General features: G+C 46.6%; 1 protein-coding gene across 3 annotated transcripts; it reads right to left on the reverse strand.

Moving 5' to 3' along the window:
• Nucleotides 1-81,688: 81,688 nt before the first annotated feature.
• Nucleotides 81,689-206,353, reverse strand: LOC139260191 (ectonucleoside triphosphate diphosphohydrolase 4-like). 3 transcript variants are annotated; one of them, XM_070876463.1, is made up of 13 exons: nucleotides 206,199-206,353; nucleotides 190,222-190,394; nucleotides 181,501-181,680; nucleotides 147,981-148,186; nucleotides 135,330-135,480; nucleotides 131,390-131,493; nucleotides 117,524-117,583; nucleotides 114,365-114,519; nucleotides 108,806-108,972; nucleotides 105,702-106,026; nucleotides 103,271-103,356; nucleotides 85,361-85,522; nucleotides 81,689-82,056 (listed from the first exon to the last, which is right to left on the reverse strand). In XM_070876463.1, exons 2-13 carry the CDS (start codon nucleotides 190,227-190,229, stop codon nucleotides 81,849-81,851), a joined length of 1,812 nt encoding a protein of 603 aa, XP_070732564.1. In that variant the 5' UTR covers nucleotides 190,230-190,394; nucleotides 206,199-206,353; the 3' UTR covers nucleotides 81,689-81,848. The 3 variants fall into 3 exon arrangements, with proteins under 3 accessions (XP_070732564.1, XP_070732565.1, XP_070732566.1); XM_070876464.1 differs by lacking the exon at nucleotides 117,524-117,583; XM_070876465.1 differs by lacking the exons at nucleotides 181,501-181,680; nucleotides 190,222-190,394; nucleotides 206,199-206,353 and adding an exon at nucleotides 159,970-160,039.
• Between the last annotated feature and the right edge of the window lie 82,005 nt (nucleotides 206,354-288,358).

Here is a 288,358-nt window from a genome sequence, read left to right on the forward strand (position 1 = left end):
TCCCTGAGTTCCCACATGGTACAGGAGGAGCACATCACGTGACCGAGCTCTCCTGCCATGACTTAACCCTTAAATACATTTAATTTGGCGACAACAATGTTAACAGGTTACTTACTGATATAAAAAAGAAAAAGAAAAGCTACTCACCAATCACCAGCCAATCACTTACCCCGTTGGCTGTGACGTCACCTTTTGATTTCTTTCTACTTTTTTGCTTTTTCTCCCGGCTGGAGCTGCACAAGCACGGCGCTGGGCCTTTATAGGCCTCACCACGCACCTCAAGCTCCCGCCTTCGATCTGCCGCCGCCTCTCGCAGCCGCTGGGCCTTTGTAGGCCTCTCCATGCACCTCGAGCTCCCGCCTCTGATCTGCCGCCGCCTCTCGCAGCCGCTGGGCCTTTATAGGCCTCTCCACGCACCTCGAACTCCCGCCTCCGATTGTAGACTTAAACACAACTTGCTCAACTTGCACCTCTTAAAAAGCCAACACTAGTTGTCGTGTGAAATATGATCAGCCAGTAGCCTGTGCTGATCTTTTCCTACAGTACATTTTAGAGATAGAGCAGGCATTTTGATCCCAGATTTACAGAATCATTGGCCTTCTTCAGTACAGTAAGGCTCTTTCAGCCCATCCTATCTGTGCCAGATCTTTGAAAGAATTATCCAATTAGTCCGACTCCCCCATGCTCTTTCCCCCACTGTCCTGCAAATTTTTCCTTTTCAAGTATATATCCAATTCCTTTTTGAAAGGCAGTGTATTTCCGATCATAACATCTCGCTGCATTAAAAGAGAACTCTCCTCGGCTCCCCTCTGCCTCTTGCCAATTATCATACATCTGGGTCATTTGGTTACCGACCCTCCTGCCAATGGAAACAGTTTCTTTATATTTACTCTTGTCAAAAACAGCTTCATAATGTTGAACACCTCTATTCAATCTCCCTCTTAACCTTCTCCGGTTTAAGGGGAAGAACATCAGCTTCTCTATTCTCTTTTAATAACTCTCCCTTAATAACTGGTTGCAACTAGATGCATGCAAAGAGTCCCTTTAATAAATTATCCTCTTCGGTGTGAGGAAGCTCCCGACCTCTGCATCTCCCAGGAGATCCCAAAAAACGTAGGTTGGAATTTTGTCAAGGGATGCGGGTTGGGGTCGGGGAGGGGGGAGGGAATCGGCATGGTCATGGATTGTGAGGGGTTGGGGATGGGATTACAATCTGGGGGGTGGGTTAGGCAGGGACCCTGGATCCAGGAGGTAGGTATAAAGGCACTTGTAGTGTATTTGCTTCATTGGTTCTTTGCTTAAGAATTCATAGCAACACATTGCTCTTAAGAATTAGTTGGTTTATTATCAAAGGTTTAACAATCACACTACACATTACCAGTTCATCGACCAGGCTCACAACCACCTAACTCATCGTGGATCCCCCTGAGCCCAACTGGCTGGGGTTTTATTGAGTCTTGTGAACATCACGTGACTGGCTAAGCCACTCCCAACTCTACAGTTCTACAACTATTTTAGTCGAAAGCTTTTAATCAAGTGCCCCCTTTTGACACGAGAACCCACAAATTAACAATTTAAAACTGTAACGAAAACCTTTAATCAAATTAAAATTTGTTTGCCGGGGGTGATGATGCACTCCAGTCCCTCTGGTGCCCATCTCTCGCAGAAGGCCGTGAGCGTACCGGTGGACACCCCAACAGCTCTGCAAACCTGTGCGCATACTAAAAGGTGCATACATTACCGCACCTACCTCCTGGATCCACTAGTCCCTGCCTCAGTTTAACGAATTGTGTGAAACCTGTCCCCATACAGTTGAATTCAAAATGGAGGCTTAAAAAAGAGGCTTCCAGCCTCAATATAAATTTGCCCACACGAGTTCAATATATTGGTCCAGTTGGACCATGCTTAGAGTACTGTGCACAGTTCAATATTACTAAAAGGATATCGAGACAATGGTGAATGTGCAAAGAAGATTTACAAGGATGATACCAGAACTGAGAGGGTACTACTATCTGGAAAGACTGAACAGGCTGGGGCTCTTTTCTCTGGATTATAAATTATAAAGAGATTCAATGGGTTAGGCGTAGAGATGTTTCAACTTGTGGGGCAGTCCAGAACTAGGGGCCATAAATATAAGCTAGTCAGTAATTAATCCAATAGGGAATTCAGGAGAAACTTCTTTACCCAATGTAATATATTTGCTTTATGAGTTCTTTGCTCATAACACATTGCTATTGAGAACTAGTTGGTTTATTAGCAAAAGGTTTAACACTACACATTACCAGTTCATCCACCAGGCTCACAACCACCTGCCTCATTGTGGATCTCCAGAGCCTAAGTGGTTGGGGTTTTATTGAGTCTTGTGAACATCACGTGACTGGCTAAGCCACTCCCAACTCAACAGCTCTACCAACCTGTGAGCATACAGCCAGAGAGTGGTGAGCATGCAGAACTTGCTGCCACAAGGAGTAGTTGAGGCTATTAGCATTTAGGGGGAAGGGAGATAAGTACATGAGGGAGAAAGGATTAGAAGGATATGCTGATAGGATGAGATGAAGAGGGGTGGGAGGAGGCTCGTGTGGAGCATAAACACCAGCACGGACCCGTTGGGCCGAATGGCCTATTTCTGTGCTGTACGCTTGATGTCATTCTATAGGGCTAGACTTTCCCAAGAGCCCCTTAATGCCCGATTGCTGCCCAGAAAAACCGCTAATGTTCTGCAACTAACGCTGGTGAGAATTTCCATAATTAAGGTAAAAAATATAGCCCGGAGAGAAAATGGATCTTGCACCAATAATCTCAGCAGTTTCTCGGCGGTTAAATGGGTGAAATGGGCGGTTCCGAAAATGTTTAAAAAAATTTACTCCGAGGCTGCGATTGGGCCTAGGGAGGGGGGAGAAGTTTTTTTTTAAATTTCACTAAAAAAAAAGTAAATAAACATTCCCAAGATAGTTTCACAGTTAATCGCTGTTTTACAATTTAAATAAATAAAGAACCTCTAACTTACCTTCCTTTGCAGAGTACTCAGCTACCGTCCTATTTAAGCAGCTTTCACAGGGCGGTTCCCTTGACGATCTGGACGGGCTTCCCGTTGAGGCCAAACTTACGCCCTGGCGATTTTCTCGGCGGTGAACGTTGGCGGTTTGCTCCTGGCGGTCGTTTCGAGATTTGGGCGGTTCCATTCAAAAAGTAAGGGGGGAAACTTTCACCGGGCAGTTTCTCTCCCAAAAACAGCTGTAACCAGCGAGAAAACTACGGAAAATGAAGGCGAAGGTCTCCCCCTGTATGCTGATGGAGGTGGACAGCAGTGCGGACAGGAATGGGTGTTGCTGCCCAAATAGCTTGTGGGTAGAGTTAGTTCCGCATGTCTGAATTGGGAACATCTCAATTTATAAACCTGTGTGTGTGTGTGTGTGTGGGGTGGGGGCGAGAACTGACAACATGGAATGGACTTGCTGGTCACTGCAGCTTGTGAGGAAGAAATACTCTCTCAAGATTTTGTTTATACTACAGGTTTGCTGCTGGTTTTGTGTATTTTAAAAAGATAGATCTCCCGTTGTAATTTCTATCTCCTGCGGGACCATCCAATGTTCCTTTGTGTCATGCAGGCTGCTTCACACCCCTTCTCTCTATAGGTGACATGCTCTCACCTTGCATGTGTGATATCTTCTTTACGACATCACAAAGACACAGACTACAAGATGGCGCTGCAGGAACTTGTCATGTGACCTTGCCACATGACCCTTTTTGTATTTACATCAGCAGTTGCATTACCACAGTAGTCCACTCGGTGGAGCAGTGGTCCACTAGGGGGAGCTCTATATTACAGTGTGTCCTCTTTAACGGGGTTTATCTATGAGGTGCAAATATCTAGCCTCCAACATCTTGTGTTGCGACCTTTCTCGCTTGTCTATATTTTAACAATATTTATTTATTTATATTACTCCTCTGAACTGCACCCCCCAACCCCCCCGCACCCCCCCCTCCTCTTCCTCCTAAGCTGTAACAATGCCAATCCTATACTTCCTCCTCGCTGCATCTTCGTTTACTGAAATGAAGACCCGTTGCACCTTCTCTATTAAAACTCATCCTATTTTTTCCGGCGCTCAAAAAAAGAAAAACTTGCATTACTTATAGCGCCTTTCACGACCACCGGACATCCCAAAGTGCTTTACAGCCAATGAAATTGTTTTAAAGTGTAGTCACTGCTGTAATGTAGGAAATGCGGCAGCCAATTTGTGCACAGCAAGCTCCCACAAACAGCAATGTGATAATGACCAGATAATCTGTTTGTGATGTTGATTGAAGGATAAATATTGACCCATGTCACCGGGTAGAACTCCCCCGCTCTTCTTCAAAATAGGGCCTGCGATCTTTTATGTCCACCTGAGAGAGAGCAGACAAGGCCTCGGTTCAATGTCTCATCCGAAAGACGGCATCTTCGACAGTGCAGCCCAGACTGCCCAGATTTTTGTGCTCTGGTCCCTGGAGTGTGGATTTGACCCCACCACCTTCTGACTCGGAGCCACTGCTGACACTAAACTCACAGCTGTGGAACTCCTGTGCTCCCTCAGTCTGCCCTTCCTCCAACAATCTACTGTCTTTCAAAACCCAACCTTGGTGTTGCCACAAATTGATTCAATTCATCCTGGCTCTCTTCACCGATGGCACTGGGAGGACAACAGTATGTGCCTTCGAACTTTTGGTTTCTGATTTAATCATGGTGGCCTATATACACAACTCTTAGCAATTTATCAGGACTGTGGTTTACCTTTAAATGAAATGCTCCCAGACTATTTTTAGTTTGTCTTCAGTGATGTGCACAGAGGAAAACATTTGATCCAAGCCCGTGATACAATATTTATTTCTGTGACTGCCTGTAGCGATGGTGTTGGAAAATTCAAGTAGTGCATTGCCGAGAGCCCAACTATAGAGAGCTAGTTCTCTACAGTCGCCTTTGTTGGCTTTGAGGGAACTCTTCATCTAAAGTGACAACTGGACCATTTAGTTGGTGTTTTGTTTAAAACGTCAACATTCCAGCAACGCAGAATTTATCCCGACATTTCCAGAAAGTCCCGTCCATGTCCCACAATCTCCCGAGTGAATTCTCCTCATCCCTCATGGTGAGTGCAACGAGGAGTTCTCCAGACAAACTAAATGCTACAAACAACCTCTGACCAGTGGTCTACAGCGTGAAGGGATAACTAAGCAATGCCTGTATCTGTATACTTGTACCCCTTTATGATATAGTAATTCAGGCCAATAGAGTTTCTATGTAAGGGAAAGAACTTTCTCCCTCTCTCTCTCACTTTTTCCATTCTGTGATCTCCCTGAGTGAGATTGCCAATTAATACCAGACTAGGGATAGTTTCATACCGTAGGCCCCATACTCATTAGGACCTAGATTATAACACAGGAGTTTTTACAACCGACAGATAGAGACTTTCATCCCTGAAATGTGCTTCTGGCCACATATCTGCACCATAACTAAGACTGCCTATTTCCACCTACCTAACATTGCTTGTCTCCACCCTTGACTCAGCTCATCTGCTGTTGAAACCCTTATCCATGCCTTCGTTACCTCTAGACTTGACCATTCCAACCCACTCCTGGCTGGCCTCCCACATTCTACCCTACGTAAACTAGAGGTGATCCAAAATTCGGCTGCCCATCTCCTAACTCACACCAAGTCCCACTCACCCATCACCCCTGTGCTCGCTGACCTACATTGGCTTCCGGTTGAGCAATGTCTCAATTTCAAAATTCTCACCCTTAGTTTCAAATCCCTCCATGGCCTCACCCCTATCTCTATAATCTGTTCCAGCACCACAACGGCCCCCCCACCCCCGCCCTCCAAGATCTCTGTGATCCTCTAATTCAGCCCTCTTGAGCTTCCCTGGTTTTAATCGGTCAACTATTGGTGGTCGTGCCTTTAGCTGCCATGGCCCCAAGCTCTGGAATTCCCTCCCTAAACCTCTCCACTTCTCTTTCCTCCTTTAAGATGCTTCCATTTGACCAAATCCTCCCTAATATCTCCTTATGTGGCTCGGTCTCAAATTTTGTTTTATAACGCTCCTGTGAAACGCCTTGGGAAGTTTTGCTATGTTAAAGGTGCTATATAAATACATGTTGTTGTTGTTGTTCATCTGGCCTGGATTCGGACCCAGGTCCCATTGGTGAAAGGCCAATGTCTATCCTACTGCACTAGCCAAACCATCTATCATTTCCCCCTCTCTTAACATGAAGATAAAGCACCACATTGGTGCGTCAACCAACCCACAAGCCTGCGTGTTGATGGGACATGCAAGGGAAACAGCAGCCTCAGCTTTGAGGACCAGTAGAAGTATTTAAGCAAAGGTTGGGCATTGCCTTCCTGGAGCACGGAAAGAACAATCAGAGTTAAGACCAAGTCCTTGGCAGCTCATGCTGGTCATTTCGGGAGGGAATGTGGGGCAGGTTGACTATCCCTGCCCGAAAATGGTGCATGACACAAGGCCACAGAATGGGAGCGCCACTGAGTGAGTACAAGAAAATCATTCCGTGAAGGGCTTCTGATTTATATCCTAAACGTCAAGAGCTCTTAGAATTGTTTTCCAATTTTCCCCACTTGTTCTTTTTGGATGGACCTATTTCCCTTAGCAGATGGGTCAACAACCAGGAAGAATTGATTTAAAGTAATTGCTAGAGGTTTAGAGGGGATTTGAGGGGAAATTTCTTCACCCAGAGGGTGATGGGGGTCTGGAACTCACTGTCTGAAAGGGTGGTAGAGGCAGAAACCCTCACCACATTTTAAAAAGTACCTGGATGTGCACTTGAAGCGCCGTAACCTACAGGGCTACAGAGCAAGAGCTGGAAAGTGGGATTAGGCTGGATAGCTCTTTGTTGGCCTGCGCGGACACAATGGGCCGAAATGGCCTCCTTCCATGCTGTAAATTTCTATAATTCTATGATATGATTCTTCTCCTCTCCTCCTGATGGCACTGGATCATGCCACAGGCACTGGTTACCTTTTGGGACCTTGTCCAAATGCCTGTTCTTGTGTATGATGTAGACGATGCGTGTTGGCAGCTTATCCGACCATGGAATGCCTCACATCTGTGCATGATCCTGGCCTTGCCTGTTGACCACACTTCTGCTCGTTCCAGCAAGGGGCTGGATTGTGATCAACGCTAGTTGATTTTTATCCCCCTCTTCCTTAGCCTCTACGTGGGAGGCACTGTCCATTTTAGCCCTTCTATCTTTGGTCCTCAGCTGAGAGCAGCTATCCCAGTACAGAGCAGAGTTCAAAACTGGAGCTTTCCACCAGAGAGTTATTCATTTAAACAGCGATGAAAGTATTTGCGCTGTAACCACTCCCAAAGGCTGCCTGCCATGATGTTATTTGTATTAATAAGATTGAAGTCTGACTAGTTGCAATCTAGTGGATGGGTTGCCTTGGAGACAAGTGTCATGGCCACCATCAACAGCTGATGTGTGATGATGTTACTAAAAGATTACATTTGTGATGTAGTCATCATACAATTATCAACATTTGATTACCAGGAAAGAGAACAGTCTGAGGTACTTTAAACAAAATGCAAATCCTTTTATCATTTGCTTCTGTTCCGCACTGGAAAATTGCATAACGATTCAAGATTGAGATTCTAATTTAAATATAAAATGGGTCAACTCAGATATAATCTGCATCTTTAATGAAGCTGTCAAGAGGACCAGTCTCACTGGGTCCTAAAGCAGTATGTTTACAAAACTGACTCAATTATCATCTCACAGCCCCTTGAGTGAGTTACTGGAGGGCAGTTAACTGTGCGCTAGCATAAGAAATACCACCAATGATGTCTCCACAAGATCCTGCAAGTCCCCTAGGAGGACAGGTGCACCAACGTCAGTGTCCTCGATCAGGCCAACATCCCCAGCATCGAAGCACTGACCACACTCGATCAGCTCCGCTGGGCAGGTCACATTGTTTGCATGTCTGACACGAGACTCCCAAAGCAAGCACTCTACTCGGAACTCCAACACAGCATGCGAGCCCCAGGTGGGCAGAGGAAATGTTTCAAGGACACCCTCAAAGCCTCCTTGATAAAGTGCAACATCCCCACCGACATCTGGGAGTCCCTGGCCAAAGACCGCCCTAAGTGGAGGAAGAGCATCTGGGAGGGCACTGAGCATCTCGAGTCTCATCACCGAGAGCATGCAGAAATCAAGCGCAGGCAGCGGAAGGAGCGTGCGGCAAACCAGACTCTCCACCCACCCTTTCCTTCAACGACTGTCTGTCCCACCTGTGACAGAGACTGTAATTCCCGTATTGGACTGTTCAGTCACCTGAGAACTCATTTTTGGAGTGGAAGCAAGTCTTCCTCGATTTCGAAGGACTGCCTATGATGATTAGCATAAGCCAACACCTTCAGGACAGGACAGAGACACATGGGATGTGGGGTGGTGTCTGTGCCGGTTGTCTGAAAGGGCTATCCAATTAGTTCCACCCACCCCTGCTCTACCCCAATAGCCCTGCAATATTTTCCCCTTCAAGTATTTTTTTATTATTTGTTCTTGGGAATGTGGGTGTCGGTGACAAGGCCTGCATTTATTGCCCATCCTTAGCTGCCCTTGAGAAGGTGGTGGTGAGACACCATCTTGAACCGCTGCAGTCCGTGTGGTGAAGGTACTCCCACAGTGCTGTTCAGGAGGGAGTTCCAGGATTTTGACCCAGCGACGATGAAGGAACGGCAATTTCCAAGTCAGGATGGTGTGTGACTTGGAGGGGAACTTGCAGGGGGTAGTGTTCCCATGTGCCTGCTGCCCTTGTCCTTCTAGGTGGTAGAGGTCGTGGGTTTGGGAGGTGCTGCCGAAGAAGCCTTGGCGAGTTGCAGCAGTGCATCTTGTAAATTCTCTTTCTGAAAGTTACGATTAAATCTGCTTCAACCACCCTTTCAGGCAGCGCATGCCAGAGCATAACAACCTACTGCGTAAAAAGATTTCTCCTCATCTAACCTCTGGCTCTTTTGGCAATTTATCTTAAATCTGTATCCTCTGGTTACTTAACCTCCCCCCAGTGGAAACAGTTTCACCCTGCTCGCTCTATTGAAACCCCTCATAATTTTGAACACCTCTATTAAATCTTCCCTTAACCTTCTCTGTTCTAAGGAGAAAAATCCCAGCTTCTCAATCTCTCCACATAACTATCAGAATATTTCAGACCTTTCTAGGTGGAAATGTAAATTGTGAGGCGGATGCAAAGAGACGTCAAGGGGATATAGACAGGCTAAGTGAATGTGCAAGACCATGGCAAATGGAATATAATGTGGAGAAATGAGAAGTTATCTGTTATGTCTTAGATAAAGAGTCAGACTAGATACTGCAAGCTCAAAGTAAGGTGTGACCATAATCCTTTATTACAGATCTCAGAGTGTCTCTCCAGCCTGTGAGACCTCCTTATATACAGGTGCTCCCAAGGGATAATGGGATCCCTTGGGACTCCAGGGGATAAGCCCTCTGGTGTTTAGACATGGTATTTTCAGGTTTATATACATAACAACACCCCCTCCCCAAAGTCAATAGTGTAACTATTTACAATGTGAGTTGATCTGGGGCCTTCCTTTCCCTGGTTGATCGTCTCAGTGCAAATGCTGGTTTTGGTGAGTCGTTTGTTGGGCCCTCGCTGGGCTGCTGTGCAGCTGGCCTTGCTGGACTGCTGGGGGTGGTGAGTCCTGCTGGGCTGCTGCAGGTGATGGGTTCTGCTTTGAGGTCAACCGCTGCTTTGGTTGTCACTTGTGTGTGTGTGTGTGTTGGAGGATCGAAAAAGGAGGAGTCTATTGTGAGTTGTTCTGGATAGTCCGTAAATCTGAGTTTGGTTTGGTCCAAATGTTTCCTGCAGGTGAGTCCATTTGAGAGTTTGACCACAAACACCCTACTCCCCTCTTTGGCCAAAACAGTGCCAGGAAGCCACTTGGGACCTTGTCCATAGTTCAACACAAATACAGGATCATTTATCTCAATTTCACGTGACACATTTGCGCGATCATGATATGTATTCTGTTGAAGCCGTCTGCTCTTTACCTGTTCGTGTAGATCAGGGTGGACTAACGAGAGCCTTGTCTTAAGTGCCCTTTTCATGAATAGTTCAGCAAGAGGAACCCAAGTGAGCGAGTGGGGTCTTGTGCGGTAACTAAGCAGGACTCGGGATAAGTGAGTCTGCAGTGAGCCTTCAGTTACCCTTTTCAACCTCTGCTTGATTGTTTGAACTGTTCGTTCTGCCTGACCGTTGGACGCTGGTTTAAATGGGGCAGGCGGACATGTTTGATCCCATTGCGGGTCATGAACTCCTTGAATTTGGCACTGGTAAAGGACGGCCCATTGTCACTTACAAGGACATCAGGCAGGCCGTGCGTGGCAAACGTGGCCCGTAGGCTTTCAATGGTGGCAGCGGAAGTGCTTGCCGACATTTTCACACATTCAATCCATTTGGAGTACGCATCTACAACCACTAAGAACATTTTTCCCAAGAATGGGCCTGCATAGTCGACATGAACCCTAGACCACGGTTTGGAGGGGCAGGACCATAAACTTAGTGGCGCCTCCCTGGGTGCATTGCTTAACTGGGAACATGTATTACATTTGTGCATGCAGGACTCTAAGTCTGCATCGATACCGGGCTACCACACATGGGATCTGGCTATCACTTTCATCATTACGATGCCTCGGTGGGTGTTGTGGAGATCACTAATAAAGGTGACCCTGCCCTTTTTTGGCACCACTACCCGATTACCCCATAGGAGGCAGTCAGCCTGTATAGACATTTCATCTTTGCGCCGCTGGTACAGCTTTATTTCTTCCTGCATCTCTAATGGGACACTAGACCAACTCCCGTGGAGCACACAGTTTTTCACTAAGGACAGTAAAGGGTCCTGGCTCATCCAGGTTCCAATCACTTGGGCGGTAACAGGTGACTGACTGCTCACTCTTGAATGCTTCCATTACCATGACTTAATCTGCGGGCTGTGCCATCTCCATCCCAGTGGTGGGCAATGGCAGCCTACTGAGAGCATCGGCACAGTTTTCTGTGCCTGGCCCGTGGTGAATGGCGTAGTTGTATGCGAACAACGTGAGCGCCTATCTCTGGCTGCGGGCCGATGCATTCGTATTTATCTCCTTACTTTCAGAAAAGAGGCATATAAATGGTTTATGGTCGGTTTCCAATTCAAATTTAAGCCTGAACAGATATTGATACATTTTCTTTACCCCGTAAACACACGCTAACGCTTCTTTTTCGATCATACTGTAGGCCCTCTCAGCCTGTGACAGACTTTTGGATGCGTAAGCAACCGGTTGCAATTTCCCAAATTCATTAGCTTGTTGCAATACACACCCGACCCTGTACGACGACGCATCACATGCTAGTACCAAACACTTACATGGATCATACAACACAAGCAATTTGTTTGAACATAACAGCTTTCTAGCTTTCTCAAAGGCATTTTCTTGGATTTTACCTCATACCCATTCATCTCCTTTATGCAGTAATGAGTGCAGGGGTTCTAACAATGTGCTAAGATCCGGTAAGAAGTTACCAAAATAGTTCAGGAGTCCTAGAAACGACTGCAGCTCCGTCACGTTCTGTGGTCTCGGTGCGTTCTTGATTGCCTCCGTCTTTGAATCGGTGGGACTGATGCTGTCCGCCACGATTCTTCTCCCCAGGAACTCCACTTCAGGCGCCAGGAAAATGCACTTCGAGCTTTTTAGCCTAAGCCCCACACAATTAAGTCAACTAAGAATCTCCTCCAGGTTCTGCAGGTGCTCGATGGTGTCCCGACCTGTAACCAAGATGTCGCCCTGGAAGACTATGGTGCGCGGGACCGACTTAGCAAGCTTTCCATGTTCCTCTGGAATATCGGCGCGGCCGAGCGAATCCCAAACGGGCATCTGTTATAAATGAAGAGACCTTTTTGCGTGTTGATGCAGATGAGGCCTTTCGATGATTCCTCCAGCTCCTGCATCATGTAGGCCGAGGTCAGGTCCAGCTTCGTGAAAGTTTTCCCCCCGCCAGCGTCGCAAATAGGTCGTCTGCCTTTGGTAGCGGGCATTGATCCTGCAGTGAGAAACGATTGATAGTTACTTTGTAATCACCACAGATTCTGACGGTGCCGTCTCCCTTGAGCACTAGAACAATCAGACTGGCTCACTCATTGAATTCGATTGGCGAAATGATGCCCTCACGTTGCAGCCTGTCCAGCTCGATCTCCACCCTCTCTCTCATCATGTAAGGTACTGCTCTCGCCTTGTGATGGATGGGTCGCGCCCCTGGAATCAAATGGATCTGCACTTTTGCTCCCTGGAACTTCCTGATGCCTGGTTCAAACAACGAGGGGAACTTACTTAAGACCTGGGCACATGAGGTGTCACCGAAGGACGAAAGCGCTCGGACATCGTCCCAGTTCCAGCGTATCTTTCCCAGCCAGCTCCTGTCGAACAGCGTGGGGGTCAGCGCCCGGTACCACCCAGAATGGTAACTTGTGCACCGCTCCATCTTAGGAGACCTTTACGACAACACTGCCGATTACGGGAATCAGTTCCTTTGTGTACGTTCTCAGTTTAGTACAAATGGGAGTCAGGACTGGCCTTGAAGCCTTGCTGCAATTTATCGAAAGTCTTTTTGCTCATTATAGACTGGCTTGCGCCCGTGTCCAGCTCTATGGATACCGGGAGTCCATTTAATTCAACCTTCAGCATTATCGGGGGACACTTTGTGGTAAATGTGTGCACACCATATACCTCTGCCTCCTCGGTCTGAGGCTCTGGTTCATTGTGATCCACCGTGGATCTGTCCTCCTCTGCAACATGTTAGTTTGCAGGATTAGCAGGGTTTGCAGCTCGCCGGCACATACGTTGGAGGTGTCCCATTGTTCCACAGCCCTTACAAACGTATCCTTTGAAGCGGCATGAATGGAAACGATGATCACCCCCGCAGCGCCAACAAGGTGTTAATTGCCTTGCATTCATCACCCTTGATGGTGGACTCTGAGTCATCTGCGGATGTGCAGCTGCAGGCGTGTAAGTCCTGCCCTGCACATTTCGATTCAAAAACAACGTTACTTTGTTCACAGTACTTGCAGCAGCATTTGTGTGCTGAGAAGTTTGTTTGTTATTGTCACTGGTGGCGATAAACGCCTGGGCTATCGCTATGGCTTTACTCAAGGTTGGGGTCTATACAGTCAAAAGTTTGCGAAGTATTATTTCATGGCCAATGCCAAGTGCAAAGAAGTCCCTGAGCATGTGCTCCAAGTGTCCTTCAAATTCGCAATGTCCTGCAATGCGCCTTAGCTCGGCGACGTAGCTCGCCACTTCCTGGCCTTCAGATCTCTTGTACGTGTAGAACCAATACCTCGCCATCAGAACATTTTCCTTCAGGTTTAGATGCTCCCGGACCAGTGTGCACAACTCATCGTATGACTTGTCTATGTGTTTCGCTGGAGCGAGCAGGTTTTTCATGAGGCCATATGTTGGTGCCCCACAAACGGTGAGGAGGATCGCCCTTCGTTTGGCAGCGTTCGTTTCTCCTTCCAGCTCGTTGGCCACGAAGTATTGGTCGAGTCGCTCCACGAAGGTTTCCCAATCATCTCCCTCCGAAAATTTCTCCAGGATGCCCATGGTTCCCTGCATTGTTGTGGTGGGGTTCGTCATCTTTATCTCGTCGCCAGTTGTTACGTCTTGGATAAAGAGTCAGACTAGATACTGCAAGCTCAAAGTAAGGTGTGACCATAGTCCTTTATTATTGATCTCAGAGTGCCTCTCCAGCCTGTGAGGCCTCCTTATATACAGGTGCTCCCAAGGGATAGTGGGATCCTTTGGGACTCCAGGGGATAAGCCTTCTGGTGGTTAGACATGGTATTTACAGGTTTACATTCATAACATTATCTACTTTTGTAGGAAAAATAGAAAAGCAGAGTACTTTTTAAATGGTGAAAGATTGGGAAATGTTGGTGTTCAGAGGGACCTGGGTGTCCTTGTACATGATTCACTAAAAATTAACATGCAGGTACAGCAAGCAATTAAAAAAGCTAATGGTATTTTGGCCTTTATTACAAGAGGATTTGAGTATAAGAGTGAAGACATCTTATTGCAATTATATAGGGCCCTGGTGAGACCGCACCTGGAGTGTTGTGTGCAGTTTTGGTCTCCTTACCTAAGGAAGGATATACTTGCCATAGAGGGAATGCAACAAAGGTTCACCAGGCTGATTCGTGGGATGGGGGATTGTCCTATAAGGAGAAATTGAGCAGACTGGGCCTATATTCTCTAGAGTTTAGAAGAATGAGAGATGATCTCCTTGAAACATACAACATTCTTACAGGGCTTGACAGGGTAGATGCAGGGAGGATGTTTCCTCTGGCTGGGGAGCCTGGAACCAGGGGTCACAGTCTCAGAATAAGGGGTCGGCCATTTAGGGCTGAGATGAGGAGAAACTTCTTCACTCAGAGGCTGGTGAATCTCTGGAATTCTGTACCCCAGAGGGTTGTGGAGGCTCAGTTTGGAGTATATTCAAGTCTGAGATCAATAGATTTTTGAATATTAAGGGAATCAAGGGATAGTGCAGGAAAATGGAGTTGAGATCGAAGATCAGCCATGATCTTATTGAATGGCGGAGCAGGCTCGAGGGGCCGTATAGCCGATTCCTGCTCCTAATTCTTATGTTCTTTCTCCAGGAGTGGAGGCAAGGGGCTGCCAATCTAAGAAACACCCTATAACCTCTAAACGATTCATGTTGTGCCAATTTAGATCACTTTCCCACAGGCAGCACTGGCACACTGGTCTTAAAGGGACAGGTTCTCAGAATATAGCAGACCCCATACTACCCTGACCCAACCCTGTGGGAAAATGCACCAGCCACTTCTGATCCCTCTTCGCCTCTACGTATAACACAATGCAAAGTCGCACCGTGACGTTGAATTTACTCGCAGATAAACGGGGTTTGGGTTCGAAGTTTCCACAGGGCAGCAGCTCACGGCCTGAGGAAATTCATCTTGAGCAATGCCATGGGAGAGCATATTTAGCATATTTACAAGTTGAAAATGTGGCCTTGGGTGTGGAAGTGTCTGACTGTTACTAGGTGGATTTTTCCAACTTGGAATTCAATATTTTTTTTTTAGCAAAGGTGAGAATTGTGTAATAATGAAAAGAAAGCATTTCTATAGCGCTTTTCACGACTACCAGACGTTTCAAAGATCTACAGCCAATGAAGTACTTTTTGAAGTACTTTGAAGTTTTGTTATAATGTGGGAAACGAGAAGCATGTGCTGATATTACTTGAGAATTAGAGCGTGGCTGCCCGTGTCCTAACTTGCACCAAGTCCCGCTCACCCATCGCCCCGTGCTCGCTGACATACATTGGCTCCCGGTCCGGGAACACATCGATTTAAAAAACTTCTCATCCTTATTTACAAATCCCTCCATGGCCTCGCCCCTCCCTATTGCTGTAATCTCCTCCAGCCCTGCAAGCCTCGGAGATCTCTGCGCCCCTCTAATTCTGGCCTCCTACGCATCCCTGATTTTAATTGCTCCACCGTTGGCGGACGTGCCTTCAGCTACTAAGGTCCTAAATTCTGGAATTCCCTTCCAAAACCTCTCTACCTCTCTGTCCTCCTTTAAGATGCTCCTATAAACCTAGCTCTTTGGCCAAGCTTTTAGTCTTCTGACCTAATAGCTCCTTATGTGGCTCAGTGTCAAATTTTATTTGATCACGCTCCTGTGACGTGCCTTGGGGCATCTAACTACGTTAAAGGTGCTATATAAATGCGTTGTTGTGGGTTTTATAAAGATATGATTGATGGTGTCTAAAAAAACCCAACCCATCTTCTGCAGGTATTAATGTTTGGCAAGATAAGATGTCAATGATTTATTTACAAGCAGCACATGTGTATACATATCTTGTAGCATATTTAAAGGTCTTGGCCCGTCACAATGTAGGATGTACAAATGGACTTTTGAGCATCTTAAGCAGTCCTGTCCTTTATAATATGTCCTTACTATACAGTATAAATGCACATGAGGCCCATACTTGACAAAAGATCACTCTGTGTTACCTCAAGAGGCAGGCGGTGGGTGGAGCTTCCCCTTTTATACCGGAAAGTCCAGGTTAGGAGTGTCTCCCAAAAGTTCGCCCCCTGTGGTCAGTGTTCTGAAGGTCTACAACTTAGGTCAGCTGATACATGGGTTACAATGACAGTTGAATACATGACATCACCTCCCCCCCAAAGTCTTATTGGGATCACAGGTTAAGTCTCTCTAGTGGTTTACGCTCCCTTGTAGAGCGCCTGAGTTGGGGCTCATAAGAACATAAGAACATAAGAATTAGGAACAGGAGTAGGCCATCTAGCCCCTCGAGCCTGCTCCGCCATTCAATAAGATCATGGCTGATCTGGCCGTGGACTCAGCTCCACTTACCCGCCCTCTCCCCGTAACCCTTAATTCCCTTATTGGTTAAAAATCTATCTATCTGTGACTTGAATACATTCAATGAGCTAGCCTCAACTGCTTCCTTGGGCAGAGAATTCCACAGATTCACAACCCTCTGGGAGAAGAAATTCCTTCTCAACTCGGTTTTAAATTGACTCCCCCGTATTTTGAGGCTGTGCCCCCTAGTTCTAGCCTCCCCTACCAGTGGAAACAACCTCTCTGCCTCTATCTTGTCTATCCCTTTCATTATTTTAAAAATGTTTCTATAAGATCACCCCTCATCCTTCTGAACTCCAACGAGTAAAGACCCAGTCTACTCAATCTATCATCATAAGGTAACCCCCTCATCTCCGGAATCAGCCAAGTGAATCGTCTCTGTACCCCCTCCAAAGTCAGTATATCCTTCCTTAAGTAAGGTGACCAAAACTGCATGTAATACTCCAGGTGCAGCCTTACCAATACCCTATACAGTTGCAGCAAGACCTCCCTGCTTTTGTACTCCATCCCTCTTGCAATGAAGGCCAACATTCCATTCGCCTTCCTGATTACCTGCTGCACCTGCAAACTAACGTTTTGGGATTCATGCACAAGGACCCCCAGGTCCCTCTGCGTCTCAGCATGTTGTAATTTCTCCCCATTCAAATAATATTCCCTTTTACTGTTTTTTTTCCCAAGGTGGATGACCTCACACTTTCCAACATTGTATTCCATCTGCCAAACCTTCGCCCATTCGCTTAACCTATCCAAATCTCTTTGCAGCCTCTCTGTGTCCTCTACACAACCCGCTTTCCCACTAATCTTTGTGTCATCTGCAAATTTTGTTACACTACACTCTGTCTCCTCTTCCAGGTCATCTATGTATATTGTAAACAGTTGTGGTCCCAGCACCGATCCCTGCGGCACACCACTAACCACCGATTTCCAACCCGAAAAGGACCCATTTATTCCGACTCTCTGCTTTCTGTTCGCCAGCCAATTCTCTATCCATGCTAATACATTTCCTCTGACTCCAGTTGTTGGGCGCTGGCCTGAGTGTCTGCTGTTTGTGGTGCCTCAGGCCTGTCCGGACTACCCACAGTGACTGGGCTCTCCTCCACTTGGTTTCGGTGTTCGGTCACCTGTGGTGGAGTAAACTCTACGTCGTGTTCTTCCTCTGCTTCTTCTATGTAGTTGCTGAACCTCCTTTTAGTTTGATCCACGTGTTTGCGACAGATTTGTCCATTGGTAAGTTTAACTACCAAAACCCTATTCCCCTCTTTGACAATCACAGTGCCGACAAGCCATTTGGGCCCTGCAGCGTAATTAAGGACAAAAACAGGGTCATTGACATCAATACATCGCGCCCTCGCATTCCTGTCATGGTAGGCACATTGTGACTGAAGCCTGCTTTCAACAATTTATTTTATAGTAGGGTGTATAAGGGATAACCTGGTTTTGAGCGTCTTTTTCATTAGCAGCTCTGCGGGTGGTACCCCTGTGAATGAGTGTGGTCGGGATCTATTGGCCAACAGGAGGCGTGATAAGCGGCTTTGTAGGGAACCCCCTTGGATTCGGAGCATCCCCTGTTTGATTATCTGCACTGCTCGTTCTGCCTGGCCGTTTGAGGCCGGCTTGAACAGTGCCGTTCTGACATGGTTGATTCCATTGCCTGCCTTGAAGTCCTGGAATTCAGTGCTTGTGAAGCACGGGCCATTGTCGCTGACCAAGACATCCGGTAGACCATGGGCGGCGAACATTGCCCGGAGACTTTCTACCGTGGCAGAGGATGTGCTTGAATTTAAAATGGCACACTCAATCCATTTGGCGTAGGTGTCTACTGCAACCAAAAACATTTTTCCCATGAAAGGACCTGCATAGTCCACATGGATGCGTGACCATGGCTTGGCGGGCCAGGACCAGGGGCTAAGGGGGGCTTCCCTGGGTGCGTTGCCCAGCTGAGCACACGTGTTGCACCTGCAAACACAAAGTTCCAGGTCTGCATCTATCCCTGGCCACCAAACGTGTGACCTGGCAATTGCCTTCATCATAACAATGCCCGGATGCTCATTGTGAAGTTCTCTGATAAACACCTCTCTGCCCTTCTGGGGCATGACTACTCAGTTTCCCCACAGTAGGCAATCAGCCTGAATCGAGAGTTCATCCTTGCGCCTATGAAACGGTTTAAACTCCTCAGGGCATGGCCCGTACGTGGCTGCCCAGTCCCCATTCAGGACACATTTCTTAACTAAAGACAGTCGCGGGTCTTTATTTGTCCAGACTTTAATCTGACGGGCTGTCACAGATGAGCCTTCACTTTTGAAAGCTTCAACAGCCATGACCATCTCAGCATCATGCTCAGTTGCCCCTCAGTGATGGCTAGTGGTAGCCTGCTGAGTGCATCGGCACAGTTTCAGTGCCCGGTCTGTGCCGAATTGTGTAGTCATAGGCGGCTAACGTAAGTGCCCAAATCTGTATGCGGGTCGATGCATTCGCATTTATGGCCTTGTTGTCAGCCAAAAGGGACATTAGGGGTTTGTGATCTGTCTCCAGCTCAAATTTCCTGCCAAACAGGTACTGGTGCATTTTTTTTACTGCATATACACATGCTAGCGCTTCCTTTTCTACCATCCCGCAGCCCCTTTCTGCCCGGACAGACTTCTGGAGATATAAGCTACCGGCTGTAACTGACCATTGGCATTCACATGCTGCAACACACACCCGACCCCATAGGGCGACGCATCACACGTTAAAACTAGTTTCTTACACGGGTCATATAACGTTAACAGTTTGTTGGAGCAGAACAAGTTGCGTGCTCTTTCAAAAGGCCTTTCCTGGCTGTCCCCCCAGATCCAATCGCGACCTTTGCGTAGGAGCACGTGTATCGGCTCTAACAGCGTGCTCAATTTGGGGAGAAAGTTGCCAAAATAGTTCAGGAGCCCCAGGAACGAACGCAACTCCGTCGTGTTACGGGGTCTGGGTGCTCTCTGGATCGCTTCCGTTTTGGACGCAGTGGGTCTGATCCTGTCTGCTGCTCCCCTCCTCCCCAGGAATTCTACCTCTGGAGCTAAGAAGACGCACTTCGCCTTTTTCAGTCGCAGCCCTACCCGGTCCAGTCTGCGTAGCACCTCCTCCAGTTGTGGAGGTGTTCTTCAGTATCGCGACCCGTGATGAGGATGTCGTCTTGAAAACCACCGTCCTTGGAATCGACTTGAGGAGGCTTTCCATATTTCGCTGAAAGATCGCAGCAGCTGAATGAATCCCGAACGGACATTTGTTATACTCAAACAACCCCTTGCGTGTCGTGATGGTGGTCAGCTTCTTCGACTCACTCGCCAGCTCCTGGGTCATGTAAGCTGAGGTCAGGTCCAATTTTGAAAAAAGTTTGCCACCGGATAGTGTCGCAAAGAGGTCTTCCGCTCTCGGTAGCGGGTACGGGTCTTGGAGTGACACCCGATTGATGGTGGCCTTGTAATCACCACATATTCTGACAGACCCATCCGCCTTGAGCACCGGCATGATCGGGCTCACCCAGTCACTGAATTCGACTGGCGAGATGATGCCTTCCCTCAGCAGGCGGTCCAATTCACATTCTATCTTTTCCCGCATCACGTACGGCACCACTCTGGCCTTGTGGTGTACTGGCCTGGCATCCGGGTTTATGTGAATCACTACCTTGGTCCCCATGAAAGTGCCAATGCCGGGTTGAAATAATGAGTCAAATTTGTCCAGGACGTGTGAGCGTGATACTCGCTCCACAGAAGAAATCGCATTGACATCGCCCCATTTCCAGTTCACGACAGCAAGCCAACTCCTCCCCAGTAGTGCGGGACCGTCCCCTGGGACAACCCAGAGTGGCAACCTGTTCTCCAAATCTTTGTGGGTCACGACTACCGTGGCGCTGCCTAGCACCAGAATGATGTCCTTTGTATATGTTCGTAGCAGTGCGTCAATCGGCAATAATTTTGGCCTCCTGGCCTTGGACACCCACAACCTTTCAAACTATTTGATACTCATCAGGGACTGGCTGGCCCCCGTGTCTAGTTCTATTAATACTGGGATGCCATTGAGGAGCACTTTCATCATTATCGGTGGCATCCTGGTATATGAACTGTATATGTGCTCCACATGAACTCGCTGAACTTCAGCTTCCAGCGATTTCCCCCAGTATTCATTTGGCCTCATAGGGCTTACATCGGGCCCGTCCTCCTCGTACATCAACCTGGCTGCAGGCTTCCTGCACATACGCGTCAAGTGACCGCTGACGTTGCAGTTTCTGCAGGTATATTGCTGATACCTGCAAGCTCTGGCTGGGTGTTTGCCTCCACACCTCCAGCATGAGCTGGAAGCCCCATTATTGGAAACAAAAGGTCCATTACCAGTCGATCATCTCTGACTGTCTCTGTAACTGTCCTTAAGCGCACCATTAACAGGTGTTGATGGCCCCATTACTGGCCGCATTGTCCATTGCGATGACATGAATCACCGTTCAGCTAGCCATTGTCTCTGTTGAATTCCCCCTTTGGGTTTGACTGCATGCTGGGGCATGTCCAATTGCCCTTGTCTGCCTAGAGAACTGTGTGCCGCGTTAACAATGTTGACTCCCTGGTCGTTTGCCGAATTTGAGCCAAGATTTTTGCCATAAATCATTCTGGTCTCTTCCTCCCCTGAGATAATTGTCTGGGCTATCATGGCCGCCGCTTCCAAGGTCAAGTCTTTGGTCTCAATCAGTTTCCTGAAAACCCCAGTGTGCCCGATGCCCTCAATAAAAAAGTCTCGCAGCATCTCAACTCTGCATGCATCTGGAAACTTACATAGGCTTGCCTGAGATCTGCCACGAAGTCTAGAATGCTTTGCCCTTCTCGCCGCCAGTGCGTGTAAAACCGGTGTCTCGCCATTTTCATGCTGCTCGCCGGTTTAAGGTGTTCCCCGATCAACTTACTGAGCTGTTCGAAAGTCTTGTCCGCCGGCTTCTCTGGCGCTAGAAGGTCCTTCATCAGGGAGTACATTCTGGATTCACAAACCGTCATAGAAACATAGAAACATAAAAAATAGGAGGAGTAGGCCATTCGGCCCTTCGAGTCTGCACCGCTATTCAATAAGATCATGGCTGATCATTCCCTCAGTACTCCTTTCCTGCTTTCTCTCCATACCCTTTGATCCCCTTAGCCGTAAGGGCCATATCTAACTCCCTCTTGAATATATCCAATGAACTGGCATCAACAACTCTCTGCGGCAGGGAAGTCCATAAGTTAACAACTCTCTGAGTGAAGAAGCTTCTCCTCATCTCAGTCCTAAATGGCCTACCCCTTATCGTAAGACTATGTCCCCTGGTTCTGGACTTCCCCAACATTGGGAACATTCTTCCCGCATCTAACCTGTCCAGTCCCGTCAGAATCTTATACGTTTCTATGAGATCCCATCTCATCCTTCTAAACTCCAATGAATAAAGCCCAGTTGATCCAGTCTCTCCTCATATGACAGTCCAGCCATCCCTGGAATCAGTCTGGTGAACCTTCGCTGCACTCCCTCAATAGCAAGAACGTCCTTCCTCAGATTAGGAAACCAAAACTGAACATAATAGTCCAGGTGAGGCCTCACTAGGCCAAAGTCAGGAGATGAGCCCTGTGTTTGTCGTCCGAATCCTGTCCCAACCATTCCTTAGTGACAAAACTTTGCTGTAGTCTCTTAATAAAGTCGTCACAATCATCACCAACACAGTAGCTCTCTTCTGTGCTGCTAGTGGCCATGCTCGCGTGGTTTAAATCCCAGTTTCTTGTCGCCAATAATATTTCCTTACTATACAGTATAAATGCACACGAGGCCCATACTTGAGAAAAGATCACTCTGTGACCAGTTACCTTTATTACCAAGACCTCAAGAGGCAGGTGGGTGGAGCTTCCCCTTTTATACCGGAAAGTCCAGGTTAGGAGCGTCTCCCACAAGTTCGCCCCCTGTGGTCAATGTTCTCAAGGAAGACAACTTAGGTCAGCTTATATATGGGTTACAATGACAGTTGAATACTTGACACTTTAAGATTAACTTACTGTACAGAAGTGAGGAGTTGGTTTGCCTGGAAGTCTCTTGTCTGATTTAAGATCTTCACTCCTTAATGTGTCCTATTGATCTTGGTGTCTGCCTCCTTCATGAAAAAAAAGTTGCCATTTTTCTTCTAAGGATTTAGATAAAGTATAAGAATATAAGAAATAGCAGCAGCAGTAAGCCATATGGCCCTTTGAGCCTGCTCCGCCATTCAATAAGATGATCTTCCGATCTTCAACCTCAACTCCACTTTCCCACCTAATCCCCATATCCCTTGATTCCCTTAGAATCCAAAAATCTATCTATCTCAACGTTGAATATGCTCAACAACTGAGCCTCTGCAGCCCTCTGGGGCAGAGAATTCCAAAGATTCACCACCCTCTGAGTGAAGAAATTTCTCCTCATCTCAGTCCTAAATGGCCGACCCCTTATCCTGAGACTGTGACCCCTGGTTCTAGACTCCCCAGCCAGGGGAAACATCCTCCCTGCATCAACCCTGTCAAGCCCTGTAAGAATGGTGTATGTTTCAATGAGATCACTTCTCATTTTTCTAAACTCTAGAGAATATAGACCTAGTCTACTCAATCTCTCCTCATAGGACAATCCCCCCATCCCAGGAATCAGCCTGGTGAACCTTTGTTGCACTCCCTTAATGGCAAGTATATCCTTCCTTAGGTAAGGAGACCAAAACTCTACCCAATACTCCAGGTGCGGTCTCACCAGGGCCCTATATAATTGCAGTAAGACTTCTTTACTCTTGCACTCAAATCCTCTTGTAATAAAGGCAAGATACCATTTGCTTTTTTAATTGCTTGCTGTACCTGCACGTTAACTTTCAGTGCATGTTAACTTTCAGTGCTTTCATATTAACCTCTAACTGGATTGCTCTTCGAAAGAGCCGGCGCAGACTTGCTGGGCCAAATGGACTCCTGTGCTGTACTATTCCATGATTCTATGATGATAACATCCCCACCTTCCAATTTTCTCTCCTCTTTCTCTTCAGTATAAAGAACTGATGCTCAGATATAGTGACTTGGATGCTGACTTAAATGACTTGTATGTGAGGTGATGCGCCCTCTTCCCCCACTATCCCAGGAGCATCAATGCCAACTGTAGTGCCCCTATTGTTACCCTTCCCCCATCCCTTTCCCAAACTAAAACAAGTTGCCACATTTTTTTCCATAGAGATCCCTCCCCTTTAATAGAAAGGAGGGGAATATTGTACTTGTTTCAGAGTTGGAAGCAATGTACCAACCCGATCTCTAGCGAGGGATTCTTACTATTTTTCCTAGTATTCCCATTGTTAAATGTGGCAAGCAATTTATAAATGTCTACAATCCTTTTACATTCAATTCTTTATTAAAATTAAGTTGCCCTCCATCATCACTTCCTGTGGCAGTAACAGCTGTTAAGCAACAAATTTGTTGACATTTTTGGATCCCAGTGGTAAGTATTTAGTATTCACCTGAAGTGTATTTTTGCAAATAGTTGGTTGAATGAATTTCTAGTTGCACACTCATTAATATATGCCTTGACGGGGTGTTGTCTTTGCTGGGAAGGTAGAAGAGCAGAACAGTTTGTGCCATTTTTATTACAATAGTACTATTTGGAAGCAGAATAATAACATATTTTAGACCGTGGGCGCAACTCACCAAGGCTTGTTATTGCTTCACAGTTCTTGACAGTAAGAAGATTTGAACATACGGACAATGATGGACAGGTAAAGACAATCTGATCCATCGAGCCTGTCCCACACAATTGCCATACCTTGTGTATCACAACATATACACTCTCCTCCCCATCTGAAACCTGGGAATTAAATATTCAGGGGTATTTGACAATCCGGAAGGACAGACAGAAAGGAAAAGGAGGTGGGGTAGCTCTATTGATAAAAGATGGAATCACTGCAATAGTGAGAAACGATATTGGTTCAAATGATCAGGATGTTGAAACAGTTTCGGTGGAGATAAGGAATAATAAGGGGAAAAGTCAAAGGTAGTCGATAGGCCCCCTAACAGTAGCAACTCTGTTGGTCGGAGCAGAAACCAGGAAATAGTGGGGGCTTGTAAAAAGGGAACAGAATAATCATGGGTGATTTTAACCTTCATATTGATTGGACAAATTAAATTGGTCTGGGAAGCCTTGAGGAGGAGTTCATAGAGTGCATAAGGGACAGGTTCCTTGAGCAGAATGTAACGGAACCAAACAGGGGGCAGGCTATCTTAGATCTGATCCTGTGTAATGAGACAGGATTAATAAACAATCTCCTAGTAAAGGATCCCCTTGGAATGAGTGATCATAGCATGATTGAATTTCAAATTCAGATGGAGGGTGAGAATGGAGGGTTGGATCTCTATCAGCGTACTAAGCTTAAATAAAGAAGACTATGAAGATATGAGGGCAGAGTTTGCTAAAGTGGACTGGGAAAATAGATTAAAGTGTAGGACAATTGATGAACAGTGGTGTACATTTAAGGAGATATTTCACAACTCTCAAGAAAAATATATTCCAGTGAGGAAGAAAGAGAAAAGAGAGCCATCCATGGCTAACTAAAGAAATAAAGGACAGTATCTAATTAAAAACAAGGGCATACAATGTGGCCAAAACTAGTGGGAGGACAGAAGACTGGGAAGCTTTTAAAAGCCAGCAAAGAGTAAAAAATGATTAAGAATGGAAAGATAGACTATGAAAGTAAACTAGCACAAAATATAAAAACAGATAGCAAGAGTTTCTATTGGTTATAAAAAGGAAAAGAGTGGTTAAAGTAAATGGTGGTCCCTTAGAGGACGAGACCGGGGAATTAGTAATGGGGAACATGGAGATGGCAGAAACTCTGAACAGAATCTCCTGGCCCCGGCTAAACCAACAGAGAAATCCTATGAAGAACTGTGTACGCTGGTCCGGGAGCACCTAAATCCTAAGGAAAGCGTTTTGATGGCGAGATATCGGTTCTACACGTGTCAACGATCGGAGGGCCAGGAAGTGGCGAGCTACGTCGCCGAACTAAGGCGCCTTTCAGGACACTGTGAGTTTGAGGGATTCCTAGAACAAATGCTCAGAGACTTTTTTGTACTGAGCATCAGACATGAGACGATCCTTCACAAACTATTTACTGTAGAAACTCCGAATCAGAGTAAAGCCATAACGATAGCTCAGGTATTTATGTCCACCAGCGACACCAAGCAGATTTTGCAGAAAAAAGAACTTTCGGCCAGTACTGTGCATAAAGTAACGTCGGTTTTGAGCAGAAACCGGCTGCTTTGGCTAGACCTTAATTGACCCAAAGTCCACCATCATCTGTTAATGCGAGGCAGTTAACACCCTGTTGGCGCTGCAGGGGTGATCATCGGCCCCATCAATGCCGCTTTAAGCACTATCCATGCAATGGCTGCCATGGGACACTTCCAATGAATGTGTAGGCAAGCTGCAAACCCTGCAAACCACCACATTGCAGAGGAAGATCGATCCACAGTGGATCAGACGAAATTGGAAACTCATACGGAGGAGGCAGAGGTGTACGGGGTACACACATTCACGACGAAATGCCCACCAATAATGTTGAAAGTTGAACTGAATGGTATTCCAGTGGAGTCTATGGAGCTGGACACGGGGGCAATCAGTCCATAATGAGTAAAACAGCCTTCGACAGGCTGTGGGGAAAGAAGACACATAGGCCCAAGCTCAGCCCCATTCACACCAAACTAAGGACTTACAAAAAGGAACTAATCCCTGTAATTGGCAGTGCTGAAGTCAAAGTCTCCTATGATGGAGCAGGACACGAACTCCCGCTGTGGACTGTGCCAGGGGATGGTCCAACGTTGTTTGGCAGAAGCTGCCTGGGGAAAATCCGCTGGAACTGGGACGACATCTGAATGCTCTCATCCGTCGACGACACCACACATACCCGAGCTCTAAGCAAATTCCCTTTGTTATTTGAGCCAGGCATTGGAAGCTTCTCTGGGGCGAAAGTGCAGATCCATTTGGTTCCCAATACGTGACCCATCCACCACAAGACTCGGGCAGTACCGTACATGATGTGTAAAAAAGTGGAAATCGAGCTGGACAGGCTGCAACGTGAAGGCACCATCGCGCCGGTGGAATTCAACGACTGGGCCAGTGTTCCGGTACTCAAGGAGGACGGTACGGTTAGAATTTGCGGGGCCTATGAAGTAATGATTAACCGTTTTGCTGCAGGACCAGTACCCGCTACCCAAGGCAGACGACGTATTCGCGACCCTGGCTGGAGGGAAGACATTCACCAAGCTGGACCTGACCTCAGCCTACATGACGCAGGAGCTGGAGGAATCTTCGAAAGGCCTCACTTGCATCAACACACACAAAGGTCTGTTTATCTACAACCGGTGCCCGTTTGGGATTTGGTTGGCCGCAGCGATATTCCAGCAGAACATGGAGAGCCTGCTAAAGTTGGTTCCTTGCACAGTGGTCTTCCAGGACGACATATTGGTTATAGGTCAGGACAACATGGAGCACCTGAAGAATCTGCAGGAGGTTCTTAGTTGGTTGGATCGCATGGAACTCAGGTTGAAACGCTCAAAGTGTGTTTTCCTGGCACAGGATGTCGAATTCTTAGGAAGGAGAATCGCAGCAGATGGCATCAGACCCACCGATGCCAAGATAGAGGCCATCAAGAACGCGCCAAGACCACAGAACGTGATGGAGCTGCGGTCATTCCTGGGACTCCTTAACTACTTTGGTAATTTCCTACCTGGTTTAAGCACCCTGCTAGAACCGCTACTGCGCAAGGGAGACGACTGGGTATGGGGGAATTCACAAGAGGCAGCCTTTAAGAGAGCCAGAAATTTCTTGAGTTCTAACAAACTGCTTGTCCTGTATAATCCATGTGAACGATTGGTGTTAGCTTGCGATACGTCGTCATATGGGGTCAGGTGTGTGTTACAACAGGCTAATGAATTGGGAATTTTGCAACCAGTTGCGTATGCATCCAGGAGTTTGTCCAAGGCCGAAAGGGCCTACAGTATGGTTGAAAAAGAGGCTCTGGCGTGCGTTTACGGGATAAAAAAAATGCACCAGTATTTATTTGGCCTCAAAGTTCAAGCTTGAAACTGACCACAAGCCACTCATATCGCTATTCTCGGAGAGCAAAGGGATTAACACTAATGCCTCTGCCCGCATCCAAAGATGGGGCTCACGTTGTCGGCATACAACTGTGTAATCCGCCACAGACCAGGCACAGAGAACTGCGCAGATGCTCTCAGTCGGCTACCATTGCCCACCACTGGTGTGGAAATGGCACAGCTAGCCCACTTGCTCATGGTCATGGAGGCATTTCATAACGAGAAATCCCCCATTACGGCCCGCCAGATCAGGGTCTGGACCAGCCAGGATCTTTTACTGTACCTGGTAAAAAACTGTGTCCTCCATGGGAGCTGGTCCAATGTCCCAGTGGAGATGCAGGAAGCGATTAAGCCATTCCACAGGCACAAAGATGAGCTGTCCCTGCAGGCGGTTTGTCTTTTGCGGGGCAATAGTGTAGTCAAGCAGACGCAGCATGGATTCATGAAGGGGAAATCATGTTTAACTAATTTACTGGAATTCTTTGAGGATATAACGAGCATGGTGGATAGAGGTGTACCGATGGATGTGGTGTATTTAGATTTTCAAAAGGCATTCGATAAGGTGCCACACAAAAGGTTACTGCTGAAGATAAAGGTATGCGGGGTCAGTGGAAATGTATTAGCATGGATGGAGAATTGGCTGGCTAACAGAAAGCAGAGAGTCGGGATAAATGGGTCCTTTTCGGGTTGGAAATCGGTGGTTAGTGGTGTGCCACAGGGATCGGTGCTGGGACCACAACTGTTTACAATATACATAGATGACCTGGAAGAGGGGACAGAGTGTAGTGTAACAAAATTTGCAGATGACACAAAGATTAGTGGGAAAGTGGGTTGTGTAGAGGACACAGAGAGGCTGCAAAGAGATTTGGATAGGTTAAGCGAATGGGCTAAGATTTGGCAGATGGAATACAATGCCGGAAAGTGTGAGGTCATCCACCTTGGGAAAAAAAACAGAAAAAGGGAATATTATTTGAATGGGGAGAAATTACAACATGCTGCGGTGCAGAGGGACCTGGGGGTCCTTGTGCATGAATCCCAAAAAGTTAGTTTGCAGATGCAGCAGGTAATCAGGATGGCGAATGGAATGTTGGCCTTCATTGCGAGAGGGATGGAGTACAAAAGCAAGGAGGTCCTTCTGCAACGGTATAAGGTATTGGTGAGGCCGCACCTGGAGTACTGCGTGCAGTTTTGGTCACCTTACTTAAGGAAGGCTATACTAGCTTTGGAGGGGGTACAGAGACGATTCACTAGGCTGATTCCGGAGATGAGGGGGTTACCTTATGATGATAGATTGAGTAGACTGGGTCTTTACTTGTTGGAGTTCAGAAGGATGAGGGGTGATCTTATAGAAACATTTTTAAAATAATGAAAGGGATAGACAAGATAGAGGCAGAGAGGTTGTTTCCACTGGTCGGGGAGACTAGAACTAGGGGGCACAGCCTCAAAATACGGGAGAGCCAATTTAAAACCGAGTTGAGAAGGAATTTCTTCTCCCAGAGGGTTGTGAATCTGTGGAATTCTCTGACCAAGGAAGCAGTTGAGGCTAGCTCATTGAATGTATTCAAGTCACAGATAGATAGATTTTTAACCAATGAGGGAATTAAGGGTTATGGGGAGCGGGCGGGTAAGTGGAGCTGAGTCCCCGGCCAGATCAGCCATGATCTTGTTGAATGGCGGTGCAGGCTCGAGGGGCTAGATGGCCTACTCCTGTTCCTAATTCTTATGTTCTTATGTTCTTGCCCAAGAAAGGCAGAGACACATTCATTTGCGAACTGCACAGCACCCACCCAGGCATCGTGATGATGAAAGCCATAGCCAGATCCCACGTGTGGTGGCCTGGCATCAACTCAGATTTAGAGTCATGTGTGCGCCAGTGCAATACTTGCTCTCAGTTGAGCAATGCACCCAGAGAGGCACCGCTATGTTTGTGGTCCTGGCCATCCAAACGTAGTCGAGGATCCATGTAGACTATGCGGGCCCATTCCTAGGCAAAATGTTTTTGGTTGTCGTGGACGCTTACTCAAAGTGGATTGAATGTGCAATAATGTCTGTAAACACGTCCACGGCCACCATTGAAAGTCTACGAGCTATGTTTGCCACGCACGGCCTGCCTGATGTCCTAGTCAGCGACAATGGGCCGTGCTTCACCAGTGCTGAATTCAAAGAATTCATGACCCGCAATGGGATCAAACATGTCACATCTGCACCGTTCAAGCCCGCATCCAACGGCCAGGCAGAACGGGCAGTTCAGACCATCAAGCAAAGCTTGAAACGCGTGTCGGAAGGCTCCCTGCAGACCCGGTTGTCCCGAGTATTGCTCAGCTACCACACCAGGCCCCACTCACTCATCGGGATTCCCCCAGCTGAGCTGCTCATGAAAAGGGTGCTTAAAACAAGGCTCTCTCTGGTCCACCCTGATCTACATGATCACATGGAGGACAAGCAGCATCAACAAAGTGTGTACCATGACCGCGCAAGCTTGTCACGCAATATTGAAATCAATGATCCTGTGTTTGTGCTCAATTATGGGCATGGTCCAAATGACTCGCTGACACGGTCACAGCCAAAGAGGGGAGTAGGGTGTTTCAGGTCAAACTGACCAATGGACAAACACACAGAAAACACTTGGGCCAAATTAAACTGTGGTTCACCAACAGCTACGAACAACCTGAAGAAGACACCACCAACTTTGACCTTCCAACACAGACACAAGTGACAACTGACATCATAGTTGACCATGAAACCGAACTATCATCCCCAACAGCCCAATGAAGAACTGACCAAGCCAACCAGACCAGCATTTGTACCGAGATGATCGACAAGGGAGCGTAAAGCCCCAGATCGTCTCACATTGTAAATAAGCGTATTGTTGACTTCATGGGGGAATGATGTTATGCATCTAACCCCTTGTAACCTGCATCACACCTGTCCACCAGAGGGCCTACCTGTTGAAGTCCCAAGGGATCCCATCATCCCTTGGGAGCACAATTGATAGTGTCGAAATCTCGACCTCCGATAAATGACTCAGACACCTTCAGCTCCGGCAGAAGTTTCTTTAATTTACTTGCTAGCAAAGGAAAGGTCACACTCAGTCAATGGCTAAGTGAACACCTCCAAAATGGTACAGTTTCACAAGATATTTATATAGTAAAACCCAAGTTATGGCCTCTCCCTGTGTATTGGCTCTGTTTCGCAGTCAGTGAATACAGATAGAGTTAATTACTACATCCTTGTCCTGACATGGTTTCCAGATATTTCCTTTTGTCAGGGTTATTAGTTGGCCAGCCGGCCATTATTCGATGAGAGTGTGGTAATGAGCTATTACCTGTCTTGCATTGTGTCAGGATTTTCCAGTTTCTTGGTCAGTTATCTTTTTGCATCAAATGGATGAGGTCTCTACAAGAGATAATGGCTGGTGGTTTGAGTACTTTGAAAAGGGCGGGGTGGCATGGAACTGGTGTGGTATAGACAATAGGAGAGCACCGGGGGGCGGGGGTGGTACTTGTCTCAGCAGGACTTGCCTCCTAGCTGTCTGGTGGCTATCAGCCCTTTCAAACCACGTTTAGCTGTTTATGCAAGCCAACTGCTTTATGCATAAATTTCTGGAAGGACCAGGACTCCATTTTGTTATATATTAAAAAGGGCACAACAATACCTTGTGGTATCAGCTTAGGTAAAAATACATTTCCACATTCCCCCATTTTGTCCTTCACAAGGACAACTTAATCCATTCTGATCTTGTACAGTCTCTCTATTTCCATTTCCACACAAGAGCCTTCAGTAGTTGTTGATACCATAACTCTAGCCGTGGTCTCGGTAGGTAACATGGTTTTTCCCAGCCTGGCACAGCAACACATAATAGATAGAGGGTGAAGACTATCAGCAGGAATATGATCAAACCCTGTACCACAGATCTCCCTAGGGATCCTAACCATCCCGATGCCCAACCCCACAAGGTGATACCGTCCTGGCCAACTGTCTGTTTATACTCTATTACCTTTTTCCTAATGTATTCAGCTAGACTGCCAATTTCTTCTGATTTATCCGGGATATACGTACAGCATTCTCCGTCTATTAATGCGCATGTCCCTCCTTCCTTGGCTAGGAGATAATCTAAGGCCATACAATTTTGGAGAGCCACTGTTCGAATAGCTACCATTTCATCATTCACCCCTTCAAAGGCTTGGGAAGTTGTGTTGGCTACTGATTCGACTAAGTTAGCCAGTTCCCGTAACTGCCATTCGGTTGATGCTATTCCATAGGGTGGCACCATTACCTTGAATATTCCGTTTAGCCATGTCAAATCCCGTTTAAATCTATGACTTCCATAGGCATCCCTTAGCGTCTTTATTGATCTGATAAAGGGTACCACATATCCTAAGTAACAGGACTCTGCCCAGTTGGCTGGTAACCATGGGTAGGCTTTATGGCCACAAATAAAGTAGGTGCAATTTTAGGACGTCAGCTCCTGGTCCTTTCGCGCCATCCATACTCGAGTGGTCTCACCTTCCCACCCTTCACCTGGGGCTTTGTTATGGACCATTGTCCAGCCAACGGTTGCTATCTTTCTCCCATCAGTGCAATTAGTTGTGGCTTGCCATTTAGTCATTTTGGAACACTTGCTGCATCCCATTTCTGGTCCTTTAGTCTCATCACTCACTAGGCATATTATACCTTCAGGATTTCCTATTCCGGGAGTAATACTTAGGAAGGGTGGCTGACGGTTATTATTATAATTGGGCTGGTACCATCACTGGAAGGCTGTAAGTTTATACCCTGCTGACCTCCATTCTGTTTGCTCCTTCGTTTCTGACACCTTGTCCTATTTTGCACAATCAACCATTCTACCATTTCTGATTCGTTAAAGGGGACAGATCTCAGGGGAATACCCCCTTTCGAGTGGACAGGTACATGGGAACATATCCAACAACTCGACAAGTTTCTTTCTTGAGCATACTTATGACTCAGTGCCATAAATACGTTGACTTGCAGTTCCCTTCGGTGGCGTGTCTGTACCCCTGGTATAATCAATAATGCAAAGTAAAACCCTGTCAAGCCCAGCACCATCAGTCCCCATAGTCCGTACAGTTCCTTATTCAGTCTTCCTTTTTCTGTTCCTCTGGTTCCTTCTTCCCTTCCTCCTGGTCGGGTGCCCTTTTGCAATGGGATGCATGGATTCATGTTGGTCTTTCCTTTACCTTGATTGCAGTATTAGTCGCCAGCAAGACCTGGTATGGTCCATCAAATCTTGGCTGTAGACTGCTTTTTCTTTTAAAGATTTTGATGTAAACGAATTCCCCGGGCTCCAGGTTATGACACTTCCCTTCCGCTGGCTTGACTTGAGCTTCCTTTACCTGTGAATGAAAGCTGGAAATACATTTGGTTAGTGCAATACAATAATTCAACATATTTTCCTCCATTTTGTGGATGTCCATTTGTTTTGCAGTAAATGGTGCTGTAAAAGGTAGTCGTTGGGGACGTCCCATAACTATCTCATGCGGTGACAGGCCTGTTGTTCTGTTGGTTGCAGATCGCATTACCATCAAAGCTAAGGGCAGCAGTTCTGTCCATTTCAGTCCAGTGTCATTACATAATTTTGCCAGCTTATTTTTAAGCATTCCATTCTATCTTTCAAGTCCAGCTGATTGTGGATGATAACTGCAATGAAAACGTTGATTAATCTGCAAAGCTTTACACATTTCTCTTAGTGAAATGTGACCCGTTATCACTAGAAAGCTTAGCAGGGATTCCGAAGCGCGGTACGATTTCCTTTTAACAAACATTTAGCAACAGTAGTGGCATTGGCCTTTTTACATGGAAAGGCTTCAATCCATCTAGAGAACACATCTACAATAACATACATACTTGAATCCCATACACATAGGCAATTTAATAAAATTCATTTGTAAATGTACAAAAGGCCCCACTGGATTTGGGTGGGAGGCAGATTCTACTTTTTCCGTCTTACCCGGATTCATTGTCTGACAGGTAACACAATTTTCACAGATTTGTTTTGCAATTGCCGAAATACCTGGTGCATACCAAGTTGCCAAAATATAATCTGCCATTCCCCCTTTGCCTGCATGTGTGAATGTATGAACACATCGGGCAATCCATGGAAGTAAGGATTTGGGCACCACCACGCGGCCGTCGTGGTGAACCCATATTCCTGCTGGATTTTTATAACATTGATCCTTCGTCCAGGTCACCACCTCCTCCGTACTGGCCTGTGTCTGAAAGATCAGCACGTCATTAATAGTGGGTGGCGGGTCTGAGCACTTATCAGGTTCGGATTTGATAAAAGTTCAACTTCATATTTAGTGGTTCTTGCGGAGGTTAGGTATTGGGTGGCACATTTAGGATGTAAAATATCGACAGAGTGTGGGATGTATAGAATGGTCTGATGATTTAGAGTTATTGTCTGAGCCTGTTGTATAGCATAATAAGCTGCTGCCAGCGAAGGAAGACATCCTGGTAGACCGCGTGCCACTGGGTCTAGTTGGGTACTGAAATACGCTACCGGTCGCTGCCTGTCCCCATGTAACTGAGTCAAAACAGATTGTGCAAAACCCGATTTTGTGATGCACAAATAAGTTGAATAGCTTAGTGTAATCTGGTAATCCCAAGGCTGGTGCTGAAGTGAGGGACTGCTTAAGACTCTGGAAAGCATTCCGGGATACTTCATTCCAAATCCTTCTTTAAGCAATGTGAGAATATAGTAGATTCATTCACAGCTCGTAGGTCATGGACAAACCTCCGTTTGTCACTATTGGGCTTCTGAACCGGAAGAATCGGTGTGTTACACGGACTTCTCATTTATGCTTATAGTGATTCACAGATCACAGAATGTAAAGTACTTGTTTTCTAATTTTATTAAAAGGCTTCCAAACCCAAGATTTTTCCAATACACCCAAAATGTTGATCAAGGAGATCACCTGAAATATCTCAAAATCCCAATTCAAATATTGTACTGCCACTCTTTATCTAAAAAAAAATCCTCTTACTGAGCTAGAAGCTTTTATACCAAGGACAATAGGAGTGTACTCCCCCAGCCTGCACCTCGAGAGACCCACAAAGACTTTTTCTTAAAAAGGCATTACAACTTCCCAAGGCATTACAACTTCCCTTTCCCGTTCTTTATCTTACTCCTAGACTAAATTTATGTCTTTCATACCAATATAATCAATGATTGCGTGTCTTCTTTCGACAAGTAAGTGAGCGTGTCAAATAAGTTCTCTTTTTTTTAACCACCGGGACCATGTCTCAACAAACCTATCCTTTGTGCATTTCCTAGCTCCATAACTTCTCATCCGAATAAATCCACACCTGCGTTTCTAACTTAAAATGTCTTAAACTTCCCACATACAGGACAACACTATGAAGGGTTAAAAAAACTTCACTCTGCTTGAAAAAGTGGGTGGAGCTAAAACAAACAGGCAGCTCCACAACCTTTCCAAACAGGTTTCCAGACACATGAGAAAAAAACACAGAAGCACTCTCATTCAAAGACAAGACATTCACAAAAGTCTCTCTCCATTCAATAAAGCTTTTTTTTTGGCCAGCTTTATTTTTTTGAATCCATAAGTCACTATCAGGTTCTCTTTTTTTTTACATATTGATTTACTTCCTCTGTTAATTTTACATGGGCTTGAAGAATCGGAACCCAGGCCTTTTCTATTATTTTCCTTTTTTTTTAACCTCTTCGACCTGGATCTCTGTTTATAAGACACTCCTCTAGACATGTTGTTCTCTCTAAATTAAATGAACCCTCGGGTGGAATTGGCCTGTTTTCACCCTAAGTCCACTTTACCCATTTTTTTTTGGTCAATTGAAGACTGGCCACAATTCTGGAGCATGACATAGGTTGGTGTGCCCTTTGTGGTGTTTTAACTTGCTCCGGCACCCATTCTGGATGATTAAGATTTTCCACAGTTTCTGATCTCACAATCCTTTCAGCCAACCGAGTTCTCTACGCCCACTTCTCCTGGCCATTACGTGGCCTGAAAAGGCTCTTAATTCGGGCTCACTCTGGGTGTGTGAGATATGTTGGCACGAACCAACCGTAGTTGATCAATCAGTTACTGTTTCTTTTCTCAATCAATCCTTGTTTTTTTTTTCGAATCACAATTTTCCCTAGTGACTCTTCCCGTTTCTCTAATTGCAATGTCGCACAAAGGTATTGCACACAACAGTACAACAAGGACAACTAGGACAAACAACATTCACGCGAGTATACAAATCATAACCTTAAACTTTATCTAAACAAATAATCAATTCTCAGTCTGCGTTGTATGCCACTACAGACCGAGTCCTTAACTTATCCTAATAAAACTTATAAAACTTATGGTTCCATTACCCTAACTCTTATCACATAAGAACCTTCGATCGATTGCACTTTTTTTTCCTACTCTTATCACATAAGAACCTTTTCCGAATTAACTCTTATCATATAAGAACCTTCGATCGATTAGCGCTTTTTTTCTAATCTTATCACATAAGAACCTTTTAAGAACCGTTTTTTTCCCCCCTAATAGCGCTGTTTCTACCTTACCTACTGAAACCTACCCCGGGCTGTTTCGAGAATTTTCCAGAACCAGTTCTCTTCTGCTTGCGAGCTGAGAAAGAAATGGTTATAAAAAATAACTTTAGCTTTTAAATGTCGAGTCTCGTAGATTGCAGTACTTCCCCTGTGGACAACAGATTACATATGCGATTCAACAGTGAAGAAACCTCTTGTGAGCAAAAGGCTCACCTTGTTTTGGCCACTGACGCCTTTCACTGGAGAGGCACTATGCCTGTATCCATTTTACTCACAGGACAGAGAGTATGCATCTCTGTGGAATCTCCAAGAAGTAACTGTCGAAATCTCGACCTCCGATAAACGACTCAGACACCTTCAGCTCCGGCAGAAGTTTCTTTAATTTACTTGCTAGCAAGGGAAAGGTCACACTCAGTCAATGGCTAAGTGAACACCTCCGAAATGGTACAGTTTCACAAGATATTTATACAGTAAAACCCAAGTTATGGCCTCTCCCTGTGTATTGGCTCTGTCTCGCAGTCAGTGAATACAGATAAAGAGTTAATTACTACACCCTTGTCCTGACATGGTTTCCAGATATTTCCTTTTGTCAGGGTTATTAGTTGGCCAGCCGGCCATTATTCGATGAGAGTGTGGTAATGAGCTATTACCTGCCTTGCATTGTGTCAGGATTGTCCAGTTTCTTGGTCAGTTATCTTTTTGCATCAAATGGATGAGGTCTCTACAAGAGATAATGGCTGGTGGTTTGAGTACTTCGAAAAGGGTGGGGTGGCATGGAACTGGTGTGGTATAGACAATAGGAGAGCACCGGGGGGCTGGGGGGTACTTGTCTCAGCAGGACTTGCCTCCTAGCTGTCTGGTGGCTATCAGCCATTTCAAGCCAGGTTTAACTGTTTATGCAAACCGACTGCTTTATGCAGAAATTTCTGGAAGGACCAGGACTCCATTTTGTTATATATTAAAAAGGGCACAAAAATACCGTGTGGTATCAGCTTAGGTAAAAATACATTTCCACAATAGAGAATTCAAACAGGCTGCATTTAGACAGGTTGAGAAAACACAGACTCCCATGTCTACGTGCAGTTCAGCACGTTTCATTAAGTCATCAATCAACTTGACATTTTAGGACCTTGGATAGCGAGCCAATTAAAAGGTTAAAAGACTATTAATTGAGCCAATAAGGTCAAAGAAGGTGAGTTCTTTTCTGTAAATTGATCCAGGTATAAGTACAGCCATTTTGACCATGTGGTCTCAGAAGGACAAAGACCTGGCTTAAAGTCAAGAGCTTGTTGCTGCCTGCCAAAATAAAGTGACATTAAAACTACAATCGGAGTTCGTATTTCATTGGAAATTAAAAGATCTAACAATTTTGGCATCATGAACACGATCGCTGAGGAAAGAAACTGAATTTTGGACATCGGACCTACATACTGAGGTAAGGACTTCTCTTTATAAAAGTCCTCGGTCAAAAGTCTAAATTCGCCTCTCCTTCTATGTGATTCCGAAAGCCTCCGGTTTGCGAACCCTCTGGTTGGTAGTCGGCTCGAGGTCCCATAGATGTCTAAACTTCGGCAGTGTGTTAGTTAATTAATCACCGACCTATCGATCAGCTGGAAAGCCTACAACTCGAGACCCCAGTAAAGAAATCAGTATTATGGCAGCAGGAGATAAGAGCAAAGAATTGCCTACAACTGTTAAAGGTGGGCAGGCACCACCTGAAGTTTTGCTAGATGAAATTCTCGAACAGTTGAAAGAATACATAGAGCAACAATTCAACTTATCTAAAACCTGTATTAAGATCGAACAAAAGTACGGAACCGCCAAAGGACAATGGTCCTTGGGTGAGATTAAAAGGGTCTGGGGAAAAACGACCCGTATGAAAAATAAAGAGTGAACTAGATGGTCCCTAGCCGTTATGGGCCAGATCCGAAACCGGAATGAAATTATAATGCGTTCCCAACATGATCGAGAACTGACCAGTACAAACGATCAATTGCAAGCTGTTTGTGCGCAGCTGCGACAGAAAAAACTTGAACTTGAAAAGCTGGAAGCGGAAGTTAAAGATCTTAAAGGTGAAATTAAAGAATGGAAAAAAATCATTAGGTCAAGAGACAGTAATAGGAAAAGGAAAATGTATTGGTCAATTACCAGGGTACCCATGTTTGGATAAATTAAAAGCGCAAACCCGAAGACACGACCGAGGAATAGATACGGATTCTGAATCCTCCGACAATACAGTGTCGGAGGATGAAGAATTAGGGCTGCGCTTTGCCCAGTTTAAAAAAAGACGAGTTGTCGTCAAATCAGAAGAGACTGTGGATGAGGGCGGAACCAAAAAAACGAGGAAAAGGGTGTACGAAAAATACTTATTTCATGATCCGGCAAACCCAGAGAAAATTGATAAATGGTCCAAGGAATTGCCCAATCCAAAGAAAGGGGGAGTGAAAACGTGGGACCAATTGGACCACTTAAGAAATAAATATCAACTTCATCCCTGGGACGGAGTGCAAATTTTGACCATAATGGTGCCAAAAACACAGGGAAGAAAATTGCACGACAAGGTAGAAGAAGCTTTGGGGCAGGATGAGCAAGATTTAGACGCAGGATGGGAGGCGATTAAACACTGGCTGCAAGCCTTCAGTCCAGCTAAGACAGACTGGGGAAAAATTGCAGCCTGCCAACAGAAAGGAACAGAGGAGGTCCTGGAGTATGACGAGCGGTTTAGGTGCACGTGGCTAGAACATTCGGGTATGAATAATACGGATGAGGAAATGGATGAACAAGTGTTTGGACCCCTGAAAGCAGCTTTCGTGGCAGGTCTAAAGCCAGAACTGTCCAAAATGCTTAAGGTAGTGTTACCGGACTGGGAAGGTAGAGGGACTACCTTTGCAGAGTTGGTGGATCGATGTAACCAATTAGATCGGGATATGGGAGCTAAAGTCCGAGCTGTACAGGCTATGGGATGGAAATCCCAGGATTCCGATAAACAGTTATTAGGAAAATTACCTGGAAAATGTCATTATTGTGGGAAAGAAGGTCACTGGGCCAAGACGTGCAGGGCAAAACAGCAAGGTCGTGGCTGGGGAAGAGGACGCAGCCAGGGATACAATTCAGCCAACAAACCAGGCTTGCCACAAGTTAACGACCTCATAGAAGCATTTAAGCAACTGACAATACAACAACGGAAGGAGTTACTTGGGATAGCAAAAAACGATTAGAGCCCACCCTGGCCCCCCTCCTCGCACTAATACAACAGAGGGGAGATGGACTATATATAACTGTGAGGGTGGGTGATAAGGATGTGGACTGTCTTTTAGACACAGGGGCGTAATTAACATGCTTACCCCTACAACACGGAGACTTTTTGTCGTTGGATGGTAGGGCACGTACAGCCTATGGAGTTGGGGGCCATAAAATGGAAATTAAAAGGACAACACCGGTACTTATAGGGCTGGGTCCACATGAACTAACCACGCCAGTCTGGATAGGTCCAGTAGATCAACCCCTTTTGGGAATGGACGTTCTAATCCAAATAGATTCATCATTGCATTTCGAGGATGGTCGGGTGACATGGTCAATTAGAACTTTGAAGAAAGAAGAATTGAAGGAACACCCGATATGGGCTAAAGATAAGAACGATTGTGGCCTACTCCAGATGGAACCTGCGTTATTTACCGGGACCAAGCCTCCATGCACTAAACAGTATCCCATCAGTCCAACTGCCATCGCGGGAATCTTACCGGTTATTCAGCAATTGGAGAAACAAGGGGTGCTTATTAAAACGCATAGCTCCTCCAATAGCCCCGTGTGGCCAGTACAGAAATCTAATGAGACTTGGCGTTTGACTGTCGATTATAGGAAAGCTAACCAGTGTATTGATCAAAAAGCTCCTTTGGTCGCAGATCCCTCCACCATTTCTAATGCCCTCAAACCGGAACATAAATATTTCTCGGTTATAGATATGGCCAATGGATTTTGGTCGGTGCCTCTGGCACCGGAGGTTCGACAGTGGTTTGCTTTCATGGTCCAAGGACAACAGTATACTTGGACCCGGTTACCGCAGGGTTTCCACAACAGCCCTACAGTATGCCACATGGCTTTACAAAACCATTTGCGAGAATTACCTCCCCTGTCATCCACAGTCATCCAATATGTAGACGATATCCTGCTAGCTTCAAACACGGAAGACCAGCATGAACAAGATTTACGAGCTTTGCTGGACCACCTTTGGCTGAAAGGACATAAAGCCAGCATCGACAAAGCACAAATATCCCAAGAAGAGGTTGTATACCTGGGACAAAAGATTTCACAAGGAAAGAGAGAACTTACCCAGGATAGAACTGCAGCCATTCGGGCTGCTAAAAAACCCACCACTATTCAGGAACTAAGGTCTTTTTTGGGATTGTGTAACTTTAACAGAAATTGGATTGACTCCTTCACACAGCTTGCTCAGCCATTGAATGATATCTTAAAGGGGAAATGTGCCTCTAAAGAAGCCATCACCCTCACTAAGGAACAGCAAGAGGCCTTCCTGAGTTTGTGTTCGGCACCGGCTCTGGGAATCCCCGACAGTGGTAAGCCATTTACCCTGTTCGTCCATGAGAAAGAAAGATATATGACAGCTATACTGACACAAGAACATGGGGATCGGCAAAGACCTATTGGCTATTATTCGGCAAAACTGGATGCGGTAGCCCTCGGATGGGGAAGTTGCCTAAGGACAATGGAAGCTACATGTCGAGCGGTAATGATCACTGCGGGTCTAGTCCTCGACCAAAAGCTGATTGTCAAGTGTCCCTACACCGTACATGCTTTGCTGTCTATGAATAGAATGTCTCAGGTGACGGCAGCTAGATGGACCCGCTGGACAGCAGTTTTGGAAGCTCCTAATCTCCATATCGTCCGGGCCAGTCCGGTTAATCCCGCAACTATGCTCCCAATGTCAGAGGGAGCAAGAGGGGGGAGAATGTGAAGAGCATGACTGCGTGGAGATTTTAAAAGAAACAGAAGAAGCAGCCTTAGCAGCAGAGGAGCCTCGGCACAATCCAGACCTCATCCTGTTTAAAGATGGTTCCTCCTTTGTTGACAATGGTATCAGAAAAGCAGGATGGGCAGTTACAACCTTATATGAGGTAGTGGCAAAAGGATGTTTACCCTCAGGAACGTCAGCACAACAGGCTGAGTAGCGGGCCGTGTCAGAAGCATGTCGAATAGCAGAAGGACACACAGCCAATCACACTGCAAAGGTCTTGTGTAAGAATTACATTCCCCGTTGGGGAGTCCCGAGTAGCATTGACTCAGATCAGGGAACACACTTCACAGGTGCTGTCTGCCAAGAAGTCTGTAGGTTACTGAACATTACGTAGGATTTACACTGTCCTTATCATCCACAATCATCAGGACAAGTAGAACGAATGAATCGAACTCTGAAACAACGGCTTGCCAAATATCACCAAGAAGGAACACCATGGCCCCAGGCACTACCAATAGTGCTATGTAGCATTAGGGCAACCCCGAACAGAACTACAGGTCTAAGCCCATTTGAAATTATAACAGGAAGACCCATGTCGCTGCCAGGAACTATCGATTTACGGAAAGCTGATGTTCTCTTAATGAGTGACACTTTATTATCATACTGTCAGAACTTAACCAATGCTATTAGTTCTGTTTCCCGACAGGTATCGGCAGCTTGGGGTAATCCACCCGAAGGAGGACATGACATCATCCCGGGAGTCTGGGTGTATGTGAAAAAGTTGCATAAAGAACCTTTGGGTGCCAAGTGGGAGGGACTTTATCAAGTGTTATTGACCACCCAGGCAGCTGTTAAAGTCCAAGGAAAGAAAGCCTGGATCCACGCTTCACACGTTAAACGGGCACCCATAACTGAAGGTGAAATCTAATAAGGACAATTACTTTTTGCCAAAATGTATAAATTTACTGTATTACTGATTGTAGGTATTCTAGGCATAGGCCTACTTCTTACTAGCCGACCCTCTGCACCAAAGGGAAATAGTAGGGTAGCAAGGGAATTACATTTAAATACCTTTTTATATATGTCATACATTTATGCCAAACAAGGTAATATTTCTAGTTGTTGGGTGTGTGCGCATATTCCTATTCACTCAAAGGGAGGGATTCCCTTGAGGCCAGTTCCCTTGAATATCTCGGAAATGGCTGAGTGGATAATTAATCAAAACAAAACAGGCAATGCGTTTCAGGATACGGAAAACTGGGCACGTAAATGGAAGTCAGCAGGTTACAATCTGACTACCTTTGAAGGGGGATACCAACCGTGCTGCAATAATTCCAAACGGCCATTTTTTGTTATCACAACGGGAATAGGAAGACCGGGGGAATCGGTCTGTCTGATTAGAAGCATCAAAGGAGGCCAAAATATGGGGTATAGTAACTGCTCCCGGAATTATAATATAATCAAGCCACGGAACCGTCCAAACTGGGCCGATGTGGGAATTTTTAACGTAACGGGGATTCTGAATAAAACAGATGGAAAAGCCTGGACAGGCCCCGGAGTGTTGCTAACAACGAAACAGCTAACATTCATTGCATATAATGGCACCTATTGGGTGTGTGGCCACAAGGCCTACCCTTGGCTGCCCCAGAATTGGACGGGATCCTGCTATTTAGACTACATTGTGCCTTATATATATCATATAAGGTCACTGTCGGAACATTTACACCGTCCTAAGAGAGCTATCACAGGAACAGAGAGATTCTTTGCCATTCTGATCCCCAGGTATGGGACCGCCAGACTGGCAAGGGAATCCATTAACATGGCATCTGTTGTGGAACGGGTAGCCAATGATACCTCAGAGGCCCTAGTTAAAATCAATGCAGAAATGGTAGCAATCCGCACAGTAGCCCTACAGAATAGACTGGCCCTTGATTATATCCTGGCTGAAAAGAGAGATACTTGCACCCTACTCGGAACTGAGTGTTGCACATATATCCCAGATAGCTCCGAAGAAATTACCCACTTAGCGGAGCATATCCAAAAGAAGGTAGAAAAACTTAAGCCACCCCCATCATTCACTTTGTGGAGTGGAGCCACTGAATGGCTAGGTTCAATAGGAACTTCATTGGTGGAAGGTTTAATTCTATTTGTTGTAATTGTTTTACTTTTATATTGTTTGTTTATGTTGATTAAATGTTGTTGCAACCAGTCGGCTGTAGCTGCTGTCCCGCATGTGAGACACCTTGCAGGTCCCAGCAGACCGTCTGTACGTGGCACAGGGGTATGTTATGCTTAAGGGAAGGTTGTTTACTGGTTGAATTAAGATATTGATTTGGATTAAATTGGAATAAGTTTAATTAACCTACTAAAACCAGACTTCCATTGTGGCCACGATGGAACTCGGGTTGGTGTAAATTTGTGTGGAAGCTACTAGTCCGGACATGTGGTGAAACACATCAACAAATTTGAAAAGAAAACTCTATTAACATGTATGAAATTATTTTGTAGAATGTTTAACCAGTGATACCTGATGTTTTATGATTCAGTTTGTGAAAGAATCAAAGGGGGGATTGATAGAGAATTCAAACAGGCTGCATTTAGACAGGTTGAGAAAACACAGACTACCCATGTCTACGTGCAGTTCAGCATGTTGCATTAAGTCATCAATCAACTTGACATTTTAGGACCTTGGATAGCGAGCCAATTAAAAGGTTAAAAGACTATTAATTGAGCCAATAAAGTCAAAGAAGGCGAGTTCTTTTCTGTAAATTGATCCAGGTATAAATACAGCCATTTTGACCATGTGGTCTCAGCAGGACAAAGACCTGGCTTAAAGCCAAGAGCTTATTGCTGTCTGCCAAAATAAAGTGACATTAAAACTACAATCGGAGTTCGTATTTCATTGGAAATTAAGAGATCTAACAACAATATATAAGCAGGCCACCCACGAGGTACCTGCACTCTGGAACTATAATAAAGGAGCTAAGGTCACACTTGCTCATTACACACAGTACTCGGTCTGACCACTTATTACGAGTGTAACAGATAGTATGCAGATATAGCAAGTGATCAGGAAGACCAATGGAATCTTGGCCTTTATTGCAAAGGGGATGGAGTATAAAAGCAGGGAAGTCTTGCTACAGCTATACAGGGTATTGGTGAGGCCACACCTGGAATACTGTGTGCAGTTTTGGTTTCCATATTTACGAAAGGATATACTTGCTTTGGAGGCAGTTCAGAGAAGGTTCATTCGGTTGATTCCTGTTATGTATTAATGCTTGAGAGTCACCAGACATCAGAGGGCGCTGCGGTCGGAGGTCAGCCCACGTGTAAGCATGTGGCATGTGTGCTTGGTCACCTGTATATAAGTTGGGTGTCTTTGTCATGCAGGCACACTCGGGCTGGAATAAAGATGGATCAGGTTGCACCTGAGTGAGTTTGCAGTAACCAGACTCTTGAGTCATTACAATTTAACATCCCCCTTTTAAAATCTTAACAACAGTCTTTTTACAAATTAAGATGGTCTAGGGCTTTCCTCTCACAAGTTGATCGTCTCAGTTCAACTTTAGTTCTGGGCGAGCGTTCTGAGTCCGTTGAGACTGAGGGCTTAGTAACCGATCTGATGGGAGTGGTCATGACCACATCAGAGATTGAAGTTTCAGAGTCAGTAATGTCAGCAGAGCCCTCTGATGAGTGAACAATGGTTGGTTGGTCACTGACTGCATCTTCCTCACTCGGTTCCAGTTCATCCGTGTGCCGCAGTTTAACCTGGTCAAGGTGTTTCCTGCATGTTTGCCCATTCTTAAGCAGGACAATAAACATTGTTTTACCCTCCTTGGTTGTAACAGTGCTGGCTATCCACTTTGGACCTTGACCATAGTTCAGTACATAAACTGGATCGTTGACCGAGATGTTACGTGACACGGCAACACGATCATGACACCATTGCTGACTTTGACGTCTGTTTTTATTATGTCTGCAATTACCATCGAATAACTCCACGAGACCTTGTAATATGAGTAAGAGCTGTGTGACTTCAGTCCATTTAATACGACTGCAAAGTGAGAGGCAGCATGGCTGGCTGCCCTTTATATGCCCCTGCACACCAGGGCAGGAAACCCCTGGGGCCTCCAACAACAACGCCCTCAGGTGGTATATCGTACATAGTTACATAGTGAATACAAAGAGTTTGCATACATGACATCATTTCCCCCCCAAAGTTTTTGATGCGAGTTGATTACAGGTTAAGGTGAACCGGAGCCCTGCGCCCCTTGGTTGACCGTCTGAGTGTCGCTTCTGGCCTGGGTGAGTTGGTTGGGCCACTGCTGTCTTATAGCGTGACTGGTTGGGCTGGACTGTTGGGGTTGATGGGATCATCCTCGTGGTTGGCAGCGAGGTCTATTGTCGATTGGGCGTGTGTCGATGGGTCGCTGAAGATGAGGTCCTCTTCCGGTGGTTCCTGGTTATCTGTGAATTGTAATTTGTTTTGGTCCAAATGTTTTCTGCACGTTTGACCATTAAGCAGTTTGACAACAAACACTCTATTCCCCTCCTTGGCTAATACAGTGCTGGTGACCCATTTGGGGCCCTGACTGTAATTCAGCACAAACAACAGAGTCATTTACAGTGCTGTCCCGTGATACAGCCGCGCGATCATGGTATGTGTTTTGCTGATAACGCCTGGTTTCCACCTGATCAATGAGGTCAGAGTGTACTAAGGAGAGCCTGGTTTTCTTTGCTTGTTTCATTAGTAATTCTGCAGGGGGAACTCCAGTAAGTGAGTGGGGTCATGTCCTGTAGCTGAGCAGTACCCGGGACAGGTGGGTTTATAAGGAGTCTTCCGTGACACGTTTCAAGCTCTGCTTTATGGTTTGGACTGCCGCTTGGCCGTTGGATGTGGCTTGAACGAGGCAAATCTGACATGCTTCATGCCATTACGGGTCATGAATTCATTGAATTCCGAGCTGGTGAAGCACGGACCATTGTCGCTGACAAGAATGTCAGGTAAGCCATGGGTGGCAAACATGGCCCTGAGGCTTTCAATGGTGGCTGCAGACATGCTGGATGCCATTATTGCACATTCAATCCATTTGGAGTAGGCGTCCACAACAACCAGGAACATCTTTCCCAGAAAGGGAACCGCATAATCCACATGGATCCTGGACCATGGTTTTGAGGGCCAGGAACAGAGACTAAGTGGAGTCTCCCTGGGCTCATTGCTCAGTTGTGAGCATGTGTTACACAGGTGCACGCACGACTCCAGGTCCGAGTCAATGCCGGGCCACCAGACGTGGGACCTGGCGATAGCCTTCATCATGACTATGCCTGGGTGGGTGCTGTGTAGGTCACGTATGAAGGTTTCCCTGCCTTTCTTTGGCAAGATAACGCGGTTGCCCCATAAGAGGCAATCTGAATGGATCGACATTTTGTCTTTACAACGGTGAAACAGTTTGATCTCGTCTTGCATGTCTCTAGGGACCACTGACCAGCGCCCATTGAGGATGCAACTTTTTACAAGGGATAGCAGAGGATCCTGGCTGGTCCAGGTCTTAACTTGCCGGGCTGTTACGGGTGACCCTTCGCTATCAAAGGTATCCATGGCCAGTAACAGGTTCTCGGGCTGTGCCGTTTCCACCCCGGTGGTGGGCAAAGGTAGTCGACTGAGAGCATCGGCGCAGTTTTCAGTGCCTGGCCTGTGGCGGATCACATAGTTGTAGGCAGACACTGTTAGTGCCCATCTTTGGTTCGAGACGAAGCATTGGTGTTTATGCCTTTGCTTTCCGAAAACAGTGAGAATAGGGGCTTGTGGTCCATCTCTAACTCGAACCTGAGTCCAAACAAATATTGGTGCATCTTTTTACACCGTAAACACAGGCTAAAGCCTCCTTTTTGACCATCCTGTAGCCTCTTTCGACCTTTGATAGGCTTCTGGACGCATATGAAACCAGTTGGAGCTTGCCCACTGTATTGGCTTGCTGCAAAACACACCCGACACCATACGACAATACATCACATGCTAAAACTAGATGTTTACATGGGTCATATAATACCAGCAACTTATTCGAACACAGCAGGTTTCTGGCCTTCTCAAAGGCGGCCTCTTGATTTTTACCCCAAGCCCAGTCATCTCCCATGCGTAACAGCTTGTGCAACGGTTCCAACAAGGTGCTCAACCCTGGAAGAAAGTTACTGTAATAGTTGAGGAGTCCCAGGAACGAGTGCAGCTCCGTTATATTTTGTGGTGTGGGTGCATTCTTGATGGCCTCTGTCTTCGACTCCGTGGGTCTGATGCCATCTGCCGCAATCTTCCTCCCCAGGAATTCTACCTCTGGCGCCAGGAAGACACATTTGGATCGTTTCTGTTGTGTATCAGTAAAGCATGCACTCCCATATTCCGCCACCAGGGAGCGCATCCCCTGAAGTCCCAAGGATCCCAGCATCCCTTAGGAGCACTGTATATAAACCGGTCCCCAAGGCCTGTTCCTCACTCTGGAGTGTCTTAATAAAGACTGAGGTCACTGTTACTTTAACCTCCCTGTGTGCAGTCTCATCTGTGTTAGGAACACAATAACTGGCGGCAAATATACGAATCCAACGCAAAGATGCAGCAAACTGTAGGCATCCTGGAGAAGTTCTCGGAGGGTGAGGACTGGGAAGCCTATGTCGAACGTCTAGACCAGTACTTTGTAGCCAACAAGCTGGACGGAGAAGTAAGCGTTGCAAAAAGGAAAGTGGTCCTCCTCACGGTCTGCGGGGCACCGGCCTACAGCCTCATGAAGAATCTTCTGGCTCTGGTGAAACCCACAGATAAATCATATGAGGAGCTGTGTACACTGGTTCTGGAGCATCTTAACCCGAGGGAGAGTGTGCTGATGGCGAGGTATCGGTTCTACACGTGCCAGCGATCTGAAGGTCAGGAAGTGGCGAGCTATGTCGCCGAGCTAAGGTGACTTGCAGGATAATGTGAGTTTGATGGCTACCTGGAGCAGATGCTCAGAGACTATTTTGTACTGGGCATGGGCCACGAGACCATCCTATGAAACTTTTGACTGTAGAGACACCGCTCTCAGTAAGGCCATTGCGATAGCACAGGCGTTTATGTCCACCAGTGATAACACCAAACAAATCTCTCAGCGAACAAGTGCTAGCAATGTTCATAAAACAACTGGAACTGTGTTTGCGAGCAGAAATGTATGGGCAGAAATCACGAGTCTGCAACTGCCAGCAGGCCTCAGGTGACCCAGATGATTCAGAGTCCGCAACAAAGGATGAATGCAAGGCAATTCACACCTTGTTGACGTTGTGGAGGCTTCCATTCAGCCTATTCATGCTGCTTCAAAGGGTATGTTTGCAAGAGCTGTGGAACAATGGGGCACCTCCAATGAGCTTGCAGACGAGCTGCATGCTCTGCAAAACCTGCTAACCACCACGTGGTAGAGGAAGATCGGTCCATGGTGGATCAAAGCAATTTCGAGCCTTAGAGGGAGGAGACAGATGCTGAAGTACATGGGGTGCACACATTTTCGACTAAATGTCTACCTATAATGCTAAATGTAAAATTGAATGGCTTACCCGTAGCCATGGAACTGGACACTGGCGCTAACCAATCCATCATGAGTAAAAAGATGTTTGAGAGACAGTGGTGCAACAAGGCACTCAGACCAGCCCTGAGCCCCATCCACACGAAACTGAGAATGTACACCAAAGAGCTCATCACTGTCCTGGGCAGCGCCATGATCAAGGTCACCTACGAGGGCACGGTACACGAACTGCCACTCTGGATTGTCCCGGGTGATGGCCCCACACTGCTTGGAAGGAGCTGGCTGGGCAAAATCCGCTGGAACTGGGATGACACGCGAGCGCTATCACATGTCGATGAGGTCTCATGTACCCAGGTTCTTAACAAATTTCCTTCCCTTTTTGAGCCAGGCATTGGAAACTTTTCTGGGGCGAAGGTGTTGATCCACTTGGTCCCAGAGGCACGACCCATTCATCGCAAGGCGCGAGCGGTACCTCACATGATGAGGGAGAGAGTGGAAATCGAGCTGGACATCATCTCCCCAGTGGAATTTAGCGAGTGGGCCAGCCCGATTGTTCCAGTACTCAAAAGTGATGGCACGGTCAGGATTTGCGGTGATTATAAAGTAACTATTAATCGTTTCTCGCTTCAGGATCAATACCCGCTACCTAAGGCAGATGACCTATTTGCGATGCTGGCAGGAGGCAAAACATTCACCAAGCTCGACCTGACTTCGGCCTACATGACGCAGGAGCTGGAGGAGTCTTTGAAGGGCCTCACCTGCATCAAAATATAGACTGTTCATCTACAACAGATGCCTGTTTGGAATTCGGTCAGCTGCAGCGATCTTCCAGAGAAACATGGAGAGCCTACTCAAGTCAGTACCACGCACAGTGGTTTTTCAGGATGACACATTGGTCATGGGCCAGGACACCGTTGAGCACCTACAAAACCCGGAGGAGATCCTCCAGCGACTGGATCGCGTAGGACTGCAGCTGAAGAGGTCGAAATGCGTCTTCATGGCAACAGAAGTGGAGATTTTGGGGAGAAAGATCGCGGCTGATTGCATTCGGCCCACAGACGCCAAGACAGAGGCTATCAGGAACGTGCCCAGGCCACAGAATGTAACGGAGCTGTGGTCGTTCCTGGAACTCCTCAACTATTTTGGTAACTTCCTACCGGGGTTAAGCACCCACTTAGTGCCCTACATGTGTTATTACGTAAAGGTGAGAACTGGGTATGGGAAAAAATACAATTAATTGCTTTAGAGAAAGCCAGAAACATTTTATGCTCCAACAAGCTGCTTGTATCGTATAACCTGTGTAAAAGACTTGTGTTAGCATGTGATGTGTCGTCGTACGGAGTCGGGTGTGTATTATAACAAGCTAACATTGCGGGGAAGTTGCAGCCTGTCGCCTATGCCTCCAGGAGCTTGTCTGAGGCCGAGAGGGCCTACAGCATGATTGAGAAAGAGGCATTAGCATTTGTGTTCAGGGTAAAGAAAATGCATCAGTACCTGTTTGGCCTCAAATTTGAGCTGGAAACTGATCACTAGCCCCTCATATCCCTGTTCACTGAAAACAAGGGGATAAATACTAATGCCTCAGCCTGCATACAGAGGTGGGCACTCGCGCTATCAGCGTATAACTATACCATCCGCCACAGTCCAGGCACCGAGAACTGTGCGGATGCTCTCAGTCGGCTACCATTGCCCACCACGGGGGTGGAAATGTCGCAGCCTGCAAACTTGTTGATGGTGGCGCAGCCCGCAGACTTGGTAATGGTCATTGAAGCGTTTGAAAATGATAAATCACCTGTCACGGCCCGCCAGATTAGGACTTGGACCAGCCAAGATCCTCTGCTGTCCATAGTAAAAAACTGTGTACTGCATGGGAGCTGGGCCAGCATCCCCGTTGAAATGCAGGAGCTAATCAAGCCGTTCCAGCGGCGAAAGGACGAGCTGTCCATTCAGGCAGACTGCCTGTTGTGGGCTAACCGCGTAGTGCTACCAAAAAAGGCAGGGAGACGTTCATCTCGGATCTCCACAGCACACACCCAGGTATAGTAATGATGAAAGCGATAGCCAGATCCCACGTTGGTGGCCCGGTATCGACTCTGACTGGTGGATGCTTTTTCAAAATGGATTGAATGTGAAATAATGTCGGGAAGCACCGCCACTGCCACCATTGAACGCCTGAGGGCCATGTTTGCCACCCACGGCCTGCCTGACATACTGGTCAGTGACAACGGGCCATGTTTCACCAGTGCCGAATTTAAAGAATTCATGACCCGCAATGGGATCAAACATGTCACCTCGGCCCCGTTTAAACCAGCCTCCAATGGGCAGGCAGAGCGGGCAGTACAAACAATCAAACAGAGCCTTAAATGAGTCACAGAAGGCTCACTCCAAACCCACCTGTCCCGAGTACTGCTCAGCTACCACACGAGACCCCACTCGCTCACAGGGGTGCCCCCGGCTGAGCTACTCATGAAAAGGACACTTAAAACCAGACTCTCGCTGGTCCACCCCAACCTGCATGATCAGGTAGAGATCAGGCGGCAGCAACAAAATGTAAACGATGGTCGTGCCACTGTGTCACGGGAAATTGATCTGAATGACCCTGTGTATATGCTAAACTATGGACATCGTCCCAAGTGGATCGCGGGCACGGTGATAGCTAAAGAAGGGAGTAGGGTGTTTGTAATCAAACTAGACAATGGACAAATTTGCAGAAAGCACCTGGACCAAATGAGGCTGCGGTTCACAGACTGCCCTGAACAACCCACAGCAGACACCACCTTTTTCGAGCCCACAATACACACCCAAAGGATCAACACCACCCCGGACCGGGAAATTGAACTCATCACGCTCAACAGTCCAGCAAGGCCAGGCTCACCCAGCAGCCCTGCAGGGCCAACAACACGCCAGCCCAGCTAACACACCAGAACAGACATTTGTACCGAGGTGGTAAGAACTCGACCTCTGGCGCCAGGAAAACACACTTCGAGCATTTCAACTTGAGCCCCACACGATCTAGCCGACTTAGAACCTCTTCCAGGTTCTGCAAGTGTTCGATGGTGTCCCGACCTGTGATCAATATGTTGTCCTGGAAACCCACGGTGCGCGGAACTGACTTTAGCAGACTCTCCATGTTCCTTTGAAACATAGCCGCGGCCGATCGAATCCCAAACGGGCATCTATTATAGATGAACAGACCTTTGTGCGTGTTGATGCAGGTGAGGCTTTTCGAAGATTCTGCCAGCTCCTGCGTCATGTAGGCCAAGGTCAGGTCCAACTTGGTGAACGTCTTCCCTCCTGCCAGCGTCACAAATAGGTCATCTGCCTTGGGTATTGGGTACTGGTCCTGCAGCAAAAAATGGTTAATTGTTACTTTATAGTCACCACAAATTCCGACCGTGCCATCGCCCTTGAGAACCAGAACAATCGGACTGGCCCACTCATTGAACTCAACCGGTGTGATGATGCCCTCTCGTAGCAGCTTGTCCAGCTCGATCGCCACTTTCTCTCGCATCATGTACGGCCATCTCCTGGTACAATCCATAGTGGTAGTTCGTTCACCGCTCCATCGTAGGAGACTTTTACTGCTGCGCTGCCAATTACAGGGATCAGCTCTTTACTGTAAGTTCTCAGCTTGGTATGAATAGGGCTCAGCTTGGGCCTTTGTGCCTTGTTGCATCATAGCCTCTCGAAGGTCTTTTTGCTCATGATAGACTGACTCGCACCTGTGTCCAATTCCATGGATACTGGAATTCCGTTCAGCTCAACTTTTAACATGATGGGTGGACATTTCGTGGTGAAGGTGTGTACCCAGTACGCTTCTGCCTCCTTGGTTCGAGTCTCTAGTCCAGTTTGATCCGCCATGGATCGGTCTTTCTCTGCAACGTGGTGGTGTGCAGGGTTTGCAGCTCATCTGCACATTCGCTGGAGATGTTCCATTGTTCCACAGCCTTTGTACACATAGTGTTTGAAGCGGCATTGATGGGCTCGATGATCACCTCCGCAGCGCCAACAAGGTGTCAATTGCCTCGCATTCACGCTTGATGGCGGACTCTGAGTCATCTGAGGTCATGCAACTGCAGGCGTGTACGTTCTGCCATATGCATTCCTGCCTGAAAACGACATTACTTTGTGTACAGTACTTGCCAAAGCATCTTTATGCTGCAAAATTTGTTTGGTGTTATCGCTGGTGGACATAAATGCCTGGGGTATCGTTATGGCTTTGCTCAGGTTCAGTGTTTCAACAGTCAATAGTTTGCGAAGGATAACCTCATGGCCAATGCCAAGCACAAAAAAGTCTCTGAGCATTTGCTCGAGGAATCCATCGAATTCACAATGTCCTGCAAGGCGCCTTAGTTCGGCAACGTAGCTCGCCACTTCCTGGCCTTCAGACCGTTGACATGTGTAAAATCGATACCTAGCCATCAGAATGCTCTCCTTTGGATTTAGATGCTCCCGGACCAGCGTACACAGTTCTTCATACGATTTGGTTGTTGGTTTCACCGGAGCAAGAAGATTCTTCTTGTGGCTGTAGGTTGTTGCCCCGCAGGTGGTGAGGAGGATCGCCGTTCATTTGGCAGTATTCACACTCCCTTCCAGCTCGTTGGCCACGAAGTATTGAGCGAGTCGCTCCACGAAGGCTTCCCAATCGTCACCTTCTGAGAATTTCTCCAGGATACCAACAGTTCTCTGCATTTTCACGTGATGGTTCGTTATCTCATCGCCAGTTGTTATGTCTCGAATAAAGCAATGTGACTGAGTACTGTAGACTTGATTCTGACTCCAGAGTGCCGACATAGCATGGGAGGCCTGCTTATATACAGTGCTCCCAAGGGATGCTGGGATCCCTTGGGATTCCAACAGATGCGCCTTCTGGTAGCGGTAGAATGCTGGTTACAAGGTGTTGCATACATAACACTATCCACTTAGAATATGCAACCACTACGACAAAAAACATCTTTCCTGGGAACGGGCCCGCAAAATCAATGTGGATCCTTGACCATGGTTTAGATGGCCATGACCAAAGACTCAGCTGAGATTCCGCTGGTACTTTACTTAGCTGCATGCAAGTATTGCACTGATGCACACATTATTCCAGGTCAGAGTCAATTCCAGGCCACCATACATGAGACCTAACAATGGACTTCATCATGACAATACTAGGATGAGTGCTATGAAGATCACGAACAAATTTTTTTCTCCCTTTCTTAGGCATGATTGCACTATTACCCCACAGTAAACAGTCTGACTGAATGGACAGCTCATCCTTGCGACGGTTGTAAGGTTTTGGTCTCCTCCATAGGTGTGGCAGACCAATCATCATTGAGTACACACCGTTTCACAACCTATAAAATAGGGTCATGGCTGGTCCAGATCCTAACTTGTTGAGCAGTGACAGGGGTTCCTTCACTCTCAAAAGCATCCATTACTAACAGTAGATCTGCAGGTTGAGGTGTCTCCATCTCAGTTGTGGGAAAGGACAGACGACTCAGTGCATCGGCACAATTCTCAGTACCAGGTCTATGACGGATGACGTAATCATAGGCAGGCAATGTCAGCTCCCACCTTTGAATGCGGGACGATGTGTTGATATTAATACCTTTGTTTCCGCAAACAATGAAATGAGTGGCTTGTGATCCGTTTCTAGTTCAAAACGAAGACCAAACAGGTACTGGTGCATTTTTTTTAACCCCATACACACAGGCCAAAGCTTCTTTCTCTACCATACTGTAAGCTCTTTCTGCTTTAGACAGATTTTTGAAGCATACGCAACAGGTTGTAGCTTGCCCGATTCATTTGCTTGTTGGAATACGCAGCCAACCCCATATGATGAAGCATCACAGGTCAATACAAGACACTTACACAGATCATAATGAACAAGCAACTTGTTTGAACATAGCAGATTTTTAGCTTTCTCAAAGACTCTATCTTGAGACGCACCCCAGACCCAGTTATCACCTTTTCTTAGTAACACATGCAGTGGCTCTAGTAAAGTGCTCAATCTGGGTAAGAAATTACCAAAGTAGTTGAGTAGCCCAAGGAACGAACGCAGCTCTGTCACATTCTGAGGCCTGCGTACATTTTTGATGGCCTCGGTTTTCAAATCAGTGGGCCTGATGCCATCAGCAGCAATCTTCCTCCCGAGGAATTCAACTTCAGGTGCCATGAATACACAGTTCGAGGGTTTCAGCCTGAGTCGCACTTTGTCCAGATGATGTAGGACTTCAAGATTGTTCAGATGTTCAGCAGTGTCACGACCTGTGACCAGAATGTCATCTTGAAACACAACAGTTCTAGGAACGGACTTCAGTAAACTCTCCATATTCCTCTGAAATATGGCTGCAGCCGAATGAAACCCAAAAGAACATGTATTGCAGATGAACAGTACTTTATGGGTGTTGATGCAGGTGAGTTTCTTCAAAGTATCGACAAGTTCCTGTGTCATATAGGCCGATGTCAGATCCAGTTTTGTGAATGACTTTCCACCAGCTTGCATGGCGAACAGGTCATCGGCCCTCGGTAACGAATTCTGATCCTGTTTTGAAAATCGGTTAATCGTAACCTTGTAGTCTCCACAAATCCTGACAGTGCCATCACTCTTCAACACAGGAACAATGGGACTGGCCCACTCGTTAAACTCGACCGGTGATATGAACCCTTCTCGCTGGAGTCTGTCAAGTTCAATTTCAACTTTCATCCTCATCACGTACGGAACAGACCGAACTTTGTGATAGACAGGCCTTGCATCTGCACCTTGGCTCCCGTAAAATTACCAATGCCCGGTTCAAACAAAGAAGGAAACTTTTTCATTACTTGAGCAATCAAAGTATCATCCACCGAGGACAACATTTTGACATCATTCCAGTTAAGCTTGATTTTCTCGAGCCAATTCCTGCCGAACAGCGAAGGACCATTACCTGGGACGATCCATAATGGTAGCTCGTGAACCACACCATCATATCATCATCATCATAGGCGGTCCCTTGAAATGAGGATGACTTGCTGCAATGCCAAAAAAAAGGATGAGTTCACAGGTGTTTTGAATGAAGAACCCGAACTACATCCTCAAGGGTGGAAGATGCCTGTGCATGGATTTTTTTTAACGTGTGGTGGCCGTTGCACACCAGCCACCACAAGGGTTTGACAGAACTAGGTCTTGGTCCAGTGGCAAGGATTACCCAAGACAACTGGAGATCAGCTCGATTGCTGCACTGCCGAGCACCGATATCAGTTCCTTAGTGTAAGTACGCAACCTGGCATTGACTGGACTCAGCTTCGGTTTCGCAGCCTTAGTATCCCACAGTTTGTCGAATGTCCTTTGGCTCATTATCGACTGGCTCGCACCCTTGTCCAACTTCATTGATACAGGCACACCATTCAGCTTCACATTAACGACTATCGCCTGGCTCTTACTCAGGAATGAATACAGTCCATTCACTTCCTCCTCGGATTGAGTATCCGGGCCATCACTGAACTGGCCCTCATCAACCATGTGGTGAGCCGCACCATGCTTGCTTCGTTGTGGACATATCCTGTGAAGATGCCCCACTTTCGAACATCCATTGCATAAGTATTGTCTAAACTGATACTGATGAAGCCGATGATTGCCCCCACAATGCCAACAGGGAGAAATCTGGTTTGAATCAGTTGGTGGGCTCTGAGCAGCGGCAGGTTTCACGTAAGCAGCTCTGCCTGAAAACGACGCCAATCTTGTTTACAGTACTTGCCGTGGAACTCCGACTCGTTGATGATATCTGCCTCAAATTATCATCCGTTGTCATGCATGCCTGGGCAGTTGCGATGGCCTTTTTCAAATCCAGCGTCTCTGCAGCCAACAGCTTCCTGAGGATCGCATCATGGCTGATGCCTATCACGAAGACATCATGCAGAATGTCTTCCAGCATGTTCCCGAACTTACAAGGCTCAGCAAGACATCGCAGGTTGGCGACAAATCCCAACACGACCTGGCCCTCAGCGCGAACATGTGTGTAGAAACGGGAGCGTGATATGATAATCCCCTCCTGTGGCTTCAGATGGTTACCCACCAACGTACACAATTCCTCGTACCCTTTTTCCACCAGATGTACAGGCGAGAGAAGATTCTTCATGAAGCCGTAAATTTTCAGACCACAAACGCTTAACTGCATAGGCCTCTGCCTCCATGGCATTAGCCACAAAATACTGATCCAGGCGGTCGACAAAATCCACCCAATCCTCGCCCTCCACGAATCTCTCCAGGATTCCAACCATGCCCATTGTGCATGCGAAGGTTTTTAAATTACCTTGTCGCCAATTGTAATGACTCAAGTCTGGTTACTGTAAACTCACTCAGGTGCAACCTGATCCATCTTTATTTCAGCCCAAGAGTGCCTGCGTGACACAGACACCCAGCTTATATACAGGTGACCAAGCACACGTGCCACATGCGTACAGCCCGATGACCTCTGACCACGGCGCTTCTGGTGTCTGATGACCCCCAAGCATTAATACATAATAATTCTGGAGATGGGGGGTTGACTTATGAGGGAAGATTGAGTAGGTTTGGCCTCTATTCATTGGAATTCAGAAGAATGAGAGGTGCTCTGATCGAAATGTATAAGATTATGAGGGGGCTTGACAAGGTGGATGCAGAGAGGATGTTTTCACTGATGGGACTAGAACTAGAGGGCATGATCTTAGACTAAGGGGTCGCCCATTTAAAACTGAGATGAGGAGAAAGTTCTTCTCTCAGAGGGTTGTAAATCTGTGGAATTCGCTGCCTCAGAGAGCTGTGGAAGCTGGGGCATTGAATACATTTAAGACAGAAATAGACAGTTTCTTAAACAATGAGGGGTTATGGGGAGTGGGCAGGGAAGTGGAGCTGTGTCCATGATCAGATCAGCCATGATATTGAATGGCGGAGCAGGCTCGAGGGGCCGTGTGGCATACTCCTGCTCCTATTTCTTATGTTCTATCTCCTGGGAGAGGTAATAAAAAACAGACTTAAAAATCCAGGCCAATTTGGGGAATAAAATAATCTGGGAAATTCCTCTCTGACCCATCTAGACAATCACAAACTAATCCAGGAGATCCCTCTGGCCCTGCATTCCCTTCCTTCTGTAAGAGGTGATCTCCGCTCCAGTCAGAAACAAGTCCAGCTTTCGCTTGAAGGAATTCAGCCAATCCGCGTCCACCGAATAAGATGGCATGCTGTTCCAGAGGTCCACTGTTCCCTGGGAAAAGAACCATCTCCTGACATCCAATCTAGATCTGGCCGTATACAACTTAAATTTGTGACCCCGGTCCTGCCTAACATATTTAAAATAGAAAAGCAAATTACAATTTAAATGGAGAAAAATTGCAAAGTGCTGCAGTACAGAGGGATCTAGGCGTCCTTGTGATTGAAACACAAACATTAGTATGTAGGTACAGCAAGTGATCAGGAAGGCAAATGGAATGCTGGCCTTTATTGCAAGGGGGATGGAGTATAAAAGCAGAGAAGTCCGGCTACAACTGTACAGGGTATTGGTAAAGCCACACCTAGAGTACTGCATCCAGTTTTGGTCTCTGTATTTAAGGAAGGATATTCTTGCATTGGAGGCTGTTCAGAGAAGGTTCACTAGGTTGATTCTGGAGATGAGGGGGTTGACTTATGAAGATAGGTTGAGTAGGTTGGGCCTATACGCATTGGAGTTCAGAAGAATGAGAGGTGATCTTATCGAAACATATAAGATCATGAGGGGACTCGACAAGGTGGATGCAGAGAGGATATTTCCACTCATAGGGGAAACTAAAACTGGGGGACATAGTCTCAGAATAAGGGACCTCCCATTTAAAACTGAGATGAGGAATTTCTTCTCTGAGGGTTGTAAATCTATGGAATTCTCTGCCCCAGAGAGCTGTGGAGGCTAGATCTTTGAATATATTTAAGGCGGAGGTAGACAGATTTTTGAGTGATAAGGGAGTAAAGGGTTATGGGGAGCGGGCGGGGAAGTGGAGCGGAGTCCAGGATCTTATCGAATGGCGGAGCAGGCTCGATGGGGCAAATGGCCTAATCCTGCTCCTATTTCTTATGTTCTTAAATGAAATACACTACCAACTGAAACACAATCTATTCCCATTTGGCAACATTTTTTCCCATAAAGTCACCGACTCTTTAAGAAGTTCCATTTTTTTTAAAGAAAAACAGATGGAGTTGTAACATGTTACTGCAAGAGTTTTTTTAAAAAAAGCTCTTGTTCACTTGCTTACATTTTTGTTCTTGGCATCTGCACATTTCTGCCTGTCAGTCGATTGCCTCTCGGTCACTGAACTGCTGAATTAATTCACAGTGGATTAGACTGGAACAGTTAATCATTTGTCCGTTGGTATGTGGCAGCCCTCAGTGCGAGTGGAATTATTACCTTCATCTGCTGACCTGTATTAGCCTCGCTGCTCCTGGACTAGGGAGGAGAAAATTGCAGTAAGGGTTTCTGCTCTTAATATCTACCCAGTAATTTCTGCTGGAAAGTGTTTGTGTTTGACATGATTGGGGTCAGCTGTGAAGCCTTCCAGGACTGAATAGCTCACTATCCAGGTTGAAAAGTGGCAACTTGGACGAATGAATTAGGGCTCTGGCACCCGTGAAGCCATGTCCCAAAAATAATCAGCACCTTGAAGAGAGAAAGTCCCGCTAAACCTTTCTCTATAAATCATTGGTTCGGCCCCAGCTGGAGTATTGTGTCCAATTCTGGGCATTGTACTTTAGGAAGGATGTCAAGGCCTTGGAGAGGGTGCAGAGGAGATTTCCAGAATTATACCAGGGATGAGGGACATCAATTATCTGTAGAGACTAGAGGAGCTGGGATTGTTCTCCTTAGAGCAGAGAAGGTTAAGCAGAGATTTAATAAAGGTATTCAAAATTATGAAGGGTTTTAATAGAGTAAATAAGGAGAAACTAGGGTAGAGTTTCCACTAGCTTGCGATGTTATTTTTTGGCGCAATTCGCCCAAAATCGGCGCAACTCTTGCAAAAGATTGTGGAATTTTAAGCGCAAATTATGTTCAGCGCAACACGAGTTTCTGCGATCTTTTGCACTCGTTTAAAAAGCATCATGTTAGAAGCTGGCCCCAGTCAAAAAATGGCCAAGCCCCCAAGATGAATTAATCACCATTGCGAGTTACTGCTAATTGTGCTCATTTGCAGGCCTTCAAGGAGGCTCCAAAAATTAAGCTGGTTCCTTTTGGGCGCAAGGACACTAATAGAAACGTTTTAAATGCTTTTGAATGTATTTTTTTTTTAATTTACTGAGGAAGTGAATACTGTGCCCCAGTATAACTAGCAGCTGAAGAACTGTTTTTTTCTGAGGTATGGGTTAAGATTCATCGCTGAGGTTGTAGGATGTTCCAAACAATGTCTAACCTCTGCTGTGTTTGGAATTACTTGGGGACTGGTTGATAATAGTAATGTTTCTCATTCCCCAGCACTGACACTGATCAGTGATAAACATAAAAAGGTCCTTGAACACAAAACGAAAACAGCCAGTTGTTGGGCCATGGTGTATCACTGTGGCACTGCGATCCATTATAGAATCATACATCACAGAAGGAGGCCATTCGGCCCTTTGTGCTTTTGCCGTCTCTTTGAAAGAGCTATCCCATTAGTCCTACTCCATCTGTTCTTTCTCCATAGCCCTGGAAATTTCTCCTTTTCCAGTATTTATCCAATTCCCTGTTGAAAGTCACTACTGAATCCGCGTCAACCACCCTTTCCGGCAGTGCATTCCAGATCATAACAATTCGATGCGTAAAATAATTTCTCCTCATCTCTCCTCTGGATTTTTTGTCAATTATCTTAAATCTGTATCCACTGGTTACCGACCCTCTTGCCAGTGGAAACATTATGGCATGGAATGGAATTCACTTGGGAGAAATTGCAGAGGGATTTAAAATGGAACAGCTTCATTTTTATCAGTGTTTTCTTAAGTACCAAAGCATTTATTGTTTTAGGGTAATTAAGTGGTTTCTCTTCAGTGCCCCCTCAGGGTCTCCATGCATCTATCTCTGTCAGTGACCATCAGCAGGCAAACTGACCATGTCATTGTTTCCCTGGGCTGTAAGGGATGCATGGGTGCATCTCAGTGACCTCGCCAAGTTCAGCGACTCGGAAGACTTTGCGAACTCCCATGGCCCACCATGTTATTTTTAGCCCGTCAGCATCTAAAGATAAGTTCCACATTCTTTTCCTTTCCCTTTCAGTCACCTGGAGTGAGTCCAGTATCAGACAAACTTTGTGGTGTGTTGGCAACCTATAGGTGCACAAGGGTTATACATATTTGACCCACCCTGTTTTGGTGAACCCTTTCTGCTTTAAAAAAAAGTGTCGTTTAGCCGTATTTGTTTGATGCGTTATATCCGATTGCAAGATGGCTAACTACACCAACACTGACCTGATCACATTGCAGGAATTAAACGTAAATGTAAAAAATATTCAGCAAGGCTATATATCAAATAATTTTACATGGGGACAGGGCTGGAGTTTCATTCTCCAGTTTTCCTTCTTACAAGTAGCACTTTAGTCTCGGAGTCAGAAGGTTGCGGGGGTCAATCTCCACTCCAGAGACTGGAGCATAAAATTTCGGTTGATTCTTTTGTGCAGTACTGAGGGAGCGCGACACTGTCGGAGGTGTCGTCTTTCAGATGAGATCTCTGTTGTGTATGTAGAAAGAGTCAGACTGAACACTGTGAGCTCAAAGTAAAGTGTGACCTTAGTCTTATATTGCAGGTCTCCAGAGTGCCTCTCCAACCTGTGAAGCCTCCTTATATACCTGTGCTCCCAAGGGATTATGGGATCCCTTGGGACTCCAGGGGATGAGCCCTCTGGTGGCTGTACAGAGTAAATACAAGTTTACATATATAACAACACTCCCCCGCAAAATCAACAGTGTAACTATTTACAATGCGAGTCGATCTGCGGCCCTTCTTGCCCTGGTTGATCGTCTCGGTGTGAAAGCTGGTGTTGTTGAATCATTTGTTGGGCCCTCACTGGGATGCTGTGCAACTGGCCTTGCTGGGCTGCATGGTGGGCTGCTGTGGATGATGGGTTCTGCTTCGTGGTCAACCGTGGTGCCGGTTGCCACTGGTGTGTATGTTGGGGGATCAAAAAAGGTAGGGTCCAAGGTGGGTTGCTCAGGATAGTCTGTGAATCTGACTTTGATTTGGTCCAAATGTTTCCGGTGAATGAGTCCATTTGAAAGATTGACCCGAAATACCCTGCTCCCCTCTTTGGCCACGACAGTGCCGGGAAGCCACTTGGGACCTTTTCCATAATTTAATACAAATACAGGATCATTGATTTCAATCTCGCGTGACACATTTGTGCTATCATGGTATGTACTTTGTTGAAGCCGCCTACTCTCTACCTGTTCATGTAGAGCAGGGTGAACTAACGACAGCCTTGTCTTAGGTGCTCTTTTCATGTGCAGTTCAGCAGGTGGGATCACAGTGAGTGAGTGGGGTCTCGTGCGGTAGCTAAGTAGGACTCGGGATAGGCGGGTCTGCAGTGAGCCTTCAGTTACCCTCTTCAAGATGGCTTGCACTGCTCTCTCTGCCTGACCATTGGACGCTGGTTTAAACGGGGCAGATGTGACATGTTTGATCCCGTTATGGGTAATGAATTCTTTGAACTCAGCACTGATAAAGCATGGCCTGTTGTCACTCACCAGGCCATCAGGTAAGCCGTGAGTGGCAAACATGGCTCGCAGACTTTCAGTAGTGGCAGCAGACGACATTATCTCACATTCAATCCACTTGGAGTACGCATCTACAACCACAAGGAACATTTTACCCAAGAACGGGGCCTGCATAGTCGACATGTACCCTAGACCACGGTTTGGAGGGCCGAGACCATAAACTTAGCGCCGCTTCCCTGGTACATTGCTTAACACCGAGCATGTATTACATCTGTGAATGCAGGACTCTAAGTCCGCATCGATACTGGGCCACCACACGTGGGATCTGGCTATCACTTTCATCATTACGATGCCTGGGTGGGTACTGTGGAGGTCATTGATAAAGATGTCTCTGCTTTTCTTGGGGACCACTGCTCGATTGCCTCACAGAGGCAGTCTGCTTGTATAGACATTTCATCTTTGCACCACTGGAACGGCTTTATCTGTTCCTGCATTTCCACTGGGACACTGGACCAGCTCCTGTGAAGCACACAGCTTTTGACTAGAGATTTTGGGCCCAAGTTTCCACATGATTTGCGCCTGATTTTTAGGAGAAACTGGTGGAGAACGGACTATCTTAGAAATCGCAATTCTCCACATTTTTTTTTCTGCAGTTCTAGTCACTTTGGAACAGAATTTTTTCTTCAAAAGGGGGCGTGTCCGGCCACTGACGCCTGATTTAAAAGTTTCCACAGTGAAAACGTACTCCAAACTAACTTAGAATGGAGCAAGTGAAGGTTTTTGTAGAACTGAAAAAACCTTGTCTACACATTAAAAAAATCAGGCGCAGGTTACAAATTAGGCGTCGGGAACGAGGTGGGGGGAGGAGGGGGGGGAAGGGAAGTCATTAAATTCTATAATAAATCCTTATTTATACTTATACAAATATTATATAAATAAATGCAACCTGAATAAAAATTTATAAGCAAAGAACAGATTAAATAAACCATCTTCCTACCTGTGTGAAAGTGCTTCAGCCAGGGAGAATGCTGCAGGAAGCCTCACAAGTTGAGGCAGCCGTTCCCACAGGGGGGGGGGGGGAAGGAGGCAGCCGTTCGTTCCCGCGGGGGGGGGGGGGGGGGGAGGAGGAAGCCGTTCCCGACGGCGGGCGGGGGGGGGGGGCGAGGGAAACGGCTGCCTCAGCTTTCTGAGACTTCCTGCAGCCTTCTCACTGCTGCAAGAAGCCTCAGTGCTGATGGCAATGTGCTTTTATTAAAAAATGTTCAAAAATTAAACAGCTACAAAGAACTACAAAAATGGCCGAGTGTCAATGTTTCCTTCACACTGCGCGTGCGCGAACGCTCCAACGCGCACGCGCAGGGTTGCCGGCAGGAAAAAAACTAATTTAAATGGTACCCGCCCCCTCCCACTTACAAAATCGGCGCGAGTGGTAGGCTCCGCCCCCCTGGGCGCCGCACCAAGCAGACAAGGAGCTGCAGGGCGCTCCAGAATCGCGCGTTTTTTTTCCGCCGTTGTTTTCGGCACGAAAAAGGGGCGCCCAGCTCAGAGGGGCGCCCGTTTTTTATCGTGTGGAAACTTGGGCCCAATAAGGGGTCCTGGCTTGTCCAGGTTTTGATCTGCCGGGCAGTGATGGGTGATTGCTCACTCTCAAATGCTTCCATAACCATGGCTAGATCTGCGGGCTGCACCATTTCCACCCCCGTAGTGGACAATGGCAGCCTGCTGAGAGCATCGGTGCAGTTTTCTGTGCCTGGCCTGTGGTGGATGACGTAGTTGTATGCAGACAACGTGAGCGCCCATCTCTGGATGCGGGCCGATGTGTTGGTATTTATCCTTTTACTCTCGGAAAAGTGGCTTATGGTTAGTTTCCAATTCGAATTTTAGCCCAAATAGGTATTGATGCATTTTCTTTACCCCATAGACACACGCTAACGCTTCTTTCTCAATCATGCTGTAGGCTCTCTCAGCCTTAGACAGGCTCCTGGATGCATAAGCAGCCGTTTGCAGTTTCCCGAAATCATTCGCTTGTTGCAATACACACCCGATGCCATATGACGACGCATCACATGCTAGTACCAAACGCTTACATGGATCATACAACACAAGCAATTTGTTTGAGCATAACAATTTTCTCACTTTTACAAAGGCATTTTCTTGTTTTTTGCCCCAAACCCATTCACCCCCTTTTCGTAGTAAGCCATGCAGTGGTTCTAACAGTGTGCTGAGACTCAGTAAGAAGTTACCAAAGTAGTTCAAGAGTCCCAGAAACGACCGCAGCTCCGTCACGTTCTGTGGCCTCGGTGCATTCTCGAGTGCCTCCACCTTCACGTTGGTGGGCCTGATGCCATTGGCCGCAATCCTCCTTCCCAAGAACTCCACTTCAGGCACCAGGAAAATGCACTTTGAGGGTTTTAACCTGAGCCCCACGCAGGTGAGTCGACTAAGAGCCTCCTCCAGATTCTGCAGATGCTCGACTGTGTTCCTGTGACCAAGATGTCGTCCTGGAAGACCACGGTGTGCGGGACCGACTTCAGTAAACTTTCCATACTTCTATGGAATATCGCCACCGCTGATCGGATTCCAAACAGGCATCTGTTACAAACAAAAAGACTTTTGTGTGTTGATGCAGGTGAGGGCCTTCGATGATTTCTCCAGTTTTTGCTTCATGTAGGCTGAAGTCAGATCCAGCTTCGTGAACGTCTTTCCTCCCTCCAGCATTGCAAAGAGGTCGTCAGTCTTTGGTAGTGGGTATTGGTCCTGCAGGGAGAAATGATTGATAGTTACTTTGTAATCGCCACAGATTCTGACGGTGCTCTCTCCCTTGAGGACTGGGACGATAGGACTGGCCACTCATTGAACTCGATCGGTGAAATGATGCCCTCTCTTTAGTAGCTCGATCTCTACCCTTTTTTTCATCATGTATGGTACTACTCTCGCCTTGTGATGAATGGGTCGCGCCCCCGGAATTAGGTGAATCTGCACTTTTGCTCCTTGGAATTTCCCGATGTCTGGTTCGAACAGTGAAGGAAATTTGTTTAAGACCTGGGCACACGAAGTGTCGTCAACAGGCAATAGCGCTCGGAAATCGTCCCAGTTCCAGCGTATCTTTCCCAGCCAGCTCCTGCTGAGCAGCGTGGGACCATCGCCCGGTACCACCCAGAGTGGTAGCTTGTGCACCGCTCCATCATAGAAGATCTTTACAGTAGCACTGCCAATTACAGATATCAGTTCTTTCGTGTAAGTTCTTAATTTCATGCGAACTGGAGTTAAGACTGGCCTTGAGGTCTTGTTGCATCAGAACCTTTTGAAAGTCTTTTCTGCCCATGATGGACTGGCTCGCGCTTGTGTCCAGCTCCATTGACACTGGGGGTCCATTTCGTTCAACATTCAGCATTATCAGGGGACAATTCATGGTGAATGTGTGCATCCCATGTACCTCTGCCTCCTCGATCTGAGGCTCTGGTTCATCGTGATCCTCCGTGGATCTGTCCTCCTCTGCAACATGGTGGTTTGCAAGTTTAATAGGCTTTGCAGCTCGCCTGTATACTCGTTGGAGGTGCCCCATTGTTCTACAGTCCTTACAAACGTATCCTTTGAATCGGCATGAATGGAACCGATGATCACCCCCGCAGCGGCAAGGTATTAATGGCCTTGCATTCATCACCCTTGATGGTGGACTCGGAGACATCTGCGGACATGTAGCTGCAGATATGCGTGACCTGCCCTGTACGTTGCGACTCAAAAACAACATCACTTTGTTCACAGTACTTGCAGCAGCACTTGTGTGCTGAGAGATTTGCTTCGTATTGTCACTGGTGGCAATGAATGCCTGGGCTATCACTATGGCCTTACTCAAGGTTGGGGTCTCTACCGTCAAAAGTTTGCGAAGTATGATTTCGTGGCCAATGTCAAGTATGAAAAGTCTCTGAGCATGTGCTCCAAATGTCCTTCAAATTCGCAATGTCCTGCAAGGTGTCTTAGCTCGGCGACATAACTCGCCACTTCCTGGACTTCAGACCTTTTGTAGGTGTAGAACCGGTACCTCGCTATCAGAACACTTTCCTTCGGGTTCAAATGCTCCCGGCCAGTGTGCATAAATCGTCATACGATTTCTCTGTGGGTTTCGCTGGAGTGAGCAGATTCTTCATGAGGCCATATGTTGGTGCCCCACAGACGGTGAGGAGGATCGCCCTTCGTTTGGCAGCGCTCTCTTCCCCATCTAGCTCATTGGCCACGAAGTATTGGTCGAGTCGCTCCACAAAAGTTTCCAAATCATCTCCCTCCGAGAATTTCTCCAGGATGCCCACTGTTCTCTGCATCTTTGGGTTTGCTATCTGTATCTCGTCGCCAGTTGTTGTGTATGGAGAAAGAGTCAGACTGAACACTGTGAGCTCAAAGTAAAGTGTGACCTTAGTCTTTTATTGCAGGTCTCCAGAGTGCCTCTCCAACCTGTGAAGCCTCCTTAAATACCTGTGCTCCCAAGGGATTTTGGGATCCCCTGGGACTCCAGGGGATGAGCCCTCTGGTGGCTGTACAGAGTAAATACAAGTTTACATTTCTAACAATTTCCTGTCTGCCTCTTCAGCTGAATGGAAAAGATCCCATGGTACGAATCGAAGAAGAGTAAGGGAGATGCCCGTGCCAATATTTTTCCCCTCAACCAATACCACCAAAATAAATTAACTGGTCCTTTACCTGATTGCTGCTTGTGGGACCCTGTTCTTATCATCATAGGCAGTCCCTCGAAATGAGGATGACTTGCTTCCATGCCAAAAAGGGATGAGTTCACAAATGTTTCAATGAAGGATCTAATATTCTGGATCCTGAACTACATCTTGAAGGGTGGAAGATGCCTGTGCATGGATTTTTTTAACGTGTGGTGGCCGTTGACAGAGCTAGGTCTTAGTCCAATGGCAAGGATTAACCAGGACGACTGGAGACCAGCTCTGCTGCACAGACCTAGCGCGCACACATATTGCAGTGTGGGCTGGTCCGTGCTGCCCCTGGGCCCTCGGCTCTTCTGGGCCCCGATCACATCCCTCTACAAACGCTTGCCGCTCCTTCGCCCTGACCTCGCCATTCCTGCTATACCTGCCGGCACTGCAGTCAATTAGCAGGGACCCTGTTAAGCACAAATTGACTGTCATGTTTGATGACGTAATAATTGAGTACACTTCAAAAGTAATTCACTGCTGTGAAGTGCTTTGGGATGAACTGAGGATGGAGCTATATTAAGCAAATTCTTCTTCTATTACATACAAGATTAATGAAGAATAAATAATTTATTTTTAAATTAATGTAGAAAGCTCCTTTAAGGCTCAGGGTGTAAGGAATAAGAAATGTCCCAGATCCAATACCTGGTAAAAGTTGAATTTGCTGATCTCAGCCAAGGTGACTAAGAGTATAATTATCCCCAGTGCCTGGACTGGGAAGGAGGTGGGGGAAATCAGTCTGGTTGTCATTCTTGATCACTATCCTGTCATCATCATAGGCAGTCCCTCCAAATCGAGGAAAACTTGCTTCCACTCTCAAAGTGAGTTCTCAGGTGACTGTACAGTCCAATACAGGAATTACAGTCTCTGTCACAGTGGGACAGACAGTGGTTGAAGGAAAGGGTGGGTGGGGAGTCTGGTTTGCCGCACGCTCCTTCCACTGACTGCGTTTGGTTTCTGCATGCTCTCAGCGATGAGACTCGAGGTGCTCAGCGCCCTTCCGGATGCTCTTCCTCCACTTAGGGCAGTCTTGGGCCAGGGATTCCCAGGTGCCAGTGGGGATGTTGCACTTTATCAAGGAGGCTTTGAGGGTGTACTTGAAACATATCCCCTGCCCACCTGGGGCTTGCTTGCCGTGTAGGAGACTATTTTGTGATCCCTGGTGGAATGTCAGTTATGAAGTATTTACAGCACAGAAACAGCCCGTTCAGCCCAACAAGTCCATGCAGTGTTTATGCTCCACCCTTCTTCATCTAACCCCACCCACATATCCTTCTATTCCTTTCTCCATCATGTGCTTATCTAGCTTCCCCTTAAAGGCATCTATACTATTCACCTCAACTACTCCTTATGGTAGCGAGTTTCACATTCTAACCACTCTCTGGGTAAAGAGGTTTCTCCTGAATTCCCTATTGGATTTATTAGTGACTATCTTATATTTATGATCCCTAGTTCTGGTCTCACCTGCAAGTCTTCTCTCTGCTTATCCCATCAAACCCTTTCATAATTTTGAAGATCTCTATGAGGTCACTCCTCAGTCTTCTCTTTTCAAGAGAAAAGAGGCCCAGCTTGTTCAATCTTTCATGAGTTATAACCTCTCAGTTCTGGGATCATTCTAGTAAAATGTTTTTTTTACAACTTCTCCTGTGCCTCTATATCCTTTTTATAGTCATCATCATCATAGGCAGTCTCTCGAAACGGGGATGACTTGCTTCCACGTCAAAAAAGGATGAGTTCACAGGTGTTTCAATGAAGGATTTAATATTCCAGGTCTTGAACTACATCCTGAAGGGTGGAAGATGCCTGTGCGTTGATGTTTTTAACGTGTGGTGGCCGTTGCACACCAGTCACCACATGGGCTTGACAGAGCTAGGTCTTGGTCCAGTGGCAAGGATTATCCAAGACGACTGGAGACCTGCTCTGCTGCACGGGTCTACTGTACACACATATCACAGTGTAGGCTGGCTCATGCTGTCCCTGGGCCCCTAACCCCAAACTCATGCCTCTCCTGGGCCCCTAACCCCAAACTCATGCCTCTCCTGGGCCCCGACCACGTCCTTCCACAGTCTCTCGCCGCTCCTGCTGTACCTGCCTATGCTCCAATCACTAATCTGGACCTTGATGATGTCACCCTTCGCTGCCGTCGCCCTCCTGCACCAAGCTCGCGCTGCTCCTTGAAGTGGCCTCCACGCTGCTCCTGGGCCGCCGCACCTCGGCTCCTTTTATGGCCCCGACCTGCCACTCGTGTTCTCACGCAGGTCGGAGAACTGTTCACAGAACTCCAAGTGTGGTCTGAGCAATGTTTTATACATGTGGAGGTTAGTCGAGGACAGAGATGAAGCCCCTCAATGGAATATCCTGCTAATGCTCACTGTTTAGGGCCTCCAGTGAAGAGTGGCCACTCAGCTGTCCATATCCTAACTCCCACCAAGTCCTTCTTACCCACCCATCCTGGTGCTCGCTGATTTACATCGGCTCCTGAACCTCTCCACCTTTAAGATCCCCCGTAAAGCCTACCGCTTGGACCAAGCTTTTAATCACCCCTCCTAATATCTCTTTCTTTGACTTGGTGTCAACTTTTGTCTGATTATGCTCCTGTGAAGCACCTTGGGACAGCTATATAAATGGAAACTGGTGTTGTTGTAGATGAGGAAATGGATAGTGTTTGTTGCTTATGGAATCATACCCCAGTACGTCAGCACCTTCAGAAGACAGGTGTAGAAAACTTGAAGGGAGAAAAATACAAGACTGCTCTTCATTTTTAAACAGATAGTCTACTCTTCTTAACACAAAATTGCCTAATTCAATTTTTTAGCATTATGTTTCCACTTTGATGTGTTATGTGCATTGCAGGGGGTAGTGTGCTGACATGGATTGAGAACTGGTTGGCAGACAGGAAGCAAAGAGTAGGAGTAAATGGGTACTTTTCAGAATGGCAGGCCGTGACTAGTGGGGTACCACAAGGTTCTGTGCTGGGGCCCCAGCTGTGTACATTGTACATTAATGATTTAGACGAGGGGATTAAATGTAGTATCTCCAAATTTGCGGATGACACTAAGTTGGGTGGCAGTGTGAGCTGCGAGAAGGATGCTATGAGGCTGCAGTGACTTGGATAGGTTAGGTGAGTGGGCAAATGCAAGGCAGATGAAGTATAATATGAATAAATGTGAGGTTATCCACTTTGGTGGCAAAAACGGAGAGACAGACTATTATCTGAATGGTGACAGATTAGGAAAAGGGGAGGTGCAACGAGATCTGGGTGTCATGGTACATCAGTCATTGAAGGTTGGCATGCAGGTACAGCAGGCGGTTAAGAAAGCAAATGGCATGTTGGCCTTCATAAGCGAGGGGATTTGAGTACAGGGGCAGGGAGGTGTTACTACAGTTGTACAGGGCCTTGGTGAGGCCACACCTGGAGTATTGTGTACAGTTTTGGTCTCCTAACTTGAGGAAGGACATTCTTGCTATTGAGGGAGTGCAGCGAAGGTTCACCAGACTGATTCCCGGGATGGTGGGACTGACTTATCAAGAAAGACTGGATCAACTGGGCTTGTATTTACTGGAGTTCAGAAGAATGAGAGGGGATCTCATAGAAACGTTTAAAATTCTGACGGGTTTAGACAGGTTAGATGCAGGAAGAATGTTCCCAATGTTGAGGAAGTCCAGAACCAGGGGTCACAGTCTAAGGATAAGGGGTAAGCTATTTAGGACCGAGATGAGGAGAAACTTCTTCACCCAGAGAGTGGTGAACCTGTGGAATTTTCTACCACAGAATGTTGTTGAGGCCAATTCACTGAATATATTCAAAAAGGAGTCAGATGTAGTCCTTACTACTAGGGGGATCAAGGGATATGGCGAGAAAGCAGGAATGGGGTACTGAAGTTGCATGTTCAGCCATGAACTCATTGAATGGTGGCGTAGGCTCTTAGGGCCGAATGGCCTACTCCTGTACCTATTTTCTAGGTTTCTATGTTTATTGGATAATTCATTTTGTGTGCAAATAGGACGTTGAATTATCTGTTTGACTATAGAAATATGAATGATCATTATGACTACACACGTTTGATAGAGATACCAATCAATAGGAGGGCTTAAAATTTGATCACTAAAATTGCATTTTAATGATCAGAGAATGACTGTTGAAGCTTTAGAGGAAGCTTTAAATGCAGAGCAGACAGGGTTGGCAAATGAAAAATGCATGAGACATTTGGCTTCCTCCACTAGTGAGAATAATTCAATTGAGTGTATAACACCAAACCTGAAACAAAATGAATCAGCTGTTGAACCAATAGCAGCACTGCTTATTGGAATCCATTTGGTACTGATGTGGTTCAGAAAGGAACTTGAAATGCACAGGGGAAAAAACAAACACGCAAATAAGAGTGTGAAGTTGGTGTGATACCCTTAAAGGTGTGGTGTCTTGTAACGTACTTTAACACATTATTAATGGATGATTTTGTGCAGCACAGGCTCGATGGGCCAAATGGCCTCCTTCTGTGCTGTAACCATTCTATGATTCTATGACTTGTTACAGTCTCGCCCCTGGATGTTAAACCAGGGCTTTGTCTACTGGTTCAACAGTGTGCTTATTCCCACAGCACTATTTGAGTAGGAGCAGGTAGAACTGGTTTACTCATAATGGGTTTCTTCAGATGATTATTAGCGAGGATTACAATAAGGTTAAAGATGACAAAATACATTTATTCAAACTCACATGAAATTGAAATAAACTTTTTATTTTCCAGGATTTGATAGATTGGTACTGAAATCCCAGCCTCCCCGGGTCCATACGGAGTTTCTACAGACCCGGGAAGGCATCGGAAAAAACGGTTTTCAGTGCACAATGCGCATGCGCCGAAAACCGGCTGTTCCAATCTGTCAAGCCGGGAGCGAGGACATCTGCAAGGGCAAGATTGCGGGATTTACCCATATTTTGCCCAGCAAATGTCCTCGAAACTCTTGCGCCTGATAAAAGCAGGCGCATAGCCTACTTTTACAGGCATAAGTGTTTAAAAACATACAAAAATATAACTAAATTAAATAAACACATTATTTTTAAAAACCCTTACATTTATTTTTAACCATAATTTTAAAAACTCGGAAAAAAATGTTCTCTAAGATATTTATTAACTTTAATTTCAATTAATTTTAATTATGTGGTGTTTTAAAAAAATTTTATTACGTATTTAGTGTGTTTTTTCTCATTAATAGCAATGAGAACTTGTCGATACGGAGTTCCCATTGCTATTATTGTGGAATACTGTACCTGATTGGCTGAGCAGTCACACGTGACTGCACCTTCTGCGTGGGAACCTGGAGGACGGGAGTGCCCTCCGCAGCGCGGGAAGAGAAGGCCTCCCCACCGGAATCCCACGCTCCTCCCGGACCACCAGGTACTTTCGTAGAAATGTTTCAGGTCGGAGGCGATTGCCCGCGAGAAGCCTCCGACCGCAATTTCAGCCCCATTGTGTGATAGATTCGTTCCCTCAGTGTAACTACAGGTTTTTTAATTCATCACCCATTAGGCTTCTTCATGCCCATGGATCTACCATAACCATTTTAAAAACTGGAACGTGTAGATGAGGTGATAGATAAATAAAAAGAGCAATCTTATCATTAAAAAGGAATGTGATGGAATACTCTCCACTTGCCTGGATGAGTGCAGCTCCAACAACACTTGAAGCGCGACACAATCCAGGAACAAAGCAGCCCGTTTGATTGACACCCCATCCACCACCTTAAACATTCACTCCCTCCACCACCTGCGCACCGTGGCTGCAGTGTGTACCATCTACAAGATGCACTGCAGCAACTCGCCAAGGCTTCTTCGACATCACCTCCCCAAACCTAGAAGGACAAGGGCAGCAGGCGCATGGGAATACCATTACCTGCAAATTCTCCTCCAAAAGTCACACACCATCCTGACTTGAAAATATATCGCCATTCCTTCATCGTTGCTGGGCCAAAATCCCGGACATCCCTCCCTAACAGCACTGTGGGAGCACCTTCATCACACGGACTGCAGCAGTTCAAGGTGGCGGCTCCACTCCGCCTTCTCAAGGGCAATTAAGGATGGGCAATAAATGCCGGCCTTGTCAGCAACACCCACATCCATGTATCCTGGTCACTGACTACCTCCTGACTCTGATGACACTGCCTTAAGGCCATATTGTGGCAGTCACACTTGTTAATCTCTTGATAGTCATAGCTATAGTTGAGGTTGTTAGCTGGGCTTAGTGGGTAGCACACTCGCCTCCGAGTCAGAATGTTGTGGGTTCAAGTCCCACTGGCATACAAAAATCTAGGCTGACACTCCAGTACAGTACGGAGGGAGTGCTGCACTGTCGGATGTATCGTCTTTCAGATGAGATGAGATGAGATGAGATGAGCCTGCTTTCTCAATTGGACGTAAAAAATCCCATGACACTATTTCGAAGAAGAGCAGGGGAGTTATCCCTGGTGTCATTACTCAATCAGAATGGAGATCCATTGTGGCGGAATCAACAAAAGCTAATCGGGAACTTTATTTTGTATTTTGCTCTTTAAAATTCTATACAAATGTACATCATTAAATAGATCCTGGAGTAAATCAGGCCCAAGGGAGCAATTAATACAGAACAAAAGGAAATGATTTGAATATCAATAAACTGAACACTTCCAGCTGTAATTGAACAGGTAACTAGGAATTAACCAGGCTCAAGACTCGACAGAGGCAGGACAATCAATCGGTAACCTTGGACAGTGAATGTTAAACACATGGCTTACATTGCAGTTAGCCAAGTGATATAAAAACCACTGCACTGCTCTGAATGGAAATACTTCGTGCTGGGCCTAGTATTGGATATGGATTAACCGGCAGCCTGTTTACAAATGAAATGAGGTAACACTTTGTTCGAGCTTAAAATTGGTTGGCAATATTTCAGGTGATCCGTGAACCAAATTCCCTATTGATTCACCACTTCCAAGGCTGTTACGTTACCAGTCAGTGGCTTTTGCTCCCTTAACTGCTGGGGACAGGGACAGTCATTATTAGATACAAGTCTCGGTCCTATTAACTAGGAGGACAGAAACTGTCAGGACGACACTGAGGAATGATGATAGACTGGGGAGGAATACCAGCACAGACTGAAGTCACCAAAGAAAATGCATTGTTTGCTTAATAAATATAGGATGAGCCTAGATGCAATGGCATTTGAAAAACAATTTAAGTTTTGAATACTTTTCATTAACACCCTTGTACAATTAAAGCAAATCTTTGGGTTTTTTTAACATTGAGTCCCAGTTACAAGATAGAAGGCAGCATTGAATACTGCTGGGATACATGTAGATGAGTGAGTGTGACTGAAGAAGACACGAGTTAGAATCTCATACTCACACCAGGTGATGGCATTCTCTTGCATCTAACCGGTACCCTAATATACACAATCAATGCACTGAGAATTTGCATTTCATGTTTATCCTGCATGTTTTCAAATGCTGTTGGGTGGATGTTTGCCCTCAGCAGGAGAGATAGTTCTAGCTTCAGTGGAGATAGGATTGTACCCAGCAACGAACTGGGCTAAAAGTGGTGGCAAAATAGTAGCCCTGCAGCATTTGCCAATTTAGTCCACCAATGACTGTTCAGTAGCTCTTGGGCCGACATACAAGACTCCCATTGAGGTCTTGAAATTCAACTTCAAACTTGACCATCAACAGAACTCAATGGGTGATGCTGCTAGCTCATTCGGGCTGTTACACAACACATTTAACGGCAGTAGTGATTTACACTACACACAAGGAACATTAGATTTTGGAACCACACTTCAAGATTGCCTACCGTTGGCCAATACAGAGCCAACATGAGCAGTGATCATGTCCAATATCAGCATAAAGTGCCCTGACTTTGGGCCCAAGTTTCCACATGATTTGCGCCTGATTTTTAGGAGCAACTGGTGGAGATCGGACTATCTTAGAAATCGCAATTCTCCACATTTTTTTTTCTGCAGTTCTAGTCAGGTAGAACAGTTCTACTTTGGAACAGAATTTTTTCTTCAAAAGGGGGCGTGTCCGGCCACTGACGCCTGATTTCAAAGTTTCCACAGTGAAAACGTACTCCAAACTAACTTAGAATGGAGCAAGTGAAGATTTTTGTAGAACTGAAAAAACCTGTTCTACACATTAAAAAATCAGGCGCAGGTTACAAATTAGGCGTAGGAAACGAGGTGGGGGGGAGGGGGGGGAAGGGAAGTCATTAAATTCTACAATAAATCCTTATTTATACTTCTACAAATATTATACAAATAAATCCAACCTGAATAAACATTTATAAGCAAAGAAAAGATTAAATAAACCATCTTCCTACCTGTGTGAAAGTGCTTCAGTCAGCTCAGCGATGTAGCGTCGTTCCCGCGAACGGGAGGGAGGGGCAGGCAGGCAGTAACCAGGCAGCAAGCAGCCTTCCACTTGAGGTGGAAGCCTTACAGTCAGCTCAGCGTCGTTCCCGCGAACGGGAGGGAGGGAGGGGCAGGCAGCCTTCCACTTGAGGTGGAAGCCTTACAGTCAGCTCAGCATCGTTCCCGTGAACGGGAGGAAGGGAGGGACAGTAAGCAGGAAGCCTCAGTGCTGATGGCAATGTGGTTTTATTAAAAAATGTTCAAAAATTAAACAGCTACAAAGAACTACAAAAATGGCCGAGTGCCAATGTTTCCTTCACAATGCGCGTGCGCGAACGCACCAACGCGCATGCGCAGTGTTGCTGGCAGGAAAAAAACTAATTTAAATAGTACCCGCCCCCTCCCACTTACAAAATCGGCGCGAGTGTAGGCTCCGCCCCCCTGGGCGCCGTGCCAAACAGACAAGAAGCTGCATGGCTCTCCAGAATCGCGAGTTTTTTTTCCGGCGCCGTTTTAGGCGCGAAAAACGGGCACCCAGCTCGGAGGGGCGCCCGTTTTTTATCGTGTGGAAACTTGGGCCCTTTAAATGGGGAGTGATTACAAAATGCTGCAGTACAGAGGGATCTGGGGGTCCATGTACATGAAACGCAAAAAGTTAGCATGCAGGTACAGCAAGTAATTAGGAAGGCAAATGGAATGTTGGCTTTTTTTGCAAGGGGGATGGAGTATAAAAGTAGGGAAGTCCTGCTACAAGGTGACACCACACCTAAAGTACTGTGTACAATTTTGATCTCATTATTTAAGGAGGGATATACTTGCATTGGAGGCAGTTCAGAGAAGGTTCACGAGATTGATTCCCAAGATGAAGGGGTTGTCTTATGAAGAAAGGTTGAGTCTATACTCATTGGAGTTTAGAAGAATTGAGAGGGGATCTTCTTGTAACATATAAGATTCTGAAGGGGCTTGACAGTGTAGATGCTGAGAGGATGTTTCCCATCATGGGGGAATCTAGAACTTGGGGGCATAATTTCAGAAAAAGGGGTCGCCCATTTAAAACGGAAATGAGGAGGAATTTCTTCTCTCAGAGGGCCGTGAATCTTTATAATTCTCTTCCGCAGAGAGCTGTGGAGGCTGGGTCATTAAATATATTTAAGGTGGAGCTAGACAGATTTTTGAATGATTGGGGAGTCAAGGGTTATGGGGAGCGGGCAGGGAAGAGGAGCTGAGGCCAAGATCAGATCAGCCACGATCATACTGATTGGCAGAGCAGGCTCGAGGGGAATCAACAGGTGGGCATGCAAGAGCCCGAGATAGCACGTTCACACAGTCTCTGCATGGAGCGGGCTTGATGGACTGAATGTTAGCTTGCAATTAGAAATGGTGAAACGGCATGTGGCAAGCCAGATTGCGGAAGGAAGGTGATGAGTTCCAGGCCACAATTACTCTTGTAGCGAGAAGCGGGGGGCAAAGAATCGTATTCGCCCAGCTGAGGGATATCTGTACTATGGGATGGAAAATGTTCCCAACTAGCGTGCACATCAAGCACTTCCAGATCAGGGGTAGCAGGGGTTATATGTGGAACAAAGTCAAGAATATGCTTCAACCCTAACCTTAAAACATCACCCCTTTACAGTGCACCAGTACAACACATTTCCTACATTCCAACAGTGACTACACTTCAATAGTACTTCATATTTCTGTGGAGCACTTTAGAGCACTTGAAAAATGCTATTTCAATGCAAGTTCTTTATTTGTAATTTACATTTGATATATCTCATCCTGTTGCTGGACTGTGAACAGTTTTGTGCTGTGGACACACAAAATAGTAACCACTGGATTGCAACTGCCCAAAACGCGCTTCACAGAACAGAAATCTTCATCCCATCATCTTGGGCTGCATTCGGGGACTTGAGTCCTATTCCAGAGGCTTGAGCACATAATCTAGGACTGACACTCCAATGCAGTGCTGATGGAGTGCTGCACTGTCGGAGGTGCCAATTTTAGGTTGAGACGTTAAAGCGAGGCCCTGTCTGCCTCCTCAGGTGTAAAAGATCCCTCGGCACTATTTCGAAGAAGAGCAGGGGAGTTATTCCCGGTGTCCTGGCCAATATTTATCCCTCAAGCAACATCATAAGAAAAACAGATGATCTGGTCATTATCACATTGCTGTTTGTTGGAGCTTGCTGTGCGCAAATTGGCTGCTGCGTTTCCTACATTACAACAGTAACTACACTTCAAAAGTACTACTTTGGCTGTAAAGTACTTTGGGATGTCCTGAGGTCGTGAAAGACGCTATAGAAATGTAAGTCTTTCTTTTTTTCAGAAAATGCTCTGCACCACTCATCCAAATTTTAATTTTAAATCTTTTTAAAAAAAAGACAAACTTTTAATCATCATTTGGTTAGGAGTAACTTTTTTTTTTTAAAGTCTAATTCTTTGAAGAAAAATGACCTATAATTTAGCAGCAATAGCCATCTTAAGTGTGCAGCGTTATCTCAGCTCACACACGCACCAGGGTTCAAATCGAAACAATGGAGTACTGGATCTGTGAAGCTCTTCCCATTTCATCACAGGAAGTTTCAAAGTAACAAGAGCTTCTGTGATGTGACATTCTGAGCCTGACGTGGGGGAAGTAATTTAAAGAAAAACAATGCACAGCCTTTCTGTCAGGCAGTGATAACCTCTCTGCAAGACTATGCTTATGAGTCAAGAATGATTTCCAAGAACGATATGGCAACAGTTTAAAGCGGCGCTCCGCGCTACATTTTTCAAATTTCAATGAACAGCTGGTAATAATTGATGCCGTGAAGGCCAAGATTGTCCCGCCTCTGCCGCCTCATCCCCTCCCTCCTCCTCCCCAACGTGAGCTCCTCGATATCTCATCTGTTATCTTGGCAGTGACTGAGACTGGCAGCTGAAGCCTGGGCCCTTGAACTACATTCCTCTCACAAACCCAAGTTTTGCGCTTCATTCCGGAAACGTAGTATAGAACAACTGCAAATGTAAACACTCTTGGACACAAGTAAACTACCGCAGCCATAGTTCTGCATCGTGTTGCAGCTCAGGAACTGTTGCTGCGTTAGTCGTTGGTCCTGATTTCTGAGGATACAGATTGAAATGCGATGAAAATGAATCATTGTCAAGATGACCAGTTTTATGGTGACTGAATAGGCCAGATTCTGGTGGATTCAGTGATTTTTCACCAGTAGTTTGAGGATCATATTCCACGATTCTGGCTGTGCGTTCAAGTCTCACTCCAGGAACTTGAGCACATAAATCTAGGCTGACACTCCAGTGCAGTGCTGAGGGAGGGCTGTACTGTCGGAGGTGCCATCTTTCGGATGAGACGTTAAACCTCTCAAGTGGATGTAAAAGATCCCATGGCACTATTTCGAAGAAGAGCAGGGGGAAGTTATCCCCAGTGTCCTGGAAAATATTTATCCCTCAATCAACATAACAAAAACAGATGATCTGGTCATTATCACATTGCTGTTTATGGGAGCTTGCTGTGCGCAAGTTGGCTGCCGCGTTTCCCATATTACAACAGTGACTGCACTCCAAAAGTACTTCATTGGCAATAAACCGCTTTGAGACTTGAGGTGGTTGTGAAAGGCACTATATGAATGCAAGTCTTTCTTTCTTAAATCTGAACAAAGCAAACTACGTAGGTATGAGGGGCTAGTTGGCCAATGTAGATTGGGAAACTAGATTAAAAGATATGACGGTACATAAGCAATTCATAATTCACAATGAATATACATTCCCTTAAGGAATAAAAACCCCACAGGAAAATTGGTCCAACTGTGGCTAACAACAAGTTAAAGTTAGTATTAAGATTGAGAGGATTTTAGAATTAAGCAAAGGATGACTAAGAAATTGATAGAGTGACAATAGAATACGACAGTAAACTAGCAAGAGACATAAAAACAGGTTGTAAAAGCTTCTATAGGTATGCAAAAAAGGAAGAGATCATCAAAAGTAATCACAGGTTCCTTGCTGGCAGAGGCAGGACAAATTATAATGGGCATTAAGGAAATGGCAAAGACATTAAACAAATACTTTGCATCTGTCTTCACGGAAGAAGACACAAAAAACATTCTGGAAATAGTGGGGAACCAAGGGTTTAGTGAGAATGGGGAACTTAAAGATTAGTAAAGAAATAGTAGTGGAGAAATTAATGGAACTAAAAGCTGACAAATCCCCTGGATCTGATGGCCTACATCCATGGGTTTTAAACAAGGTGGCTACAGCGATAGTGGATGCATTGGTTTTGATCTTCCAGAATTCCCTAGATTCTAGAACGGTCCCACGGATTGGAAGGTAATAATTGTAACCTTGCTGTTCAAGAAAGGAGGCAGAGAGAAAACCAGGAACTATCGACCTGTTAGCCTGACATCATTGGAAGGGAAAATGCTAGAATTTATTATTAGGGACACGGTAACTGGGCACTTGGAAAATGATAATATGATTGGGCAGAGTCAACATGAATTTATGAAAGGGAAATCATATTTGACAAATCTGTTGAGTTTTTTTTGAGATCATAAATAGCAGGGTAGATACGGGGGAACTAGTGGATGTAGTATATTTGGATTTTCAAAAAGGATTCGAGAAGGTGCCACACAAGAGATTATTACACAAAATTAGGGCACATGGGATTGGGGGTAATATACTAGCATGGATTGAGGATTGATTAACGGACATAAAATAGAGTAAGAATGAACGGGTCCTTTTTGGGTTGGTAGACTATAACTAGTGGGGTACTGAAAGGATCAGTGCTTGGGCCTCAGCTATTTACAATCTATATCAATGACTTAGGATGAGGGGACCGAATGTAATGTATCCAAAGTTTGCTGACGATACAAAGCTAGATAGGAAAGTAAGTTGTGAGGAGGATGCAAAGAGGCTGCAAAGTGATACAGACAGGTTAAGAGAGTGGGCAAGAACATGGCAGATGGAATATAATGTGGAGGAATGGTAGGAAAAATAGAAAAGCAGAATATTTTTTAAACGGTGAGAGATTGGGAAATGTTGGTATTCAGAGGGACCTGGGTGTCCTTGTACACAAATCACAGAAGGCTAACATGCAGGTACAGCAAGCAATTAGGAAAGCAAATGGTATGTTAGCCTTTATTACAAAAGGATTAAAGTATAAGAGTAAAAATGCCTTAGTGCAATTATGTAGGGCCCTGGTGAGAGCACACCTGGAGTATTGTGTACAGTTTGACTGCTGGGATTTTCCTATGGAGAGAGATTTGAGTAGACTATGCCTTTATTCCCTAGTGTTTAGACGATGAGAGGTGATCCCATTGAAACATATAATATTCTTAAGGGGCTTGACAGGGTAGATGCTAGGAGGGTGTTTTCCCTGGCTGGTGAGTCTAGAACTAGGGGTCACAGTCTCAGAATAAGGGGTCGGCCATTTAGGACTGAAATTTCTTCACTCAGAGGGTGGTGAATCTTTGGAATTCTCTGCCCCAGAGGGCTGTGGATGCTCAGTCTTTGAGTATATTCAAGACAGAGATCGATAGATTTTTGAATACTGTGGGAACCAAGGGATATGGGGATAGTGCAGGAAAGTGGAGTTGAGGTAGAAGATCAGCCATGATCTTATTGAATGTTGGAGCAGGCTTGAAGGGCTGAATGGCCGACTCCTGCTCCTATTTCTTGTGTTTATTCCAACCTCACCAAAGAAAACCACAAATGAGTTGCTTTAGTGATCTTCAATCTCAATTAATGGAAAGCTTCTGTTGGTTTCCCCCATTGAGCTGTGACCACATTTTATCCAGGTTACGTGGCTTCCTTATTGCAGCTGCAGTATGTTCAATCTTAAATGGGATGTTAGATAACTCTGGCCATGTGAGCTTGGCTCAGTGAGTGGCTCTCACTGCTGAGTCAGAAGGTTGTGGGTTCAAGCCCCACTCCAGAGCACGTTATCTCGACTGACACTCCAGTGCAGTACTGAGGGAATGAGGGGAGGGCGGGTCTTTGGGTTACAGCAGAAGGGAACAGTAAAAGATCAGCATTTTCCAAATGGTGGCTCATCACTGCCCTATTGCTTTATGGAGGATAATACAGACAGATCACGAATAAAGCCCCATTGATTTATATGAATCATCAGAACCTCAAATCTATAATTTTGCACCCCAAAACCATGCGGTGCGTAAAAATAAATATACATTATTGCATTTGCTATGAGCTCAGACTTCAAAAAGGGAGATGGCGGGTTAGAGCAGGGCCAAGAACAGGTAAGCTGTCCAATGGGAGGAGCAAACTCCAGACTAAACATAAATAACTGAGGTATCCAAAAGGCTTGTGCCCCCCCCACCCCCCCCACCACCCTGTAAAAAAAATAACTCGTGGTCCACATGAAGTTTGACCTGGAATACGGCGAAGAGAATGTTGGGGGGAGTGCTTCCCGACGGGAAGACACCCGCTCCATGATTTCGGAGCACCCTCTCTCTCACTCCACCTCGAACAATTCGCCGCCTCTCGCTGCGTCGCGCGTCATGGCCCCTCGGTCGATATCTCGCCCTCCTCCAACCACTGCAGCTCCCGCTGCGCCCTCTGGTGGATCCGCCGCAGTCTCAGGATGTATAGGGCAATGGCCAGCAGAACTACGAAGAAACAGGCAAAGAACAGGTAGTGGTTGTAGACGAACGAGACACGCAGCCAGCTGGAATGGTTTGTCTTGATGATTTCTTGCCGAAGATCCCTGTTATTGTTTGTGATGGCAGATGGGGGGGAGGGGCGGGGGTTGTGGGAGAAGATAGGGAGAGGGGGAAGAAAACCACAATTATTATCTTCTACAGAATCCTGTAAGTATTTTTTCCTTTAAGAATATAAGAACATAAGAAATAGGAACAGGAGTAGGCCAGATGGCCCCTTGAGCCTGCTCCGTCATTCAATAAGATCATGGCTGAACTGATCATGGACTCAGCTCCACTTCCCTGCCCACTCCCCATAACCCCTTATCGTTTAAGAAACTGTCTATTTCTGTCTTTGTCCAGCGACATCCAGTACAAGTGAGAGAGAAGAGGAAGAGGGAGAAAGAGAGCGAGAAGAGGGAGAGGGGAGGGGCAAGGGCGAAGACCGGGAGAAAGGGACGGGTGAGGGGGAAGAGAGAGAAAGAGACAAACAGTGTGCAAGATGTAATAAGATAGAGACAGAGGGCAAGAGAGAGATTTGGTTGGGTGGGGGCTGAAAGAGATATAGATGGAGACACACGGAGGGGGTAGGGTGGCAGTAATTTTGAACAACACTTAAATGTTAACTGGTGGAGTTGATCATTAAAGTCAGACGGGTTCTATAACAGGTGGGAAATTTGCTCCACCAGTTTACCACACAAGGTGAAAATTACCACATGGTTACTCTGATGCATAATGTGCCGGATTTTGTGGTCAGCGGCACCGTTTGTTACACTTGCACTTGCCCAGTGACATTCTATGGGCTTTTGCACTGGAAGTTCATGTTAAGCCAACTATCCAAACTGCGCAGGGCCCTCTATAGGGCATCTGGGACCTGTGTGAGCAGATCAAGCAACCATGTGTCTCTTTAACCAATCAGATTGAAGGTTCGTTAATGAGCAGCGCAGAGTTTGAAGCAGGAAGTGTCTGTTAGAATATTGAATGCAATGTCAAATTGGGTGCAGATAGCAATTTTTAAATTGAGGCATTGCTTAACCGGGAGCCAATGTAGGTCAGTGAGCACAGGGATAATGGGTGAGCGGGACTTGGTGCGAGTTAGGACACGGGCTGCTGAGTTTTGGATGACCTCAAGTTTACGTAGGGTAGAATGTGGGAGGCCAGCCAAGAGTGCGTTGGAGTAGTCAAGTCTAGAGGTAACAAAGACATGGATGAGAGTTGTAGTGGCAGGTGAGCTGAGGCAGGGGCGGGGCAGGCAATGTTACGGAGGTGGAAATAGGCGGTTTTAGTTATGCTGCGGATATGTGGCCGGAAGCTCATTTTAGGGTCAAATATGACACCAAGGTTGCGAACAATCTGGTTCAGCCTCAGACAAATGCTAGGGAGAGGGATGGAGTTGGTGGCTAGGGAACGGAGTTTGTGACAGGGACCAAAGACAATGGCTTCGGTCTTCCCAATATTTAATAGGAGAAAATTTCTGCTCATCCAGTACTGGATGTCGGACAAGCAGTCTGACAATTTAGAGACCATGGAGGGGTCGAGAGAAGTGGTGGTGAGGTGGAGATGGGTGTTGTCAGTGTACATGTGGAAACTGATGCCATGTTTTCGGATGATGTCGCCAAGGGGCAGCATATAGATGAGAAATAGGAGGGGGCCAAGGATAGATCCTTGGGGGACACCAGAGATAACGATGCGGGAATGAGAAGAGAAGCCGTTGCAGGTGATTTTCTGGCTACATTAGATAGATAAGAATGGAACCAGGGAAGTGCCGACCCACCCAGGAGGACATAAGAACATAAGAATTAGGAACAGGAGTAGGCCATCTAGCCCCTCGAGCCTGCTCTGCCATTCAACAAGATCATGGCTGATCTGGCCGTGGACTCAGCTCCACTTACCTGCCCACCCGCTCCCCGTAACCCTCAATTCCCTTATTGGTTAAAAATCTATCTGTGATTTGAATACATTCAATGAGCTAGCCTCAACTGCTTCCTTGGGCAGAGAATTCCACAAATTCACAACCCTCTGGGAGAAGAAATTCCTTCTCAACTCGGTTTTAAATTGTCTCCCCCGTATTTTGAGGCTGTGCCCCCTTGTTCTAGTCTCCCTGACCAGTGGAAACAACCTCTCTGCCTCTATCTTGTCTATCCCTTTCATTATTTTAAATGTTTCTATAAGATCACCCCTCATCCTTCTGAACTCCAACGAGTAAAGACCCAGTCTACTCAATCTATCATTATAAGGTAACCCCCTCAACTCCGGAATCAGCCTAGTGAATCATCTCTGTACCCACTCCAAGGCTAGTATATCCTTCCTTAAGTAAGGTGACCAAAACTGCACGCAGTACTCCAGGTGTGGCCTCACCAATACCCTGTACAGTTGCAGCAGGACCTTCCTGCTTTTGTACTCCATCCCTCTCGCAATGAAGGCCAACATTCCATTCGCCTTCCTGATTACCTGCTGCACCTGCAAACTAACTTTTGGGATTCATGCACAAGGACCCCCAGGTCCCTCTGCACCGCAGCATGTTGTAATTTCTCCCCATTCAAATAATATTCCCTTTTACTGTTTTTTTTCCCAAGGTGGATGACCTCACATTTTCCAACATTGTATTCCATCTGCCAAACCTTAGCCCATTCGCTTAACCTATCTAAATCTCTTTGCAGCCTCTATGTGTCCTCCACACAACCCGCTTTCCCACTAATCTTTGTGTCATCTGCAAATTTTGTTACACTACACTCTGTCCCCTCTTCCAGGTCATCTATGTGTGGTCCCAGCACCGATCCCTGTGGCACACCACGAACCACCGATTTCCAACCTGAAAAGGACCCATTTATCCCGACTCTCTGCTTTCTGTTAGCCAGCCAATTCTGGTGGACGATGATGGAGAGGCGCTGGAGAAGAATGCAGTGATCAAACGTGTCCAAGGCATCAGACGGATCAAGAAGGATGAGGAGGGATAGTTTACCTTTGTTACAGTTCACAAAGGATGTCAGTTGTGACTTTGATGGGAGCCGTATCGGTACTGTGGCAGGGGCGGAAACCAGATTGAAAGGATTCAAACATGGAGTTCCAGGAAAGATGGGCACCGGTTTGGGAGCGACAACATGTTCAAGGAAAGGGAGGGTGGAAACGGGGTGGTAGCTTGCAAGCACAGTGGGGTCAAGGGTCATGAGGAGGAGTGATGACAGCAGATTTGAAGAAGAGCGGGACAGTACCTGAGGAGAGAGAACAGTTAACGATGTCAGCTAACATGGGAGCCAGAAAAGGAAGTTGGATGGTCAGCAGTTTTTATAGCATTTTCATTATCAAGTTCAGACTTCTCGAAGTGCCGCTAAATTTCACACATTCTTTCTTTGATGTAATGATGGAACGTACCTAAGAGGTAGAAAACGAGTTTTATAAAGAATTGCTCCCAGCGTCCATTGTATTTCCTTGTCATAGACCAGCTGGGCTGTCTTCAGGTTGGAATAGTCGCCTGGAAAGTTAAAACCGCTGTGCAGTACCTCATGCATCCACGCAGACTTGAAACACTGATATCTGCAAGATTAGAAGGACAGACAATGAATTGCCGAAATAAGCCGAACACCACCCCCTCCCAAACAACAACAACTTTTATTTATATAACGCCTTTAACATAGTAAAACGTCCTAAGGCGTTTCACAGGAGGATCATCAAACAAGATTTGACACAGAGCCGCATATTAGGACAGATTAATCGAAGAGGTCGGTTTTAAGGAGCATCTTAAAGGAGGAGAGGTGGAGAGGCGGAGAGGATTAGGGAGGGAATTCCAGAGCCTCAAGACACAACACAATAAAGGACTGTAATCCTCGCAACTCTCAGTTGGGCAAGCTGATGATTCTATTTGCCCGATTATCTACCTTCTCTGTCTCACTTATAATTATTCTCTTGAATTTAAGAACCTATTTTAAGGTTTGTTTATAAAACAACAGTGGCTACACTTCAAAATGTAGAAACATAGGGAATTAGGAACAGGAGGAGGCCATTCAGCCCCTTGAGCCTGTTCCGCCAATGACATCATGGCTGATCTGCGATCTAACTCCATATACCTGCCTTTGCCCCATATCCCTTAATACCTTTAGTTAACAGAAAGCTATCAATCTCCGATTTAAAATTAACAATTGATCTAGCATCAATTACCATTTGCAGAAGAGAGTTCCAAACTTCTACCACCCTTCGTGTATAGAAGTGTTTTCTAATTTCAGTCTTGATAGGTCTGGTTCTAATTTTTAGACTGTGTCCTCTAGTCCTAGAATCCCCAACTAGCGGAAATAGTTTCTCTCTATCTATCCTATCTGTTCCCCATAATCTGAAAACTTCGATCAGCTCACCGCTTAACCCTCTAAATTCAAGGGAATACAACCTGAATTTGTGTAATCTCTCCTCGTAGCTTAACCCTTGAAGTCCGGCTATCACTCTGGTAAACCTGCACTCCCTCCAAGGCCAATATAGCCTTCCTAAGGTGTGGTGCCCAGAACTGCTCACAGTACTCCAGGTGTGGGCTAACCAGGGCTTTGTAACCTCTACCTCCTTGTAGTCTAGTCCTCTTGATATAAACCATTCCATTAGTCTTTTTGATTATTTTCTGTACCTGTTCAAGACATTTTAATATACTATATTTTCTGGCATCCTGAGATTGTGAAAGGTGCTATAGAAATGCAAGTTCTTCCTTTATAAACTCAAGCTTGGTCTCATACATCTATTACTATTTGATTTATCTCATCTTCTCTCCCTCTCTTGGTGGGGTCTGACACATTGGGCCTTGATCCAAGGTTTCTTATATATATTTTTTAATTCAGTACTCAAGGTTTACCTTCCCGTTTGCTCAATGCATACTTCAAATTATTTCATTCAAATTTTTAAATGTTCTTTCTTCCCCTCACATCTGACAAGAAAAATGCTTGCATTCATATAATAATCACAGAATGGAATACTACATCACAGAAACAAGGTCTGCGCCAATGTTGTTCAGATGAGTCATCGAGTCTAAGCTTACTCTCCTGCATAGAACACTACAGCACAAAAACAGACCATTCAGCCCATGTAGAGCCTTATCGCTTGTTAAATCATTTCAAGGCACTTCCACAATGCAGTACAGTGACTTGTTATCTGGGGAGATGTGGCAGCGATTCAGTGCCGGCAGCCATTAGATGAATCACCAATGCTGGAGAGAGAATGTTGGCGAGCACACTGGAAGAACTCTCTGCGTTTCTTCAGTAGTGGCTGGAGATCTTTTAAGCTAAACAGGCTTTACCTCAGCTTATAGTCACATCCAATACCTGCGACAGTGCAGCATTATAGCTATATCCTGGTTTATATGTCGCTTTGATGCAGTACCTGACTCACGATCTTCTGGCCCAGGCAAGATGTGTAAAAGTAATTCGTCTTTACCCACCCCGTGAAAAGGCATCCGACCTTTTCTGGGTAATTCAGTACGCAGACAGGCTGAGATCAGGAAATCAGTGGGAAGAATCTCGGACACAAACCTTCACCTGACGCTCTTCATTTAGCCTCGAGTCTTAATGCTCAATCAATCACAGATTTGGCAGAAACATAGAGTGCATTTTCAAAACAATAAAACAGCAAAATAAATAAAATCAGGCTTCTAAAACTCCAACAAACAGCAAGCTTACTTAAGGGACACAGCATAACCAAGACAGGAGCTGTACAAATATCCAGACAACCACCACTGTGGTCTGCGAACAAAAGGAAGGGGGCCAGGACCTTCCCAGGAGACCAGTGCACGATCCAAAGGACACCTTGTGCTGAGTCTCTGAGATAGTCTCTGTGTAGTTACACTGTATGCAACTGAGGATGTTGTTATGCAACTAAACAGCTAGCTAGGGCAACTAAGGCAACTAAGCAGTTCTGAGAAGGTTCACGAAGTTGATTCCTGACATGAAGGGGTTGTCTTATGAAGAAAGGTTGAGCAGGTTGGGCCTATACTCATTGGAGTTTAGAAGAATGAGAGGTGATCTTATTGAAATGTATAAGATTATGAGGGGGCTTGACAGGGTAGATGCAGAGAGGATGTTTCCCCTCATGGGGAATCTAGAACTAGGGGGAATAGTTTCAGAATAAGGGGTCGCCCATTTAAGACGGAAATGAGGAGGAATTTCTTCTCCCTGAGAGTCGCAAATCTTTGGAATTCTCTGCCCTGGAGAGCTGTGCAGGCTGGGTCATTGAATATATTTAAGGTGGAGATAGACAGATTTTTGAACGATAAGGGAGTCAAGGGTTATGGGGAGCGGGCAGGGAAGTGGAGTTGAGGCCAAAATCAGATCAGCCATGATCTTATTGAATAGCGGAGTAGGCTCAAGGGGCCAAATGGCCGACTCCTGCTCCTATTTCTTATGTTCTTATATTACAGTTACTGGTGTCAGCCCGTTATGTGCAGAGTGCAACATTCAGATGATAGACCCAAGTTAAACTGATGACTACACCTTGCTGCAGGTCGCACTCTTGAGCTTAGCTGCAACGCAGCTCTGCACTCGCATTCTTGGACAGCAGGCGAGGTGACTAACCATCAGAGTTACCAGAGAGCACGGATGGGAGGTAGACTGCCAGCCTCATTCGAGTTGTTGTACTGCATTTTGCACCTGCAGCTGCTTTGTACCGTTGTGTACGCATCTGTGTACCTGTAGCCTAATGCTTCAGGAAAAAAAACAAAAGAGACAGCTCTAAATTGTCTTTCCCTGGTAGCACAAATGTACTTGCCTCGATTCAAGATCAGCTGAGGTCAGTCAAGATGGCACTGATATCAGCACTGAGAGGTTATACCTATCAGGAAAGATTGAACAGGCTGGGGCTCTTACCTCTAGAAAAAAAGAGACTGAGGTGGGGAGAGGACACCCGATAGCGGTCTTTAAGGTTATGAAAAGGTTTGATAGGATGGACGTAGAGAAGACGTTTCCATTTGCGGGCGAGACCAGAACTAGGGGCCATCAATACAAGACAGTCACTAATAAATCTAATAGGGAATTCAGAAGAAACTTCTTTATTCAGAGAGTGGTGAGAATGTGTAAGATGCTACTACTAGGAGTAGTTGAGGCAAATAGCATGGATGCATTCAAGAGGAAGCTAAATAAGCACATGAGAGAGAAAGGTGTACGTAATGTATGCACCTCTGAGTATGCTCACGGGTTGGTAGAGCTGTTGAGTTGTGAGTGGCTTAGCCAGTCACGTGATGTTCACAAGACTCAATAAAACCCCAACCAGTTGGGTTCAGGGTGTCCATGATGAGGCAGGTGGTTGTGAGCCTGGTCGATGAACTGGTAATGTGTAGTGCGATTGTTAAACCTTTGCAAATAAACTAACTAGTTCTTAATAGCAACGTGTTGCTATGAATTATTAAGCAAAGACTCACAGGAAAAAGAGTGGAAAAAGCTATAAAGATAGGGGATTCTATTGTAAGGGGAATAGATAGGCTTTTCTGTGGCCGCAAACGAGACTCCAGGATGGTATGTTGCCTCCCTGGTGCAAGGGTCAAGGATGTCTTGGAGCGACTGCAGAGCATTCTGGAGGGGGAGGGTGAACAGCCAGCTGTCGTGGTGAATATAAGTACCAACGATGTAGGTGAAAAAATGGGATGAGGTCCTACAAGCTGAATTTAGGGAGCGAGGAGTTAAATTAAAAAGTAGGACCTCAAAGGTAGTAATCTCAGGATTGCCACCAGTGCCACGTGCTAGTCAGAGTAGGAGAGGCGTCGAGGAGGCCTAGAAAAGGCCCGTGAGCAGCGGGAGTTCGGAGAGGCGTCATGGAGGCCTATAAAAGGCCCGGGAGCAGCGGGAGTGCGGAGAGGCGTCATGGAGGCCTATAAAAGGCCCAGGAGCAGCGGGAGTTCGGAGAAGCGTCGAGGAGGCCTATAAAAGGCCTGGAAGCAGCAGGAGTTTGGAGAGGCGTCGAGGAGGCCAGCTGGTCCAGGGGCAGAAGGCAAACAAAAAAGTAGAAAAAAAATCGAAGGGTGATGTCACAGCCAAGCACGTAAGTGATTGGCTGGTGGATTGGTGAGAATTTAATCTTTTTATTTCCTTAGTAGGTAACCTTTGACATTGTTGCCAAATTAAGTTAATCTAAGGGTTAAGTCATGGCAGGAGAGCCCAGACCCGTGTCATGCTCCCCCTGTGCTATGTGAGAAACCAGGGACGCTTCCAGTGTCCCTGATGACTACATGTGCAGGAAGTGTATCCTGTTGCAGCACCTGATAGACCGCATTGCGGCACTGGAACTGCGCATGGATTTACTCTGGAGCATCAGCGGTGCTGAGGAGGTCGTGAATAGCACGTTTAGTGAGTTGGTCACACCGCAGGCAAAGGTTACTCAGGCAGATAAGGAATGGGTGACCATCAAGCAGAGCAATGGAACGTAGTGCAGGGGTCCCCTGCGGTCATCCCCCTCCAAAACAGATACACCATTTTGATACTGTTGGGAGGGATGACTCATCAGGGGAAGGCAGCAGCAGCCAAGTTCATGGCACCATGGGTGACTCTGCTGCACAGGAGGGCAGGAAGAAGAATGGGAGAGCTATAGTGGTAGGGGATTCTATTGTAAGGGGAATAGATAGACGTCTCTGCGGCCGCAATCGAGATTCCAGGATGGTATGTTGCCTCCCTGGTGCAAGGGTCAAGGATGTCTCGGAGCGGCTGCAGGACATTTTGGAGTGGGGAGGGTGAAGAGCTAGTTGTCGTGGTGCATGTCGGTACCAACGATATAGGTAAAAAACGGGATGAAAGGCTGGGAACTCAACATCCAGGGGTGTTCAACATTCAGGGGTATTCAACATTCAGGAAGGATAGACAGAAAGGAAAAGGAGGTGGGGTAGCGTTGCTGGTGTTGTAGAGAGTAGAAATATATATAGACTTAGGCATTAGGCACCTGCTGGATATTTAGAACTCACATAAGCTTAAGTGGCCACACATAAAATGGCTGCCCAGGCATGATGGGAAATCAGGTAGTCAAGCTGTGAACTGTTGAACGTTCACTGACCGAGCAATAACCCTGTGAGGCCCACTGTAGGAATGCCTGGGAAGACAGAGATAAGAAGGAAACCATCTCCTGTGAACAAGGCCATGAAACCAATTATTTCTCCAAGAAGAAAGAACTAGTGAGAGAACCTATATCAATCAGCCCAAGCTGACAAAAGACAAACACATGGTTCCTGAGACATAAGGGGAATTCTATTGGGTTAGAATAACCTATATGTAATCTATAATCATTGTGATTGGCTTGTGTCCAGCCGTGATGGGCTGTGTAGCTGCAGTAAACTGTTTTGTAACTGTTGTGAAACATATAAAGGTACATGTAACTCTTTGTTCTGTGAAGAGAAACCTGGATACGGTCCTGAGTTTTTCCTTCCCGCTGAGCGTAATAAAAGCTGCTTCAGCATTGGAACCGACCCTGAGTGTTGAGTGATTCTTCCAAGAAAACACTAACGCTAACAATGGCGTAGTCGACGGGATTTCCCGGAGTCGCTGGACGCCCTTGGAAAAAACCCGGGTGAGTATAAAAAAACTATTTTTAAGTATAAAGGGTGCGGAAGGTGGAAGCTGGTTGATCGACATGAGGAGACGGTCTAATATCTCAAACGCCTAGCCTGAGCCTGAATTAAGAGGACTTTTGTCCCACGTGACGGCCAGGAACCAAGTAGGCGTAGGGAACACACTTAGACCGTGGGATCGTGATACCGAGAGACATCTTCCGGACCCAGTAGTGTAATTTGAAATACCCCGGGATAGAACCAAGCGGTGTACAGCGGCTAACGGAATCCAAACCTGTGAACAGGGTCGGACCAACAGGCTGAGCGGTGGTAGGTAGTCGTTAAGGATACGTAGAGCACTGCGGGAATTGCTTAAACGCGTTTTTAAGAATTGTATAAGTTTGTGTAACAGCAGAACTTGTGACCTGACAGTAGCCAAGAGACAGTTTACTACAAGTCGCGCTAGAAAGAAAGCGGACCTCTGAGAGTAGATTCCTAACGGTACTAGTCCTACCCAGGAATGGCCATGAAAACAAGTAAACTCGAGTGGGGACCAGAAGGGTCGCTTACCCGCCACCTGGCGGAAAAACAAAAGAAGCTAATTGAAAAAAATGATTAAAGCAGGGTGGAATCCTCAGGAATTAGTTATGTGAGGAATTATTTAGATAAAAACTACGAATTCCCTGAAAGGTCATGGATCCAAAAATAGAGCCGGCCAAAACAAGAAGAGAGACTGTTGTAAATGTCTGATCGTTGAGTGAGAAGTGTCTGTGTGATTTTTGACTGCAGAATGAATTTTTTTTTTTTATGTTTTCATGTTCCGAAAGCCTGGTTGGAAGAGGAATGCAAGTGTCTGTTTATTTTAGAAACAGAGTGAAAGTCTTTTTTTTTTAAACCCTTTGTAATGTTGTCCTGTATGTGGGAAGTTTTAAGACATTTAAGTTAGAAACGCAGGTGTGGATTTATTCGGATGATAAGTTACGGAGCTAGGAAAATAAACAAATAAAGAATAGGTTTGTTGAGCAAAATATTTATTTGACATGCTCACTTACTTGCCGAAAGAAAACATGCAATGATTGATTGGGTTGAAAGACATAAATTTGGTCTCGGAATGAGATAAAGAATGCTTAAAAAAAAGAGAGCTTCTAAAAAAAAAAAGTTTTAAATAAAGATTGAAATTACAAAGTTTGAATTGGGATTTTGAGATATTCAGAGAAGGCACAGGAAATACTGAGGTGGATTTAAAAAAAAAAAAAGATTAAATTAAATCTGATCAGGTCAAACTCCTGGGCAAGTGGCGAGCTATCTGCGAAGGTGTAAAAGGAACTTTTGGAAAATGTTAAAAAACAGCAAGCTTTAGTAACGACTTTGAAACTGGAGCATTTTGAGATAACGAAAAAGCACTCAAACTCTCAAAGATGGACTTCATTCCAGTTATGGAGAAAAAGAAAAAGATAAAGACGCCACTTTGAAAGTAAACAAATGATTTTAAATTAACAACTTTATGGAGTTACGAACCCTCCGTGTAAAATACAAAACCTAATTTGAAGAAAGGAAAAAAAAAAGATGTAACGGACTAAATGGAAAAAGACATAACTTACTAAATACTAGTTGATGTTTGCTGTGAAAAAGATATTAGTTTAATTAGAAGAGAAAAAAAAATTGGAATAAGTAAAAAAAAACACTCTACATGGATTCGAATTTTCAATTATGAAAAAGTTTCAATGCAGTTTGAAAAGATTTCCAAAATGGACAGTGTTTATCAAAAATGTCCCGAACAGTCTAAACAAGCAGGAGGGTTTTGAAGATAACGAGGAGAAAGAGAGAAATAAAAAAAAACAGAATTGAATTTCAGTAAACAAAATTGCTATTGTATGTGTGGTCTTGTTTTAAAACAATTAAAAAAAAAAAATTCTTTGGCAAGTACTTGAATTAGAAGTTAAGAAAACATTGGAGTTTACTCTAATGATTTATGCTGTTTTTAACGGATTCCTAATTTCGAAGCCAGTTTTGAAGGCACAAAGACTTTTTTTTTTCAGATGATTACGTGAAGTCACGTAATGACATCAGGTCTTCTTACAAACCTGGAAAGGAGTTAACCCTTTCCATTGACAGCCGTTTTATACTGAACATTATTCATTTGGATTTCTTAATAGGGAAAAAAAAAGACTCACCTAACAGAGGAAACAAAAATAAAAACAGAACTAGCTTATGTAATAATGCTTGCCTGATACAATAAAGAAATAGATATTCAATAAAACAAATTGAAGAGTTAAAAGCTAAGATAAACAGGCTGGAAGAGATAACAGGACTAGACGGATAGTGCAGTGCGCAGCCATAGCACCATCACCTCTGGCAATAGAGCCAATGTACCCCACGGTGGGTAGGTGTAGTCCACAAACCCAACCTAACGGTAAAGCAGACAGCGATGTTTGGAGGAATAGCTTTGGCCTTGGTCATAGGAGTTTGGGTAATATTTAAGTGAGTAAAGACACGGGCGCACGCCCTACAGATTCAGCTCGAAATGGTTCGATTATAACCTTGTGCTTCTGATTTTGCAGGGTGACAGGGACTCTCGTAGAGCAAAAAACTTAACCCCTGGTGACGACCAGGCCGTCTGTTTAAAATTACAGATAATACTTATCGGAATGGGAATACGAACGGCGCTACTCGTAATCTGGATAGCCCTGCGACATGCACGTACCCTGGGCAACACCGACGGACAGCAGAGCACGCTGGAAATAAACAACTATATGAACTATGGAGTCTTGTTTAATTTAACGGACGGAATGTGCTTCCCAGCAGCCAAGGACTGGAGAAAGGACAGGACTTATTTTAATAAGAATCCTAATAAGAATAAGAGTATGTGTACAGTGCTCCACGGGTATAAGGAGCAGATGCATTAAACGGAGGGATGTCAAAGGGCCTGATGAATGTACTTTCGGCATAATTTGCGCGCCTCCGGGACAATCCCAGCAATCAGTCATCCGCAAGAAGGGAATGGGGCTGTGTGGGTATTACGAGGAGGCGGGGGCGGCTGCAATATAATTGTATGTATGTTTCTCACCCCCTCCGACACCGCGCCCCATAAGAATCACTACATTGCCCGAAGAACTGCCTTGTCCCATAACTACTAAGGGACCAGAAAATGGGATTGCAATGTACAACGAAGGGGAATTATTGTATGATAATGTTAAACATGAAATTGTGCCTGTTCTGATCAATATTTCAGGCATCCAGATGCCGGAATATTGTACCGAACAGTCAAGGAAGATGTACAATGTATTAAGTAAAGTCGTAATGCAGCAGGCTGCCGATGCCATGGGTGCCAGTAAGTTCCGGGGACAGGGGTTAGCACCCAGGGTGAAGAGGGAAATAGTAAATGATGTTGCTACCGTTTTCAATACAGGAACCTCCGTAGTGAACTCGATAGACATACAAGGGCTAAATGAGAGGGTAGAACAGCTTAAAGGGGTGATGAAGGGGTTATTGGAGAGGGTGGAGCAAAACCAGGAAGACCAGGCCAACCTAGGAAAGGAGGGTGCCGAAATCCAGTTGGATGGCATCTCAGTCCTGGAAGCTCACGCTAAAACCATCAATCACCTCATTGATAGAGAACAAGAAGATACAATAAAGCAAAGACAGGGGCAACTCTGTCATGCTTATGGTCTGTGGATGGTGGGACAGATCCGCCACAACCTCGACCAGATCCAACGCGGGGAAGTACCCGATTGGATAGACAGTTCACATTTAGCTCAGTTGGCGAACCAAAGGGGGACACTGGATAATTGTACTCTGAAGGGACTGACCCGAGTATACCCCGCAATTCCAGATTGCCAGATGGGTAGGACTACCGGGATAGGGATAGTCCTGTTGATCCCTATAGCAACGCCGGACTCAGGGCCGTTCCCCTTATACCAACTAGAGAATATCGGAGTAATACGGGAAAATGTCTCCATACGCTACTACCTGACCACCACCTCTGCCGTTCGTCGAAACAACATACTTACTGGGATTTCCCTAGCAGATTGCAAGCAAAGGGGGGAAATCACAGTATGCCCTCACCCGGTGGGCCGAGGTGAACTAGACGAGTGCGGGTTTAACCGAACCAACGGGTGTGTACTAGAAATAGTGCCCGCACACATGCACTTCGCGAGGGCAGGCTACGGAGGGAGGGGAAGATACTGCGTCTCTACTACTGAGAGTTCATACCAGTATAATGACCTGCAGTGCCCTATACCGCAGCCAAACTTTTGCTTTACACCACTACGACCTGTCGCGATCGGGCAAGCGCATATCACCCAGGTTAGGCGCCGGAAGTCCGAAGTTATTGAAGTAACTGATCAGCTCCATGATCATTTGCAGGATTATGACGAGCCAGAGCAGGTCCCTATCCCACATCTAACCGAAGTATTACGGGAGTTGAGGCTCAGAGTGGGTCAATCTGTAAAACTCTATCACCAGCTACAAACTAAAATCAAAGAAGATACCGAGGTAGACTTACAAAGTCAGAGTTGGTGGAGAAAGGTCTGGGACTGGGGAATAAATGTGAACATCCACCCATGGATTCGAATTATTTCACACACACTGGTCGGAATACAATTAATCTTAGCAATAACATGGGGCGTGATGGCCTGCCAGGTATGCAGGCGCCACAAACGGCGGAAACGGACCAATCACCGTTCCCTGGATATTAAACAAGCCTGTTTGATAAGGGGACGGGAGGAGCTAGCCTTTGTTAATTTGATCTAAGCAACCGGGACTCCTGAAACCGCGTGACTGGCCAGCACGTTGAGGCAAGGAGTACCGGGCAGTGCACAAATATCAGATAAAGGCGGTACGGTCGGTTAAAAGGGGACTAGGACTAGTCCCTTTACCGAAAGGGGGGAATTGTTGTAGAGAGTAGAAATATATATAGACTTAGGCATTAGGCACCTGCTGGATATTTAGAACTCACATAAGCTTAAGTGGCCACACATAAAATGGCTGCCCAGGCATGATGGGAAATCAGGTAGTCAAGCTGTGAACTGTTGAACGTTCACTGACCGAGCAATAACCCTGTGAGGCCCACTGTAGGAATGCCTGGGAAGACAGAGATAAGAAGGAAACCATCTCCTGTGAACAAGGCCATGAAACCAATTATTTCTCCAAGAAGAAAGAACTAGTGAGAGAACCTATATCAATCAGCCCAAGCTGACAAAAGACAAACACATGGTTCCTGAGACATAAGGGGAATTCTATTGGGTTAGAATAACCTATATGTAATCTATAATCATTGTGATTGGCTTGTGTCCAGCCGTGATGGGCTGTGTAGCTGCAGTAAACTGTTTTGTAACTGTTGTGAAACATATAAAGGTACATGTAACTCTTTGTTCTGTGAAGAGAAACCTGGATACGGTCCTGAGTTTTTCCTTCCCGCTGAGCGTAATAAAAGCTGCTTCAGCATTGGAACCGACCCTGAGTGTTGAGTGATTCTTCCAAGAAAACACTAACGCTAACACTGGTTAAGGAGGAAATTAACGCAATAGTAAGGAAGGGCATTAGCTTGGATGATGTGCAATCTGTATGAGTAGAGCTGCAGAATACCAAAGGGTAGAAAATGCTAGTGGGAGTTGTGTACAGACCACCAAACAGTATTAGTGAGGTTGGGGACAGCATCAAACAAGAAATTAGGGATGCGTGCAATAAAGGTACAGCAGTTATCATGGGTGACTTTAATCTACATATAGATTGGGCTAATCAAACTGGTAGCAATACAGTGGAGGAGGATTTCCTGGAGTGTATTGGGGATGGTTTTCTAGACCAATATGTCGAGGAACCAACTAGAGGGCTGGCCATCCTAGACTGGGTGACGTGTAACGAGAAAGGACTAATTAGCAATCTTGTTGTGCGAAGCCCCTTGGAGAAGAGTGACCATAATATGGTAGAATTCTTCATTAAGATGGAGAGTGACACAGTTAATTCAGAGACTAGGGTCCTGAACTTAAGGAAAGGTAACTTCGATGGTATGAGACGTGAATTGGCTAGAATAGACTGGCGAATGATATTTGAAGGGTTGACGGTGGATAGGCAATAGTAAACATTTAAAGATCACATGGATGAACTTCAACAATTGTACATCCCTGTCTGGAGTAAAAATAAAACGGGGAAGGTGGCTCAGCGGTGGCTAACAAGGGAAATTAGGGATAATGCTAAATCCAAGGAAGAGGCATATAAATTAGCCAGAAAAAGCAGCAAACCTGAGGACTGGGAGAAATTTAGAATTCAGCAGAGGAGGACAAAGAGTTTAATTAGAAGGGGGAAAATAGAGTATGAGAGGAAGCTTGCTGGGAACATAAAAACTGACTGCAAAAGCTTCTATAGATATGTGACGAGAAAAAGATTAGTGAAGACAAACGTAGGTCCCTTGCAGTCAAAATCAGGTGAATTTATAATGGGGAACAAAGAAATGGCAGACTAATTGAACAAATACTTTGTCTTCCTTCGTGACAGAACCACAAATAACGTTCCTGAAATACGAGGGGACCGAGGGTCTAGCGAGGAGGAGGAACTGATGGAAATCCTTATTAGTCAGGAAATTGTGTTAGGGAAATTGATAGGCTTGAATGCCGGTAAATCCCCAGGGCCTGATAGTCTGCATCCCAGAGTACTTAAGGAAGTAGTCCTAGAAATAGTAGATGCATTGGTGGTCATTTTCCAACATTCCAAGGACTTTGGATCAGTTCCTATGGATTGGAGAGTAACTAATGTAACCCCACTTATTAAAAAAGGAGGGAGAGAGAAAACAGGGAATTATAGACCTGACATCGATAGTGGGGAAAATGCTGGCATCAATTATTAAAGATGTAATAGCAGCGCATTTGGAAAGCGGTGACAGGATTGGTCCAAGTCAGCATGGATTTATGAAAGGGAAATCATGCTTGACAAATCTTCTAGAATTTTTTGAGGATGTAACTGGTAGAGTGGAGAAGGGAGAACCAATGGATGTGGTTTATTTGGACTTTCAAAAGGCTTTTGACAAGGTCCCACACAAGAGATTAGTGTGCAAAATTAAGGCACATGGTATTGGGGGTAATGTATTGATGTAGATAAATAATGGTTGGCAGACAGGAAGCAAAGAGTGGGAAAAAACGGGTCCTTTTCAGAACGGCAGGCAGTGACTAGTGGGATTCAGTGCTGGGGGCCCAGCTGTTTACAATATACATTAATGATTTAGACGAGGGGATTAAATGTAGTATCTCCAAGTTTACAGATGACACCAAGCTGGGTGGCAGTGTGAGCTGTGAGGAGGATGCTAAGAGGCTGCAGGGTGACTTGGACAGGTTAGGTGAGTGAGTAAATGCATGGCAGATGCAGTATAATGTGGATAAGTGTGAGGTTATCCTCTTTGATGGCAAAAACAGGAAGGCAGATTATCTGAATGATGACAGATTAGGAAAAGGGGAGGTGCAACGAAACCTGGGTGTCATGGTACATCAGTCATTGAAAGTAGGCATGCAGGTACATCAGGCAGTAAAGAAAGCAAATGACATATTGGCCTTCATAGTGAGAGGATTTGAGTATCGGAGCAGGGAGGTCTTGCTGCAGTTGTACAGGGCCTTGGTGAGACCACACCTTGAGTACAGTGTGCAGTTTTGGTCTCCTAATCTGAGGAAGGACATTCTTGCTATTGAGGGAGTGCAGCGAAGGTTCACCAGACTGATTCCTGGGATGGCAGGCCTGACATATGAAGAAAGACTGGATCGACTAGGTTTATATTCACTGGAATTTAGAAGAATGAGAGGGGATCTCATAGAAGCATATAAAATTCTGATGGGATTGGACAGATTAGATGCAGGAAGAATGTTCCCGCTGTTGGGGAAGTCCAGAACTAGGGGTCACAGTCTAAGTATAAGGGGTAAGCCAAAAAGGACCGAAATGAGTAGAAACTTTTTCACCGAGAGGAATTCTCTACCACAGAAAGTTGTTGAGTCCAGTTAATTGGATATATTCAAAAGGGAGTTAGATGTGGCTCTTATGGCTAAAGGAATCAGGGGGTATGGAGAGAAGGCAGGAGTGGGATACTGAGGTTGCATGATCAGCCATGATCATATTGAATGGTGGTGCAGGCTCAAAGGGCCGAATGGCCTGCTCCTGCACCTATTTTCTGTTTCTATGTTTCTATGAAACAAATACATTAGTGTAGAAGGATATGGTGATGGGGTGAGATAAAGAAGGTTGGAAGGAGGCTCAGTGGGGCATAAACACCGGCACAGACCTGCTGGTCTGAATGGCCTATTTCTGTGCTGTAAATTTTATATAATACTTTGCAACAGGAAGGGAGCATGCCTGCTTCGGGAATCTGCCCTGATAAATCACTTGCAAGTGTGTCGACATGGTTGTTCATTAACTTCACAATATACAAACTCTATTATATAATGGGTGCTACTTGAAACAAATGCCAAATTGGCAATGCAAAAAAATGTGGCGTGCAGGATTTTGTTAAAACCAAGACAGCATTTGACCAGATCCAAAATATGCAGAAAATAGAACCCCTCCAAGTACAAACAAAAGTTATCGTCAAATGTTGAAATATATTGAAAAACTTTTAACATTTTAACTCAGTTTGAATATTTTCACACAGCTTAAATATCTTCTTCTGAGGCAGTCCCCCAGAATCGAGGATGACTTGCTTCCACACTAAAATGAGTTCTAAAGTGACAGATGCCAGGTCCCGGACTTCATTTTAAAGGGTGGAAGATGCCTGTGCGTGAATTCTTTTAACGTGGGGTGGTCGTTGCACACTAGCTACCACACGAACTTGACAGAGCACAGTCTTGGTCCAATGGCAAGGGAATCCAAGACAACTGGAGACTAGGTTCTGCTGCGCGCACACACACACACACACACTAAATATATTAGAATAGCGTCAACATTTTCCTGCTCTTGTAACTGCATAAATGACACTCGGAAAAGGCATGTTGGACTACTGGTTCTGCTCACAGGATTCCATATATATTTGGGTGCTATCTCATGTTGCTGCATAAACAAACATCATTTACGAGATATTAGCAACCTTTTATATAAGGCCTCCAAATAGCTGGCAACGGGAGGCAGCAATTCCAAGCAGTGACTCATCAGAGCTGCCAGATTCAATTTACTGCTTAGTAACTCACCGCCAGAAACTACCCAACATCTATCGAGTTATTTTCACTGTGGGTCCCGTTGAAAAAAAAAGTTTGAAAATTGAAAGAATGCATATTAAGGTCACTTCATTAGGTTTAATCGAGGTTATTTCATTAATCTGACATCATCACAGCTGACGACTGTCACTACAACAGGTGACCATCTCCAAGAGGTAGGATTTTTTTGGAATCTTTATTTTTCCATTGGTGGAAATGACACTTTGGGCAGTGCCATTTTCTGAATTGCACAATTCTCCCGCAGTGGCAGTTTTAGGGGTTGCCATCTTAGGCATTCAAAACCAGCTAGGGGGAAAGGCATAAAAGTAGATGGGTCACGGAATTTACAGTGCGGGAGGCAGTGAGTCAGCCCACTGTGCCTGTGGCAATGCTAGCTCCACAACTGGAGCCACTCCCTCAGAAAGAAAGAACTTGCATTTATTTACCTCCTTTCATGACCTCAGGATGTTCCATAGGGTTTTCTAGCCAACAGTGCAGCGCTCCCTCAGTACAGCACTGAAGTGTCAGCCTGGACTATGTGCTCGAGTCTCTAGAGTGGGCTTCCTTGTTTCCTTTTATTTTCTTCCTTCTTTGTTACCTCTAGACTTGACGATTCCAATGCACGCCTGGCTGGCCTCCCATTTTTATCCTACGTAATGTAGAGGTAATCCAAAACTCGGCTGCCCGTGTCCTAACTTGTACCAATTCCCACTCATCCATCATCCCTGTGCTTGCTGACCTACATTGGCTTCCAGTTAAGCAACGCTTCGATTTCAAAATTCTCATCCTTATTTTCAAATCCCTCCATGGCCCCGCCCCTCTCTATCTCTGTAATCTCCTCCAGCCCCACAACCCCGACCCCCCGAGATGTCTGCGCTCCTCTAATTCTGCCCTCCTGAACTTCCCAGATTGTAATCGCTGAACCATTGGTGGCCATGCCTTCAGCTGCCTAGGCCCCAAGCTCTGGAACTCCCTGCCTAAACCTCTCCGCCTCTCCTTCCTCCTTCAAGACGCTCCTTAAAACCTATCACTTTCACTAAGCTTTTAGTCAACTGAGCTAATTTCTACTTATGCGGCCTGGTGTTAAATTTTTATCGCATAATACTCCTGTGAAGCGCCTTGGAATGTTTCACTACGTTAAATGCGCTATATAAATACAAGTTGTTGCTGTTATTTCATTAAACTGACACCTACACCGCTCACGACTGTCACATCAACATGTGACCATCTCCAAGCGGTAGGATATTTTGGAATCTTTTTTTTTCCATTGGCGGAAGTGACACTTTGGTCATTACCATTTTCTGAATTGCGCAATTCTCCTGCAGTGGCAGTTTTAGCGGTTGTCATCTTAGGCGTCCACATACCAGCTAGGGGGAAAGGCATAAACATAGGTGAGTCACAGAATTTACAGTGCGGGAGGCAGTGAGTCAGCCCACTGTGCCTGTGGCGATGATAGCTCCACAACTGAAGCCACTCCCTCATTTATTTACCTCCTTTCATAACCTCAGGATGTTCCACAGGGCTTTATAGCCAACAGTGCAGCGCTCCCTCAGTACAGCACTGAAGTGTCAGCCTGGACTATGTGCTCGAGTCTCTGGAGCGGGCTCACATCTTGCTTGTTTTCTTTTATTTTCTCTCTTCTTTGTTACCTCTAGACTTGACTATTCCAACGCGGCCTCCCACATTCTACCCTACGTAAACTAGAGGGGATCCAAAACTCAGCTGTCTGTGTCCTAACTATCATCATCATCATCATAGGCAGTCCCTCGAAACGAGGATGACTTGCTTCCACGCCAAAAAAGGATAACTTCACATGTGTTCCAATGAAGGACCTAAAATTACAGGTCTTGAACTACATCCTGAAGGGTGGAAGATGCCTGTGCACAGATTTTTTTACGCGTGGTGGCCGTTGCACACCAGCCACCACACGGGCTTGACAGAGCTAGGTCTTGGTCCAGTGGCAACGATTACCCAAGATGACTGGAGACCTGCTCTGCTGCACGGGCCTAGTGCGCACACATATCGCAGTGTGGGCTGGCCCGTGCTGCCCCTGGGCCCATGGACCCGAACTCACGCCTCATCTGGACCCTGATCACGTCCCTCCACAGTCTCTCGCCGCTCCTTTGGCCCGACCTCGCCGCTCCTGCTGTATCTGCCCACGCTCCAATCACCGACCTGGACCTTGATGACGTCACTCTTCACTGCCGTCGCAGCTCGTGCTGCTCCCTGAGGTGGTATGCCTCCACGCTGGGTCTTGGCTCTTCTGGGCCCTGTACCCTCGTGTTAACTAATGTCATGCTGTATTACAGGCTCTTGGGGCTAGAAATTCCCCAGCCTGTCGTTATTTGATACATAACGTCAGTTGTGCAAAGAAATAAGAATAAAAATGTCGCCATTTTTCAAACGGGGTAAATTCGGCCACAAAATCCGGCTGTCGTTAAAAAAAACAGCGTTGCACGAGGATTCGCGGTGGAAACCGCGATCTCGCCAACTTATGCAGCGTCTCATTTGATATTATACCAGTGCGCGCACATTAACCACTGTTCTTCACAGTTTACTTGGACAGAGATTTGTGTGTTCTGCTCACTCTCGTGCTTCTGCAGCTTTAAGATCAGTCTCTGGCACACTTACTTCAACCTGTGACGGTCAGCATGAGACGAAAATAGTTTGCGATCAAACCGTTCCTTTAGTGTCGTCCATTTGGTAGCACAGTAATCCTAAAAACAAAAGTTGGGATAGAATGAAATCACTTTTAAAGGCAGATAAGTCACCACAAAAACTTGTCTTGGAACACATTCTCATTAGGCTTGCATAGATAATAATGCACAACTACACAGTCAAAGCTGTTGTATAATGGGCCAAGACCTAGCTCTGTCAAGCTCGTGTGGTGGCTGGTGTGCAACGGTCACCACGTTAAAAAAATACACGCACAGCCATCTTCCACCCTTCAACATGTAGTTCGGGACCTGGAATTTTAGGTCCTTCATTGAAACACCTGTGAACTTTTTGACGTGGAAGCAAGTCATCCTCGACTCGAGGGACTGCCTATGATGGTGATGATAGCTGCTGCATTTACAGTTGCAATGGCAGAATCTAAAAGTCGCTTTACTGTTCCCCTCTTTCCTCAAATGTGAAATTGAATTCAGGTGATTTGGGCTGCCGAATTGTAGTTAAAAACCCAACTGGCTCATCCTTGCTAGTTCCAGACTGTTAATTCCCACTCTGCTATTAAAAGAATAACAAGTCTTGCCAGCGCCGGCCAAATCCGAAGGGAGAAAAAAAGCAAGGCATTTGCCAGCCAGAGTGGTAAAGTGGCTGAGTCCTCTCTCCCCGTTCTCTGTGGCTACGGGCCCTGATCTAAGCTCATCGCTTCCTTCTTTGAACCCGACGTTGCATCTCTGATCAACTGACCTCCTGCCAACTGTGCATAGACTGCCCCACTCGCATCGACGCAGGTTGTGCATGTTTGCTCACATAGAAAGGTAGCCAGGTTGGGGGGGGGGGGGGGGGGGGGGAGATGTGGGGTGGGGATTTGAAAAAAAACACTATTCTGAAGCTGGTGTTGAAGGACATTGATGGCAACTGCAGACAAGCTTGACCATCCTATGAGTTTATGAGTTTGGTCAAAGGTTCTTACTTTCTCACTGTTAGCGTCTTTGTACACTCTCCCGGGACACATCACAATTCTATGATGTTTGGGAAGAGAGTTCTGAAACTACAGATAAAAATATAGTGGGGGGGGAACGACCTCTGACCAGATTTATAAAGTAATTTTAACGTTTCTTTCATACCTTGTCATTCCTGTTAGGTACAAGACCATGTAGATCCTATTCGGAGACCAACTAAGAGCAGCCACAACTTTGAACTCAGGTCGCTGCAGTTATCTGTGGTGCCGACACGAGTAAATGTGGAAGAAGGATGAGGTTGAGAGAGACCATGAGGTTTTAGTAGACTATTAGGGTAACATGCCCATCACTCTGAAGCAAATAGAACGCTGAACCGCAACAGTAGAATACAAGCCAGGGAAAATTACACTCAAGCTGTATAGTGCCTTAGTCGGCCCACATCTCCAGTTCTGGTCACCAAGACGCAAGATAGGCATTCAAGCCTTGGAGGTAATTCAAAAAAGATCACTACCATCAGAGGACTTGGGTGACAAGAGGAAATAGGCCTTGTCAGATTGGGAAAGAGGCGACTGAGTTGTGAGCTTGTAGAGGTATACAAGATGGTAAACTCCCAAGATTCTGGGATAACTCTGGGCATCTCCCAATGTCCTGGCCAAAATTCCTCCAGTGAACAACACCGCCAAAAACAGATGGACTGGCCATTCATTCATTTACTGTTTGTGGAATCATACTGTACGCAATTATGGCTCCCACATTTGCCTATGCAGCACTCACTGCTCTTCAGAAAGTACACCATGAGTTGTAAAGCATTTTGGGATATCCGGAGGACTATTTCAATTAGTTTGTCTTTTACATGGTGTGGAAAAGGTAGATCCAGAATATTGCCTCAAACTAAACTGTGACATAGCACAAGTGATTTAAATTAGTAAAAGGCAAGTTTAGGACTGATACCACACACAGAGAGATCAACATGGGGAATGGACTTCTGGATAGAACTCTGGAAGCAACAACTCTCAAATCCTGGATACCATGATGGCAGGAGGAGGGGGAAAGGGGGGAGAAGGAAACTAAATTGCAGCATCTTTCTGGACATATGAGCCAAAATGTCTCAAACAACCTCTCCCATCTATTAAATGTCAGTCACTGCTGGTCAAAAGAGCGGCTTAGAATGTGGAACACGCTACCACAAGGAGTAGTTGAGTCGAATAGCATAGATGCATTGAAGAGGAAGCTAAACACATGAGAGAGAAAGAAAGTAGAAGATTATGCTAATAGGGTTAGATGAAGAGAGGTGGCAGGAGGCTTGTGTGGAGCATAAACACCAGTATGGACCAGTTGGGCCGAATGGCCTGTTTCTGTGCTGCAAAAGTCGATGTGTTGGTTTTTATAAAAAATGATTTTTATGACCACGTGAGAGAAGTACTGGGCTTCCATACCTTGGCTGCTTTTGTGTACTTAACAGCATCGTATTGACCTCCTATACGCAACACGTCCTCAGTGCAGTAATAAAACTCGGAGAATCCGTAGAATTCGCTATTGTGGAAGTCAATGGGAGACTGATAAGCCCCATTGAGGGATGCGTTGGTCTCATTCCCTTTGTTCAAGAATGGTTTTATTTTCTTGCAACACTTGTCAAAGTTCCCAGCTCCTTTCAGGTGCAAGGTCTGCTCACTCTTCTGAATGGTGTCGGTGGTTTCAACAGACAAACAGGGGTCGAGGTAAGGGCCCTCTGCACTGACACCTATATGCTGTTCAAGCAATCTGCAAAAAAGGCAACAGCTTTATGCTCCAAACACTCTCCGGCAAGTTAAATAGTATTTCCTTCCCCTTTCATTTGTTCCATTTAGAAAATGGCACGCATCTAAATTTCAAATTCACTTTTATTTTCTGCTTTTTTGGGGGACTCAGTTTTATATGTACTTCGCTTGTCCTGGTGACATGCAGGTAAACCATTAATAAATGTAAACCTCTTGAACTCTAATGCTTTGTAATGACTCGCAAATATCCATTATTCTATACATAGAAGCCCTCAAGCAGATCCCAGCCTGTAACTCATCCCAGGTATCCATTATTACACTGTATAAAAACCCTCTGAACCCCTTGATTAAATCCCAGCCAGTAACTTCTTTCCTGTTATTCTATACATCGTTTGCAAAGAAGACAGAGAGAGCCACTAACTTAGTACAGAAGTGCGCAATGTGGTGTCAATATATAATTCTATGCTAAAAGCCTCCCTGATAAAGTGCAACATCCCCACTGACACCTGGGAGTCCCTGGCCAAAGACCGCCCTAAGTGGAGGAAGTGCATCCGGGAGGGCGCTGAGCACCTCGAATCTCATCGCCGAGAGCATGCAGAAATCAAGTACAGGCAGCGGAAAGAGCGTGTGGCAAACCTGTCCCACCCACCCTTTCCTTCAACGACTATCTGTCCCACCTGTGACAGGGACTGCGGTTCTCGTATTGGACTGTTCAGTCACCTAAGGACTCATTTTTAGAGTGGAAGCAAGTCTTCCTCGATTCCAAGGGACTGCCTATGATGATTGATGATGATGATGATGACTATGCTCAATGCTTGTACTCAAGCAACAACATTTTGCTGATCTTTTAGGGGGGACGGTGGCATGAAATCAAATTGAAATACTATTCACTTAACACAGTACAGTTTTATCATAGGCATCTGTATGTCAAAAGTATATTCTTCCATCAACTAAACACAGCGCTTTGGGACATCCCGAGCATCTGAAAGATGCTACATAAATACAAGATCCTTCTTGCCCCTTTTGCGATGTGCGACAAAAATGTCACACCACTTTACAATGTTTTTTTTTTTTTACAGTTCCTGTATATATCTTCTCATTTTTTCCCATCTTCTGCTCTTCCTCTCTTAGATAGGGTACGTTTCCACATTTGCGGGCTTCCCCTCTTGTACGCCAACCAGGTAGACACTGAATCCTGTGTGACTCTTTGATTGCAAAGGGCATCACGGTAGAGCCTGATCCCGTTCTCACCCGATGGCTACGCGTGTGCATTTACAACAAGGATTGCTGAATAGGGACGAGGAACCGTGTGTGATTCTCCCCTTATAGAATAAAATCATAGAAATTTATGGCACAGAAGGAGTCCATTTGGCCCATCGTGTCTGTGTTGGCCGAAAAAAAGCTATCCAGCCTATCACACCTTCCAGCTCTCGGTCCGTAGCCCTGCAGGTTACGGCACTTCAAGTGCACATCCAAGTACTTTTAAAATGTGGTGAGGGTTTCTGCCTCTACCACCCTTTAAGGCAGTGAGTTCCAGACCCCCACCACCTTCTGGGCGAAAAACGTTTTCCTCAAATCCCCTCTAATCCTTCCACCAATTACTTTAAATCTATGCCTCCTGGTTATTGATTTCTCTGCTGAGGGAAATAGGTCCTTCCTATCTAGGTCCCTCGTAATATTATACACCTCAATCAAGCATCCCCTGTTCCAAAGAAAACAACCGCAGCCTATCCAATCTTTCCTCATGGCTAAAATTCTCCAGTCCTGACAACATCCTCATAAACCTCCTCTGTACCCTCTCTAGTGGAATCACATCTTTCCTGCAATGTGGCGACTAGAACTGCATGCAGTGTTTTACAGTTCAAGCATAACCTTCCTGCTCTTCTATTCTATGTCTTGGTTAAGAGAGGAAAGTATCCCGTGTGCCTTCCTAACATAAGGCACTGAGACCAATGATACCATGCCAGCCGTGATCCCAGCTGAAGTCAGCCAGCCCAGACATAGAAACATAGAAAATAGTGCAGGAGTAGGCCATTCGGCCATTCGGCCCTTCGAGCCTGCACCACCATTCAATAAGCTCATGGCTGATCATTCACCTCAGTACCCCTTTCCTGCTTTCTCTCCATACCCTTTGATCCCTTTAGCAGTAAGGGCCATATCCAATTCCCTCCTGAATATATCTAACAAACTGGCATCAACAACTATCTGCGGAAGAGAATTCCACAGGTTAACAACTCTCTGAGTGAAGAGGTTTCTCCTCATCTCGGTCCTAAATGACTTACCCCTTATCCTTAGACTGTGACGCCTGATTCTGGACTCCCCAACATCAGGAACATTCTTCCTGCATCTAACCTGTCCAGTCCCGTCAGAATTTTATATGTTTCTATGAGATCCCCTCTCATTCTTCTAAACTCCAGTGAATACAGGCCCAGTCGATCCAGTCTCTCCTCATATGTCAGTCCTGCCATCCCGGGAATCAGTCTGGTGAACCTTTGCTGCACTCCCTCAATAGCAAAAATGTCCTTCCTCAGATTAGGAGACCAAAACTGAACACAATATTCCAGGTGAGGCCTCACCAAGGCCCTCTACAGCTGCAGAAAGACCTCCCTGCTCCTATACTCGAATCCCCTAGCTATGAAGGTCGACATGCCATTTGCCTTCTTCACCTGCATGCCAACCTTCAATGATCTCCATGTTGAGCCATTGCACGAACGCCCTGCTCAGTGAGCCCTCCAATTACGGCGCTTCCGACAGCTAACTGCCGCCCTCATTGAGTAACGTACCTGTTTGTAGTCGTGATATTATTAAAAATGAGGTCTTCATAGCGCTGCCGAGCATAATTCCCACCAAATCCCAGGAAGGTAGTTACATAGACTCTGTACACATGCTCAGTATTTTGGATGTCACAGCCAAGGTTGAATTCAGCCAACAGACTTTTAGCAGCTTCTTCCTGCAATGACAAACCTGCAGCTTAGTCAGCGTGAAATTTTAAAGCTTAATTGAAAGCATTGCGGCAGAAACCTTAGGATGCACGAAGAATCTCTCGAATATTTGTTCCCCTTTCTTCCTAACCAAAAAAAAATCCTTCCGACAAACAAAAAGCCAAAAGAAATGTAAAAAATAAATAACTACAAATAATTTCTTTCCCCTTTTATGGTTTGAATGAACTTTGTTCTCAGAGGCGAAGTCCGTCAGTGCTGAGAATGGAACGATTTTCCAATTCTTGCATCCAGCGTCAGTCACTTCCCACCTCAAGCACACAGAGTAAAGATTACCCCCACATTGTGATTTGATCACTTCTCCTTTTAAAAGCATTTCAAAGCTGATTCTCTTTTTTAAAAAAATGCTCAGTATGTATAATATTAAAATTCTGCTCACAATTGTTGTCGACATTTCCATTATAAATTACTATGTTCACATTTATACTGAAACTTCCTATGTAAACATGTCGCACTGTGATTACTCCCTTCTGCCAGAGGTGGCGTTGTTGTCACTCAGTTTTGCATCTCCCAGCTCCTTAGTCAGTTCTGAGGATTCCTATGCTCTTACCAGTTCTACTGCTTTGCTTCCTAAATTGGCATACATTTTGCTATTTTATTATAATATTACATTGCATTACAACAGTGGCTACATTAGCAAGTCATCCTCGTTTCGAGGGACTGCCTACGATAATGATGACATTTCAAAAAGTACTTAATTGGCTGTAAAGCGCTTTGGGATGTCCTGAGGTCGTGAAAGGGACTATATAAATGCAATTTTCTTTAAAAAGGCATTGCCGATCGACAAGTTGCCTCCTATACTTGGTGCTTCAGAAACTGACGAATGTGCATTGTGCAGTAGATTGTGGACATCCTGAGGTTGTGAAAAGCGCTATATAAATGCAAGTTCTATCCAACTATTAAAACAAAATCAAAGTATTATAGAATAATAAGGGCAGAATGTATGACTTTAAAATGAGGATCGAATTATGTCTACATGCCCGAGGCCATTCTCTAACCCTGCTTCATCTGATGATTACACTTGGTCTCAACTCCCCGGGTGCAGTGCCACAGCAATTTGACTAGTTTTATATAAAGTGTCAGCTGTGTGACCGTATAACCTTCATTACCAATGCCTCCCTCCCAAGTTGCTCCCGAGACAGTAGAGCTTTGTGTTTAATACAGTTGGCCAACAACCACGTCTGACCCTGGACAGAACCTTGAATTGGAATATTGCTATCTACAGACAGACAGTTCAAAACCACAGTGAAGGACTATTAGCTGCAACAGCTCAGGCAGCAGTTCTTATCATGTCTGGCAAAAATCTAGGACCATTATAAACTGCATCCCTTTTAGCCCAACAGATCGCAAATTTTCTCCTGCTGTAACTTACCAAAGAACAAATGTGTGCATAGCAGCCCTTGTAATTAAAGGAAAACTTTGACCAAAGTGTCTGGTTTAGTCTCAGACGGTTGTCAGGGAGAGGGATGGAGGCGGTGGCTAGGGAACAGGAGTTTGTGGAGGGGACCGAAAACAATGGGCTTCCCAATACTTAGCTGAAAGGAATTTCTGCTCATCCAGTACTAGATGTCGGACAAGCAGTCTGATAATTGAGAGACAGTGGCGGGATCGAGAGAGGTGGTGGTGAGGTAGCGCTGGGTGTCGTCGGCGTACATGTGGAAACTGACGCTGTGTTTTCGGATGATGTCGCCAAGGGGCAACATGTAGACGGGGAATAGGAAGGGGCCAAGGATAGATCCTTTGGGGACTCCAGAGCAGAGCAGGCTACTATTTCTTATGTTTGTTCTCTACAAGCTGTGCGGCTGTGCAGCTCTCTGCTGTGCTGAGCAGTCCGGGACAGGTTTTTGCAATGTTAAATTTTGCGCGTGCACAAAACTGTGAATGGGCTGCGCCGCCCCTTAAAGGGGCCGCACCCCCCCAAAAAAATTACAGGAAACATTGCTCCAGAGGTAATGGTTCGGGAGCGGGAAGAGAAGCCATTGCAGGTGATTCTCTGGTAAGTGACTAGATAGATAAGAATGGAACCAGGCAAGTGCAGTCCCACCCAGCTGAGCAGGAAGGAGAGAGGGGTGGATGAGGAGCAGGAAGGAGAGAGTGGGTGCGGAGCAGGAAGGAGAGAGTGGGTGAGGAGCACCTTTCGGAGAGATGGTGAGAGATCCGAGGTGTAGAGAGTGGGGGTGAGAAATTTGAGGTAATGCTTCCCTTTCCCAGGTGTTAGCTCCTGCCTGTGGACAGGCATTGGGATGACCAGAGATCCACTTTGTGGGAGGAGGGAAGGTCAGAAAGGCCGCTGCCATTGCACGCACCACATGCTCGACAGGGGCTCCACAGCTGTGATGGACCAGTGGCCGGAGGGAGGCCAGAACGTCGCCGGAGGGAGATCAGAACGTCATCAGAGGGAGGACAGAATGTGAGGGCGGAGAGAGAAGGTAGGGCCCAAATCTGTGGTCGGAGCTGGTTGGAAATTCACCGGACGTCGTCGGGGATCGAGTGGAGCAGCTGAGTCGGTCACATCCAGTGGGGGAGCGAAAGTCTTGGGCAGTAGGAAGGTCCAGGTGGAAAGTCCCGGGCAGCAGGAAGGTCGATCTGGGTGGTAAATCCGGTGCTCACAGATGGAGGTAAGGAGCAGGCATGGATGGGGGATGGGCAGTGGGCTCAGGTAGCTGCCCTTGCAGCACGGATTTTAGGGGTAAGGAATACACTTTAGGGGTAAGAAATACGCCCACGATTATGGCCAGGTTAAGCTTAAACAGTGGCGGGGCGGGGGTGTAGAGATTGGGGGAGAAAGAGTGAAGGATGGGAACGGATGGCCAGGGATAAATATGTTCAGGGAGAACTCCCTAGAATACTGCCATCCTGTCCGCCATCTTGGTCAGCTGTGGCTGTGGCTGTGGATGGGGATGGGTGGCTTGCTAAATATTTTTGCCATGAATCAAGAGAAATCTTCATTGTTCTCCTCTTGCCAGTAACTTTTTTTTATTCATTCATGGGATGTGGGCGTCGTTGGCAATGTCAGCATTTATTGCCCATCCCTAATTGCCCTTGTTATAACTGAGTGGCTCGCTAGGCCATTTCAGAGGGCAGTTAAGAGTCAACCACATTGCTGTGTGTCTGGAGTCACATATAGGCCAGACCGGGTAAGGGCGGCAGATTTCCTTCCCTCAAGGACATTGGTGAACCAGACGAATTTTTAATGACAATCAGGTAATTTCATGGTTACCATTACTGATACTAACTTTTTATTCCAGATTTATTTGAACTCACGTCTCCAGAGCATTAGTCTGGGCCTCTGGATTACTAGTCCAGCAACATATCCACTATGCTGCCGTACCCATTGTTGGCGATTACCACGAGGTGAAGTGCACTGCTTACGGCAGCGGTGGGTCTGTTGGTGAGGGTTTCTCACAACAGCAGCAGTAGAAAATTCAGCATTACTCAAAGCTTTGGACCGAGATACAAGAAGGATGCTAATGTGTCCTACCTCAGGAAAAGCATTTCACCAGTAGCATAAGTGGGCATCAAACTGGTTGCCAGTGTGTTTTCTTTAACAGATAGAAATCATTTACCTTCTTTTTTTAAAAAAAAACCTTCTGCCTTAGATTAGACTACAATGAATGCAGCTGTATGCCACAGTATTGTTTTCCTTTAATTATAGTCTTTTGTAATGAAAGAGGAACATTACTATAGGAAGCAGTTACATTCACTATAAAGTACTGTTTGTAAATGTTATTGATGTGGCCACAGTTATTTGCAAACTAAAATTCCTCACAGCACAGTTTGTACGTACTGCAATAAGAGAGACCTCATAATAACAACAACTTGCATTCATATAAGTGCCTTTAATATAGTAAAACATCCCAAGACACTTCACAGGAGCATTATCAAACAAATCTGACACCAAGGTACACAAGGAGATATCAGGACAGGTGACCAAAAGCTTGGTCACTGGGGCAGGTTTTAAGAAGCATCTTAAAGGAGGCCAGTTAGGGAGGCAGAGACGTTTAGGGAGAAAATTCCACAGCATAGTGCCTAAGCCACTGAAGGCACGGCCATCAATGGTGGTGCAAAGAAAATCGAGGATGCACAAAATGGCAGAATTAGAGGAATGCAGAATTCTTGGAGGATTGTAGGGCGGGAGGAGGTTGGGGATAGAGCTAGGATGGGGCGAGGCCATGGAGGGATTTGAAAACAAGGATGAAATTCTGAAACTGATAACAGTGGAGCGTATTCGAGGAAGAGGTAAATTTCTATCATTTCCCCCACCTCTACCGATGGTACCTCCCAACATGGTTATTCTTCAGGTGTGAATCCACGGTTATCCAACTGCAAGGGGAATCACAGCTGAGCTCAATTCTGCCCCTGCCTGATGTCCACCGCATGAACACTTTCCATCAGGAATCTGTGGACAAGGATTAAACTGGGGCTGTGAAAAAGAGAGGTGATTTTGGCTTCTTTTCGCTGGATTGGACAGCGAGATATAGCGGGTTCGTGCATCAGCAAGCAAGGAGGCCAAGAAAGAGAACCAAGGGGTCGTTGTAGTGCATTTCTTGCAACCAGTGAGTCATAATCCAAAAGCAGCTGTCCTGAGTAAATATACCTTGGTGTCATATTTGAAATGAGCTTTTGACCACATATCCGCAGCATAACTAAGACCACCTATTTCCACCTCCATAACATTGCCCGTCTCCACCACTGCCTCAGCTCATCTGCTACTGAAGCCCTCATCCATGCATTTGTTACCTCTAGACTTGACTATTCCAACTACTCCTGGCTGGCCTCCCATGTTCTACCCGACGTAAACTTGAGACGATCCAAAACTCAGCTGCCCGTGTCCTAACTCGCACCAAATTCCACTCACCAATCACCTCCTGTGCTCACTGATTTACATTGGCTTCCGGTTAAGCAATGCTTCGATTTCAACATTTTCACCCTTATTTTCAAATCCCTCCATGCCCTCACCCCTCCCTATCTCTGTAATCGCCTCCAGCTCCACAACGCCGCCCCCCCCCCCCCTCAAACCCCCGAGATGTCTGTGCTTCTCTAATTCTGCCCTCTTGAGCATCCCTGATTGTAATCGCTCAATCAGTGGTGGCTGTGCCTAGGCCCCAAACTCTGGAACTCCCTGCCCAAACCTCTCCATTTCTCTACCTCGCTTTCCTCCTTCAAGATGCTCCTTAAAACCTACCTCGTGACCTGCCCTAATTTCTACTTGTGCAGCTCAGTGTCAAATTTTTATCTCATAATGCTCCTGTGAAGCGTCTTGGGACGTTTCACTACATTAAAGGTGCTATATAAATACAAGTTGTTGTTGTAATAACAATTAAAATAAGCTTAAATGCTGACCTGCTCCGGTGAGACAAAGGTTACAGGATTTGTCACCTCATAAGCAATTTGAACAGAAGCTCCGCCCATATCCAGTATGCCGACGGTCCGCTTGCGAATCACAGGACCTTGGTTGGGATTGCTGGACACAGTTACGGCAACACGTGCATCGTCATCTAAACGCAACAGGAGAGAGCAAGAACAGCAAGAGGCTGCGATTAGATCAGTGGCCTATTAAAATCCAATAGGCTTTGCAACACAGCACAAGCACAACTTTAAAAAATATATATTCATTCTTGGGATGTGGGCACCGCTGGCCAGGCCAGTATTTATTGCCCGTCTCTAGTTGTCCTTAGAAGGTGGCGGTTTGCTGTGTTCTTGAACCGCTGCAGTCCATGTGATGAAGGTGATCCCATGGTGCTGTTAGGGAAGGAGTTCCAGGAGTTTGACCCAGCGACGATATTTCCAAGTCAGGATGGTGTGTAACTTGGAGGGGAATTTTCAGATGATGGTGTTCCATACACCTGCTACCCTTGATCTTTTAGGTGGTAGAGTTTGCAGGTTTGGGAGGTGCTGCTGAAGAAGCCTTGGCGAGTTGCTGCAGTGCATCTTATAGAAGGCACACACTGCAGCCACAGTGCGCCGGTGGTGGAGGGAGTGAATGCTTAAGGTGGTGGATGGAGTGCTGATCAAGCGGGCTGCTTTGTCCTGGATGGTGTCGAGCTTTGTGTGCAGTTGCAGCTGCACCTATCCAGGCAAGTGGAGAGTATTCCATCACACACTTGAATTGTGGCTTGTAGATGATGAAAAGGCTTTTTGAAATCAGGAGGTGAGACACGTTGCAGAATATCCAGTCTCTGACCTACACCAACCTTTCAGCTGCTTTTATTGACAAGAACAGAGATTAATAAATAAGGCCATTTCAGACATCATGTCACTCCTTCCAACAACCCATGAACAATCTATACCATCAAAGACTCTCCCCTACTTACTTCATCTTGGTGGTGGTCGGAGGAGGGGGGGGGGGGGAAGGAATTCGGAAGAGGGGTGTATAACCACTCGTAAAACTGTTCACGATAAATCTTTCCATGACTTCTAAGGCAATCAAATAAAAATGCCAGGATATCAATCTACATTCTTGTTTATGTTATTCAGCTCTGACCAGTTGCGTTGTACAACTGAATTTCCCGTGACCCAGCACAATGGAAACCATAGCATTCGTCTAAATCTGTCCTTGGAACATTCGGTTCCTTTCCTAATCAAATACTTGTGCAGCTACTTTTTAAAAGCCAGAATGCAACAAACTTAATGTCGCCCAAACTGGTTTCAAATTCAGACTGTGTGCAAACCGGGGTTGGGGGTGGGGGGGCTGAAATGTTCCCAAGGCCATGTCTACCATGGTTAGGCACAGGGCTTCAACTCAGCCCAGGCTAATAAAAGGAAACCGCTCTCTCTCTCATCAGAATGTTACCAGGGCTCTAAAGGTGAGGAGGGGAGAGGGACATCTGCTTTATAAAACATGGACAGCACAAGGCACAAATGTAAGGCCATATACTGTGGGATTTTCCGAGTTCAAAAGTTTACTGCAATCGGCCCCAACAGGATTGTGATTTGGGAAATGTTATGTTTTGTGGCCAGCTGGCTTTTTGTTTTGCCCAGAACTTGCTTGGGGCTTGAGCAGATACAATAACTTACACAACATAGCTGTCCACTTGGCAAACGAACATTAAAAATAAAAGCAGATGAGGAGAGATTACTTAACTAAGGCTTGTATTCCCTAGAAAATAAAAGGCTTGCATTTATGTAGCGCCTTTCACGACCACCGGACGTCTCAAAGCACTTTGCAGCGAATGTAGTCACTGTTGTAATGTGGGAAACGCGGCAGCCAATTTGCGCACAGCAAACTCCCACAAACAACAAGATGATAATGACCAGATAATCTGTTTTCTTTATATTGATTGAGGGATAAATATTGTCCAGGATACTGGGGATAATTCCCCTGCTCTTCTTCAAAATAGTGTCATGGGATCGTTTACGTCCACCTGAGAGGGCAGGTGGGGCCTCAGTTTAATGTCTCATCTGAAAGATGGCACCTCCAACAGTGCAGCACTCCCTCATATGAAGTTAAGGGGTTATAGAAGGTTATAGGGTCCCATTGAAGGTTAAGGGGTTGATTTGATTGAAGTTTTTCGGATTTTGAAAGAAATTGATAGGGTAGATAGAAACTTTTCTGCTAGTGGGGGAGTCTCGGACAAGGGAACAACAATCTTAAAATCAGAGCCAGGCCATTCAGGAGAGAAGTTAAGAAACACTTCTTCACACAAAGGGTGGTAAGAAGTGTGGAACTCCCTCCCACAAAAAGCAGTAGATGCTAGCTCAATTAATCATTTAAAATCTGAAATTGATCGATTTTTGCTAGCCAAGGATATTAAGGGATATGGAGCCAAGGTGGGTAAATGGAGATAGGATACAGATCAGCCCTGATCTCGTTGAATGGCAGAACAGGTTTGAGGGGCTGAATGGCCTCCTCCTGCTCCTGGACTCAGGTTGTTGCTCACCCTTTTGGCTGGGGGAATCTAAACGTGCTGGCCGCTGTTACAAACCTTTATATACTACAAAGAAAAGTATGTGATTTTTAAAGCAGACACATGTGAAATTAGGGGCTTCTGAAAGGATGTTGGTGGTTGTGTAAACATTTCCTGCAAAAATAACTTTTCGGAGACTAAAATAAGGCAGTAAACACCAAACAGAAACTGCCCGAACCAGAAAAAGGAAGCAGAACATTTAGATAACACTGAGGTAGCAAAAGTATGTTAAGGCACTTTATAGGGGAGGAAAAGAATAAATGGCAGAAAGTAGGAGCGATGTCTGGGCATGTAGCACAGTCGAAGAAGCAGGTTTCAAAATGGCTTTCAGAGGACAGGGAAGAAAACTAGCCAAATAAAGCGGTTTGGGAAGAGAGCTCCAGAGAAAACAGGGATGGGAGCCGAGGGGCGGGGGGACTGAAAGCTGTCATCGATAATGAAGCCAAGAGGAGGAAGGGCGGGGAGACATCTGACTGGAGTCAAGAGTGGAGTATGCACACCAGGACACGGGCCAGAACAGATGGCAGAGGTCGGGTGAGGTGACACCCCCATTTGGAGGGATTTGAAACTCAGCGACATTCACAGGCGAACTTACCATCTTCGATATGGTCAAAACGTCCCAGAACAAAGTTGATTCCAATCCAGGCATAGACTCCTGCCAAAATAATTCTACATGTCAGCAGCAAGATTGAAATACGGAAAAGAAAATACATCGGAGAAAGCGCTTCGGAATGCCGCACCTCAGCATCAGGCACACACCACGCACTGGAGCCAAAACCTCAAAGAGTTTTTGGGAGGAATGAGGGCAAAATGAGGACCTTACTGAATCGCAGTACAATTCCTCCCTTTTGTAGCGTCCTACTTACCCCATAATGTGCACACATCACAGAGCCTGATAAGAAGGCTGGCAGAGGAGTGCAAACAACTGAATGCTTTGATCAACTGACAAACACCATTTGAACAGCCCGCTAACACTCGCTGTTGAAGGCCCACACGTGAGTAATGCAGGTGGGTTACCAGTGGTTGGCTGAACATAATAGGAGCAGGAGTAGGCTACATGGTCCCTCGAGCCTGTTCCGCCATTCAATAAGATCATGGCTGATCTGATCTTGGCCTCAACTCCACTTCCCTACCCTCTCCCCATAACCCTTGACTCCCTTATCGTTCAAAAATCTGTCTTATCTCTACCTTAAATATATTCAATGACCAAACCTCAACAGCTCTCTGGGGTAGAGAATTCCAAAGATTTGCGACCCTCTAGGAGAAGAAATTCTCCTCAGTTCTGTTTTAGATGGGCAACTCCTTATTCTGAAATGATGCCCCCTAGTTCTAGATTCCCCCCAGGAGGGGAAACATCCTCGCTGCATCTACCCTGTCCAGCCCCCTCAGAATCTTGTACGTTTCAATAAGATCACCTCTCATTCTTCTAAACTCCAATGAGTACAGGTCCAACCTGCTCAACCTTTCTTCATAAGATAACCCCTTCATGTCAGGAATCAACCTCGTGAACCTTCCCTGACCTGCATGACAAGACAACCTGAGGTCGAGCAAACTGTGCCCCGGCAAAGAGTTAGCATCTTTGCAAGAGGAGGCCGGCGAAGAAATTAGGCAAGGCAAGATAAAACGCAAAGGAAATGGTGCTGTTTTAATAGCTGTGCACTATTTCAGTCTGGTTTGCATTAGTCTTGCGTGTTACAATTTTAGCAGGGTCACATGACCATTTGCAAAGAAAATAGCAAGCTCCCACCACCAGTCCTTGACAAGTCAAAAGTTTCCATCCACTGATGCAATCTCCACCTTATAAGAATCACATACTAGTGTTCGTGGAGCTTGAAACATACACAGGGACATTTTCAGTGTAATTCAGAGAAGAGCGCAGCGATTGCATGGCAAGACAACTTGATCAACTGCAATGAAAAGTCTCTCTTCTCAGTATAGGTTACAATGATCGTGTTTAAGTACGGGCTGTTCACATAGCCTGACGTACTGTCAATTTCAAGCAGGAGGGTTTCTGAAAATAAATCCAAAAGATAATGGAGGCGGGGGGGGGGGGGGGGGGATTTAAAGTACTGAGAAAAATCATTTCTTTGTTTTTTTTTTAAACTTCTCAACAGGAACCCTGTATGTATCTGAAGATGCTATCAAGTCCGGCTGACGAGTGGTTTAATTACCGAGAGGAGCAATTTTTGCTCACTGATAAATGGAATCCTATTTGGAGCAAGGTTGCAGGTTATTTCATTGAAAAAAAAGATTTCTTCAAAGGGGGAAAAACAGAGAAAAACTGAGTGCTAACAGAAACCTAGGCACACTCATATAGAGTCATTACAGCACAGGAGGTGGACATTCGGCCCATCAAGTCCATGCTGACTCTCTGTAGAGCAATCCAGTCAGTCCCATTCCCCCGCTGTATCCCTGTAGCCCTGCAAGTTTATTTCTCTCAAGTGCCTATCCAATTTCCTTTTGAAATCATTGATCGTCTCTGCTTCCATCACCCTCGTCGGCAGCGAGTTCCAGGTCATTATCACTCGCTGCGTAAAAACGTTCTTCCTCACATTCCCCTTAAAACCTTAAATCTGTGTCCCCTAGTCCTTGTACCATCAGCTAATGGGAAGAGCCTTTCTCTCTCTACTTTATCCAAACCAGTCATAATCTTGTACACCTCGATCAAATTTCCCCTCAATCTCCTTTGCTCAAAGGAGAACAAGACCAGCTTCTCCAACCTAACCTTGTAGCTAAAATCCCTCATCCCTGCAATCACTCCGGTAAATATCCTCTGCACCCTCTCAAGGACCTTCATATCCTTCCTAAAGTGTGGTGACCAGAACTGGACACAATACTCTAGTTGTGGCCTAACCAGAGATTTATAAAGGTTCAGCAGAACTTCCCAGCTTTTGTACTCTATACCTCTATTTATGAAGCCCAGGATCCCATATGCTTTGCTAACTACTCTCTCAATATGTCCTGCCACCTTCAAGGAACTATGTACATGAACCTCCAGGTCCCTCTGTCCCTGCACACTCTTTAGAACTGAGCCATTAAGTCTATCTTGCCTCTCCCTATCCTTTCTGCCAAAATGCAGCACCTTACATTTCTCTGTATTAAATTTCATCTGCCACTTGTCTGCCCATTCTGCCAGCCTATCTATGTCGTCCTGTTGCAGTCGATTGGAATCACCCTCACTGTTTGCCACACCAAGTTTGGTATCATCAGCAAATTTTAGAAATTTTACTCTGTATTGCAAAATCCAAGTCATTCATATATATCAAAAATATATAAAGCACATTTTTACACATTTTGCCCTGCATTGATGGGTTTTGGGAGTAGACTACATTACCTCTGTGCAGCTGACCCAGATATCAATCATATTAATGCTGGGGTGTAACGGAACTTGCAATTGTCAGGTTATTTGGATCAGCACGGTGCACAGGACTGATCCAGCTGCCGATTGCCATTCTCAGCTCATCAAAGAAGATGCAATTACTTTCTGGGTGTCAATCATACCACAAAATCAGTGATTCAAATATTTTTTTTAATATAAAGTGCATTGCAATGCAGATGTCTTGTCACAGCAAATTTAAGGCCTCTTACAACCACGCAAGAAAACAAAGGCAAAGCTGGATCGGTGCCAGGCCACACTGACGTCCGCATGCCTTGTACACCACGAGCACGTCGACCGTGTGTGCACGGTCTGTGTGCAACAGCTGCATGCTTAAGCTTTGCAGAGCATTCAGGTTCTCTGCCCTCATTCTCTCCTCTCTCTTGGTACGACCACACCTGGAGTACTGCGTGCAGTTTTGGTCTCCTTATTTAAGGAGGGATTATACTTGCATTGGAGGCAGTTCAGAGAAGGTTCATTAGGTTGATTCCAGAGATGAAGGGGTTGTCTTATGAAGAAAGGTTGGGCCTTTACTCATTGGAATTTAGAAGAATGAGAGGTGATCTAACTGAAATGTATAAGATTCTGAGGGGGCTGGACAGGGTAGATGCAGAGAGGATGTTTCTCCTCGTGGGAAAAATCTAGAACTAGGGGGCATAGTTTTGGAATAAGGGGTCGCACATTCAAAACGGAGATGAGAAGGAATTTCTTCTCTCAGAGGGTCGTGAATCTGTGGAATTCTCTGCCCCAGAGAGCTGTGGAGGCTGGGTCATTGAATATATTTAAGGTGGAGATAGACAGATTTTTGAACGATAAGGGAGTGAAGGGTTCTGGGGAGTGGGCAGGGAAGTAGAGTTGAGGCCCAGATCAGATCAGCCATGATCTTATTGAATGGCGGAGCAGGCTCAAGGGGCCTACTCCTGCTCCTATTTCTTATGTTCTTATTTTCTCTCCCCTTCTTCTAAACTCATACATTGGTGCTGTTCCGCAAGCTCCAGCCATCCTGCAGTAGTTGGTCCAAGTGATTATTTCCCATGTGTGAGCCTAGATATAGTGAGTGTCAGAAGACTACGCCACTGCAGAAAGACAGAAAAGAACAAACTTGCATTTATATAGCGTCTTTTACAACCACAGGACGTCCCAAAGCTCTTTACAGCCAATGAAGTACTTTTTGAAGTGTAGTCACTGTAGTAATGTAGGAAACGCGTCAGCCAAATTGCGCACTGTAAGGTCCCACAAACAGCAATGAGATAATGACCAGATGATCTGTGTTTTAGTGATGTTGGTGAAGGGATAAATATTGACTAGGATACCAGGGATTTTTCTAGTCTTTGAATCAGTGCCACGGAATCTTTTACGTCCACCTGAGAGGGCAGACATGACCTCGGGTTCAACATCTCATCCGAAAGACGGCACCTCCGACAGTGCAGCGCCCCCACTCAAGATCCCAGAGTGGAACTTGAACTCGCGACCTTCTGATCCAGAGGCGAGCCTGCTACCCACTGACACAAAGCGGGTAAGCTGAGCCCAATCTCATCCTCCGCTGACATCCACATGTGCATTTTTACGGGGCAATCACGGGAACAATGATCAATAAGGACCAGAAGGCTCAACAGCTTACTGTAGCATCCCAACTGCGATCAGCTAAGTCTGCACAGACTAGGAGTCAAACTTGCGACTGGTTTGTCTGCAATGACTTGATACTTTGCTGCATGGTGCATCTGTTCCTCTTTGTCTTTAAGTGAGAGGGGAAGGGGGCGGGGTTATTTGTAGTTTTTATAAAGCACAGTAAAAATTCAAAGCTTGCCATGGTCTAACACTTTCCCATGTTCCACAGACACTCCAAGTGTTAGGAGTCTCACCTACAGATCTGCGAACAGACACACGCACTACGACAGTGTTGTGTGTTTCTGTACTCTTTAAAAAAATATATACATATACATTTGCATTTTTAATTACAAAGCATACATGAGTTCAACTAGAGAAAACTGCAAGCTGGTTAATTTACGAGAACCAATTTAACAAGTCACAAACAAATCAAGCGCCCGACTTTAATTTCAAGCCTGGCCACGTCTGACCTTTACTATTGTGCCATGTCAAATATTTCAAATTGTCAAATTTGAATGATTACGTGGCCAGCTGCAGGATCCGTGCAAATTTTCTGATTTGCAGCGTGCTCAATGAAAGTATTGCAGTATCTCTATGTGGGGGAGGCATTAAATTCAAAATTAAGGATGAGCCATGGCAAAATTAAGGATGAGCAATTTAGTGCACTTATCAAGCAGTCCCAGATTAGGCAGTGTGTATCTTTGTACAAGATGCACTGCAGCAACTTGCCAAGGCTTCTTCGGCAGCACCTTCCAAACCCGCGACCTCTACCACCTAGAAGGACAAGGGCAGCAGACGCGTGGGAACATCACCACCTCCACGTTTCCCTTAAAGTCATACACCATCCTGACTTGCAAATATATCGGCGTTCCTTCATTGTCACTGGGTAAAAATCCTGGAACTCCCTACCCGACAATACTGTAACTTCACCACACGGTCTGCAGCGGTTCAAGGTGGCTGTTCACCACCACCTTCACCAATTAAGGATGGGCAATAAATGCTGGCCTTGCCAGCGACGCCCACATCCCATGAATTAATTAAAACACAGGCACTGTTACTAAAGTCAGTGTCCAGGAAAGGCAGATAAATCCCCTGGACCTGATGGCTTGCATCCTAGGGTCTTAAGAGAAGTAACGGCAGGGATTGTGGATGCATTGGTTGTAATTTACCAAAATTCCCTGGATTCTGGGGAGGTCCCAGCAGATTGGAAAACTGCAAATGTAACGCCCTCTATTTAGCTTTAATGGGGAAATCAATGGAGGCAGATGTACACAATAATCCACACTGGCCAAAGACTGTTAGAAAGGACCTGGTGAAAGAGTAGAGGTTGATGGGCATATGGCAAGTGGACAAGACCTGGTGGGCAAGTTAGAGGCACATAAAAGCAGGAAATTATAGACCAGTTGGCCTAACATCTGTGGTTGGGAAAATGTTGGAGTCCATTATTAAGGAAGTAATAACAGGACATTTGGAAAAGCAAAATTTGGTCAGGCAGAGTCAGCATGGATTAATGAAGGGGAAGTCATGTTTGACAAATTTGCTGGAGTTCTTTGAGGATGTAACAAACAGGTTGGATAAAGGGGAACCAGTGGATGTGGTGTATTTGGACTTCCAGAAGGCATTTGACAAGGTGCCACACAAAAGATTACTGCACAAGATAAAGGTTTACGGGATTGGGGATAATATATTAGCATGGATAGAAGATTGGCTAACAAACAGAAAACAGAGAGTCGGGATAAATGGATCATTCTCTGGTTGGCAATCAGTAATGAGTCGGGTGCCACAGGGATCAGTGTTGGGACCCTAACTATTTACAATCTATATTAACGACTTGGAAGAAGGAACTGAGTGCAACGTAGCCAAGTTTGCTGACAATATAAAAATGGGAGGAAAAGCAATGTGTGAGGAGGACACAAAAAAGCTGCAAAAGGACATAGACAGGCTAAATGAGTGGGCAAAAATTTGGCAGATGGAGTATAATGTTGGAAAGTGAAAGGTCAATTCAATATTCAATATTCAGGAAGGATAGACAGAAAGGAAAAGGAGGTGGGGTAGCGTTGCTGGTTAAAAAGGAGATTGACGCAATACTAAGGAAGGACATTAGCTTGGATGATGTGCAATCTGTATGGGTAGAGCTGCGGAACACCAAAGGGCAGAAATTCTAAAAGGACAAAGGGTGTTAAAAAAGCAAGCCTGAAGGCTTTGTGTCTTAATGCAAGGAGTATCCGCAATAAAGTGGATGAATTAACTGTGCAAATAGATGTTAACAAATATGATGTGATTGGGATTACGGAGACGTGGCTCCAGGATGATCAGGGCTGGGAACTCAACATCCAGGGGTATTCAACATTCAGGAAGGATAGAATAAAAGGAAAAGGAGGTGGGGTAGCATTGCTGGTTAAAGAGGAGATTAATGCAAAAGTTAGGAAAGACATTAGCTTGGATGATGTGGAATCTATATGGGTAGAGCTGCAGAACACCAAAGGGCAAAAAACGTTAGTGGGAGTTGTGTACAGACCTCCAAACAGTAGTAGTGATGTTGCAGAGGGCATCAAACAGGAAATTAGGGGTGCATGCAATAAAGGTGCAGCAGTTATAATGGGTGACTTTAATATGCACATAGATTGGGCTAGCCAAACTGGAAGCAATACGGTGGAGGAGGATTTCCTGGAGTGCATAACGGATGGTTTTCTAGACCAATATGTCGAGGAACCAACTAGGGGGGAGGCCATCTTAGACTGGGTGTTGTGTAATGAGAGAGGATTAATTAGCAATCTCATTGTGCGAGGCCCCTTGGGGAAGAGTGACCATAATATGGTGGAATTCTGCATTAGGATGGAGAATGAAACAGTTAATTCAGAGACCATGGTCCAGAACTTAAAGAAGGGTAACTTTGAAGGTAAGAGGCGTGAATTGGCTAGGATAGATTGGCGAATGATACTTAAGGGGTTGACTGTGGATGGGCAATGGCAGACATTTAGAGACCGCATGGATGAATTACAACAATTGTACATTCCTGTCTGGCGTAAAAATAAAAAAGGGAAGGTGGCTCAACCGTGGCTATCAAGGGAAATCAGGGATAGTATTAAAGCCAAGGAAGTGGCATACAAATTGGCCAGAAATAGCAGCGAACCCAGGGACTGGGAGAAATTTAGAACTCAGCAGAGGAAGACAAAGGGTTTGATTAGGGCAGGGAAAATGGAGTACGAGAAGAAGCTTGCAGGGAACATTAAGGCGGATTGCAAAAGTTTTTATCGGTATGTAAAGAGAAAAAGGTTAGTAAAGACAAACGTAGGTCCCCTGCAGTCAGAATCAGGGGAAGTCATAACGGGGAACAAAGAAATGGCAGACCAATTGAACAAGTACTTTGGTTCGGTATTCACTAAGGAGGATACAAACAACCTTCCGGATATAAAAGGGGTCAGAGGGTCTAATAAGGAGGAGGAACTGAGGGAAATCTTTATTAGTCGGGAAATTGTGTTGGGGAAATTGATGGGATTGAAGGCCGATAAATCCCCAGGGCCTGATGGACTGCATCCCAGAGTACTTAAGGAGGTGGCCTTGGAAATAGCGGATGCATTGACAGTCATTTTCCAACATTCCATTGACTCTGGATCAGTTCCTATCGAGTGGAAGGTAGCCAATGTAACCCCACTTTTTAAAAAAGGAGGGAGAGAGAAAACAGGGAATTATAGACTGGTCAGCCTGACCTCAGTAGTGGGTAAAATGATGGAATCAATTATTAAGGATGTCATAGCAGCGCATTTGGAAAATGGTGACATGATAGGTCCAAGTCAGCATGGATTTGTGAAAGGGAAATCATGCTTGACAAATCTTCTGGAATTTTTTGAGGATGTTTCCAGTAAAGTGGACAAAGGAGAACCAGTTGATGTGGTATATTTGGACTTTCAGAAGGCTTTCGACAAGGTCCCACACAGGAGATTAATGTGCAAAGTTAAAGCACATGGGATTGGGGGTAGTGTGCTGACGTGGATTGAGAACTGGTTGTCAGACAGGAAGCAAAGAGTAGGAGTAAATGGGTACTTTTCAGAATGGCAGGCAGTGACTAGTGGGGTACCGCAAGGTTCTGTGCTGGGGCCCCAGCTGTTTACATTGTACATTAATGATTTAGACGAGGGGATTAAATGTAGTATCTCCAAATTTGCGGATGACATTAAGTTGGGTGGCAGTGTGAGCTGCGAGGAGGATGCTATGAGGCTGCAGAGTGACTTGGATAGGTTAGGTGAGTGGGCAAATGAATGGCAGATGAAGTATAATGTGGATAAGTGTGAGGTTATCCACTTTGGTGGTAAAAACAGAGAGACAGACTATTATCTGAATGGTGACAGATTAGGAAAAGGGAAGGTGCAACGAGACCTGGGTGTCATGGTACATCAGTCATTGAAGGTTGGCATGCAGGTACAGCAGGCGGTTAAGAAAGCAAATGGCATGTTGGCCTTCATAGCAAGGGGATTTGAGTACAGGGGCAGGGAGGTGTTGCTACAGTTGTACAGGGCCTTGGTGAGGCCACACCTGGAGTATTGTGTACAGTTTTGGTCTCCTAACTTGAGGAAGGACATTCTTGCTATTGAGGGAGTGCAGCGAAGATTCACCAGACTGATTCCCGGGATGGTGGGACTGACCTATCAAGAAAGACTGGATCAACTGGGCTTGTATTCACTGGAGTTCAGAAGAATGAGAGGGGACCTCATAGAAACGTTTAAAATTCTGACGGGTTTAGACAAGTTAGATGCAGGAAGAATGTTCCCAATGTTGGGGAAGTCCAGAACCAGGGGTCACAGTCTAAGGATAAGGGGTAAGCCATTTAGGACCGAGATGAGGAGAAACTTCTTCACCCAGAGAGTGGTGAACCTGTGGAATTCTCTACCACAGAAAGTAGTTGAGGCCAATTCACTAAATATATTCAAAAGGGAGTTAGATGAAGTCCTTACTACTCGGGGGATCAAGGGGTATGGCGAGAAAGCAGGAAGGGGGTACTGAAGTGTCATGTTCAGCCATGAACTCATTGAATGGCGTTGCAGGCTAGAAGGGCTGAATGGCCTGCTCCTGCACCTATTTTCTATGTTTCTATGTTTCTAAAACGCTAGTGGGAGTTGGGTACAGACCACCAAACAGTAACAGTGAGGTTGGGGATGGCATCAAACAGGCAATTAGGGATGCGTACAATAAAGGTACAGCAGTTATCATGGGTGACTTTAATCTACATATAGATTGGGCTGACCAAACTGGTAGCAATACGATGGAGGAGGATTTCCTGGAGTGTATTAGGGATGGTTTTCCAGACCAATATGTCGAGGAACCAACTAGAGAGCTGGCCATTCTAGACTGGGTGTTGTGTAATGAGAGAGGATTAATTAGCAATCTTGTTGTGCGAGGCCCATTGGGGAAGAGTGACCATAATATGGTAGAATTCTTCACTAAGTTGGAGAGTGACACAGTTAATTCAGAGACTAAGGTCCTGAACTTAAAGAAAGGTAATTTCAAAGGTATGAGACGTGAATTGGCTAGGATAGACTGGCGAATGATCCTTAAAGGGTTGACGGTAGATAGACAATGGCAGCCATTTAAAGATCACATGGATGAACTTCAACAATTGTACATCCCTGTCCGGCGTAAAAATAAAACGGGGAAGGTAGTTCAACCGTGGCTAACAAGGGAAATTTGGGATAGTGTTAAATCCAAGGAAGAGCCATATAAATTGGCCAGAAAAAGTAGCAAATCTGAGGACTGGGAGAAATTTAGAATTCAGCAGAGGAGGACAAAGGATTTAATTAGGAGGGGGAAAATAGAGTATGAGAGGAAGCTTGCTGGGAACATAAAAACTGACTGCAAAAGCTTCTATAGATATGTGAAGAGAAAAAGATTAGTGAAAACAATTGTAGGTCCCTTGCAGTAAGAACCAGGTGAATTTATAATGGGGAACAAAGAAATGGCAGACCAACTGAACAAATACATTGGTTCTGTCTTCACTAAGGAAGACACAAATAACCTTCCGGAAATACCAGGGGACCGAGGGTCTAGCGAGAAGGAGGAACTGAAGGAAATCCTTCTTAGTCAAGAAATTGTGTTAGGGAAATTGATGGGATTGAAGGCCGATAAATCCCCAGGGCCTGATAGTCTGCATCCCAGAGTACTTAAGGAAGTGGCCCTAGAAATAATGGATGCATTGGTGGTTATTTTACAACAGTCCATAGACTCTGGATCAGTTTCTATGGATTGGAGTGTAGCTAATGTAACCCTACTTTTTAAAAAAAGGATGGAGAGAGAAAACAGGGAATTATAGATCGGTTAGCCTGACATCGGTATGTCGGAATCAATTATTAAAGATGTAATAGCAGCGTATTTGGAAAGCAGTGACAGGATCGGTCCAAGTCAGCATGGATTTATGAAATAGAAATCATGCTTGACAAATCTTCTAGAATTTTTTGAGGATGTAACTAGTAGAGTGGACAAGGGAGAACCAGTGGATGAGATGTATTTGGACTTTCAAAAGGCTTTTGACAAGGTCCCACACAAGAGATTAGTGTGCAACATTAAAGCACGTGGTATTGTGGGTAATGTATTGACGTGGATAGAGAACTGGTTTGCAGACAGGAAGCAAAGAGTAGGAATAAACGGGTCCTTTTCAGAATGGCAGCCAGTGACTAGTGGGGTACCGTAAGGTTCAGTGCTGGGACCCCAGCTATTTACAATATACATTAATGATTTAGACAAAGGAATTGAGAGTAATATGTCCAAGTTTGCAGATGACACTAAGCTGGGTGGCAGTGTGAGCTGTGAGGAGGATGCTAAGAGGCTGCAGGGTGACTTGGACAGTTTAGATGAGTGGGAAAATACATGGCAGATGCAGGATAATGTAGATAAATGTGAGATTATCCACTTTGGTGGCAAAAACACGAAGGCAGAATATTATCTGAATGACGACAGATTAGGAAAAGGGACGGTCCCAGTAGATTGGAAAACCACAAATGTAAAGCCCCTATTCAAAAAAGGAGGCAAACAAAAAGCAGGAAGCTGTAGACCAGTTAGCCTAACATCTGTGGTTGGGAAAATGTTGGAGTCCATTATTAAAGAAGCAGTAGCAAGACATTTGGAAAAGCAAAATTCGGTCCGGCAGAATCAGCATGGATTTATGAAGGGGAAGTCATGTTTGACAAATTTGCTGGAGTTCTTTGAGGATGTAACGAACAGGGTGGATAAAGGGGAACCAGTGGATGTGGTGTATTTGACAAGGTGCCACATAAAAGGTTACTGCACAAGATAAAAGTTCACGGGGTTGGGGGTAATATATTAGCATGGATAGAGGATTGGCTAACTAACAGAAAACAGAGAGTCGGGATAAATGGTTCATTCTCTGGTTGGCAACCAGTAACTAATGGGATGCCGCAGGGATCAGTGCTGGGACCCCAACTATTCACAATCTATATTAACGACTTGGAAGAAGGGACTGAGTGGAATGTAGCCAAGTTTGCTGACGATACAAAGATGGGAGGAAAAGCAATGTGTGAGGACACAAAAAATCTGCAAAAGGACATAGACAGGCTAAGTGAGTGGGCAAAAATTTGGCAAATGGAGTATAATGTTGGAAAGTGTGAGGTCATGCACTTTGGCAGAAAAAAATCAAAGAGCAAGTTATTATTTAAATGGAGAAAGATTGCAAAGTGCCGCAGTACAGTGGGACCTGGGGGTACTTGAGCATGAAACACAAAAGGATAATGTGCAGATACAGCAAGTGATCAGGAAGGCCAATGGTATCTTGGCCTTTATTGCAAAGGGGATGGAGTATAAAAGCAGGGAAGTCTTGCTACAGCTATGCAAGGTATTGGTGAGGCCACACCTGGAATACTGCGCTCAGTTTTGGTTTCCATATTTACGAAAGGATATACTTGCTTTGGAGGCAGTTCAGAGAAGGTTCACTCGGTTGATTCCGGGGATGAGGGGGTTGACTTACGAGGAAAGGTTGAGTATGGGTTGGGTCTCTACTCATTGGAGTTCAGAAGACTGAGAGGTGGTCTTATCGAAACGTATAAGATTATGAGGGGGCTTGACAATGTGGATGCAGAGAGGATGTTTCCACTGATGGGGGAGACTAGAGCTAGAGGGCATGATCTTAGAATAAGGGGCCGCCTATTTAAAACAGAGATGAGGTGGAATTTCTTCTCTCAGAGGGTTGTAAATCTGTGGAATTTGCTGCCTCGGAGAGCTGTGGAAACTGGGACATTGACAGAATTTAAGACAGAAATAGACAGTTTCTTGAGCGATAAGGGGATAAGGGGTTATGGGGAGCAGGCGGGGAAGTGGAGCTGAGTCCATGATCTTATTGAATGGCGGAGCAGGCTCGAGGGGCCATATGGCCTACTCCCGTTCTTATTTTTTATGTTCTTACCAACAGGAGCAGGTCATTCAGCCCCTCGAGCCTGCTCCATCATTCAATCAGATCACTGCTGATCTGTATCTTTATTCTGTCGAACCGCCTTAGTTCTGTAACCCTCAATACTCCGACCTACCAAAAATCAATCAATCAGTCTCAGTTCTAAATGTTCAATTGAGCTCAGCCTCAATAGCTTTTTTTGGGGGTGGGGGGGGGCAGGAGGGAGGAAAGAGAATTTCAAATTTCCACTACCCTTTGTGCGACTGAATCAGAAACACCAAATTCTGGAAATACACAGGTGAGTCAGTAATTACAGAGAAAAACAGACCTGCTAATATTTTCAGAACTTCTCCCTATTGATGCTGACTTGTATGCTTCGTATTTCCAGCATTTTCTTTTATTGTTTTAGATTTCCAGCATTGCCAGGTTTTTTTTGGTGTTATATTTATATTCCTGACACTGGACACCTGAAATAGATGTTTTTTTTGTTTTTGGTCGCACTGGTGTCTGATATGGCTAGAAATCCATCGCCCTGTTTAAATTTCCTAACCCAGAAATCTACAGAAGTAGCTTCTATTTCTCCAATGTGGAGTGCACACTCTCTCTCTCTGCAGAGAAACATCCCCACTTGCCCAAGGTCAAAGAAACTCAGGGCAGGTTAACGAGAACCAAGACTGAGGGGCACGGCTTGAGTTTAACTGGCTAACACTGTACAGAGCATTGGTAAGCATTTTGCTGCTTGCCCAATGATTGGACTAAATGCCAAATGGAGAAAAATAGTGACACAGACTTAATGGGCCACACTGTTCTGCTGGTCCAATGAGAACCACCCAACATGCTGCTTGCCCAATGAGAACCACCCAACATGCTGCTTGCCCAATGAGAACCATCCTACATGCTAGGTCACTGGCTTCCAGTTGACTTTGAACCAGTAAAGAATTCAATTCCCCAGCACTAGCAATAAGTCGCTGCTTTTTTGTTTGGGTGACGGTGGTGGGGAATTGGAGTATAAAATGTGTAATATTGCTGACAAGGTGGGGCCAATTTTAAGCTGTAATGCTCATTGGATGCTCCATGATACACACCTTCTTGTTTACCAGATATCACCTCTGCATGGGACTCAGAAAACAGGAAGTCATATTCGACGGGCACATCTGTGTAAAGGTCCTTAAGAATGGCCTCCTGTTGGCTGGAGAGATGCAATACATTTGAATTCAGATCAGATTTTCCCTCCTACATTATTTTACTTTAAGGAGTAAGAGTTTATGGCCCTGAACAACCACAGCTCTTCTGGCATACTCCCACTGTAACATTAGCAACAGTCCCCTGGATACATTGAGTCCTGGCCTGAAGTCGGGGATTCCGATTGGGGGTGGTAACTCCCCATGGCAGGGGACTCCACTTTCCCAGACCTTTGTGGGACTTGCTGTTGGATCATTGGACGTACACTGGATCAGATCAGAGATAACTCGCTGACAAATGGCGGATGCGGTGACCAACTGGGGGACCAGGCTACGATTGAGACCCAGCCCCCCAAAGATTTAACGGGCCAATTCTTCACAACATTTTAAAAGCCGGGGGGGGTGGGGGGGTTTGGGGTGAGGTAGAAGAGCAACCAGCACCCCCTCTTGACCAGGCACTCTTCAGCTGGACATTCTGGCTCCAGATGTGCCCCTAGTGGCGCACATACCCATTATTGGTAGGCAAAGTGAAAAATCACCCCTTGACGATGAAAAATCTTCCACAGAGGTCCCCAGCAGGTGCAGCTTAGCACTTGCGTCGTGAACGCCATACCATGGATTTTTAGAGCCTATGTTATGTTCTTAACTATATGTTGCGATTTCATTCCGCATTTGAAGATTGCAAGACAGCTGGCACCAAAAACACCTGAACTGCTGATCCTAAGTATATATCTAGAGGACAGCACAGCAGAGGAAAGGGTTTTTATTTAAACGGGAAGCAAGGTTTGGGGGAAGGAGGGTGGGGGAGTGTTTTGTTTTTGCTCAAGTATGCTTTCTCAGCCTGTAGTGCGCTCCCCCACTACAGCTGGTTCCAATGTGGTCCTCAGGCCAGTCTGCAGTCACCCTATGTAATGTATTTTGCTTCATGGGTTCTTTGCTTAGGAATTCAGAGCAGCACAAGGCTATGAAGAACTAGTTGGTTTATTCGCAAAAGGCTCACAACCACCTGCCTCATTGTGGATCCCCCGAACCTAACTGGCTGGAGTTTTATTGAGCTTTGTGAACATCACGTGACTGGCTAAGCCACCCCCAACTCAACAGCTCAACAACTATTTTGGAGTAAACAATAAACATTAAATCTTAACCATTAAATCGTACCCCCCGATCTGGGGGCACTCCAAACATTTCCCAAAGCCCTTTTTTTTGTTGGTTTTTTTTGTATTTTTGTCAGGTTTTCTTGGGCTCTAAAACCATAATTTACAAGTGCCCCCTATAAAAGGGGAGGGGGACACTAAAAACCCGGCAATTAAAACAAATTAAACTTTAAAACATATAAAATCAAATTAAAATTTGGTTACCGGGGGTGACAATGCACTCCAGTTCCTCCGGCGCCCACCTCTCGCGGAAGGCCGCAAGCGTACCGGTGGACACCGCGTGCTCCATCTCTAAGGACACCCTGGCCCGGATGTAGGCACGGAAGAGTGGCAGGCAGTCAGGCTGAACGACCCCCTCGACCGCCCACTGCCTGGACCGGCTGATGGCACCCTCAACAGCTCTACACACCTGTGAACATATTCACAGGTGCACACATTACACTCTGCATTTGGAATGGAGTTGCTCCAGGGACACTCCCCACAACCGAAATCAACAAAGCAGTTCAACAGGGATCCAACTTAAAGGATCTGTAAATCAGCGATTACTTAAGAACATAAGAAATAGGAGCAGGAGTAGGCCAGTTGGCTCCTTGAGCCTGCTCCGCCATTCAATATCATGGCTGATCTTCGACCTCAATTCCACTTTCCCGCCCGATCTCCATATCCCTTGATTCCTCTGGAGTCCAAAAAGATCTCAGCCTTGAATATACTCAATGACTCAGCATCCACGGTCCTCTGGGGCAGAGAATTCCAACGATTCACAACCCTCTGAGTGAAGAAATTTCTCTTCATCTCAGTCTTCAAAGACCAACCCCTTATCCTGAGACTGTGCCCCCTAGTTCTAGACTCTCCAGCCAGAGGGAAACAACCTCTCAGCATCTACCCTGTCAATCCCCCTCAGAATCTTGTATGTTTCAATGAGATCACCTCTCATTCTTCTAAACTCCAGAGAGTATCGCCCCAATCTATTCAATCTCTCCTCACAGGACAACCCTCTCATTCCAGGAATCAATGTAGAAAACCTTTGTTGCACCACCTTTAAGGCAAGCATATCCTTCCTCAGATAAGGAGACTGAAACTGTGCACAGTACTCCTGGTGTGGTCTCACCAAAGCCCTATACAATTGTAGCAAAACTTCCTTACTCTTGTACTCCAATTCTCTGGCAATAAAGGCCAACATGCCATTTGCCTTTCTAATTAATTGATTAAAATTGACATTTGAAACAAAAATGCCAAATAAATCCATGGTAAAACCGTTTAGTCTCTTCTACAATAAAGGGAAATATTTCAATGAAAAAGCTACACCCCTGGACTTTTCTTCCTCTTTAAGATTGAACTGTGAGCTGCCCAGTTGGAAAATTTGCTCCCTGGTTCAGTCCCTGGTCTATGCAAAAGAATTATGGGGAGTTCACTATATCTCGTCCATGATGGCAGCAGTGGGACATCAGAATTATTCAGTGCCCCGAACTAGGAGGAGGAAAAATCCCTGCTCCTGATTGCTGTACAGAGGCCAATACTGAAAAGTGGATGTGCGTGTGGAGAAGGCGGGATTGGACTTACCCGCGAAATTAAACATCCTGCTGACACTCGCTGCAATGTGACTGAACGGTGAGCTGCACTTTGGCAGGATAGAATCATAGAAATTATGATTTCTTCTCATAGAATCCTGGAAATTTACAGCACGGAAGGAGGCCATTTCAGCCCATCATGTCCACGCTGGCCAAATCCCACTTTCCAGCTCTTGGTCTGTAGCCTTGTAGGTTATAGCACTTGAAGTGCATGTCCAAATGTGGTGGGGGTTTCTGTCTCTTTCAGGCAGTGAGTTCCAGACCCCCACCACCCTCTGGGTGAAGAAATGTCCCCTCAAATCCCCTCCATACCTCCTACCAATTACTTTAATCTATGCCCCCTGATTGTTGACTCCTCTGCCAAGAGAAAAAAGGTCCTTCCTATCCACACTATCTAGGCCCCTCATAATTTTATACACCTCAATAAGGTCTCCACTCAGCTTCCTCTGTTCCAAAGGAAACAAACCCAGCCTATCCAATCTTTCCACATAGCTAAAATTCTCCAGTGTAGGCAACATCCTCGTAAATCTCCTCTGTACCCTCTCTAGTGCAATCACATCTTTCCTGTAAAGCGGTGACCAGAACAGCACACAGAACTCAAGCTGTGGCCAAACTAGTATTTTATACAGTTCAAGCATAACCTCCCTGCTCTTCTCTTCTATGCCTCAGCTAATGTAAATCTGTGGAATTCGCTGCCTCAGAGAGCTGTGGAAACTGGGACATTGAATAAATTTAAGACAGAAATAGACAGTTTTTTAAACGATAAGGGGATATGGGGAGCGGGCAGGGAAGTGGACCCGAGTCCATGATCGGATCAGCCATGATCGTATTAAATGGCGGAGCAGGCTCGAGGGGCCATATGGCCTACTCCTGCTCCTATTTCTTATGTTCTTATGTTCTCATGTATCCTTGGACACTGGAAGAAGGTTGTGCCTGTGGAACCCCCATCCTAACAAGAGTCAACTCCAGGGGGCTGAGGGAAATGTCATTATTTTAAAATGCAAATGCGACTATCAACGGTCTTGTTGTTGGTATAGCACATTGTTGAAGCATTTTTAAACATGGTCAGTAATTTAATTTAGTTCACTGAGAAGTGCAGTGAAATTCCCCCGGATCCAATACCTTTCTGGCAGAAGCCTCATGCCAGCAGTGCAGAGGATGTATAGTGGCGTCTCTTTGTGCTTGGCGACAGGAATGTGAGCAGTGGCGAAGCTCAGGAGAGGATGGAGATAGTCCGTGGCTTTGTCTGGGGAGGAGGCCAGCGTCGAGATGCCTGGAAAAACAATGCAACAAAAGCCATTAAAATATTCATCCAATCATGCGACGACGTGCGAGACCTCAATCAAACATCTTGGAAGTCAAGCACGCACTCACTTCTACGTGATGTTTAATGTCTGCTTCACAGATTCATAGAATGATACAGCACAGAAGGAAGCCATTCGGCCCATCGTACCTCTGCCGGCAACATGACGCACTTTGCTGGTGTTACCCCATGCCACTTCCCTCCATGCCCTCGCCCCGCTGCTTCACAATCACTGGTACAGCCTCCAGCCCACCTTAATAAGGACATAAGAATTCGGAGCAGGAGTAGGCCATTCGGCCCCTCAAGCCTGCTCCGCCATTCAATGAGATCATTGGCTGATCTTTTATCTCAACTCCATTTTCCTGCACTATCCCCATATCCCTTGGTTCCCTTAATATCCAAAAATCTAGCGATCTCTGACTTGAATATACTCCAAACTGAGCCTCCACAGGGGCAGAGAATTCCAAAGATTCACCACTCTCTGAGTGAAGAAGTCTCTCCTCATCTCACTCCTAAATGGCCGACCCCTTATTCTGAGACTGTGACCCCTGGTTCTAGACTCCCCAGCCAGAGGAAACATCCTCCCTGCATCTACCCTGTCAAGCCCTGTCAGAATTCTGCATGTTTCAATGAGATCACCTCTCATTCTTCTAAACTCTAGAGAATATAGGCCGAGTCTACTCAATTTCTCCTCATAGGACAATTCCCTTCCATCTCAGTAATCAGTCTGGTGAACCTTCGTTGCACTCCCTCAATGGCAAGTATATCCTTCCTTAGGTAACTAGACCAAAACTGTACAAACACTCGAGGTGCGGTCTCACCAGGGTCCTATATAATTGCAGTAAGACGTCTTTATCTCTTATACTCAAATCCTCTTGTAATAAAGGCCAGCATATCATTTGCTTTCTTAATTGCTTGCTGTCATCATCATCATCATCATAGGCAGTCCCTCGGAGTCGAGGAAGACTTGCTTCCACTCTAAAAGTGAGTTCTCAGGTGACTGTACAGTCCAATACGGGAATTACAGTCTCTGTCACAGGTGGGGCAGACAGTGGTTGGAGGAAAGGGTGGTCGGGGTGTCTGGTTTGACGCACTCTCCTTCCGCTGTCTACGCTTGGTTTCTGCTTGTTCTCGGCGATGGGAGTCGAGGTGCTCCGCGCCCTCCCGGATGCTCTTCCTCCACTTTGTATGGTCGTGGGCCAGGGATTCCCAGTAGTCGGTGGGGATGCTGCACTTTGTCAAGGAGGCTTTGAGGGTGTCCTTAAAGCGTTTCCTTTCCCACCCGGGACTCGCTTGCCATATCGAAGCTCTGCGTAGAGCGCTTGCTTTGGGAGTATCGTGTCGGGCATGCGGACGATGTGGCCCGCCCAACGGAGCTGATGGAGCATGGTCATTGCTTCGATGCTGGGAATGTGGACTTGAGCTGGTGCGTCTGCCCTGCCAATGGATTTGCAGGATCTTGCAGAGGCAGCGTTGGTGGTACTTCTCCAGCATTTTGAGGTGCCTGCTGTATATAGTCTACGTCTCTGAACCATATCGGAGGGCAGGTATCACTACTGCCCTGTAGACCATGAATGTGGTGCTGGATTTGAGGTCCTGATCTTCAAATACTCTCTTCCTCAGGCGACTGAAGGCTGCCCTGGCGCACTGAAGGCGGCGTTGGATCTCGTCATCAATGTCTGCTCTTGCTGACAGTAGGCTCCCGAGGTATGGAAAATGGCCCACGTTGTCCAAGGTCTTGTTGTGTATTTTGATAATCAGGGAGCAGTGCTGTGTGGTGGGGGCAGGTTGGTAGAGGACCTTTATTATGCTCATAATAAAGGCTGAAACTGAGTACTGTATGCAATGAGTAAGTGTGACCTTAGCTCCTTTAATTGAACTCCAGAGTGCTGGTACAGCATGGGAGACCTGCTTATATACAGTGCTCCCTCCCTTGTAAAGTCAATAGTACACTTATTTACAGGGTAAGATGATCTGGGACTTTTCGCTCTCTTGTTGATTGTCTCGGTCCAAATGCAGGTGTGAGTGAGTTGGTTGGTTCTTCACTGGGCTGCTGACCTTGCCGAACTGCTGGAGATGGTGAGTTCGGCTCCGTGGTCAATCGTGATGTCGGTTGCCACTTGTGTGTATGTTGGAGGGTCGAAGTTGGTGGTGTCCTCTTCGGGTTGCTCGTAGCTGTTAGTGAACCCCAATTTGGTTTGGTCCAAATGCTTTCTGCACGTTAGAGCATTGGTCAATTTGACCTGAAACACCCTATTCCCTTCTTTGGCTATGACCGTGCCAGCAAGCCATTTGGGACCATATTCATAATTGAGTACAAACACAAGGTCGTTGACCTCAATATCACGTGACAAGTTTGCATGATCATAGTACATGCTTTGTTGATGCCGCCTGCCCTCCACGTGATCATGGAGATCAGGGTGGACAAGAGAGAGCCTTGTTTTGAGCGTCCTTTTCATGAGCAGCTTGGCTGGGGGAACCCCGGTGAGTGAGTGGGGTCTGGTGCGGTAGCTGAGCAGGACTCAGGACAGCCGGGTCTGCAGGGAGCCTTCCAACACACGTTTCAAGCTTTGCTTGATGGTTTGAACCGCCTGTTCTGCCTGGCCGTTGGATGTGGGCTTGAATGGGGCAGATGTGACGTCCTTGATCCCATTGCGGGTCATGAATTTCTTGAATTCAGCACTGGTGAAACACGACCGATTGTTGTTGACAAGGACATCAGGCAGGCCTTGTGTGGCAAACATGGCTCGTAGACTTTCGATGGTGGCGGTGGACGTGCTTACAGACATTATTACACATTCAATCCATTTTGAATAAGCATCCACAACAACCAAGAACATTTTGCCTAGAAATGGGCCTGCAAAGTTAATGTGGATCCTAGACCATGGTTTGGAGTGGCCACGACCACAAACTTAGCGGTGCCTCTCTGGGTGCATTGCTCAGTTGAGAGCAAGTGTTGCACTGGCGCACACATGACTCTAAATCTGAGTTGATGCCGGGCCACCACACATGGGATCTGGCTATGGCTTTCATCATTACTATGCCTGGGTGGGTGCTGTGCAGTTCGCGTATGAATGTTTCTCTGCCTTTCTTGGGCAAGATGCGATTACCCCACAAAAGACAGTCCGCCTGTAAGGATATTTCGTCTTTGCGCCTGTGGAACGGCTTAATCTCTTCCTGCATCTCCGCTGGGACACTGGACCAGCTTCCATGGAGGACACAGTTTTTTTTTTACCAGGGACAGTAAAGGATCCTGGCTGGTCCAGGTCCTGATCTGACAGGCCATAACGGGTGACTTTTCGTTTTCGAATGCATCCATCACCATGAGCAAGTCTGCAGGCTGTGCCATTTCCACCCCGGTGGTGGGCAATGGTAGCCAAATGAGAGCATCAGCATAGTTCTCTGTGCCGGGTCTGTGGTGGATTATATAGTTGTATGCCGCCAGCGTGAGCGCCCATCTTTCAATGCGGGCAGAGGCATTGGTGTTAATCCCTTTGCTCTCTGGGAATAGCAATATGAACGGCGTATGGTCAGTTTCTAGCTCAAACTTGAGACCAAACAAATACTGGTGCATTTTTTTCACCCTGTGAACGCATGCCAGAGCTGCTCATTCAATCATGCTGTAGGCTCTTTCGGCCTTGGACAAACTCTTGGACGCATAAGCGACCGGTTGCAAAATCCATGATTCGTTAGCCTGTTGTAACACACACCTGACCCGGTACGACGACGCATCGCAAGCTAGCACTAATCGTTTACATGGATTATACAGAACAAGCAGTTTGTTTGAACATAACAGATTTCTGGCTTTCTCAAAGGCAGCCTCTTGTGAATTCCCCCTACCCAGTCGTCTCCCTTGCGCAGTAGCACATGTAGGGGTTTTAGCAAGGTGCTTAACCCGGGTAGGAAATTATCAAAATAGTTGAGGAGTCCCAGGAACGACCGCAGCTCCGTCATGTTCTGTGGTCTCGGCGCGTTCTTGATGGCCTCCGTCTTGGCGTCGGTGGGTCTGATGCCGTCTGCTGCGATTCTTCTTCCCAAGAACTCGACCTCTGGCGCCAGGAAAACACACTTCGAGCGTTTCAACCTGAGTCCCACGCGATCCAGCCGACTTAGAACCTCTTCCAGATTCTTCAAGTGTTCGATGGTGTCCCGACCTGTGACCAGTATGTCGTCCTGGAAAACCAGGTGCGAGGAACCGATTTTAGCAGGCTCTCCATGTTCTGTTGGAAAATTGCCGCGGACGAACGAATCCTAAATGGGCATCTGTTATAGATGAACAGACCTTTGTGCGTGTTGATGCAAGTGAGGTCTTTTGAAGATTCCGCCAGCTCCTGCGTCATGTAGGCCGAGGTCAGGTCCAACTTGGTGAATGTCTTTCCTCCAGCCAGGGTCGCAAATAGGTCGTCTGCCTTGGGTAGCGGGTACTGGTCCTGTAGCAAAAAACGGTTAATAGACCCTACAAATTCTGACCGTGCCGTCACCTTTGAGTACCGGGACAATCGGACTGGCCCACTCGTTGAATTCCACCAGCGCGATGATGCCTTCTCGCTGCAGCCTGTCCAGCTCAATTTCCACTTTCTCTCACATCATATACGGTACCGCCCGTGCCTTGTGATGGATGGGTCGTGTACCAGGAACCAAGTGGATCTGCACCTTCGCCCCTGAGAAACTTCCAATGCCTGGCTCAAACAACAATGGGAATCTGCTCAAAACCTGGGCACATGAAGCATCGTCGAAGGACGAAAGCGCTCGGATGTCGTCCCAGTTCCAGTGGATTTTTCCCAGCCAGCTTCTGCTGAACAGTGTGGTGCCATCCCCTGGCACGATCTATGGTGGGAGTTCATGCACTGCTCCATCATAGGAGACTTTTACTTCTGCGCTGCCAATTACAGGGATCAGCTCTTTGGTGTAAGTTCTTAGTTTGGTGTGAATGGGGCTGAGCTTGGGCCTGTGTGCCTTGTTGCACCACAGCCTGTCGAAGGCCTTTTTGCTCATTATGGACTGACTCGCACCTGTGTCCAGTTCCATGGATACTGGAATTCCGTTCAGTTCAACTTTTAACATAATCGGTGGACATTTCGGTGGTGAAGGTGTGTACCCCGTACACTTCTGCCTCCTCGGTTCGAGTCTCTAGTTCAGCCTGATCCACCATGGATTGATCTTCCTCTGCAACGTGGTGGTTTGCAGTTCGCCTGCATATTCACTGGAGGTGTCCCACTGATCTGCAGCCGTTGCACGTATAGTGCTTGAAGCGACATTGATAAGCCCGATGATCACCTTCACAGCGCCAATAAGGTGTTAACTGCCTCGCATTAACGATTGATGGCGGACTCTGAGTCATCTGAGGTCGTGCAGCAGCCGGCGTGTATGTTCTGCTCAAATCCGTGCTGCAGGGGCAGATACCTGAGCCCACTGCCCATCCCCCAACCATGCCTGCACCTTACCTCCATCTGTGAGTGCCAGATTTACCACCCAGATCGACCTTCCTGCTGCCAAGACTTTCGCTCCCCCACTGGATGTGGCCGACTCAGCTGCTCCTCTCGATCCTCGGCGGTGTCCGGTGAACCTCCGATCAGCTCCGACCACGGGTTTGGGCCCTACCCTCTCTCTCCGCCCTCGCACCCGGCTCCGACAGCGCTTCAGCTCTACCCTCTCTCTCCACATCCGACTCCGATGACGTCTTGGCCTCCCTCTGGCCGCTGGTCCCACTGCTTGCTGTAGCTGCATGTTAACTTTCAGTGATTTGTGAACAAGGACACCCTTGTTCCTACTCTCTGGAACTCCATCCCTAAACAACCTTGCACCCCTATGTTTCCTTTAAAACCTCGTGAGAAAGCATCTTTTCAACCGTGCTTTTGGCCGCCCCTTGCCATTACTGCCCAACATCCGTTTCTCCTCTGAGAAGTGTCTCGACACATTGCACTGCGATAAAGACTGTATAAACGTAGGTGATAGGTACGCAATATTCTTTGGTTACTTCTGATTTGCTTCCTTCATTGCTGTCAAATTTCTTCTGGTAAACCACAACATTCTCAGTGCACGAGACAAAAAAAATATCCAGGAAGAATAACCAAATAATAGTACAAGTTGACGACAATGAGTAACCGATCTGTACTGACCAGATTCGACTCATGGTCTCTGCTGAATTAGAAAGAAAGGAAGACTTGCATTTACATAGCACCTTTTCCAACTTCGGGACCTCCCAAAACGCTTTACAGCCAATGAAGTACTTTTGAAGTGTAATCACTGCTGTAAATCACTGCTTTTTGTTAAGAATATTTGAACTATTTGCACAGCTAGTGTCCATATTAAATATGACCACAAGAGGGCAGTAAAGCTGTAACATGCCCTAGTGTACACAATTCAGATATATTATAGACCTTAAAGATAAAAAAGCTCAGTTTATTTTATACCCTGTTCAATTCCAAGTTAAAAAAAATAACGCACACTGGATTTTTTTTCCCCCCAATTATGTTTTTAAAAGATTATAAGTGTCAACCTTGGCTCAGTGGTAGCACTCGCCTTGAAGGTCATGGGTTCAAGTCCCACTCTCGAGACTCGAGCACATAATCTCGGCTGACACTCCAGTGCAGTACTGAGGGAATGCTGCATTGTCGGAGGTGCCATCCTTTGGATGAGACGTTAAACCGAGGCCCCGTCTGCCCTCTCAGGTGGACATAAAAGATTTCACAGCCACTATTCGAAGAAGAGCAGGGGAGTTATCCCCGGTGTCCTGGCCAATATTTATCCCTCAACCAACATCATTAAAACAGATTATCTGGTCATTATCACATGACTGTTTGTGGAGCTTGCTGTGCACAAATTGGCTGAACGTACTAAGAAATAAAGACTTACATTTATATAGAATCTGTCAAGACCACCGGACGTCCCAAAGCACTTTACAGGCAATTAAGTACTTTTTTATTTTAAAGTGGAGTCACTGTTGTAATGTGGGAAACGCGGCAGCCAATTTGCAGATAGCAAACTCTCACAAACAGCAATGTGATGATGACCAGATTAGCTGTTTTAATTATGTTGGTTGAGGGATAAATACTGGCCAGAACACTGGGGAGAACTCCCCTTCTCCTCTTCGAATAGTGGCTATGGGATCTTTTACGCCCACTTGAGGGGGCACACTTGGGTTTAACGTCGCGTCCAAGTGGCGTCCTGAGGTCGTGAAAGGCACTAACCCCCACGTTGGTGGAATGGAGAAAGGGGACCCCCTGGTGCATACACTCTCCCAGTCTATGCCGAGTTAAACTGCTGCTCCAGCTGACAGCTGTTAAGAACATAAGAATTAGGAGCAGGCCATTCGGCCCCGCGAACCTGCTGTGCCATTAAATGAGATCATGGCTGATCATCTACCGGGGTTGATACAAGAGGCCTCGACAGCTACACTCAGGATCTCTTCAATCTCGACAACTCCTTTCAAAGCACTTCTCTCATCTCGCTCCCTTCCGCCCAATCCAACCCTCCAGCTTATTCTTTCTGCCTTCTGTGGGCCGAGATGTCTTTCCGCACAAGACGAGTGCTATGGAGATGCAAGATGGGTGGTGCAATTCCTGGTCCAGGGAGGAGAAATGTTTTGGACAGTGAATCAAGCCCCCTCTGCTGCTGAATGGCAGCCAGTGCCCCTGCTGGACATGAGTGAGCGTTGAGATAGGGTGATACCAGCATCAGGTCGGATGTAAAAACAGAAAATGCTGGACATACTCAGCAGGTCAAGCAGCATCTGTGAAGAGAGAAACAGAGTTAATGTTTCAGGTCGATAACCCTTCGTCAAATCCTGAAACGTTAACTCTGGTTTCTCTCTCCACAGATGCTGCCTGACCTGCTGAGTAGGTCCAGCATTTTCTGTTTTTATTTCAGATTTCCAGCATCCACAGTATTTTCATTTTGTGTCAGGTTTGATGCAATACCCTCCATGGGTGAATCAGAATGCCTTTATATTTCACAGCATAAACCTGTATAGTTAATTTATTAGCTCCAGGAGACATGGAACGGATAGGAAAAGTGTGACCGATGGGTCTGGTCGAATCAGATAAGGCTGCATTAGCATAGTATTATTTCAGATCCTGATATGTAATTTGCCTTCACAACCAGAGAGAGGCAGCAAAACTCTACAGAAAAACTTAGTGTCGATCAGCTGCAATAAGTTGAAATCAACTGCTTAATTAAAAATAAACTTGTATCATATAGTGCCTCTTCACATATCTCAGAGACTTGTCAAACACTTCACGTGATGAGTTACGTAGTCAGTGAAATGTAGACCGACCTTCTGCGTTGGCACCGTTCCAACAACTCGCCACGAATGAACAACCGATTTGTTTCTCCCTTTTTCCAGGTGGTGATGTTTGAGGAAGGATTGCTGATGAGGACATTGGGAGAACTCCTTGTACTTCAAATTGTGCCATGGGCTCTTTAAAGCCCACTTGAACCATCGCAGATGCTAAACTTTAATATCTCCTCCGAAAGAGTGTCAGCCTAGATTTTGTGCTGAAGTCCCTGGAATAGGACTTGAACCCACAACCCACATTGACTCAAAGGCAGGCGTGCTACCCACAGAGCCACATAAATCAAGTAATTTCAAGGGGTACGGTAGCATAGTGGTTATGTTAGTAGACTAGTAATCCAGAGGCTTGGATTAATGATCCAGTGAGTTCAAATCCTACCACAGCAGCTGGGGAATTTAAATTCAGTTAATTAGTTAAATAAACCTGTAATTAAAAAGCTAGTATCAGCAATGGTGACCATGAAACTACCAGATTGTCATTAAAAATCCATCTGTCCTCTAGGGAAGAAAATCTGCTGTCCTTACCCGGTCTGGCCTATATGTGACTGCAGACCTACAGTAATGTGATCGACTCTGAAATTCAGCTGTATAAGGCAGCTCACGACCACCTTCTCAAGGGCAATAAATGCTGGCTTTGCATCTTATTATAGGCTTGTCTCAGTTGGCTGTGAGTCTAAAGATTGTGGGTTCAAACCCCATACAGGGAGTTTGAGCTCATAGTTTAGGGTGGCACTACAGAGAGGGATTGGTCAAAGTGAAGTCCTTTGATGGAAATGTTAAACCGAGGACCAATCTGTCTATTCCAAGATGTTAAGACATTATGACACAATGCAAAGACATCGCACATCCTCCCAAGCACTTTTGCCACACAAAAGGGTCGTAGAAATCTGGAATTCTCTCCCCCAAAAGCTGCTGGGAGAATAGGAGCTTTCAAAACTGATAGATTTTCGTTGGCTAAGAGTATCTAAAGATATGGAGTAAAGGTGGGTAAATGGAGTCAAGCTAAAGGCAAGCCACAATCTAATAGAATGGTGGAGCAGAGTCGAGGGGCTGAATGGCCTACTCCTCTTCCTATGTTCTAGCCAACAGTCATTCCTCAACCGAAAATATCCTATTATCCATCTTGGTGCTGCTTGGGTGACCTTGCTGTGCATTTGCCCATGTAACAATCAGTGCAGTTCAAAATAACTCACTACACATCAATCACTTTTACGATATTTATGACAATGAGATAAGTTGTTAGACAAATTCAAGACTTTTCCTTCTCCACAGGGCACAGGAGTTGTAGATATTATCCTTGCAGCTTCAGTGCCGTGCCGTCCAAGGACACAGGTCGGGAGATTTATCATCAGTCAAAAATAAAATGTAGCATTAATATCTAAAACATTTACAAACTCAATGCTGGCGGCGAGAGTCACTCTATGAGGATCCTGCTGATGCGTGACCTTGGAGGAATTGTTTTCTATAAGAAGCCAAGCTGAGTGGGCAAGACCCATAATGCAGGTCATGGCCCGAGAGAGAAGACTAACTAAATGAATGAGTAGCCAGGTTCCGATTTAATAGCCTGTAGATTGTAGGCAGAGTGGCAAGGAGCAATGTTCCCTTTAAGCTGCGAGGCTGCGCAGCGCTCTGCATCTCCCACGCAGCCAACTCATCGGCTTTTAAATAGGAAAAACCGTGCATGCGCATTATTTTGAAGGGGCAACACACTCAAAAAAAAAAACTAAAAGGGAACATTGGTAAGGAGTCCCCTATTTTTGGCATCCAAGAGAAGAATTAAGAGTAGGAAGCAAAGTAATGAATGCTGGTTTAGAAAAAAGACTTGCATTTATATAGCGCCTTTCACGACCATCAGTCATCGCAAAGTGCTTTACAGCCAATGAAGTACTTTTGAAGTGTAGTCACTGTTGTAATGTGGGAAATGCGGTAGCCAACTTGCGCACAGCAAGCTCCCACAAACAGCAATGTGATAATGACCAGATAATTGTTTTTAGTTATGTTAATTGGGGGATAAATATTGGCCAGGACACCGAGCAGAACTCCCCTGCTCTTCTTTGAAATAGTGCCATGGAATCTTTTACGTCCACCTGAGAGAGGGGCCTCAGTTTCCGAAAGATGGCACCTCCAACAGTACAGCGCACCCTCAGCACTGCACTGAGGTGTCAACCTAGATTTGTGTGCTCAAGACTCTGGAGTGGGACTTGAACCCACAATCTTCTGACTCAGAGGCGAGTGTGTGACCCACTGAGCCACAGCTGACACCTAGGAACGAGGATGCAGGAAGGGCATCCGTGATCTGGAGAAACAAGAGAAGCAATGATCATAGGAAAATTGGAAAAAAAGGTTTCCATTGATATCGCACTTTATCACATCTCTCAAACATCCCAAAGTCCTTCAGAAATGATGAACTGTGACTTTTATGTAGGTTGGTGTGACGGCCATTTTTGAACATTGCAAGATCCCACAAACATCAATGAGATCACTCTTTGTTTAAAAAAACTTGCTGACATCAGTCTGAAATTTGCCTTTTACTAGCTTGAGCACCTGTCCCCTTGTCCCAACTTTTGCTATTTGACAAAGTACTCTCCCGGAGTTCAATGCAGTTTACAAACTTAGGTAGATGTCTTCTCTCAAAAGTGCAAAACCCCAAATTTCACGGGTCCTTCTGCACGAGGCAAACCTCTAATAACAGGGATCAGTTCGCACTGCCTCCGACGCCTGAATGCATTCCTGGAGTCTCGGTGACCAGAACCGGACATGGTGCTCAAGGTGTGGTCCGAGCAGGCCACAATACGGTTTGGTCTTGACTTCCTCTGACTTGTATTCTATGGTATTGGCTGAACAGTTCAACATTCCACTGACTTGGTAGACTGATTAGAAGGATTAGAGGGGAGCTGAGGAGAACTTTTTTCACCCAGAGCGTGGTGGGGGGGTCTGGAAATCACTGCCTGAAAGGGTGGTAGAGGCAGAAATGCTCATCGCATTTAGAAAGTGCCTGGATATGCACTCGAAGTGCTGTAACCTACAGGGCTACAGACCAAGAGTTGGAGAGTCTGATTAGGCTGGATAAGCACGATGGGCAGAATGGCTTCCTTCTGTGCCGTAAAGTTCTACGATTCTATAACTGCTGCTCTGTACTGATTGGGCATGCTGAGCATCAAGTCAAAGAAGACTCTTCTAGTACAATCCTTAGCTATTTGAGTGCCATTCATGGCTGTGTCATGGTGGCCAATTCTTCCCTTCTAAGTCTTATCAGTGTTTGATTTCATCTGTTATTGTTCTGGCCACTTACACATTTTGTCCCGCCCATACTGTAGCTTGGGTTTTCTAGTGTGCTGTTGTTGCGGGATGATTATCGCCTGGACATTGGGAAGTACTCCCTGATCTTCTTCAATTAGTGCAATGGGATCTTTACCATCCACCTGAACGACCAGGAATTAGCAGAAGGGGCCTCAGCTTATCAGCCTGCCTGCAGGACAGGACAGCACCCCCGATAATGAAGCGCTCGCTCAGTCGTATATTGGCTTGCCTGCATAGATTATGCGCTCAAGTGTCTGAAGAGGGACATGAACCTGCTGCAGTAAGTAAAGTGAAGGTTTTTTTTTTCCTCTAGTAGTTTTATACAACTGAGTGGCTTGCCAGCAATTTCAGAGGGCAGTTAAGAGTCAACCACATTGCTGTAGGTCTGGAGTCACATATCGACCATCATTTCTGAAGTTTTTTAGGATGTTTGAGAGAAGAGATAAAGTGTGATATAAATGAAGGCCTTTTTTCAATGATCGTTAGTGAACCCTAGTTTTACGGCAATCCGGTAGTTTCATGGCCACCATTACTAACACTAGCTTTTTATTCCAAATTTTATTTAATTAACTGAATTTTAAATTCACCGAACTGCCATGGTGAGATTTGAACTCACATCTTTGGATCTTTAGTCCAGGCCTCTGGATTACTAGTGCAGTAACACAACCACTGTGCTACCGTTCCCATGGATGGATGCAGGAAGCCATTAGTTTATACGCCAGAAAGTGCTTGGATGAACTGAATCACCTCTCAGCTGCCTTGACCATGGAAATAATCAGTTTGATACTGAAACTATTGTGACATATGCGTTGAGCTTGATCATCGACACTTACACAGCCGCTTCCTGTTTTGTGTGGCACCCGTGCCCTATAATTACCTGGTTTGATTTTCTTAACCACGGGCTTCCTGTTTTTGTCCTTCATCTGCCTGATGTCGAGTAGATCGTGAGGGTTCCCATTGTGCCGTGGCCAAAAGTACACAAACACCCTGGATCCACTACTTCCACAGTCGATCACCACTCCATAGTTTAGCTCCGCATCATTGGTATCTGTCGCTTCCATGTCTTTGATTCTGGCCATATACCTACATAAGAAAGAGATTTTTTTTAAAAAGCATAACTATTAGCTCAAACGTGCAAGATATCCCAGTGACAGCAGTAAATTATCTGGACAATTTCACGTGGTTCCATCATTATTTGCTCAGTGGGTAGCATACTCTTGTCTCTGAGTCAGAAGGTTGTGGGTTCAAGACCCACTCCAGAGACTTGAGCACAAAATTCTCAGCTGACACTCCCAGTGCAGTGCTGAGGGAGTACTGCACTGTCAGATGAGACATTAAACCAAGGCCCCATCTGCTCTCTCAGGTGGATGTAAAAGATCCCGTGGCACTAATTTGAAGGAGCAGGGGAATTCTCCCCGGTGTCCTGGCCAATATTTATCCCTCAATCAACATCACTAAAGCAGATGATCTGGTTATTATCACATTGTTGTTTGTGGGAGCTTGCTGTACGCAAGTTGGCTGCCACATTTCCTACATTACAACAGTGACTACACTTCAAAAAGTACTTCATTGGCTGTAAAGTGCTTTGGGACATCCGGTGATCCGGTGGAGGGCTGCGTCATCGCCTCAATCTTTCTCACCGCCATGCTCCACCTCACAGTCAACAAGATCCCTGCTGGAGTGGAACTAAACTACAGAACCAGTGGGAACCTGTTTAACCTGCGCCGTCTCCAGGCCAGATCCAAGACCACCCCAACCTCTGTCATCGAGCTACAGTACGCGGATGATGCCTGTGTCTGCGCACATACAGAGGCTGCACTCCAGGACATAGTCGACATATTTACTGAGGCGTACGAAAACATGGGCCTTACGCTAAACAACCGTAAGACAAAGGTCCTCCACCAGCCTGTCCTCACCGCACAGCACTGCCCCCCAGTCATTAAGATCCACGGCGCGGCCCTGGACACCGTGGACCATTTCCCATATCTCGGGAGCCTCCTATCTACAAGAGCAGGCATCGACAACGAGATCCAACACCGCCTCCAGTGCGCCAGTGCTGCCTTCGGTCGCCTGAGGAAAAGAGTGTTTGAAGACCAGGCCTTCAAAACTGCCACCAAGCTCATGGTCTACAGGGCTGTAGTAATACCTGCCCTCCTGTATGGCTCAGAGACATGGACCATGTACAGTAGACACCTCAAGTTTCTGGAAAAATATCACCAACGATGTCTCCGCAAGATCCTACAAATCCCCTGGGAGGACAGGCGCACCAACATTAGCGTCCACGACCAGGCCAACATCCCCAGCATTGAAGCACTGACCACACTCGATCAGCTCCGCTGGGCAGGCCATATAGTCCGCATGCCAGACACGAGACTCCCAAAGCAAGTGCTCTACTTGGAGCTCCTTCATGGCAAACAAAGCAAAGGTGGGCAACGGAAACGCTACAAGGACACCCTCAAAGCCTCCCTGATAAAGTGCAACATCCCCACTGACACCTGGGAGTCCCTGGCCCAAGACCGCTCTAAGTGGAGGAAGTGCATCCGAGAGGGCGCTGAGCACCTCGAGTCTCAATGCCGAGAGCATGCAGAAATCAAGCGCAGACAGCGGAAAGAGCATGCGACAAACCAGTCCCTTCCCTCAACGACTATCTGTCCCACCTGTGACAGAGTCTCTGGCTATCGTATTGGACTGTTCAGCCACCAAAGAACTCACTTCAGGAGTGGAAGCAAGTCTTCCTCGATTCCGAGGGACTGCCTATGATGATGATGATGATGGTTATAAAAGGCGCTATAGAAATGCAAGTCATTCTTTTTTATAAAACAAATCAGCCTGATGTATTTCTACCCAGTGCATTGTAAGTTACAGGTTAGCAGCATCGCCCTTGGTAGAAGCAGACATTTGGAAAAAAAATTGGAGACAAACCCAGCATTCTTAACTGGCTTAAGTGTCAGCTGTGCCTCAGTAGGTAGCACTCTCACCTCAAGGTTGTGGATTCAAGTCGCACTCCAGGGACTTGAGCACACAAAAAAAATCTAGGCAGACACTCCCAGTGCAGTGCTGAGGGAATGCTGCACTATCAGTGTTTCAGATGAGACGTTAAACCGAGGCCCCATCTGCTCTCTCAGGTGGATGTAAAAGATCCCATGGCACTATTTCAAAGAAGAGCAGGGGAGTTATCCCTGGTGTTCTGCCCAATTTCTAGCCCTCAATAAACATAACAAAAACACAGATTATCTGGTCATTATCACATTGCTGTTTATGGGAGCTTGCTGTGCACAAATTGTCTGCCGCGTTTCCTACATTATAACAGTGACTGCACTCCAAAAGTACTTCATTGGCTGTAAAGCGCATTGAGACGTCCTGTGGCCGTGAAAAGCGCTTTCTTTCTTTCTCCCACAAACTGACTGAACAGCATCTCTGACAGAGAGCTGGAAGCAGGTGATCAGCCAGAAGACGCAAGGCCCAAGGAGACCTGTACAGGAATACTAATGGGGAAAGAGAAGGATACATCTTCATTATGACACTGCAAATACAATGTGACCAAACTTTTTAAATCATTATTTTTGCCTAGGCTGTGCTGAAATTTCATCCTGCGATCAGAGTTTCGACCCTACACCATCGCATTTTGGTAAACATAGAAAATAGAATCAGTTGTAGGCTATTCGGCCCTTCGAGTCTGCACCGCCATTCAATATGATCATGGCTGATTCTCTATCTCAACACCATGGGCCCAAGTTTCCACAGGATAAAAAACGGGCGCCCCTCCGAGCTGGGCGCCCGTTTTTCGCGCCTAAAAAAAAACGCGCTATTCTCGAGCGCTTTGCAGCTCCTTGTCTGTTTGGCGCGGCACCCAGGAGGGCGGAGCCTACACTCGCGCCGATTTTGTAAGTGGGAGGGGGCGGGTACTATTTAAATTAGTTTTTTTCCTGCCGGCAATGCTGCGGGTGCGCATTGGAGCGTTTGTGCATGCTCAGTGTGAAAAAAAACATTGGCACTCGCCCATTTTTGTAGTTCTTTGTAGCTGTTTAATTTTTGAACATTTTTTAATAAAATCACATTGCCATCAGCACATCAGCACTGAGGCTACCCTTCTCACTGTCTCCTTCCGCTCCCTCCCCTCCGCGGCAACAAACCGCTGTCTCCTTCCCCTCCCTCCCCTCCGCGGCAACAAACCGCTGTCTCCTTCCCCTCCCTCCCCTCCGCGGCAACAAGCCGCTGTCTCCTTCCCCTCCCTCCCCTCCGCGGCAACAAACCGCTGTCTCCTTCCCCTCCCTCCCCTCCGCGGCAACAAACCGCTGTCTCCTTCCCCTCCCTCCCCTCCGCGGCAACAAACCGCTGTCTCCTTCCCCTCCCTCCCCTCCGCGGCAACAAACCGCTGTCTCCTTCCCCTCCCTCCCCTCCACAACAACAACCCGCTGTCTCCTTCCCCTCCCTCCCCTGCACAACAACAACCCGCTGTCTCCTTCCCCTCCCTCCCCTCCACAACAACAACCCGCTGTCTCCTTCCCCTCCCTCCCCTCCACAACAACAAACCGCTGTCTCCTTCCCCTCCCTCCCCTCCACAACAACAAACCGCTGTCTCCTTCCCCTCCCTCCCCTGCACAACAACAACCCGCTGTCTCCTTCCCCTCCCTCCCCTCCACAACAACAACCCGCTGTCTCCTTCCCCTCCCTCCCCTCCACAACAACAAACCGCTGTCTCCTTCCCCTCCCTCCCCTCCACAACAACAACCCGCTGTCTCCTTCCCCTCCCTCCCCTGCACAACAACAACCCGCTGTCTCCTTCCCCTCCCTCCCCTCCACAACAACAACCCGCTGTCTCCTTCCCCTCCCTCCCCTCCACAACAACAACCCGCTGTCTCCTTCCCCTCCCTCCCCTGCACAACAACAACCCGCTGTCTCCTTCCCCTCCCTCCCCTCCACAACAACAACCCGCTGTCTCCTTCCCCTCCCTCCCCTCCACAACAACAAACCGCTGTCTCCTTCCCCTCCCTCCCCTCCGCGGCAACAAGCCACTTTCTCCCTCCCCCCCCCCGCTCAGCGGCACGAACGGCTTTCTCTCCCCCACCCCCACCCCCCGCTCAGCGGCACGAACGGCTTTCTACCCCCCCACCCCCACCCCCCGCTCAGCGGCACGAACGGCTTTCTACCCTCCCCCCCCCCCCGCTCAGCGGCACGAACGGCTTTCTCTCCCCCACCCCCACCCCCCGCTCAGCGGCACGAACGGCTTTCTACCCCCCCACCCCTCCCGCTCAGCGGCACGAACGGCTTTCTCTCACCCCCCATCCCGCTCAGCGGCATGAATGGCTTTCTACCCCCCCACCCCTCCCGCTCAGCGGCATGAATGGCTTTCTCTCCCCACACCCTCCCGCTCAGCAGCACGAACGGCTGCAGAATTCTCCCTGGCTGAAGCACTTTCACACAGGTAGGAAGATGGTTTATTTAATCTTTTCTTTGCTTATAAATGTTTATTCAGGTTGGATTTATTTGTATAATATTTGTAGAAGTATAAATAAGGATTTATTGTCGAATTTAATGAGTTCCCTTCCCCCCCCCTCCCCCCACCTCGTTCTGGACGCCTAATTTGTAACCTGCGCCTGATTTTTTAATGTGTAGAACAGGTTTTTTCAGTTCTACAAAAATCTTCACTGGCTCCATTCTACTTTAGTTTGGAGTACATTTTCACTGTGGAAACTTTCAAATCAGGCGTCAGTGGCCGGACTTTTGAAGAAAAAATTCTGTTCTAAAGTAGAACTGTTCGACCTGACTAGAACTGCAGAAAAAAAAATGTGGAGAATTGCGATTTCTAAGATAGTCCATTCTCCACCAGTTGCTCCTAAAAATCAGGCGCAAATCATGTGGAAACTTGGGCCCCATATTCCCGCTTTTTCCTCATACCCCTTGATGCCTTTTGTGTCTAGAAATCTATCTATCGCCCTCTTAAATATATTCAGTGACCTAGCCTCCACAGCCTGCTGTGGTAGAGAATTCCACAGGCTCTCCTGGGACTCGCTTGCCGTGACGGAGCTCGGAGTAGAGTGCTTGCTTCGGGAGTCTTGTATCAGGCATGTGGACAATGTGGCCCAGTCCATCGGAGCTGATTGAGCGTGGTCAATGCCTCGATGCTGGGGATGTTGGCCTGAGAGAGAACGCTGACGTTGGTACACCCCCAGCCCCTCCCCCGGCTCATTGGTATCTAAAGTTCAAAATGGAAAAACAACATGGGTTTAATCTGTACGTACCAGTAACTTGATTAAAAGTGATATAAATAGAACCATCAAGACTTTAAACTCTCCCTATCACACTAAGTATGAAAGGGCCGCTTGATCAGCTGCCAATTTCCAGCAGCCTTGAACGTGAAGGCTGGCAGTTCATGGGAACGATCTGGTTAATAGGCTTCATAATTAACACAATTAACAAATGAAACAGATGCTGAAGGCGATCACAAGATAAAGGGCAGCACTGGGAAACACGGTCAACGTTGTCAGGACTGGAATTATTTCAATTTATGGTGTGAAACCCACCTTTAAAGGGAACTGGATTATATGATTGAAAAGGAAAAATTTGCAGGGCAATGGGGAAAGAGCAGGGGGAAGGGGGAGAGGGACCAATTGGATAGCTCTTTCAGAGAGCTGGGGCAGGCATGATGGGCTGAACTGCCTCCTTCTGTGCTGTGTGACTCTATGATTCAGTACGATAAGCTAACCAAACATACTTAGTAAAGCTTGGCTATTGGAAGTCGTACTGTTACTCGTAGCCGACAGTGCCAGCAGCCAGCTCGTGCCAAACTGCAGTCGGCCACTGTATTACTCAAGTGAAGGCGGCCATGTCACAATCCCAAATTTGCGTTTCCTTGCTGATGTTTACATCAGGAGACTGGATTCAGAATCCTGCATTGCCTATCTGCATTGTTAGAACTTTTTTTTCACCCCCCCTTAAGGTTTCCCTCTGTCCTCCCTTTTTAATTTACTTTCTCCTTGTTCGGTAGGTCTTGGATCCACTCTTTAGCCAACACAGCAGCTGGTAAAGCTGCTGATAGAGCTTCCGTCAGTGATGTGCAACCAGTAATTTGAGATGTGCGAGTTAGTGTCGAAGTCCCCCCATTTACTGCCTGTGGGAGTAAACATAACGTGCTGATTGCGGACATAAACCTATGCTCAAAAACAATGTCTCTCTCACCAGTGGCACAGTTGGGTGATCTTTTTTTTCTTATTCGTTTTGGGATGTGGGCGTCGCTGGCAAGGCCAGCATTTATTGCCCATCCCCAATTGCCCTTGAGAAGGTGGTGGTGAGCCACCTTCCTGAACTGCTGCAGTCCTTGTGGTGCAGGAATTCTCACAGTGCTGTTAGGGAGGGAGTTCCAGGATTTTTACTCAGCAACAATGAGGGAACGGTGATATACTTCCAAGTCAGGTTGGTGTGTGACTTGGAGGGGAATTTGCAGGTGATGGCGCTCCCATGCGCCAGCAGCCCTTGTCCTTCCAGGTGGTAGAGGTCGCAGGTTTTTGGAGGTGCTGTCGAAGAAGCCTTGGCGAGTTGCTGCAGTGCATCTTGTAGATGGTGCACACTGCAGCCACGGTGCACCAGTGGTGGAGGGAGTGAATGTTTAAGGTGGTGGATGGGGGGCCAATCAAGCGGGCTGCTTTGTCCTGGATGGTGTCGAGCTTCTTGAGTGTTGTTCGAACTACACTCATCCAGGCAAGTGGAGAGTATTCCATCACACTCCTGACTTGTGCCTTGTAGATGGTGGAAAGGCTTTGGGGAGTCAGGAGGTGAGACACTCGCTGCAGAATACCCATCCATCATCATCCATCATAGGCAGTCCCTCGAAATCGAGGAAGACTTGCTTCCACTCTAAAAGTGAGTTCTCAGGTGACTGAACAGTCCAATACGGGAATTACAGTCTCTGTCACAGGTGGGACAGACAGTGGTTGAAGAAAAGGGTGGGTGGGGAGTCTGGTTTGCCGCACACTCCTTCCGCTGCCTGCGCTTGATTTCTCCATGCTCTTGATGACGAGACTCGAGGTGCTCAGTGCCCTCGCGGATGCTCTTTCTCCTCTTAGAGTGGTCTTTGGCCAGGGACTCCCAGATGTCGGTGGTGATGTTGCACTTTATCAAGGAGGCTTTGAGGGTGTCCTTGAAACGTTTCTTCTGCCCACTTGGGGCTCGCTTGTCGTATAGGAGTTCTGAGTACAGCACTTGCTTTGGGAGTCTCGTGTCGGGCATGTGAACAACGTGGCCCACCCAACGGAGCTGGTCGAGCGTGGTTAGTGCTTCGATGCTGGCCTGATCTGACCTGCTCTTGTTGCCAAAGTATTTATGTGACTGGTGCAGTTAAGTTTCTGGTCAATGGTGACCCTCAGAATGTTGATGGTGGGGGATTCGGCGATGGTAATGTCGTTGAATATCAAGGGGAGGCGTTTAGACTTTCGCTCGTTGGAGATTGTCATTACCTGGCTATTATGTGGTGCGAGTGTTATTTGCCACTTATCAACCCAAGCCTGAATGTTGTCCAGGTCTTGCTGCATGCAGGCATGGACTGCTTCATTTTCTGAGGAGTTGCGAATGAAAATGAACACTGTGCAATCATCAGTGAAGATCCCCACTTCTGACCTTATGATGGAGGATTGATGAAGCAGCTGAATATAGTTGGGCCTCGGACACTGCCCTGAGGAACTCCTGCAGTGATGTCCTGGGGCTGGGATGACTAGGTGTGCCAGCGGAGAGTTTTCCCCCTGATTCCCATTGACTTGAATTTTACTAGGGCTCCTTGATGCCACAGTCGGTCAAATGCTGCCTTGATATCAAGGGCAGTCACTCTCGCCTCACCTCTGGAATTCAGCTCTTTTGTCCATGATTGGACCAAAGCTGTAATGAGGTCTGGAGCCAAGTGGTCCTGACAGAACCCAAACTGAGCATTGGTGAGCAGGTTATTGGTGAGTAAGTGCCGCTTGATAGCACTGTCAACAGCACCTTCCATCATTTTGCTGATGATTGAGAGTTGACTGATGGGGTGGGAATTGGCCGGATTGGATTTGTCCTGCTTTTTGACAGGACAGGACATACCTCGGCAGTTTTCCACATTATTGGCGTCAGTGTTGTAGCTGTACTGGAACAGCTTGTCTATAGGCGGGACTAGTTCTGGAGCACAAGTCTTCAACATGACAGCTAGGATGTTGTCAGGGCCCATAGTCTTTGCTGCATCCAGTGCTCTCAGCCGTTTCTTGATATCATGTAGAGTAAATCGAATTGGCTGAAGACTGGCTTCTGTGACGTTGTGGACCTCAGGAGGAGGCCGATATAGATCATCCACTTGGCACTTCTGAGTGAAGATGAGTGCCTTGTCTTTTGCACTTGCGTGCTGGGCTCCGCCATCATTGAGGATGGGGATATTCATGGAGCCTCCTCCTCCCGATAGTTATTTAATTGTCCATCACCATTCACGACTGGATGTGGCAGGACAGCAGAGCTTTGATCTGATCTGTTGATTGTGGAATTGTTTAGCTGTTTATAGCATGCTGCTTCCGCTGTTTAGCATGCATGTAGTCCTATGCGCAGATTTCCTAGGATAGCACCTCATTTTTAGGTATGCCTGGTGCTGCTCCCGGCATGCTCTTCTGCACTCCTCATTGAGCCAGAGTTGGTCCCCTGGCTTGATGGTAACGGTAGAGTGAGGGATATGTCGAGCTATGTGGTTACAGATTGTGGTGGAATACAATTCTGCTGCAGCTGATAGCCCACAGCGCCTCATGGATGCCCAGCTTTGAGCTGCTAGATCGGTTATGAATCTATCCCATTTAGCACGGTGGTAGTGCCACAAAATACGATGTGGTGTCTTCAGTGTGAAGGTGGGACTGCTATCAATGTTGGCATGGACAGATGCATCTGCGACAGGTAGATTGATGATGATGAAGTCAAGTAGGTTTTTCCTTCGTGTTGGTTCTCCCACCACTTGCTGCAGGTCCAGTCTGGCAGATATGTCCTTCAGGACTCGACCAGCTCAGTTAGTAGTGGTCCCCCACCCAGAGTACATTCTGTGCCCTTGCTACTCTCTGTGCTACTTCCAAGTGGTGTTCAACATGGAGGAGTGCTGATTCATCAGCTGAGAGAGGGCGGTAGGTGGTAATCAGCAGGAGGTTTTCTTGCCCATGCTTGACTTGATGCCGTGAGACTTCATGGGGTCCAGTGTCAATGTTGAGGACTCCCAGTGCTATTCCCTCTCAACTGTATACCACTGTGCTGCCACCTCTGATGGTTCTGTCCTGCCGGTGGGACAGGATATACTCAGGGATGGTGATGGAGGAGTCTGAGACATTGGCTGAAAGATATGGTTCTGTGAGTATGACAGGCTGTTGCTTGACTAGTCTGTGGGACAGCTCTCCCAATTTTTGCACAAGTCCCCAGATTTTAGTGAGAAGGACTTTGCAGGGTTGACTTGGCTGGGTGTGCCATTGTCGAATCTGAAGCCAATGCCAGGTCGTCCGTCCGGTTTTATTCTCATAATTTTTTTCTGTAGCGGTTTGTTACAATGAAGTGGCTTACTAGGCCATTTCAGAGGGCAGTTAAGAGTCCACCACATTGCTGTGGGTCTGGAGTCACATGGGCCAGACCGGGTAAGAGCAGCAGATTTCCTTCCCTAAAGGACATTAATGAACCAGATGGGTTTTTACAACAATTCTGTAGTTTCATGGTCACCACTACTGGCACTAGCTTTTTAATTCCAGATTTTATTTTTTAATTTAACTGAATTTAAATTCCACATCAGCTGAGGTGGGATTTGAACTCACGTCTCCGGATCATTACTCTAGATTACTAGTCCCGTAACTTAACCAATGTGCTACCGTTCCCATTGTTGCACATTGCCATACTGTGGAGCAGGAAAGTCCTGATTCAGTCTGTGTTCTGGTAAGTAGGGGCAAAATAAATTCCTGTTCCCGATCACTAACAAACCCCTCTTGTTGTATCACCCATAAGGGCAGGTCAGGATCAGAGCTGGCTGGAACATTCCCCATGGTCCATGAACACATCAACACTTACTGCCTAGGCTCACATGAAGAATGGCCAGTACTGATCGTGCAATCATACCCCACACAAGTTGTTACCCTTAACAAACGAAGGGTAACAGGTGGGGGAAAAAAGTCAGAAGGAAAAAAAAATACATTCAAGAACACCAAAAGTGCAAAGAAACACTTGCCTGAACTATTGCTGGTATCATTTTCTAATAAGAATGGTGCAACAGATCGGTGAGCATCAGTAGTCTAGCCAACTGTCTTCAAAATTAATAGGTGACACCAGATTAGGTGGCGCATTAACAGGATTGCACAAAGTCAGGCCTGGAAGCCGGATCTTGACTGGGGTGGCTAAAGTTAACGGCGGGGAAGAAATACAATATTAGCGCGAGCGCCGGTTCCTACTCACTACCCAGTGGATCCTGCGGGATGTGTGAAGTGAAATTATCCACTTTGGTAGGAAAAATAGAAAAGCAGAGTATTTTTTAAAACGGTGAGAGATTAGAAAATGTTGGTGTTGAGAAGGACCTGGGTGTTCTTGTACACGAATCACTGAAATCACGGCCATTTAGGACTGAGATGAGGAGAAATGTCTTCCTTCACTCAGAGGCTGCTAATTGCAGGTACAGCAAGCAATTAATAAAGCAAGTTGTATGTTGGCCTTTATTACAAGAGGATTTGAGTATAAAAGTAAAGATATCTTATTGCAATTATATAGGACCCTGGTGAGACCTCACCTGGAGTATTGTGTACAGTTTTGGTCTCCTTACCTAAGGAAGGATATACTTGGCGTACAGGGAGTGCAATGAAGGTTCACCAGACTGATTCCTGGGATGGGGGAATTGTCCTCGGAGGAGAGATTGAGTAGACTAGGCCTATATTCTCTCGAGTTTAGAAGAATGAGAAGTGATCTCATTGAAACATACAAAATTCTTGACAAAATACAGGGCTTGACAGGGTAGATGCAGGGAGGATGTTTCCTCTGGCTGGGGAGTCTAGAACCAGGGGTCACAGTCTCCGAATAAGGAGTAGGCCATTTAGAACTAAGATGAGGAGAAACCTCATCACTGAGCGGGTGGTGAATCTTTGGAATTCTTTACCCTAGAGGGCTATGAAGGTTCAGTCTTTGAACATATTCAAGATGGAGATAGATAGATTTTTGAATATTAAGGGAATCAAGGGAGGTGGGGGTAGTGCAGGAAAGTGGAGTTGAGGTAGAAGATCGGCCATGATCTTATTGAATGGCGGAGCAGGCTCGAGGGGCCGAATGGCCTACTCCTACTCCTAAATCTTACGTTTTTAATAAGTGCACGATCTTGAAGGAGGATAAGATCAGCCTTGCTGTGATGCACCCTGTGGTCAAATGTCTGCTGACATGCACGACATAGGCTCGCATATGAAGAGTGCCCAGTTGGATGAGGTGCCAGTGGACTGGCAGGCGTTTGTAGGTGGCACCTTCAGGAGAATGAGGTGAAATTGGTATATGGGGAGAGGCAGTAAAGGGGTTACTGCAAAATCAGATGACTGCAGAAATCGCAAATCAACAGGTTACAGAACATTGTGCTAAGGATTTGAAGCGCTTGCAAAATGGGGCATTGCAAGTACAGCTCCTCTTGAGGAGCATTTTGGCAAAGATTTTGATAAAGCAGTAAGTAATAGGAGCCCCTATTGAAGCTCCCATCACGATAACAGCATCTGAAGGGCTTGTATTAACTAGAAGAAAATTGATATTGAATATTGCTTATGGCGTAATAGGTTTAAATCTCCAAAGATGGCCAGCTTTCACATTAGTAAGTGGTGTCAAAAGGTGACTAGTCATCCCCAGCCCCCTGCCCAAGAACTAAATTGCTGCATTACCTGGATTAAATTTCAACCAAAGACAATATTGCCCTTCCAAGCTGTTGGTTCAACGCCAGATCAATTAGCATCCGTTGCCCGACAGACTGCGAAATGAGTGCCAATTGCTTCCGATTACTCCCTCAAGATCATTAGAAATCGAGTATGTGTTCGCTGGTAACACTGTTTGCGTCCAACGTAATTTGTTTCTGTAAGCAAAAAATTTCACTTTCCTGTTGTTGCAGGGGAAATTCTATACTCCTTGGTCGCGAGATGTTGTGCAGTGTTGAAGTAAATCACATTAAGTGCACGGAGATTGACCTTATCTGCACATTTTCCTTCAATTTGGCCAGATTATCGCGCACGAGAACTGAAGGACAGCTCCACTACAAAGTGCTTAGCCCATCATAGAATACTTAAGGAGCAAAGTACTGTTAAGTATGGTCTACATTAGCAACCAACCAACAGTAATCAATTCAATTGGCCATTTGGCTTCCGGACTCAAATTGTTGACCGAGTAATATGGCATGAAATAAGACAATTCTGGCAGCGTAGCAAAAAAAACACTCTTCAAAAATAGAGATTGGGTAAGGCCCTTTTTTTGTTCTTAATTCCATCAAAATTGTAAATCTAGTTTGTTTCCGCACCCCTCCCCCCTCCCCCTCCACCAAAACTGCAATTATCAGTGTTTTCCTTTCTCCTAAGCGCAAAATACACCACCCTACACCCTCTTACTCTGTATTACAATCACGAATCTTGAGTCACCTCTTACTCTCAAGGCCTTACTCAGGTCTCCTAAAACCTGCAGGCTTTATCAACCTAAGCTTGGGGCCATCTCGTGTCAGCTGTGACTCAGTGGGTAGCACACTCGCCTCTGAGTCAGAAGGTTGAGGGTTCAAGTCCCATTCCAGAAACTTGAGCACATAAGTTGGCAGCCGTGTTTCCCACATAACAAGTGACTCCACTCCAAAAGTACTTCATTGGCTGTAAAGTGCTTTGGGACGTCTGGTGGTCGTGAAAGGCGCTATATAAATGCAAGTCTTTCTTTCTTTTAACCTCAGTTTCATTTTCTCTCTCTCTCACTTTCACTCTTGGTGGCTGTTCTCCATAACAAGCCTTCAATTGGTCAATTTAAAACAAAAACTATGGAGCGACTGGTCAAAAAAGTTAGGTAATTACATCTATCCAATGCGGCTAGTCGGAATTCTTACTCTGACTGCAGCCTGTCCAACACTGGAGACTTTGAACATTTGCCTGTGACTGGCTCTATGTCCAATGACAATACAACCAGTAGAGCTCCTGAGACCTCACAGAAGCAACAGTGTACCTGAGCTACCTCAGCACCAATGAACAGTACTTCACGGAAGATCCCATACAGAAGCATGCAGTTACCAATTTACAAGTGTGAGGGAGACGAATTGGACACTCAACGGGTGACACTTCCAAGAAATGTATGTTAAGCATCGAAATGCTGGCGTGACATGGTGTTTTATTTTAAAAATGTAAACAAATAAAAAGATTTGAAAGTTAACTGTCGTGCTTACAAATAGTGGCTCAGTAATGATAATATTTCATGCCAGCACAGGAGATGTACAATAGAGGCAGCTGAAGATTCAGTAAAAGTCAATTTTAAGATCACTGCACTGCCACAAGGCTGAATGCAAAACAACAAAGTCACCGGGTCATCCCCTGCGTAGAAGCATTTGTTTCGTTCACAATTTCAATTTCAAAAACATTGGACGAACGTGCTTTAGCAGAAGTTCCCACTGCCAGAGATCTGATGCAGCTTGGCGCGGGAGCGAGAGACTCAGTCCGGCACCGAACATGGCACCGTCTGAGCAGACAAGAGGCCCCCAGAAATGAGCAGAAGCCTTTCCCCAACTTGGCCACGGCACCCCTTCCATTTTTAGCCACGGGCCCAGAAGCGACAGAAAACATCACCATATCTCACATAACTGGTCACGAGGAAAAAAATACACGATTCTTTCAAATGCACGATTTGCGACTAGTCTTTTCTGACCAAAAACTTATTGCTCTTTCAGCTGGAAAATGTAACCGTGAAGGACACCAAAGATCATTCTTTCTTTAAAAGGCCTCCCAAGATAGAGGGCCTCCAGTTGGTAATCTTGGTGTTTAGTGTGGATCAACGGTGGAAAAAGAAAAGAAAAAAGAAAGACTTGCATTTATATAGTGCCTTTCACGACTAATAGCGCTTTACAGCCAATTAAGTACTTTTTGAAGTGTAGTCACTGTTGTAATGTAGGAAATGGGGCAGCCAATTTGTGCACAGCAAGCTCCCACAAACAGCAATGTGATAATAACCAGATAATCTGTTATAGTGATGTTGATTGAGGGATAAATATTGGCCAGGGGACTAGGGAGAACTCCCCTGCTCTTCTTTGAAATAGTGCCACAGGATCTTTTACGTCCACCCGAGAGGGCAGACGGGGCCTTGGTTTGATATCTCATCCGAAAGACGGCACATCCAACAGTGCAGTGCTCCCTCAGCACGGCACTGGGAGTGTCAGCCTAGAATTTTGTGCTCAAGTCTCTGGAGTGGGACTTGAACCCACGAGCTTGTGACTGAGAGGCGAGGGTGCTTCCCACTGAGCCACAGCTGACATCTAAGGAGGCCAGGAAAGGCCCAGGTTTGTTTGCCCAGTCCATGCACGAATTAGCCGCACTCATCCATGATGGGGATAGGTTAAGCTGCAGTTTTCCTCAGCGCTCCAGGGTAGGGAAGACACGGAGCGAAAAATCACCTTTGTGGACAAATAACTTTGCAGATGAAGCATCGTGGTCCACATTGGAATGCTTCCTAGGGAATGATTTTGAAGTGGGATTGACACATGCCTGGGGGGGGGGCGGGTGCATGTCAGGGAGGATATGATAAATAATGTGTGGCATTTGGGGGAGGGAGGGTGAAAGAACTTAAAATAGAAAAATGAAGGATAAAGGAAAGTGCAGGAGATTGTTATCGAAACAACTAGACATCAATCATTACTGGAAATGTAAAGTGCAGCATGTGCTGCACTCGAGATCCAACTGGTACTTTCCTACACTGGTAGGCTGGGCATGGAGCTGCCTTCAATAGGAGGAAGCCATTCCCATCAAGGCTCGGCAAGAAGGTCACTGTCAGATGGAGCTATAAATTGAGATTGTACATAAAGTGTCACAACTGGGAAATAAAATGAACAGCAGAGCACAATGATCGCAGATGGTTCGAGATTGCGCGCGGAAACGCTTTCTGGGACAGAAATTTAAGAGGTCCAAAAATAGGCCATCGTTTTTGCAAGAGCAGAGGAACTAATAATAGTTCATCCTTAATCTTGCAAAGCTGCCCTGTGCTTATCTCTCAACCACCAGGAAAATCTAAAAGAACACAGTGTGCAATTCTCTGGAGAGGTCAGAGGTGACTTGTCAGGCTTCTGATTTTTATTTTAGTGGGAATGGGGAGAAATGCTTCTAATGCCAAATTAAGAATTTTCAACTTGGTATCACTCCATTATATCGTGTGTCCACTGCATTGATGCAGGTAAATCATTGGGAAGGAGGCACTTTCTGGGAATACAAGTTGATCTGCTGGGTTAATGAGAAGTAGGATTGAGTTTAGAGAGAGTTAACATAACTGATTTTTTTTTCTCCCATGGGGGAATTATGCGAAGGAATGATTTATCTCACAAGAACCATGCAAATTGTGTATTCACCTCCCACAAAGTGTAATAGTGCAAAGCTTTCCTAAAATGAGAATAAAAATTTAAATCAATTAAAGTCTACCAACGTTACCAACAAGTAAATCGCTAAAATAGGCCCGGCTGCTTTAATCATCTCCCAAAATAGAATGAAGTAGGTGACAGTGTAAAAGCAGGTACAATACTGACTCTAAAGATTCCTTCATTGTTGCTTTGAACACTCTACCTAAAGCACTGTAGGAGTACCTCCACCACACGGTTCAAGAAAAAGGCCCACCACTGCCTTCTCGAGAGGAACGAGGGATTGGCAATAAATGCCGGCCTTGCCAGCGATACCCATATCACAAGAAAGAATACGCAATCTCCTGTGCTCTTGAATGAAGCTGCAAAATAATAAAGCTGATCCTCTTGCTGTATTATCTGTCATCGCCTGCTGCTCACAGAACAGCAGCAGCAGAGGCCATGTGTTCTCTGGGAGCTCAGAAGTAAAGCTTTTGTCTCTGAGCTGTACACTTCAGTCAGGTCATGGGGCCAACTGCTGTCTGAGGAACTGTGCTGCAGCAACGGAGTCAATGGCTTCAGAAGAAGAGGGGAGTTAGAGTAAAAACAGTGATCAAAAATTCTGGAACTTCTGTTGAAGGGTAGCACTTGCACGGCAGCCATTTTACACACATCACATTTAGGGCCCTGGTGAGACCGCACCTGGACTATGGTGTACAGTTTTAGTTTCCTTACCCAAGGAAGGATATACTTACCATAGAGGGAGTGCAACAAAGGTTCACCAGACTGATTCCTGGGATAGGGGGGATCATCCTATGGGGAGAGATTGAGTAGACTAGGCCCATATTCTCTAGAGTTTAGAAGAATGAGAGGTGATCTCCTTGAAACAGAAAACATTCTTACAGGGCTTGACAGGGTAGAATCAGGGAGGATGTTTCCTCTGACTGGAGAGTCTCTCACGTGTTTATCTAGCTTCCCCTTAAATGCATGCAATGAAAATAGATTGTATTTGGAACCAGTTGGGTCAAATATTTTAACAACAGCTATACTTTATAGAATTTGAACCAGATAGCAAGTAGAGTAAAGGTTTTGTGTCATGATGTTTGGGATGTTTTGGGTAGAGGGGGCGAAGAGAAAGAATGCACTCAGTTACTGGAGCAGTCTATACTGCAACTCTGTCACCATGGCCCCATGCAAAAATCTGTCCTCCTCAAGCTGAATTCCGCCATTATTTTTCACCCCCAAAATGCCACGAAATTTTGGTCTCTACTATTCTTGTCGGGCTCTCAATAACAACTTGTATTCATATTAACGTAGTAAAACATCCCAAGGCGCTACACAGGAGTGATCATCAAAGAAAATTTGACACTGAGCCACGTAAGGAGATATTAGGACAGATGACCAAAAGCTTGGTCAAAGGAGCATCTTAAAAGGGGGAGAGAGAGGTAGAGAGGCAGAGACACTTAGGGAGGGAATTCCAGAGCTCAGAGATGGAATTCCAGAGCTTAGGGCTCAGCAGCTGAAGGCACAGCCGCCAATGGTTGAGCGATTAAAATTGGGGATGCACAAGAGGCCATAATTCTAGGAGTGCCGAGATCTCGGGGGGGTTGGAGGAGATTACAGAGATAGTGAGGGGCGAGGCCATGGAGGGATTTGAAAACAAGGATGAGAATTTTTTTAATTGAGGTGTTGCTGGACCGGGAACCAATTTAGGTCGATGAGCACAGGGGTGATGGCTTAACGGGCATTGGTGCGAGTTAGGAGACGGGCAGCAGAGTTTTGAATGGGGTCAGGTTTATGGTTCAAGGTGATGCAACAGCCTCATCATTCAACTGTGTCACTGGTGTTTACAATCAGGCTGAAAACTTTGTTGCTGCAATTATCAGAACAACTTTAAAAGAACAAAAGGGGGTGGGGAGGAATAAAAAGGACTCCTCCATCTCCCATTGAAAATTTTTTTTCTAAGTGCCCTGTTACCACTTCCTTAATAATGGATTCCAGCAATTTCCCTGACGACTGATGTCAGGCTCACTGGCCTGCAGTTCCCCGTTTTCTCTCGCCCTCCTTTGTTTAACTGTGGCCCCATATGCTTGTTTGGGTGAATGTAAAAAATCCAAGGCAGCAGAATGCTCCCAGAGTTCTGGCCAGCATTAAACCCTCAGCAACCACCCTCTCCCCCTCTCCCCCTCCCCCCTCTCCCCTCTCCTCCTTCTCCCCCTGCCTCCTCCTCCTCCCCCCCCTTCTCTCTCCTGCTGCTGTCCGGGCCATGGAACTGCATCTACTGTGCTGATTTTCTTACCTGCGACAATTTTGTTAACTGTCCAGAAAGTTTTTCCAGAGCGATTACACACGCCGTCCCAAGAAAAATTGGAGTAAATTGAAGCTGGCCAAACTTGCTTGAATGGCCAGAATTAGCTCGGGTGGCAGATTATGCCCCCATTGATGCAAAAAAAAACTAACCTAAAAATATCGTCACTGAGTTATGCTGGAGCATAATCTTTGGGGAAACTTGGATATTTTAATTTAGGCCAAAAAAACAGCACAGATAACTGAAGAAAATTGAGCCCATAGAGAGAAATGGTAATACAAGGACAGCAGAGACTGGGAAGAAAGAGACTATATTCTCCAATTTACAGTATGCAATGCCATGGGAGAATGAGTAAAATTAAAAATGTTATGTCTATACACACTTCCTGCTAACTTTTTCCATTATAAATTTCTATATCCGCATTTATAATGGAAACTGCCACATCAACTTGACATTCTGTAATTACACTCTCCTACCAGTGGCAGTGCTGCACCATCGCTACTGGCAGGAGGGTGGAATTACAGTATGACAACTTTACGTAGGCAGTTTCCATGACAAATGTGGTCATAAGACTTTATAATAGAAAAATAAGGACAGAATGCATTACTGAATTATATCATTGTGCCCTCTAACCCAACCTCACCTGAAGACTTTTAAAAATTAATTCACAAGGTCTACATATAGATTGGGCTAACAAAACTGGTAGCAATACAGTAGTGGAGGATTTCCTGTAGTGTATTAGGATGGTTTTCTGGACCAATATGTCGAGGAACCAACTAGAGGGCAGGCCATCCTAGACTGGGTGATGTGCAATGAGAAAGGACTAATTAGCAATCTTGTTGTGCGAGGCCCCTTGGCAAAGAGTGATCATAATATGGTAGAATTCTTTATTAAGATGGAGAGTGACAAAGTTAATTCAGATACAAGGGTCCTGAACTTAAGGAAAGGTAACTTTGATGGTATGAGATGTGAATGGGCTAGAATAGACTGGCGAATGATACTTAAAGAGTTGATGGTAGATAGGCAATGGCAGACATTTAAAGACCACATGGATGAACTTCAACAATTGTACATCACTGTCCAGCGTAATAAAAAAACCGGGGAAGGTGGCTAACAAGGGAAATTAGAGATAGTGTTAAATCCAAGGAAGAGGCATATAAATTGGCCTGAAAAAGCAGCAAACCTGAGGACTGGGAGAAATTTAGAATTCAGCAGAGGAGGACAAAGGGTTTAATTAAGAGGGGGGAAATAGAGTATGAGAGGAAGCTTGCCGGGAACTTAAAAACTGACTGCAAAAGCTTCTATAGATATGTGAAGAGAAAAAGATTTGTGAAGAGAAAAAGATTAGTGAAGACAAACATAGGTCCCTTGCAGTCAGAATCAGGTGAATTTATAATGGGGAACAAAGAAATGGCAGACCAATTGAACAAATACTTTGGTTCTGTCTTCACGAAGGAAGACACAAATAACCTTCCGGAAATACTAGGGGACCAAGGGTCTAGCGAGAAGGAGGAACTGAAGGAAATCCTTATTAGTCAGGACATTGTGTTAGGGAAATTGATGGGATTGAAGGCCGATAAATCCCCAGGGCCTGATAGTCTGCATCCCAGAGTACTTAACAAAGTGGCCCTAGAAATAGTGGATGCATTGGTGGTCATTTTCCAACATTCTATAGACTCTGGATCAAGTTCCTATGGATTGGAGCGTAGCTAATGTAACCCCACTTTTTTAAAAAAGGAGGGAGAGAGAAAACAGGGAATTATAGACAGGTTAGCCTGACATCGGTAGTGGGGAAAATGTTGCAATCAATTATTAAAGATGTAATAGCAGCGTATTTGGAAAGCAGTGACAGGATCGGGAAATCATGCTTGACAATTTTTTGAGGATGTAACTAGTAGACAAGGGAGAACCAGTGGGTGAGGTGTATTTGGACTTTCAAAAGGCTTTTGACAAGGTCCCACACAAGAGATTAATGTGCAAAATTAAAGCACATGGTATTGGGGGTAATGTATTGACGTGGATAGAGAACTGGTTGGCAGACAGGCAGCAAAGAGTAGGAATAAACGGGTCCTTTTCAGAATTGCAGGCAGTGACTAGTGGGGTACCGTAAGGTTCAGTGCTGGGACCCCAGCTATTTACAATATACATTAATGATTTAGACAAAGGAATTGAGAGTAATATCTCCAAGTTTGCAGATAACATTAAACTGGGTGGCAGTGTGAGCTGTGAGGATGCTAAGAGGCTGCAGGGTGACTTGGACAGGTTAGGTGAGTGGGCAAATGCATAGAAGATGCAGGATAATATAGATAAATGTGAGATTATCCACTTTGGTGGCAAAGACAGGAAGGCAGAATCTTATCTGAATGGCGACAGTTTAGGAAAAGGGGAGGTGCAACAAGACCTGAGTATCATGGTACATCAGTCATTGTAAGTTGACATGCAGGTACAGCAGGCGGTGAAGAAGGCAAATGGCATGTTGGCCTTCATAGTGAGAGGATTTGAGTATAGGAGCAGGGAGCTCTTACTGCAGTTGCACAGGATCTTGGTGAGGCCACACCTTGAATACTTTGTACAGTTTTGGTATCCTAATCTGAGGAAAAACATTCTTGTCATTGAGTGAGTGCAGCGAAGGTTTACCAGACTGATTCCCGGGATGGCAGGACTGACATATGAAGAAAGACTGGATCGACTAGGCTTATATTCATTGTAATTTAGAAGAAAGAGGGGATCTCATAGAAACATATAAAATTCTGACGGGATTGGACAGGTTAGATGCAGGAAGAATGTTCCCAATTTTGAGGAAGTCCAGAACCAGGAGTCACAGTCTAAGGATAATGGGTAAGCCAAAAAGCGCCGAGATGAGGAGAAACTTCTTCACTCAGAGAATTGTGAACCTGTGGAATTCTCTACCACAGAAAGTTGTTGAGGCCTGTTCGTTAGATATATTCAAAAGGGAGTTAGATGTGGCTCTTACTGCTAAAGGGATCAAGGGATATAAGGTACTGAAGTTGCATGATCAGCATTGATCATATTGAATGGTGGTGCAGGCTCGAAGGGCTGAATGGTCTACTCCTGCACCTATTTTCTATGTTTCTACGTCATGCACTTTGGCAGAAAAAAAATCAAAGAGCAAATTATTATTTAAATGGAGAAAGATTGCAAAGTGCTGCAGTACAGCGGGACCTGGGGGTACCTGTGCATGAAACACAGAAGGATAGTGTGCAGGTACAGCAAGTGTTCAGGAAGGCCAATGGAATCTTGGCTTTTATTGCAAAGGGGGTGGAGTATAAAAGCAGGGCAGTCTTGTTACATCTGTACAGGGTATTGGTGACGCCACACCTGGAATACTGCGTGCAGTTTTGGTTTCCATATTCAGGAAGGGATGTGCTTGCTTTGGAGGCAGTTCAGAGAAGGTTCACTAGGTTGATTCCGGGGATGAGGGTGTTGACTTTTGAGGAAAGGTTGAGTAGGTTGGGCCTCTACTCATTGGAATTCAGAAGAATGAGAGGTGATCTTATCGAAACGTATAAGATTATGAGGGGACATGACAGGGTGGATACAGAGAGGATATTTCCACTGATAGGGGACACTAGAACTAGAGGGTATGATCTTAGAATAAGCGGCCGCCCATTTAAAACTCAGATGAGGAGAAATTTCTTCTCTCAGAGGGTTGTGAATCTGTGGAATTCACTGCCTCAGAGAGCTGTGGAAGCTGGGATATTAAATAAATTTAAGACAGAAATAGACAGTTTCTTAAACGATAAGGGGATAAGGGGTTATGGGGAGCGGGCAGGGAAGTGGAGCCGAGTCCATGATCAGATCAGCCATGATCGTATTAAATGGTGGAGCAGGCTCGAGGGGCCGTATGGCCCACTCCTGGTCCTATTTCTTATGTTCTTATGTTCTTATACATATATATTTAATGCTTTTTCTTTAAATCATGTCAGGCAGAGTAACATACTGCCCTGTCGGGAGCCCCATTTCGAACGTTGGCTGGATCAAGAATAGCCTGTAACAGCAGGTTTCCATCACTCTCTGAATCTCAGAGCATAGGTCATTTGAGGGACGTTAGCTACTCAACATCATGGGTGAAGTAACTGAACTGGTGGAAAACGAATGGCCTAAGTGTGCAATGAATTACATTTAAAAAATAAAATAAAATAAGCTTCTTAGTGTGCAAGTTTTCTGCTCATTTTCCAAAGTAGTTTAGGACGGCACTGAAACTAAATATCTGCAACTGAGCTTCAGGCAAATTGGTTTTGATTTTGGGCACAAGGCCATATGACAGATGATAATACCGTGTCACTTGGGCTTCACACCGCAAGAAATGTGACATTAAAAACAGAAAATGCTGCAAATACACAGCAGCACAGTCAGCAGCTGGAGAGAGGAGACCGAGGTTCACATTTCAGGTACAGAGCCTTCATCTTAACTGGAAGGTAAGTGAGGCCCTTATAAACAAAATTAAAAGGAGGAGAGAGGATAACAGTAGTTCCGTGAGAGGGAGATAGTTAACGGGTTTAATGACCTGAAAATAGGTTTTTGAAAATTGTGAAAATGAAGCGAATGATATATAAATATCTCAGTGAGGCAACGGAAAGGCTTTAAATATTTACACTTTTAGGGCTCTCTGTAAGTTTATCTAGTGAACAGCTGAACTGTTCAGAACAGGAGGATCATAGGCTCAAATCCAGGTCTGTGGCATTAGCGGATCGCAACCGGAATGGAGGTAGAGACACTATAATTGGCCTCAATACCAAAGGGTTAGAGAGGGTACCCATTCTGAATCTCCATCCAGCGACCCATGTATGTGTGTGTGTGATTGTTTGTGTGTTCACACGTGTGTGTGTGTGTGTGTTCACACGTGTGTGTGTGTTCACACGTGTCTGTGTGTGTGTTCACATGTGCGTATGTGTTCACATGTGCGTGCGTGCGTGTGTTGAGCGGGGGGCAGGATTGGGCTTGGCGGTGATGCGACCTCCGTTCAAAAGGCCTCCCAACTCTCACTGCCAAACTCCACACCTTACTTATGGCCACTTGAGGCGAGGTAGTGGAAGTCACCCAGTGTTCTGAGAACTGTGCCACACCTTGGGGAGAATATTAGGAAAGAAAGCGAATGGGATGGGGCTGAAGGGAACTTTAAATAAAATTAAAACAATATTCGTTAGCGCGAGCATTTAAAAAAATGCTAATCATACTGCTTGTGGTATCACAATGCTATACACAATATTCAAATGCTATAATGACCCGCAGTCTGGAGATGGAGTCATAGTTGAACCAGGACCGTTTATATCCAGGGGTATTTGACAATTCAAAAGGACAGACAGAAAGGAAAAGGAGGTGGGGTAGCACTGTTAATAAAAGATGAGATCAGTGTATTAGTGAGAAACAATAGTGGCTCAGAAGATCAAGATGTTGAATGCGTTTGGGTAGAGATAAGGAATAATAAGGGGAAAAAGTCGCTGGTGGGCGTAGTCTATCGGCCCCCTAACAGTAGCTACACTGTTGGACGGAGTATAAATCAAGAAATAATGGAGGCTTGTGAAAAAGTAATGGCAATAATCATGGGTGATTTTAACCATCATATTAATTGGACAAAACAAACTGGCCAGGATAACCTTGAGGAAGTGTTCATAGAGTGTATCCGGGATAGTTTCCTTGAACAGTACGTTGCAGAACCAACCAGGAAGCAGGCTATCTTAGATCTGGTGCCACGTAATGAGACAGGATTAATAAAGGATCCTCTACAAATGAATGACCATAACATGGTTGAATTTCAAATTCAGTTGGAGGGTGAGAAAGTTGGATCTCAAACCAGTGTCCTAAGCTTAAATAAAGGAGACTACAAAGGTATGAGGGCAGAGTTGGTTAAAGTGGACTGGGAAAATAGATTAAAGTATGGGACGGTTGATGAGCAGTGCAGACATTTAAGGGGATATTTTATAACTTGCAACAAAAATGTATCCCAATGAGAAGGAAAGACTGTAAGAGAAGGGATAACCATCTGTGACTAACTAAGGAAATAGGGGATGGTATCAAATTGAAAACAAGGGTATACAATGTGGCCAAGATTAGTGGAAGGCCAGAGGATTGGGAAACTTTTAAAAGCCAGCAAAGAATGACTAAAACAATGATAAAGAGGGGGAAGATAGATTATGAAAGTAAACTAGCACGAAATATAAAAATAGATAGTAAGAGTTTCTACAGGTACATAAAAAGGAAAAGAGTAGCTAAAATAAATATTGATCCACAAGGAGGAGGAGACTGGGGAATTTATAATGGAGAACAGGGAAATGGCAGGGACATTGAACAAATATTTTGTATCAGTCTTCACAGTAGAAGACACTAAAAACATCCCAATAGTGGATAATCAAGGGGCTATAGGGAGGGAGGAACTTATTACAATCACTATCACTCATGAAGTAGTACTCGGTAAAATAATGGGACAAAAGGCGGACAAGTCCCCTGGACCTGATGGCTTACATCCTAGGGTCTTAAAAGAAGTGGCTGCAGAGATAGTGGATGCATTGGTTGTAATCTACCAAAATTCCCTGGATTCTGGGGCGGTCCCAGTGGATTGGAAAACCACAAATGTAAAGCCCCTTTTCAAAAAAGGAGACAAACTAAAAGCAGGAAACTGTAGACCAGTTAGCCTAACGTCTGTGGTTGGGAAAATGTTGGAGTCCATTATTAAAGAAGCAGTAACAGGACATTTGGGAAAGCAAATTTGGTCAGGCAGAGTCAGCATGAATTTATGAAGGGGAAGTCATGTTTGACAAATTTGCTGGAATTCTTTGAGGATGTAATGAACAGAGTGGATAAAGGGGAACCAGTGGATGTGGTGTATTTGGATTTCCAGAAGGCATTCGACAAGATGCCACATAAAAGGTTACTGCACAAGATAAAAGTTCACGTGGTTGGGGGTAATATATTAGCATGGATAGAGGATTGGCTAACAAACAGAAAACAGAGAGTCAGGATAAATGGTTCATTCTCGGGTTGGCAATCTAACTAGTGGGGTACCGCAGGGATCAGTGCTAGGATCCCAACTATTTACAATCTATATTAATGACTTGGAAGAAAGGACTGAGTGTAATGTAGTCAAGTTTGCAGATGATTCAAAGGTGGGTGGGAAAGCAAATTGTGAGGAGGACACAAAAAATCTGCAAAGGGATATAGACCGACTAAGTGAGTCGGCAAACATTTGGCAGATGGAATATAATGTGGGAAAATGTGAGGTTATCCACTTTGGCAGAAAAAATAGAAAAGCAAATTATAATTTAAATGGAGAAAAATTGCGAAGTGCTGCAGTACAGAGGGATCTGGGGGTCCTTGTGCATGAAACACAAAAAGTTAGTATGCAGGTACAGCAAGTAATCAGGAAGGCAAATAGAATGTTGGCCTTTATTGCAAAGGGGATAGAGTATAAAAGCAGAGAAGTCCTGCTACAACTGTACAGGTTATTGGTGAGGCCACACCTAGAATACTGCAAACAGTTTTGGTCTCCGTAGTTAAGGATATATTTGCATTGGAGGCTGTTCAGATAAGGTTCACTAGGTTGATTTCGGAGATGAGGGGGTTGACTTATGAAGATAGGTTCAGTAGGTTGGGCCTATACTCATTGGCGTTGAGAAGAATGAGAGGTGATTTTATCGAAACATATAAGATAATGAGTTGGCTCGACAAGGTGGATACAGAGAGGATATTTCCACTCATAGGGGAAACTAAAACTAGGGAACATAGTCTCAGAATAAGGGACCACCCATTTAAAACTGAGATGAGGAGGAATTTCTTCTCTCAGAGGGTTGTAAATCTGGGGAATTCTCTGCCCCAGAGAGCTGTGGAGGCTGGGTCATTGAATATATTTAAGCCGGAGATAGACAGATTTTTAAGCAATAAGATAATAAAGGGTTATGGGGAGCAGGCAGGGAAGTGGAGCTGAGTCCATGATCTTATTAAATGGCGGAGCAGACTCGAGGGGCTAGGTGGTCTACTCCTGCTCCTATTTCTAATGTTCTTATGTTCTTATACAGCAGTGGCGTCACACTCATTCTCGTTTCACAAATGTAGCATTAATACCTACAGCAATTACTGCTAATGAAGCCAAAAGGAAACTAAGTTTGTAAAAGATTTGAAAAATCTTGACACAAAAAGTTGAAGTACTGCTTTTGGCTCAGCTGATGATGGGAAGTCTTACAGGAAAAAGGAATAATACTGGCGAGTTTTGATAGAGATCGCTGATTGAATCTTTGATCTGATGGCTGGTCCTTGTGGTGAATAATAAATAAGCCTGATTGAGTTCCTGCAAAGTGGGAGATTATGATGGGAACAGAATGGCTAACAATGACTGCACAGCTTGGCAGGAGCCTGTGTCTGGGCTGTAGATAGAGCAGGATAGTTACAAATCTTCGGTGACAGGTTATGGGCAGAGATTCTGAGTTATAGCTATGATATTTAACACCGAATGTACCGTGAAATTTGAAAAGAATATCTTCCCTATTCAACTGCAAAAAGGGTGTTAGCTGTGGCTCAGTGGGTAGCACCCTCGCCTCTGAGCCAGAAGATTGTGGGTTCAAGTCCCACTCCAGGGACTTGAGCAAAAAGAAAATCTCGGCTGACACTCCCAGTGCAGGGCTGAGGGAACACTACACTGTCGGAGGTGCCGTCTTTCGGATGATACGTTAAACCGAGGCCCCGTCTGCCCTCCCAAGTCTGCCTGCCCATCCCCGGTGTCCTGGCCAATATTTATCCCTCAATCAACATAAGAAAAAAACAGATTATCTGGTCAATCATCATATTGCTGTTTGTGGGAGCTCGCTTGTGCGCAAATTGGTTGCCGCGTTTCATACATTACAACAGCGGCAACATTCCAAAAGTACTCCATTTTCTCTAAAGTGCTTTGAGATGTCTGGTGGTCGTGACTGGCGCTATATAAATCCTAGATTTGAATCCAACTAACTTGCTCGTGTCACGATTCTATAGCAGCTGGCACCTTCTGTTCAAACGTTTTTTCAAAATGATTTGAAGCAGTTAGATGACAAATATCAAAAGCTTAACTTTTGAAAATTCATAGTTTTTATTTAAATGTGCACGTGCACACAGGTTAGAAAGAAAATGCGTGAGGTAGAAAGAGCAAATCTTTCTTGGCATAATGTTACTTCAATTTTTAAAAAGAAAGTTGAATTCTGAAGGCAGTAAATTTCCTCATCTGCTTTTAGGCGACAGAAAAGCTTAATCTAAAGGTTTAAACCTGCGAGACAGAAGGGATAGGGAGAGAGAGAGACACACCCACATGAAGAAACAAAGAGAGAAAGGCAAACAGGCACTTTCTTTCCCAATTCTAATTTTTTTCAATTGAATTTTGAAAGCAAGTAAAGCGTTGGAGGGTAAAAGATGCATGGCAGCATTCCAGCATTAAATTATTAAAGTGTTTATGCCAAAAGTCTAACCCCCCCACCCTATTCATGGTGCCCGGTGCCGCTCCTAACCCTGGCCGAAGGGCCTCCCTACTCCCAATGCCGGTTGCCGCTGCTAGCCCTGGCCGAAAGGCCTCCATCCCCTCACGGTGCCCGGTGCCGCTGCTAACTTTGGCCGAAGGGCCTACCTCCTCCCAATGCCGATTGCCGCTGCTAGCCCTGGCCGAAGGGCCTCCACCTCCTGGTTACAGCTGCTAACCCTGGTCGAAGGGCTTCCCCCTCCCGGTTACTGCTGCTAGCCCTGGCCGAAGGGCTTGCCCCTCCCGATGCCATTCCTAGCTCTGGCCAAAAGGCTTCCCTCCCCTGCCAGTGCCGGTTGCCATTCCTAACCCTGGCCGAAAGGCCACGCCCCCTCCCCCCTCCCTCCTCCCCCTCCTCCTCCTCCTCCCCTTCCCCCCTCCCCCCCTCTCCCCTTCCCCCCCTCCCCTCCCCTCCCCTTCCCCCCTCTCCTCCTTCTCCCCCCGCCTCCTCCTCCTCCCCCCCCTTCTCTCTCCTGCTGCTGTCCGGGCCATGGAACTGCATCTACTGTGCTGATTCTCTTACCTGCGACAATTTTGTTAACTGTCCAGAAAGTTTTTCCAGAGCGATTACACACGCCGTCCTAAGAAAAATTGGAATAAATTGAAGCTGGCCAAACTTGCTTGAATGGCCAGAATTAGCTCGGGTGGCAGATTATGCCCCCATTGATGCAAAAAAAAACTAACCTAAAAATATCGTCACTGAGTTATGCTGGAGCATAATCTTTGGGGAAACTTGGATATTTTAATTTAGGCCAAAAAAACAGCACAGATAACTGAAGAAAATTGAGCCCATAGAGAGAAATGGTAATACAAGGACAGCAGAGACTGGGAAGAAAGAGACTATATTCTCCAATTTACAGTATGCAATGCCATGGGAGAATGAGTAAAATTAAAAATGTTATGTCTATACACACTTCCTGCTAACTTTTTCCATTATAAATTTCTATATCCGCATTTATAATGGAAACTGCCACATCAACTTGACATTCTGTAATTACACTCTCCTACCAGTGGCAGTGCTGCACCATCGCTACTGGCAGGAGGGTGGAATTACAGTATGACAACTTTACGTAGGCTGTTTCCATGACAAATGTGGTCATAAGACTTTATAATAGAAAAATAAGGACAGAATGCATTACTGAATTATATCATTGTGCCCTCTAACCCAACCTCACCTGAAGACTTTTAAAAATTAATTCACAAGGTCTACATATAGATTGGGCTAACAAAACTGGTAGCAATACAGTAGTGGAGGATTTCCTGTAGTGTATTAGGATGGTTTTCTGGACCAATATGTCGAGGAACCAACTAGAGGGCAGGCTATCCTAGACTGGGTGATGTGTAATGAGAAAGGACTAATTAGCAATCTTGTTGTGCGAGGCCCCTTGGCAAAGAGTGATCATAATATGGTAGAATTCTTTATTAAGATGGAGAGTGACAAAGTTAATTCAGAGACAAGGGTCCTGAACTTAAGGAAAGGTAACTTTGATGGTATGAGATGTGAATGGGCTAGAATAGACTGGCAAATGATACTTAGCGGGCTGACGGTGGATAGGCAAACATTTAAAGATCACTTGGATGGACTTCAACAATTGTATATCCCTGTCTGGAGTAAAAATAAAACGGGGAAGGTGGCTCAACCGTGGCTAACAAAGGAAATTAAGGATAGTGTTAGATCCAAAGAAGAGGCATATACATTGGCCAGAAAAAGTAGCAATTTAGAATTCAGCAGAGGAGGACAAAAGGTTTAATTAGGAGGGGGAAAATAGAGTATGAGAGGAAGCTTGTAGGGAACATAAAAACTGACTGCAAAAGCTTCTATAGATATGTGAAGAGAAAAAGATTAGTGAAGACAAATGTAGGTCCCTTGCAGTCAGATTCAGGTGAATTTGTAATGGGGAACAAAGAAATGACAGACCAGTTGAACAAATACTTTGGTTCTGTCTTCACGAAGGAAGACACAAATAACCTTCGGGAAATACTTGGGGACCGAGGGTCTAATGAGAAGGAGGAGCTGAAGGAAATCCTTATTGTGTTTGGGAAATTGATGGGATTGAAGGCCGAGAAATCCCCGGGGCCTGATAATCTGCATCCCAGAGTACTTAAGGAAGTGGCCCTAGAAATAGTGGATGCATTGGTGATCATTATCGACTCTGGATCAGTTCCTATGGACTGGAGGGTAGCTAATTTAAATTAATTTAATTTTTAAAAAGGAGGGAGAGAGAAAACAGGTAATTATAGACCGGTTAGCCTGACATCGGTAGTGGGGAAAATGTTGGAATCAATTATTAAAGATGAAATAGCAGCGCATTTGGAAAGCAGTGACAGGGTCAGTCCAAGTCAGTATGGATTTATGAAAGGGAAATCATGCTTGACAAATCTTCTGGAGTTTTTTGAGGATGTTATTAGTCGAGTGGACAAGGGAGAACCAGTGGATGTGGTGTATTTGGACTTTCAAAAGACTTTTGACAAGGTCCCACACAAGAGATTGGTGTGCAAAATTAAAGCACATGGTATTGGGGGTAATGTACTGACGTGGATAGAGAACTGGTTGGCATACAGGAGGCAGAGAGTCGGGATAAATGGGTCCTTTTCAGAATGGCAGCCAGTGACTAGTGGGGTGCCGCAGGGCTCAGTGCTGGGACCCCAGCTATTTACAATATACATTGATGATTTAGATGAAGGAATTGAGTGTAATATCTCCAAGTTTGCAATGACACTAAGCTGGGTGGCGGTGTGAGCTGTGAGGAGTATAGGAGCAGGGAGCTCCTACTGCAGTTGCACAGGGCCTTGGTGAGGCCTCACCTGGAATATTGTGTTCAGTTTTGGTCTCCTAATCTGAGGAAGGACGTTGTTGCTATTGAGGGAGTGCAGCGAAGGTTCACCAGACTGATTCCCGGGATGGCAGGACTGACATATGAGGAGAGACTGGATCGACTGGGCCTGTATTCACTGGAGTTTAGAAGGATGAGAGGGGATCTCATAGAAACATATAAAATTCTGACGGGACTGGACAGGTTAGATGCAGGAAAAATGTTCCTGATATTGGGGAAGTCCAGAACCAGGGGGCACTGTCTAAGGATAAGGGGAAGCCATTTAGGACTGAGATGAGGAGAAACTTCTCCACTCAGATAGTTGTTAACCTATGGAATTCCCTACCGCAGAGAGTTGTTGATGTCAGTTCATTGGATATATTTAAGAGGGAGTTAGATATGGCCCTTACGGCAATAGGGATCAAGGGGTATGGAGAGAAAGCAGGAAAGAGGTACTGAGGTGAATGATCAGCCATGATCTTATTGAATGGTGGTGCAGGCTCGAAGGGCCGAATGGCCTACTCCTCCACCTATTTTCTATGTTTCTATGTGTGTCGCTGGCAAGGCCGGCATTTATTGCCCATCCGTAATTGCCCTCGGGAAGGTGGTGGTGAGCCGCCTCTTGAACCGCTGCCGTCCGTGTGGTGAAAGTGCTCCCACAGTGCTGTTAGGGCGGGAGTTCCAGAATTTTGACCCAGCGACGATGAAGGAATGGCCGATATATTTCCAAGTCAGGATGGTGTGTGGCTAGGAGGGGAATTTGGAGGTGGTGGTGTTCCCATGCGCCTGCTGCCCTTATCCTTCTAGGTGGTAGAGGTCGCAGGTTTGGGAGGTGCTGCCGAAGAAGCCATGGCAAGTTGCTGCAGTGCATCTTGTAGATAGTACGCACTGCAGCCACGGTGCGGTGGTGGTGGAGGTTGTGAATGTTTAAGGTGGTGGATGGGGGGCCAATCAAGCGGGCTACTTTGTCCTGGATGGTGTCGAGCTTCTTGAGTGTTATTGGATCTGAACTCATCCAGGCAAGTGGAGAGTATTCCATCACACTCCTGACCTGTGGTGGAAAGGCTTTGAGGAGTCAGGAGGTGAGTCACTCGCTGCAGAATACCCAACCTCTGACCTGCTCTTGAAGCCACAGTATTTATGTGGCTGGTTCAGTTACATTTCTGGTCAATGGTGACCCCCAGGATGTTGATGGGGACGACACATAGTCTTGACTCTTTGTGCATAGCACCACGAGATATCAACTAGTATTCTTTATATTTGTATTAGTTTAAATGCTATTTAACCCATTATTTACACCTCTCTGACAAAGCAGTTATGATGAAGGGGTATCTTCTGAAATGTTAAACTACCTGTCCCTTCTGAGGGCTGCCTGAACTGCTATGTAATTCTTGCAAAATCTTTGTATTATTTCATATCACAGCAGTCACAGTTTTTCTATCACTATTGTTTTTGATTTGACCGCGACTTATTATACTATACACCCAGTGCAATGTTAAGAACATAAAAAATAAAAGCAGCAGTAGGCCATACAGCCCCTCGAGCCTGCTCCTCCATTCAATAAGATTATGGCTGATCATCGACCTCAACTCCACTTTCCTGCACTATTCCCATATCCCTTGATTCCCCTACACTCCAAAAATAGATCTATTTTAGCCTTGAATATACTCAGAGACTCCGCATCCACAACCCTCTGGGCAGAGAATTCCAAAGATTCACAACCTTTTGAGTGAAGAAATTTCCCCTCATCTTTGTCTTAAATGGCCTACCCCTTGTCCTGAGACTATGCCCCTTAGTTCTAGACTCTCCAGCCAGGGAGAAACAACCTCTCAGCATCTACCCTGTCAATACCCTTCAGAATCTTGTATGTTTCAATGAGATCACTTCTCATTCTTCTAAACTCCAGAGCGTATAGGCCCATGTTATAAACATAGAAACATAGAAAATAGGTGCAGGAGTAGGCCATTCGGCCCTTCGAGCCTGCACCGCCATTCAATGAGTTCATGGCAGAACATGCAACTTCAGTACCCCATTCCTGCTTTCTCGCCATACCCCTTGATCCCCCTAGTAGTAAGGACTACAAATAACTCCTTTTTGAATATATTTAGTGAATTAGCCTCAACAACTTTCTGTGGTAGAGAATTCCACAGGTTCACCACTCTCTGGGTGAAGAAGTTTCTCCTCATCTCGGTCCTAAATGACTTACCCCTTATCCTTAGACTGTGACCCCTGGTTCTGGACTTCCCCAACATTAATAAGAACATAAGAATTAGAAACAGGAGTAGGCCATCTAGCTTCCCTTATTGGTTAAAAATCTATCTATCTGTGATTTGAATACATTCAATGAGCTAGCCTCAACTGCTTCCTTGGGCAGAGAATTCCACAGATTCACAACCCTCTGGGAGAAGAAATTCATTCTCAACTCGGTTTTAAATTGGCTCCCCCGTATTTTGAGGCTGTGCCCCCTAGTTCTTGTCTCCCCGACCAGTGGAAACAACCTCTCTGCCTCTATCCTGTCTATCCCCTTCATTATTTTAAATGTTTCTATAAGATCACCCCTCATCCATCTGACACAAGCGTCACTCAACCCACTGATAAAAAACATATACACCATGGGGGAAGAACTGCACTTCAGCCAATACATTTTATCATTGTGTAACTCATCATTTTAGATCGCTCCCACTACTTACGACAGATCTGTAACCATCAGAGCAACACTCGGATATTAGAGAACTCAAATTGCTCAAGAAACAATTCATGCCGATATGGCGCAAATCAGTTAATTGTTTTTCTCAGAGGACCACTGCTACTTTTTACTAAAATCAGAGCAATGGTACTGATTTGGCACTGTTATAATCAAGGTATGCAGATACCAACATACAAAAAGGGTGATAGAAACCATCAGGCCCATCGATGCTTGCACCGTCCCAAGACAGGGCAGCCTTGTGTGCAGCACTCCCAACCTTTGCTAATTCCTGTGCCAGGCAAATGAAATCCGGAAATTCTATTGGCTAGCAGGTACTGTTGGCGATAACAGCGGGCAAATGTTTAGCACACATTTAACGGCCCATTATTTTAACAGAAGCATTCGTAAATGGGTCACCACCTCCGCTTAAAAAAAATGGACAGAGGAATGTCAAACAAAGGAAAAGGTGTTAAGTATTGTTCTGTTGTTGTCGGCAGTAATTTCCAGCCTTATAGATTCAACTCGTGACATCGGTGTTATTCTTCGGTTCTACTTACTTTTCCAGGTCTTTGTCCCCGTGTTGTGGTCTCCAACGCTGATATTCCATAAAAATAAGAACGAACAGTAGACAGAACGTGAAGAGGACCCCTGCGAATGCCAATTTCTGCCGGGCTGTGGTGTTTATGGGGGACAGACTGAAGTGCCACGATGCAGGAAACAAACAGAAAAAACAAACTCTGAAAGAAAATTAAACGGCAACATTTAAACCTTTTAAAAAAAAACGAAGCAAGAAATAAAATGGTGTGGCAGCGTGAAAAAAGGAAAGACAGACTTGCATTCATATAGCGCCTTTCACGACCTCAGGACTTTGCAGCCAATGAAGTTGCTTTTGAAGTATAGTCACTGTTGTAATGTAGAAAACGCTGCAGCCAATTTGTCCCACAAACAGCAATGAAATAATTGACCAGATCATCTGTTAAGTATTGGTTGAGAGATAAATGTTGGCCAGGACACCAGGAGAACTCCCCTGCTCTTCTTTGTATAGTGCCATGGGAGGGCAGACGGAGCCTCGGTTTAACGTCTCATCTGAAAGACCTCACCTCCAACAGTGTAGTACTACCTTATGTGCTTAAATCTCTGGAATGGGACTTGAACCCACGGCCTTCTGACTCAGAGGCAAGAGTGCTATCCACTGAACCATGGCACTCATCATCATCATAGGCGGTCCCTCGAACGAAGATGACTTGTTTCCACACCAAAAGGGATGAGTTCATAGATGTTTCAACGAAGGACCCGATATTCCAGTCCTGAACTCAAGGGGTGGAAGATGCCTGTGCGTGGATTTTTTTTAACGTATTGTGACCGTTGCACATCAGCCACCACACGGGCTTGACAGAGCTAGGCCTTTATCCAGTTGCAAGGATAAACCAGGACGACTGGAGACCAGCTCTGCTGCACGGACCGAGTGCGCACACATATCACAGTGTGGGCTGGCCCGTGCTGCCCTTGGACCCTCGGCTCTTCTGGGCCCTGCACCCCCATTTGCCGCACCTCCACTACGATCGCTTGCCGCTTCTCCGCCACAAATATTCGGCGCACCTCCGCCACGACACTAGTGAACCCATGGCTGTGATTTGCCACAATTCTTTCTTGGGTACATTCTTAATATTGAATATTGCATAATTTTCCAACTTTTATTTATTGAAGGCACTGGTGGCTGTTTGCAAACATGTCAGCTCCATGCATACCTCACAGTTTGGAGCATGCAACCAACGGAGTCTCAAAATTCCAATTCTTAACCAGTCAACAATCTACGGAACAGTGCTGTGGGAATTGTGGGAAAATCATCTAAGGAAGCCAGCTGGTCAGGGTTGAATAAAGTTGGCAGTGTTGTTAGACTGATAGTCTGACGTTTTGCTAGATTACCTTGGAGGGAAATTCCACTGTGCTTGAACTCTTTTGCAGTTTACCTGTGGTTAGTCATCGTCCTCGGGAGTTTGTCCTACACTCACTTGTTGCCTGATATTCGAACCCCTATCACTCTTAACTGCCATTCCCATTCCAAACCCCAGCTGAGACCCTCTATCATTCTTTTCGGATTTAGTGCAATGAACAATGGGACCGTGCAACTCTTGGCAACCGAGGAAATGTTCAAAACTGGTACGGACCATTACGCGTGACTTGGTTACACAGCTTTAGGCTGGAATACCCAAAGGAAATGAAATTCCTCTACCAATGGGGCTCACCCTTAGCCCTATTAATGTCTTGAGCATGGTTGAACTAGAAGTAATGTGACACTATAATTTCTTGGGAGTAAGTCCCCATGACATAAAACCAAGGGAAGAGCTAAATGATTTGGCAGATGGAGTATAATGTTGGAAAGTGTGAGGTCATGCACTTTGGCAGAAAAAAAATCAAAGAGCAAGTTATTATTTAAATGGAGAAAGATTGCAAGTGCTGCAGTACAGCTGGGCCTGGGGTTACTTGAGCATGAAACACGAAAGGTTAGTATGCAGGTACAGCAAGTGATCAGGAAGGCCAATGGAATCTTGGCCTTTATTGCAAAGGGGATGGAGTATAAAAGCAGGGAAGTCTTGCTACAGTTATACATGGTATTGATGAGGCCACACCTGGAATACTGCATACAATTTTTACGAAAGGATGTACTTGCTTTGGAGACAGTTCAAAGAAGGTTCACTAAGTTGATTCCGGAGATGAAGGGGTTGTCTTATGAGGGAAGGTTGAGGAGGTTGGGCCTCCTCATTGGAATTCAGAAGAATGAGAGGTGATCTTATCAAAACGTGTAAGATTATGAGGGGGTTTAACAAGACAGAGAGGATGTTTCCACTGATAGGGGAGACTAGAACTAGGAGGCATAATCTTAGAATAAGGAGCCGCCCATTTAAAGATAAGATGAGGAGGAATTTCTTCTCTCAGCGGGTTGTAAATCTGGGGAATTCGCTGCCTCAGAGAGCTGTGGAAGCCGGGACATTGAATAAATTTAAGACAAAGATAGTTTCTTAACCAATAAGGGATTAAGGATTATGGGGAGCGGGCACGGAAGTGGACCTGAGTCCATGATAGGATCAGCCATGATCATATTAAATGGTGGAGCAGGCTCGAGGGGCCATATGGCCGACTCCTGCTCCTATTTCTTATGTTCTTATGAAGGGGTAAGGGCTTAACAACATCAGCTTCCCAAAAATCAAGATTGTGCCTGTAATGTATTTGCTTCATGGGTTCTTTGCTTAAGAATTCATAGCAACGCATTGCTATTAAGAACTAGTTGGTTTATTAGCAAAGGTTTAACAATCACACTACACATTATTAGTTCATCCACCAGGCTCACAATCACCTGCCTCATCGTGGATCCCCTGAACCCAACTGGCTGGGGTTTTATTGAGTCTTGTGACTGGCTAAGCCACTCCTAACTCGACAGCTCAACAAACCTGTGAGCATACTCACGGGTGCATACATTACAGTGCCTACAGGAGGAACAATGAAAGAAGACAAAAGACATTAGGCACAGATGGTGAGCTGGAAGTAGTGGAGAGGTCCAAATACCTGGGATGTTGAATGCCCTGTGATTGGGAAATGCAATAAAAGGCAAATGTACATATGGGTCTTACTGTAAGTGTCCTGAACAGAGATGTGTCAGAGGACATGAAAAGGCGAAAGTATGTTTCAGTCAACACTTCTGAGAACTGAACCTCGGCAAAAGCAAAAACATGATGCTCCTGGAGCTCGCTGTCGAAGAATACTGGGAGGATCTAATGCCCAATACTGAGGTAATAAGCAGTGGCCTGAATAAACAGCACATTACGGTGAGAAGATTACAGTTGAAAAGCCACACTGAAGGCTGCACTTCCAGAAGAGCTTCACCCTGATCCACAGTTTAAGTGCAATCCTCGAGTTACATTTACATCTCTGCAAAACAGAGGCGCATGAAAAGCAGTAGCCGAGATCAGAAGATAGTTTCCTCAGCCAGGCTGCTGGGCATGTATGGCACGGCAAAACCAGAAAGCAAGAAGACTTGCATTTCTGTAGCGCCTTTCACGAACTCAGAGCTGTCCCAAAATGCTTTCCAGCCAATTATCTATATTTTGAAGTGTAGTCGCTGTTGTAATGTAGGAAACGCAGCAGCAATGTGATAATGACCAGGTAATCTGTTTTTGTCATGTTGATTGAGGGATAAATATTGGCCCAGGACACCGGGGATAATTCCCCTGCTCCTCTTCAAAAGAGTGTTCTGGGATCTTTTACGTCCCCCTGAGAGAGCAGACGGGGCCACGGTTTAACGTCTCATCCCTCAGCACTGCCCCTCAGACAGTGCAGCACTCAGTACTGGAGTGATGCGTCAGCCTAGAATTTTGGAGCGGGACTTGAACCCACAACTTGCTGACTCAGAGGCGAGTGTGTTACCTACTGAGCCACAGCTGAAGAAGGAGAAAAAGCGATGGGGGGCTGGAAGTGCGGAGGGAGGGGGAAAGAGAAATTCCAGATAGAAACATAGAAAAATAGGTGCAGGAGTAGGCCATTCGGCCCCTCGAGCCTGCACCACCATTCAACAAGATCATGGCTGATCATTCACCTCAGTATCCCTTTCCTGCTTTCCCTCCATACCCCTTGATCACTTTAGCCGTAAGGGCCATATCCAACTCCTTCTTGAATATATCTAACGAAGTGGCATCAACAACTCACTGCAGAAGAGAATTCCACAGGTTAACAACTCTCTGAGTGAAGAAGTTTCTCCTCATCTCGGTCCTAAATGGCTTACCCATTATCCTTAGATTGTGACCCCTGGTTCTGGACTCCCCCAACATCGGGAACATTCTTCCTGCATCTAACCTGCCCAGTCCCGTCAGAATTTTATATGTTTCTATGAGATCCCCTCTCATTCTTCTGAACTCCAGTGAATACAAGCCCAGTTGATCCAGTCTTTCTTTATATATCAGTCCCGCCATCCCAGGAATCAGTCTGGTGAATCTTCGCTGCACTCCCTCAATAGCAAGAATGTCCTTCCTCAAGTTAGGAGACCAAAACTGTACACAATACTCCAGGTGTGGCCTCACAATGTAGTAACACCTCCCTGCCCCTGTACTCAAATCCCCTTGCTATGAAGGTCAACATGCCATTTGCTTTCTTAACCGCCTGCTGTACTTGCATGCCAACCTTCAATGACTGATGTACCATGACACCCAGGTCTCGTTGCACCTTCCCTTTTCCTAATCTGTCACCATTCAGATAATAGTCTGTCTCTCTGTTTTTACCACCAAAGTGGATAACCTCACATTTATCCACATTATACTTCATCTGCCATGCATTTGCCCACTCACCTAACCTATCCAAGTCACTCTGCAGCCTCATATCATCCTCCTCGCAGCTCACACTGCCACCTAACTTATTGTCATCCGCAAATTTGGAAATACTACATTTAATCTCCTCGTCTAAATCATTAATGTACAATGTAAACAGCTGGGGCCCCAGCACAGAACCTTGCGGTACCCCACTAGTCACTGCCTGCCATTCTGAAAAGTACCCATTTACTCCTACTCTTTGCTTCCTGTCTGACAACCAGTTCTCAATCCACGTCAGCACACTACCCCCAATCCCACGTGCTTTAACTTTGCACATTAAGCTCTTGTGTGGGACCTTGTCGAAAGCCTTCTGAAAGTCCAAATATACCACATCAACTGGTTCTCCCTTGTCCACTCTACTGGAAACATCCTCAAAAAATTCCAGATTTGTCAAGCAAGATTTCCCTTTCACAAATCCATGCTGACTTGGACCTATCATGTAACCTCTTTCCAAATGCGCTGCTATGACAGCCTTAATAATTGATTCCATCTTTTTACCCACTACCAATGTCAGGCTGACCGGTCTATAATTCCCTGTTTTCTCTCTCCCTCCTTTTTTAAAAAGTGGGGTTACATTGGCTACCCTCCACTCGATAGGAACTGATCCAGAGTCAATGGAATGTTGGAAAATGACTGTCAATGCATCCGCTATTTCCAAGGCCACCTCCTTAAATACTCTGGGATGCAGTCCATCAGACCCTGGGGATTTATCGCCCTTCAATCCCATCAATTTCCCCAACACAATTTCCCGACTAATAAGGATTTCCCTCAGTTCCTCCTTCTTACTAGACCCTCTGACCCCTTTTATATCCGGAAGGTTGTTTGTGTCCTCCATAGTGAATAACGAACCAAAGTACTTGTTCAATTGATCTGCCATTTCTTTGTTCCCGGTTATGACTTCCCCTGATTCTGACTGCAGGGGACCTACGTTTGTCACATTTATCCACATTATACTGCATCTGCCATGCATTTGTCCACTCACCTAACCTGTCCAAGTCACCCTGCAGCCTCTTAGCATCCTCCTCACAGCTCACACTGCCACCCAGCTTAGTGCCATCTGCAAACTTGGACATATTACTCTCAATTCCTTCATCTAAATCATTGATGTATATTGTAAATAGCTGTGGTCCCAGCAGTGAGCCCTGCGGCACCCCACTAGTCACTGCCTGCCATTCTGAAAAGGACCCGTTTATCCCGACTCTCTGCTTCCTGTCTGCCAACCAGTTCTCTATCCACGTCAATACATTATCCCCAATACCACGTGCTTTAATTTTGCACACCAATCTCATGTGGGACCTTGTCAAAAGCCTTTTGAAAGTCCAAATACACCACATCCACTGATTTGCCCTTGTCCACTCTACTAGTTACATTCTCAAAAAATTCGAGAAGATTTGTCAAGCATGATTTCCCTTTCATAAATCCATGCTGACTTGGACCGATCCTGTCACTGCTTTCCAAATGCGCTGCTATTTCATCCTTGATGATTGATTCCAACATTTACCCCACTACTGATGTCAGGCTAACCGGTCGATAATTACCCGTTTTCTCTCTCCCTCCTTTTTTAAAAAGGGGTGTTACATTAGCTACCCTCCAGTCCATAGGAACTGATCCAGAGTCGATAGACTGTTGGAAAATGATCACCAATGCATCCACTATTTCTAGGGCCACTTCCTTAAGTACTCTGGGATGCAGACTATCAGGCCCTGGGGATTTATCGGCCTTCAATCCCATCAATTTCCCTAACACAATTTCCTGACTAATAAGGATTTCCTTCAGTTCCTCCTTCTCGCTAGACCCTCAGTCCCTAGTATTTCCAGAAGGTTATTTGTGTCTTCCTTCGTGAAGACAGAACCAAAGTATTTGTTCGATTGGTCTGCCATTTCTTTGTTCCCCATTATAAATTCACCTGATTCTGACTGCAAGGGACCTACGTTTGTCTTCACTAATCTTTTTCTCTTCACATATCTATAGAAGCTTTTGCAGTCAGTTTTTATGTTGCCAGCAAACTTCCTCTCATACTCTATTTCCCCCCTCCTAATTAAACCCTTTGTCCTCCGCTGCTGAATTCTAAATTTCTCCCAGTTCTCGGGTTTGCTGCTTTTTCTGGCCAATTTATATGGCTCGTCCTTGGTATTAACACTATCCCTAACTTCTCTTGTTAGTCACGGTTGAGCCACCTTCCCCATTTTATTTTTACTCCAGACAGTGATGTACATGAAAAAGAGCAGCTCAGCGGTATTACTCTGGTCCATTAAATTTTCACTCGTATTTTCCAATTGGCAGTTTGAGATAGAGTTGCAGCAAAGCACAATCTCAGTTGCCCGCACTCCCAATGGCCATGGGGCGGGTCATGAGAGCAGTGATAAACGTTGCTCTTCACTCAAAATGGCCCAGTGTCATTTTCTGTCTCAGAATTGCCATCCAAATACAATGGCACCAATAAAAAGGTCAATTCTCATCATTGTTTGTGGCATCTTGCTGTCTAAAATATGGCTGCCACATTTTCCTGTGTAAGTGGTTGACTCTGAACTGCATTCTGAAGAGGCCTAGAAAGTCACTTAGTTGCATAAAACCACTCAGGGCAAATCAATTGGGATGGACGATAAATACTGGCTTTGTCAGCGACGCCCATATCCTGAGGGTGAGTAAAAAAAAACGTCACTGTAATCAAAAAATAATTCCTTGTACACGAACCACTTGTCGAGTTGTTTCCGAGACATGATGAGACACTATGTAAATGCAAGCCTTGACGTTTCTTTTCCAAGTTGAAGCAAGATACTTTTGTCAGTGCAGTAGCTGTATGCTGAAAACATTCGAGGAGAGTCCTGCACTGCATAGCAAGTTCCCAACATCATGAAAACAAGCGTACAATGCCAATTTCCGAGGCTGGCAGGTGCCAACCCGTAATCACGTAGAACTCCAAAGGAGCACAGGAAATTCAAATCCTCGCTTTAAAAAGCCACCAGACGTGTACATTAAAAAAAAACACTTAGTTTTATGACCCGATTTGATAAGAATGTCTGGATTTATTAGGATCCTTCATGGAGATGCCAGTAGTGTGCTACAGCCCGTCAAGCTGGACGAACAGATGACTCCAATAGACAGGTTGTTGTGTTGTATAAAGCTGGACATTGGAATGGGTTACACTGTATTGGTAAGCGGAAATATTTGTCGTTGTGATGTTTCATCTATTGCACTTGTGGGAATCTAAATGATCTAACCATTTTCATTATCCTTCAAGATGTCCCCCTCACCCCCTCTTCACTATGTCAGATTATAGCGGTTCCACTAGATTACTGATTCTACATAACAATTAGGAGCAGGAGTTGGCCATACGGCCCCCCCCCCAAGCTTATTCCGCCATTCAATAAGATCATGGCTGATCTTCAACGTCAACTACACCTTTCTGCCCTATCCCCATGTCCCTCGATTCCCCAAGAGTCCAAAAAGTCTATCTAAGCCCTCTGGGGCAGAGAATTCCAAAGATTCACAACCCTTTGAGAGAAGAAATTTCTCCTCATCTCAGTCTTAAATGGCTGACCCCTTACCCTGAGACTGTGACCCCTGGTTCTAGACTCCCCAGCTAGGGGGAAACAACCTCCCTGCATCTACCCTGTCAATACTCCTCCGAATCTTATATGTTTCAATAAGATCACCTCTCATTCTTCCAAATTCCAGAGAGTATAGGCCCAATCTCTGCTGGCACCATCAATTAAAGAACATTGCTCTTTCAAAAACTCTAAATAGTTTAATCATTCACAGATCTGCACGAGGCCAAGATATTAAATAAGTGGCTTTGGACTGAGGGAAAAAAAGCAGAATAATTCATTCGACCTTTAGTTGTCAAATGATCATTAAGAAAAATGCAGTACTAACAGATTTAACATGCAGCGAGACTTTTGAAGGAATTGCATTGCTTACCTAGCCATATGGTAAAGGCACAGCGAGTAGGAGGGAAGGACCTTAACCACACGGCTTCTATATTAAGCTCCTTGCTGCTGAATGTCACCCTATCATCTTGAGCCGATAGGTCCACACGGGCGACAGCGTGGCTCAGATCTGCCTCCTTTTGCTACTCACAGCTCAAAGGTTAACTGATAAATGGGGGAGAAAAACAGAGAGAGAGAGAGGCGAGTTAGAACACACAGCAGATAATCAGCACAGGATCTGTGACTGGCAACAGCCACGCGCTTTCTCCCTTTATTTTTCCTTCCCCCAATTCTACGTGCCCTATGGAGGCTGGTAAGTGATCGGTCACCAAGTTGCTGACATTTACAAGGTTCCATTTCCCATTTGTTGCAACAGGAAACACAGCTGACCTTGAAAGGCTCAGCTGTGGTCAACTCTTTTAGCAAAATGGACTGGAGGGATTGGGATGGATGTTTTGTAAAAGTGTTCTGACTCCTTTCCTTAAACGTGCGTGTGATTTTTACACCCAATATTAAGAATGTTGGTGCTGTGGAATGGAAGCCTTTCTGTAATGTAGCAACCTGTGAGTATACTCACAGGTTTGTTGAGCTGTTGGAGGAGTGGCCTATTCATTTGGAGCAGTGAGCTTGTGGGGAGAGGAGCTCTTGCTTTTGCTCTTGCCTTTGGAGACCTGTGAACACCCCAGGAAGAGGAGGAAGGGGCTTACTACATTCAAAACATCTTGAGGGAGAGGAGGAGAGCAAAAACTACTACAACACCACTGCTACAGGGAGTTGGAGAGAGGGGGAAAAAACAAGTACCATCAACTGGAAAACATCATTCGTGTGGAAAGAGGGAGACCCATTAACAACATTCTACAGGTGGGTATATTGGTGCACACCCCAAAAAGACAATGTTTTATCGGCGGGGGGAGGAAAGAAGATTAAATCGAAGGCTGGAACATCGCGGGAGGTGTGTGTGTGTGTGGGGGTCTCTTGCTAAAAACTAGGCCCCACACATCCCTAAAGCACCCCTCCCCCATTGCCTGGCCCGGGTTAGTTGGAGCTGCCTGCGTAGCCTTCATTAACACCCATTTAACATCGTTGGGAATGCTGTGCCTGGGTAGTTCCAGCTAGCCCGGGTGAAGACATCTTCTCTCCCCACCCGAAGACCATCAAATAAGACTGTGTTTTGTGTTGACCATCTGGGGGGAGCAGCCCTGCAACACCCACCCAACGATGTGAGGGGAGACCTGCTCTCACAGCTTCCCTCTCGTGTGTGTGTGTGTGTGTGTGTGTGTGTGTGTGTCTCTCGCTCTCTCTCTCTCGCTCTCTGAGAGCCCCTTTCTCCTCTTAATTAAAAACAATTATTTAATAAAAAGACACTGAGCAGAGGGAGCAAGGCCCCTCCCCAAATCGTTAGGTAGCGGAGAGGTGTGCCTCTTTAAAAGCTCCCTCTGCTCAAATATCAACAAGGCCAATTAAGACCTATCAGGCCTGTGAATTTGGGATGGGTGTAGCCCTTAAAGAGACCCCATAATGGCGACCTCATCTACGCCAGTGGCAGGGCCAGCAAGGACATATGCAAATGTGGTGTCTGCAGCCACAGCGCCTCCTGCTGCCCTGCCACCATTCAAACTTAGAACGAAAAAACACGGGGTTAAGTGCTACACTCACCCCAACATGAGCATCGAGGAGTGCGTGCGGGCAATGGCTGGGGTAGTCGGCCCCTCGGCCATTGTCGCAGCCTCCAAGATGTCCGGCAAGGCTGTGTTCTTCCTGGGGTCGGAGCGGGCGGTGTCCCTGGCCCTGGAAAAGGGGCTCACGGTGGGCGGGACCTTCCTGCCGGTGGACCCTCTCGAGGCCACCGTGCAGAGGGTCATACTTTCAAATGTCCCGCCCTTTGTTCCTGCTGAGCTCCTCCTCCCCCACCGTCACCAACTGGGGGAGGTAAGGTCGGGGATCAACCCGATACCACTCGGCCTCAGGGAGGCCAGCCTCCGTCACGTGTTCTCCTTCCGCCGCCAGCTTTTTGTTCGGCTGGCGCGGGAAGAGACGACGGAGGGAGCCTTCAATGTCGTCCACGAGGGGACTGCCTACCGCTTCTTTTAGAAGTCGGACGGCGTGTGGTGCCACGCCTGTAGGGAGGTGGGGCACGTTCGTAAGAACTGCACCGCCTCCAAGGCCGCCAAAACACCTAAGGCGGCCAAGGCTGGTGCCGGCGCCGCCACCCCTCCCCCTAGTAGCGTCCGCGTGCCGGGAGCTGTAGGTGCGCGGGCATCGTCGGAGGCCTTTGTCTTCATGGCCTCCGGCGGGGGGGAGGGAGAGCGTCCGGGCGGAAGGAAGGCGCGGAGGAAAAGTAAACACCTCGAGGCGGGTCCCCTCAGTGTGCCAGACAGCCCCATCACCGCGCTCGGCCAACCCCAGTCACCGGCGAGCGCGGGGTATCCCGAGCCCGTGTCCGAGCCCTTGACTCATACCGCAGAGAGCTTACCACCCGCGGTCGGGCTCGGGCGCGGGCAAGAAAAGCCAAAAGGGGGTAGCGGAGCAGGAGGCCTCGGCAGACATGGAGGTCTCCCTGCCTCCGCGCCCACCCCAGTCAAAAAAGGAGGCACCGCTCCAATGAGGCGGAGGAGGAACAACATCCCTCCGCGGAGGAGTCGGTGCTCGCCGCGTGTCCCGCCTCCCTCACCAGCGTTCCCAAACGGCGCCGTAGGCGGGGGGAACCTGTACCCGGGGAGGGTGAGACAGTCGAGGCTGCCCAGCCTCTGCGTCCCGGGGACAGGGAAGAAGATCTGCCTGTTGCGGGGGGCGCGGGGCTGCCGGAAGAATGCATCGCCTCTGGGCCGAGCGTCCCGGGGACTGAGGCGGGCGAGGCCGAAAAGGCCAAACCTGAGCCTGCCCAGCCATTAGCCATCATCCCCCGGGACTTGCTCAACCTCGCAGTAAAACAAAGCGGAATTTTAAAAGAAAATCCTGAACATCCAATCGCTTGGCCGGGAGATGGTGGCGGGGAGGGTGAGGAATCCCAACCTTCGCCCCTAACTTTGGAGCCGGGGGACTTGGAGGACATGGAGCTGTACTTCGGCCTAGTTTCTCCGTGTTCCCCGGTGCCTGGGGTGGAGGGGGACCCCCCTTCCGCTGCCACTTCCCGACCCGGTAGCCCAACAAAAAGAGCCCAGCGGGGACTCCTCTGTCGACGATCCTGGGGGTAGGATCGGGGTAGAGCCAGAGCCGGATGGAGCGGCTGGGCGGTTTGCCGTACCTCGTGTGGTCGACGGACCGGCTGCTGGCGGCGACCTCCCGGAGGTGGATGGGGACTCGGTGGAGGGCACGGGAGAAGATCTGGAGTCCATCACCAGTGAGGTGGTGGATCTCCTCGTGCCCGCCACTGAGTCCCCCCTCATTCCTGTAAAGGAGCTCCGGGACTTTATGGTTCAGAGCCAGGGTCGCCGCAACCGAGCCCATCTGGCCCTGGAAAAATGGTCTGAGCCGGCGCTGCTCATCAAGTCCGTCCGCACCGCTGCTAAAACCATGGCCGCGGGCGGGCCCTTATCAAAACCACAAAACCTTGAGCTGCGCCGGCTCAAAACATTCCTCGCTGGGTTGCTGAGGGAGTGGAAGTCCCCGCCCTACAATAGGTTAAGTTAGAGGTTGCACTATGCTTTTGCCATGAAGATAACCATAGCCAGCCTCAACATCAACGGCGGCAGAGAGGCACGCCGTAGATTTAACAATTTTTCACTCCTGCAGGAGGGGAAATATGCGGTGTGCTTCCTGCAAGAAACCCACACTGTTCCGGGAGATGAGGCCACGTGGCTCCTGGAATGGCAAGGAGAGGCCCGCATGAGCCACCTCACTGCCACTTCTTGTGGGGTGGCTATCTTGCTGGCCCCGCATTTTCAGCCGGAGATCTTGGGGGTCAAGGAGCCCGTGCCAGGCCGCTTGCTGCACGTCACGGTTCGCCTGGGGGACGTGCCGCTCCATCTCGTGAACGTGTACGCCCCCCAGCCCGGCCCGCAGCAAATGCGCTTCTTCGAAGAAATGTCCACTTTCTTGGCTCTATCGATGTCGGCGACTGCATTGTCCTCGGGGGGGATTTTAGCTGCATCCTCGAGGAGAGGGACCGCTCCGGTGCCCCGCAGAGCATGCCGGCGATCGAGAAGTTGAGGGAGCTGGTCGGGTCCTTCGACTTGGTGGACGTCTGGCAAAATCTCCATTCCGACTCCAGCGCCTTTACATGGGTGAGGCCTGAAAGAGGATGGTCCAGAGTCGACCACCTTTACGTGTCTCGGGCGTACGTCTCCTGCCTTCCGGCGGCCTCCATGCGGCCGGTGCCGTGTTCGGACCACCACCTGGTGTGGGCGGAGCTCGCTTCGCTCCGCGCGAGGATGGGGTCCGCGTACTGGCATTTTAACAACCTGCTGCTGGAGGACGAGCGGTTCCAAGACTTGTTTCATCATTTCTGGGCCGACTGGAGAAGGAAGCAGGGGGGCTTCCCCTCCTTGAGGCTATGGTAGGACGTGGGCAAGGCTCACGTCCATCTCTTCTGTCAAGAGTATGCGAGGGGGTCGACCAAGAGGCGGGCAGCCAGGGTGGTGTGCCTAGAAAAGGAGGTGCTCGACCTGGAATCCCGTCTCGGTCAAGTCATCGAGGACCCGGCCCTGCGGACGGTGTATGAAGCGAAGAAGGCTGCGCTGAAGGACCTGCAGCACATCGGGTCCCGAGGCGCGTTCGTGAGGTCGCGGATCCGGTTCCTGCGGATTCCCCCTTCTTCTACTCGCTAGAAAAAAGACAGGGGGTCCGTAAGCAGCTTTTGACGCTGCTGGCCGATGACGCGTCTCTCGTCTTGGATCCGAATGGCGTCAGCATCAAGGCCCGAGAATATTACGGGGCTCTGTTCTCTCCAGCGAGGAAGCACGTAGAGTTTTGTGGGAGGACCTGCCGAAGGTCGGCCCGGAGGGCGCCGAAAATCTGGAAGCTCCACTAAGCCTGGCGGAGCTGACCGGCGCCCTCGACCAGTTCTCGAGGGGAAAAGCCCTGGGGCTGGACGGGCTGACTGTGAAGTTCCACAGGGCGTTCTGGATCATCCTGGGGGGCGACTACGCAAGGGTCCTCGGGGAAAATCTGGCGACTGGGGAGATGCCCCTCTTTTGGCGCAGGGCAGTCATCGTCCTGCTGCCTAAGAAGGGCGATCTCCGCCGACTTAAGAACTGCCGCCCAGTCCCCCTCCTCAGCACGGATTATAAAATCTTAGCCAGGGTGATGTCTGCTTGCCTTGGCGCTGTGCTGGACCACATGATCCACTCCGACCAGTCCTAAATGGTCCCGGGCCGGACAATCCATGATAATATCCATCTGGTCCGGGACCTGATCCATCATTCCTAAGAGGCTGGTCTGTCGGTCGCCTTCCTGTCTTTAGACCAAGAGAAGGCGTTCGACAGGGTGGATCACGACTATCTCTGGCTCTGCAAGGGCTGGGTGTGGAAGTCGTCCTCTTGGCTTATGCCGATGACATGCTCCTCACGGTCGAGGATCCCGTTGACCTGCGGAGGATGCGTGAGTGCCAAGAGATTTACTCAGCCGCATCCTCCACCAGGATCAACTGGGAGAAATGTTCCGGACTCCTGGTGGGTCAGTGGCGGGTGGACTCCCTGCCTGGAGCACGACCCATCTCCTCTATCTGGGAGTCTACCTTAGCCCCGACTAGGAAGCCTGGCCGGCAAACTGGCAAGAGCTGGAGGCCAAGGTCGCCGCTCGCCTAGGGCGCTGGACAGGACTGCTCCGAGTGCTGTCCTACAGGGGTCGAGCGCTAGTCATAAACCAGCTGGTGGTCGCTATGCTGTGGTACCGCTGGTCACTTTGACCCCTCCCCCTGTGTCTGTCGCCAAGATACAGAAGAAGCTGGTGGACTTCTTCTGGAACAATAGGAAGCACTGGGTCTCTGCCGCGGTTTTGAGTCTCCCGCTTAGGGAGGGCGGTCAGGTGTTGGTGTGCATCGGCACCCAGCTCGCGACTTTCCGTTTTCAGACCCTGCAGAGATAACTTTACGTCGCGCCCCCTCCTAGGTGGCGTGCGCTGGCGACATATTTCTTCCGCCAGCAGTACAGCCTCAATTATGACACGCAGCTCCTGTTTGTGAGCCTGGGGGGTGTCAGGACCGCCGTGCAGGGGCTGCCTGTCTTTTACAAGGAACTCATCAGGGTCTGGAACAAAGTCACTGCCAAGCGCAACTCTCCACCGTCTGGAATGGCGGCTGTCCTGCAGGAGCCGCTGCTCAGGAATCCGTACCTCCACGACCGCGGTTTTAGGTGGCAGGCGGACGAGAGGGCTGTGGCTGGCGAGGTGACCAGGGTCAGGGACCTGCACGATGGTGGAGGAACAGGCTGGATGGCAGCAGACGTGCTGGCACGGCGCCTAAACTGAGCCAACGTCCGCCGCGCGGCCGATGCCATCGAGTCACTAAAAATAGCGCTGGGCCCTGACTCCGTTAGGTGTCTCGAGGAGGCTCAAGCACGTGGGGAGTTCCCGTCCGAACTGACCCCCATCCGGACGGAATTCCTCATCGGCGCCAAGCCCCAAAACCTCCCTTGGGAGCCGGCGCCTCACAACTTGAGCCACCTCGGGGAAATCCCCTCCATGCCTTTCAGTTCTGCGTGGAGGGGTTTTCTGTACGGGCTGCTCCTGCACACTCTCCACTTTGCCATCCTCGTCTGCCATCCGGACACGCCATGGCGCGCCATCTTGCCGTCCGGAGGAGGCGGGGGTCCCCAATGGAGTGCACTCTACGTGGGAGTCCTCCCACTATTTATTGGGGACTTGGCCTGGAGGGTGGTGCACGGAGCAGTCCCGTACAACAAATTTTTAAGTCGGTTCACGGGCTCCCAGGCCGCCTGCAATTTCAGTAGTCTGGAGGATTCCATGTTTTTATGGAATGTATGAGTTGCAGCCCCTATTCCACTATTTAAAGGGGCTGCTCCTCAAATTTTGTTTGCACTTCAGTCCCACACTCCTGATCTTTGGACACCCTGTGCGGAGGGGAGCGGGTAGGTCCGAGGGCCTCCTTGTAGGACTGCTCCTGGGCATGGCCAAGGGAGCCATCAGCCGGTCCAGGCAGCGGGCGGTCGAGGGGGCCATTCAGCCTGACTGCCTGCCTCTCTTCTGCGCTTTCATCTGAGCCAGGGTGTCCCTAGAGATGGAGCACGCTGTGTCCACCGGTACGCTCAAGGCCTTCCACGAGAGGTGGGCGCCGGAGGGACTGGAGTGCATCATCACCCCCGGCAACCATTTTTAATTTGATTTTATATGTTTTAATGTTCAATTTGTTTTTAGTGTGCCGGTTTTAGTGTCCCCCTCCCCTTTTATAAGGGGCACTTGTAAAATTTATGGTTTTATTGCCCAAATAAATCCACAACAAAAACATTAAAAAAAACAATAAATAAATAAAAAAGGGCCTTGAGAAGTGTTTGTAATGTCCCCCAGATCAGGGGCACTTGATTTAGCTGTTTAATTTTGCTTTGCAAAAAAAGTTGTAGAGCTGTTGATATCCTGGGCCGATGTACAGCGCGCGGCCAATGCCATCGAGTCGCTAAAAACAGCAATGGGCCCGGACTCCATTAGGTCTGTCGAGGAACCTCAAGCACGTGGGGAGATCCCGTCCGAACTGACCCCCATCGGATGGAGTTCCTCATTGGCGCCAAGCCCCGAAACCTCCCTCAGGAGCCGGCGCCTCACAACTTGAGCCTCCTCCGGGAAATCCCCTCCGTGCCTTTCAGTTCTGCGCGGAGGGTATTCCTGTACGGGCTGCTCTTACACACTCTCCACGTTGCCATCCTCGTCTGCTGCCCGGACACGCCATGGCGCACCATCTTGCCGTCCGGAGGAGGCGGGGGTCCCTAACTGAGTGCCCTCTATGCAGGAGTCCTCCCTTTATTTATTGGGGACTTGGCCTGGAGGATTTTGCACGGGGCAGTCCCGTGAAATCGGTTTTAAGTCGCTTCACGGACTCCCGGGCCGTCTGTAATTTCTGCTGTCATGGAAGAGTCCGTGTTCCACGTTTATGTGGAGTGCGTCAGGTTGCAGCCCCTGTTCCAATATTTGAAGGGGCTGCTCCTCAAATTCCGGTTGTACTTCAGTCCCACGCTCCTGATCTTTGGGCATCCTGTGCGGAGGGGAGCGGGCAGGTCGGAAGGCCTCCTTGTAGGACTGCTCCTGGGCCTGGCCAAGGTGGCCATTAACCCATTCAGGCAACGGGCAGTCGAGGGGGTCGTTCAGCCCGACTGTCTGCCTCTCTTCCACGGTTAGGTTCGAGCCAGGGTGTCTCTGGAGATGGAGCACGTGGTGTCCACTGGGCGCCATTTCATCTGGGAACAAAATTTTAATTTGATTTGATTTGACAAAGGTTCCCTTTTATGTTCAATTGTTAATTTGTGGTTTTTGGTGCCCTCAAAAAAAAGAGGGGGCACTTGAATGAAAGTTTCTACCAAAATAGTTGTAGAGCTGTTGCATTGTGAGTGGCTTAGCAAGTCACCTGATTTCACAAGATTCAATAAAAAACCCCAGTCAGTTGGGTTGAGGTCATCCACAATGAGCTTGGTGGTTGTGAGCCCGGTGGATGAACTGGTAATATGTAGTGTGATTGTTCAACCTTTGTTAATAAACCAACTCGTTCATAATAGCTATGTGTGGCTATGAATTCTTAAGCCAAGAACCCATGAAGCAAATACATTACACGTTCCATTTTGGGACACCCGGTATCAGCCTCAAACACTGTGTCAGGTGATAGGTAAAATTGCCTCTACTGCGGCTCATTAGTGTATCACGGCCCCAAATGCACAACAGCCTTCCCTACTGCCACCAGTGTGACATCTTTCACTTCCCGACTTCAGCCACCCTTATGTCATTTTGGTGAAATGCCGATTTATGCTGAGTTCCAGGCAGATTAATGTTGCACAGCTACATAAGGCTGCATATAGAAGCACAAGTTCTGCTTACCCCCGAGGTACACTAAGTTAGCCATAAAAGGAGTGGCGTGGAGGCCTCGGGAGCAGCGTGGAGGCATACTACTGGAGGGAGCAGCGCGAGCTGGTGCAGGAGGGCGACGGCAGCGAAGAGTGACGTCATCAAGGTCCAGGTCAGTGATTTGAGCGTGGGCAGATACAGCAGGAGCGGCGAGAGACTGTGGAGGGATGTGATCGGGGCCCAGGGGAGGCGTGATTCGGGGCCAGGGCCCCAGGGGCAGCACGGGCCAGCCCACACTGTGATATGTGTGCGCACTAGGTCCATGCAGCAGAGCTTGTCTCCAGTTGTCTTGGGTAATCCTTGCCACTGGACCAAGATCTAGCTCTGTCAAGCCCATGTTGGGGCTGGTATGCAACGGCCACCACACGTAAAAAAAAATCCACGCACAGGCACCTTCCACCCTTCAGGATGTAGTTCGGGTCCTTCATTGAAGCACCTGTGAACTCCTCCTTTTTTGGCGTGGAAGCAAGTCATCCTTGTTTTGAGGCTCTGCCTATGAGTGAGTAATAAAAGAACACTGTTCACACAAATACATAAACTATCAAGAAACATGATAATGAGACTACAATTCATAAATCTATTACTGATTTTAGAATTGAGCATATTTGCAGGAACTGAGAATCATTCTGGCAAATTGTGGGTTTGGACGAAATGAACCCTTTAAACTGAATTTCATCAGTGAGCTGTAAAGATGAATCTGCCGATATCTATTGAAAAAGTCATAAAATATTCTTTAAAAAAAAATTAAAGCTTTAGTGATTCCCAGGCTTGACAACGGAGGATTCTGGAGTGGTTCCATCATTGGCAGTGGGGCCCTGACCAGTGATTCAATCTGAACCTCACTGACCCCAGGAAACCATCCCAACAGCTGGATGTTCTTCACTTTATCAAAGTCATGGAATAGCTTTATGGCCCATAATTTGTGATCTTTGTGGCAAAAACTTTAGGTTTTCCAACGTGTAATTGATTGGAACGCTGTCAATGGGGGGGGGGGGGGGGGGAAGCACGTTGCAGCAGTGACATCATTAAGCTGTCTCAGCAGCCAATCATGTTGAAGAATTTTCACAGACAACAAACCAGGAAATGAAAAGTAGATTATCTGGACTTTTTTTTAAATGTTAGAGAGCGAAATAAAGATTGGGATACACATGTGGTTAATGTAGAAGCTGAAATATCATGAACAAACTTACAAAAAAAAATTTAATTGTAATTTTTATCATAATGGAGAAATTTGACATTGTTTAAGTATAAAAAATTTATTTTTCAGGGCCAGAACGGTTGTTTAGCAGTCAACAAGCTGCTAAAACCCCAGTTACACCTATTCCAACAAGGCTTCATTTTAATGGAGTAGTTAACAGCGATATTAGCGTGGAAAAGTCCAAGTTTCCTCCAGTTCCACTGATTTCCGGCTATGAATAGATCTACAGCGCAGCCTGTTTTGGAACAGTGAATGACTGACCGCAACTTCAGGACTTGCACATTTATGTGCACATGCGCTTCATCCTGAAGTTATGGTCAGATTCAGAGAGAAAAAAGACCTGCATTTACATAGCGTCTTTCACAACCACCGGATGTCTCAAAGCGCTTTACAGCCAATTAACTATTTTAGTAATGTAGTCACTGTTGTAATGTAGGAAATGCGACAGCCAATTTGCACACAGCAGGATCCCACAAACAGCAATGTAATAATGACCAGATACTCTGTTTTTGTTATGTTGATTGAGGGATAAATATTGGCCCCAGGACACCGAGGGGTAACGATGGCCAATACTGACAGTTCGCTGACATTACCCACTGCAAAATCCGGGCCATTGAGTATATACTCCTCCAATCCACCAGGCTACATTCAAACCTGGTCCCATGAGGTGAGCCAAGCCACTGTACCTCTCGAGGCCTCAGTGGATTTCTTTCACTGGACAGCAGATACGATGAAGGATGCCAAAGATCACTGCAACAGACGTGCAAAAATATTATGACATGATGCTTCTTGAGACACAGTCAGCAGTCTCGGAGCGGGTGCAGGACATTCTAAAAAGGGAGGGAGAACAGCCAGTTGTCGTGGTGCACATTGGTACCAACGACATAGGTAAAAAAAGGGATGAGGTCCTACGAGACGAATTTAAGGAGCTAGGAGCTAAATTAAAAAGTAGGACCTCAAAAGTAGTAATCTCGGGATTGCTACCAGTGCCACGTGCTGGTCAGAGTAGGAATCGCAGGATAGCGCAGATGAATACGTGGCTTGAGCAGTGATGCAGCAGGGAGGGATTCAAATTCCTGGGGCATTGGAACAGGTTCTGGGGGAGGTGGGACCAGTACAAACCAGACGGTCTGCACCTGGGCAGGACCGGAACCAATGTCCTAGGGGGAGTGTTTGCTAATGCTGTTGGGGAGGAGTTAAACTAATATGGCAGGGGGATGGGAACCAATGCAGGGAGACAGAGGGAAACAAAAAGGAGACAAAAGCAAAAGACAGAAAGGAGATGAGCAAAAGTGGAGGGCAGAGAAACCCAAGGCAAAAAACAAAAAGGGCCACTGAATATAAAGGGGCTGCAGGAGGGGTCAAAACTAGAAATCATGGTTTAAAAACTAGGATTAAAACACTCTACCTAAACGCACGCAGCATTCAAAATAAAGTAAATGAGTTGACGGCACAAATCATTACAAATGGATATGATTTGGTGGCCATTACAGAAACATGGTTGCAGGGTGGCCAAGACTGGGAATTAAACATACAGGGGTATGTGACGATTCGGAAAGATAGACAAGAAGGGAAAGGAGTGGGGTAGCTCTGTTAATAAAGGAAGATATCAGGGCAGTTGTGAGAGACGATATTGGCTCTAATGAACAAAATGTTGAATCATTGTGGGTGGAGATTAGAGATAGTAAGGGGAAAAAGTCACTGGTGGGCATAGTTTATAGGCCCCCAAATAATAATTTCACGGTGGGGCGGGCAATAATCAAGGGAATAGTGGAGGCATGTGAAAAAGGAACCGGAGCAGTCATGGGGGATTTTAACTTAGATATCAATTGGTCAACTCAAATCGCACGGGGTAGCCTGGAGGAGGAATTCATAGAATGCATATGGGATTGTTTCTTAGAACAGTATGTTACAGAACCTACAAGGGAGCAAGCTATCTTAGATCTGGTCCTGTGTAATGAGACAGGAAAAATAAACGATGATCTAGTAAAAGATCCTCTCGGAATGAGTGATCACAGTATGGTTGAATTTGTAATACAGATTGAGGGTGAGGAAGTTGTGTCAGAAACGAGCGTACTATGCTTAAACAAAGGGGACTACAGTGGGATGAGGGCAGAGTTGGCTAAAGTAGACTGGAAACACAGACTAAACGGTGGCACAATTGAGGAACAGTGGAGGACTTTTAAGGAGCTCTTTCATAGTGCGCAACAAAAATATATTCCAGTGAAAAAGAAGGGTGGTAAGAGAAGGGATAACCAGCCGTGGATAACCAAGGAAATAAAGGAGAGTATCAAATCAAAGACCAATGCGTATAAGGTGGCTAAAGTTAGTGGGAAACTAGAAGATTGGGAAAATTTTAAACAACAGCAAAGAATGACTAAAAAAGCAATAAAGAAAGGAAAGATAGATTACGAAGGTAAACTTGCACAAAACATAAAAACAGGTAGTAAAAGCTTTTACAGATACATAAAACGGAAAAGAGTGACTAAAGTAAATGTTGGTCCCTTAGAAGATGAGAAGGGGGATTTAATAATGGGAAATGTAGAAATGGCTGAGACCATAAACAATTATTTTGCTTCGGTCTTCACAGTGGAAGACACAAAAACCATGCCAAAAATTGCTGGTCACAGGAATGTGGGAAGGGAGGACCTTGAGACAATCACTATCACTAGGGGGGGTAGTGCTGGACAGGCTAATGGATCTCAAGGTAGACAAGTCCCCTGGTCCTGATGAAATGCATCCCAGGGTATTAAAAGAGATGGCGGAAGTTATAGCAGATGCATTCGTTATAATCTACCAAAATTCTCTGGACTCTGGGGAGGTACCAGCGGATTGGAAAGCAGCTAATGTAACGCCTCTGTTTAAAAAAGGGGGCAGACAAAAGGCAGGTAACTATAGGCCGGTTAGTTTAACATCTGTAGTGGGGAAAATGCTTGAAACTATCATTAAGGAAGAAATAGCAGGACATCTAGATAGGAATAGTGCAATCAAGCAGACGCAGCATGGATTCATGAAGGGGAAATCATGTTTAACTAATTTACTGGAATTCTTTGAGGATATAACGAGCATGGTGGATAGAGGTGTACCGATGGATGTGGTGTATTTAGATTTCCAAAAGGCATTCGATAAGATGCCACACAAAAGGTTACTGCAGAAGATAGAGGTACGCGGAGTCAGAGGAAATGTATTAGCATGGATAGAGAATTGGCTGGCGAACAGAAAGCAGAGAGTCGGGATAAATGGGTCCTTTTCGGGTTGGAAATCGGTGGTTAGTGGTGTGCCACAGGGATCGGTGCTGGAACCACAACTGTTTACAATATACATAGATGACCTGGAAGAGGGGACAGAGTGTAGTGTAACAAAATTTGCAGCTAACACAAAGATTCGTGGGAAAGCGGATTGTGTAGAGGACACAGAGAGGCTGCAAAGAGATTTGGATAAGTTAAGCGAATGGGCTAAGGTTTGGCAGATGGAATACAATGTCGGAAAGTGTGATGTCATCCACCTTGGGGAAGAAAAACAGTAAAGGGAATATTATTTGAATGGGGAGAAATTACGACATGCTGCGGTGCAGAGGGACCTGGGGGGTCCTTGTGCATGAAACTCTTTTAGAGTCTACCTGTAAAACAAAAAACATTAAACCGTGCCACCCGCCCTGGATGACACAGCAGACATTTACAAGGCCCTTTTTTTTCCCTTTTTTGTGGTTTTTTTTTGTGTTTTTCTTTTTTTTGGTTTTTTTTTGGGGCGCTAGAATCACATTTTTCCAGTGCCCCCTAAAAAAGGGGAGGGGGACACTAAAAGCACCGGCAATTAAAACAAATTAAACTTTAAAACGTAAAATTAAATTAAAATTTGGTTGCCGGGCGTGATGATGCACTCCAGTCCCTCCGGTGCCCACCTCTCGCGGAAGGCCGCGAGCGTACCGGTGGACATCGCGTGCTCCATCTCCAAGGACACCCTGGACCGGATGTAAGAGCGGAAGAGAGGCAGGCAGTCAGGTTGAACGACCCCCTCGACCGCCCGCTGCCTGGACCGGCTGATGGTCCTTGTGCATGAATCCCAAAAAAAGTTAGTTTGCAGGTGCAGCAGGTAATCAGGAAGGCGAATGGAATGTTGGTCTTCATTGCAAGAGGGATGGAGTACAAAAGCAGGGAGGTCCTGCTGCAACTGTACAGGGTATTGGTAAGGCCGCACCTGGAGTACTGCGTGCAGTTTTGGTCACCTTACTTAAGGAAGGATATACTGGCTTTTGAGGGGGTACAGAGACGATTCATTAGGCTGATTCCGGAGATAAGGGGGTTACCTTATGATGATAGATTGAGTAGACTGGGTCTTTACTCGTTGGAGTTCAGAAGGATGAGGGGTGATCTTATAGAAACATTTAAAATATGAAAGGGATAGACAAGATAGAGGCGGAGAGGTTGTTTCCACTGGTCGGGGAGACTAGAACTAGGGGGCACAGCCTCAAAATACGGGGGAGCCAATTTAAAACTGAGTTGAGAAGGAATTTCTTCTCCCAGAGGGTTGTGAATCTGTGGAATTCTCTGCCCAAGGAAGCAGTTGAGGCTAGCTCATTGAATGTATTCAAATCACAGATAGATAGATTTTTAACCAATGAGGGAATTAAGGGTTACGGGGAGCGGGCGGGTAAGCGCAGCTGAGTCCACGGCCAGATCAGCCATGATCTTATTGAATGGCGGAGCAGGCTCGAGGGGCTAGATGGCCTACTCCTGTTCCTAATTCTTATGTTCTTATGTTCTAACCAGGAAATAAGAGCCAGTGCAACACACTACATAATCAATACTCTGTACTGCAAAAGCAAATAATAACTGGACCATTTGTAATCTCCCTTACACTGCCCCTTTCTAATCTCAACCATGAACCACAACTTGACACATCAGCATTTGAACATGACCACAGTACATTCTGAACTGCGAGACTGGGGTTAAAGTTCCACAGAAACAATACAGCACCAGGATCATTCTGTGACCACACTGCTCAACAAATACATACACACACACACACACTAGGGGGACAGTCTGCAAGGATGTTTGGCAAACAAAGCAAAACAAGTTTTGACAACCACTCAATGGAATATTATTTTCATTTAATATATCATGGAAGCATTGGTGTGTTGTTCAGACACGAAGTGAAAAAAAAAAATGATTCTGAGTGCTCCTGACCTCTCCGCTGCAACCTGGCCTGCTTTTTCCCTTCCTCACTATTCATTCCTCGTCTCTGCAGTCTCCCTTTCCCTCACTTCTACCTTTCCCTCTCTCTCCATTCTTCCCTCACTATTCAACCCTCCAATACTCACCCTCCTATCCGTCCCCTCCAATCTTCCCCCTACCATCTCCCCTTGTCCCGCTCTGCTATCGCCCCCCCCGCCGCCAACAATCTCCCCTCTGCCCGACCAACTCCTATTACAGCGTGACCACCACCACTCACCTGACCATCTCTACCTCCCTGAGCACCTGTCCCACCCCCCTCGACCATCACCATTACCCCCGACCACCTCTCCCTTGCATTGACATCTCCTCCCACCCCCTGACCATACCACTACCCCCTCCCACTTCTCCCTGACCATGTCACCACCTCCTCCCCGAGCCCCTCACCATCACCACTATCAATATCCCTTTCCCCTCATCACCTCTCCCCCTTCCCCTAACTCCCTCTCCCTCCCACTCCCACTGACCGTAACCATTATCCCCTCACCACCTCCCCCTGACCGTTACCACTATTCCCGATCCCCACCCCCTGCCACTGACCTGTCAGGACCACGCTCCGGCCCCCGATGACCAGCCCCCGGCCCACCCGTTGCCAGGGTGACCAGCCCGCTCCCCGCTCCAGCCACCGCCACACGGCAGCCACGTAACCAGAGTAACAGCTCGTTCTCCCGTCGCAAAACCGTCGCGCAGCTTTGGAGACCCGCTTTCCGGCAGCAGGGTTGCAATGGGAGCGGCAGTGCAGATCTCACATCACTGAAGTCTGCATCTTTGGTGAGCTTGAGCTTGGAATTGGTTTATTTTTGTGATGGATTCACGATCTGGTGCACTTTGCAAACCCCATCTGATTGGAACTGTTAACACACTTATTTATCAACAACTTGTATTTATGTTACATTACAACAGTGACTACTCTCCAAAAGTACCTCATTGGCTGTAAAGCGCTTTGAGACGTCTGGTGGCCATGAAAGGTGCGATATAAATACAAGTCTTTCTATATAGCACCTTTAATATAGTACCTTTAAAACGTCCCAAGGCGCTTCACAGGAGGATTTATAAAACAAAATTTGACACCGAGCACATAAGGAAATATTACGACAGGCTTGGTCAAAGTGGTAGGTTTTAAGGAGTGTCTTAAGGGAGGAAAGAGAGGCGGAGAAGTTTAGGCAGGGAGTTCCAGAGCTTGGAGTTTAGGCAACAGAAGGCATGGCCGCCAATGGTGGCATGATTAAAATCAAGGATGCACAGAAGGCGAGAATTGGAGGAACGCAGAGACCTCGGAGGGGTGCATGCAATGTTCCCCCTCAGGTGCGCGGGCTTGCGATCGTGAGGTAGCGTATGGGCCGCTCACCAGCGCCGCTGCTGGAAGAGAGCGTGGCAAATTTAAAGATACCGCTCGGGGAAAAAAAATTAGAGGGATCATTGGTTGTAGGGATGGAGGAGGTTACAGGGATAGGGATTGTGGGGGGCGGCGTGAGGCAATGGAGGGATTTGTACACAATAATGAACATTTTTCAATCGAAATGTTGCCGGACTGGGAACCAATGTAGGTTAGCAAGCACAGGGGTGATGGGTGAATGGGACTCAAGTTAGGATACGGGCAGCAGAGTTTTGGATGAGCTCAAATTTACAGAGGGTATTAGGTGGGAGGCCGGCCAGGAACATTGGAATACTCAAGTCTAGAGGTAACAAAGGCATGAGACTGGGACTGTTGAGTCACTTACTTTGGGTTTCCAACAACAGTAGGGATGTGGAGATGACCTGTTCTCAACAACATGTGTGTCTCCAAAGTGTACAGTTTAGGTTTACTGAGAACAGGTAAGTAGGAGATGGTTGAAGGGCTTTAGTTACACAGCTGGAGAAATTGGGGCTCTTACATTTCAACAGAGAAGGCCTTGGAGAGAAGATTTACTCAAATTATACCAGAGATGAGGGAAACTTGAGAAGCTGGGATTGTTCTCCTATATTATAGTGATTAGCAAACTCTGAAGGTTTTATATAGCAGCCTCTGTATGTGTTTTCTAAGTGCCCTGTGATATCAGGGCACTTTGAAAATCGTAACATGATTAGGCAGAGTCAACATAGTTTTATGAAAGGGAAATTGTGTTTGTCAAATTTATTAGAATTTCTTGAGGATGTAACTAGCAGGGTAGATAAAGGGAAACCAGTGGATGTAGTATATTTGGACTTCCAAAAGGCATTCGATAAGGTGCCACATAAAAGTTTATTACACAAGATAAAGGCTCATGGGATTGGAGGTAATGTATTAGCATGGATAGAGGATTGGTTAACGGACTGAAAACAGAGAGTAGGGATAAATGAGTCTTTTTCGGGTTGGCAGGCTGTAATTAGTGGGGCGCTACAAAGATCAGTGCTGGGGCCTCAGCTATTTACAATCTATATTAATGACCTAGATGAAGGGACCGAGTGTAATGTATCTAAGTTTGCTGACGATACAAAACTAGGTGGGACAGTAAGCTGTGAGGAGAACACAGTGTCTGCAAAGAGACATCGATAGACTAAATTAGTGGGCAGTAAGGTGGCAGATGATGTATAATGTAGGGAAATGTGAGGTTATTCACTTTGGTAGGAACAATAGAAAAACAGAATATTTTTTAAATGCAGAGAAACTTTTAAATGTTGGTGTTCAGAGAGATTTGGGTGCCCTGGTGCAAGAAACACGGAAAGCTAGCATGCAGGTATAGCAAGCAATAAGGCAAATGGCATGTTGTCCTTTATTGCAAGGGGTTTTGAGTATAAAAGTAAGGAAGTCTTGCTACAATTGTACAGGGCCTTGGTGAGACCACACCTGGAGTACTGTGCACAGTTTTGGTCTCCTTATCTAAGGAAGGATATACTTGCCTTGGAGGTGGTGCAGTGAAGGTTCACTAGATTGATTCCTTGGATGAGAGGGCTGTCTTATGATGAGAGATGTATAGAATGGACCTATACTCTCTGGAGTTTAGAAGGATGAGAGGGGATCTCATAGAAACATACAAGATTCTGACGGGACTGGACAGGTTAGATGCGGGAAGAATGTTCTCGATGTTGGGGAAGTCCAGAACCATGGGACATAGTCTTAGGATAAGGAGTAGGCCATTTAGGACTGAGATGAAGGAAACTTCTTCACTCAGAGTTGTTGACCTGTGGAATTCCCTGCCGCAGAGAGTTGTTGATGCCAGTTCATTGGATATATTCAAGAGGGAGTTAGATATGGCCCTTACGGCTAAGGGGATCAAGGGGTATGGAGAGAAAGCAGGAAAGGGGTGCTGAAGGAATGATCAGCCATGATCTTATTGAATGGCGGTGCAGGCTCGAAGGGCCGAATGGCCTACTCCTGCACCTATTTTCTATGTTTCTATGTTTCTATGATCTTATTGAAACATACAAGAGGATTGACAGGGTAGATGCTGAAAGGTTGTTTTCCCTGGCTGGAGTGTCTAGAACTCGGGGGCACAGTCTCAGGATAAAGGGTAGGCCATTTAAGAGAGAGATGAGGAAGAATTTCTTCACTCTGAGGTTTGTGAATCTTTGGAATTCTCTGCCCCAGAGGGCTATGGATGCTAAGTCTCTGAATATATTCAAGGCTGAGATAAATAGGTTTTTGGAGTCTAAGGGAATCAAGGGATATGGAGATCGGGCGGGAAAATGGAGTTGAGGACCATGATCAGCCATGATTTTATTGAATGGTGGAGCAGGCTCGAGGGGCCGTATGGCCTACTTATGCTCCTATTTCTTATATGCTTATGTATTACAGCGATTAGCAAACTCTTTATGTATTATAGTGAATAGAAGCCCCTTGTATGTATTAGAGGGAATAGCAGCCCTTGTATAATTGTAGCAAGTAGGGGAGCACTGTATATTACAATTAGCAGCCCCTGTATATATTACGGTTATAAGCAAATCCCTGAATATATAATAGTGAACAATGGCTCCCAGATGTAGAATTATAGAATGTTACAGCAGAGAACTAGGCCGTTTGGCCCTATCTGCTCCCGCGGCACTATTTCGATGAAGAGCAGGGGGCGTTATCCCCGGTGTCCTGGTCAATTTTTATCCCTCAATAAACATAATGAACAAATAATCTGTATTTTTGTTATCACATTGCTGTTTGTGGGAGCTTGCTGTGTGCAAATCGGCTGCCTCATTTCCCCCATTACAACAGCGACTACACTTCAAAAGTACTTCATTGGCCGTAAAGCGCTTTGAGACGTCCGGTGGTTGTAAAAGACGCTATATAAATTCAAATCTTTCTTACTTTATAAAAAAAAGCAGACACTATCATTATTAGAGACGACAGCAGCCCCTGTGTAAATTGTCTGCAAGGGAGCTGAATATCGAACGCTGTGTATAAGGAGCAGCAGATCCGATACCGCCAGCTTTGCACCACCTCCCGCGACTTATTTCTAGGCTGTAGTTGAGGAGGCTGTGTTCCACGTTTATGTGCAATGTGTCAGGTTGCAGTCCCTCTTCAATTATTTAAAATGCCTGCTCCTCAAATTTTGGCTGCACTTTAGTCCCACGCTCCTGATCTTTGGGCACCCTGTGCGGAGGGGAGCGGGCAGGTCGGAAGGCCTCATCATAGGACTGCTCCTGGGCATGGCCAAGGTGGCCATTAACCGGCCCAGGCAGCGGGCAGTCAAGGGGGTCATTCAGCCTGACTGCCTGCCTCTCTTCCGCGGCTATGTTCGCGCCAGGGTGTCCTTGGAGATGGAGCACGCAGTGTCCACCGGCACCCTCGCGGCCTTCTGTGAGAGGTGGGTGCTGGAGGGACTGGAGTGCATCATCACCCCGGGAACAGAATTTTAATTTAATTTAATGGTCAAGGTTCTGTTCGTTAATTTGTGGTTTTTTGTGCCCTTACAAAAGGGGCACTTGTATTAACGTTCTACCAAAATAATTGTAGAGCTGTTGAGTTGTGAGTGGCTTAGTCAATCACGTGATGGTCACAAGACTCAATAAAACCCCATGCAGTTGGGTTCAGGGGATCCACGAAAAGGTATGCAATTGTGAGCCTAGTGGATGAACTGGTAATGTGTCGTGTGATTGTTAAACCTTTGCTAATAAACCAACTAGTTCTTAATAACGATGTATTGCTATGAATTCTTAAGCAAAGAACCCAAAAAGCAAATACATTCCAGGCACAATCTTGATTTTTGGGAAGCTGATATTGTTAAGCCCTCACTCAATCCCTTCATAAGAACATATGAACTAAGAAATAGGAGCAGGAGTAGGCCATACGGCCCCTCGTGCCTGCTCCGCCATTTAATACGATCATGGCTGATCAGATCATGGATTCGTGTCCACTTCCCTGCCCGTTCTTCATTACTCCTTACTCCCTTATCGGTTAAGAAATTGTCTATTTCTGTCTTAAATTTATTCAATGACCCAGCTTCCACAGCCCTCTGAGGCAGCAAATTCCACAGATTTACAACCCTCTGAGAGAAGAAATTCCTCCTCATCTCAGTTTTAAATACCCGGCCCCTTATTCTAAGATTATACTCTCTAGTTCTAGTCTCCCCTATTAGTAGCCGATGGTTGTGAGCCTGGTGGATGAATTGGTAATGTGTAGTGTGATTGTTAAACCTTTGCTAATAAAGCAACTAGTTCTTAATAGCTATGTATTGCTATGAATTCTTAAGCAAAGAACCCATGAAGCAAATACATTACAATAGGGAAGAGCGAGGCCATGGTGAGTTTTGAGCACGAGGATAAGAATTTTAAATTGCAGGCTTTGTGGGGGCACAGAGGGACCAGAAGCGAAGGTAGGTCAGTGAGGACACGGGGTGGCGGGCGAGTGGTACTTGGTGCAGGATAGGACACAGGCAGCAGAGTTTAATATGATGAACCAATCGATTCGGGCAGTAGCTGCTCCCTGTGGCTGACATAAATCTTCCGGAAATGTTGAAAGGTCTCCTCCGTTTTGAGATGAATGGTTCAATCTGTCAGGCCGGACTGGCCATTCCAGCCCTTCCCAAGACGAGACTGTCAGCTAATCTGGCAGGAACTGTCAGCGCACCAACTTCACAGATGTACTGCAGACAGTGCTCCCATGCCAAGAGGTCCATTAGGGCCTGGGACAGAGAATGCATCCACGATCCCTGCTTTTAACATGATGAAGCTTTTCTTCTGTTTTTGCGTGGGTTTGGACACTGAAATGAATTGAATTGTGCACATCAGTGAGTATATTGCATTAAAAGTGGGGAGGTGGGGGAGAATCAGTTTTTCAATAAGATGCTGAGATGCCTGGATGGTTTAGGGGGAGAAAGGTAACATCCGGTGTATTAAAGAAAGAAAGAACTTGAATTTATATAGTGCCTTTCACGTCCCAAAGCGCTTTACAGCCAGTGAAGAACTTTGCAAGAGTAGTCACTGTCGTAATGTGGGAAACGCAGCAGCCAATTTGTGCACAGCAAGCTCCCACAAACAGCAATGTGATAACGGCCAGATAATCTGTTTTAGTGATGTTGGTTGAGGGATAAATATTGGCGGGAGGGTGCTGAGCTCCTCGAGTATCGTTGCTGAGAGCATGCAGAAATCAAGCGCAGGCAGCGGAAGGAGCGTGCGGCAAACCAGGCTCCCTGCCCACTCTTCCCCTCAACCACTATCTGTCCCATTTGTGACAGAGACTGTGGTTCTCGTATTGGACTGTACAACCACCTAAGAACTCATGCTAAGAGTGGAAGCAAGTTTTCCTCGATCCCAAGGGACTGCCTATGATGATGAAATATTGGCCAGGACACCGGGACTAACTCCCCTGCTCATCTTCAAAATAGTGCCGTGGGATCTTTTGGCCTAGAAATGAGTTTTACGCATTGCGGGCGCTGTTGGCTCGGCCTCCCTTTATATGCAGCGCCTCATATTCAGTTCCATTTGCAGTCATAAAAACATAGAAAACAGGAGCAATAGTAGGCCATTCGGCCCTTCGGGTCAGCACCGCCATTCAGTATGCATGGCTGATCCTCTGTCTCTACACCATATTCCCACTTTTTCCCCATACTCCTTCTTGCTTTTTGTTTCTAGGAACTGACTAAAGGGTTGCCATTTTAAAATGGAAATGAGGAGGAATTTCTTCTCTCAAAGGGTCGTGAATCTTTGGAATTCTCTACCCCAGAGAACTGTGGAGGCTGGGTCATTGAATATATTCAAGGTGGAGATAGATTTTTGAACGATAAGGGAGTGAGGGTTATGGGGAACGAGCAGGGAAGTGGAGCTGAGGCCAGGATCCGATCAACCATGATATTGAATGACAGAGCAGGTTCGAGGGGCCTCTTGCTCCTATTTCTTATGTTATGTTAATATCAGACGCTGCATATAATGGCCGGCCGATCCGAAACCGTCTGTCTTGCCACCACCGCCCGAGTCGAATTTTACATCCACCGGAGAGGGCAGACGGGGCCTCCGTTTAATGTCTCACCCTAAAGGCGGCATCTCCGACAGTTCAATGTGGACCTACACAGAACAGAAAGGCACTGTTGGTTTGTACCTGTGGCGTTTAGGGGATGGCGGGTGAGCGACTGATGACTAAGATTCCACTGACACCCACACTCCTGACTGATAGAATGGGAATCCCGCCCGGGGAAAAAGTGGAATGCCAAAGCTGAGATGGTGGGACTGTGCACGGGAATCCCTGTACGAAAGGGTAACCATAGGCTGCCAGCCAGCGGAGAGGAGGCTGTGATGCCAAGATCTCACTGCTTCAACAGCAACCCTGGGCATAATGACGAAGACCCAGCTGACTGACCGACCCTGATGGGACTCAGAGACCCCGTTGCTTAAGCAGAGTGCAAATGCGGAGCCTCAACTCCCCCTAAATACACCAACCGGTGGCTTCAACCCATTGGCAGATTTGTAGACTCAAGTGCTCCTGGGTCTTCGATGCTGACAGTTCCAGATAGGTTGGCCTGCTCATGTCTTGGGGTGTGGCTGATGGAGAGAGAATTGAGTGCTCTGTTGACTGGAGTTCAATAATACAAAAACATCCTCAGGCTCCAACAACAGAGAGAACAATTGCAGTATTTTTTCTGTCTCCTATGCTGGGTTCAAGTCCCACTCCAGACACTTGAGCATATGAATCTAGGCTGACACTCCCAGTGCAGTGCTGAGGGAGCGCTGCATTGTCGGAGGCGCCGTCTTTCGGATGAGACTTTGAACCGAGGCCCCGTTTGCTCTCTCAGGTGGATGTAAAAGATCTCTATCGAAAGTTCGAAAGGCACTATTTTGTAGAAGAGCAGGGGAGTTCTCCCTGGGGTCCTGGCCAATATTTATCAACATCACTAAAACAGATTATCTGGTCATTATCACATTGCTGTTTGTGGGAGCTTGCTGTGCGCACATTGGCTGCCTCATTTCCTACATTACAACAGTGGCTACATTTCATTGGCTATAAAGCGCTTTTAGACAAATGGTAGTCGTGCAAGGTGCTATACAAATGCAAGCCTTTATTACTCTCTTTCTCTCTTTCCTTCTTTCCTTGCTCCTTCTTTCCTTCCTTCTCTCTCTCTCTCTCTCTCTCTCTCTCCCCCGCCTCACTGCTCTCTCACTCTCTCTCTGCCTGCCTGCCTGCCTCCATCCCTCCCTCCCTCCCTCCTATGGAACTGACCTTTATACCTCCTCGGCAATTTTCTGTCTGATCCATATCTGTCTCTTCCTCTTTAAGATTCCTGAGTAAAGTCATACGTTGCATACATAAGAACAACACCAGAACAGTTTATCCCCTGATCTATTTTTTTCTGACCGATCAGAGGAAGAATACAAAACAGCTTCCAATAATATTAACAACACAATGTCCTCCAGTGGCGCAACACATCCTGTGATTCCCCGCCCCCCTAGTTTTCAGGAAGGTAAAATCAAAATGGGGTAGATTTTTAACATGACGTCCGGGGAAAAAACTGGCGATGAGGATCGGGTGGCTCATCCGCAATGCAAGATGATTAAAGGAGTTGAGAGGGTGGATGGAGAGAAAGACTTTTCTCTGGTGGGGGGGAGCCCAGAACAAGGGGGCAGAACCTTAAAATTAGAGCCAGATTGTTCAGGGACGATGTCAGCAAGCATCTTTTCACACGGTGGAAATCTGAAACTCTCCCCCCGAAAACGCTGTTGAGGCTGGGGGGGGGGGGGGGTGGGTGGGTCAATTGAAAATTTCACAACTGAGATTGATAGGATTTTATTTATGTTATGTATGCAAGAACTCCACGAGGCTGAGTACTGTGAGTTAAACTTAGTGTGACCTTAGTCTTCATTACAACTCCAGAGTGCCTAAACAACATGGCAGCCAACCTATTATACTGGCCCTGCATGTGTGTGCAAGTGACCATTAGGCCCTCTGGTGGCAAGTATTACATAGTTACATATATAACATCACCACCACCCTCCCCCCCCTCCAAAGTCTTCGGTACAAGTTGAGGCGATCCGGAGACCTTCGCTCCCTGGTTGATCGTCTAAGTTCAAACCCTGGCATGTGTGAGTTGGCCGGACCATTGCTGCACTGCACCACGGCTGGTCTGACCGGACTGTCAGGAACGGTGGGTAGGTCGATTGTTGGTTGTGTGTGTGTTGGTGGATCGTTGATGGTGATGTCCTCTTCAAGTCATTCCTAGTTGTCAGTAAATCGCAATTTGTTCTGATCTAAATGATTTCTGCACGTTTGGCCATTTAACAGTTTGATTATAAACACCCTATTCCCTTCCCTGGCCAAAACAATGCCAGCAACCCACTTGGGACCATGACTGTAATTCAGGACAAATACAGGGTCGTTAACATCAATGTCACTTGAAACAGCCGCGCGATCGTGGTACACGTTCTGCCGGTGTCGCCGGGTTTCCACGTGATCATTAAGATCTGGGTGGACTACGGAGAGCCTGGTTTTGAGGGATTGCTTCATTAACAATTCTGCCAGGGGAACCCCGGTGAGCCAGTGGGGTCGCGTCCAGTAACTGAGCAGAATGCGAGACAAGCGGGTCTGCAGGGAGCCGTCACGCGTTTCATGCTCTGCTTGATTGTTTGGACTGCCCACTCCGCTTGACTGTTAGACACGGGCTTAAACGGAGCAGACCTTTTATGCTTGATGCCATTGCGGGTTATAAACTCATTGAATTCTGAGCTGGTGAAACATGGTCCATTGTCGCTGACGAGGATGTTGGGCAAGCAATGGGTGGCGAACATGGCCCGGAGGCTTTCAGTGATGACTGAGGACATGATGGATGACATGATTACGCATTCAATCCATTTGGAAAGGGGCCAGCAAAATCTACGTGGACTCTGGACCACGGTTTGGAGGGCCGTGACCACAGACTCTGTGGAGCCTCCCTTGGTGCATTGCTCATTTGCGAGCAAGTGTTGCACTGATGCACGCATGACTCCCAAGTCCGAGTCAATGCCGGGCCACAAAACATGCGACCTGGCAATTGCCTTCATCATGACAATGCCTGGGTGGATACTGTGTAGGTCACGTATAAATGTAAACCACTCGATTACCCCATAAGAGACAATCCGACTGGATGGACATTTCATCTTTGTGTCGGTGAAATGGCTTAATTTCATCTTGCATTTCCCCGGGAACGGCCCCAGTCCCATTGAGGACGCAACTCTTTACTAATGATAGCACAGGATCCTGGCTGGTCCAGGTCCTGATCTGGCGAGCTGTGATGGGTGACCCCTCGTTTTCAAAAGCATCCATGACCAGTAGCAAGTCTGCGGGCTGCGCCATTTCAACCCCAGTGATGGGTAATGGTAGCCGGCTGAGAGCATCGGCACAGTTTTCAGTGCCTGGTCTATGGCAGATAACATAGTCATAAGCGGATAATGTTAGTGCCCATCTTTGGATGTGGGATGAAGCATTGGTATTGATACCTTTGCTTTCTGAAAACAGCGAAATGAGCAGCTTGTGGTCAGTTTCAAGCTCAAACCAAAGTCCAAATAGGTATTGGTGCATTTTCTTAACCTCATATACACATGCTAACGCCTCTTTCTCGACCATACTGTAGACTCTCTCAGTCTTAGACAGACTTCTAGATGCGTATGCAACCGGTTGGAGGTTGCCTGATACATTGGCTTGCTGTAACACGCAGCCGACCCCGTATGATGAGGCATCACAAGCTAGCACTAAACGTTTGCATGGGTCATATTGTACAAGTGACTTATTTGAACATAGCAGGTTCCTGGCCTTCTCAAAGGCTGTGTCTTGAGATTTGCCCCAAACCCAGTCGTCACCCTTACGTAGCAATATGTGCAAAGGCTCTAACAACATGCTCAACCCAGGTAGAAAGTTACCGAAATAGTTGAGGAGTCCCAGGAACGAACGCAGCTCCATCACATTCTGTGGTCTGGGTGCATTCTTGATGGCCTCTGTCTTTGAGTCCATGGGCCTGATGCCGTCTGCTGCAATCTTTCTCCCCAAAAATTCGACTTCTGGCGCCAGGAAAACACACTTGGAGCGTTTCAGCCTGAGTCCCACTCTCTCTAGGCGACTTAGAACCTCTCCCAGGTTGTGTAGATGTTCGATGATGTTATGACCAGTGATCAGGATGTCGTCTTGAAACACAATGGTGCGCGTAACAGATTTTAGCAAACTCTCCATGTTTCTCTGGAAAATGGCTGCAGCCAAGCGAATCCCGAAAGGCCACCTGTGGTATATAAACAGCCCTTTGTGAGTGTTGATGCACGTCAGTCTTTTCAAAGATTCAGTCAGCTCCTGTGTCATGTAGGCGGAGGTTAGGTCCAACTTGGTGAACGACTCCCCCCCCCCCCCCCCCCCCCTCCCCACGCTAACGTTGCGAACAGGTCATCCGCTTTGGGCAGTGGGTACTGGTCCTGTAGTGAGACTCGGTTAATCGTTACCTGTAGCCTCCGCAGATTCTGACTGTGCCATCGCTTCTCAACATCGGAACAATTGGACTGGCCCACTCGTTGAACTCGACTGGCGATATGATTCCTTCGCATTGGAATCTGTCCAGTTCGATCTCGACTTTCTCCTTCATCATGTACAGAACCGCCCGAGCCTTGTGATGGACGGGCCGTGCATCGGGGCCTAGATGGATCTGTACCTTGGTGCCTGTGAAGTTGCCGACGCCTGGTTCGAAAAGCGAGGGAAACTTGCTCAGCACCTGAGCACATGAGGCGTCATCCACTGAAGATAGTGCTTTGATGTCATTCCAATTCCATCTAATCTTTTCTAGCCAGCTTCTGACGAGCAGCGTTGGGCCATTGCCTGGAACAATCCACAATGATAGGTCATGCACAGCTCCATCATATGATACCTTCACTGCCACACTTCCAATGACTGGTATGAGCTCTTTGGTGTAGGTATGCAGCTTTGCATTAATCGGGCTCATTTTGGGCCTTTGTGCTTTATTGCTCCACAGTTTCTCGAAAGCCTTCTGGCTCATTATTGACTGACTCGCACCCGTGTCCAATTTCATGGGTACTGGACCTCCATTTAATTTGACTTTCAGCATTATAGGAGGGCTCTTGGTGGTGAAGATATGTACCTCATACACTTCTTCTTTGGGTTGAGTTGCCTGTGCTGTGTGATCCACACCGGATCGATCATCCTCTGCCACGTGGTGTGTCGCAGCACGTTTGCACATTCGCTGGAGGTGCCCCATCGTTACGCAGCCTTTGCACACATAGTGCTTGAATCGACATTGATGGGCCCGATGATTACCCCCGCAGTGCCAACACGGTGCTAATGGATTCACATTCACCCCCAATGGCGGACTCTGAGTCATCACAGGTCTTGCAACTGCAGACATATAGGCCCTGCCATATGCAGTTCGGCCTGCTAGCGACGTCATTTTATATACAGTACTTGCCGGTGAGCTTCGATGTTGAGAAGATATCTGTTTGGTGTTATCGTCCGTGGCCATGCATGCCTGGGCGATCGCGATGGCCCTGCTCAGGTCTAGGGTTTCGGCAGCCAGCAGCTTTCGAAGAATGACCTCGTGGCTGCTGCCCAGCATGAAAAAGTCCCGCAGCATTTCCCCCAGCGCAGCTCCAAAATCGCAAGGTCCCGCGAGGCGTCTTAGATCAGCGACATAATCCGCCATGTCCTGGCCCCCGGAGCGATGGTGTGTGTAAAAACGATACCTGGCCATGAGGTTACTCTCCTTCGGCTTGAGGTGGTCCCGAACCAGCGTGCACAACTCTGTATATTCCTTCTCTGTTGGTTTTGTTGGTGCGAGCAGATTCTTGATGAGGCCGTATATTTTAGGCCAACAGACGGTGAGGAGAACCGCCCTGCGCTTGGCCGCGTTAGTGTCTCCTTCCAGCTCGTTGGCCACGAAGTACTGGTCGAGATGCTCGACGAAGGCTTCCCAATCATCACCCTCTACGCATCTCTCTAATATTCTAACGGCAGCCATGGTTGCGTGAAGGTTCGTATTCTGTTACTCGTCGCCAATTGTTATGTATACAAGAACTCCATGAGGCTGAGTACTGTGAGCCAAACTTAGTGTGACCTTAGTCTTTATTACAACTCCAGAGTGCCTAAACATCATGGCAGCCAACCTTTTATACTGGCCCTGCACGTGTGTGCAGGTGACCATTAGGACTCCAACAGTTGCGCCCTCTGGTGGTAAGTATTACATAGTTGCATACATAACAGTTTAGGCAAGGGTATTAAGGGTTACGGAACTTTGCCGGGCAAATGGAGCTCAGATACAGGTCAGCCATCATCATCAACATCATCTTAGGCGGTCCCTCGTATCAAGGATGACTTGCTTCCTTGCCAAAAAAGGATGAGTTCACAGATGTTCAATGAAGGACCTAATATCCCAGGTCCCGAACTACATGTTGAAGGATGGAAGATGCCTGTGCGTGGATTTTTTAAAGAGTGGTGGCCGTTGCACACCAGCCCCCACACGGGCTTGACAGAGCTAGGTCTTGGTCCAGTGGTAAGGATTAACCAGGACGACTGGAGACCAGCTCTGTAGATCGGGGCCTTCAAAGGAGCAGTGTGCGGCCCAACCCTGCATTCGGCGCGGCTTACCCAAAGTAAGAGTCAGCAGTACATTGTGCACAGTACAATGTACAGGTCAGCCATGATCTCATTGAATGGCGGAACAGGCTCGAAGGGGCTGAATGGCCTCCTCCTGTTCCTGTATTCCAATGCACCCCGTTGAACTGCCTAGTAGTGTTGAAATAAACCTTTCCCTTTTGTTGATTCTGGCAGGGCCTCTCTGCATTTACAAGATTTACTACTTTCATTTCAACATTTCCACCCTCCCTCCTGGAAAAATAAAGCGCACCAAATAATTAAACCGTGAAATTAAAACCTAATGTGTGTGTGATCTGGCTCCTGGTTTCAGTGAAAGAGAAGACTCCAACATTCAATAGGGGCATTCTTCAAACCCTCGATCAGGTACTTGATAACACATCGGCTTATCAAATCATTCCTCTGTGCCATGAGGGCAATGTGCATCTTTTCCCACTGCGTAACTACTTTATTTCAATTGAAAATGCTGTACAAATCTCTTCCATGTGTAAAACTTGCTTTGTGGTTTTTTTTTCGATTTCCAGGAATAGAAAAAAAAAGCTGTCAACGAGATCCGTCTGTCGACTTCAGAGGCCCAACTTATCGCCGGATCGTCTGATTTGACTTGTAACAGCTAAAGAAAAGTATACGAGAAGCAAGATTCGACTTATGTTTATAAATAACACGGCTGACAGTGGAAATATAACGCTTCAGATGGCACTGTTTTTGCACCTCGATGGTAGTTTAGGTTTCGTTGAGTGCCTTCCCCGTGTGAACTGTTTTTCCGGGATCGTAAAGCATATGTGGAAAATGATATGCAAGAAAGACTTGCATTTATATAGCGCCTTTCATGAGCACCGGACGTCCCCAAGCACTTTGCAGCCAATTAAGTACTTTCTGCAGTGTAATCACTGTTGTAATGTGGGAAACGCGGCAGCCAGTTTGCGTACAGCAAGCTCCCACAAACAGCACTGTGATAATGACCAGATAATCTTTTTGTTACATTGATTAAGGGATAGATATTGGCCCAGGACACTGGGGATAACACCCCTGCTCGTCTTCGAAATAGTGCCATGGGATCTTTTACGTCCACCTGAGAGAGCAGACGGGACCTCGGTTTAACATCCCATCTGAAAGTGTCAGCTTAGTGTTTTTGCGCTCAAGTATCTGGAGCGGGACTCGAACCCACAACCTTTGCAGGAATATCCTGTTCACACCCAATGCATCCTTTCCAGCAAGAGTCACAGGATGGCGCTCAGGAGCGTGATCTCTGACAGCTTTCGCACCTCCTTCCCCCCCACCCCCATTCCCTAGCCCAGGAATGCTGAAGCTGACTGTAGCTCCCTTGCTCCAGCTCAGCCAAGACTAGCTCCCTCAGCTCTGGATCTGGAACTTCTGGAGACTGACTCCTGTATGGCTCAGTACTACATTGGGCTGGAACTTTTCCCCCACTGTATTAGTGTCCCTTTTGAAAGGATTGCATTATTTCCTACCCTCATTTTATTCGATATATTGGTTCAAGGGGCGAGAGGTGGAAGTTATCTTAAAGTTGTATAAAGCTCTGGAGCAGCGTGTTCAGTTTTGGGCACCGCATCTCAGGAAGGATATACTGGCCTTGGAGGGGGTGCAGTGCAGATTCACCAGAATAATACTGGGAGCTAAAAGGGTTACATTATGAGGACAGGTTGCACAGACTAGGCTTGTAATCCCTCGAGTATAGAAGATTAAGGGGTGATCTGATTGAGGTATTTAAGATGATTAAAGGATTCGATAGGGTAGATCAAGAGAGAGAAACTATTTCCTCTGGTGGGGGAAGTCCAGAACAAGGGGCATCACCTTAAAATTAGAGCCAGGCCGTTCAGAGGCGATGTCAGGAAGCGCTTCTTCACACAAAGGACATTGGGAGTCTGGAACTCTCTCCCTCCAAAAGGCTGCTGAGACTGGGGGGGGGTCAATTAAAAATGTCAAAACTGAGATTGATAGATTTTCGTCAGGCAAAGGTATTAATGGTTACAGAAGCAAGGCGAGTTGACGGAGTTAAGATACAGATCTGCCATGATCTAATTGAATGGCAGAATGGGCTCGAGGTGCTGAATGGCCTCATCCTGTTCCAAGTCCCTAGTTTGAGGCCATTTCAGATTCTATAAAGATTTTTTAGCCTGTAATGTATGCACCTGTGAGTATGCTCACAGGTTTGAAGAGTTGTTGAGAGGAGGCGGGGGTCCCCAGTGGAGTGCTCTCTAGACGGGAGTCCTCCCTTTATTGGGGTTTTGGCCTGGAGGGACTAGAGGAGTCCGTGTTCCATGTTTTTATGGAGTGTACGAGGTTGCAGCCCCTATTCCATTATTTGAAGGGGCTGCTCCTCAAATTCTAGTTGCACTTCAGTCCCACCCTCCTGATCTTTGGGCACCCTGTGCGGAGGGGAGCGGGCAGGTCGGAAGGCCTCCTCATAGGACTGCTCCTGGGCATGGCCAAGGGTGCCACCAGGCGGCAGGCGGTCGAGGGGGTCATTCAGCTCGACTGCATGCCTCTCTTCCACAGTTACATCCGAGCCAGGGTGTCCCTGGAGATGGAATATGCGGTGTCCATCGGTACACTCGCAGCCTTCCACGAGAGGTGGGTGCCGGAGGGACTGGAGTGCATCATCACCCCCGGCAACCAAATTTTAATTTGATTTGTTTTACGTCCAAAGTTTAATTTGTTTAATATTTCGGTTTTAGTGCCCCTTTAATAAGGGGGCATTTGATTTACATTTGTTTTTACAGGTGCAACAAAATAATTGAAGAGCTGTTGAGTTGGGAGTGGCTTAGCCAGCTACGTGATGTTCACAAGACTCAATAAAACCCCAGCCAGTTGGGTTAAGGGAATCCATGATGAGGCAGGTGGTTGTGAGCCTGGTGGATGAACCGGTAATGTGTAGTGTGATCGTTAAACCTTTTGCTAATAAACCAACTAGTTCTTAATAGCAATGTGTTGCTATGGATTTTTAAGCAAAGAACCCAGGAAGCAAATACATTACAGAGCCCTGCTTTACTGCGCAGGAAGCAGCCTTGTGGGTTCCTCCATTTTGAGAGAAGGTAATAAATTGTTCTCTTTATCGGAGTATGAGCTGTAAGCCTTCTACTAGATTTTCTTTTTGGATTACCTAATCCCAAAGTCACCAGGAGGCAAAAATAGATTTAATAAGAAGTAATGCTTAAGATCATAACCAGCGGTTACTTGACATGTATTTCCACAAGCTGGCCGAGTATCTGCATTCCTCAAGATACCAGTAAGAAATACCTCATCTTACTCTTTAGATCCACGGCCAGATAGCAATAAAACACAACATAGCGCAGTGCAAACAGACGTGAGTATGCACCGGTCTGGGAAATGTCAAGCGTCACTGGAGATCGGAGGAGTTTCTGTTTCAAATCACCCTGTTGTTGGGGAGAGATCGGGGGCAGGCCAAGCAGCCTCATCTGTCAGCGCATCGATTCTCCCAGCTGTAACAGACCATCAAACCTGAACTCAGCCGGAATGTGCGGGACTGAGATGTTTGGGTCTCCTCCAAACTGGGGATTTAGTAATGAAAGAGAGGTGACATCTATCTTGGTGTCTCACCAGCGGAAGCCACTTTAAAGAGGGAGTCCCGTCAACAGGATCCCACTTAAAGAGTAGGGGGTGGGGTGGGGCAGAACGACACCTCACCAGCAGCGCCTCAATTAAAGAGTGAGCCACACAACAGGACCCCATTTAGGAGCGGAGCCCTGTCGGAGGTGCCGTCTTTCGGTTGAGACATTAAACCGAGGTCCCGTCTGCCCTCTCGGGTGGACGTTAAAGATCCTATGGTACTATTTCAAAGAAGAGCAGGCGTGTTCTCCCTGGTGTGCTGGGGCCAATATTTATGCCTCAACCAACATCGCAAAAACAGATTATCTGGGTCATTATCACATTGCTGTTTGTGGGAGCTTGTTGTGCACAAATTGGTTGCCGCTTTTCCTACTTAGTGACAGTGACTGCACTCCAAAAATAAGTATTTCATTGGCTGCACGGCGGTTTGGGACGCCCTGTGGTCATGAAAGGCGCTATACAAATGCAAGGTAAAATAGCACTGTTGGGACCACTTTAAGGCAGACCTCATTTCGCAGGAGGTGTTACTGAGGACAATGGAGGATGAGGGAGCAGGGTGATCAGTAGGGATCCCGCAATGGCAATAATTGCACGTTGACAAATCGTACACTGTTACAAGCTTTGAGAGTCGCACAGCTCTCTTCACTGGGTGGGATAGCAGTTGGAGGTGAAGCTCACCCAAAACCAGTAAGTCACATACTGGAAATACACTGCAGATCCATCAGGATTTTTAAACCGAGAAAAGAAAAAGAAAGACTTGAATTTATGTAGTGCCTTTCACGACCACTGGACGTCTCAAAGCTCTTTACAGCCAATGAAGTACTTTTTGAAGTGCAGTCACTGTTGTAATGTGGGAAACGCGGCAGTCAACTTGCGCACAGCAAGCTCCCACAAACAGCCCTGTGATAATGACCCGATAATCTGTTTTGTTGTTATGTTGATTGAGGGATCAATATTGGCCAGGACAAGAGGGTTAATGTTCCAGGAGTAAAACCTGAGTCAAAACTGAGGATAACCAAGCATGTTTCTAACAACAACGACTTGTACTTGTATGACTCCTTTAATGTAGTAGAATGTCCCAAGGCACTTCACAGGAGCATAATCAGATAAAAATTTGACACTGAGCCACAGAAGGAGATAGTAGGACAGGTGGAGGTGGGTGTTAATAAGAACATAAAAAAATAGGAGCAGGGGTAGGCCATTTGGCCCCTCAAGTCTGCTCCGACATTTAATACGATCATGACTGATCCGATCTTGGACTCAGGTCCACTTCCCTGCCGCTCCACATAACCCCTTATCCCCTTATCGGTTAAGAAACTGTCTATCTCTGTCTTAAATTTATTCAATGTCCCAGCTTCCACAGCTCTCTGAGGCAGCGAATTCCACAGATTTGCAACCCTCTGAGAGAAGAAATTCTCCCTCATCTCAGTTTTAAATGGGTGGCCCCTTATTCTAAGATCATGTCCTCTAGTTCTAGTCTCCCTCATCAGTGGAAACATCCTCTCTGCATCCACCTTGTCAAGCCCCCTCATAATCTTATACGTTTTGATAAGATCACCTCTCATTCTTCTGAATTCCAATGAGTAGAGGCCCAAGCTCCTCAACCTTTCCTCATAAGTCAACCCCCTCATCTCCGGAATCAACCTAGTGAACCTTCTCTGAACTGCCTCCAAAGCAAGTATATCCTTTCGTAAATATGGAAACCAAAACTGCACGCAGTATTCCAAGTATGGCCTCACCAATACCCTGTACATCTGTAGCAGGACTTCTCTGCTTTTATATTCCATCCCCTTTGCAATAAAGGCCAAGATTCCATTGGCCTTCCTGATCACTTGCTGTACCTGCACACTGACCTTTTGTGTTTCATGCACAAGTACCCCCAGGTTCCGCTGTACTGCATAATTTTGCAATTTTTCTCCATTTAAAAAAGCATCTTAGAGTGAGAGGTGGAGAGGTTTAGGGAGGGAATTCCAGGTTGCTGAAGACCTGGCTGGCAATGGCGGAGCGATTAAAATTGGAGCTGTGTAAGAGGCCAGAATTGGAGGAACGCAGAGATCTCGATGGGTTGTAAGGCTGAAGGAGGTGAGCAAATAAACAACTGGATTGGGGCCAGCAGGTAAAAGTTAAAAGGCAAGTGAATGCTGACTTCAGTCACAAAGAGACGATTAATGGGCTTAATAGTCTGCAAAACAGATGTTTTTTAAATGCTGGGAAGAGGTGAAAAGTAGCTGCATGATATAAAAATGATTCTCTCTCTGCCTTTGGGAGTGCAAAAGGTTGGGGATGGGAGGGGGGGCAATGTTAACCTAACCCGGCCTGGTGGGAACCTGACCTGCCACTGACTAAAATTGGGCACGGGTGGAAAATGGGATGGCCAATCCGATCCCTTCAGTTTCCCGCTGGATGGGTTTGGTTAAAATTGCCCCAATGTGTTATGAATTTAAATGTGTGTGTGTGTGGTACATGCTGTTCATACCAATGGTGGCCACCAGAGGGAGGTATTGTACTGCTTATCTGTGGTCTCCGCCAAGAAACAGATAGTTGAATGGGTCATGTTTTATAGTCAGGCTGCGTCCTGTGAAGTAGCACAATCTGAACTCTTGGAATCCAGCAATTCCTGCACCTCTGTTTTAAGAATTATGATGGCTATCGGGCTGAGAGTTTAAAAGTTTATATTGTAACGCAATGTGGATGTAAAGTTGTAAATACATTTTACAATCCGCCCTCAATATGTCAGCAATTTCTCCCTGTATAAACAGTGCAAGAACTGTAGTGAAAGGTTCATAATACAGCTTAAAATCAATATAACATTACAGGAGATCAAGAGTAGGGTGTAACAGAGAGAGTGTTATAACTGGAATCCTTATAATAAGGAAAGAAAGAAGGAAAGAAAGATTTGCGTTGATATAGCGCCTTTCATGACCACCAGAAATGCCACAGCGCTTTACAGCCAATGAAGTACTTTTTGGAGTGTAGTCACTGTTATAATGTGGGAAACGCAGCAGCCAATTTGCGCACAGCAAGCTCCCACAAACAGTAATGTGATAATGACCAGATCGTGTTTTTGTGATGTTGATTGAGGGATAAATATTGGTCCAGGACACCGGGGAGAACTGCCCTGCTCTTGGGGTGAGATACCAGAGGGCGGCCATCTTCCGCGGAACCGGGTACTATCAAGGAACCTTCTGAAAAGGAGAAGGGGGAAGAGAATTGCCATGATGAGCTATGAGGGCCCTGGTGTTGAGAAACAGGCTCCCGATCAGACTCGGCAGCTCTGGCACAGGAGGGAAGAAAAGAGGAATGACTAGATCAATATAGGAACAGGAGGAGGCCATTCAGCACCTCAAGTCTGTTCCACCATTCAATTAGATCATGGCCGATGTCCATCTTAACTCCATCTACCCACTTGGTTCCTTATCTCCTTAATACCTTTGTCTAACAAAAATCTACCGATCTCAGTTCTGAAATTTTCAATTGACCCCCCAGCCTCAGCAGCTTTTTGGGGGGAGAGAGTTCCAGATTTCCACTACATTTTGTGTGAAGCTTCCCGACATCAGCCCTGAATGGCCTAGCTTAATTTTAAGGTTATGCTCCCCTGTACCTTCTTGTGGAGAGGTGTTCTCAATCCTGGCCACACAGGCCCCATTAAATTAAATAAATAAGGAACCAAAAAGAAAAAATGTCCTTTAATTACTTGCATTAATTAGACGACAGTATAAAGCCTTAGAATAAACCGGAACTTTCCGACACGAAATGCAAGAAAGATTGGATTTATATAGTGCCTTTCACGACCACCGGACGTCTCAAAGCGCTTTACAGCCAATTAAATACTTTTTGAAGTGTAGTTACTGTTGTAATGTGGGAAACGCGACAGCCAATTTGCTCCAGGCCAATCCTGGACAGTTGGCGACCCCTACTAGAGACAGTGGTAAGTTCGCTTCCGTCAACACATGGGCCGCCTCTCTGTTCTCACCACCAGCCATAGTCTGACCCCTGACCTGACTTTCTCCGCTCTCTTCCCTTAGTCCAACCAATGGCCTCAGCCAGTCACTCCCAATGGGCAGGGCAGAGCCTTGTGGGTGGGAACGAGGACAATTCCTTTCCGTTATTTGTTGTTCGCTAACAGATGCAATTAACAAAAAGAAAGCCTTGCATTTATATAGCATCTTTCACGATCTCAGGATGTCTCAAAGCACTTTACAGCCAATGAAGTACTTTTTGGAGTGTAGTCACTGTTGTAATGTGGGAAACACGGCAGCCAATTTGCGCACAGCTAGTTCCTACAAGCAGCAATGTGATAATGACCAGATAATCTGTTTTTTAGTGATGTTGATTGAGGGATAAATATTGGCCCCTGCTCTTAGAAATTGTGCAATGGGATCTATTAAGCCCACCTGAGAGAGCAGACGGGGCCTTGGTTTAACGTCTCATTCGAAAGACGGCACCTCTGACAGTGCAGCGCTCCCTCAGCACTGCTCTGGAGTGTCAGCCTAGACGAACTCACAACCTTCTGCCTCAGAGGCGAGTGTGCTACATAAGAAATAGGAGCAGGAGTAGGCCATTCAGTCCCTCGAGCCTGCTCCGCCATTCAATAAGTTCATGGCTGATCTTCTACTTTAACTCCACTTTCCTGCACTATCCCCATATTGCTTAATGCCCTTAATATCCAAAAATATTCCCTTAATATCCTAAAAAGAACCTACCCACTGAGCCATGGCTGACACAGCATATGAGGTAGCAAGCATACCAGCCTACAGGGCTTTATGTGTGTTGGACAACGCGTAGCGCACATATGCAGCTAGTGATGGGGTAGGCAGAGCTGGGGCGGGTTACCCTTTCAGTGCTGGAGTCCCTTATCTTTCAGCAAACTGTGTCTCGGCTGGTATGAGCCTAGATTTCCGCAGCAGCAGGGATTTTGTGAAGCAGTGATATTGAATGTTGCTGTCTGGAGGACTGGGTAGTGTAGTGGGTTACTCCCTGGGTCTTTATCCTCTTGGAGCTCGGTTGATAGTATAAGGCTCTCATCTGGATATTGAATGTAAGGCTCCTACATGAATTACACTTGGATAGTCTCACTCGAATTCCAAGCATTCAAGGACTCAGAGAGACCAACACAGGCTGGCACTAATTCGCTATCTCATTCAGAGAGATCACAGACAGTGCCTTTTGTTACAGAAACAACAAAGCACACCTGTTACAGACTTGTAAATATGAATACTGTTGGATGTGAGGCAGGATGATTGGAGTCAAATATCTTGCTCTGGATAGACAGCAGTGGAAGAAAGGGGTTGCATTAGGCGCTACTAGGCAGAGCGGAGCAGGTCTCCAGTTGTCCTGGTTAACCCTTGCCACTGGACCAAGACCTTGCTCTGTCAAGCCTGTGTGGTGGCTGGTGTGCAACGGCCACCACACATTAAAAAAATCCACACACAGGCGTCTTTCACCCTTCAGGATGTAGTTCAGGATCTGGAATATCAGGTCCTTCATTGAACTCATCCTTTTTTGGCGTGGAAGCAAGTCGTCCTTGTTTCGAGGGACTGCCTATGATGATGATGACTAGGCACAGAATGTACCTAACTGTTGATAACAGCAATTGCATTTATATAGCGCCTTTAATGTAGTACAGCATCCCAAGGTGCTTCACAGGAGCGATTATCAAACAAAATTTGAAAGAAAATTTGAGTCGCAGAAGGAGATATTAGGACAGGTGACCAAAAGCTTGGTCAAAGAGGTAGGTTTTAAGGAGTGACTTAAAAGAGGAGAGAGGCAGAGAAAGAAAAAGAAAGACCTTCATTTATATAGCGCCTTTCACAATCACCGGATGTCTCAAAGTGCTTTCCAGCCAATGAAGTCATTTTTGGAGTGTAGTCACTGTTGTAATGTAGGAAATGCGGCAGCCAATTTGTGCATAGCAAGCTCCCACAAACAGCAGTGTGATAATGACCAGATAATCTGTTTTTGTTATGTTGATTGAGGGATAAATATTGGTCGGGACACCAGGGAGAACTCTTAAGAAATAGTGCCACAGGATCTTTTACGTCCACCTGAGAGGGCAGACGGGGCCTCAGTTGAATGTCTCATCTGAAAGACGGCACCTCCGACAGTGCAGCACTCCCTCAGCACTGCATTGGAGTGTCAGCCTAGATTTTTGTGCTCAAGTCCCTGGAGTGGACAGGGAATTCCAGAGTTTAGGTCCCAGGTAGCTGAAGCCACTAGTGGGGCAATGAAAAAAGGGGTTGGGGCAAGAGGCCAAAATTGGAGGCGCGCAGAGATCTCAAAGGGTTGTAGGGCTGGAGGAGGTTACAGAGATAGGGAAAAGTGAGGCCATGGAAGAATTTGAAAACCAGGATGAAGATTTTCAAATGGAGGCATTGCCAGACCGGGAGCCAATGTTGGTCAGCAAGCACAGGGAGTGATGGGTGAACGGGACTCGGTGCGAATTAGGGTATTAGGGATTATGGAGAAGGAGTGAGCAATTGGAATTGGCTGACAAAATGGCAGAGGGGACTCAATGGACTGGAATGGCCTTCCGCTCCTGTTGCTATGAACAGCATAAAGGGAGTTTGGCTGAGCCACTTGTCTGTGCAATCTGTGGGCCTTTGAAAACAGGTGTTTGTTGGTGTATCAAGCTCTTCCCCAGGGTGTTGTACAATGTGGAATGTCTGTGCACATCGCCATGTTCTCAGTAATCCTGCCTTACTCAGGGAAGTGGAGAGAACTCTGGGGAATTCTGGGAACAAGGCCACACACTGACAAGAGGCAGCAAGATCACAAGGTCTGTTTTTCCAAACATTTCCCTGTCGGAGGTCTGGATGTGATGTACCTTATTTCGTGGAATACAAGTCACTGTTTTAAAGGTCTGAGTGTTATTTCAAGGGTTGATGTTTCGAGGCTCCACCTGTATAACACTATCGCCCAGCTTCTAACCCTCCCACTCTGGCCCAGCGACACACCGCTCCTGACGACTGAGCCTCACCGAACGATCTCTCTTTGAACAGTCCAGACTTCAGACAAACCTTTGCCTCTTTTCCTGCACAGTCAACAATTCACTAATGAGCGAATTGGTACACGAGACTCCCAAAGCAAGCGCTCTACTCTGAACTCCTTCACGGCAAACAAGCCAAAGGTGGGCAGCAGAAACGTGACAAGGACACCCTCAAAGCCTCCCTGATAAAGTGCAACATCCCCACTGACACCTGGGAGACCCTGGCCAAAGACCGCCCTAAATAGAGGAAGCGCATCCGGGAGGGCGCTGAGCACCTTGAGTCTCGTTACTGAGAGCATGCAGAAATCAAGCGCAGGCAGTGGAAAGATCGTGCGGCAAACCAGTCCCACCCACCCTTTCCCTCAACAACTATCTGTCCCACCTGTGACAGGGTCTGTGGTTTTCCTATCGGACTGTATAGCCACCTTAGAACTCATGTTAAGAGTGGAAGCAAGTCTTCCCCGATTCCAAAGGACTGCCTATGATGATGAATGGGCGAATACACACGCATCAAACCGCCCCCCCCCTTTCTCACACTTTTATTACTGAGTCGTTAATCACTGAGTTAAGAGGAGCATTTTGGCTTCTGATCTTTCAGGAGTCCCCTCTTGTTAAAATCCATCCGTTTTAACTCCCGGGCGGGAAGGCGGCAAAAAAAACTAAAACAATCGTCATTCCAGGAGCGGAAGCAGGCCTGATTTTAACAGCCGGGCCTCGTTGGCATCTCGCTCGCTGACTTCATGACCAAAACAGCCAGGAGGTCACGGGGGAAGGGACTGCCTGGCGATAGGAGACCATCGACGGGGACCCAGGAGTACCATCCCCAGCACAAAGTAATTGCTCCAAGTCAGGGAGGGGTGTGGTGGGACGAAGAAGGAGCGATAAGGGAGTCAAGGGTTATGGGAAGATGATCTTATTGAATGGCAGAGCAGCCTCAAGGGGTCAAATGGCCTACTCCTGCTCCTATGTAGGAAGCCCGGGACCAGGGAGGGCCAAGCTTTTCCTGGTCGGAAGCTCCTGCTCCTCTTGGTCCGCGAGGAAACTAAAAAAAAAATGAACGAAAAGGCTTACCTTGCTGGGCCTCTTCTGGGCTTTTGCTCCTGTTCCCCACAGATTTGGCTTCAGCGGGGAAAGCAACCCTGCTCCCTCCACCCAGGGCTCAAGTTAAAATGGCGGTTCAGGGCAGGAAAGCCCCACCACCCCCACAATGGCTTGGTTTCCACCAGGCCAGGGGAAGTTAAAATTGAGTCCATCGTCTCAGTTCACACGTGAACATTGGGCACTTGGGTGGGGTCTGTGGGCACCTTTGGGACTGTACCCATCACTTTCGACAAGGGATGAGAAAAAGACCCCCAAAACAATTCACAAGCCCTAATCTGAGCTGAATGAAAGAAAGACTTGCATTTAGATAGCACCTTTCATGACCACCGGACGTCCCAAAGTGCTTCACAGCCAATAAGTACTTTCTGAAGTGTAGTCATTGTTGCAATGTAGGAAACACGGCAGCCAATCTGTGCACAGGAAGCTCCCATTAGCAGCAATGTGATAATGACCAGATCATCTGGGGTGGGGTTTTCAGTGATGTTGGTTGAGGGATAACTATTGGCCCCAGGACACCGGGGAGGACTCCTCTGAGCTTCTTCAACATAGTATCATAACATCTTTTACCTCCATCTGAGAGGGCAGACAGGACCTCAGTTTAATGTCTTGTCCAAAAGATGACACCTCCGACAGTCTTGTCCAAAAGATGACACCACTGCACTAGGAGTGTCAGCCTGAATTTTTGTGTTGAAGTCTCTGGAGTGGGACTTGAATCCACAACCTTCTGATTCGGAGGTGAGGGTGCAACCCACTGAGCCACAGCTTTACTCTGTATCTAACCCGTGCTGTACCTGCCCTGGGAATGTTTGATGGGACAGTGTAGAGGGAGCTTTACTCTGTATCTAACCCGTGCTGTACCTGCCCTGGGAGTGTTTAATGGGACTGTGTAGAGGGAGCTTTACTCTGTTTCTAACCCCGTGCTGTACCTGCCCTGGGAGTGTTTGATGGGACCGTATAGAGGGAGCTTTACTCTGTATCTAACCCGTGCTGTACCTGCCCTGGGAGTGTTTGATGGGACAGCGTAGAGGGAGCTTTACTCTGTATCTAATTGGGTATAAAGAGGAATAGAACTATAATATAGTGCAGCTCATCTTCTGTCCATTACTAAGCCTCAGACTGTCTCACCTCAGCTCTTTGAGCAGAGCCCACAGTCAACCTGAGCCCATCCGGACGGGCTGTAGGTGCCTGAATTGTTACCCTTGACCTCTACCGAAAGCACAGTCTACTTCTCAGTCCAAGCTGTCGCTTACCATGCTCGATAAATCCCCTTTAATGGACGGTTACACAGCGAAAGTCATCTTTCACCCTATAGTGTTCTTTTCTAATTAGACCCACTGTTGGTTAACGCTTCATCAACTGGCAGTGAAGGGTTTTTATGACTGCAAGACTCAAATTCTCTAATTGCTTCCGAACCAGTCCCCATCCTCTACACCCGTTCAGGGCACCACAACCCATATCGTCACAGGATCCCATCACCCCCAGCCGTGGCTCAGTTGATACCGCTCTCACCTGAGTCAGAAGGTTGTGGGTTCAAGTCCAACAACAGAGACTTGAGCACAAAAATCTAGGCTGACACTCCCAGTGCAGTGCTGAGTGAGTGCTGCACTGTCGGAGGTGCCGTCTTTCGGATGAGACATTCAACTGAGGCCCCGTCTGCCCTCTCAGGTGGATGTAAAAGTTCCCATGGCACTATTTCAAAGAAGAGCAGAGGAGTTATCCCTGGTGTCCTGGGCCAATATTTATCCCTCAATTAACATCTCTAAAAACAGATTATCCAGTCTTTATCATATTGCTGTATGTGGGAAATTGCAGTGCACAAATTGGCTGCCGTGTTTCCTACATTACAACAGTGGCTACACTTCGAAAAGTGCTTCATTGACTATAAAGGGCTTTGGGACATCATGAAATATAAGTTTTTCTTGCCAAGCTCCATTGGCTCCTCTTGTGCTCAGAGAATTGACTAAGTTCCTTATCCTTCACTTTCAAATCACTCGACAGCCTTGCCCCACCTTTCCCTCCGTTCCTTCAACACGTGTCCTCTCTCTTCTATCGTTGGCTGTCACTGTTTCAGCTGACTCCTCCGTCCTCCCTGCCAACCTCCAGTCTTACCACCTCGCTGCCTGGTGTCAAAGCCTTCCGACAGACTCTCTCTTTGGACGAGCTCCCCAGCTTTACAGCTGTCCTTACTTCGCCCGCCCCCGCCACATGGCCACCTCCATTTCTGTCGGCCTGTGAGGTCTTTGCAGAATCTTTCCGTTGTGTGAGGAATGGAATAAAAATTGCTTGTTTTTCTGTCGTTGGCTTTGTAGTTATTTGGCGACCTTTGAGCCAGCACCACAATGCACCCACCGATTCCCTAACTGTACATTACAGGATAAACTAATGCCCCACAAGTGGTTGGCAAAGGATGGCCTCGCCCCCTCCCTATCTCTGTAAACTCCTCCAGCCCTACAACACTCCGAGATACCTGTACTCCTCGAATCCTTACATGGGATTGCACAGGATATATGGCATAGAAACAGGCCATTCAGCCCAACCAGTCCATGCCGGCGTTTATGCTCCACTCGAGCCTCCTCCCATCTTTCCTCATCTAAATCTGTCAGCATAACCCTCTATTCCCTTCTACCTCATATGCTTATCTAGCCTCCCCTTAAATGCATCAATACTATTCGCTTTAACCACTCCCTGTGGAAGCGAGTTCCACATTCTCACCACTCTCTGGGTAAAGAAGTTTCTTCTGAATTCCCTATTGGATTTCTTGGTGACTATTTTATATTGATGGCCTCTAGTTTTGCTCTTCCCCACAAGAGGAAACACACTCTCTGTGTCGACTCCATCAAAACCTTTCATCATTTTAAAGACCTCTTAGGTCACCCCTCAGCCTTTTTTCAAGAGAAAAGTTACCCAGCCTGTTGTATTGCCAGCTGCCAGCTGAGGGCGCCATTGTAACTACTTGAGCCGAAAGTCATCATCATCATCATCATCATAGGCAGTCCCTCGGAATCGAGGAAGACTTGCTTCCACTCCTGAAGTGAGTTCTTAGGTGGCTGAACGCTTTAATATGAGAGCCACAGACTTTGTCACAGGTGCAACAGATAGTCGTTGAGGGAAGGGATGGGTTGGACTAGTTTGCCACATGCTCTTTCCGCTGCCTGTGCCTGATTTCTGCATGCTCTCTCTTCTGCATGCGTTGAGACTCGAGGTGCTCAGCACCCTCCCGGATTCCTTCCTCCACTTAGGGCAGACTTTGGCCAGGGACTCTCAGGTGTCAGTGGGGATGTCGCAATTTATCAGGGAGGCTTTGAGGGTGTCCTTGTAATGTTTCCGCTGCCCACCTTTAGCTCGTTTGCCGTGAAGGAGCTCCGAGTAGAGCACTTGCTTTGGGAGTCTCGTGTCTGGCATGCAAACTATGTGGCCTGCCCAACGGAGCTGATCGAGTGTGGTCAGTGCTTCAATGCTGGGGATGTTAGCCGGGACGATGACGCTGATGTTGGTGTGTCTGTCCTCCCGGATCTTGCGGAGACATCGTTGGTGATATTTTTCCTGCGTCTTGAGGTGTCTACTGTACATGGTCCATGTCTCTGAGCCATACAGGTGGGCGGGTATTATTACAGCCCTGTAGGCCATGAGCTTGGTGGCAATTTTGAGGGCCTGCTCTTCAAACACTCTTTTCCACTGGAGGCGGTGTTGGATAGAAACATAGAAAATAGGTGCAGGAGTAGGCCATTCGGCCCTTCGAGCCTGCACCGCCATTCAATGAGTTCATGGCTAAACATGCAACTTCAGTACCCCATTCCTGCTTTCTCGCCATACCCCTTGATCCCCCTAGTAGTAAGGACTTCATCTAACTCCTTTTTGAATATATTTAGTGAATTGGCCTCAACAACTTTCTGTGGTAGAGAATTCCACAGGTTCACCACCCTCTGGGTGAAGAAGTTTCTCCTCATCTCGGTCCTAAATGGCTTACCCCTTATCCTTAGACTGTGACCCCTGGTTCTGGACTTCCCCAACATTGGGAACATTCTTCCTGCATCTAACCTGTCTAAACCCATCAGAATTTTAAACGTTTCCATGAGGTCCCCTCTCATTCTTCTGAACTCCAGTGAATACAAGCCCAGTTGATCCAGTCTTTCTTGATAGGTCAGTCCCACCATCCCGGGAATCAGTCTGGTGAACCTTCGCTGCACTCCCTCAATAGCAAGAATGTCCTTCTTCAGGTTAGGAGACCAAAACTGTACACAATACTCCAGGTGTGGCCTCACCAAGGCCCTGTACAACTGTAGCAACACCTCCCTGCCCCTGTACTCAAATCCCCTCGCTATGAAGGCCAACATGCCATTTGCTTTCTTAACCGCCTGCTGTACGTGCATGCCAACCTTCAATGACTGCTGTACCATGACACCCGGGTCTCGTTGCACCTCCCCTTTTCCTAATCTGTCACCATTCAGATAATAGTCTGTCTCTCTGTTTTTACCACCAAAGTGGATAACCTCACATTTATCCACATTATACTTCATCTGCCATGCATTTGCCCACTCACCTAACCTATCCAAGTCACTCTGCAGCCTCATAGCATCCTCCTCGCAGCTCAAGCTGCCACCCAACTTAGTGTTATCCGCAAATTTGGAGATACTACATTTAATCCCCTCGTCTAAATCATTAATGTACAGTGTAAACAGCTGGGGCCCCAGCACAGAACCTTGCGGTACCCCACTAGTCACTGCCTGCCATTCTGAAAAGTCCCCATTTACTCCTACTCTTTGTTTCCTGTCTGACAACTAGTGCTCAATCCATGTCAGCACACTACCCCCAATCCCATGTGCTTTAACTTTGCACATTAATCTCTTGTGTGGGACCTTGTCGAAAGCCTTCTGAAAGTCAAAATATACCACATCAACTGGTTCTCCCTTGTCCACTCTACTGGAAACATCCTCAAAAAATTCCAGAAGATTTGTCAAGCATGATTTCCCTTTCACAAATCCATGCTGACTTGGACCTATCAAGTCACCTCTTTCTAAATGCACTGCTATGACATCCTTAATAATTGATTCCATCATTTTACCCAATACCGATGTCAGGCTGACCGGTCTATAATTCCCTGTTTTCTCTCTCCCTCCTTTTTTAAAAAGTGGGGTTACATTGGCTACCCTCCACTCAAGAGGAACTGATCCAGAGTCAATGGAATGTTGGAAAATGACTGTCAATGCATCCGCTATTTCCAAGGCCACCTCCTTAAGTACTCTGGGATGCAGTCCATCAGGCCCTGGGGATTTATCGGCCTTCAATCCCATCAATTTCCCCAACACAACTTCCCAACTAATAAGGATTTCCCTCAGTTCCTCTTCCTTACTCGACCCTCTGACCCCTTTTATATCCGGAAGGTTGTTTGTGTCCTCCTTTGTGAATACCGAACCAAAGTACTTGTTCAATTGGTCCGCCATTTCTTTGTTCCCCGTTATGACTTCCCCTGATTCTGACTGCAGGGGACCTACGTTTGTCTTTACTAACCTTTTTCTCTTTACATATCGATAGAAACTTTTGCAATCCGTCTTAATCTTCTTTGCAAGCTTCTTCTCGTACTCCATTTTTCTTCCTCTGCTGAGTTCTAAATTTCTCCCAGTCCCCGGGTTCGCTGCTATTTCTGGCCAATTTGTATGCCACTTCCTTGGCTTTAATACTATCCCTGATTTCCCTTGATAGCCACGGTTGAGCCACCTTCCCTTTTTTATTTTTACGCCAGACAGGGATGTACAATTGTTGTAGTTCATCCATGCGGTCTCTAAATGTCTGCCATTGCCCATCCACAGTCAACCCCTTAAGTATCATTCGCCAATCTATCCTAGCCAATTCACGCCTCATACCTTCAAAGTTACCCTTCTTTAAGTTCTGGACCATGGTCTCTGAATTAACTGTTTCATTCTCCATCCTAATGCAGAATTCCACCATATTATGGTCACTCTTCCCCAAGGGGCCTCGCACAATGAGATTGCTAATTAATCTTCTCTCATTACACAACACCCAGTCTAAGATGGCCTCCCCCCTAGTTGGTTCCTCGACATATTGGTCTAGAAAACCATCCCTTATGCACTCCAGGAAATCCTCCTCCACCGTATTGCTTCCAGTTTGGTTAGCCCAATCTATGTGCATATTAAAGTCACCCATCATAACTGCTGCACCTTTATTGCATGCACCTCTAATTTCCTGTTTGATACCCTCCCCAACATCACTACTACTGTTTGGAGGTCTGTACACAACTCCCACTAACGTTTTTTGCCCTTTGGTGTTCTGCAGCTCTACCCATATAGATTCCACATCATCCAAGCTAATGTCCTTCCTAACTAATGCATTAATCTCCTCCTTAACCAGCAATGCTACCCCACCTCCTTTTCCTTTTATTCTATCCTTCCTGAATGTTGAATACCCCTGGATGTTGAGTTCCCAGCCCTGATCATCCTGGAGCCACGTCTCTGTAATCCCAATCACATCGTATTTGTTAACATCTATTTGCACAGTTAATTCATCCACTTTATTACGGATACTCCTTGCATTAAGACACAAAGCCTTCAGGCTTGTTTTTTTAACACCTTTTGTCCTTTTAGAATTTTGCTGTACAGTGGCCCTTTTTGTTCTTTGCCTTCCACTTTTCCTCATCTCCTTTCTGTCTTTTGCTTTTGTCTCCTTTTTGTTTCCCTCTGTATCCCTGCATTGGTTCCCATCCCCCTGCCATAATAGTTTAACTCCTCCCCAACAGCACTAGCAAACACTCCCCCTAGGACATTGGTTCCGGTCCTGCCCAGGTGCAGACTGTCCGGTTTGTACTGGTCCCACCTCCCCCAGAACCTGTTCCAATGCCCCAGGAATTTGAATCCCTCCCTGCTGCACCACTGCTCAAGCCACGTATTCATCTGCGTAATCCTGCGATTCCTACTCTGACTAGCACGTGGCACTGGTAGCAATCCCGAGATTACTACTTTTGAGGTCCTACTTTTTAATTTAGCTCCTAGCTCCTTAAATTCGTTTCGTAGGACCTCATCCCTTTTTTTACCTATGTCTTTGGTACCAATGTGCACCACGACAACTGGCTGTTCTCCCTCCCTTTTTAGAATGCCCTGCACCCGCTCCGAGACATCCTTGACCCTTGCACCAGGGAGGCAACATACCATCCTGGAGCTTCGATTGCGGCCGCAGGAACGCCTATCTATTCCCCTTACAATTGAATCCCCTATCACTATCACTCTCCCACTCTTTTTCCTGCCCTCCTGTGCAACAGAGCCAGCCACGGTGCCATGAACTTGGCTGCTGCTGCCCTCCCCTGATGAGTCATCCCCCCAACAGTACCCAGAGCAGTGTATCTGTTGTGCAGGGGGATGACCACAGGGGACCCCTGCACTACCTTCCTTGCACTGTTCTTCCTGCTGGTCTTCCATTCCTTATCTGGCTGTGGACCCTTTCCCTGCGGTACGACCAACTCGCTACACGTGCTACTCACGTCATTCTCAGCATCGTGGATGCTCCAGAGTGAATCCACCCTCAGCTCCAACTCCGCAACGCGGTCCGTCCGGAGCTGGAGGTGGATACACTTCCCGCACACGTAGTCGTCAGGAACACTGGTGTCGTCCCTGAGTTCCCACATGGTACAGGAGGAGCATAACACGTGACCGAGCTGTCCTGCCATGACTTAACCCTTAGATAAGCAACAACAATGCTAAAGTTTACTCACTGTTATAGAAGAGAAAAAAGAAAAACTACTCACCAATCACCAGCCAATCACTTACCCCCTTGGCTGTGACGTCACCTTTCTGTTTCTTTCTACTTTTTTGCCTTCTCCCTGTAGCTGCACTTTTATAGGCCTCACCAACGGACCTCCTTGACGCTGCTCCCGACTGCCGCCGACACTGGGCCCCGGACTCCCTGCTGTGCCTTTTATAGGCCTCACCAACGGACCTCCTCGACGCTGCTCCCGACTGCCGCCGATCACGTCGTCGATGCCTGACCCCAGTCATTACGATTCACAGCGCGGCCTTGGACACTGTGGACCACTTCCCCTATCTCGGGAGCCTCCTATCAACGATGCAGGCATCGATGACGAGATCGAACACCACCTCCAATGCGCCAGCCTAAAGCAGTTTGCATGTAAAAGCAGACAACACAATGGCGTATTTACTGAGGCGTATGAAAGCATAGGCCTTACGCTAAACATCCGTAAGATAAAGGTCCTCCAGCAGCCTGTCCTCACCGCACAGCACTGCCCTCCAGTCATCAAGATCCACGGCGCGGCCCTGGACATCGTAGACCACTTCCCATATCTCAGGATCCTCCTATCAACAAGAGCAGGCATCGACGACGAGATCCAACATCGCCTCCAGTGCAGCCTTCGGTCGCCTGAGGAAAAGAGTGTTTGAAGACCAGGCCCTCCAAACTGCACCAAGCTCATGGTCTACAGGGCTGTAGTAATACCTGCTCTCCTGAATGGCTCAGAGACATGGACCATGTACAGTAGACACCTCCAGCTGCTGGAGAAATAGCACCAAAGATGTCTCCGCAAGATCCTATAAATCCCCTGGGAGGACAGGCGCACCAACATCGGTGTCCTCAGTCAGGCTAACATCCCCAGCATTGAAGCACTGACCACACTCGATCAGCTCCGCTGGGCAGGCCACATAGTCCGCATGCCAAACACGAGACTCCCAAAGCAAGTGCTCTACTCTGAGCTCCTTCACGGCAAACGAGCCAAAGGTGGGCAGTGGAAACGCTACAAGGACACCCTCAAAGCCTTCCTGATAAAGTGTAACATCCCCACTGACACCTGGGAGTCCCTGGCCCAAGACCGCTCTAAGTGGAGGAAGTGCATCCGAGAGGGTGCTGAGCACCTCGAGTCTCAATGCCGAGAGCATGCAGAAATCAAGTGCAGACAGCGGAAGGAGCGTGCGGCGAACCAGTCTCACCCACCCCTTCCCTCAACGACTATCTGTCCTACCTGTGACAGGGACTGTGGCTCTTGTCTTGGAATGTTCAGCCACCAAAGAACTCACTTCAGGAGTGGAAGCAAGTCTTCCTCGATTCCGAGGGACTGCCTATGATGGGATTGAATTTGTTTTGTGAACCCAAATAGTTTGCCGCTGCGTCAGAAGGAGAAGGATTTGAACCCCGCTCCAGACAGCCCCGGCAAGTTTTTTTTAAATTCATTCATGAGCATCGCTGGCAAGGCCAACATTTATTGCCCAACCATAATTGTCCCTTGAGACGGTGGTGGTGAGCCGCCTTCTTGACCCGCTGCAGTCCTTGTGGTGAAGGTACTCCCACAATGCTGTTGAGGAGGGAGTTCCAGGATTCTGGCCCAGCGACAATGAAGGAATGGCTGATATATTTCCAAGTCAGGATGGTGTGTATCTTGGAGGTGAACTTGGAGGTGATGGTGTTCCCATGCGCCTGCTGCCCTTGTCCTTCTAGTTGGTAGAGGTCGTGGGTTTGGGAGATGCTGCCGAAGAAGCCTTGGCGAGTTGCTGCAGTGCATCTTGTAGATGGTGCACACTGCAGCCACGGTGCGCCGGTGGTAGAGGGAGTGAATGTTGAAGGTGGTGGATGGGGTGCCAATAAAGCGGCTTTGTCCTGGATGGTGTTGAGCTTCTTGAGTGTTGTTGGAGCTGCACTCAGCCAGGCAAGTGGAGAGTATTCCATTACGCTCCTGACTTGTGTCTCGTAGATGGTGGAAAGGCTTTGGGGAGTCAGGAGGTGAGACACTCACCACAGAACACCCTAGACTAGGGGCCTCTAAATACTCGGTTGGCGCCCAGAGGCGGGGGCTTGTGTCTAGACCGAGTGACCACTGGTTCATGAGTAGTATTCTGGCCTCTGGGTCAGAAGGGTTGGTTCGAACCCCACTCCGGACAATCTCTAAATACTGGATTTATGTCCAACGGTTGTAGGTGGCCCCTTCCCCACCACCTTGAGTCCACCCAGGGGGAGGTGTTAGCCGTGGCTCATTTGTAAGCATGTTTGCCTCTGAGTCAGAAGGTTGTGGGTTCAAGCCCCACTCCAGAAACATGAGCTCAAAAACCTAGGCTGACATTCCCAGTGCAGTACTGAGGGAGCGCCGCACTGTCAGAGGTGCCGTCTTTCAAATGAGACGTTAAACCAAGGCCCTGTCTGCCCTCTCAGGTCCGACAGGGCTGATGGCACTATTTTGAAGCAGATCAGGGGGATTATCCCCGGTGTTCTGGCTAATATTTATCCCTCAATCAACATTACTATAACAGATTATTTGGTCATTATCACACTGCTGTTTGTGGGAGTTTCCTGAACACCAGTTGGCTGCCACGTTTCCCACATTACAACAGTGACTACACTCCAAAAATATTTCATTGGCTGTAAAGCGCTTTGAGACGTCTGGTGGTTCTGAAAGGCGCTATATAAATACAAGTCTTTCTTTTTATATAGCACCTTTAACATACTAAAACACCTCAAGGTGCTTCACAGAAGCGTTATCAAACAAAATTTGACACCGAGTCATGTAAGTAGGTATTGCACAGATGCTTGGACAAAGAGGTAGGTTTTAAGGAGTGTCTTAAAGGAGGAAAGAGAGGTGGAGAGGTTTAGGGAGGAAGTTCCTGAGCTCGTGGGCTAGGCAGCTGAAGGCCCGGCCATCTTCATTTGTGAAGGGTGGATAATAGATACAGTAAAAAGAAAGAAAGACTTGCATTTATATAGTGCCTTCCACAACCTCAGGACGTCCAAAAGCGTTTTACAGCCAATTAGGTTCTTTTTGAAGTGTAGTCACTATTGTAATGTAGGAAACGTGGCAGCCAATTTTCGCACAGCAAGCTCCCACAAACAGCGATGTGATAATGATCGGATAATCTGTTTTAGCAATGCTGTTTGAGGGATAAATATTGGCCCAGGACACGGGGGAGAACTTCCCTGCTCTTCTTCAAAATAATGCCTGTGGGATCTTTTACGCCCACCTGAGAGAGCAGACGGGGCCTCGGTTTAACGACTCATTTGAAAGACGGCATCTCAGACAGTGCAGCACTCCCTCAGCACTGCACTGGTGTGTCAGCCTAGATGTTTGTGCTCAACTGTTTGGAGTGACAGTAGGAACATTAGCTGAACTCTGTGTGTCAGGTTAAGGAATATCTTGAAGCAACTGTTTAGAGGGCCCAACGTTTGGTGGACTTGCTTGTGTGGATATAAACGGATCGTACCAAAGACTAATCTCTGGCTTCCATGCTCCCCCAGCCTTTTGACGTACCGTGGTTTGTCCCATTGCAGTGTTCAGATGTGCAATCATCATCATCCTAATAGGCAATCCCTCGAAGTCGAGGAAGACTTGCTTCCACTCTAAAAGTGAATTCCCAATACGGGAATTACAGTCTCTGTCACAAGTGGGACAGACAGTGGTTGAAGGAGGGGATGGGTGGGACTGGTTTGCCGCACGCTCCTTCCGCTGCCTGCGCTTGCTTTCTGCGTACTCTCGGCGATGAGACTCGAGGTGCTCAGCGCCCTCCCCGATGCTCTTCCTCCACTTAGGGCGGTCTTTGGCCAGGGACTCCCATGTGTCGGTGGGGATGAGGCTTTGAGGGTGTCCTTGAAACGTTTCCTCTGCCCACCTGCCTGCTGTGTAGGAGTTCCGAGTAGAGCGCTTGCTTTGGGAGTCTTGTGCCGGGCAATGTAGGCTGGTTGAAAGCAGTCTGCACGGTAACTCTCAACTCTGTGACACTCCCCTGACCAGTGACCACTTTCACTTGCGCAGCTCCCTTAGCATTGCACAACTGTCCAAAGGGGCTTTGTGGGAGGGAGGTGGGTTTTAGACCCTGGGCCGGAATTGAGAGAAGAGTCTAGGTTGTGATCAAAGGTGATTTTGAAGGGGCTTTTTGATAATGCGTTCATGGATGTTGCCAGATTGGAAAATCTCTGGGCACATCTCTCATTCGATGGGACAAAGTATTGTATCCATTCTGGATGCCAATACCTCATTGATATCAAGGAGAGATCCTTTAGCATTGTCCATTCGCTGATGAATGGCCTTGTAGGAGTTCTGCTCCACATTCTGCTGAGAATCCTACAGAATATGTGTCAAAGGAAGCCATCCCACCTGGAATCTGAATGAAGGCCTTAAATGAACGTTTATTACTCATCAATGAATTTCCTAGAAGGATATGTTGGTCGGGTGGGAGGAGCTCGTGTGGAGCATTAAAACCGACACGGACTTGTTGGGCCATATGGCCTGTTTCTGTGCTGTACATTCCATGTAATTCTATGAATAATTTCTTGGTGTTTTTTATTTATTTGCCAGTTGACTTCTTGTGTTGTGTTCAGGGTTCCCGATAAACCCTAAGCCAATGCCCAGTGTGGAAATGAGCCGAGCAGAAGGTTTGAGGCACGATCCTTGGCCGGTGCTGATCTCAGCTGAGCTGCTTCAGTTCCCTCCGGGCTAGAGAGGGCGAAGGGGGAAAAATACATCCAGGGTTTCCTAATCCTAATTGACATCCATCGCCTGCTGTTGGGAAGCATGTGTGCGCGAATGTCAATAGAAGACAGAATTGAGCCAGGCCTTGATATCATATCCCCATCCTCCCCAAAGATGGTCAAAGAGGCTCACACATGAATGACCACTTCAGAGAGAGGTAAGAGGGGCGTCTAGAAAGGTAACTTCGATGGTATGAGATGTGAATTGGCTAGGATAGACAGGTGAATGATACTTAAAGGGTTGACAGTGGATAGGCAATGGCAGACATTTAAGGATTACATGGATGAACTTCAACAATTGTAGATCTCTGTCTGGCGTAAGAATAAAATGGGGGAGGCGGCTCAACCGTGGCTAACAAGGGAAATTAAGGATAGTGTTAAATCCAAGGAAGAGGCATAAAAATTGGCCAGAAAAAGCAGCAAACCTGAGAACTGGGAGAAATTTAAAATTCAGAAGAGGACGACAAAGGGTTTAATTAGGAAAGGGAAAATACAGTATGAGAGTAAGCTTGCGGGGAATATAAAAACTGACTGCAAAAGCTTCGATAGATATGTGAAGAGAAAAAGATTAGTGAAGACAAATATAGGTCCCTTGCAGTCAGAATCAGGTGAATTTATAATTGGGAACAAAGAAATGGCAGACCAATTGTACAAATACTTTGGTTCTGTCTTCACTAAAGAAGACACAAAAAACCTGCCGGAAATTCTAGGGGACCGAGGGTCTAGCGAGAAGGAGGAACTGAAGGAAATCCTTATTAGTCAGGAAATTGTGTTAGGGAAATTGATGGGATTGAAGGCCGATAAATCCCCGGGGCCTGATCATCTGCATCCCAGAGTACTTAAGGAAGTGGCCCTAGAAATATTGGATGCATTGGTAGTCATTTTCCAAGATTCTATCGACTCTGGATCAGTTCCTATGGATTGGAGAGTAGCTAATGTAACCCCACTTTTTAAAAAAGGAGGGAGAGAGAAAACAGGGAATTATAGACCGGTTAGCCTGACATCGGTAAAATGTTGAAATCAATTATTAAAGATGTAATAGCAGCACATTTGGAAAGCAATGACAGGATCGGTCCAAGTCAGCATGGATTTATGAAAGGGAAATCATGCTTGACAAATCTAGAATTTTTTGAGGCTGTAACTAGTAGAGTGGACAAGGGAAAACCAGTGGATGTGGTGTATTTGGACTTTCAAAAGGCTTTTGACAAGGTCCCACACAAGAGATTAATGTGCAAAATTAAAGACATGGTATTGGGGGGTAATGTATTGACGTGGATAGAGAACTGGTTGGCAGACAGGAAACAAAGAGCAGGAATAAATGGGTCCTTTTCAGAATGGCAGCCAGTGACTAGTGGGGTACCGCAAGGTTCAGTGCTGGGACCCCAGCTATTTACAATATACATTAATGATTTAGACAAAAGAATTGAATGTAATATCTCCAAGTTTGCAGATGACAATAAGCTGGGTGGCAGTGTGAGCTGTGAGGCAGATGCTAAGAGGCTGCAGGGTGACTTGGACAGGTTAGGTGAGTGGGCAAATGCATGGCAGATGCAGTATAATGTAGATAAATGTGAGGTTATCCACTTTGGTGGCAAAAACACAAAGGCAGAATATTATCTGAATGATGACAGATTAGGAAAAGGGGAGGTGCAACGAGACCTGGGTGTCATGGTATATCATTCATTGAAAGTTGGCATGCAGGTACAGCAGGCGGTGAAGCAGGCAAATAGCATGTTGGCCTTCATAGCAAGAGGATTTGAGCATCGGAGAAGGGAGGTCTTACTGCAGTTGTACAGGGCCTTGGTGAGGCCACATATTGAATATTGTGTACCGTTTTGGTCTCCTAATCTGAGGAAGGACATTCTTGCTATTGAGGGAGTGCAGCGAAGGTTCACCAGACTGATTTCCGGGATGGCTGGACTGACATATGAAGAAAGACTGGATCGACTAGGCTTATATTCACTGGAATTTAGACGAATGAGAGGGGATCTCATAGAAACATATAACATTCTGACTGGATTGGACAGGTTAGATGCAGGAAGAATGTTCACGATGTTGGGGAAGTCCAGAACCAGGGGTCACAGTCTAAGGATAAGGGTAAGCCATTTAGGACCGAGATGAGGAGAAACTTCTTCACTCAGAGAATTGTGAACCTGTGGAATTCTCTACCACAGAAAGTTGTTGAGGCCAGTTCGTCAGATATATTCAAAAGGGAGTTAGATGTGGCCCTTACGGCTAAAGGGATCAAGGGGTATGGAGAGAAAGCAGGAATGGGGTACTGAAGTTGCATGATCAGCCATGATCATATTGAATAGTGGTGCAGGCTCGAAGGGGCAAATGGCCTACTCCTGCACCTATTTTCTATGTTTCTATGTTTCTAAGCCACTTGGGACCTTGTCCATAATTTAATACAAATGCAGGATCATTGATTTCAATCTCGTGTGACACATTTGCGCTATCATGGTATGCACTTTGTTGAAGCCGCCTGCTCTCTACCTGTTCATGTAGATCAGGGTGAACTAACGAGAGCCTTGTCTTAAGTGCTCTTTTCATGAGCAGTTCAGCAGCTGGGATCCCAGTGAGTGAGTGAGGTCTCGTGCGGTAGCTAAGCAGGACTTGGGATAGGCAAGTCTGCAGTGAGCCTTCAGTTACCCTCTTCAAGCCTTGCTTGATGGTTTACACTGCTCTCTCTGCCTGACCATTGGACGCTGGTTTAAACGGGGCAGATGTGACATGTTGAATCCCGTTATGGGTCATGAATTCTTTGAACTCAGCACTGGTAAAACATGGCCCGTTGTCGCTCACCAGGACATCAGGTAGGCCGTGTGTGACAAACATGACCTGCAGGCTTTCAGTAGTGGCAGCAGACGTGCTAGCCGACATTATCTCACATTCAGTCCACTTGGAGTACTCGTCTACAACTACAAGGAACATTTTACCCAAGAAGGGCCAAGACCATAAACTTAGCGACGCCTCCCTGGGTACATTGCTTAACTACGAGCATGTATTATATCTGTGAACGCAGGACTCTATGTCCGCATCGATACCGGGCCACCACATGTGGGATCTGGCTATCGCTTTCATTATTACGATGCCTGGGTGGGTATTGTGGAGGTCATTGATGAAGATGTCTCTTTTGACTAGAGATAATAAGAGGTCCTGGCTTGTCCAGGTTTTGATCTGTCGGGCAGTGACGGGTGATTGCTCACTCTCAAATGCTTCCATAACCATGGCTAGATCTGCGGGCTGCGACATTTCCATCCTCGTAGTGGGAAATGGCAGCCTTCTGAGAGCATCGGTGCAGTTTTCTGTGCCTGGCCTGTAGCGGATGGCGTAGTTGTATGCGGACAACATGAGCGCCCATCTCTGGATGCGGGCCGATGCGTTGGTATTTATCCCTTTACTCTCGGAGAACAGGGATATAAGTGGCTTATGGTCAGTATCCAATTCGAATTTTAGCCCAAACAGGTATTGATGCATTTTCTTTACCCCATAGACACACGCTAATGCTTCTTTCTCAATCATGCTGTGGGCTCTCTCAGCCTTAGACAGACTCCTGGATGCATAAACAACTGGTTGCAGTTTCCCGAAATCATTAGCTTGTTGCAATACACACCCGACGCCATATGACGACTCATCACATGCTAGTACCAAACGCTTATATGGATCATTCAACACAAGCAATTTGTTTGAGCATAACAATTTTCTCGCTTTTGCAAAGGCATTTTCTTGGCTTTTGCCCCAAACCCATTCGTCCCCTTTTCGTAGTAAGACATGCAGTGGTTCTAACAGTGTGCTGAGACCTGGTAAGAAGTTACCAAAGTAGTTCAGGAGTCCCAGAAACGACCGCAGCTCCGTCACGTTCTGTGCCCTCGGTGCGTTCTCGATTGCCTCCGTCTTCACGTTGGTGGGCCTGAGGCCGTCCGCCGCAATCCTCCTTCCCAGAAACTCCACTTCAGGTGCCAGGAAAACACACTTCAAGCATTTTAACCTGAGCCCCACGCGGTTGAGTCGACTAAGAGCCTCCTCCAGGTTCTGCAGATGCTTGACTGTGTTCCGACCTGTGACCAAGATGTCGTCCTGGAAGACCACGGTGTGCGGGACTGATTTCAGTAAACTTTCCATGTTTCTCTGGAATATCGTCGCTGCCGATCAGATTCCAAACCGGCATCTGTTATAAACAAAAAGACTTTTGTGTCTGTTGATGCAGGTGAGGGCCTTCGATGATCCCTCCAGTTCCTGCGTCATGTAGGCTGAAGTCAGGTCCAGCTTCGTGAACGTCTTTCCTCCCGCCAGCGTTGCAAAGAGGTCATCAGCCTTTGCTGGTAGGTATTTGTCCTGCAGGGAGAAACGATTGATAGTTACTTTGTAATCGCCACAGATTCTGATGGTGCCGTCTCCCTTGAGGACTGGGACGATAGGACTCGTTGAACTCAATCGGGGAAATGATGCCCTCTCTTTGCAGCCATTCTAGCTCGATCTCTACCCTGTCTCTCATCATGTACATTACTGCTTTCGCCTTGATGGATGGGCCGCGCCCCCGGAATTAGGTGGATCTGCACTTTTGCTCCTTGGAATTTCCCGATGCCTGGTTCGAACAGCGAAGGAAATTTGTTTAAGACCTGGGCACACGAAGTGTCGTCAGCGGGCGATAGCGCTCGGACATTGTCCCAGTTCCAGCGTATCTTTCCCAGCCAGCTCCTGCCAAGCAGCGTGGGACCATCGCCCGGTACCACCCAGAGTGGTAGCTTGTGCACCGCTCCATCGTAAGAGACCTTTACAGTAGCACTGCCGATTACAAAAATCAGTTCTTTCGTGTAAGTTCTTAGTTTCGTGCGAACTGGAGTTAAGACTGGCCTTGAGGCCTTGTTGCACCACAACCTTTCAAAAGTCTTTTTGCCCATGATGGACTGGCTCGCGCCCATATCCAGCTCCATTGACACCGGGAGTCCATTTAGTTCAACATTCAACATTATCGGGGGACAATTCGTGGTGAATGTGTGCACCCCATGTACCTCTGCCTCCTCGTTCTGAGGCTCTGGTTCGTCATGATCCTCCATGGATCTGTCCTCCTCTGCAACATGGTGGTTTGCAGGTTTAACAGGCTTTGCAGCTCGCCTGCACACTCGTTGGAGGTGTCCCATTGGTCCACAGCCCTTGCAACCGTATTCTTTGAATCGGCATGAATGGAAACCATGATCACCCCCGCAGCACCAACAAGGTGTTAATGGCCTTGCATTCATCACCCTTGATGGTGGGCTCTGAGACATCTGCGGACGTGTAGCTTCAGGTATGTGTGACCTGCCCTGTACGTTACGATTTGAAAGAAACATCACTTTGTTCACAGTACTTGTAGCAGCACTTATGTGCTGAGAGATTTGCTTCGTATTGTCACTGGTGGCAATGAACGCCTGGGCTATCGCTATGGCCTTACTCAAGGTTGGGGTCTCCACAGTCAAAAATTTGTGAAATATGGTTTCATGGCCAATGCCAAGTCCGAAAAAGTCTCTGAGCATGTGCTCCAAATGTCCTTCAAATTCGCATTGCCCTGCAAGGCGTCTTAGCTCGGTGACATAACTCACCACTTCCTGGCCTTCAGACCTTTTGTAGATGTAGAACCTGTACCTCGCCATCAGAACGCTTTCCTTCGGGTTCAAATGCTCTCGGACCAGTGTGCATAAATCGTCATACAATTTCTCCGTGGGTTTCGCTGGAGTGAGCAGATTCTTCATGAGGCCATACGTTGGTGCCCCACAGATGGTGAGGAGGATCGCCCTTCGCTTGGCAGCGCTCTCTTCCCCATCTAGCTCGTTGGCCACGAAGTATTGGTCGAGTCGCTCCACAAAAGTTTCCCAATCATCTCCCGCTGAGAATTTCTCCAGGATGCCCACTGTTCTCTGCATCTTTGGGTTCACTATCTGTATCTCGTCGCCAGTTGTTGTGTATGGAGAAAGAGTCAGACTGAACACTGTGAGTTCAAAGTAAAGTGTGTCCTTGGTCTTTTATTGCAGGTCTCCAGAGTGCCTCTCCAACCTGTGAAGTCTCCTTGAATACCTGTGCTCCCAATGGATTATGGGATCCCTTTGGACTCCAGGGGATGAGCCCTCTGGTAGCTGCACTGAGTAAATACAAGTATACATATATAACATTGTGAGTGAAGAAATTTCTCCTCATCTTAGCCCTAAATGGCTGACCCTTTATTCTGTGACCCCTGGTTCTAGACCCCAGCGGAGGAAAGATCCTCCCTGCATCTACCCTGTCAAGCCCTACAAGAATGTTGTATGTTTCAATGAGATCGTCTCCCATTCTTCTAAACTCTAGCCTACTCAATCTCTCCTCATAGGACAATCCCCCCATCCCAGGAATCAGTCTGGTGAACCTTCTTTGCATTCCTTCAATGGCAAGTATATCTTTCCTTGGGTAAGGGACCAAAACTGTACACAATACCCTAGGTGTGGTCGCACCAGGGCCCTATATAATTGCAGTAAGATATCTTTACTCTTATACTCAAATCCTCTTGTAATAAAGGCCAACATACCATTTGCTTTCTTAATTGCTTGCTGTACCTGCACGTTAACTTTCAGTGATTCGTGTGCAAGGACACTCGGGTCCCTCTGAACACCAACATTTCCCAATCTCTCACCATTTAAAAAATACACTTCTTTTCTATTTGTCCAAACAAAGTGGATAACTTCACATTGCTCCACATTATATTCCATTTGCCATGCTCTTGCCCATTCACTTAGCCTGGGGCAGATGCAAAGAGAGGGAGGGACAATCCTGTTTTTCTACAATGATTAAATCATTGAGCAATCTTGTCTGAGCAGCCAGCACAGAAACAAACACTGACTGTACACTGTGTGCGGGCAGACGGGTCGAATGCTCAGAAGGAATGTAATTGTTTCACTCGTTCCCCCAAAGGCAGGAAACACGTCAGTCTTAAATCATTCAGACGCAGTATCCAGTCATTGCGTTGCTCTTCGAATCCACCTCGCTGACCACTTAACTGAAAGTAAAACCCAGACATCAATGTGTAATACCAATCCTTCCAGTCGCGTTAGTCACAGGAGCACAAAGGGACAGTCTGGCGACTGGAGCTTTGGATGAAAAGGATCACTCTGGCCTCCCTGGACTGGAAAGGATTAAGGAAATCAACCATGGAAATATTACTCTTCACCCTTGTATGTTAACATTGAATAGAACACTACTGATGGGTTAATCGCAGATTAAAAGGGACTTGTTTCTGATGTGCTTTCCAGTTAACAGGATTGACTGCAGGAAGCAGAGATGGGAAACGGTGATTATTGTCTGCAACTGGAAAAGGGGTTTGTCAAATACCCTTGTGCAAGACCTGGGTTGATATCTCATTTAGAACACTGTGTCCAATCAGGTCCCCTCACATGGTGAGCTTTTGGGAAAGATTCAGAGGCGGTCACAAGATTGAGTCCCAGTTTAAAACACCTTAGCCATACAGATAGGTTTAAGGATCTGTGGGTTCGAAATTGGGTCCTGCTGTTTTTGAGGCGGTGTCACCGTCCGAGTACTGATTTTACCGCCGGGCATTAGGTGCAGGCTCCGACGGCCAAATTCAGTTTTTACGGCCAAAGATGAGAGAGCAGCGCTAACAGGTGGCGTTGCACACTCACCCTCAGGCGGGAGCTCAGGAGGCCCACTGAACCTCACATCGGGAGGCTGCCGCCATGCTGGCTGGGAAACGGGAAGAAAAGGGAAGAAAGAAAAAAAACCTCAAACTTCTCCAACCCTCACACACAAATTTCCCCACTGTTACAACTAATGAAAACATTAAGAAAAGAAATAACGAAAACAACTGACCTTGCTTTCTGGCTGATTCCGCCCGTGTTTTCAGGCTGTAACAACGCCTACCGGGAAGGCTGACGTTCAAACTAAATATTGTGATAGAGGCACCAAGGAGGCGTTACGCGCTCGATGATGTCACCACGCGGGTGGCGTTAGCCGGTGCAGCGTTACCTCTTGGCGCCTCTCCCAAAGAGTCGACTCAATTTCAACCGGGGCATGGTCGGCACTTTATGCGCAAATTGGCTCCCACAAACAGCAATGTGATAATGACCAGATTATCTGTTTTTGTCATGTTGTTTGAGGGATAAATACGACTGTCTGTCCCACCTGCGTAGTCCCGTATTGGACTGTTACCTGAGAACTCACTTTTGGAATGGAAGCAAGTCTTCCTCAATTTCGAGGGACTGACTATGATGATGAAATATTGGCCAGTACACCGGGGATAACTCCCCTGCTCTTCTTCGAAATAGTGCCATGGGATCTTTTATGTCCACCTAAGAGGGCAGATGGGGTCTCGGTTTAATTTCCCATCTGAAAGACGGCACCTCCAACAGTGCAGCACTCCTTCCGTACTGCACTGTGAGTGTCACCCTAGATTTATGCGCTCAAATCTCTGCAATGAGGCCCCTAGTGAATCGGCACCCCATTTTACATTGAAGTCAATCTGACGCGCTGTAAATCGGGCTGTCGATTCTCTCCACGCTCATTCTGTGCTATTGGCAATGACCAATCTCCTCTCTGCACCTCCCCCCGCCCCCCTCACCAGCCCCCTACACCCAGTGTACTCCTGTGTAAATCGGCACCTTCGAAGGATAAGCCTTTGCTTACCAGTTGTGGCTCAGTGGGTAGCACACTCACCGCTGAGTCAACAGGCTGTGGGTTCAAGTCCCACTGTAGGCTGACACTCTTGTACAGTACTGAAGAAGTGCTGCACTGTCGGAAGTGCTGTCTTCTCGTTAGACCGTGGTCCTGTCTGCTCTCTCAAGTGGATGTAAATGATTCCATGGCACTATTTTAAAGAAGAGCAGGGGAGTTATTTCTGATGTCCTGGCCAATATTTATCCCTCAATCAAAATAACAAAAACAGATTATCTGGTAATTATCACATTGCTGTTTGTGGGAGTTTGCTATGTGCAAATTGGCTGCTGCATTTCCCACATTACAACAGTGACTGTACTTCATTGGCCTTAAAGCACCCAGTTGTTTTGAAAGGCGCTCTATAAATGCAAGTCCTTCTATGCTGTTTGTATACAGACAGTTGTTTTATAATTTTTTCTAAAGGACTGCACAGTCGGTTGGCACTGTGGCTTTTTATCCCTGGCATCTGACTCCGATTGACATGTGTCGCTGTGTTACAGTAGGGGCACTGTTCTGAGGTTGACGGGGGGGCGATTTTAATCCTACTCGCTCGGCAGAAACCTGGCGGGTGGGTAGTTAAAGTCACCCTGGCTCTTACCTGTCTGAAAGCTGCCATGATCGCAACACGTGCAATTTCAACCTGCTCTCCTGAGCAGGCAGCAAGGACACGTGCCCCGAGCCAACAGGGTCCTTCTTTACAAAAGCAAAATATTGCAGATGCTGGAATCTGAAATAAAAACAGAAAATGCTGGAAACACTCAGCGGGTCAGGCAGTATGTGGAGAGAGAAACAGGGTTAACGTTTCAGGTCTGTGACCCTTCGTCAGAGCTGGAAAAAGTTTGAGATGTAACAGATTCTTAAGGAAGTGCAGGGGCTGTGAAAGGGGGAGGGGAGGAAAGAACAAAAGGGAAGATCTGAGATAGGGTGGAAGACGGGAGAAATTAGAGAGACAAATGGGATGATGGGCAAGAATGAGATGGTAATGGCACAAGTTAGGAAACAAAAGTTGAGTCAAGTTCTGATGAAAGGTCATCGACCCGAAACGTTAACTGTTTCACTCGCCACAGATGCTGCCTGACCCGCTAAGATTTCTAGCATTTTGTGTTTTTATTCCAGATTCCAGCATCCGCAGTATTTTTCTTTTAACGTAAGAATATAAGAAATAGGAGCAGGAGTAGGTCATATGGCCCATCAAACCTGCTCCGCCATTTAAAACGATCATGGCTGATCTGATCATGGGCTCAGGTCCACTTCCCTGCCCGATCCCCATAACTCCTTAATCCTTTATCGGTTAAGAAACTGTTTTAAATTTATTCAACACCCATCTTCCACAACTCTCTGAGGCAGCGAATTCCACAGATCCACAACCCTCAGAGAGAAGAAATTCCTCCTCATCTCATTTTTAAACGGGCGGCCCCTTATTCTAAGATCATGCCCTCTAGTTCTAGTATCCCCATCAGTGGAAACATCCTCTCTGCATCCACCTTGTCAAGCCCCCTCATAATCTTATATGTCTCGATAAGATCACCTCTCATTCTTCTGAATTCCACTGAGTAGAGGCCCAACCTCCTCAACCTTTTCTCATAAGTCAACCCCCTCATCTCTGGAATCAATCTAGTGAATCTTCTCTGAACTGCCTCCAAAGATGTAAGGATGAGTTTAGATTGGGTGTGGATGGTGGAATCATCACCAGCTGCCATGAGAAAGAGACAAAAAAAGGGGGCAGGGGTTTGTAAAAAATAAAACTATATATGTGCATGTTGCTGCGGCCCGGTGACATCATTGAGACCCGATTGCAATTTTCACTCAGGCCTGAGCAGGGGAAATCCAGCTGGAGTTAAAATCGGGTTGGGGCAGAGTTGAGGGAGCTTTACTTTAACTGTAGCCGGGCTGCGAGTACTTAAGGCTGGCGTTGAGAAATCTTCCATCTCCCAGCACTAACTCCCAACGTTCCCGCTAAGCTGCTTGGCTGCAGGGGACCATCTTTCCAATTAGAAGATTTTGTGCATGTGTGAAATTTTGAATGGGCCGCACAGCCCCTTAAAGGGACCACACTACCGCAACGCCGCCCCCCCCAACCCCCCGGTCCCAAATAAATGAGAGGGAACACTGTCAACACCTCTCATCCCCATGAGCAGAAAGTTGATGCGCAAAAATTCAAACACTCCACAAAAATAAAATCGAGGCCTTTTACCGGGATACTTTTAACAAAAACAACCCGGTTAGAAGAAAGTAGAAATGTGGGAAAGACTAGATGGGTAAGGCAAGCTAGTGAGTCTGGGAGGAGCCAGACAAGGGGCTGACAGTATTCATTCAGCGTACTGAGAAATGGAGCATACATAATTGGGGGAACTTATTCTAACACTTGGATCAAGGCTTAGTGTAATATTTGAATGAGGGATCCATTCGGGGCGAATGGGAAATGATTGGTTCACTGCAATAATAATAAATCAGAATTGTTAAGTGCGGAGTCTGAAGTCAAAACTGTCATCAATCACGAACATATTTTTGTCTCCCAGCGTTGTATTTATTTCTATTAACTGGCTACTTTTAGGTCTTTGTTCCAAATAAGATTGCTCCATTTTTTTCCTTCCTGTTGCTTAGATCACTAGTTTCAGTGTTGGAGAGTCCGGCTGCTTGCCCAGACGAGTCTCACGCTTGAGTGTCGTTCAGTCTGGCACGTACCCGCCTGCGGAGAGTTTCACCAGCTCTATGTGCCAGGCTGGTTTAAATGGGCTTCTCTCAGCCACAGCAAGAGAGGCCGGCCATCTCTGTGAAATGCAAGGAGAAGGGAGGGAGGGAGGGAGAGAGAGAGACGACCCTATTTTGTCCCACTCCTCCTGTTGACGATCATCATAGAAAAAAATCTGTGTTACCAGTCGCCCCTTTCCCCTAACCCCCACTCCAGAATATCTCAGCCTCCTACCTGGACCTGAGCCTAAAAGGTCCAGGAAAACACAATTGAATGTTTTGAGGACGGAAAGACTCTTTAGAGTGTTCAAAGTATAGTCTTTCTTTTTTTTCTTTCCTTCTTTCCTTCTTTCTTTACTTTTTCTTTTCTTTCTTTCATTCTTTTCTTTCTTTCATTCTTTTCTTCTTTCCTTCTTTCTTTTTATTTGTACTTTCCTTCCTTCTTCTTTCTTTTCTGTCTCTTTCTTTATTTCCTTCTTTCTTTCTTTTCTATCTTTCCTTCTTTCTTAATCTCGTTCTTTCTTTCCTTCATTCTTCTTTCTTTTCTATCTTTCCTTCTTTCTTTCTTTTCTCCTTTTTTGTAGTAACTATAAAGCTGATACTCTGCGAATGTCTGACAGTAAACATGATGGTGTGGCATGCTGAGAATGCCAGCATGTTTTGCCATCAAACAAAAGGATCTTGATTCACAACCCAAGTGGCAAACTCCCAACCTCAACCTCGCCAACAGGGGTTGGCAGCAAGTGACGGATGCTGAGGAGGTAAGGAGGAAACTAGAAGCTTTGTTAACTCCCACCCTACCCCCAATTCAAACTGGTTTTGTGCCTCTTCAAAAGCACAGGAGCAGCACTGCCAGGAGTCTGGGAATAGCCCCTCCGGTCACATCTGATAAGCTCATAATAAAGGATGAAACCGAGTACGGTGAGCAATGAGTACGTGTGACCTTAGCTCCTTTAATTAGACTCCAGAGTGCAGGTACCGCGTGGGTGGCCTGCTTATATACAGTGCTCCCAAGTAGCCAAGGGTTAAATACATAACATCACTCCCTCGTAAAGTCAATCATATACTTATTTACAGGGTGAGACGATCTGGGGCTTTTCACTCTCTTGTCGACCGTCTCGGTACAAATGCAGGTGTGGGTGAGTTGGTTAGTTCTTTGCTGGGCAGCCGGCATTGCCAGGCTGCTGGAGATGGTGAGTTCGGCTTCGTGGTCAACCATGATGTCAGTTGCCACTTGTGTGTGTGTTGGAGGGTCAAAGTTGGTGGTGTCTTCTTCAGGTTGCTCGTAGCTGTTAGTGAACCGCAATTTGATTTGGTCCAAATGCTTTCTGCACGTTAGTTCATTGGCCAATTTGATCTGAAACACCCTACTCCTTTCATTGGCTATGACCGTGCCAGCAAGCCATTTGGGACTCTGTCCATAATTGAGTACAAACACAGGATCCTCAATATCGCGTGACACATTTGCGCGATCATGGTACATACTTTGTTGATGCCGCCTGCCCTCTACGTGATCATGGATATCAGGGTGGACAAGAGAGAGCCTTGTTTTGGGTGCCCTTTTCATGAGCAGCTCAGCTGAGTGAGCGAGTAGGATCTGGTGTGGTAGCTGAGCAGAACTCAGGACAGTCGAGTCTGCAGGGAGCCTTCCGACACGCGTTTCAAGCTTTGCTTGGTGATCTGAACTACCCGTTCTGCCTGACCGTTGGATGCGGGCTTGAACGGGGCAGATGTGACGTGCTTGATCCCATTGCGGGTCATGAATTCCTTGCATTCAGCACTGGTGAAACACGGCCCATTGTCGCTGACTAGGACATCAGGCAGGCCATGTGTGGCAAACATGGCTCGTAGGCTTTCGATGGTGATGGTGGACGTGCTTACAGACATTATTACACATTCAATCCATTTTGAATAAGTATCCACGACAACCAAGAACATTTTGCCGAAAAATGGGCCGCATAGTCAACGTGGATCCTCGCCCACGGTTTGGAGGGCCACGACCACAAACTTAGCGGTGCCTCTCTGGGTGCATTGCTCAGTTGAGATCAAGTGTTGCACTGGCGCACGCATGACTCTAAATCTGAGTCGATTCTAGGCCACTACACATGGAATCTGGCAATGACCTTCATCATTACAATGCCTGGGTGGATGCTGTGTAGGTCACGAATGAACGTTTTTTTGCCTTTCTTGGGCTAGACCACGCGATGATCCCACAAAAGACAGTCCCCCAGCAAGGACATTTTGTCTTTGTGCCTGTGGAATGGCTTAATCATCTCCGCTGGGACGCTGGACCAGCTCCCATGGGGGACGCTGGCCCAGCTCCCATGGAGGACACAGTTTTTTTTACCAGGGACAGTAAAGGATCCTGGCTGGTCCAGGTCCTGATCTGGCGGGCCGTAGCGGGTGACTTTTCGTCTTCAACTGCATCCATCACCATGAGCAAGTCTGCAGGCTGTGCCATTTCCACCCCGGTGGTGGGCAATTGTAGCCAACTGAGAGCATCAGCGCAGTTGTCTGTGCCCGGTCTGTGGCAGATTACATAGTTGTATGCCGACAGCGTGAGCGCCTATCTTTTGATGCGGGCAGAGGCATTGATGTTAATCCCTTTGTTCTCTGTGAATAGCGATATGAGCGGCTTATGGTCAGTTTCAAGCTCAAACTTGAGGCCAAACAAATACTGGTGCACCCTTTTCACCCCGTAAACGCATGCCAGAGCTTCTTTTTCAATCATGCTGTAGGCCCTTTCGGCCTTGGACAGACTCCTGGATGCACAGGCGACCGGTTGCAAAATACCCGATTCGTTAGCCTGTTGTAACACACACCCGACCCCATATGACGACGCATCGCAAGCTAGCACTAATCGTTTACATGGGTTATACAGAACAAGCAGTTTGTTTGAACATAACAGATTCTGACTTTCTCAAAGGTAGCCTCTTAGAAACATAGAAACAAAGAAACATAGAAAAATAGGTACAGAGGTAGCCCAGTCTGCCCTTCGAGCCTGCACCACCATTCAATAAGATCATGGCTGATCATTTACCTCAGTACCCCTTTCCTGCTTTCTCTCCATACCCCTTGATCCCCTTAGCCGTAAGGGCCATATCTAACTCCCTTTTGAATATATCCAATGAACTGGCATCAACAACTCTCTGCGGCAGGGAATTCCACAGGTTAACAACTCTCTGAGTGAAGAAGTTTCTCCTCATCTCAATCCTAAATGGCCTACCCCTTATGCTAAGACTGTGTCCCGTGGTTCTGGACTTCCCCAACATCGGGAACATTCTTCCCGCATCGAACCTGTCCAGTCCCGTCAGAATCTTATGTGTTTCTATGAGATCCCCTCTCATCCTTCTAAACTCCAGTAAGACCTCCCTGCTCCTATACTCAAATCCCCTAGCTATGAAGGCCAACATACTATTTGCCTTCTTCACCGCCTGCTGTACCTGCTTGCCAACTTTCAATGACTGATGAACCATGACACCCAGGTCTCATTGCACCTCCCCTTTTCCTAACCTGCCGCTATTCAGATAATATTCTGCTGCCTTGTTTTTGCCCCCAAAGTGGATAACCTCACATTTATCCACATTATACAACATCTGCCATGCATGTGCCCACTCACTTAATCTGTCCAAGTCACCCTGCAGCCTCTTAGCGTCCTCCTCACAGCTGACACTACCCCCAGTTTAGTGTCATCTGCAAACTTGGAGATATTACACTCAATTACTTCATCTAAATCATAAATCATTAATGTATATTGTAAAGAGCTGGGGTCCCAGCACTGAGCCCTGCGGCACTCCACTAGTCACTACCTGCCATTCTGAAAAGGACCCGATTATCCCGACTCTCTGCTTCCTGTCTCTATCCACGTCAGTACATTACCCCAAATACCATGTGCTTTGATTTTGCACACCAATCTCTTGTGTGGGACCTTGTCAAAAGCCTTTTGAAAGTCCAAATGCACCACATCCACTGGTTCTCCCTTGTCCATTCTACTAGTTACATCCTCCAAAAATTCGAGAAGATTTGTCAAGCCTGATTTCCCTTTCATAAATCCATGCTGACTTGGACCGATCCTGTGACTGCTTTCCAAATGCGCTGTTATTTCATCTTTAATAATTGGTTCCAACATTTTTCCCATTACTGATGTCAGGCTAACCGGTCTATAATTACCCATTTTCTCTCTCCCTCCCTTTTTAAAAAGTGGTGTTACATTATCTACCCTCCAGTCCATAGGCTGTTGGAAAATGATCACCAATGCATCCACTATTTCTAGGGCCACTTCCTTAAGTATTCTGGGATGCAGACTATCAGGCCTCGGGGATTTATTGGCTTTCAATCCCATCCATTTCCCTAACACAATTTCCCACTAATAAGGATATCCTTCAGTTCCTTCTTCTCACTAGACCCTCGGTCCTCTAGTACTTCCGGAAGGTTATTTGTGTCTTCCTTCGTGAAGACAGAACCAAAGTATTTGTTCAATTGGTCCGCCATTTCTTTGTTCCCCATTATAAATTCACCAGAATCCGACTGCAAGAGACCTACGTTTGTCTTCACTAATCTTTTTCTCTTCGCATATCTATAGAAGCTTTTGCAGTCAGTTTTTATGTTCCCAGCAAGCTTCCTCTCATACTCTATTTTCCCCCTCATAATTAAACCCTTTGTCCTCCTCTGCTGAATTCTAAATTTCTTCCAGTCCTCAGGTTTGCTGCTTTTTCTGGCCAATTTGTATGCCTCTTCCTTGGATTTAATACTATCCTTAATTTCCCATGTTAGCCACGGTTGAGCCACCTTCCCCGTTTTATTTTTACTTCAAACAGGGATGTACAATTGTTGAAGTTCATCCATGTGATCTTTAAATGTTTGCCATTGCCTATCCACCGTCAACCCTTTAAGTATCATTTGCCAGTCTATTCTAGCCAATTCACGCCTCATACCATCGAAGTTACCTTTCCTTAAGTTCAGGGCCCTAGTTTCTGAATTAACTGTATCATGCTCCATCTTAATAAAGAATTCTACCATATTATGGTCACTCTTCCCCAAGGGGCCTCGCACAACAAGATTGCTAATTAGTCCTTTCTCATTACACATCACCCAGTCTAGAATGGAAATCCTCCTCCACCGCATTGCTACCAGTTTGGTTAGCCCAATCAATATGTAGATTAAAGTCACCCATGATAACTGCTGTACTTTATTGCACGCATCCCTTATTTCTTGTTTGATGCTGTCCCCAACCTCACTACTATTGTTTGGTGGTCTGTACACAACTCCCACTAGCGTTTTCTGCCCTTTGGTATTCCGTAGCTGATCAAGTGTGGTCAGTGGCTGATTCATCCCGCCCCAGCCCAGGGGTCCTGAGGTCAGTTGTAGACCCACTCCTGTGAGCAGCTAAGTCAGCAGAGACTGGGGAGGGGGGACAGAGGCGGGGTGTTGGTGGGACCCAGAGCATCCAAGTTTGTGTGACTCAATTCCACACTAGACAGTGCACTTTGCAACTAAAGCAACGTTGAGTGGAGGGTGGGGGGAGGGGGGGGTGGAAATTGAACCTGTTTATTGACAGGCAGCCAAGTACAGCAGCTCTCTTGTGAAAGCGTCTGAATAGAGAGTTTCTGACAAACGGGTTTTTTCACTCTTTTTGTTTCATCTTACGGGAACAAAAGAAAATCAGCACATCCCAGCTGCCCTCCCTCCTTTGACCGAGCTCGTTGTGTACTTTGGTGGAAACAGAGGCACAGGGCGACACCAACTGATCACACCGAGATCATTGCCACCACGGAGTGGTCCTTAGCTCAGGTGTTTACAGAGAGAGGAGCAGGGGGGTGGGGGAATGTGTGATAAAAATGGCACATCATCTGTAAAAAAAAATGCTTCAGACAAGGGCTGACAGCATTTGGCATTTTCCGTTGCAAACACCAACGCCTCCCTCACAGCTCCAATTACCAGGGACTGGGCTGTGTGTGTGTGCACATTTTAACATCACTGCATTTCTATAGTGGCCTCGCTGGGCTTGGAAACCAAGATGGAAAAAAAAAGACTAAAAATCCGTGTGTGTTTTTGTTAGTGTGTATTTATTATGACAGGAAGCTTTGTGTGTTTGACCTTTTACGGGTCTTCGCCCACATATGGTGTTCCTGGAGCTGCCTGTATTCACAAACTGCCATTGACGCTTAATTTATGGCTGTGTTTGATTATATACAATAGACTCTTATAGAAGTCTGTAAAAAAAAAAAATTGAAACTTCTGGCCTGCTTTTAAAGGGGCTTTTTTTCCCAACAGCCGACAGCCTGTTATGCTCCTAGACCCAATGAGCAACTGTTGCAAAAGGATCTCCATCCTTATGACTAAAAATGACAGGGACAGCAATTATTCCGGAGGGAAGTGGTGGCTTAAAATGACATGGAGTGGTTCCTCCTAGTGGTTCATCTGATAGATGCACTGCGAAGTGTGAAAGAAAGAGAGAGAAAGAAAGAGAGAAAGGAAGATAGATTTGGATTTCTATAGCACCTTTCACGACCACGGGACACCTCAAAGCACTTTAAAGCCAGTGAAGTACTTTTGCAGTGTAGTCACTGCGGTAACGTAGGATACATGGCAGCCAATTTGCACACAGCAAGCTCCCACAAATAACAATGTGATAATCTGTTTTTTTTGTTATGATGATTGAGGGATAAATATTGCCCAGGACACCGGGGATAACTCCCCTGCTCTTCTATTAAATAGTGCCATGGGATCTTTTATGTATCAGCCTAGATTTTTGTGTTCAAGTCCCTGGAATGGAACTTGAACCCACAACCTTCAGAGGCGAGAGTGCTACCCACTGAGCCACAGCTGACAAGTGACAGCCACATCTGTCCACATTGCTAAAACAGATTATCTGGTCACTATCGCATTGCTGTTTGTGGGAGCTTGCTGTGTGCAAATTGGCTGTCATATAATCCTATATTACAACAGCCACTATACTTCACATAGTGCTTTCTTGGTTCTAAAGTGCTTTGCGACATCTTGAGGCGCTATAGAAATGCAAGTTCTTTCTTTCCTTGACTGTATGCATAATATTAATCGATGCTTCGAGGAGGGAAAAGAAGAAGGTTTGGAGGGACTCAGTGAGCTGGTTGGTTAAAAAAATGACCAAGAGGCCTCAAGAAAGCATTGACTTGTCAAACCGCACAGGCAAGTGGTGGAACACAGCTAGAAGCCTTTACAGAGCTGGGAAAAGGAAAAGTCAAGTCAGTTGCTGTTGAGATATATTTTGTGTGATACATTTTGGTAGAAGGAATGAGGGGAGGAAATATAAACTAAAGGGTACAATCCTAACAGGGGTGCATGAACAGAGAGACCTGGGATATTTGTGCACAAATTGATTGAAGGTGGCAGGGCAGGTTGAGACAGCGATTAAAAAAGCTTACGGGATCCTGAGCTTCATAAATACAGGTATAGAGTACAAAAGCGTGGAAGGTTATGATGAACCTTTATAAAACATTGGTTCGGCCTCAACTGGAGTATTGTGTTCAATTCTGGGCACCACACTTTAGAAAGGACGTGAAGGCCTTAGAGAGGGCACAGAAAAGAATTACGAGAATGATTCCAGGGATGAGAGACTTCAGTTATGTGAATAGACTGGAGAAGCTGGGGTTGTTCTCCTCAGAGCAGAGAAGATTGAGAGGAGATTTGATAGAAATGTTCAAAATCATGAGGGGTCTAGACAGAGTAGATAGGGAGAAACTGTTCCCTTTGGCAGAGGGGTCGAGAACCAGAGGACACAGATTTAAGGTGATTGGCAGAAGAACCAAAGGCGACGTAAGAAAAATCTTTTTTATGCAGCGAGTGGTTAGGATTTGGAATGCACTGCGTGAGAGGGTGATGGAGGCAGACTCAATCACGGCTTTCAAAAGGGAGTTGGATAAATACCTGAAAGGAAAAAAAAAATGCAAAGCTACGGGGAAAGGGCGGGGCAGTGGGGTTAGCAGAGAGCTGGCACTGGCTCGACGAGCCGAATGGCCTCCTTCTGTGCTGTAACCATTCTATGATTCTATGAGAGGAAGCCAATGACATGTCACAGTGGTCTGAGGTCATTTACACAGACCATTTAGACAGGGTCGCTTTGGTTGTGATGCCCCTGTTGCTCTTTCCCTCCCCCCCGCCCCCGCAGGATCTCTTGTTTCCCCTCGTGGGAGAATCTAGAACTAGGGGGCATAATTTCAGAATAAGGGATCGCCCATTTAAAATGGAAAGGAGGAGGAATTTCTTCTCTCAGAGAGTCGTGAATCTTTGGAATTCTCTACCCCAGAGAGCTGTGGAGACTGGGTCATTGAATATATTTAAGGTGGAGATAGACAGTTTTTTGAGCGATAAGGGAGTCACAGGTTATGGGGAGCGGGCAGGGAAGTGGAGTTGAGGCCAAAATCAGATCAGCCATGATCTTATTGAATGCCAGAGCTGGCTCGAGGGGTCAAAAGGCCGACTCCTGCTCCTATTTCTTATGTTCTCAGAATAGCCTGCCGACGCACGTTCACACATGAATAATTGCCACTTGGTCGAAATACCGAAGGGCAACCTGGAGCTGTGTAACTGCATCCCAGGAAGGATTCAACACCTTTAGAAGAGGAGCAGAAAAACCCTTTCTACATTTGGCCCCTGCTGTCTGTCCCAAGAAAGTGAATTAACCGTAATTCCAGATGTGCACCACTTGTGGAAAAGTGGAGTTGATCTTATTGAATGGCGGAGCAGGCTTGCGGGGTTGTATGGCCTACTCCTGCTCCTATTTCTTGTGTCCAGTGTGACATTTTCCATTTCCTTCACCAGCTCACCCTGTGGTCTGCCTGTGACAGACACTGCCAATGAGTGATGTGGGCAATTTTAGCATTCCTACCCTCACTCCAACTGGTATGGGCTAACTCAACAACAACAAGAACTTGGATTTATACTTTAAAGGGCTGGATTTTTGGCTTTGATGCTTTTTGGGCCGGTAATGACGGCGGGGCAGTAAAGTTAGCGCCCGGAAACAGTTTGTGTCTCAGTAAGTAACATTGGACAGCTGGGCTGAGTCAGGGGGCGCAGCGCTAAGGGAGGTGTTATACACCTCTCTTGGGCGCTAGTATGGGAAACTCCCAAGCTAAAGAGCTGGGCCGGGAGCGCTCCGAGAGACGCCGGGGGGGGGGGGGGGGGAACCCTAAAACAAAAGCCACAAGAACATTCCCAAAATATTGCCCATGCCACCACAACACAAATCACAAACAAAATTAAAAGAAAAATCAATCACACTTACCCTAGGGTCCATTACTTACCTCTCTGCAGACGGTATAGTTGGACCGCTTGATTACCCAGGCGTTCACTGTGGGGTGCGCTTCAAAGCAGACCGGTCGGGCAAGAGTCAAAACTCGCGGCGGTGTCACAACCAGGGGCGTTGCACACCGGGCGCAGCTCTTCCGGGTGGTGCTGCTCCGTGCCATCCGTCAAGAACACCTCATTGCCGCCGCTCCGGGGCAAAAAACAGAACGGAGAGGAGCCGAAAATCCGTCCCAGTGTCTTTAACATAGTAAAATGTCCCAATGAGTTTCACAGGAACGCTGTCAACACAATTTGGCACCGAGTCATGTAAGGAGATATTAGGACAGGTGACCAAAAGCTTGGCCAAAGAGGTAGGTTGTAAGAAGCGTCTTAAAGGAGGAGAGAGAGGTGAAGAGGCGGAGAGGGTTAGGGAGGGAATTCCTGAGTTTAGGGCCTAGGTAGCGAAAGGCACGGCCACCAATGGTGGAGCAAATAAAATCGGGGACGAGCAAGAGGCTAGAATTGGAGGAGCGTAGAGACCTCAGGGGATTGTAGGGCTGGAGGAGGTGACAGATAGGGACAGACCATGGACCTTCCGGTGCACTGTGGCTGAGTTGGGCACAGACTGGTGCATTCACCAACCGATCCGCCACGATAGCCCGCACACAACACCTTGATCCCTTCTCCGCAACTTGGACAGCATTCTTCCCTCAACATGCACCAGCAGAAATGGCCATTCATACGGTACTGTTTATGGGATCTTGCTGTGTAAAACATGCCCACTTCATCTGCTACATAACAACAGTCGCCTCAGTTTGAAGTATTTAGTTGCATTTTTTTTCTTAAATTTATGTTTGGGAATGTGGACAACACATTTGTTTTTGGTGATGTGGGCAACAGTGACAAAGCATTCATTATTGTCCATCCCTACTTGCCCTAAGGGCATAGTGCGGCACTGGCGTCACGTACATCAGTGAGGGACATTAGCGAACCAGTTGGGTTTTTTACAACAGACCAGTCCCATAAATTGCCAGATTTATTGAAGTCAATTTCACAACTGGCCACGGTGGGATTTAAACCGACAACCCCTTGGGTTGCTGGTCTGCCAGACTACCATCAGGCATTTCTGAGAGATGTGATCATGTAAGTCTTTCCTCCTTCTGTTCTTTCTTTTATCCTATCCTGTTTTCCCAGAGTCTTGTGTCAATAGAGATTCATGTTGCCTGAGCCTTAAGGTAATTGACATTGGCTAAAATCCACTAAATATTACTCCCATCAAAAGAATGATCAAATACTTTGGCCTGCTTACAAGATAAAGTCACGTAGAATCACACGGACTTCTGAAATGGCAATTGTATAGTTTCTGATGATTTATAAGACACCAAAATCTCTTTGCAAAGCTGGTACTGAAACTAATTGTGAACCCACTTGTGTAAGGGATGGTTTGCAGGGGATCAGCTTTCCCTTCTGACCTTATATGAGCGGTTCCGAATCGCTCCCACACCCTTGGTTCTAGACACTGGAATTATGAAGGGACTGTGACAGACTTGGACAGACAATCGGTTTCAAGGTAGGAAGTAGGTATGGCTTTATTGTGTTTAAAAAGAAGTAAAAGGCACACCTTTAATAACACACACACAGACCAATACATACTGAAGGGTACAACACATTGAATAAATTGTCAAATTACAGCCTGTGGGAAAAAGAATACAGCTTAAACTCTAAATGGGGTAAAAAGGAGAATGCAGCTACATTTACACAAGTTATCCCAGCCTCCCCCCTCCCAATTCCCCTAACTAACTAAGTTATAGCTCTGAGGGTTCAGGGGCTATGCTCACCAATCCCTTTAGACAGTTGCCGGTGAATCATGGTTTCGGGGTTCGCTGCACTTGGCCTTCTAGGCGAGCCACACCCCGGACGGAGGAGAGGACTTCGGACTGCGTAGCCTTTGGTTGGGGTGCGTCCGTTGATGCGGTAAGTTGCGTTTTGGATGAATGGGATAAGTACCCACTTTCTTTGGTTTTAGTTAGTCCTTTTAGGTAATTTCTCACCCGTTGGCCGTTCAGAAGTAGATTGTAGAGTGGAAATAAATGTCGATTCTTCGGTTTTTGCTGAGTTGGTTTTGGTTGGTCGTTTCGCTGGTTGTGGTAGCCCGGGTTTGTCAATTTGGTTGCTGACAACCTTCCATTTCGTGGGCCTCGTGCTCAGTCGGTCCTTGACGATTTCTTGTAGTTTCCTTCACTACTCCATTTCTTCACTCCCCAGCTCCAGCTGCTTGTTTCTGTAAGTGTTCAAGTCTGTGCTCTGCTAGTCTGTGCTCTGCTAAAGTCTGTGTTCTGCTAGTTTTTCCTTGTAAAACTGGGGGATAGATATATCCCCAAAAAAGGCTCTGTTATCTCCCATCAAATCTCTTGGGCTCTGTTTAAACTGTTCTGTCCATTGATTTTCAAATGTCTCCTTTGTCAGCAGTAACTCGATTAGGGTGTGAGAATATGCTATCACTGGTTTTGCATTGTTTTAGGATTGTCCAGTTTTTCTGACCATGATTTCCATTGTGCTTGATTGGGTAATTCGATTATCTCTTAGGAGGTGAATAGTTCCCCCAGACAGTCTGGGATCCTTAATACACGAATTTGGCCCCACCTCCTGTATTTGGTAACTCTTTTTCGCAGCCAAAATGTTGTAGAATCTTAAAATTGATATGCTCCTTCCCATAGATGTTTAGGGGATCTCAAGCTTCTGTAATTTAGGTCCATTTTGAATTCCCTTTCTTATGAGTCCAAACACTGGGGGGGGGGTCTTCATGAATGCATCCCCTTTTATCCCCCAGAGGCTTCGTCTGCCCCTTTAAACTCATTTTAAAAGCCCAGAAAGGGATTTTTCTCCTCTGTAGGGGAAAGGTACCTGGAATCTTTGCGAGATGTTGGTAAATTCTACACTTAATTTCACCATTGAGTCCCTTATCTTAATGACAGCAGATCATTTTTATTAAGAAAAAGTCAATTGTCTCTCTGCATATCATTGATTTCTTTTAGATTGCTATTAATTGAGGGCCGGTGGGAATTATGAATATAAACTCGATGAATATTAATTTTTTTTAAAAATCTTTCGCTGATTAGATCAGTTTACTGACCATCTTTAGCTGACAAGGGGTCAGTAAACAAATGTTCTCAAGCTGTGGTTATGTTTTGTTTGCAATGCTATGTCAGGTTCAACAGTAATTTGCACACAATCCATTGAGATGAAAGCCCTTCAACAAAGGTCCCACAACTGGACAGACACAGGCACACCTAATGCTGAGTCCTGTGGGCCAAGGCCAGATCCTAGAAAGTCCCACTCGGAGTCCTCTACCTGCTCTTCATGGTGGTATATCAGCGTGATGGTTTATCAGTGTGATGATATGTCACTGTAATGGTATATCAGGGTGATAGTATATCAGGGTGGTGGTATATCAGTTTATCAGGGTGGTGGTATATCAATATATCACTGTGATGGTATATCAGTGTGATGGTATATCAGCGTGTTGGTATTTCAGTGTGATGATATATCACTGTGATGGTATATCAGGGTGATAGTATATCAGGGAGGTGGTATATCAATATATCACTGTGATATATCTGTGTGATGGTATATCAGGGTGATAGTATATCAGGTCACCTGAGGAAGAGAGTGTTCAAAGACCAGGCCCTCAAATCTGGCACCAAGCTTATGATCTACAGGGCTGTAGTGATACCCATCCTCTTGTATGGCTCAGAGATGTGGACCATATACAGTAGACACCTCAAATTGCTGGAGAAATACCACCAACGATGTCTCCGCAAGATCCTGCAAATCCCCTGGGAGGATACATGCACCAACGTCAGTGTTCTCGATCAGGCCAACATCTTCCTTGCTGCCATGCTCCACCTCACAGTTGACAAGCTCCCCACTGGAGTGGAACTAAACTACAGAACCATTGGGAAGCTGTTCAACCTTTGCCGTCTCCAGGCCAGGTCTAAGACCACTCCAACCTCTGTCATCGAGCTACAGTATGCGAACGACGCCTGCGTCTGTGCACACACAGAGACAGAACTCCAGGACATAGTCGACGTATTTACTGAGGCATATGAAAGCATAGGCCTGACGCTAAACATCAGTAAGACAAAGGTCCTCCACCAGCCTGTCCTCGCCACACAGCACTGCCCCCCAGACATCAAGATCCACGGCGCGGCCCTGGACAATGTGGACCACTTCCCTTATCTCGGGAGCCTCCTATCAACAAGAGCAGGTAGTGACGACGAGATCCAACACGGCCTCCAGTGCAGCCTTCAGCTGCCTGAGGAAAAGAGTGTTTGAAGACCAGGCCCTCAAAACTGTCACCAAGCTCATGGCCTACAGGACCATAGTAATACCTGCCCTCCTGTATGGTTCAGAGACGAGGACCATGTACAGTAGACACCTCAAGTCGCTGGAGAAATATCACCAGCTATGTCTCCGCAAGATCCTTCAAATCCCCTGGGAGGACAGACGCACAAACATTAGCGTCCTTGTTCAGGCCAACATCCCCAGCATTGAAGCAGTGACCACACTTGATCAGCTCCGCTGAGCATGCCATATAGAAACATAGAAAATAGGTGCAGCAGTAGGCCATTCAGCCCTTCGAGCCTGTACCACCATTCAATAAGATCATGGCTGATGATTCACCTCAATACCCCTTTCCTGCTTTCTCTCCCTACCCCTTGATCCCTTTAGCCGTAAGGTCCACATCTAACTCCCTCTTGAATATATCCAATGAACTGGCATCAACAACTCCCTGCGGTAGAGAATTCCACTGGTTAACAACTCTCTGAGTGAAGAAGTTTCTCCTCATCTCGGGCCTAAATGGCTTACCCCTTATCCTTAGATTGTGTCCCCTGGTTCTGGACTTCCCCAACATCGGAAACATTCTTCCTGCATCTAATCTGTCCAGTCCCGTCAGAATTTTATATGTTTCTATGAAATCCCCTCTCATCCTTCTAAACTCCAGTGAATACAGGCCCAGTCGATCCAGTCTCTCCTCATATGTCAGTCCTGCCATCCCGGGAATCAGTCTGATGAACCTTCGCTGCACTCCCTCAATAGCAAGAATGTCCTTCCTCAGATTAGGAGACCACAACTGTACACAATATTCAATATGTGGCCTCACCAAGGCCCTGTACAACTGCAGTAAGACCTCCCTTCTCCGATCCTCAAATCCTCTCGCTATGAAGGCCAACATGCGATTTGCCTTCTTCACCGCCTGCTGTACCTGCATGCCAACTTTCAATGAATGATGTACCATGACACCCAGGTCTCGTTGCACCTCCTCTTTTCCTAATCTGTCACCATTCAGATAATATTCTGCCTTTGTGTTTTTGCCACCGAAGTGGATAACCTCACATTTATCTACATTATACTGCGTCTGCCATGCATTTGCCCACTCACCTAACCTGTCCAAGTCACCCTGCAGCCTCTTAGCATCCTCCTCACAGCTCACACCGCCATCCAGCTTAATGTCATCTGCAAACTTGGAGATATTACACTCAATTCCTTCATTCAAATCATTGATATATATTGTAAATAGCTGGGGTCCCAGCACTGAGCCTTGCGGCACTCCACTAGTCACTGCCTGCCATTCTGAAAAAGACCATTTAATCCCGACTCTCTGCTTCCTGTCTGCCAACCAGTTCTCTATCCACGTCAGTACATTACCCCCAATACCATGTGCTTTAATTTTGCACACCAATCTCTTGTGTGGGACCTTGTCAAAAGCCTTTTGAAAGTCCAAATACATCACATCCACTGGTTGTCACTTGTCCACTCTACTAGTTACATCCTTAAAAAATTCTAGAAGATTTGTCAAGCCTGATTTCCCTTTCATAAATCCATGCTGACTTGGACCGATCCTGTCACTGCTTTCCAAATGCGCTGCTATTTCATCTTTAATAATTGATTTCAACATTTTCCCCACTACTGATGTCAGGCTAACCGATCTATAAGTACCCGTTTTCTCTCTCCCTCCTATTTTAAAAAGTGGTATTACATTAGCTACCCTCCAGTCCATAGGAACTGATCTAGAGTTGATAGACTGTTGGAAAATGGTCACCAATGCATCCACTATTTCTAGGGCCACTTCCTTAAGTAATCTGGGATGCACACTATCAGGCCCCGGGGATTTATCGGCCTTCAATCCCATCAATTTCCCCAACACAATTTCCCGCCTAATAAAGATTTCCTTCAGTTCCTCCATCTCAATAGACCCTCGGTCCCCGAGTATTTCCGGAAGGTTACTTGTGTCTTCCTTCGTGAAGACAGAACCAAAGTATTTGTTCAACTGGTCTGCCATTTCTTTGTTTCCCATTTATAAATTCACCTGAATCTGACTGCAAAGGACCTACGTTTGTCTTCACTAATCTTTTCCTCTTCACATATCTATAGAAGCTTTTGCAGTCAGTTTTTATGTTCCCAGCAAGCTTCCTCGCATACTCTATTTTCCCCCTCCTAATTAAACACTTTGTTCTCCTCTGCTGGATTCTAAACTTCTCCCAGTCCTCAGGTTTGCTGCTTTTTCTGGCCAATTTGTATGCCTCTTCCTTGGATTTAACACTATCCTTAATTTCCCTTGTTAGCCATGGTTGAGCCACCTTCCCCGTTTTATTTTTTACTCCAAACAGGGATGTACAATTGTTGAAGTTCATCCATGTGATCTTTAAATGTTTGCCATTGCCTATCCACCGTCAACCTTTAAGTATCATTCGCCAGTCTATTCTAGCCAATTCACTTCTCATACCATCGAAGTTACCTTTCCTTAAGTTCAGGACCCTAGTCTCTGAATTAACTGTGTCACTCTCCATCCTAATAAAGAATTCTACCATATTATGGTCACTGTTCCCCAAGGGGCCTCGCACAACAAGATTGCTAATTAATCCTTTCTCATTACACATCACCCAGTCTAGGATGGCCAGCCCTCTAGTTGGTTCCTCGACATATTGGTCCAGAAAACCATCGCGACTATTCTCCAGGAAATCCTCCTTCACCGTATTGCTACCAGTTTGGTTAGCCCAATCTATATGTAGATTACAGTTGCCCATGATAACTGCTGTACCTTTTTTGCACGCATCCCTAATTTCTTGTTTGGTGCCGACCCCAACCTCACCACTACTGTTTGGTGGTCTATACACAACTCCCACTAGCGTTTTCTGCCCTTTGGTATTCCGCAGCTCCATCCCTACAGATGCCACATCATCCAAGCTAATGTCCTTCCTTACTATTGCGTTAATTTCCTCTTTAACCAGCAATGCTACCCCACCTCCTTTTCCTTTCTGTCTATCCTTCCTGAATGTTGAATACCCCTGGATGTTGAGTTCCCAGCCTTGGTCACCCTAGAGCAATGGCTCCGTGATGCCAATTATATCATCGTCGTTAATTGCTGCCTGCGCAGTTAATTCGTCCACCTTATTACGAATACTCCTCGCATTGAGGCACAGAGCCTTCAGGCTTTTCTTTTTAACACACTTTGCCCCTTTAGAATTTTGCTGTAATGTGGCCCTTTTTTATTTTTGTTTTGGGTTTTTCTGCCCTCCACTTTTACTTTTCTTCTTTCTATCTTTTGCTTCAGCCCCCATTCTACTTCCCTCTGTCTCCCTGCATAGGTTCCCATCCCCCTGCCATATTAGTTTAACCCCTTCCCAACAGCACTAGCAAACACTCCCCCTAGGACATTGGTTTCGGTGCTGCCCAGGTGCAGACCGTCCGGTTTGTATTGGTCCCACCTCCCCCAGAACCGGTTCCAATGTCCCATGAATTTGAATCCCTCCCTTCTAAATCCCTCACTCCTCAAGCCACGTATTCATCTGAGCTATCCTGTGATTCCTACTCTGACTAGCACGTGGCACTGGCAGCAATCCTGAGATTACTACCTTTGAGGTCCTACTTTTTAATTTAACTCCTCGCTCCCTAAATTCATCTTGTAAGACCTCACCCAATTTTTACCTATGTCGTTGGTACCTATATGCACCACAACAACTGGCTGTTCACCCTCGCCCTCCAAAATGTCCTGCAGCTGCTCCGAGACATCTTTGACCCTTGTACCAGGGAGGCAACATACCATCCTGGAGTCTCGATTGCAGCCGCAGAAACATCTATCTATTCCCCTTGCAATAGAATCCCCTACTACTATAGCTCTCCCATTCTTTCCTGTCCTGCTGTGCAGCAAAGCCACCCACAGTGCCATGAACTTGGCTGCTGCTGCCCTCCCCCAACAGTACCCAAAGCGATGTATCTGTTTTGGAGGGGGATGATCGCAGGGGACACCTGCACTACCTTCCTTGCACTGCTCTTCTTGCTGGTCACCCATCCCCTATCTATCTGTGTAACCTTTACCCTCGGTATGACCAGCTCACTCAACGTGCTATTAACGGCATCCTCAGCATCGCGGATGCTCCAGAGTGAATCCACCCGCAGCTCCAGCGCCGCAATGTGGTCTGTCAGGAGCTGCAGCAGGATACACTTCCCGCACATGTAGTTGTCAGGGACACTGGAAGCGTCCCAGAGTTTCCACATAGCACAGGAGGAGCATGACATGTGTCCGAGCTCTCCTGCCATGAATTAACCCTTAGATTAACTTAATTTGGCAACAACAATGATAAAGGTTACCAACTGATAAAGGAAAAGAAAAAGAAAAACAACTCACCAATCACTTACCCCCTTGGCTGTGACGTCACCCTTCGATTTCTTTCTACTTTTTTGCTTTCTCATCCTGTACCAGCTGGCCTCCTCGACGCTGCCGGCTTTTCGATCTGACGCTGGGCCTTTATAGGCCTCCCCCGGACTCCCGCACCACCTCCTCGATGCTGCCTCCACTTCGATCTGCCGCTGGGCCTTTATAGGCCTCCCCTGGACTCCCGCACCGCCTCCTCAACGCATGACAGACATGAGACTCCCAAAGCAAGCGCTCTACTCGGAACTCGTTCACGGCAAACGAGCCAAAGGCGGGCAGAGGAAACATTGCAAGGACACCCTCAAAGCCTCCCTGATGAAGTGCAACATCCCCACTGACACCTGGGAGTCCCTGGCCACAGATCGCCCTAAGTGGAGGAAGTGCATCCGGGAGGGCGCTAAGTTCCTCGAGTATCGTCGCCGAGAGCATGCAGAAATCAAGCGCAGGCAGCAGAAGGAGCGTGCGGCAAACCAGGCTCCCTGCCCACCCTTTCCCTCAACGACTATCTGTCCCACCTGTGACAGAGACTGTGGTTCTCATATTGGACTGTTCAGCCACGTAAGAACTCATGCTCAGAGTGGAAGCAAATCCTCCTCAATTCCGAGGGACTGCCTATGATGATGATGATCCCCAGCATCGAAGCACTGACCACACCTCGACCAGTTCCATTGGGCGGGCCACATTGTCCACATGCCTGACACAACAATCCCAAAGCAAGCGCTCTACTCGGAACTCCTACACGGCAAGCGATCCCCAGGTGGGCAGAGGAAACGTTTCAAGGACACCTTCAAAGCCTCCTTGATAAAGTGCAACATCCCCATTGACACCTGGGAATCCGTTGCCAAAGACTGCCCTAAGTGGAGGAAGAGCATCCAGGAGGGCGCTGAGCACCTCGATTCTCGTCACCGAGAGCATGCAGAAAAGAAGCGCAGGCAGCAGAAGGAGCGTGCGGCAAACCAAACTCCCCACTCACCCTTTCCTTTAACAACTGTCTGTCCCACCTGTGACAGAGACTGTAATTCGCGTTTTGGACTGTAGAACTGAAAACTCACTTTTCGAGTGGAAGCAAGTCTTCCTCGATTTTGAGGGACTGCCTATGATGGTATATCAAGGTGATGGTAAATCAGGGTGGTGGTATATCATGGTGATGGTATATCAGTGTGATGGCATATCAGTGTGGTGGTATTACAGGGTGATGGTATTTCAGGGTGATATCAGTAGAGAAGCAATGGATAGCATTTACAGAATTAATTCATAATATACAACAAATATACATTCCTTTAAGGCACAAAAACCCCACAGGAAAAGTGGTCCAACCGTGGCTAACAAGTGAAGTTAAAAATAGTATTAGAGCAAAGAAGAGGCTTGTAATGATGCCAAAAAGAGCACCAAGGCTGAGGATTGGGAGGATTTTACAATTTAGCAAAGGCAGACCAAGAAATTTATAAAGAAAGGGAAAATAGAATATGTCATGTATGCAATCGAAATGTAACACCACTGTATTACTGTATACTCTCAACCTAGATGCACACCTTGACCACAAGGGATGAACTTGTGGGAGACATTCCTTGCCTGATCACACAGGTATAAAAAGGGAGGTCCCACGCAGGGTCATCGTCTTTGCACTCCTGTGAATAAAGAGTCATGGTCACAGAGTGACCTTGTTCCCAGAATGTGCCTCGTGTGGTTTCATACTGTAGAGTAAGGACTTTACATTGGCGACGAGAAACGGGAATTCACGGCCCATGAGAATGGCCACCGGTAGCACAGAGGAACAGTACTGTGTTGGGGAAGACTGGGACGATTTTGTCGAGAGGCTTCAGCAAAGCTTCGTTACGAAAGAATGGCTGGAGGATGCAGCGGCCAACAAGCGAAGGGCTCATCTTTTGACCAGCTGCGCACCAAAGACTTACGTGCTCATGAAGGACTTACTAGCACCCGAAAAGCCGGCGGACAAAACCTTTGAAGAACTTAACAAATTGATCGGGGAGCACCTCAAACTGGTGAGTGGCATACATATGGTCCGACACAGATTCTACACCCACCGACGTCGTGAAGGACAGAGCATACCGGACTTCGTAGCGGACCTCCGGCGTTTGGCCAGCCTCTGTAGGTTCATAGATGCCTGCGGTGGGGAGATGCTAAGGGACTTCTTTATCGAGGGCATCGGTCTTGCGGGAATTTTCCGCAAATTAATTGAGACCAAGGATTTGACCTTGGAAGCGGCGGCGTTGATGGCTCAAACCTTCGTGGCAGGGGAGGAAGAGACGAAAATAATATACGCGCGCAATTCTGCCTCTAACGCGGCGATGGATCAGGGAGTCAACATCATCAATGCGACTCAGAGCCCCGCAGGCAGGCGGGGCAGTCCGACACTCCCCAGGCAACAATAGACCCCAGAGTAGGACTTCAACAGAGACAATGATAGGCTGAACGGACATTCACGCATCACAGTGGACAATATGCCTGGGATGGGGCCATTGACACCCACCAATAGGGTACTTAAGAGCAGTCAAAGGGACAGTCAGCGCGGAATGCCTGGCCATAGTCCCTTTGTTCCCAACAATGGAAACTTTAACTCATGCTGGAGGTGTGGGGGAAAACACTCAGCTAGATCTTGCAGATTTCAACAGTTTATCTGCAGGAACTGCAATCTCAGTGGCCACTTAGCTCGAATGTACAGGAAGTCTGCAACCAGACTAATATATGAGGTGGATGGACCAGAAGAGGGTTCTTTGAGGCAGGATGACATTTGGGGCAAATCGATGGATGCCAAGGTTCAGCGGGTCCATGTGATGAATATTCACAGTTCATACACCAGAACACCACCAATGATGATGAGGGTTTTATTAAATGGTATCCCTGTACACATGGAGCTGGACACTGGGGCCAGACAACCACTCATGGGCGTTCAGCAATTTGAGAAGCTATGGCCACTTAAAGCCAGTAGACCCAAATTAGTATGTATTGAGACACAATTATGGACTTACACTAAAGAAATCATTCCAGTGCTAGGCAGTGCAATGTTGGCTGTCACACACAATGGGTTAGTGAATCGGCTGCCACTCTGGATTGTCCCGGGCAATGGTCCCGCACAGAGGCGATTCGACGAGCACCCAGGCCCTGCAACACATCGGAGTTGCGTTCATTCCTGGAACTGTTGAACTATTTCGGGAACTTTCTGCCGAACTTGAGCACGTTGTTGGAGCCGCTGCACGTGCTCATGCATAAGGGTTGCGATTGGTTTTGGGGGGACTGTCGGGAACGGGCTTTTGATTGGGCACGAAACCGACTTTGTTCAAACAAGTTGTTGACCCTGTATGACCCCTGTAAAAAATTGTTTCTGACATGTGATGCATTGTCCTATGGGGTTGGGTGCGTGTGGCAGCAGGGCAATGCTGAGGGTCAACTACAACCTGTGGCTTATGCCTCCAGGTCACTCTCTCAAGCAGAACGGGGATATCGGATGGTCGCGAAGGAAGCGCTTGCATGTGTCTATGGTGTGAAAAAAATGCATCAGTACCTCTTTGACAGGAAGTTTGAATTAGAGGCGGACCATAAGCCATTAACATCCCTGTTGTCAGACAGCAAGGCTATTAATGCCAACGCATCAGCTCGCATACAGCGATGGGCTCTAACACCGACTGCTTATGACTACTCCATCCGGTACCAGCCCGGCACTGATAATTGCGCTGACGCTCTCAGCAGGCTTCCACTGGCCACCACTGAGGGGGCAGCGGAGCAAAGCACCGAGATGGTCATGGCTGTCGATGACTTTGACAGTGCAGGCTCCCCCATCACAGCCCGCCAGATCAAAATCTGGACAGAGATCCCCTCCTATCCCTGATTAAGAAATGTGTCCTGACTGGGGATTGGGCGCCTGCACACGGAGCATGCCCTGAGGAGGTCAGACCGTTCCACAGACGGATGGATGAGCTCTCCATCCAAGCCGACTGCCTATTATGGGGCAGCCGGGTAGTTATGCCCCAGAAGGGCAGGGAGGCATTCATCAGGGAACTCCACAGCGAGCACCCAGGCACTGTGCTGATGAAGACCATTGTCCGGTCACACATATGGTGGCCTGGAATTGATTCAGACCTGGAACACTGTGTTCGCAGGTGCACGACGTGTGCCCAGCTGGGTAAAGCCCCCAGGGAGGCCCCGCTCAGCCCATGGCCCTGGCCCACCAGGCCATGGTCATGCATTCATGTTGACTACGTGGGCCCGTTCATGGGTAAGCTGTTCCTTATTGTGGTAGATGCGTACTCGAAATGGATTCAGTGCATCGTTCTGAATTCATGCACGTCATCCACCACTGTGGAAAGTCTACATGCGATCTTTGCAACCCATGGCTTGCTGGACATCCTGGTTAGTGATAATGGCCCATGTTTCACAAGCTATGCATTCCGAGAGTTTATGTCGGGCAATGGCATCAACCATGTCAGGACTGCGCCGTTCAAGCCGGCCTCCAGTGGCCAGGTGGAACGTGTGGTCCAAATCATTAAGCAAGGTATGCTTAGGATTCAAGGACCCTCCCTACAATGCCACCTATCGGGTCTCCTGCTGGCCTATAGAATCCGACCGCACTCGCTCACGGGGGTCCCGCCCACAGAGCTACTAATGAAACAGACACTCAAAACTCGATTGTCCCTCATTCACCCAGTCCTGACCGACATAGTTGAGGGCAAGCGCAAGTCACAAAACGAGTACCATGACCGTAATTCGAGGGGGAGATGTATAGAAATAAATGATCCTGTATTCGTTCTCAATCACGCCATGGGGCCCAAATGGCTTGAGGGCACTGTAATTGACAAAGAGGGGAATAGGGTCATCGTGGTAAAACTCAACAATGGTCAGATATGCCGTAAGCATCTGGACCAAGTGAAAAAAAGGTTCAGCATCGACACAGAGGAACCTGAAGAAGACCATGAGATGGATTTCACAACATCGCCAGTGAACGAGCAACAAGAACAATCAGAAGAATGCACAGTCCCTGTGGTCAGCCCGGACAGGCCGGAATCACCACAGGTGACAGACACTCACGTCAGTGTCCAACAACCAAAGCCCCAACTGCGGCGCCCCACGAGGGAGCGTAGACCACCTGAAATACTAAACCGATGATCCCAATAAGACTTTGGGGGCGGGGGTGGGGGGGGATGAAGGTGATGTCATGTACGTAACCACAATATAACACCACTGTATTACTGTATACTCTCAACCAACATGAAGTATAATGTGGATAAATGTGAGGTTATCCACTTTGGTGATAAAAACAGAGAGACAGACTATTATCTGAATGGTGACAGATTAGGAAAAGGGGAGGTGCAAAGAGACCTGGGTGTCATGGTACATCAGTCATTGAAGGTTGGCATGCAGGTACAGCAGGCGGTTAAGAAAGCAAATGGCATGTTGGCCTTCATAGCGAGGGGATTTGAGTACAAGGGCAGGGAGGTGTTGCTACAATTGTACAGGGCCTTGGTGAGGCCACACCTGGTGTATTGTGTACAGTTTTGGTCTCCTAACCTGAGGAAGGACATTCTTGCTATTGAGGGAGTGCAGCGAAGGTTCACCAGACTGATTCCCGGGATGGCGGGACTGCCCTATCAAGAAAGACTGGATCAACTGGGCTTGTATTCACTGGAGTTCAGAAGAATGAGAGGGGACCTCATAGAAACGTTTAAAATTCTGACGGGTTTAGACAGGTTAGATGCAGGAAGAATGTTCCCAATGTTGGGGAAGTCCAGAACCAGGGGACACAGTCTAAGGATAAGGGGGAAGCCATTTAGGACCGAGATGAGGAGGAATTTCTTCACCCAGAGAGTGGTGAACCTGTGGAATTCTCTACCACAGAAAGTTGTTGAGGCCAATTCACTAAATATATTCAAAAAGGAGTTAGATGAAGTCCTTACTACTAGGGGAATCAAGGGGTATGGTGAGAAAGCAGGAATGGGGTACTGAAGTTGCATGTTCAGCGATGAACTCATTGAATGGCGGTGCAGGCCAGAAGGGCCGAATGGCCTACTCCTGCACCTATTTTCTATGTTTCTATGATGCACACCTTGACCACAAGGAGTGAACTTGTGGGAGACACTCCTTACCTGATCATACAGGTATAAAAAGGGAGGTCCCACGCAGGGTCCTCGTCTTTGGAGTCCTGTGAATAAAGAGTTCAGGTCACAGAGTGACCTTGTCCCCAGTGACCTTGCCTCGTGTGGTTTCATGCTGTAGAGCAAGGACTTTACAGAATATGAGAGTAAACTAGCGAGAGACATAACAACAGACTGCTTAAGCTTCTGTAGGTATGTAAAAAGGAAAGAGGTTATAAAACAAAATTAGGGCTCATGGGATTAGGGGTAATACACTAGCATGGATTAAGGATTGGTTAACGGACAGAAAACAGAGAGTAGAAATAAACGGGTCATTTTCGGGCTGGTACACTGTAACTAGTGGTGTACCGCAAGGGTCGGTGCTTGAACCCCAGCTATTCACAATATTTATCAATGATTTGGATGAGGGGACCAAATGTAATATATCTAAGTTTGCTGATGATACAAAGCTAGGTGGGAATGTAAGTTGTGAGGAAGATGCAAAGAGGCTTCATGGGGATATAGACAGGCTAAGTGAGTGGGCAAGAACTTGACAACTGGAATATAATGTGGAGAAATGTAAAGTTATCCACTTTGATAGGAAAAATAGAAAAGCAGAGTATCTTTTTAATGGTGAGAGATTGGCAAATGTTGGTGTTCAGAGGGACCTGGGTGTCCTTGTACACGAATTACTGAAAGTTAACATGCAGGTACAGCAAGCAATTAAGAAAGCAAATGGTATGTTGGCCTTTATTAAAAGAGGATTTGAGTATTAGAGTAAAGATGTCTTACTGCAATTATATATGGCCCTGGTGAGACCACACCTAGAGTATTGTGTACAGTTTTGGTCTCCTTACCTAAGGAAGGATATATTTGCCACAAAGAGGGAGTGCAATGAAGGTTCACCAGACTGATTCCTGGGATGGGGGTATTGTCCTATGAGGAGAGACTGAGTAGACTACACTTATATTCCCTAGAGTTTAAAAGAATGAGAGATGATCTCATTGAAACATACAAAATTCCTACAGGGCTTGACAGAGTAGATTCAGGCAGGATGTTTCCCCTGGCTGCGAAGCCTAGAAACAGGGGTCACAGTCTCAGAATAAGCAGTCAGCCATTTAGGACTGAGATGAGGACAAATTTCTTCACTCTGATGATTGTGAATCTTTGGCATTCTCTACCCTAAATGGCTGTGGAAGCTCAGTTGTAATCGTGACCATCTTCAAAAAAGGGGACAAGTCCGACTGCAGCAGAGGAATCTCCCTGCTGTCAGTCACTGGGAAAGTCATTGCAAGAATCCTCCTTAACCGTTTTCTCCCTGTGGCTGAAGAGCTCCTCCCAGAGTCACAATGCAGATTCCGTCCACTAAGGGGTACAACAGACATGATATTCACCATGTGACAACGACAAGAGAAATGCAGGGAACAGCACCAACCCTTGTACAGTGCCTTCTTTGACCTTACAAAGGCTTTTGACACTGTCAACTGTGAGGGACTATGGAGTGTCCTCTTCCATTTTGGCTGCCCCCAAAAGTTTGTCGCCATCCTCCGCCTGCTCCACGACGACAGGCAAGCTGTGATCCTGTCCAATGGATCCATTACAGTCCCAATCAACGTCCGGATTGGGGTCAAGCAGGGCTGTGTCATCGCACCAATGCTCTTCTTGATCCTCCTGGCTGCAATGCTCCATCTCACTATCATCAAGCTCCCCACTGGAGTGGAACTAAACTATAGAATCAATGGGAATCTGTTCAACCTACGTCGCCTCCAGGCTAGATCCAAGGTCGTCCCACCCTCTGTCATTGAGCTACAGTACACGGACGATGCTTGCGTCTGCACACACGCGGAGGCCGAATTCCAAGCCATCGTCAACACCTTCACCGAGGCATATGAAAGCATGGGCCTTACGCTAAACATCCATAAGACAAAGGTTCTCCACCAACCTGACCCTGCCACACAGCACTGCCCCCTGGTCATCAAAATCCATGGCTCGGCCTTGGGCAACGTTGACCATTTTCCATACCTTGGGAGTCTACGATCAGCATAGGCAGACATCAATGATGAGGTCCAACACCATCACCTGAGTGTGCCAGCGCAGCCTTCGGTCGCCTGAGGAAGAGAGTGTTTGAAGACCAGGACCTCAAATCTGACACCAAGCTTATGGTCTACAAGGCAGTAGTGATATCTACCCTGCTATATCTACCCTGCTTTCTCGCTCAGTCTAACATCCCCAGCATCAAAGCACTGACCACACTCAACCAGCTCCGTTGGGTGAGCCACATCATCCGCATGCCCAACACGAGACTCCCTAAGCAAATGCTCTACTCGGAACTCCTACACGGCAAGCGAGCCCCAGGTGGTCGCGCCACTGTGTCACGGGAAATTGATCTGAATGATCCTGTGTATGTGCTAAACTATGGACATGGTCCTAAGTGGATCACGGGCACGGTGATAGCTAAAGAAGGGAGTAGGGTGTTTGTAGTCAAACTAGACAATGAACAAATTTGCAGAAAGCACCTGGACCAAACGAGGCTGCGGTTCACAGACTGCCCTGAACAACCCACAGCAGACACCACCCTTAAAGGATCAACGACACCACCCTGGACCAGGAAATCAAACCCATCATGCCCAACAGCCCAGCAAGGCCAGGTTCACCCAGCAGCCCTGCAGGGCCAAGAACACGCCAGCCCAGCGAGGGCACAGCCAACACACCAGAACAGACATTTGTACCGAGATGGTCCACCAGGGAAAGAAAGGCTCCCGACCGACTCACCTTGTAAATAGTTTTCACTTTGACTTTGGGGGTGGGGGGAGTGATGTTGTGTATCTGTAAAGCATGCACTCCTATGTTCCGCCACCAGGGAGTGCATCCCCTGAAGTCCCAAGGGATCCCAGCATGCATTGGGAGCACTGTATATAAACCGGCCCCTAAGGCCTGTTCCTCACTCTGGAGTGTCTTAATAAAGACTGAGGCCACTGTTACTTTAACCTCCCTGTGTGCAGTCTCATCTGTGTTAGGAACACAATAGAATATACAGCACAAAAACAGGCCATTCGGCCCAACCAGTCCATGCCGTCATTTATGAGCCCCCGGCCATCTTTCCTCATCTATCTCTTTCATCATAACCCTCTATTCCCTTCTCCCTCATATGCTCATCTAGCCTCCCCCGTTAAATGCATCTATAATGTTCGCCTCAACCACTCTCTGTGGTAGCGAGTTCCATATTCTCACCACCCTATGGGTAAAGAATTTTCTTCTGAATTTCCTATTGGATTTCTTGGTAACAATCTTACATTGATACATAAGAACTATAAGAAATAGGAGCAGGAGTAGGCCATTTGGCCCCTCGAGCCTGCTTCGTCATTTAATAAGATCATAGTTGATGTGTTCATGGACTCAGCTCCACTTCCCTGCCCGCTCCCCATAACTCTCGACCCCCTTATTGCTCAAAAATCTGCCTATCTCTGCCTTAAATATATTCAATGACCCAGCCTCCACAACTCTCTGGGGCAGAGAATTCCACAGATTCACAACCATCTGAAAGAAGAAATTCCCCCTCATCTCAATTTTAAATGGGCGGCCCCTTATTCTGAGACTATGCCCCCTAGTTTTAGTTTCCCCTATGAGTGGAAATATCCTTTCTGCATCCACCTTGTCGAGTCCCCTCATTATCCTATATGTTTCGATAAGATCACCTCTCATTCTGCTGAACTCCAATGGGTATAGGCCCAACTTACTCAACCTATCTTTATAAGTCAAACCCCTCATCTCCGGAATCAACCTAGTGAACCTTCTCTGAATAGCCTCCAATGCAAGTATATCTATCCTTAAATACGGCAACCAAAACTGTACAGTTGTAGCAGGACTTCTCTGCTTTTATACTCTATCCCCCTTGCAATAAAGGCCTACATTCTATTTGCCTTCCTGATTACTTGCTGCACCTGCATACTAATTTTTTACACAAGGCCCCCCAGGTCACTCTGTACTGCAGCACTTTGCAATTTTTCTCCATTTAAATTATAATTTGCTTTTCTATTATTTCTGCCAAAGTGGATAACCTCACATTTCCCCACATTGTACTCCATATGTCAAATTTTTGCCCACTCACTTAGCCTCTCTATATCCCTTTGCAGATTTTTAATGTCTTCCTCAGAATATGCTTTCTCATCCATCTTTGTATCATCATCCCAGTCATTGATATAGATTGTAAATAGATGATGCCCCTGCACCGATCCCTGCGGCACCCTACTAGTAACTGTTTGCCAACTGGAAAATGAACCGTTGATCCCGACTCTCTTTTCTGTTAGTTAGCCAATCCTCTATCCATGCTAATATATTACCCCCAACCCCGTGAACTTTTATCTTGTGCAGTAACCTATGATGGCCTCTAATCTTGCTCTTCCCCCCACCCCCCTAAGTGGAAACACTCTCTCTATGTGGCTCCTCTACCAAAACCTTTCATAATTTTAAAGACCACGATAAGAACATCCCTCTTGGGCCATCTTCTCCAATGGCTCAGTAAGTCCATGCCTCATCACTGTGGTACTGAGTTGTACAGATCGTGAGGACCCAGGCAAGAAAGAGGAGGCAAGAAAACGGCAAAGATAATTTTTTCTAATAAGCCAAGTGCTGACACACGTCTGTATACTCAACATGCTTATCCAAGGCTATGAAAATACCTAAACAACTGATTGTATCCCCATTTCAGTTCTGTCTTTACTTCCAGTATCTCTTGTATATACTTGACAATGCTGCATTCCTTTAGTCTCCCACCCATTCATTCTTTTCCTAAATCCTTTTGGCTTTCTTCTTTCTCTCTCTCTCTCTTTCTGTCTCCGCTCGCTGCCTTCTTTTCTTCTACTCTTCCTTTCCTGTAATGCTTCTTTTATTCACTCTGTGCTTTACTCTCTTACTCTGGTTCCTACGTGCAGTGATATCTTCTTTTTAGGCAGTTCCCCGGAGTCGAGGGTGACTTGCTTCCACACTATCTAAGTTCTCAGGTGACTGATGAGACCAATGCGGGATCTCTGTCACAGGTGGGGCAGACGGTGGTTGGAGGGACGGGTGGGTGGGGTGCTTGGGTTGTCGTGAGCTCCTTCGCTGTTGGCGCTTGGCTTCCGCGTGCTCCCGGCGAAAAGATTCGAGGTGTTCGGCGCCTTCCCGGATGCTTCTCCTCCACTTTGAGCAGTCTTGGGCCAGGGATTCCCAGGTGTCGCTGGGGATGTTGCACTTTTTCAAGGGAGCTTTGAGGATGTCCTTGAAGCATTTCCTCTGCCCACCTGGGACTCGCTTGCCGTGTTGGAGCTCTGAATAGAGCGCTTGTTTTGAGAGTCTAGTATCGGGCATGCGGATGATGTGGCCCGTCCAACGAAGCTGATCGAGCGTGGTCAATGCTTCATTGTCTTTATAGGTGCCCTCCTGGGCACACCTAGAGACTCCCATGGCACCGTTCAAGTGGAGCAGGGGGAGTTCAACCCCGTTGTCCTGGCCAATATTTATCGCTCACTCAACATCAGTAAAACAGAATATCTGGTCATTATCACATTGCTGTTTGTGGGAGCATGCTATGCGTAAATTGACTGCGGCATTTCCTACATTACAACAGTGACTACACTTCAAAAAGTACTTCATTGGTTGTAAAGCGCTTTGGGAGGTCCTGAGGTTGTGAAAGACGCTATATAAAGGCAAGTCTTTTTTTTATCTTTAACATCTTAAATCCATTCAGAATGACTACAGGGTAATTTTAACTCCACCTGCCTGGTGAAAACCGGATGTGCAACCAGTTAAAATTGCCCGCAGGACTTGCCCACCAAGGTCCCGCTGTCTTCTCGCGGGTTCTGATTATAAGCCGCTCCGGACAGGCGAGAGGGACACCTGTCGTAAGGCAGAGGGGTGCTTCTTTAAATATACAGATCGGGCTCTGATCACAGAATCATACAATCACAGAAATTTACAGCATGGAAGGAGGCCATTTTGCCCCATCGTGTCCGCGCCGACTGACAAAGAGCTATCCAGCCTCATCCCACTTTCCAGCTCTTGGTCCATAGCCCTGTGGGTTACGGCTCTTCAAGTGCACATCCAAGTACTTTTTAAATGTGGTGAGGGTTTCTGCCTCTACCACCCTTTCAGGCAGTGAGTTCCAGATCCCCACCATCCTCTGGGTGGAGAAATTTCCCCTCAAATCCCCTCTAATCCTTCTACCAATCATTTTAAATCTGGTTGTTGACCCCTCTGCTAAGGGTGACAGGTCCTTCCTACCAGGTCCTTCATAATTTTATACACCTCAATAAGGTCTCCCCTCAGCATCCTCTGTTCCAAAGAAAACAACCCCAACCTATCCAATCTTTCCTCATAGCTAAAATTCTGATGATGTCATCGTGGCCTGGCTGCCATTTTGACCGGGGGCCTGAGTGGGGAAAGGCGTTTGGAGGTTCCATGCCAGGCCAACCATAGCGGGAAGAGGAGTCGGGGCCAGAAGAGGCCCAAAATGGTAAGTGGTTTCCATCTTCGTTACTTTTCCTTCTGGGGTCAGGAGGAGCAGGAGTGCCGCTCCCAGCCACACACGGAAAATGTAGGCCTCTCCTGCCCCAGAGTTTCTCCCCCCCGCCCCCCCACACACACACCCAACCCTCACCATGCCCACAAGGTCCTCATGAACCCCCTTGCAGCCACTTACCTGAGTGCCGGGCACTGCTCCCCACCGCCTCCATTCCCCCCGATATTCCGTCCATGCACACTGGTCAGCTGGCACTCGCCGCCGATTATGGGCAGGGAAGGCCGGTGGGGCCTACATAGGTGAGGCCCGGGAGTTAAAATCTCACCCTGCTGAGATCAGGACGGTTGGCACCTGACTCAGCATCCATCCACATGGCTCCCGCCCCCGAGTCAAAATCTAGGCTTATGTTTATGGTATTCATCTGCTTACCAACCAGAGCAATCCTCCCCCTTATTCTGTCTGCACTCTTTACGGCCGAGTACTGGATCTCTGGATCTCTGGCTGACAGTTCTTTGCTTTTGATTGGCGTGTATCTGCCATCTTTAATTGATTTCACATTCACAATAAGGAGGGAAGCCATGTTCCATCCTTATGACAAAACAAATCTTGATAACATGGTCACATGACAAGAAGCGGAGATCACAGTGAGATGCATGAATAAGAACAATAGGAATTTTTACCTGAATGATTCTTGGACTCCAAGGGTAAATTGCGAGGAGAGATTAAAAAAAAGAAAGACTCGGATTTCTATAATGTCTTTCTCGACCAGCGGACGTCTCAAAGCGATTTAAGGCCAATGAAGTACTTTTGGAGTGTAGTCACTGTTGTAATGTGGAAAACGCAGCAGAAACCAATTTGCGCACAAGCAAGATCCCACAAACAGCAACGTGATAATGACCAGATAAACTGTTTTTTTGATCGAGGGATAAATATTGGCCAGGACACCAGGGATAACTCCCCTGCTCTTCTTCAAAATAGTGCCATGGGATCTTTTATGTCCACCTGAGAGAGCAGACAGGGCCTCAGTTTAATGTCTCATCCTAAAGACAGCACCTCTGACAGTGTCAGCCTAGACTTTTGTGCACAAGTCCCTGGAGTGGGACTTGAACCCACAACCTTCTGACTCAGAGGCGAGAGTGCTACCCACTGAACCACAGCTGATGCAAATCAGAGTTGTATTCTCTGGAATTTAGACGGTTATGGGGTGATTTGATCACAGCTTTCAAGATATTAAGGGGACAGATAGGGTAGATAGAGAGAAACTATTTCCGCTGGTTGGGGGCATTGTCTTAAAAATTAGAGCCAGGCCTTTCAGGAATGAAGTTAGGAAACATTTCGACACACAAAGGGTGGTAGAAGTTTGGAACTCTCTTCCGCAAATGGCAATTGATGCTAGGTCAATTGGTAATTTTAAATCTGAGATTGATCGATTTTTGTTAACCAAAGGTATTAAGGGATATGGGGCAAGGGCAATATCTCATTGAATGATGGAACAGGCTGGAAGGGCTGAATGGCCTCCTCGTGTCCCTATGTTCCTACAAAAGGGTAAAGGCAGAGTGAGTCTGTCTCCACCTCAGTGACTCACCTGTCCATCATCGATCGTGTCTTTCTCAGAAAGTATGTCTCGTTGCCTCTTGAACCCCTTTACACTGTCCACTTTACCGTCCTTGCCTCGTAACTCATTTCACAATATGTTACCCTTTGTGTAAAAGTTTTTAACTCTTGTCCCAGTGCATTTAAATCTTCTCCCACAATGAACAGTTTGCCAGGATCAGATCTGGCAAACCCGTTCATAGCCACAAAAGCACTAATTAGGTCACAGCGATGTCGTTTCATTTTGCAATGAGAAATACACAATCCCACGCATATACTGGAGCTCTGTAACTCCTACTGATCATGTGACTCTGTGGCATATGTTCCCTTTTATCACAAAGGCTCATATTATACACCATGGGTAGCACTCACTACAGCCAGTGAGCCCTGAAACAAGAACCTGAGAATGCCAAAAGTCATATAAATGACACACACGCACATAAATACGCACACACACATACATACACACAGAGAAATATACATGCACTCACACGCATTCATACAAACACAGACACACACATAAATAAGCACAGACACAGACACACACACATATTTATACACACACACACATACAGACACACAGAGACACTGCACATACATATACACACCTTCATATACACAATGACACACACACATATTCATACACATAAATACACAAACACACACGCACAGACAGATAGGCATACATACATCATCATCATCATAGGCAGTACCTCGGAATCAAGGAAGACTTGTTCCACTCTTAGCATGAGTTCTTAGGTGGCTGTACAGTCCTATACGAGAATCACAGTCTCTGTCACAGGTGGGACAGATATTCGTGAGGGAAATGGTGGGCAGGGAGCCTGGTTTGCCGCACGCTCCTTCCGCTGCCTGCGTTTGATTTCTGCATGCTCTCAGCGACGATACTCAAGGAGCTCAGCGCCTTCCCGAATGCACTTCCTCCACTTAGGGCGGTCTATGGCCAGAGACTCCCAGGTGTCAGTGGGGATGTCGCACTTTATCAGGGAGGCTTTGAGGGTGTCCTTGTGACGTTTTCTCTGCCCACC

Source organism: Pristiophorus japonicus, chromosome 3 (genome assembly GCF_044704955.1).
Source record: "Pristiophorus japonicus isolate sPriJap1 chromosome 3, sPriJap1.hap1, whole genome shotgun sequence".
NCBI lineage: Eukaryota > Metazoa > Chordata > Chondrichthyes > Pristiophoridae > Pristiophorus > Pristiophorus japonicus.

Bases quoted from the DNA above. Each gene is read 5' to 3' on its own strand.
- LOC139260191 (XM_070876463.1), bottom strand. The intron at 106,027-108,805 runs GTACGTTACTCA...CCTTTTTTGCAG, and splicing joins AATATCACGACTACAAACAG to ATTGCTTGAACAGCATATAG. The intron at 85,523-103,270 runs GTAAGTGTGCCA...CTAATCTTGCAG, and splicing joins GCTGACCGTCACAGGTTGAA to ATATCAGTGTTTCAAGTCTG.